The sequence below is a fragment of the Ranitomeya variabilis genome, chromosome 5, assembly GCF_051348905.1.
Source record: "Ranitomeya variabilis isolate aRanVar5 chromosome 5, aRanVar5.hap1, whole genome shotgun sequence".
NCBI lineage: Eukaryota > Metazoa > Chordata > Amphibia > Anura > Dendrobatidae > Ranitomeya > Ranitomeya variabilis.
Genome location: NC_135236.1, coordinates 373,042,418 through 373,324,130, shown reverse-complemented (window position 1 = coordinate 373,324,130; position 281,713 = coordinate 373,042,418). Strand labels below are relative to the sequence as shown.

The 281,713-nt window shown below is 47.4% G+C and overlaps 1 protein-coding gene across 3 annotated transcripts; it reads right to left on the bottom strand.

The window, feature by feature from the left end:
• Positions 1-39,775: 39,775 nt before the first annotated feature.
• On the bottom strand, positions 39,776-177,138 carry IQUB (IQ motif and ubiquitin domain containing). 3 transcript variants are annotated; one of them, XM_077261059.1, is made up of 14 exons: positions 177,030-177,138; positions 98,860-99,376; positions 98,543-98,761; positions 90,098-90,232; positions 87,313-87,480; positions 86,991-87,166; positions 84,277-84,432; positions 83,406-83,616; positions 76,461-76,636; positions 71,924-72,094; positions 69,889-70,065; positions 67,128-67,376; positions 64,298-64,483; positions 39,776-40,145 (listed from the first exon to the last, which is right to left on the bottom strand). In XM_077261059.1, the coding sequence occupies exons 2-14, from the start codon at positions 99,356-99,358 to the stop codon at positions 39,972-39,974; spliced, it is 2,697 nt and encodes an 898-aa protein (XP_077117174.1). In that variant the 5' UTR covers positions 99,359-99,376; positions 177,030-177,138; the 3' UTR covers positions 39,776-39,971. The 3 variants fall into 3 exon arrangements, with proteins under 3 accessions (XP_077117174.1, XP_077117176.1, XP_077117175.1); XM_077261061.1 differs by lacking the exon at positions 177,030-177,138 and adding an exon at positions 176,853-176,945 and having other exon boundaries at positions 39,841-40,145; XM_077261060.1 differs by lacking the exon at positions 177,030-177,138 and having other exon boundaries at positions 39,841-40,145; positions 98,860-99,435.
• Between the last annotated feature and the right edge of the window lie 104,575 nt (positions 177,139-281,713).

The following is a 281,713-nucleotide window of genomic DNA, read 5'->3' as shown; positions in this document are numbered from 1 at the left end:
GCTGAAATCTCATTCTGCTGGAGATCCTGCCCAGCAAGTAAAAATTGTTATTTCTTTACTGCGGGGTGACCCCCAAAATTGGGCATTTTCATTGGCACCAGGGGATCCTGCGTTGCTCAATGTGGATGCGTTTTTTCTGGCTTTGGGGTTGCTTTATGAGGAACCAAATTTGGAGATTCAGGCTGAGAAAGCCCTAATAGCCCTCTCTCAGGGGCAAGATGAAGCCGAAATATATTGCCAAAAATTTCGAAAATGGTCTGTGCTTACTCAGTGGAATGAGTGCGCTCTGGCGGCAATTTTCAGAGAAGGTCTCTCTGATGCTGTAAAAGACGTCATGGTGGGGTTTCCTGCGCCTACTGGTCTGAATGAGTCCATGACAATGGCAATTCAGATTGATCGGCGTTTACGGGAACGCAAACCTGTGCACCAGTTGGCGGTGTCTTCTGAAGAGGCACCACAGAGTATGCAATGTGATAGCTTTCTGTCCAGAAGCGAACGACAGATTTATAGGCGCAAAAATCATTTGTGCTTCTATTGTGGAAATTCTACTCATGTTATATCAGCATGCTCTAAACGAACAAAGAAAGTTGATAAATCCTCTGCTATTGGCACTTTGCAGTCCAAGTTTATTTTGTCTGTAACTCTAATTTGTTCGTTATCTTCTATTGTTGCGGATGCGTATGTGGATTCTGGCGCCGCTTTGAGTCTTATGGATTGGTCCTTTGCCAGGCGCTGTGGGTTTGATCTAGAGCCTCTGGAAGTTCCTATACCTTTAAAGGGTATTGATTCTACACCATTGGCTAGTAATAAACCACAATACTGGACACAAGTGACAATGCGTATGACTCCAGACCATCAAGAGGTGATTCGCTTCCTTGTACTGTATAATCTACATGATGTGTTGGTGCTGGGATTGCCATGGTTGCAAACTCATAACCCAGTCCTTGACTGGAAAACAATGTCTGTACTAAGCTGGGGATGTCAGGGAAATCATGGGGACACATCTTTGGTCTCCATTGCTTCATCTATTCCCTCTGAAATTCCTGAGTTTTTGTCTGATTATCGTGAGGTTTTTGAGGAATCTACTCTTAATTCTCTTCCTCCTCACAGAGATTGCGATTGCGCCATAGATTTGATCCCTGGCAGTAAATTTCCTAAGGGTCGTCTATTCAATCTGTCTGTACCTGAACATGCTGCCATGCGAGAGTATATTAGGGAGTCCTTGGAAAAGGGACATATTCGTCCTTCTTCGTCTCCTCTTGGAGCGGGGTTCTTTTTCGTAGCTAAAAGCGATGGTTCTTTGAGACCTTGTATTGATTATAGACTCTTGAATAAGATCACAGTCAAGTATCAGTATCCTTTGCCATTGCTGACAGATTTATTTGCTCGCATTGAGGGGGCGAAGTGGTTCTCTAAGATTGATCTTCGCGGTGCGTATAATTTGGTGCGAATTAAGCAGGGGGATGAGTGGAAAACCGCATTTAATACGCCCGAGGGCCATTTTGAGTATTTGGTGATGCCTTTTGGTCTGTCAAATGCCCCTTCGGTCTTTCAGTCTTTTATGCACAATATTTTCCGTGAATATCTGGATAAATTTATGATTGTGTATTTGGACGATATCTTGATTTTTTCGGATGACTGGGAATCTCATGTTCAACAAGTTAGGAGGGTTTTTCAGGTTTTGCGGACCAATTCTCTGTTTGTTAAAGGTTCAAAGTGTGTTTTTGGGGTTCAGAAGATTTCTTTTTTGGGGTACATTTTTTCCCCCTCTTCTATTGAGATGGATCCTGTGAAGGTTCGGGCTATTTGTGACTGGACGCAACCGACTTCTCTTAAGGGCCTTCAGAAATTTTTGGGCTTTGCTAACTTTTATCGTCGATTCATAACTGGTTTTTCTAGCGTTGTCAGGCCTTTGACTGATTTGACTAAAAAGGGTGCTGATGTTGCAGATTGGTCTCCTGCTGCTGTGGAGGCCTTTCGGGAGCTTAAGCGCCGTTTTTCTTCTGCTCCGGTGTTGTGCCAGCCTGATGTTTCTCTTCCTTTTCAGGTGGAAGTTGATGCTTCTGAGATCGGAGCGGGGGCAGTTTTGTCGCAGAAAAGTTCAGATTGTTCAGTGATGAGACCTTGTGCGTTCTTTTCTCGAAAATTTTCGCCCGCCGAGCGAAATTATGACGTCGGTAATCGGGAGCTTTTGGCGATGAAGTGGGCATTCGAGGAGTGGCGTCATTGGCTTGAGGGTGCTAAACATCAGGTGGTGGTCTTGACTGATCACAAAAATTTGATTTATCTTGAGTCGGCCAGACGTCTGAATCCTAGACAGGCGCGCTGGTCGTTGTTTTTCTCCCGGTTTAATTTTGTGGTTTCGTATCTGCCAGGTACTAAGAATGTGAAGGCGGATGCCCTTTCTAGGAGTTTTGAACCTGATTCCCCTGGTGATTCTAAACCTACGGGTATACTTAAGGATGGGGTGATATTGTCTGCTGTCTTCCCAGACCTGCGACGTGCTTTACAAGAGTTTCAGGCGGATCGGCCTGATCGTTGTCCGCCTGGTAGATTGTTTGTGCCGGATGAGTGGACCAATAGAGTCATCTCGGAGGTTCATTCTTCTGCGTTGGCAGGTCATCCGGGAATTTTTGGTACCAGAGATTTGGTGGCTAGGTCCTTCTGGTGGCCTTCCCTGTCTCGGGACGTGCGTACTTTTGTGCAGTCTTGCGATGTTTGTGCTCGGGCCAAGCCTTGTTGTTCTCGGGCTAGTGGGTTGTTGTTGCCCTTGCCTGTTCCTAAGAGGCCTTGGACACACATCTCTATGGATTTTATTTCTGATCTCCCTGTTTCTCAGAAGATGTCCGTCATTTGGGTGGTGTGTGACCGCTTTTCTAAGATGGTTCATTTGGTGCCCTTGCCCAAGCTGCCTTCCTCATCTGAGTTGGTGCCCCTGTTTTTTCAGAATGTGGTTCGGCTGCATGGTATTCCGGAGAATATCGTTTCCGACAGGGGATCCCAGTTTGTGTCCAGATTTTGGCGGGCGTTTTGTGCCAGGATGGGCATTGATTTGTCTTTTTCGTCTGCATTTCATCCCCAGACAAATGGCCAGACGGAACGTACTAATCAGACCTTGGAGACTTATTTGAGGTGTTTCGTGTCTGCTGATCAGGATGACTGGGTCTCCTTTTTGCCGTTGGCTGAGTTTGCCCTTAATAATCGGGCCAGTTCTGCCACTTTGGTCTCCCCTTTCTTTTGCAATTCAGGGTTCCATCCTCGTTTTTCATCTGGTCAGGTGGAGTCTTCGGATTGTCCTGGAGTGGATACCATGGTGGATAGGTTGCATCGTATTTGGGGGCAGGTGGTGGACAATTTGGAGTTGTCCCAGGAGAAGACTCAACGTTTTGCTAATCGCCATCGTCGTGTTGGTCCTCGTCTTCGTGTTGGGGACTTGGTGTGGTTGTCCTCCCGTTTTGTCCCTATGAGGGTCTCTTCTCCTAAGTTTAAGCCTCGGTTCATCGGTCCTTATAAGATTTTGGAAATTCTTAACCCTGTGTCTTTTCGTTTGGACCTCCCAGCATCCTTTGCTATCCATAATGTCTTCCATCGGTCATTATTGCGGAGGTATGAGGTACCACTTGTGCCTTCTGTTGAGCCTCCTGCTCCTGTGCTGGTGGAGGGTGAATTGGAGTACGTGGTGGAGAAAATCTTGGACTCCCGTGTTTCCAGACGGAGACTTCAATATCTGGTGAAATGGAAGGGCTACGGTCAAGAGGATAATTCTTGGGTTACAGCTTCTGATGTTCATGCTTCTGATTTGGTCCGTGCCTTTCATAGGGCTCATCCAGATCGCCCTGGTGGTTCTTGTGAGGGTTCGGTGCCCCCTCCTTAAGGGGGGGGTACTGTTGTGATTCGGTTCGTGGGCTCCCCCGGTGGTCTCTTGTGGTACTGGTGTCCTGCAAGCTTTGCCTTCTCAGTTCACCTGTTCCTATCAGGATGTGGGAGTATCCTATTTAACCTTGCTCCTCAGTCATTCTAATGCTGGCCATCAATGTATCCAGAGTGATTCTGTTGCATGTTCCTGCTCCCAGTTTTCTGCTCAGCTAAGTTGGACACTTTAGTCCTTAAGTCTATTTTTGTATGTTTTGTCCAGTTTGCACTTATGTGAATCTCTGCAGCTGGAAGCTCTTGTTGGGCTGAAATTACCACTCCAGTGGCATGAGTTGTCACATGAGTTAAGGTAATTTCAGGATGGTGTTTTGAAGGGTTTTGCAGCTGACCGCGAAGTCCTCTGTTGTATCTTTCTGCTATTTAGTTAGCGGGCCTCTCTGTGCTAAATCTGCTTTCATACTACGTGTGTCTTTTCATCTGCTCTCACCGTTATTATATGTGGGGGGCTGCTATCTCCTGTGGGGACATTCTCTGGAGGCAAGCCAGGACTGTGTTTTCTTCTACCAGGGGTAGTTAGTTCTCCGGCTGGCGCGCGGCATCTAGAGACAACGCAGGAATGCCCCCTGGCTACTTCTAGTGTGGTGTGTAGGTTTAGCATCGCGGTCAGCTCTAGTTTCCATCACCCGAGAGCTTGTCCGTTTAGTCTATGCTTCTGATGTTTCCTTGCCATTGGAAACCATAACAGTATCCCCTCTGAAACACAGTATGATACCTCCACAGTGAATTCTTCCATGGTATCCTCCACACACACACAGTGTGATGACCCTACTGTGCCCCACTCCCCTCAACCCTGCCCTGGCAAAATATGGTGACCCTAACACAGTATGATTCCCCAACAGCTCTCCTTACAGTATAATGGGTCTCCATACAGTATATGGGTCTCCACAACCCTCCTCTAAGTATGATGGTTCAAACATAACCATTCACACTGTATAATGGCCCCCACTAGCCCTCTAAATAGTACAATTGCTGCCACCCAGCCCTGCAAATAGTATACTGGCACACCAACCTCTACACAGCATGATGAACCCTACAAAAAATTTTTACACTGTATAATTGCTTGCATACAGTATAATGGCCCCCAGATAGCCCTCCAAAAAGTATAATAGCCCCTGCATAGCCCTTCAAACAGTATAAAGGTTCCCACATAGCCCTCCAAATAATATTATGGCCTTCCCACAAAGCCCTGCAAACAGTATAATGGCACCCTATGTAGTCCTGCAAGCAGTATAATGGCCCCCACATAATCCTGGAAACAGTCTAATCGCCCACCAACATATACCTGCAACCAGTATAATTCCCCCCACATATACCTGCAAACAGTATAATGGCCCCCATATAGTCCTACAAACAGTATAATGGGCCTCACATATTCCTCCATACAGTATAATAGGCCCCAGACAGTCCTCCATACAGTATTATGGGCCCCATACAGTCCTCCAAACAGTATTGTTGGCCCCACATAGTCCTCCATAGAGTATTATGGACTCCATATAGTCCTACATACAGTATAATGGGTCACACATAGTCTTCCATACAGTTATGGGCCCCACATAGTCCTTCTTCACAGTTTTATGGGCCCTACCCAGTCCTCCATACAGCATTGTGGGCCCCATATAGTCTTCCACACTGTATTATGGGCCCCTTCTATATTCCTCCATACAGTACTATGGGCCACATACTGTATAGTCCTCCATACAGTATTCTGGGTCCCATGTAGTCCTCCATACAATAGCATGGATCCCTTATAGTTCTCTGTACAGTATTATGGTCCCCATATAGTCTGCTATATCTTATTACAGGCCCCATATAATCATTATAGGTCCCATGTAGTCCTCCATACATTATTATGGGCCTCAGATAGTCCTCCATACAGTATTATGAACCCTATATAGTCCTCCATACGGTATTATGGCCCCATATACCATAATCCTCCATACATTATTATGGGTACCATATAACCCTCGAAACAGTATTATTGGCCCCACATAGTGCTCCATACAGTATTATGGGCTCCACATAGTCCTACATACACTATAATGGGTCCCACATAGTCCTCATACAGTATTGTGGGCCCCATATAGTCTGCCATACAGTATTATAGGCCCCTTATATAGTCCTCCATACAGTATTATGGGCCACATATAGTCCTACATACAGTATTCTGGGTCCCATCAAGTCCTCCACACAGTATTATGGGCCCTATATAGTCCTTCATACATTATTATGGGTCCCACATAGTCCTCCGCACAATAATGTTGTCCCCATATAGCCCTCCATATCTTATTATAGGCCCCATATAATCCAACATACATCATTATAGGTCCCATGTAGTCCTCTATACATTATTCTAGACCTCATATAGTCCTCCATACAGTACTATGGGCCCCATATAGTCTTTCATACAGTATTATGGCCCCATATACATTAATCATACATACATTATTATAAGCCCCATATAGTCCGCCATACAATATTATGAGCCCCACATTAAAAATATATAGATACTTTTCCCGGTTAGGTGTTCCCCGCTGCTCTTGTCTCTGCAACACGTCTTCTGGCCCTCTGCACTGCTCGGCCCAGAGGGCATGATGTAGTGACAGCGGTGTTTAACATGCGCTAGGAAGAAGCACGTCAAAAATCCCACCCATCAGCACCCCGTCATGTGATCTGAGTACACCAATGGGTTGTCATAACAACCGGGGATCTGCAGAAGACCCCCTCCGTGACTATCAATCAAAATCTCCTTTGAACAGCAGCCTGTGGCTGGCATTCATAGGAGTTTGTGATTTTTGCTACACATAGCAAGGCTGAAGCCCTGCAGCACAGGCGATCGGATGATCACAGCTTCAAGTCTCCTAAGGTTACTATAGAAGCAAGTAAAAAGTAAAAAAAAAAAAAAAAAAAACTTAAAAAAATATTTAAAAAAATTAAAAAACACAAGTTCAAATCAGCCCCCTTTTTCGCCATTGAAAATAAAACAATTAAAAAAGTACACACACTTGGTTTTACAGCGTTCAGAAATGACTGATCTATCAAAATATAAAGTAAATTAAGCAGACAGGTAAACGGCATAACGTGAAAAAAATTGAAGCGCTAGAATTAAGTCCTTTTGGCCATCGAAACATTGCAAGAAATTGCAATAACAGGCGATTAAAACATTGTACCTAACACAAAATGCTATCAATAAACTGTCAGCTCGAGGCACAAAAAATAAGCCATCACCATCATCCCAGGTCACAGAAAATGGAGACATAAGCACTTTTTTTTTTTTCTTACAAATTTGGGATTTTGTTTCACCACTTAAATAAAAAAGAACCTAGACGTGTTTGGTATCTGTGTACTCATACTGACCTGGAGAATCATAATGGCAGGTCAGTTTTAGCATTTAGTGAACATGGTAAATAAAAAACTATTATGGAATTTCTCTTTTCTTGCAATCTCACCGAACTTGGAATTTGTTTTCTCATTTTCCAGTACACTGTATGGTAAAACCAATGGTGTCGTTCAAAAGTACAACTCATCCTTCAAAAAATAAGCCCTCGTGCAGAAAAATAAAAAAAGTTATGTCTCTGAGAAGAAAGGGAGCAAAAAACTAAAGCGCAAAAACGGAAAATTGGAATGTCGTGAATGAGTTAAATGATAGCCGCTCTGTCAAGTATCTTTTCAGAATATTCTGTCCTGTGTACATGAGGAAGAACACTATTTCTGCCCTGTATGTGACTTGTTTACTGCTTTTTCCTCAATTTTCCACTCCGCAGGCTCTCTCTCTTAAAGTGCCCCTGCGGTGGTTTTTTATTTCACCTCTGGAGTGGTAGCACTAATGCACGCTTCCTGCCTCCAGTAATATACTTACCATCCGCTGTTTGCTCTTCCTGACACCGCTCCAGTTCCGTTCTGCCATTTTGTAACCACAGCTTGTCTCTCACCAAAAATCAGAAGAAACGGTCACAAGATCTCAATGTGAGTTTTCCAAACACTGGAGCGATTCTGCAGGTCACAAACAGCAGAAGACGGCCAGAGTGGCGGCAAGAATAGAAGAAGATGGCGATTGGGTGGCCCAACACTAACTAATTTTGTGTTGTACTTGCAATAATTAAATTATGTTTGCTCAGAAACCATTGCATCTAGTTCATAGATTATTGTCCGACATTATAATTTAGGACTTTGGAAGTGAACAATGTCAGGTGATCCTCAATGTAGTTCAGAATTTCTTTATAGGGTTGAGAGATTATACAAATTTGCTGATTATAGGATAGTGATATTGACCTAGTTGTAGAATCCTGAAAAACAAAGTTACAAAATAATATTAAAATACACTTCTCCCTAAATGTACATTCCGTCTACTTTGGATACATTGCAGTAGTGTGAATACACCCACAGTGAAACCTCAACAAATTCTCTTCAAATCTGTGAGGATTCATTATAGTTTTGGGGATGTTGAATATTAAAAAAAACTAATGTATTATACTGTTAATTGTTATAGAATTTCATTGTGTAATGCACATTAAAAAATGTGAAACTTCCACCATAAGAGACCCATCCTAAACAATCAATGGCCCGATACGCCAACCTACAAGGAAATGTCAAGTCTCCAAATAAAGTGTTATATTGGCCATATCACCATTTCATCCATCCTTAGTGTCAGATGGCTTTCCCAGCAAACAAAGACAGCACACAATTTATGCTTCCCTAGACTTTCATATTGCTTAGCTGGTGTCACGCTTTATGATTTAAAATCTACTATATAATTGTCTAAGGGTCACTTCCGTCTTTCTGTCTGTCCTTCTGTCTGTCTTTCTGTCTGTCACGGATATTCATTGGTCGCAGCCTCTGTCTGTCATGGAAATCCAAGTCGCTGATTGGTCGTGGCAAAACAGCTATGACCAATCAGCAACGCGCACAGCCCGGAAGAAAATGGCTGCTCCTTACTCCCCGCAGTCAGTGCCCGGCGCACGCATACTCCCCTCTGGTCAGCGCTCACACAGGGTTAATGGCAGCATTGACCGCGGTGTAACGCACTCGGTTAATGCTGCTATTAACCCTGTGTGACCAATTTTTTACTATTCATGCTGCCTATGCAGCATGAATAGTAAAAAGATCTAATGTTAAAAATAATTAAAAAAATAAAAAATAGTTACATACTCACCCTCCGTTGGCACCCGGATCGAAGCGGCCGGTTACCGATGATCCTCACGCTCCGGGCTGAAGAGTGCATTGCGGTCTCGCGAGATGATGATGTAGCGGTCTCGCGAGACCACACATCATCATCTCGCGAGACCGCAATGCACTCTTCAGCCCGGAGCGCAAGGAGCATCGGTAACCAGCCGCTTCGATCCGGGCGCCAACGGAGGGTGAGTATGTAACTATTTTTTATTTTAATTCTTTTTTTAACAGGGATATGGTGCATACTACGTGACTGGCCAATATACTACGTGTCTGTGCTGTATACTACGTGGCTCTGTGCTGTATACTATGTGGCTGGGCAATATACTATGTGGCTGGGCAATATACTACGTGGCTAGGCAATATACTATGTAGCTGGGCAATATACTACGTGGCTGGGCAATATACTACGTGGCTGGGCAATATACTACGTGGCTGGGCAATATACTATGTGGCTGGGCAATATACTACATGGCTGGGCAATATACTACGTGGCTGGGCAATAGCATATTCTAGAATACCCGATGCGTTAGAATCGGGTGACCATCTAGTATACAAATAATTGTACAATGGTACAATACAATTCAAACATATCGGTATCAGATACGTTCTACCATAAATTCTTTTCATTTCTCTCAAAATAAAGCCATAAACTGTCAACAAAATGGTGCCATGTAATAAATAATACCACTGTAAATAATAATATTGACTGCCCAAGTAATTTCAGGTTGGCACTTAGTGCCAAACATTGTCCTTTCTTCTATGTTAGCAAAGTACTGCTGAAAAGAACCTCTCCAAACAATATGAACCCATTTACTTTTTCCCTTTTTAAATAGAAAAAAAACCACATAGATTTGTGGCTTTGATGCTGGATGACACTTTGATGGAGTCAGGCAGCATTAATGTATCCATTAATGCATCTATATATACACTTACGCAACATTTATTGATTAAAATATAAGAAAAAATAGAGCGGCACACCACTGATGAAAAAATGAAAAAAAAAAACTTTGTTCAGGCATAGCAAGCCATATTAAAAACATGAAAAGCCTAAGACTAAAGATTAAAATATACTAGAGAAATTGCACCATACCAATGTACTTATATGTGTTGTGAGCACCTTGAACTCCCAGATGCTTTGTGGGAGTTTATAACGTAGAGCCATGAAAATAAAAAAAAATTACATTTTTCCCACAACAATTTTTTTTAGCCCCAATTTTTTATTTTTTCAAGGATCAATGGAGAAAATGGACCCCAAAATTTGTTGTACAATTTCTCCTAAGTACGCAGATATTCCTTAAAACTACTGTTAGGGCGCATGATAGGGCTTGGAAAAGAAGCAACACCGTTTAACTTTTTTAACACAAAAATGGCTGGAATTGAGAGCGGACATCATGTCACGTTTGGAGAGCCCCTGATGTGCCTAAATTGTGAAAAAAAACACAAGTGGCTCCATTTTGGAAACTAGACCCCTCAAAGAATGTATCTAGATGTGTGATGACGAGCAGCTTGTCTCCCAAGTTCATAACGTACAGCCATGAAAATAAAAAAAAATCTAATTTTTCCCACAAAAATGTACTTTAGCCCCACATTTTTTTATTTTCACAAGGGTAACAGGACAAAATAGTACCAAAAATTTGTTGTGCAATGTTTCCTTAGTACACAGAGGGGAAAACTACTGTTTGAGTGCACGGCAGGGCTCAGAAAGGAAGGAGTGACATTTTGGAGCATAGACGTTGAGGTAATGGTCTACGGGTGTCATGTCGCATCTGATATGCCTAAACAGCGGAACTTCCCCACAAGTGACCCCATTTTGGAAACTAAATCTCTCAAGGAATTTATCTCTATGTGTGGTGAGCACCTTGACCCCACAGGTGCTTCATGGAATTTTAAAACGTTGAACTGTAAACATGAAACAAAAATATTGTTTTAGTCCCAAATGTTTTAATTTTCATAAGGATGGCAGGGGAAAATGGACTAAAAAATTTGATGTGCAATTTCACCAGATTATACTCATACCCCATATGTGGTCTAAAAACTACTTTTTAGGCACAGTGCAAAGCTCTGAACCACCATATTGGAGTTCAGATTTTGCTAGAATGGTTTAAGGGTTCCATGTCACATTGACAGAAAACCTAAAGTGCCAGAACAGCAGAAACCTCCCATAAATGACCTAATTTTACAAACTACACCTCCCAATGAATTCATCTAGGGCAGTGAGCTAGTTGACACCACATGTGCCTCACCAAATTTTAAATCATTGGGCGGTGAAGAAAAAATAGTTACATTTTTACCACAAAAATTTAAATTTTTCTAAGGACTAGTAAAAGAAATTGTACAACAAACTGAGGTCAATTTTTTTTCTGAGGGCACTAATACCCTACATGTAATCGGGAAAAACTTTTCAGGCACAGTGCAAAGCTGAGAAGGGAAGGAGCGCCATATTATAGTACAGATTTTACTGTTATTGTTTGTGAGTGCCATGACTCACTGGGAGAGAACCTGAGGTGCCAGAAGAGCAGAACCCTCAAATAAGTGACCCCATTTTATAAACTACACCTCTAATACGGGTGAAGTGTGTCACAGAAATTTTATACCATTGGGCAGTGAAGAAAAAATAATTACATTTTTGTCACCAAAATTTTGTTTAAGCCCAATATTGTATATTTTGACAAAAGTGATTACAAATGGCAACAAAATTTGTCCCACAAGTTAAGGATGGTAACACAGGTAGATGATTCAAATGTTGTGGAGTCTCAAATGTTGTGGAGATAAATAACGTATGCACTACCGAAAGAGGTGCCAAGGTAGGTTCCCACACCGTGATACAGTGAAATAAATAAAACCTGGCACTCAACTTAAGGTGAATCTCCTTTTACTGTGGCAAAGGAGAGATTAAATGTTTTGGCCTTTGTGGCATTCCTCAGTAACCTATTTGTCAAAGAGAAGCAGAAATTCATAAGAACCGTGCTGTGGACACTGCGTCGCTGGGCTATACGCCGGACACCTGAAGGAATACAGGCTGCAGTCTTCACACCAGACAAAAATATAGCCGGATCCACAGGAGCCTATTCCTATACAAACCTGATTTTAGGCGTACCACAGCTCCACAGCACGGGTTCTTATGAATTTCTGCTTCTCTTTGACAAATAGGTTACTGAGGAAGGCCACAAAGGCCGAAACGTTTAATCTCTCCTTTGCCACAATAAAAGGAGATTCACCTTAAGTTGAGTGCCAGGTTTTATTTATTTCAAATGTTGTGGAGCCTGCCAGTCTTGAAGGCCTACTGCTACAGGCAACACATATAAAGGAGACCCAACCAGGAGCCTACACATTTCCAAAAATTAGTGGCAGACACCACCAAAGTGGCATCAATTGCAATAGAGTAGAACTAGTATAATGGGAACTGACACCTCTTCCACTACAGCCAACACAGCATATGGAGACTGTGCTGTAGCCCTCAGAAAGCTTGGAGGGAGGTAACTAGGTGGCCTACCAAATACGACCTCGGATAAGAGGCAGCAGGTGAAAACCGCGACCCACAGAGGGACAAGGAAGTGGCACCAGGTGTTACTCCGAGGCTGACCTACAGAGGGTGGCAGCTGACGCCCTACAGCAGGTAGGCTGGTACGGCCCAAAGGAGGGATGGCATTGTAGAGACACTGGAATCATGGGTGTAGATGGGACCAGCTGAGGAGTAGAAACGCACTGGCAGGTGCGGGCTGGATTACGTGTTAGACAGATGGGCACTGGCAGGTGCGATCTGGACCAGTTGATGGACAGAAGAGAACAGACAGGTACAAGCATAGACAAGCAGATAGTTGGACCTGGGCAACCTGAAAACTAGCAAGCATGCGAGGCAAACTAGCAACATTGCCCAGGCACCTCCATATTGGGGGAAGGAGCCTTAAATAGAAGGTGTTGCCTGGCTAATGGCTGGGAACACCTTAAGGCAACATGCACGGTCCCTTTAAGAGGGAGGGAGTGTGTGCAAAATAAGAATAAAGCCCGGGCCTACAACTGAACCTTGGGGGACACCGACACATAGGGGGCAACATGAGGAGGTGGTATGTGAGTGGGAGACACTGAATATCCTGTCTGTTAGGTACGAGGAGATCCAACAAACAGCCAAGTCTGTAATGGCAAGAGAACAGAAAATCTGTAGTTAGATGGAATGTTCCAATGTGTCAAAGGCAGATGCCATGTCCAGGAGAAGGAGGAGGACAAACTAGCATCGCTTTCATTTGGCGGATTGGTCGTTGGTGACTTTAGTCAGGGCAGAAAAATGTATTTTATTTTAATGTGCATGAGCTCTGCAGACAGCTTAACTTCACCACCACAAAATGACAAGATGGGATAAGGAAGGCTGTATCAAGTTTAGCAACAGATTTTGTTTTCTCTCTTTAATCTGCATGAGTTATGCAGACAGTTGAATTTCACCTCCAATAAATGACAAGGTGAGATATTATTATTTATTTATATAGCACCATTAATTCCATGGTGCTGTACATGAGACGGAGTAACATACAAAGTTGTAGATATCGTTTACAGTAAACAAATTTACAATGACAGACTGGTATAGAGGTGAGAGGACCTTGTCCTTATGGACTTACATTATATGGGATATGGCATGTTGAATCACGGTAGCAACTGCTGCCCAATTTTTTTTTCCAGGCCAACAGCTCCTATCACAGAACAATGTCACCACCACTAAATTACAGCAAACTGAAGAAATAAGCTTTAGAAACGTCTACTAGTGCATGAAATGTGTCCTGCTGTCTGTCTGTGGACCTCAGTAATAGCACAAACAAAATGCTGGAAGGTTGATTTTACAGCTACAAAGGACACTAGCTATCTAAACTATCTGACTTAGAAACAACTGCCTAGCTAACACCTATCAGCACCCAGGACCAGCGTCAGGAGCAGCCTCTCTGTGCTGTTACATTGTCAAAATGGCGCTAAAAGAAGATGTCTGCTTTTTACATGGAGGGGGACATGTGATTTCAGCAACAAATGACCAAAGCCATTGTGTCAGGACATTGTGGATGTTTCCTGTGCCCTGATTTGCTAGCCACAATGCGCACACATAAAATTAGAAGAAAAAAGTTTAAAAAACACGCCGCCCCTCTGAGCTTTGCAAACCCCCTGCCCTCATCAAACTCATGCCCCACGCTCATCACACACCACCATTATCCTAGCCAAAGTGCTCAAAATACTTTAGTGGCAACGTAAATATTTTCCCTCTCTTTTTACTGAATGTTACCGATTTTTTTCCGATTTTGTAAAATTTTGCTTGTGTTTCGGATTATGAATCCAAATGTTCCATATTTGTGCCAATTTTATGTTTGGCAATCGTTTTTCGAACAAATTCGCTTGTCATCACTAATCCTTACCTCCTGACAGTGAGAGCTAGTTTTAGGGAAAATAGCAGAATCCATAATTTATGGCAAATTTAAACATCCTTTTTTGTAATGTACTAAACCATTCCCCTTTTTTTCTGTGGGTATATTAAAAACCTCTTACTTAGTACCTGACACCAGACACTGGCAGGTATGGCTATGTATGTTCTTGCCTCCGATGCATTGCTCTTAATTTGACCAACACTGGCAGATCTGCATACAATTTGTGTCTCGCCCCAAATTAGCTTTCCCAGGAAAGGGGTTTTCATGGCAATGTCCCATCCTTATCTTGAGAGATAAATATAAAATATTCCAAGAGCCATAAAAATGTGTTTTTTTTTTTCTTTATCATAACTAGTGTTGAGCTATACCTTCTGATATCGGGAAATATCGGATTGGACCGATACCCAAAAAATATTGGATATCGCTGATTCCGATACCCGAAACCAATGCAAGTCAATGGGACACAAATATCGGAATGAAAATAAACCCTTTCTTTCCTTGTAGGTTAAAAAAGATCTGCAGTTTTGCTGTGAGAAACGCTGCAGATTGGGAGGGGGAAGAGTGTGTGGGTGGAGTTTGGGCAGTGCGTGGGCGGAGACTGTATGTGTGCGGGGAAGATGTGCGTGTCTGTGTGCGGCGATCGCGAGGGTCTGTGGGGATCGCGGGGCTGCGGCGGGCTGTCGGGGGTCTGTGCCGGGCTGTGGGGGGTCTGCGGCGGGCTGTGGGGGGGTCCTTGGGGGTGTGTGCACGTGCAGGCATCATCCGATGGGAGTACAAGTCCCATCAGGCTATGCCTGCTACAGTGACAGTGATTGACACATTAGCCAATAATGGGACAGTAGTAGTCCCATCATCCGGCTAATGTGTTGAATGTAAAAAAAAACCCACGAACATACAACATAGGACAGAACATACAACATACATACTACATACAATACATTCATACATATAACATACAGTATATATAACATAGATTACATACTCACCATCCCTTGTTACTTTGTTACCCGAAGCCAGTGTAACCTGTGAAAAATATTAAAATAACAAACAAATAATATACTCCCTGATCCGCAGAAATCCACGAGTGTCCCACGATGATCTCCCATGGAGAGCAGCAGCATCAGCTGATGCGACCGCTCTCTAGGGGCTCCAGGAATACAATGACGGGAGGAAGGTATCCTTCCGCACTGTATTTCTCCGCCACTGTAAAAAAATAGTCCCTAGTCTCACTTTTGGCATTGCTGTGTGAGAAGGTTCCCATGCAGCAAATGCCATAAAGTGAGACCAGTGAACTACAGTAACCTCTCAGTGATGCACTGCAGGAGCCATTGTCTCCTGTCAGTGTGTCACTGAAAGTCATATAGAGCAGTGACATCACCCGATGTCACTGTTCTATAGGGGAGATCGTCGTGGGACACTCGTTATTAATTGGACTGCGTCGGACAGGGAGTATACGGTTTATTATTTTACATTTTTTGCAGGCGCTGAAGTATGGTAAGTATGGTTAAATTAAGAATAATAACATACTTTTCTATGGCTGTGTCTTTATTTTGTTTTTAACTCTTTCACTACTCTAGTATTAATAATGGATAGGTGTCTTATTGACGCCTCTCCATTATTAACCCGGCTTAATGTCACTGTAATACTATTGTAGGAACTCAAGGATTCTGATAGCATGGGGCAATGAACAGACAGAGACGGGTTTCTTTAGTGCAAATAGTGTATTTGTACAACAGCAATGACACCCAAAATATACTGATAACCCACAGTGTCCTAGAATGAAACGAGTCCTTGAAACATATACAGCAAATCGGCAGAGTTCCTAAGGCAGAGTCCTCAGCAAGGTGATCAAAAGGTGAGTGTGACAGGTGACATGGTGCAGATCCAAACACTGTCGGTACAGAAAGAGTCAAATCCAGGTATGAAGTAAACACAGGGAAGTCCAGAACAAGTCCACAAGTTCATCCCAGGTGTGACATGAACACGGGTAAGTCCAGAAACTAGTTCACAAGTTGATCCCAGATGTGGCATAAACACAGGTAAGTTCAGAAACAGGTTCACATTAAAGTATTATACTGGTGTTGTTTCCAACAGCTCCCACCGAGGGGAGTAAATGAAGGATTAAGTAGCAACACTCAGTCAAGAAACAAAGTCCCGAAACATAGTTCCAAAAACACAGTTCTTACCAGGAGGAATGAACTGAGGGTTAAGTTCCAAGTCAGCAGACTAATGATAACAGAGAGAGTGTAGCTAACATATGCAGGAAATGTCCAGAGCCAGAGGTAGAGACACACTCAGAACCAGCAGCTGAGCTGAAGGAGAACAGAATCAGAATACAGCAAAGAGGCTGACACCTGACCCGGGTTTTAAACAAACGAACAGGAAGTAGGGCAGACAAAAACAGCAAACTCCATCTTAACAAAGGGCAAAATCATTCACAAGGTGACTTAGAAAACCCGGAATACTGACAGTCACCTTACAATAGCAAGGTGACATTAACCCCTTATTACCCCATATCCCACCGCTAGTCGGAAAGAGAGGGGCTAAGTGCCGGAATTGGCGCATCTTACAGATGCGCCATTTCTGGGGCGGCTGCGGGCTGGTATTTGGAGCCGGGGGGGCCAATATCCATGGCTCCTCTCTAGGCTATGAATATCAGCCCGCAGCTGTCTGCGTAGCCTTTCTGGCTATAAAATATAAGGGGACCCCACGTCATGTTTTTGGGGGTCCCCCTATTTTAATAGCCAGTAAAGGCTGCACAGACAGCTGTGGGCTGATATTCATAGCCTGGGAGGGGCTATGGGTATTACCCCCTTCCCAGGATACAAATATTGGCCCCCGGCCATCGGCTTTCCCCCTCTGGCGCAGAAAATTGTGCGGTAGCCCACACCATTTTTTTCACGTTTTTTTCTTTGTGTTCATTAATCAACATCGGCCTATCTATGGATATATCTTTCTATAGATATATCTATAGATACATAGATGTTTATATCCATATATCTATCTGGCTAATTTAACACATCAGGTTTTTGCCATCATGCACAATCCGGCGAGTTTTGAAAAAAATCGATCCGTTTTTTTTTGCTGGATCAGTTTTTTCTCATAGAGTTGTATTAGCGCCGGATTGCGCCTGATGACCACACGTTTCATCTGTTTTTTGCCGGATCCATCAAAAAAAGCTGTTTCCGCCGGACAGAAAACACATACAGAGGAACGTTTTTTCTGTCCCGCAAAAAAATTTTCATGCATGTTTCCATTCAAATCAAGCACATTTTCCGTTTATTTATTTATTTCCAAAAACTGCATCGAAACCGCGCAAAAACCGCACCAAAACTGCATCAAAACTGCACCAAAAATGCATTAAAAACGCATCAAAACTGCACCAAAAACTGCATCAAAACTGCACCAAAAACAGCATCAAAATGGCACCAAAAACTGCATCAAAAACTGCATCATAACTGCACCAAAACTGCATCAAAAACCACACCAACAACTGCATCAAAACTGCACCAAAAACTGCATCAAAAACGCATTAAAAACTGCACCAAAACCGCACCAAAAACTGTATCAAATCCTGCATCAAAAACTGCATAACTGCACCAAAACCTGCACCAAAACTGCACCAAAAACTGCATCAAAACTGCACCAAAACTGCATCATAACTGCACCAAAAACTGCATCATAACTGCACCAAAAACTACATCAAAACTGCACTAAAAAATGCATCAAACCTGCATGAAAACTGCACCAAAAGCTGCATCAAAACTGCACCAAAAACTGCTTAAAAAATGCATTAAAAACTGCACCAAAACCGCACCAAAATCTGCACCAAAACCACGCCAAAAACTGCATCAAAACTGCACCACTGCATCAAAAACTGCACCAAAAACTGCATCAAAACTGCACCAAAAACTGAACCAAAACTGCACCAAAAACGCACCAAAACTGCATCATAACTGCACCAAAAACAGCATCATAACTGCACCAAAACTGCATCAAACCTGCATCAAAACTGCACCAAAAGCTGCATCAAAACTGCACCAAAACTGCATAAAAAACGCGTTAAAAACTGCACCAAAACCGCACCAAAATCTGCACCAAAACCGCGCCAAAAACTGCATCAAAACTGCACCAAAACTGCATCAAAAACTGCACCAAAAACTGCATCAAAACTGAACCAAAACCGTACCAAAAACTGCACCAAAACTGCACCAAAAACTGCATCAAAACTGCACCAAAACTGCATCATAACTGCACCAAAAACAGCATCATAACTGCACCAAAAGCTGCATCAAAACTGCACCAAAAACTGCATAAAAAATGCATTAAAAACTGCACCAAAACCACACTAAAATCTGCACCAAAACCGCGCCAAAAACTGCATCAAAACTGCCCCAAAACTGCATCAAAAACTGCATCATAACTGCACCAAAAACTGCACCAAAACCGCACCAAAAACTGCATCAGTTTTTGATGTGCGTTTTTTCACCGGACAGAAAAACCGTTCCTCTGTATGTGTTTTCCATCCAGCGGAAACAGCTTTTTTGACAGATTCTGCAAAAACGGATGAAACATGTGGCCATCAGGCACAATCCGGCGCTAATACAACTCTATGAGAAAAAACTGATCCAGCAGAAAAAAACGGATCTTTTTTTTCAAAACTCACCGGCTTGTGCCTGATGGCAAAAACCTGATGTGGGAAATTAGCCAGATAGATATATGGATAGAAACATCTATGTATCTATAGATATATCTATACATAGATATATCCATAGATAGGCCGATGCTGAATAATGAACATAAAGAAAAAAACAGGAGAAAAAATAAGGTGTGGGCTCCCGCGCAATTTTTTGCGCCAGAGGGGGAAAGCCGATGGCCGGGGGCCAATATTTGTAGCCTGGGAAGGGGTTAATACTCATGACCCCTCCCAGGCTATGAATATCAGCCCGCAGCTGTCTGCGTAGCCTTTACTGGCTATTAAAATAAGGGGACCCCCCAAAAAAATGACGTGGGGTCCCCCTATATTTTATAGCCAGAAAGGCTATGCAGACAGCTGCGAGCTGATATTCATAGCCTAGAGAGGGGCCATGGAAATTGTCCCCCCCGGTGACAGCGGTGGAATATGGGGTAATAAGGGGTTAATGTCACCTTGCTATTGTAAGGTGACATTAAGCCGGGTTAATAATGGAAAGGTGTCAATAAGACACCTATCCATTATTAATCCTAGAGTAGTGAAAGAGTTAAAAACAAAATAAAGACACAGCCAGAAAAAAGTATTTTATTATTCTTAATTTAACCATACTTACCATACTTCAGCGCCTGCAAAAAACATAAAATAATAAACCGTATACTCCCTGTCCGACGCAGTACAATTAATAACGAGTGTCCCACGACGATCTCCCTTATAGAACAGTGACATCAGGTAATGTCACTGCTCTATAGGACCTCCAGTGACACAGACAGGAGACAATGGCTCCTGCAGTGTATCACTGAGGTTACCTTAGTTCACTGGTCTCACTTTATGGCAATTGCTGTGTGGGAACTTTCTCACACAGCAATGCCAAAAGTGAGACTAGGGACTATTTTTTACAGTGGCGGAGAAATACAGTGCGGAAGGATACCTCCCTCCCGTCACTGTATTCCTGGAGCCCCTAGAGAGCGGTCGCATACTACACACATACTGCATACATGCAACATACATACATACTACATACATACAACATACATACTACATACATACTACATGCATACTACATGCATACTACATATATACAACATACATACAACATACTACATACATACAACATACTACATACATACAACATACTACATACATACAACACACACATACAACATGCATACAACATACTACATACATACAACATACTACATACATACAACATACTACATACATACAATACACATACATACAATAAGACCGCATATGTAGTATGTTGTATGCATGTTGTATGTATGTGTGTTGCATGTATGTAGGATGCTGTATGTATGTAGTATGTTGTATGTATGTAGTATGTATGTATGTAGTATGCATGTAGTATGTATGTAGTATGTATGTTGTATGTATGTATGTATGTTGCATGTATGCAGTATGTATGTAGTATGTTGTATGTATGTTGTATGTATGTAGTATGCATGTTGTATGTATGTAGTATGTTGTATTTAGTATGTTGTATGTATGTATGTAGTATGAATGTGGTATGTAGTATGTATGTATGCAGAATGTATGTATGTATGCATGTATGATGTATGTATGATGTTGTATGTAGTATGTATGTAGTATGTTGTATGTATGTTGTATGTAGTATGTATGTTGTATGTAGGTTGTATGTATGTAGTATGTATGTAGTATGTTGCATGTATGTAGTATGTTGTATGTTGTATGTGTAGTATGTATGTAGTATGTTGTATGTGTAGTATGTATGTAGTATGTTGTATGTATGTAGTATGTTGTATGTATGTAGTATGTTGTATGTATGTATGTAGTATGTATGTTGTATGTATGTAGTATGCATGTAGTATGTATGTAGTATGTATGTTGCATGTATGCAGTATGTATGTAGTATGTTGTGTGTATGTAGTATGCATGTTGTATGTATGCAGTATGTATGTAGTATGTATATAGTATGTATGTAGTATGTTGTATGTAGTATGTTGTATGCATGTATGTAGTATGTATGTTGTATGTATGTATGCAGTATGTATGTATGCATGTATGATGTATGTAGTATGTATGTTGTATGTATGTAGTATGTATGTAGTATGTTGCATGTATGTTGTATGTATGTAGTATGTTGTATGTATGTAGTATGTATGTAGTATGTATGTTGTATGTATGTAGTATGTTGTATGTAGTATGTAGTATGCATGTTTGTGGGTTTTCTTTACATTCAACACATTAGCCGGATGATGGGACTACTACTGTTCCATCATTGGCTAATGTGTCAATCACTGTCATTGTAGCAGGCATAGCACGATGGGACTTGTAGTCCCATCGGACGATGCCTGCACACACAAAGACCCCCAAGAGGCCCGCACAGACCCCCAGCAGGCCTGCACAGACCCACAGCAGGCCCGCACAGACCCCCGGCAGGCCCGCAGACCCCCGAAGGTCACGCAGACCCCGCCCGCACACACAGACACACAGTCTCCGCCCACGCACCGCCCACACTCCATTATAGTGCATCATGACATCATTTCAGCAGCCAATCACAGCCATGCCATTAGTTAACATGGCTAACATGCCTAACAGGATGTGCCCACACTTCTTAGGATCCTCAATGGCTGAATAAAATCAAACTGGCTCATTGCATTATGGGAACTTCCGATTCCGGTATTCGATATTCTAAAAGTATCGGAACTCAGGATCGGAACTCCGATACAGCGAATATCGGTCGATACCCGATATTTCAGTATCGGAATGCTCAACACTAATCATAACTTTATGAGGTATTTTCTTTACAGGTCATGTTGTTGTCTTCATCATTATTTTTTATTATGCTTTTATAGCGCCATCATATTCCACTGCACTGTAAGACATTATCATCACAGTCCCCATTGGAAATAATCTAAATTTCCTATCAGTATGTCTTTGGAATGTGGGAGGAAACCCAAGCAAACACAGTGAGATCATACAAACTCCTTGAAGATGTTGTCTGCGGTGGGATTTGTTCCCAGAACCCCAGCACTGAAAAGCAACAGTGCTAACCACTGAGTCTCCTTGCTGCCCTTTCACCAGTGCCATTTGAGAATACATAAGACTTTTTTATCACTTGTTATTGTACTTTGGGAGGAAGGAAGCTATTTTATAATTCAGGTAAGGTTGCAGCCATTCCACTCCAAAAATTTTTTAATTCCTTTCAGATATATAAGTATTATGCATGGGAAAAGGGTACATTTATCCTATAATCTGCATTTATGTATATATTCATTATATTTACACACCATGCACATCTGCTATTATTGTTTTCTTTATATTACGCCATGTTGCCTAATAGATACATGGATACTGTATATGAACGCTGTCACTACAGCCAATGAGATCTTAGGGGGAACATTTCTGCTTGTGGAGAGCGCCAAGCTGGCTTAAGACTTATAGGCCATGCAATGCTCCTCAGGAATTGAAATATGCAAATATCCTCTCTAGAAAGGAAGAGGACTAGGATTCTAGTGCCACCTATTGAGGATAGCAATCTTAAAAGTTTATTTCAACCCTTTAAGAAGCCTTGCCACACGAGTAAGGAGTAAAAAAGCCAAACTAAACTCTCCATTTGCAGACACGTGTTTTGGGGACTTTGCACCTCATCAGTGCAAAGCAAAAAGTCTGATTTGGCTGGGGGTGAGGCCTCTGACATTGGTTTAAAATCTTATATGGATTGCTACCTGAAATAAGGGGTACTAGTCTAGTTGTAGTCCTCTTCCTCTCTGAAGAGGATATTTGCATATTTACAGTCAACTAATCCTGACACTACTATTAACAGTATATTGCTCAAGAATGGAGATGTAAGTGAATGTCTATATCAGTGTAAAATGTAACCTGTCCTCCATCCCAAACAGTCTGTCGAGCATCACTGCTCTTACTCCATGGGCAGCACTGCCAGTTGGGAAGGCTTTGTCATCACCCATCATGTTAAGCCTTTCTAAGGTCCTCCTCTATCTGAGGAGTTTTCCCTGCTGGTGGGCAATGTGGTTGCCACTTAAGTAAGTTTTCTTTACATCATGTATGTCAGGTCATCTTTACTAGTCAATTGCTAAAGACCATGGCAATAGCATACCCAGACCCAGTTTGTAACCCACTACACTGCTGATTAAACCCCAAGATGCCTTATTAGATTTGACCCCATAAATTGTTTGAGACCTCTTATGCCTCATATTACGACCTAACCCCTGGATTTGACAGGCTATTCCTTTGATCTGATCATTCTACCCACCCATTCAGAAGCTACTCTGTGGTTGCCCCCAGGGCCTTGTATATTGATGGAAAATTTAAAACCAGAGCAGCCCTGGTGCTGTATACAGTTAGCATACATAAAGATGGCTATAGGAGGTAACCATCTGGTTAAGTCATAATCAGTTAAAAATGTTACAGTGAGTAAAATGTTATTGACTAAAATCCAAATGTAACATGGAAGAATAAAGTGCAGAATGCAATAACAAACATATTTCTGCGTTATGTTATCTAGTCTGTATAGAGTGTACTGTCCATAGTTCAATATGATATCCAATAATCAGATTTATCTGATTCACAGGCCTACATAGTGAGAAAACGGAAAAAGAGAAATTATAAACAGCAAAAATATAGTGAACACTAACCTCTTCATCCCGAAGCCTGTTTTCACCTTATTGACCAGGCCATTTTTTTTCAGTTCTGACCACTGTCACTTTATAAGGTCATAACTCTGGAACGCTTCAGTGGATCCCACTGATTCTGAGATTTCTTTTTGTGATGTATTGCACTTCATGATAGTGGTAAAATTTATTTGATATGACTTACATTTGTGAGAAAAAAGTAAATTTGGGGAAAATCTGGAAAATTTTGCAACTTTCAACCTTTTAATTTTTATGCACTTAAATTAGAGAGTCACGTCACACAAAATAGTTAATAAATAACATTTTCCACATGTCTACTTTACATCAGCACAATTTTTGAAACATAACTTTTTTGTTAGGAAGTTATAAGGGTTAAATGTTGGCCAGCGATTTCTAATTTTTACAACAAAATATACAAAAACTTTTTTTTTAGGGATGACATCACATTTGAAGGGCATTTGGGGAACCTATATGACAGAAAATACCCAAAAGTGACACCATTCTAAAAACCGGACCCCTCAAGGTACTCAAAACCACATTCAAGAAGTTTATTAACTCATCAGGTGCTTCACAAGAATGAATGGTGTGTGGAAGGAAAAAATAAACATTTTACTTTTTTTCACAAAAATGTTTTTTACGACCCAATTTTTTTTATTTTCATAAGGGTAACTGGAGAAATTGCACTAAACAATTTGTTGTTCAATTTCTCCTGTGCATGCCGATGCCCCATATGCGGGGGGAAACCTCGGAAGGGAAGTAGTGCCATTTGATTTGGCTTTTTGAATGTAAAATTTGCTGGAAGAATTAGTGGACGCCATGTTGCATTTGGAGAGCCCCAAATGTGCCTAAACTGTGGAATCCCCCATTTTGGAAATTATTTAGACGTGAGAGTCCGCAGTTGTTGATACCTTTTAATGGCTGAAAAGATGGTAACAAATTTACCTCAAAATTGGTTGTGCAATATCTCCTGAGTTCACCGATACCCAAGATGTGGTCGAAAACTACTTTTGAGGCACAGTGCAAAGGGAAGGAGCGCCATACTATAGTGCATTTTGCTGCACTGGTTTGAGGGTGCCATGTCACATTGGCAGAGCCCCTGAGGTGCCAGAACAGCAGAACCCCCCATAAGTGACACCATTTTACAAACTAAACCTCTCAATGAATTCATTTAGGGGTGCAGTGATCATATTGATATTACAGGTGTGTCACAGAATTTTATACCATTGGGCAGTGAATTAAAAATAATAACATTTTTACCACCAAAATTGTGTGTTAGACCCAAATTTTACATTTTCATACTAGGGTAAATGGCACCAAAATTTGTCCCACAATTTCTGCTGAATGTAGAAATACCTCATATATGGCTGTACAATACTGCTTAGCCATAAGGAGAGACTTGGGAGGGACAGAGCGCTATTTGCCTCCTGGAGTGCAGATTTTCCTAGAATAGTTTGCGGACTCCATATACAAAGCCCCTAAGTGCTAGAAAAGCAGAATTCCCTCTCAATGACCCCATTTTGGAAATTATACCCCTTTGGGAATTTATCTACATGTGTAATGCTGATTCTGACTCCATGGGTATTTTCCAGAAACAAGCAGAAGGATGTTGCAGAGTGAAAATTGCAAACTGCCATTAGTGCCCAGTACGTTGTCTTTTTGATCTCGCTTTATTGCACTTTTTATTCAGTGGTATCATGATAAAGCATTGTTTTTTGCCTCTTTTTTTATGATTACTGTTTAATGTGCTATATCACAAATGGCACTTCTAAATAACAACTCCAACACAAAAAGGGCGGTAAAGTAAACCGTCACTTAAATTAAGCGAACCATCACCGTTAAAATTGAATATTATTTATTGAAAAAATTTAAAAAACATTTTTTTAAAAAAGGCTACATATCCATCATTACACCAAACTATATCACAAGGAGCGTAATACTGGTGTTATGGAAATATTAGGGTTGGATAAATATATCCCTGTGTGTGCTGCGGCCGCTCCCAATTAGACTGAGTATTTTGAGCGCTCATCAAGAATGGACTGTACACAACTGTGACAGAACAACATTCCATCAATACTGATACTTTATTGTACATACATAGTTTTATATTTTCACATAGAAAGGAGTGGTTAGGGGTTGTCAGGGGTGGTTAGTTAATTATCATATTGTCTAGCTCCTCTGTCATTGGTTATCTAAACATATATGGAATATTGTGATTAATGCTCATATGACTGCTGATCAAGCAACTAAACTCGAGTTCTCTGTCTAGGACAAAGTGGAGACACCTGACCAGCAGTCACCAAACATCTGACTCTCTTCTGCTTTTAGGGGTGGAAAACCCCATACGATCTGTCTGGGTTATATCAGTTCAGTTCGTGTCAGCCATTTTAAACCATTGATTATAATGTATATATTTGCTGTGAGCATATAAGTATATATTTGATTATAGAGGAGTATACATGCAAGTGAGATCTACATGATATATATATTTCTATCACAAGCCCCCCTTAGATATCACTTGCCCTAATCCTAGCCTCCTGTCCCAAAGCGCTGCAACTCTTTTGTGCTGTTGGCGAACTGACACAAGCCTAACGCCTGTGCCCCACTCCATACAGACTTTTCGCAAATGGGCGGTCAGGAGATCTGTCCCTAACGGGGGTTCGTTGCAATCAGTCTCTTAGTCAATAGCATGTGTAGTGAGCGATGTGTAGTCTTTATCAGGTAGGTCATCTTTTCGGTCAGGCCGCAACATCATTCTGGCTTGGGTGTCATCTTCTGGTAGGGGAGCTTTCTTGCCATGCGATGAGTGGATCCAAGCGAGTCTTCCCTCCAGTTTCACAGAGTTTGGTGTCATCAGCAGCACTTGAGCAGGACCATCAAATCTGGGATCGAGTGGTGTTCTCCTTACAAGCTTTTTCACCAACACCCAGTCTCCTGGCTTCTAGGAGTGCATACCGGACACTGAATCTGGATCTGGCAATGAAGAAAAAAACTCGAGAATGGATGTTAGCAAGTTTCTTGGTGATTTCAATTACATAAGCAGACAAAGTATCATATTGCATAATCAGCTGCTAAGGGAAAGGATACCCCTAACCTGGGACTAGACACAAACAAAATTTCACATGGTGACAGCTTTTCTGGGCCTCTGGGAGTGTGCCTAACACTGAGTAGTGTGATTGGGAGTGTGTAGGCCTAAGTCTGACCCTACTGCTGACTAGATCTCTCATGTGAGGTTTGCTGTGAATGCAGGTCCCTGGTCACTCTCTATCACTTCTGGGACCCCATAGCTGCATATCTCGTCTCTGAGAGTAGCTTCTTTGCAGTAGTCTTTGCTGACTGGTTCCTCACTGGGAAAGCTTCTGGCCATCCTGAGAACACGTCCGCGACCACAAGGGCATATTTGAATCCTCCACTTGGCGGCATCTGGATGTGGTCTATCTGGATCCTCTGGAAGGGGGTACAGTGGTCTGGCAAGTTGGTGTGTGGGAACTTTCTTCATTCTTCCAGGGTTGCATTTGCCACAGGTTAGACAGCTGTTTATGAACTTGGCTGTTAGGGTGGAGATTTCTGGAGCGAACCAGTAAGCACCAATCGGATCATTCATCTGTGTCTTTAATCTATGTGTGGGCCCATGTGCCCACTGGACCACCATAGGGTACATGCTTCGGGGTAAACAGGGTTTGTAGTCCATTTAGTATACCCTTCCTTCTTCATGTGTTGCTCACTTCTGCACCCAGCATTCCTTCTTGTCCTTTGGGGCTTGCTCTTGCAACTTTTTTGAGCAGATCCCAGGATGTCATCTTGTCAGGTTTCCTGTCTTCAGCCGTCCTGTAGTAGCCGTCCGGCTCTACGACCTCTTCCACTTGTCCATATTGTCTTCCCTTGACTGTTTCTTTGGCTGCCATATCCGCCATGTTGTTGCCTCGTGCCCCTACTGTGTTCAGTTTTCCATGCGCTTTGACTTTTAGCATTGTCACCACTTTTGGAAGTTGAAGTGTGTTCAGCAGGTCCTTAATGGCTCCATTGATGCTTCACGGTTGTTCCGCTTGCTGTGAGGAAGTCCCTTGCAGCCCAGATGGGTCCGAAGTCGTGTGCTATGCCATGCAAGTACCTTGAATCGGTATACATTTTCTCAGTCTTGTCTTCTGCCATCTGGTAGGCCTTCATCAGCGCTATCAGTTCTGCTTCCTGGGCTGACAGACTGGGCGGCAGACTTCTGGACCACAGGATCTCTTGATTGCTGGTCGCTGCACCTCCCGTGTGGAATCTTCCTTCATCATCTGCAAATCTGGAGCCATCCACATAGAGGATCAACTCTGGGTTGGTCAGTGGCTCTTCTGCCACCTTGGGTAGTCCTGCTGTTTCCTGTTGCATGATGCTGAAGCAATCATGGTCATCCGTCCGGAGCAAATTCAGATCCCTGCAGAAGGTATCATGCAGATTTTGATCAGACTTTTTATCTGAGGATCCGTATCTGTATCCCCCCTTGGGAGTGGGAGTAGAGTGGGCGAATTGAGGACTGTGCATTTGGAGATGGTGACATTGTTGGGCAGGAGTAGAGAGCACTGGAGGCGAAGATGCCTGGCGGTGGAGAGATGTTTTAGCTGGGTTTGGTTGAGGATTGCTGAGATGTCATGCAGAGCCAGGATTTCCAATGGTTTTTCCACTGATGTCAGTAGTCCTGTCCAGGAGGGCGTGTGCTGCAACTGCTGCCTTCATGCGGGAGGAAGAGGCTTCCCTTGCAACTGGATCCAGGCAAGCTGAAAAGTAGTCCAAAAGTCTCTGCTTTCCCCCCTGAAGCTGTGTCAGGACTCCAGTAGCAAGGCCTTCTTTTCTCATCAAGTAGAGATGGAATGGCTTCTTGTAGTCGGATGGGCCTAGTGCTGGTGCTGAGACTACTGTGCCTTTTAACTTATTGAACGAGCTGAAGACTGCATCAGTCAGGAGGAACGGGGCCAAGGAAGACCTGTAGGACCATCTTCTCCACTGTGGTCTTCCGGTCATCTGTCAGGTGTTTCACCTGGTGAGCAATACAGTGTCTCTGGAACGTAACTTGCTTCAGACACCACTGGACTTTGTTCTTTGAGATCTTGCAGTGCTGCTCCGCCAGGTAGAGTAGGAGATACAAGGAATGGGCTTTACACGTGTCAAAGTCAACTGCACAAAGGAGTAGATTGTCCATGTATTGTAGCAGGGTTACTTCTGCTTGTTCTGTGACTCAGTTGGTGAGAACTGTGGACATTGCTTTGGTGAACTGTGAAGGGCTGTTCTGGGCCCACTGTGGCATCACTGTCCATGTGTGGTGTCCCCCCTGGTGCATTAAGGCAAACAGGAACTGGTCTTCCGGATGAGGGGGAACACTGAAGAAAACCTTCGCCAGGTCGGTCACTGTGAACACTTTTGCTGTGGCAGGCACATTCGAGAGCAGAGTGTGCGGATTCGGCATAATTGCAGTTTCAAACACTGTGGCGTCATTCACAGCTCTCAGGTTATATACCATTCTGAACTTGGCTGGCGCTCCTTTTACAGTCTTTTTCTTGACGGGGAAAAGCGGGGTATTGCAAGGCGATTTGCGAGGAACAATGATTCCTATTTCCAGGTAGACCTTCAGTCGGTAAGAGGCAGCTTGACTCTAGGCCTGGCCTGGGCCTTACGAGGGTACGGGGTATCTGTCTTGAGTGACACCCGTACTGGGGCAACTTGAGGTTTTCTCACGTGCTGGGGTCCCTTAGACCATAGACTTTCTGGTACTACATCCAGTACCTCCTTGGGTAGGCCTCATTGGTTGGTTAATGTTCTTGTAGGGCCGCCAGCATGACTCTTCTTGGGTCAGGGATGAAGAAAGTGTCACTGTCCCATCTTCGTGGAACACTGTGGTTGCCTTCAGCTTCTGCAGTAGGTTCGCTCCCAGCAGGTTGAGTGGAAGTTCCTTGACACCACAAACTGGGACAGGATAGAGTGTCCTGGCTGAGTGCACACGCTCAGTGGCTTTGTAAGCTGAGAAGGTCTGACTTGACCATCAATGCCCATGCGAGACACAGAGAATTTCTGATAGGCAGGTGGGATCAGCGAGTTCCACAGGTGTCATCACACTTCTGGCTGCACCTCTTTGGATCTGACAACGCCATCCATTTTAAGGGTAATTTGAGGTACTGGTCTTGCAGATGAAGTTTTACATGTCAGGAGCGTAGTGTCTTGCAGACCTGGCTTGCTTGCCTCTGTCCTATGGACGGGGTACTTCACTGCTTTCTGCACTTCCTCCTTGACCTGTTTCTCTGGACCAACTCTTGGATTGCATGGGTCCAGTCTCTTCGGGGGCGTGAGTGCTTTGCACTGGTTCTGGAAATGGCCAAACTTGCCACAGATGTAACACTTGACACTTTTTCTGTCTTTGTAGGGTGGTTGCGCTTTCAGGTCAGTGGTCACCATGAGAGGGGCTGTCTTCTGCACCCCTGGTTGGGACTCAATCCCTTTGGCTACTGTGGACAACGGCATGATGGGTACTGTAGCGGCAGCGGGGTCCGGCCTGCTGATTGAAGCTGCGGTGGTAAGACGGGGCCTGCAGGTGCATTCGTGGCGAGGCCCGGGGTGCCATGAGACCGGCGGCTGCATCCAACCCAAGGTCTTGGGGCGTTACAGGGGCTGTGGCTGCATCTGCCATCACTTCTTCCCCCTGCTCCGACATAGCTTCTCCCCTTTGCTAACCTTATTGAGGTCGGTGTCTCCTCTCTGGAGTCTGCAGCGGTTCTTCTGGTGGTGTGTTGGTCGGCACTTTGCAGCGTCTTCACCTCTGGCTCCCCTTCTGGTGTTCTCAGCAGCACGGCACCCTTTTCCTTCTTTGTGCTCTTTTGTGGTGCTAAAATGGTGCAATTTTGGTGACAATCGGCAATAAACAGTCTCCTAGGCGCACATAAAACATTTTTTCTGGGTCAGTCCACTGCAATTGACCTGTTCCTAGGCCTAGCCACTATCAGTGGTTTCCTGATTGGCTGTCTCAGTCCATGCCCAAAGGCCTGTGTATCTGGTCATGAATGGTGAAGCCCAAGTCTTGGAATACTTGCATTACTCTGCAATGAAACTTTTTTACAGACTCTGTCTTTTCTTGGCTCATGTCATGGCTCACTCTCTGAGCTGTTCAATTAGCTGTGGCCCTGACTTCCAAGCGTGTATGTCTGATTCTGCTGGAAGTTTGAATTGTTCCTTCATGATTGGCCAGAGTGCATCACCTGCTTCTATTTTCATTCATGGCCCAGAGATCATTCCAGCTGGCTGCATATGTTTGCTGCTTCTGCTACATTCTTAGGTAAAATGGCATGGGATGCATCCCTGGGTCTGGACTATTGTCACCTGACTTGAAGTGCAGTGCACATAGTGTAATGGTGGTGCCTCTATCTGCCCCTGCATTCTTGGTGCCTGTGGGTTTCTTTTCTAGTACTAGACAGCATGTATGATGTTCCCTCTTCATCTTCATCAGAGGAATAGTTGTGATAGCTTGTACTGGGGTCGTACACTGACTGATTTTGGACTTAGAAGTTGCTTTTTTTTTTTTTTTTTTTTTTTTATGTGAGGATGTCTCCCCCCTTGCTGAAGCTATGATGGATTAGGATTATAGTTTCATGTTGGTGTGAATGTGGATGTAGGCAGCTCTGACCGGTGCTGAAGCTGTACATTATCAATACATGGTGATATCAAAGTTCATGTAAAACCTTAAGGGTTACAATATTGTTGACTGTGAAATGAGGTAACGGAGGATCTGTCAGTGAGCTCCTTCTGATATCACTCCTCCCCCCTCTGCACCCAGGGCTGAGCTAACTGCTGCCTGATGTGTCTAGGGCTGCCCACTGTAGGGGGGGCTTTCACCTTCTTTCCCCGATATCACAACTGGCAATGGCTGGACTGTGCCAGGGACACCTTGTGCTGTAAGCACCATATTGTTTGAATTGGGCGTTGGCCCAGCCGGCAACACGGAGGAAAAAAAAAAGAGGAAGAAGAAGGAGGAGGGGTTGAGGAGTGAGACAAAGGAATAGTAGGAGGGGAGAGAGAATGTGGAGAGAGAGAGAAGAAAGGTGTGGTGGGGGAGTGGATAAGGAGGGAGGAGAAGAGAGGAGTGGAGAAAGAGGGGAAGAGAGAGAAGAGAAAAAATGTGGAGGAAGAGGAAAGGAGAGAGAGAGAGAGAGAGAGAGAGAGAGAGAGCGGAGAGAAAAGACTGACCGAGGAAAAAGAGGATAGATTAGAACAACAAGAATAATAGAGAGGAGCAATTATGCCTTCTCCCTGTAGGGAGAGACGGGGCGCACCACATACTGTGCAAAAATAACTACCTATACCATGGATTCTGCTAAAAGCAGACTGCGCAGATTCTCCCGTCTCATACCCACAAAAATCACTTCCTGATTTGCTCACATAACTTTCTGTTCCACCTAAACGATCTAAGCTCTGCTGCCACTTCATACCATGTATTAGTATTCAGCAATCTAACATCAGCTAACTTCCCTTATTTTCCTTTCTACGTCATGCCACTCTGCAGCTTGAAATCTGCCATTCTAATGAATTTCACGTACTTTATACCTTCCAAAATCTACACATACTTAACACCTTCGTATTCTGTCACTATCTAGGGGCTGTTTTCTCATCAGGAAGTAAAAAGACTTTCCTGTTGCTCGGCCACTCTATTCCCCATGGCAAAAGCAAAAAATGAAAATGAAAAACACATAAAAATGAAAAAAAGAAAACAGTACTAAAAAAACTTCTAAAAATGAGTATATAAAACTCTAAGAAAAACCCAAAACGATAAGAAAAACCGTCAAAAACTTAGTTCACAACCAAAAACTCAAAACTTTGATACAAGAGGAAAAATTTTTTTTTTTCAAAAATAAAATAAATAAAAAAATAAAAAGGTAAAGAGATTGAAGATTGAGGAAAACTTAATTAAAAACTTTAAAATGCCGCAAAAAGAAAGACCCTTTAAGAGAGTAAAAAAAATTAAAAATGAAAACGGCTTTTCTCTTTTTTTTTTTTTTTTTTAGAATCTCTTTAGGTCACATCAAAAAATGATGGATACAATTTAACTTTCACTTCTTCACAAAAAAACTACACATAGCCAGCATTGCAAAAGAAAAAGAAAAAAACAGATATGACAGTGTGATTTACAATGCATATCTCCGCTTCAGCTGAAAAAAGAGGAAGTTTAAGAGAACTATTTCTGCTTCTTAAAGCGGCAATAGTACATGACACAAACAGACAGATAGACAATCCGAGAGATGCCCTTTTAAATTCTGTGACACATGCAGGTTGCGCTGGGAACAGACTACTGCCAATCGCACTGGACGCACCTGCGCCCGGGCCACCTGAGTGCTTGAGAAGCACAACAAGCGGGAAATCTACCACCCCGGTCCAGACGTCCTGAATGGATCGCCGGCACTACGGGAATCTGCAGTAGCCCTCTTAAGTTATCACTACCCGTGCCTGGAACATGGGACTACCTGCCCCGGAACTCTGCGTGTTCCTCCTATGCACGGGAATCCTGCAATAACTTATCGAGCGATTTGGCCTCCTGCGGTCCGTTTCTCAGCAACCACAAACAAAAGTCACTTTTTCCTTCCTCTCTCGGATTTTACACAAACACATACACGGTCCACAGCAGACACCTCCCAGGGTGGATTCGTGGCTACGGATTTTTTACACTACCTGGGAATTCGTGACCACACCTGACCGGCAAGAGGCATAGACAAGGACCGGGCACAGGGGACTTTCAGGTAAGATGATAACATTTTCTTACCTTACTTATGGAGCTGCGCAGTCTCCTGTCCCTGTGCCCAGGCCACGCCCACAACCTCCGTATCTCCGGTGAGAAGGATCCCGTGCGTTCATCCGTGCCTCGCTGTTGGGGGCCATTATGTTATGGAAATATTAGGGTTGGATAAATATATCCCTGTGTGTGCTGCGGCCGCTCCCAATTAGACTGAGTATTTTGAGCGCTCATCAAGAATGGACTGTACACAACTGTGACAGAACAACATTCCATCAATACTGATACTTTATTGTACATACATAGTTTTATATTTTCACATAGAAAGGAGTGGTTAGGGGTTGTCAGGGGTGGTTAGTTAATTATCATATTGTCTAGCTCCTCTGTCATTGGTTATCTAAACATATATGGAATATTGTGATTAATGCTCATATGACTGCTGATCAAGCAACTAAACTCGAGTTCTCTGTCTAGGACAAAGTGGAGACACCTGACCAGCAGTCACCAAACATCTGACTCTCTTCTGCTTTTAGGGGTGGAAAACCCCATACGATCTGTCTGGGTTATATCAGTTCAGTTCGTGTCAGCCATTTTAAACCATTGATTATAATGTATATATTTGCTGTGAGCATATAAGTATATATTTGATTATAGAGGAGTATACATGCAAGTGAGATCTACATGATATATATATTTCTATCACACTGGCACATCAATTAATGCCAATCAATTATATTGAGGTAAGGGTCCATGCATTCAGATAATCTCTTATAAGATACAGACTAAGCAAATACATGTAAAATATACTATCAATCGGTTCACCAAGTGCTAAAAAGCCCCTTCATTATTAGTTAATAAATAACCCATGTATCCACATGTATGCACATGCTGTATCTTAATATTAATAATACAAAAACCTAAGCCCCAAAACAACGGAGAAAAAGTGAACTTATTCAAGGGAAATAATATTGAAACTGCATGGGTAACAATACCTCCGCAATTGCTGAAATAATAGAGTCTTGTGTCCACCAGTGACCCGACGCGCGTTTTGCCCTTTTGCTTCTTCCGGGGGCGTGCCTGACTAGGTTAGGGGGGTCTTTTTATATTAAAGAAGGGCCAATGGGCAAGCTGAATACCTTATACGCCTCTCATCATGCCGGCCATCCAGAAGGAACTCTGCGGCGCATGCGTCCATCATACTGCCCCGGAAGTGGAATGAGTCCCTTCCTGACACGCGCAGTGTGGACCGCATGGTGAAAGGCATAGCGTTTACACAGGTGGTGCTGTCAGAAGAGCTCGGGGTAGTGACGGTATACACATGCGCACCGTCCCATGGACTAAGATTACAGGTGTGCAAATTCACATAAGCCCAGAATAAGGTGGAAAGCGCTCTATTTATTCAATAAAATGCGTGAAAGGAGTAAGAGCTACGTATATACGTATATATTCAATGATATTTATTAAGACATATACTAAAATATGTACAAGATAGAATAAAATAATGAAGATAATAATAATAATAATTATTATTCTTTACTAGCTACACTATGAACTACAATAAACACTACAATATAGAGGGTGAATAAAGTGAATAAGTGCATGAAACCAGATCATTAAATACATTAATTTTATTACAATGATATCAATAAAGTGATAAAAGTGAAATATATTATTAAAATACTATCAGTGAAGTGATAATATAATAAAGAAATAGCAGAGTGCCTCGCCTGCAGGAAATGGTGAATGAGTGAAATCAAAATGAATTAAAAATCCACATTGATATTACCCCCAAAATAGTATATACTTGAGTATATTAATAATAATAATAATAATAATAATAATAATAAAAGGCAAAAAACAAATAAAAGTGAATATTATGATTAAAATTGAAACAATTCATTGATGTAAAAAAATCCAACAATGATCTAATTAATAATCAATATAAAGTGGCATGTGCTAAAATGAATTGCTATACAAATCATCCCACTATAATATAAAGTATTGTAGTGCTATTTGAACAATAATACAATAGTATCCCTCGAACAGTATAAGATGACCTGGTGTTGAAAAATACTTCACTAGTAAAACACAAATAAAAAGTTGAAATGTTATAATATGTACATAAACATAAATAATATAAATAATATATATCATAACACACTAGATGTTCATAATAGTGACAATAATAATGATGGATATGTGGCCTTTTTTAAAAAATCGTTTTTTAAATTTTTTCAATAAATAATATTCAACTTTAATAGTGATGGTTCGCTTCATTTAAGTGACGGTTTACTTTACCGCCCCTTTTTGTGTTGGAGCTCTTTTTTTATGGTGTTCACTGAAGTGGTTAATTAGCAGGACAGTTTTATAGAGCGAGTCATTATGTACCCGGCAATACAAATATGTGTACTTTTTTGCTTATTTTTTTATTTACAAAAATAAATGTATTTGTTGGAATATTTGTGGGGTTTTTTGCTCTTTATTTGGGGATATATTTGTCTCACACATTTTTACACTTTTTAATAACTTTTTTACATTGTCCAACATCACTGTACAGCATCAGATCAGCATCTGACAGGCAAGAAAGGAGGCATGTCAGCGCCTGCTATCAACAGGCACTCACAAGCTAGCTTCACTGCAGGACCCCGTGGCCATCTTGGGGCCAGGGGACTCCATGGAGACCATCAGACCAATGTGATTGCATGTTGTTCTGATGGGAGCACACAGGGAGCCCCCTCCCTGCTCGATGCTCCTTGATGTTGCTGTCACTATTGACAGCGGGATCGGAGGGGTTAAACGCCCGCGATCGGTGCAAACACCGATCTTGGGCGTTGCTGTAGGTTGTCAGCGCTCACATAGAGCTGACATCCACACCCGATCACGATGACGCTCAGCATGAGGCCGCACGATAGCGGCACTGTATTTATACTGCTGTTTGTGGGAACGCAGCTCCCATGGAGCAGTATATATATGGCGCATGTCGTGAAGGGGTTAAAGTGTATAACACTTGAACAGATAATATAAATAAAATATAAGAGCCTATTGCAACAAAATTAAATATACAGTCATGGCCAAAAGAGTTGACATCCTTGAAGTTGTTACAGAAAATGAAGTTTTTCTCCCAGAAAATTATTGCAATTACACATATTTGGTTACACGTGTTTATTTCCTTTGTTTGTATTGGAGCAACACAAAAAAACTGAGAAAAAAAGGCAAATTGGACATAATTTCATAAAAAAACTCTCAAAATGGGACGAATAAAATTGTTGACAACTTTCCAAAATTGTGAGTAAACTACTTTGCTTGAAGCACGTGGTGCTTGTTCAAACTCATCTGTGGCAAGTAGCAGGTGTTACTTACATAGAATTAGTTATCACTGATCATAAGAATGTTCCTTACATATAATCTGCCAAAAGGCTCAATCTAAAATAGGCAATGTGGGCATTGTTTTTCTTTAGATTTGATCTAGTTATTACATGTTGGCAAGGTGCCAAAAACAAAGAGTAAGACCCACGTCACTGTAGTTCCTGTTCATCTCAACTTGAAAACTCAGAGACCGTCCCAATTCTTGCTGATGGAACTGTAGTTTCAGTGGTTGTTCTTGTTCGAGCTTATTTCCAAATTTAGCCTCTATTATTTCTCTTCTGGGAAATTATTTGTGCTCTTGAAGATCTGATCATGGGTTTTACAGGAGGCTCATAACTCTATACTTGCTGGGTAGCCAGGGTTGTATGGCACCAATCAACTTAACTTCTAGTGTATTTTTTCATGGTCCGCAATATCTAGGGATTGTAGAGCCTATGTTCTTGTGTGTTGTGTCTGTGTATATGCTAAACTGCTCCAACGCATTAATGCTGACCAACTCCTAGACCTTGTCCAAATTGTTTATAAAAACACATTGTAGGATGATGTGGTGTACTTAAAAACATGATGAAGGTACTGCCAAAAAAAATTTTTCTAAAGTTTTAGAAGGCTTTCTGTATCAAAACTTACGGTGATCTTCCTCACCATATCATCCAGAAACCAATGCCTAAATTCAATGATGTCATCAGAATCTGGAACAGTTTCACTGTTATGTCTGGGACCATCAATCTGACTTGGCTCACATTCCTCTGACAAGTTTGTAATTAATAATCAGCACCAATGTTAAATCATATCCTCACAATTTGTCTATAGCCTTCAGTATCATCCTAGTGTTGGCTCCTTTTCAGTTTCTGATATTGACACTCCATTGGTAGACAGATATGTGAACTGGTTAAAACTTCTGGTCCAACATGAGGAAAAGAATTTGAGGGAAGCTCAGACACAAAATTGTTCCTCTAATGAAAGATATTTTGCTAGCATTCATTTTCAAGTTGTTGAAAAAGTAAAGTTGTCCACTAAAGACATGAAGCTTAAGGTTCCATCATTCATGTCGAGTCCTAAGTACAGTATATAGGCTCTTTTGAAATCACTGAGCTCATTAACTGTGTGCTTTTTGCTTGCAAATCCCATCTTCTTTTGGAATACCAAATGTATTTCTTAAGTCCTTGCCTAAAGTTTAACATTCACCTATCCACCAAGGCAGTGGTCCTTCCCTTCCAGGGATGTTGAGAGGCAACTTAGAATTTGAGAACCCAAAATTTTGGTCCTGAAAAAAGGTATTGGGTTCATGCTGACGGTTTTGTCAAAAAATGTTAGGCTGGTTTCACACTTGCGTTTTTGTCTGCAGCGTTTTTTGCACAAAAAACGCATGCGTTTTTTTTTCCTATATTTAACATTGAAAACGCATGCGTTTTTTTGCACATGCGTTTGGTCGCGTTTTCAAACGCATGCGTTTTTTGTCTGCATGCGTTCATTTTCAAAAATGCTACCTGCAGTATTTTCTTGCGCGTTTTTTTGCCGCGAAAAAACGCATGCGTTTTTTCGCGGCAAAAAAATGCATTGCTGTCTATGTAAACGCATGCGTTTTTAAGCACATGCGTTTGTTTGCGCTAAAAACGCATGCGTTTTTATAGAAAAAAAACCAGAAAACACACTGAAAAGCCACCCACCACCATCAAGGTGATAAAGGGATCCAAACCCTAACCCTAACTCTACCCCTAACCTCACCCCTAACCGTTTAATGAACATTTTCTGACAGTCATATTGCCACGTATTTAAGTGCCACGTATCACGTATTTCAGTGCCACGTATGCCACGTGCCACGTATTTAAGTGCCACGTGCCACATATTTAAGTGCCACGTGCCACGTATTAAAGTGCCACGTGCCACGTGCCACGTATTTAAGTGCCACGTGGCACATATTTAAGTGCCACGTGCCACGTATTTAAGTGCCACGTGCCATGTATTTCAGTGCCACGTATGCCACGTGCCACGTATTTAAGTGCCACGTGCCACATATTTAAGTGCCACGTATCACGTATTTCAGTGCCACGTATGCCACGTGCCACGTATTTAAGTGCCACGTGCCACATATTTAAGTGCCACGTGCCACGTATTAAAGTGCCACGTGCCACGTATTAAAGTGCCACGTGGCACATATTTAAGTGCCACATGCCACGTATTTAAGTGCCACGTGCCACGTATTTGAGTGCCACGTATTTAAGTACCACGTATTTCAGTTGCACGTATTTCAGTGCCACGTATTTCAGTCACGTTTAGGGTTAGGGTTAGGGGTAGGGGTAGGGTTAGGGTTTTCTTGTTTTTTCTTGTGTTTTCTTGTGTTTTTCTATAAAAACGCATGCGTCTAAAAAACGCATGCGTTTTACCGCGTTTACATGCGTTTTTCACACATGCGTTTTTTTAAAAAAACGCATGCAGACAAAAACGCAAGTGTGAAACCAGCCTTACTTACAGTTTCCTAGCCAATATGGTCCTGAGGGACCGGGGATCCTTCATAAAAAAAGGTTGGACTGTAACATACTTATCTGCCCTCATTCCAACATGACCTACCTCTGCTTTCAGGTACTGGGAGAGGCAGCGATGACATTATCACCGGACAGCGCTCTATTCACCCAGCTCAATCTCTGCCCTTGTTCGGAAGCAAACATCATTTTCCCTCTTGATGGGAGGCATGGAAGTAAGTTGGTTTTACATATTGTATTTTAGGTCAAGCTGACTGGCCAATTGCTAAAGCAAATCAGTGGACAAATGGCAAGATGGTTTCAATGGCTAACATGTTGATGGTTGCCATAAGAAAAAATACAAATGTTTGCAATTTATAGTCAGTTTCTTTCTTTAATCAGAAAACAGCAATAGAATATCCAAATCAATTTTAGATGTAAATACATTTTTAATGAATTTCACACAGTAATTAGTCTAGCAAAATATTTCATAATGCAGTCAGTTAATGATGATAGAATACAAAGCTGTCACATTAATATGATAAATGAACTGAAATTAGCAGGGGAAACAATCTAGACTTGTAAACTGCCTGCAACAGGTTTACTTATAACAATATCATTAACTGCAGACATCTGATCTGATTTCTCTTGATGAAGAAATGGTGCTATCTCAGGAATTTGTGAAAAATAGTTCTTGGCAAGAGTATGCCTGTGCTTGATCTTTCGAATAAAAACAATGCCATAAGCCTGGACAGGAAGAGATAAAAATAAATAAGAAGTGGATATCTACAGTATATACAGTTGTATTATCCTAATTATGTGAGAAAAGCAGATAGGATCTCAACAACAATTTGATGTGCAACCTCTTTTTTTTGTATAATTATTCTCATTAGTGAAGATCTTAAAGGGGCTATGCACTTCAGATTTTTTTTTACCTAAAACTGTTGACTATATTTAATAAAAAATGTATACTATCAATACCAATCCCCTGCCACTACACTTCCATCTTGACCCAGGTCTCCTGCTTGTCTCTGTTGTTCCTCCTTAAAGGGCCACTGTCACCCCCTCCAGCCGTTATAAACTAAAAGAGCCACCTTGTGCAGCAGTAATGCTGCAGTCTAACAAGGTGGCTCTTTTAGTTTTTGATTCAGTTATTCCCTCAATAAAGCGTTTTAAAATTTGTACAAAATAACCTGTCCTTAGACCTGGAGGCGGTCCGAAGCTTCCTCTGTGAATCTCCCAACGGCCGTCACTCTTCTCTTCTGGGGATGTGGTCGCCGCCCCCTTCGCGCTGTTTCTTCTTAAATCCGGCGCCTGCGCTGTGCGTGCCTGCCTGTGACAGGCGCAGTCTTCATTGTCCGTCATAGGTCAGATGCAGGGTGCCTGACTGCGCCTGTGTGGGCAGTGCGGCCACCCGGTTGCTGAATCCCCGCCCCGCACTGTGTTATTCATTATGCACAGTGCGGGGCTGGGGTTCCTGGGCATGCGCACTGCGCTGTTCAGACGCTCCCCCGGTCCCCCGCCTTCCAGCGTTGCCGTAATATACAGGTTTCCTTGCCAGCGTTTGGAATGAAGCAGCCGTAAATTACAACGCTGGAAGGCTGGGGACCGGGGGAGCGTCTGAACAGCGCAGTGCGCATGCCCAGGAATACCAGCCCCGCACTGTGCATAATGAATAACACAGTGCGGGGCGGGGATTCAGCAACAGGGTTGCCGCACTGCCGGCACAGGCGCAGTCAGGCACCCTGGATCTGAGCAATGAAGGACAATGAAGACTGCGCCTGCCCCAGGCAGGCACGCACAGCGCAGGCGCCGGATTTAAGAAGAAACAGCGCGAAGGGGGCGGCGACCACATCCCCAGAAGAGAAGAGTGACGGCCATTGGGAGATTCACAGAGGAAGCTTTGGACCGCCTCCAGGTCTAAGGACAGGTTATTTTGTACTAATTTTAAAACGCTTTATTGAGGGAATAACTGAATCAAAAACTAAAAGAGCCACCTTGTTAGACTGCAGCATTACTGCTGCACAAGGTGGCTCTTTTAGTTTATAACGGCTGGAGGGGGTGACAGTGGCCCTTTAAGCTGGTAGGGCAAAGTGGCTGTAGCAGTGATGTAATGAACACTGCTGCAGTCATTGATTGAGGAAGAATAGAGACCTAACCAGTGCTTGAAAGGGAACATCAGGGGATTGGAAAGGCGAGTATATTTATTTAAAGCACATTGCAAAGTTTTAGAAAACTAACCTTTTTAATGTATACATGGAAAGTACATTTGAACTTACAAAATGTACATTAACATGTACAATGCTTTTTCTGCCAGCCACACTTATTCTATTGGTTGATCATTCATATATAAAATAGTCATCATAGTAATGCAGTGATATTTTATACTGCAATGCATTATGAGTTTAATATAAAATGCAAATAAAATCTGTAAGGCTGTAAACATCCATTAACTAGATGGTGCGTTTTGGCAATCATGTGAGAAAACATTGACATGTTAATTACACAAATGAAACTATGATAGGGAAATGGTTTTGAACTTCAGTAGCCAAGTGCGCAAAAAAAAGATCGAGATACAATTAGTAGGTCACACATCACCAAACATAGCAGCTACTTGTTCAATGTGCTTTAAAACCACTTCAGAGAGTCGTCATCAGGATTTTTATGCCCCATCTGACCACAGCATAAGGTAGATAGATACATAGATAGATAGATATTACATGATAGATAGATGAATATGAGAAGACAGATAGAAAACAAAAACTGGAGACAGGGGACCCGATTCATCAAAGCTTTTACAGCAGAATTCTGGCATAAAAAGCTTTGACATGTGGCAACATTTTTGTGCAGTGTGCAGTTGCACAAAAAAATTGCGACTTTTGGCATTTTTATGCCAGCTTTAACCAGCCCTGTAGTGGTGGCAAGTGTGGTTCATCTTTGTGGGGTTGATGTCACCTTTGTAGTGTCAGGTGACATCAGGCCCATGGATTACTAATGGAAAGGAGTCAATAAGACACGTATCCATTACTAATCACATAGTTATGTGGTAAATAAAGACACAGCAAGGATGAAGTCTTTTATTTGAAAGAAAACAAAACACTTTTATTTAAAAATAACAAAAACAGTTATACTCACACCTAGTTCCACTGAATCCCTCGTCTTCTGTAATAAAACAAAAATAAATAACAACAATATCCCTCACCTGTCCATTGTTGTGTCCCACGCCGTAATCTATGTCTGGGGAATAAAGAGTTTTCAACCTGGACAGTGCCAACAAGCAGCCTCAGTGACTAGCGGTGCCGTCACTGAGATTATTGCCGGTCACTGAGGCTGTGTTCCCAGCCGGGCTGAACTGCGGTTGCCTCAGTGAGATCCTTGCTAGCACCATGAGAAAGTCTCATGGTGCAGAGGCGAGTTCACCGCAGTTCAATGGGAGAATTTCACTGCTGTGAATGTGAAGTGCGGTGAACTTGCCTCTGCACCGTGAGACTATCTCACGGTGCTAGCGGGGATCTCACCGAGGTCACCATAGTTCAGCACAGCTGGGAACGCAGCCTCAGTGACCAGCAGTAACCCATATAACGTCACCGCTAGTCACTAAAGTTGCACTTGCAGCAGCTCATTCACCAGTGGTTCTCACCCTGGACGATCACATCTTGGCACCGTCCAGGTTGAAAACGGTTTATCCCCCAGACATGGATTACGGCATGGAACAGAGCGATGGACAGGTGAGGGATATTATTGTTTTTTAGTTTGGTTTATTACAGGAGACGAAGGATTCTGTGGAATTAGGCATTAGGTGAGTATAACTGTGTTTGTCATTTTAAAATAAATATGGAAAAGTGTTTTGTTTTATTTCAAATAAAATACTTTACTCTGGCTGTGTTTTTATTTACCAAGTAACTATAGTATTAGTAATGGATAGGTGTCTTATAGATGCCTCTCCATTAGTGATCCATGGGCTTGATGTCACCTGACAATACAATGGTGACATCAACCCAACAGATACACGGCTACAGGGCAAAGTGCCAGAATTGATGCATTTAATAGATGTGCCTTTTCTGGGTGGCTGTGCACTGCTATTTTTAGGCTGGGAGGGAAATATCCATGTCCCCTTACCAGCCTGAGAATAACAGCCCCCAGCTGTCTTCTTTAGTAGGGCTGTGTCACGGGAAGCCTAGGTAGGCAAGAGCTAATAACCCAGGCCCCTGCGATTTCCCTCAACTCTGGGAAACCCTAACTGACCCTCTCCCAGAGTTTACACTGATGGTGTGCATGTCTGGGCCTCCACCCTCACCCTGTCTCCTGTTTCAACCCTAGGCTGAAACCTCCACCCACCACCCAGTGAAGAGACCACTAACCAATACCCACAGTTAGCACAGACAAGGGTAACGGAAAATATACACCACGCCGCAGTCACTCAGGAATACACAATAAATGTACAGGGCAAAACAAATACAAATATAGGAAGGAGGAAAATATGACAAAGGGAAATATACACCACCAGATACGATACTCCTTTTCCTAGACCACCACTCCAGACCGAGATAACCAAGCACAAGACAGAAGCTATAATCGGTGACGCCCAATGTTCAGAAGAACAATTTAAAGGCAGTGGGCGTGACCCAGCTTCCAATCCTAGCACCAGCTAAATTAACCCCGGACCAGCTAGACAAAATCTAGCCGACGCCACTGAGCGCATAGTGGACAAAAGCGGAATTACCGCTGTCTGTCGAACGCCCTAGTATGAACAGCGTCCGACATGACAGGCTGGGTGTAAAAAATAGGGGAAACCCCACGCCGTTTATTTAAATTATTTATTTAAAAAATCTGAAAGAATCAGAGTGGGTACCCCTCTATTCTTGATAACCAGCCTTGCTGAAGCTGACAACTGAGGGGTGCAGCCCACAGCTGTGAGTTTATCAAAAATACAGGGGAACCCATGCCATTTTTTTTTTTTTTAAATATTTATTTACAGCGCATGCGCTGGCTGATGAACACTTCCATCAGCCGCTCGTGCTCTCACTGTTATTAGCGTCAGCAGGCGTCGGCTGAGACAGTATGGGAATCACGGCTGTCTGGCCGGCGGCGATGATTTTACTGCCAATCAGAAGCGGCATTGGCCACGTTGTTATGGACATGACAGTTCAACAAACACCCGGTGTTCAACAAACACCCGGTGTTCGGGTGGGGGCAAGCCCGAATAGTAACACAGTCTTCCTGGTGAAGCACGTGTTCGGTGTCCGCACCCGAACAGTAGGTGTTCAGTATGGACGCTGAACTTTACTGTTTGGGTTCGCTCATCTCTAATTAAGAGGCATAGAGTCAGACACAGCAGTATCTCTTCCAATACCTTACTTATAAGAGCCTGATCCTTGCAAGGTAGTCACAGCAAACCACCCCTAACTTCCCCAGTAGATATAGTGCTGTTTTTAAGAGTTGGATCTTACGTACCCTGTATATTTTTAGATCTAATCCAAGGAGAGGTAAATCTGTTAGTGTAGGTTCCCATCTAAATATGTTGCCTTGCACTAGGGACTTAAAATTTATGAGACAAGTCTAATTAGCTTTTTTTGGGGATGAAAATCTTCTCTGACATACAATGTATTCTCTGACATAGTTATATCATTATAGTATTATATATTTACTAGATGGTGGCCCGATTCTAACACATCGGGTATTCTAGAATATGCGTCCACGTAGTATATTGCCCAGTAACGTAGTATATTGCCCAGTCACGTAGTATCTTGCCCAGTCACGTAGTATAATGCTCCATGCAGTTATGGCCCTATAGATGCCCCATATAATGCTCCATGCAGTTATGGCCCCATAGATGACCCATATAATGCTCCATGCAGTTCATTATGGCCCCATAGATGCCCCATAAAATGCTCCATGCAGTTATGGCCCCATAGATGCCCCTTATAATGCTCCATGCAGTTATGACCCCATAGATGCCCCATATAATGCTCCATGCAGTTATGGCCCCGTAGATGTCCCATATAATGCTCCATGCAGTTATGGCCCCATAGATGTCCCATATAATGCTCCATGCAGTTCATTATGGCCCCACAGATGTCCCATATAATGCTCCATGAGGTTATGTCCCCATAGATGCTCCATATAATGCTCCATGCAGTTATGACCCCATAGATGCCCCATATAATGCTCCATGCAGTTATGACCCCATAGATGCCCCATATAATGCTCCATGCAGTTATGTCCCCATAGATGCTCCATATAATGCTCCATGCAGTTATGGCCCCATAGATGTCCCATATAATGCTCCATGCAGTTATGGCCCCATAGATGCCCCATACAATGCTCCATGCAGTTCTTTATGGCCCCATAGATGCTCCATACAGCATTGTGCCACATGTAATGCTGCTGCTGCAATAAAAAAAAAAAATGACATACTCACCTCTCGTCGCTGCTCCTCAGCATCCCGTCTCTCCGCACTGACTGTTCAGGCAGAGGGCGGCGTGCACACTAATACGTCATCGCGCCCTCTGACCTGCACAGTCACTGCAAGAGGACAGGAAGACGGAGCGGCGCCCGGCGGATGGAACGCGGACAGGTGACTATGAAATACTCACCTGCTCCCGGCGCTCCTGTCGCTGTCCCTGCCTGTCCCATGGTACCGTAGCTTCTTCGCGCCTGGGCGAGAAGGACCTGCCATGACGTCACGGTAACATGACCGTGACATCATGCCAGGTCCTTCTCGCGCAGGCGCGCAGGGCCTGTGATGACGTCGTGGTCACATGACCGTGATGTCATGGCAGGTCCTTCTCGCGCAGGGCGCAGTAATGCTGCAGTCTAACAAGGTGGCTCTTTTAGTTTTTGATTCAGTTATTCCCTCAATAAAGCGTTTTAAAATTTGTACAAAATAACCTGTCCTTAGACCTGGAGGCGGTCCGAAGCTTCCTCTGTGAATCTCCCAACGGCCGTCACTCTTCTCTTCTGGGGAGGTGGTCGCCGCCCCCTTCGCGCTGTTTCTTCTTAAATCCGGCGCCTGCGCTGTGCGTGCCTGCCTGTGACAGGCGCAGTCTTCATTGTCCGTCATAGGTCAGATGCAGGGGGCCTGACTGCGCCTGTGTGGGCAGTGCGGCCACCCTGTTGCTGAATCCCCGCCCCGCACTGTGTTATTCATTATGCACAGTGCGGGGCTGGGGTTCCTGGGCATGCGCACTGCGCTGTTCAGACGCTCCCCCGGTCCCCCGCCTTCCAGCGTTGCCGTAATATACAGGTTTCCTTGCCAGCGTTTGGAATGAAGCAGCCGTAAATTACAACGCTGGAAGGCTGGGGACCGGGGGAGCGTCTGAACAGCGCAGTGCGCATGCCCAGGAATACCAGCCCCGCACTGTGCATAATGAATAACACAGTGCGGGGCGGGGATTCAGCAACAGGGTTGCCGCACTGCCGGCACAGGCGCAGTCAGGCACCCTGGATCTGAGCAATGAAGGACAATGAAGACTGCACCTGCCCCAGGCAGGCACGCACAGCGCAGGCGCCGGATTTAAGAAGAAACAGCGCGAAGGGGGCGGCGACCACATCCCCAGAATAGAAGAGTGACGGCCATTGGGAGATTCACAGAGGAAGCTTCGGACCGCCTCCAGGTCTAAGGACAGGTTATTTTGTACAAATTTTAAAATGCTTTATTGAGGGAATAACTGAATCAAAAACTAAAAGAGCCACCTTGTTAGACTGCAGCATTACTGCTGCACAAGGTGGCTCTTTTAGTTTATAACGGCTGGAGGGGGTGACAGTGGCCCTTTAAGCTGGTAGGGCAAAGTGGCTGTAGCAGTGATGTAATGAACACTGCTGCAGTCATTGATTGAGGAAGAATAGAGACCTAACCAGTGCTTGAAAGGGAACATCAGGGGATTGGAAAGGCGAGTATATTTATTTAAAGCACATTGCAAAGTTTTAGAGAACTAACCTTTTTAATGTATACATGGAAAGTACATTTGAACTTACAAAATGTACATTAACATGTACAATGCTTTTTCTGCCAGCCACACTTATTCTATTGGTTGATCATTCATATATAAAATAGTCATCATAGTAATGCAGTGATATTTTATACTGCAATGCATTATGAGTTTAATATAAAATGCAAATAAAATCTGTAAGGCTGTAAACATCCATTAACTAGATGGTGCGTTTTGGCAATCATGTGAGAAAACATTGACATGTTAATTACACAAATGAAACTATGATAGGGAAATGGTTTTGAACTTCAGTAGCCAAGTGCGCAAAAAAAAGATCGAGATACAATTAGTAGGTCACACATCACCAAACATAGCAGCTACTTGTTCAATGTGCTTTAAAACCACTTCAGAGAGTCGTCATCAGGATTTTTATGCCCCATCTGACCACAGCATAAGGTAGATAGATACATAGATAGATAGATATTACATGATAGATAGATGAATATGAGAAGACAGATAGAAAACAAAAACTGGAGACAGGGGACCCGATTCATCAAAGCTTTTACAGCAGAATTCTGGCATAAAAAGCTTTGACATGTGGCAACATTTTTGTGCAGTGTGCAGTTGCACAAAAAAATTGCGACTTTTGGCATTTTTATGCCAGCTTTAACCAGCCCTGTAGTGGTGGCAAGTGTGGTTCATCTTTGTGGGGTTGATGTCACCTTTGTAGTGTCAGGTGACATCAGGCCCATGGATTACTAATGGAAAGGAGTCAATAAGACACGTATCCATTACTAATCACATAGTTATGTGGTAAATAAAGACACAGCAAGGATGAAGTCTTTTATTTGAAAGAAAACAAAACACTTTTATTTAAAAATAACAAAAACAGTTATACTCACACCTAGTTCCACTGAATCCCTCGTCTTCTGTAATAAAACAAAAATAAATAACAACAATATCCCTCACCTGTCCATTGTTGTGTCCCACGCCGTAATCTATGTCTGGGGAATAAAGAGTTTTCAACCTGGACAGTGCCAACAAGCAGCCTCAGTGACTAGCGGTGCCGTCACTGAGATTATTGCCGGTCACTGAGGCTGTGTTCCCAGCCGGGCTGAACTGCGGTTGCCTCAGTGAGATCCTTGCTAGCACCATGAGAAAGTCTCATGGTGCAGAGGCGAGTTCACCGCAGTTCAATGGGAGAATTTCACTGCTGTGAATGAGAAATGCGGTGAACTTGCCTCTGCACCGTGAGACTATCTCACGGTGCTAGCAGGGATCTCACCGAGGTCACCATAGTTCAGCATGGCTGGGAACGCAGCCTCAGTGACCAGCAGTAACCCATATAACGTCACCGCTAGTCACTAAAGTTGCACTTGCAGCAGCTCATTCACCAGTGGTTCTCACCCTGGACGATCACATCTTGGCACCGTCCAGGTTGAAAACGGTTTATCCCCCAGACATGGATTACGGCATGGAACAGAGCGATGGACAGGTGAGGGATATTATTGTTTTTTAGTTTGGTTTATTACAGGAGACGAAGGATTCTGTGGAATTAGGCATTAGGTGAGTATAACTGTGTTTGTCATTTTAAAATAAATATGGAAAAGTGTTTTGTTTTGTTTTATTTCAAATAAAATACTTTACTCTGGCTGTGTTTTTATTTACCAAGTAACTATAGTATTAGTAATGGATAGGTGTCTTATAGATGCCTCTCCATTAGTGATCCATGGGCTTGATGTCACCTGACAATACAATGGTGACATCAACCCAACAGATACACGGCTACAGGGCAAAGTGCCAGAATTGATGCATTTAATAGATGTGCCTTTTCTGGGTGGCTGTGCACTGCTATTTTTAGGCTGGGAGGGAAATATCCATGTCCCCTTACCAGCCTGAGAATAACAGCCCCCAGCTGTCTTCTTTAGTAGGGCTGTGTCACGGGAAGCCTAGGTAGGCAAGAGCTAATAACCCAGGCCCCTGCGATTTCCCTCAACTCTGGGAAACCCTAACTGACCCTCTCCCAGAGTTTACACTGATGGTGTGCATGTCTGGGCCTCCACCCTCACCCTGTCTCCTGTTTCAACCCTAGGCTGAAACCTCCACCCACCACCCAGTGAAGAGACCACTAACCAATACCCACAGTTAGCACAGACAAGGGTAACGGAAAATATACACCACGCCGCAGTCACTCAGGAATACACAATAAATGTACAGGGCAAAACAAATACAAATATAGGAAGGAGGAAAATATGACAAAGGGAAATATACACCACCAGATACGATACTCCTTTTCCTAGACCACCACTCCAGACCGAGATAACCAAGCACAAGACAGAAGCTATAATCGGTGACGCCCAATGTTCAGAAGAACAATTTAAAGGCAGTGGGCGTGACCCAGCTTCCAATCCTAGCACCAGCTAAATTAACCCCGGACCAGCTAGACAAAATCTAGCCGACGCCACTGAGCGCATAGTGGACAAAAGCGGAATTACCGCTGTCTGTCGAACGCCCTAGTATGAACAGCGTCCGACATGACAGGCTGGATGTAAAAAATAGGGGAAACCCCACGCCGTTTATTTAAATTATTTATTTAAAAAATCTGAAAGAATCAGAGTGGGTACCCCTCTATTCTTGATAACCAGCCTTGCTGAAGCTGACAACTGAGGGGTGCAGCCCACAGCTGTGAGTTTATCAAAAATACAGGGGAACCCATGCCATTTTTTTTTTTTTTTTAAATATTTATTTACAGCGCATGCGCTGGCTGATGAACACTTCCATCAGCCGCTCGTGCTCTCACTGTTATTAGCGTCAGCAGGCGTCGGCTGAGACAGTATGGGAATCACGGCTGTCTGGCCGGCGGCGATGATTTTACTGCCAATCAGAAGCGGCATTGGCCACGTTGTTATGGACATGACAGTTCAACAAACACCCGGTGTTCAACAAACACCCGGTGTTCGGGTGGGGGCAAGCCCGAATAGTAACACAGTCTTCCTGGTGAAGCACGTGTTCGGTGTCCGCACCCGAACAGTAGGTGTTCAGTATGGACGCTGAACTTTACTGTTTGGGTTCGCTCATCTCTAATTAAGAGGCATAGAGTCAGACACAGCAGTATCTCTTCCAATACCTTACTTATAAGAGCCTGATCCTTGCAAGGTAGTCACAGCAAACCACCCCTAACTTCCCCAGTAGATATAGTGCTGTTTTTAAGAGTTGGATCTTACGTACCCTGTATATTTTTAGATCTAATCCAAGGAGAGGTAAATCTGTTAGTGTAGGTTCCCATCTAAATATGTTGCCTTGCACTAGGGACTTAAAATTTATGAGACAAGTCTAATTAGCTTTTTTTGGGGATGAAAATCTTCTCTGACATACAATGTATTCTCTGACATAGTTATATCATTATAGTATTATATATTTACTAGATGGTGGCCTGATTCTAACACATCGGGTATTCTAGAATATGCGTCCACGTAGTATATTGCCCAGTAACGTAGTATATTGCCCAGTCACGTAGTATCTTGCCCAGTCACGTAGTATAATGCTCCATGCAGTTATGGCCCTATAGATGTCCCATATAATGCTCCATGCAGTTATGGCCACATAGATGCCCCATATAATGCTCCATGCAGTTCATTATGGCCCCATAGATGCTCCATAAAATGCTCCATGCAGTTATGGCCCCATAGATGCCCCTTATAATGCTCCATGCAGTTATGACCCCATAGATGCCCCATATAATGCTCCATGCAGTTATGGCCCCGTAGATGTCCCATATAATGCTCCATGCAGTTATGGCCCCATAGATGTCCCATATAATGCTCCATGCAGTTCATTATGGCCCCACAGATGTCCCATATAATGCTCCACGAGGTTATGTCCCCATAGATGCTCCATATAATGCTCCATGCAGTTATGACCCCATAGATGCCCCATATAATGCTCCATGCCGTTATGACCCCATAGATGCCCCATATAATGCTCCATGCAGTTATGTCCCCATAGATGCTCCATATAATGCTCCATGCAGTTATGGCCCCATAGATGTCCCACATAATGCTCCATGCAGTTATGGCCCCATAGATGCCCCATATAATGCTCCATGCAGTTATGTCCCCATAGATGCTCCATATAATGCTCCATGCAGTTATGGCCCCATAGATGTCCCACATAATGCTCCATGCAGTTATGGCCCCATAGATGCCCCATATAATGCTCCATGCAGTTCTTTATGGCCCCATAGATGCTCCATACAGCATTGTGCCACATGTAATGCTGCTGCTGCAATAAAAAAAAAAATGACATACTCACCTCTTGTCGCTGCTCCTCAGCATCCCGTCTCTCCACACTGACTGTTCAGGCAGAGGGCGGCGTGCACACTAATACGTCATCCCGCCCTCTGACCTGCACAGTCACTGCAAGAGGACAGGAAGACGGAGCGGCGCCCGGCGGATGGAACGCGGACAGGTGACTATGAAATACTCACCTGCTCCCGGCGCTCCTGACGCTGTCCCTGCCTGTCCCATGGTACTGTAGCTTCTTCGCGCCTGGGCGAGAAGGACCTGCCATGACGTCACGGTCACATGACCGTGACATCATGCCAGGTCCTTCTCGCGCAGGGCCTGTGATGACGTCGCGGTCTCATAACCGTGAGGTCATGGCAGGTCCTTCGTGCATACCATCCTTGCCACCGAAACCTGCCGGCGGAAGGTGAGTATATAATGATTTTTTATTTTTTTAATTATTTTTAAACATTAGATGTTTTTACTATTGACGCCGCATAGGCAGCATCAATAGTAAAAACTTGGTCACACAGGGTTAATAGAGGCGGTAACGGAGTGAGTTACCCGCGGCATAACGCGGTCCGTTACCGCCGGCATTAAGCCTGTGTGAGCGGTGACTGCGGGGAGTATGGAGCGGGCGCCGGGCACTGACTGCAGGGGAGTAGGGAGGGACTAACCGGACAGTGGCCGTCGCTGATTGGTCGTGGCACCCATGACAGGCAGCTGGCGAGACCAATCAGCGACTTGGATTCCATGACAGACAGAGGCCGCGACCAATGAATATCCGTGACAGAAACACAGAAGGACAGACAGACAGACAGAAAGACGGAAGTGACCCTTAGACAATTATATAGTAGATAAGTTGTTGCAATTGTGATGCTATTACTTGCCTTGTATGAGCATGGTAGCATTATATAATGAAAACATTTTTTTTGTGTAATTATACTTACATGTTGTTCTTTTATTATCATGATGTTTACTCTTTTCCTAATTTTGAGTAACTCTTATTGAAGTCATTTGTATTATGTACAGTGGGTGAAATAAGTGGTTTTTATCAGTATATTTATCAGGATATTATTTCTCACTAAGTTTTTTTTGTTTTGTTTTTCTCACTAAGTGGCAAGATTGCTTTCTAATTAATGATAGATTTCAGCTGGTGTTATGACTTTCCACAGCTTTTGCACCTCTCTTTCTTCATGTGTTCAATACTTTTTCCCTGTGTCATTTCTCATTATCACACTAACTTAATTTATGGACACTTTTGGTTTTATTTCTTTACTGGTGTGGATTGGATGGGTTGTTAACGACATCTGGTGATAATTTCATGTCAATAGCATCTTTAGAAATACTTACAAAATTGGTAACGTGTTCAATACTTATTTCACCCGCTGTATGCATGTATTATACCTGGCATAGAAGATGTTCCACATGTGCGCTGGCCTTCCAGTATAGGAAGGTGTGATTGTGTATGTGTTATTGTGACAACTTATAGAGTGAAGCAGCCGCGCTGGTGCATTTCCACATGAGACTTGATTCTATATATTATGATAATGAATACCTTATCAATGTGACCATTTTTTGGTGCATTTGCTAATTTTGTAAGGGTTATTACAGTGATTGATTATTTATGTGTATTATGGGTACTGCAGTTATGCATCATGTGTCTGTACTGTTTTTAATAAATGTAATCCTGGGAGGGAGAGAGGGAGAGAGGGAGAGAGGGGGAGAGAGAGAGAGAGAGGGAGAGAGAGAGCTATTTCCCATGCCAGAATAGAAAACAAAGCTTCTGGGCATGCCCAGTCTACAAAAAACGGATTCGGTAGCCGGAACCGTTCATTCACACATCCACATTGCAGTGAACGTTTTTTGTGTAAGCCTGAAGGGACGGATCCGGCACAAAACGGATGAAACGCATGTCCTTCAGGCACAATCCGGCGCTAATACAACTCTATGGGAAAAAAATGGATCCGGCGTGTAAAAAAAAAAAAGGATCCGTTTTTTTCAAAAATTGCCGAATTGTGCCTGAAACAAAAAACCTGATGTGTGAAAGCAGCCTTAGACATTGGCTCCTAATACAGCAAAGAAAATCCAAGCGGCTGAGCAGACCCAGAAGATGTAAGATTCTACTGGTAAAATGATTTTCTTACACATCAGTCACGTTTTACTAAATGAAAAACTTTTCCTAGTGTTATTTTAAGTCTCGGGAAGATTTTTCACTTAGTAACTAGCACTTGAGATAGCAAAGTACACGTTTCCTGTGAATGAAGTGAATAACTTACAGCTTCTCAGAGAGGCGCTAAACGTTTCTTCCTGGATTAATAATTGCAACCCACAATTGCTGAATTTGCAATGCCATCTGCTGGCAGGAATGCATAGTGTACGGGAAGCAGACATGTAACCAGCACACGTTCCTGAGCCATGTGATTTATAAAACGTTAACAGAAGCTCTGTTGATTGCATTTTATAACAGATAAATGAATCCGGCTGATGTTGTTGTATCTTCCTACAGCAACACGTGGATTTTCTGCAGTCACAATGCTGTGTCAGTAAAGCAAGATGAAGGGTTTTTTCCTACACACTTCAAAGCCTGCAATAATGGAGTATTCTAGGTTCACAAGAAAGGATGAGAAAAGAGTCAAATCAGTTCAACTCTAGGTCTGTTCCCATTCCTAAAAGGGTTGGTCTCATAAACAATATTTATCACCCATCCCCAGTACAGATGATAAAGTATGATCACTGGGGATACAACTGCTGAGCCCCACTCGAATTCCGAGAATTGGGAGTCCCAAAGCCCCGTGTGAAAGAAGCGATGGGAGACTTTGGGACTTCCTTTCTCCTGATCAATAAAGGTTGCAGAATCCTAAGGATCCAGCGAATTTTTGTAAAAACGGATCCGTTGCAAATAGTGAAAAACTGATGCAACTGATCCGTTTTTTTAGAGAGAGAACGGAAAATGTGCATGATTTCAATGGAAAAAATGCATGAAAAACCTGATTCGGAGGCCGGATTCATCATTTCACATACATCTCAGTTTCATACGTTTTTCGCCGGATCCGTCGCTGCGCGTTTTTTTGCTGGACAGAAAAACCATTCTTCTGTACGTTTTCTCCATCCGCCGGAAACAGCTTTTCTGACGGATCCGGTAAAAAACGGATGAAATGTGTGGCTATCAGGCGCAATCCGGCGCTAATACAACTCTATGAGAAAAAAACGGATCCGGCAGAAAAAAAAAACTGATCCGTTTTTTCAAAACTCGCCGGATTATGTCTGACAGCAAAAACCTGATGTGTGAAAGTAGCCAGATATATGGATAGATACATCTATGTATCTATAGATATATCTATCTATCTATAAATATATCTATAGATAGATATAGCCATAGTTATCCATCTATAGATATATAGATTTATCTATGGATATATCCATAGATACATAATAGCAAGGCCTATGTTTCTAATAAACGTTTAATTAAAAAAAATAAATAAAGGAAACAAATTGCGTGGGCTCCGCGCAATTTTCTCACCAAAGGGGGAAAGCCGACGGCCGGGGGCCAATATTTGTAGCCTGGGAAGTGATTAATACCCATGGCCCCCTCCCAGGCTATGAATATCAGCTTTTTCTGGCTATTAAAATAGGGGGACCCCCCAAAAAAATGACGTGGGGTCCCCCTATATTTTATAGCCAGAAAGGCTATGCAGACAGCTGCGGGCTGATATTCATAGCCTAGAGAGGGCCAAGGATATTGGCCCCCCCAGCTACAAATACCAGTCCGCAGCCACCCCAGAAATGGCGCATCTGTAAGATGCGCAAATTCCGGCACTTAGCCCCTCTCTTCCCCGTCCTGAGTAGCGGTGGGACATGGGGTAATAAGGGGTTAATGTCACCTTGCTAAGGTGACATTAAGCCCGATTAATAATGGAGAGGCGTCAATAAGACGCCTAACCATTATTAATCCAATAGTAGTGAAATAGTTTAAAAAAATAAAGACACAGCCAGAAAAAAGTATTTTAATATTCTTAATTTAACCATACTTACCATACTCGATCGCCTGCAAAAAATATAAAATAATAAACCGTATACTCCCTGTCCGACGCAGTCCAATAAATAACGAGTGTCCATCGACGATCTCCCCTATATAAGTGACATCGGGTGATGTCACTGCTCTATAGACCTTCAGTGACACACTGACAGGAGACAATGGCTCTTCAGTGCATTACTGAAGAGGTTTCTGTAGTTCACTCTCTCGCTTTATGGCAATGCTGCGTGAGAAATTTCTCACACAGCAGAGACTAGGGACTATTTTTTACAGTGGCAGAGGAATACATTGCGGAAGGATACTGTTGTGAAGTTGGATTTTGGGCTCCCCCGGTGGCCACTGGTGGAATTGAACTGGTGTGCATCATCCTCTCTGTTCACCTGTTTCCATTAGGATGTGGGAGTCGCTATTTAGCCTTGCTCCTCTGTCACTTCCATGCCGGTCAACATTGTAATCAGAAGCCTTTCTGTGCATGTTCCTGCTGCTAGACAACTCCCAGCTAAGTTGGACTTTTGTCCTTGTTTGTTTTTGCATTTTGTTCCAGTTCACAGCTGTAGTTTCGTTTCTGTGTCTGGAAAGCTCTTGTGATCTGAAATTGCCACTCTGATGTTATGAGTTAATACTAGAGTCTTAAAGTAATTTCAGGATGGCGTTTTGATAGGGTTTTCAGCTGACCATGAAAGTGCCCTTTCTGTCTTCCTGCTATCTAGTAAGCGGACCTCAATTTTGCTAAACCTATTTTCATACTACGTTTGTCATTTCATCTAAAATCACCGCCAATATTTGTGGGGGCCTCTGTCTGCCTTTCGGGGAAATTTCTCTAGAGGTGAGCCAGGACTTTATTTTCCTCTGCCAGGATTAGTTAGTCCTCCGGCCGGCGCTGGGCGTCTAGGGATAAAACGCAGGCTACGCTACCCGGCTACTGTTAGTTGTGCGGCAGGTTTAGTTCATGGTCAGTTTAGTTTCCATCCTTCCAAGAGCTAGTTCTTATGTTTGCTGGGCTATGTTCTCTTGCCATTGAGAACCATAACAGTTTGACCGGCCAAAAAGGGTTAAATTAATTGACAGAGAAAGGAGAGAAAAGAGAAGTCTGCTGAAGATATTATTATTTTTTTTTTTTTTCCTTCAGTTCTGAGGGTGCTTGTAATTGAATCTCTTGCAAGTCTGCCTATATTGCAGCCTTTCTCTCTCTCTCTCCTTCTAATCCTGGAATGGCTCTGTGTTCACCTGTTTAAAATGGATATTCAGAGTTTAGCTGCAGGTTTGAATAATCTCACCACGAAAGTTCAAAATTTACAAGATTTTGTTGTTCATGTTCCTATATCTGAACCTAGAATTCCTTTGCCTGAATTTTTCTCGGGGAATAGATCTTGCTTTCAAAATTTTAAAAATAATTGCAAGTTGTTTTTGTCCCTGAAATCTCGCTCTGCTGGAGATCCTGCTCAGCAGGTCAGGATTGTGATTTCCTTGCTCCGGGGCGACCCTCAGGATTGGGCTTTTGCATTGGCTCCAGGGGATCCTGCGTTGCTCAATGTGGATGCGTTTTTTCTGGCCTTGGGGTTGCTTTATGAGGAACCTCAGTTAGAACTTCAGGCGGAAAAGGCCTTGATGTCCCTATCTCAGGGGCAAGACGAAGCTGAAATATACTGCCAGAAATTCCGTAAATGGGCTGTGCTTACTCAGTGGAATGAGTGCGCCCTGGCGGCGAATTTCAGAGAGGGTCTCTCTGATGCCATTAAGGATGTTATGGTGGGGTTCCCTGTGCCTGCGGGTCTGAATGAGTCCATGACAATGGCTATCCAGATCGATAGGCGTCTGCGGGAGCGCAAACCTGTGCACCATTTGGCGGTGTCTACTGAGAAGACGCCAGAGAATATGCAATGTGATAGAATTCTGTCCAGAAGTGAACGGCAGAATTTTAGACGAAAAAATGGGTTGTGCTTCTATTGCGGTGATTCAACTCATGTTATATCAGCATGCTCTAAGCGTACTAAGAAGCTTGATAAGTCTGTTTCAATTGGCACTTTACAGTCTAAGTTTATTCTATCTGTGACCCTGATTTGTTCTTTATCATCTATTACCGCGGATGCCTATGTCGACTCTGGCGCCGCTTTGAGTCTTATGGATTGGTCCTTTGCCAAACGCTGTGGGTATGATTTGGAGCCTCTTGAAACTCCTATACCCCTGAAGGGGATTGACTCCACCCCATTGGCTAGCAATAAACCACAATACTGGACACAAGTAACTATGCGGATTAATCCGGATCACCAGGAGATTATTCGCTTTCTTGTGCTGTATAACCTACATGATGTGTTGGTGCTTGGATTGCCATGGCTGCAATCTCATAACCCAGTCCTTGACTGGAAAGCTATGTCTGTGTTAAGCTGGGGATGTAAGGGGACGCATGGGGACGTACCTGTGGTTTCCATTTCATCATCTATTCCCTCTGAGATTCCTGAATTCTTGACTGAATATCGTGACGTTTTTGAAGAACCTAAGCTTGGTTCATTACCTCCGCACCGGGAGTGCGATTGTGCCATAGATTTGATTCCGGGTAGTAAATACCCTAAGGGTCGTTTATTTAATCTGTCTGTGCCTGAACATGCTGCTATGCGAGAATATATAAAGGAGTCCTTGGAAAAGGGACATATTCGTCCTTCGTCATCTCCCTTAGGAGCCGGTTTTTTCTTTGTGGCTAAGAAAGATGGCTCTTTGAGGCCGTGTATTGATTATCGGCTTTTGAATAAAATCACGGTTAAATATCAATATCCGTTGCCACTGCTGACTGATTTGTTTGCTCGCATAAAGGGGGCCAAGTGGTTCTCTAAGATAGATCTCCGTGGGGCGTATAATTTGGTGCGAATTAAGCAGGGGGATGAGTGGAAAACCGCATTTAATACGCCCGAGGGCCACTTTGAGTATTTGGTGATGCCTTTTGGTCTTTCAAATGCCCCTTCAGTCTTTCAGTCCTTTATGCATGACATTTTCCGTGATTATTTGGATAAATTTATGATTGTGTATCTGGATGATATTTTGATTTTTTCGGATGACTGGGACTCTCATGTCCAGCAGGTCAGGAGGGTTTTTCAGGTTTTGCGGTCTAATTCCTTGTGTGTGAAGGGTTCTAAGTGCGTTTTTGGGGTTCAGAAGATTTCCTTTTTGGGATATATTTTTTCCCCCTCTTCCATCGAGATGGATCCTGTCAAGGTTCAGGCTATTTGTGATTGGACGCAACCCTCTTCTCTTAAGAGTCTTCAGAAATTTTTGGGCTTTGCTAACTTTTATCGTCGATTTATTGCTGGTTTCTCTGATGTTGTTAAACCATTGACTGATTTGACTAAGAAGGGTGCTGATGTTGCTGATTGGTCCCCTGCTGCTGTGGAGGCCTTTCGGGAGCTTAAGCGCCGCTTTTCTTCCGCCCCTGTGTTGCGTCAGCCTGATGTTGCTCTTCCTTTTCAGGTTGAGGTCGCCGCTTCTGAAATCGGAGCTGGGGCGGTTTTGTCGCAGAGAAGTTCCGATTGCTCCATGATGAGACCTTGTGCTTTTTTCTCGCGTAAATTTTCGCCCGCCGAGCGGAATTATGATGTTGGGAATCGGGAGCTTTTGGCCATGAAGTGGGCTTTTGAGGAGTGGCGTCATTGGCTTGAGGGGGCTAGACATCAGGTGGTGGTATTGACTGACCACAAAAATCTAATTTATCTTGAGTCCGCCAGACGCCTGAATCCTAGACAGGCGCGCTGGTCGTTGTTTTTCTCTCGGTTTAATTTTGTGGTGTCCTACCTGCCGGGTTCTAAGAATGTTAAGGCGGATGCCCTTTCTAGGAGTTTTGAGCCTGACTCCCCTGGTAATTCTGAACCTACAGGTATCCTTAAGGATGGAGTGATATTGTCTGCCGTTTCTCCAGACCTGCGGCGGGCCTTGCAGGAGTTTCAGGCGGATAGACCTGATCGTTGCCCACCTGGTAGACTGTTTGTTCCTGATGATTGGACCAGTAAAGTCATTTCTGAGGTTCATTCTTCTGCGTTGGCAGGTCATCCTGGAATCTTTGGTACCAGGGATTTGGTGGCAAGGTCCTTCTGGTGGCCTTCCCTGTCTCGAGATGTGCGAGGCTTCGTGCAGTCTTGTGACGTTTGTGCTCGGGCCAAGCCTTGTTGTTCTCGGGCTAGTGGATTGTTGTTGCCCTTGCCTACTCCGAAGAGGCCCTGGACGCACATCTCGATGGATTTTATTTCGGATCTTCCTGTTTCTCAGAAGATGTCTGTCATCTGGGTGGTGTGTGATCGTTTCTCTAAGATGGTCCATTTGGTTCCCCTGCCTAAGTTGCCTTCTTCTTCCGAGTTGGTTCCTCTGTTTTTTCAAAATGTGGTCCGTTTGCATGGTATTCCGGAGAATATCGTTTCTGACAGAGGTACCCAATTCGTGTCTAGATTTTGGCGAGCATTCTGTGCTAGGATGGGCATAGATTTGTCTTTCTCGTCTGCTTTCCATCCTCAGACTAATGGCCAGACCGAGCGGACGAATCAGACCTTGGAGACATATTTGAGGTGTTTTGTGTCTGCAGATCAGGATGATTGGGTTGCTTTTTTGCCTTTAGCGGAGTTTGCCCTCAATAATCGGGCCAGCTCTGCCACCTTGGTGTCTCCCTTTTTCTGTAATTCGGGGTTTCATCCTCGATTTTCTTCTGGTCAGGTGGAATCTTCGGATTGTCCTGGAGTGGATGCTGTGGTGGAGAGGTTGCATCAGATTTGGGGGCAGGTAGTGGACAATTTGAAGTTGTCCCAGGAGAAGACTCAGCTTTTTGCCAACCGCCGGCGTCGGGTTGGTCCTCGGCTTTGTGTTGGGGACTTGGTGTGGTTGTCTTCTCGTTTTGTCCCTATGAGGGTTTCTTCTCCCAAGTTTAAGCCTCGGTTCATCGGCCCGTACAAGATATTGGAGATTCTTAACCCTGTGTCCTTCCGTTTGGACCTCCCTGCATCTTTTTCTATTCATAATGTTTTTCATCGGTCATTATTGCGCAGGTATGAGGTACCGGTTGTGCCTTCCGTTGAGCCTCCTGCTCCGGTGTTGGTTGAGGGCGAGTTGGAGTACGTTGTGGAAAAAATCTTGGACTCCCGTGTTTCCAGACGGAGACTCCAGTATCTGGTCAAGTGGAAGGGATACGGTCAGGAGGATAATTCTTGGGTGACTGCCTCTGATGTTCATGCCTCCGATTTGGTCCGTGCCTTTCATAGGGCTCATCCTGATCGCCCTGGTGGTTCTGGTGAGGGTTCGGTGCCCCCTCCTTGAGGGGGGGGTACTGTTGTGAAGTTGGATTTTGGGCTCCCCCGGTGGCCACTGGTGGAATTGAACTGGTGTGCATCATCCTCTCTGTTCACCTGTTTCCATTAGGATGTGGGAGTCGCTATTTAGCCTTGCTCCTCTGTCACTTCCATGCCGGTCAACATTGTAATCAGAAGCCTTTCTGTGCATGTTCCTGCTGCTAGACAACTCCCAGCTAAGTTGGACTTTTGTCCTTGTTTGTTTTTGCATTTTGTTCCAGTTCACAGCTGTAGTTTCGTTTCTGTGTCTGGAAAGCTCTTGTGATCTGAAATTGCCACTCTGATGTTATGAGTTAATACTAGAGTCTTAAAGTAATTTCAGGATGGCGTTTTGATAGGGTTTTCAGCTGACCATGAAAGTGCCCTTTCTGTCTTCCTGCTATCTAGTAAGCGGACCTCAATTTTGCTAAACCTATTTTCATACTACGTTTGTCATTTCATCTAAAATCACCGCCAATATTTGTGGGGGCCTCTGTCTGCCTTTCGGGGAAATTTCTCTAGAGGTGAGCCAGGACTTTATTTTCCTCTGCCAGGATTAGTTAGTCCTCCGGCCGGCGCTGGGCGTCTAGGGATAAAACGCAGGCTACGCTACCCGGCTACTGTTAGTTGTGCGGCAGGTTTAGTTCATGGTCAGTTTAGTTTCCATCCTTCCAAGAGCTAGTTCTTATGTTTGCTGGGCTATGTTCTCTTGCCATTGAGAACCATAACAGGATACCTTCCGTCATTGTATTCCTGGAGCCCCTGGAGAGCGGTCGCATCAGCTGATGCTGCTGCTCTCCACGGGAGATCGTCGTGGGACACTCGTTTTAATTGGTTATCTGCGGATCAGGGAGTATAGTGTTTGTTTGTTATTTTAATATTTTTTACAGGTGACACTGGCTTCGGGGGTCAAGGTGACAAGATGATGGTGAGTATGTACTCTATGTTGTATGTACTGTATGTCTATATGTATATATTGTATGTAATGTATGAATGTACTGTATGTATGTATTGTATGTTATATGTTGTATGTTATATGTTGTATGTTATATGTTGTATGTACTATGTATGTTATATGTTGTATGTACTGTTATATGTTGTATGTACTGTTATATGTTGTATGTTGTATGTACTGTTATATGTTGTATGTGATATGTTGTATGTACTGTTATATGTTGTATGTTATATGGCACAAAAACCCCAATAGAAAAATATGAATGTCCGAAGGACAGCAAGACACAAAAAGACCCGCTCAAGAAATAGCTATAATTGTAGGAGGAAATGAGCAAACAGGTATACTAAAAATAGAAAAGTTTATTATTGTAAATCACCAAAATACACTAAACAAGTCATCACAAACAATTTTTGCAGGAAAAACAACACCAAAAGGCGCCACGGTATCTCAGTATTTGATTACTTATTGCTGAAAACAGATATATTTCTCAGATAAGGTGCAAAGTGCAATATCAGCATTATATATATACGGCATCACCATGGACCCCATAGTAAAGTGCTACCAATAGCTACATCATATCAGGGGTGGAATGCTCACCTGGGACTAAAGTACAAGGATACCGGACCGGGTGTGGATGCCCCGACGCGCGTTTCGCGGGTTAAAAGACCCGCTTTTCACCCCTGATATGATGTAGCTATTGGTAGCACTTTACTATGGGGTCTATGGTGATGCCGTATATATATATTGCTGATATTGCACTTTGCACCTTATCTGAGAAATATATCTGTTTTCAGCAATAAGTAATCAAATATTGAGATACCGTGGCGCCTTTTGGTGTTGTTTTTCCTGCAAAAATTGTTTGTGATGACTTGTTTAGTGTATTTTGGTGATTTACAATAATAAACTTTTCTATTTTTAGTATACCTGTTTGCTCATTTCCTCCTACAATTATAGTTGTATGTTATATGTTGTATGTACTGTTATATGTTTGTGTTTGCTTGTTTTTTTTACATTCAACACATTAGCCGGATGATGGGACTACTACTGTCCCATCATTGGCTAATGTGTCACTCACTGTCACTGCAGCAGGCATAGCCCGATGGGACTTGTAGTCCCATCGGACGATGCCTGCACACACACACACACACACAAAGACCCCCGCACAGCCCCGACCAGACCTCCGAGAGCCCCGCACAGACCACCGACAGCCCCGCAGACCTCCGAGAGCCCCGCACAGACCCCCGAGAGCCCCACACAGACCCCCGAAAGCCCCGTACAGACCCCCCCGCACAGACACCCGGCAGCCCGCACAGACCCCCGAGAGCCCCAAACAGACCCCCGGCAGCCCGCATAGACCCCCGAGAGCCCCGCACAGACCCCCGACAGCCCTGCACAGACCCCCGACACCCCCCTGGCAGCCCGCACAGACCCCCGGAAGCCCCGCACAGACCCCCGACAGCCCCGCACAGACCTCAGACAGCCCCGCACAGACCTCAGACAGCCCCGCACAGACCTCAGACAGCCCCGCACAGACACCGCCCGCACACACAGACATGCAGAGTCTCCGCCCACACACTTCTTTCCTCCCGATCTGCAGCATTTCACCCGCAGCTAAACCGCAGATCTTTTTTACATCTGCGGTTTTGCTGCGGATGTGCCCGACTCAATGCAAGTGAATGGGTGCAGAAATGCTGCAGATCCGCACAAAGAATTAACATGCTGCGGAAAAAACAATGCAGCGTTTCCGCGCATTTTTTTCCGCAGCATGTGCGGATTTGGTTTTCCATAGGTTTACATAGTACTGTAAACCACATGGAAAATTGCTGCAGATCCGCAGCGTCAAAAACGCTGCAGATCCGCGGTAAAAACCGCAACGTGTGAACATGGCCTAAGAATGAATGGGCATAGTGCTATTTACATTCCCTTGGCAGTTTTTACTGTACAGCACCTTGTTTCCCAGATCTGCAGGGGAACTGTAGTACAATTAATTAATCATACTTTACAATGACGAGGGGCAATACCCCAAAACACAGTGTCTGCAAATTGGGATTCTGGTTTGGCTTTTATCTTAAGTCATATTGTAAGGCTTTTTAAAGGGTTGATAATGACTTGTAGGATCGCTACTTTCAACAAGTGGCACTTTAGCAACTAAGTTAGATAGTACTTTTCCAACCCCCTCCAGTGCTGGGTTCTTATTTCCGCTCTGGTAACTGTATTTTGACAAATCACTGAAGTCAGCGAAGCTGCCGATGTAGACAGCAAGAACCTTCTACATTGTTTGAAATCTACTTTTATGAAAGTGGAAAATCCCATTAACTGTTGCAGTTAATAAAATCAATGAATATTTCATACATATAGAAAGGTAACTGTAAAATCCAGATAAACATTATTAGTTACCTGATCAGCATTAGCAAGTTTTAGATGAGCTGCAGCCTCTTCTTTAGTTAAGAGAATACAGTTCCATGGAGACCACTCGTAATATTTGTTCCATCTCACCATGGCCAGTTCATACAAATCATCACAGGCACTTAATGCAGAATTAGAGCCCCAGATATTCTCGACAAGATACTGAATGTCTTCTTGCTGCAATGAAAACACCAAGGTTTGCTGTATGGCTAGGCTAGAATATCAATGATATACTTATAAAACCAAGATTACGATTATAAGGCCCAGCAAGGGTTAAAACATGTTATGTTCCCAGGTAAGACAGCAGGTCACAGTAGATAAGTACAGTCTAGATGATGTCTAGTCTCTAACTGGATCTTTGTAAACTGTTGGCAATTTTTTATTGGGTTATATATAATTCTTAAGTGCCGCAAAGAATTTGACATCCCATCAATCCTTTGCAGTGTTGAGTTGTAGAACCAGTTCAGCCAGAAAACTGACACTGTCCAGCATTGTCTAATTCTCCCTGGAGTGTTTTGGTGTCAGTTCACAGTGTGTTTGTATTAAGAGGGTTACAATGAACTCTTAAAGGTACCGTCACATTAAGCGACGCTGCAGCGATAGCGACAGCGATGCCGATCGCTGCAGCGTCGCTGTTTGGTCGCTGGAGAGCTGTCACACAGACCGCTCTCCAGCGACCAACGATGCCGAGGTCCCCGGGTAACCAGGGTAAGCATCGGGTTGCTAAGCGCAGGGCCGCGCTTAGTAACCCGATGTTTACCCTGGTTACCAGCGTAAAAGTTAAAAAAACAAACAGTACATGCTCACCTGCGCGTCCCCCACCGTCCGCTTCCTGACACTGACTGAGCTCCGGCCCTAACAGCACAGCGGTGACGTCACCGCTGTGCTTTCACTTTCAGTTTAGGGCCGGCGCTCAGTCAGTGTCAGGAAGCAGAGGCTGGGGGACGCGCTGGTGAGTATGTGCTGTTTGTTTTTTTAACTTTTACGCTGGTAACCAGGGTAAACATCGGGTTACTAAGCGCGGCCCTGCGCTTAGTAACCCGATGTTTACCCTGGTTACCAGTGTAAAATATCGCTGGTATCCTTGCTTTTGCTGTCAAACACGGCGATACACGGCGACCTAGCGACCAAATAATGTGCAGACCTTCTAGCAGCGACCAGCAATTTCACAGCGGGATTCTGATCGCTGCTGCGTGTCAAATACAGCGATATCGCTCCCTAGGACGCTGCAACGTCACAGATCGCTGGCGACGTTGCTTAGTGTGACGGTACCTTAAAGAGAAGATACTGGAACATTCAATGTCAATGATAGAGCAAAAGCTTTGTCCCTGAGCTCATACACCCATTAATACAGCATACTCCCCTAGACTGTGGGCCGTGCTTAAGTAGAGGTACTGCCAGATGAAAAGCAAGGCTCAGTAAACTTTCTGTCTGAGTCTAAAGCTTGGTATGTAAAAATGAAAAAAACTGCTGTTATAAATGTCAAACTTATTCGTAGGAGCCCATTTACCCGGGGAAGTGTAATGAAGTATCCTTTTGACCTTCGGCAGTGGAGATGAGAACATTTCTGGAAATTTATTTTGGGCTGATTGGCTACGTTCAGCTGAAAGAGCTCCAATTATCATGAAAACAGGTTTATTATGCTCTAAGGTCTCTCCAGACCTAAAAGAATAATAAACAAAGGAAAGATAAGAGGTTAAAAAAAGAGAAATATTATACTCATTATAATCATCAGTCCTAGGCCCGTACTTGTCCTCGGTAGCCCCTTGGTCTGCTGTACTGGTCCTTGTCGGTCTTTTTCAGGTCTGAGTGATTGGTCTCACTAGGCCATGTGTGGAGCAGGGGTTGACCAAATCTCTGATATGCCTCATTACTCCCCCCATGACCAACTGAGAGCACCAAAGGAACTGAAGATCAGCACGGAGTACATGATAGCTATGGTGGCATAAGGACATGTAAGAATAGTGAAATTTTAGCAGTTTAAAACCTTCTTGGTCTTCAAAGGAGACAGCAAAATTCTAGATTTATGCAATTTGAATCCGAAAATTTTGGGGAAAATTCAACTAATTCAATTTGTTATGGATCAAATGACTAATTTCTATCGGCATGACATTTTATCAACTGTACTGGAAAGCAGAGCGGAATTAGTTTTCCAAACAGAGATTTCCATCCATTTGTTGGCAAATGCTCAGAAGTAATGTAAAGGCAGTCTAACATGCCAAAGGATGACAAAAATTCACGATATATATTTGTCACACAATATTTCTCAACAAGTAAGCATATTCCTCAATCTGTTCTCTTTACATCCATGTCAATGGATGACAGGTTGGATAAGTCAGTGACGCAATCCTTTTCAGAATAACACAGATGTAAGCAGCACCTTAGATAATTGTTTCCCAGTGTTTACACTTTAAAAATCGAAGGTGTAAAATTCCTGCTTACACTTGTCTTAATATTTGAAATCAATACCAAGTAATGGATATTAAAAGATGCAAAAATATATGTAGTACAAACAGGTGGTGATGGCAGAGAAATGATGGACTGGGAAGTGTAAACAGAGGAAAACCCTAAAAAAAGGCTTCAAGTAAAGTTGTTATTACATGTCTGACATTCATGAAGAGGGTACGGGCTGCAGTGTACAGATTAAGATGGGGGTCGCCTAACCTAAACTCAACAGCCTCATAGGCGTATATGAAATATGAGTCTATTGACTTCAGAAAAGGAAACTCGCGGCCAATCCAGACACTGCGGTCCGCACTCGGAAACCAGTTTAAGTGACTGTGAAAGACACAATCCAATCCTATTTCATTCTGACAGTTACCTGAAGTAAGAATGCAATTTTGGCATCATCTTTGTAATCTGCTTCTGACTTTTTCAGCTGTTTCAGTAATAATTTGTATTTTGTAAACTCTTCTCTCTGCCTAGCTTCGTTGTCTAATTTTGAGCATTTTCGGCACCGTCCGATTGTGCGTGCATTAGCAGACAGAGAAAAGTCAGTGGAGGGGAGATAGCTTTTACAACTGGGACAGAAGTATATATTTTTACGAAATACTGCAGAGTCCTGAGGAACCTGAAAAAATAGAAAGGTGTCGTTATTCTGTGCATAGGAGTCTACACAACACCTTTCAGTGACTGAATTTCATAGGTTAAAAAACAAAGGAGAATTCATTTAAGTGAGGTGCACAAGCATCCAGGTCCCACAAACTGAAATCCACACCAGCTGTATGTGCCAAAATATATTTCTTTTCATCCAATCAAAAAACTGTGCAAAAAGCCTAATAAGTGTATCTGTACAGCGTGTTTTTTGAAGGTGGTCAAAAACAATGGGTTTTCTAGTGGAAACCATTTCAGGAAACTCTCCTTTTGGGAGTTTGTTGAAAAGTTTAAAAGAGTTTTTAAAAAGTTTTGGAAGAGCTTTAGCAGCTATTTGATTGGACAGTGCCCAGATGGGAGTGGATTCCATCAGCAGATGCTTCAAAAACCTAAAAAAAAAAAACAAACAGTGTGCACATGCCCTATTTCTGTTCTATAATATCAACAGCATTTTATTTAGGTGCATTCGTAAATGTAGACATTTCTGAAAATTGTAAGAACATGACAATTGTGTAGAATATTTGTACATGCAACAGAACAACATACGGTATGTCTAAGGGTATGTGCCACTTAGAAAGACAAAATTACGACATTTCCCAACTTGCACATTTTTATACACTGTACAGATGATTTTATATTTAGTCATGCAATACTTTTCAAGTCTCCCATGCTAAAGAAATACTTTACATGTATTTTTCAAACTATCTGCACAGAAACATTTCCAATGAAGACTAAGGGTATGGGCACACGTTAAGTATTTCCTGCAGACACCAAAAACATGTCTGTTGGCACGAAAAACGCAGTGTAAAATCTGAACATTTTTTATGTGTTTTTTTTACTTACTGAAATAATTGACATGCTATTGATTTAAAACTGCTTCGAATTGGCAAGGAAAAAATAAGCAATGTGTGCATGAGACTTCAGGAATCCCATTCACTTTTCTGTTACTAGGAAATGCTTCAGTTTTTGTGACAAATCTGTGAGAAAAAAATGCAATAAAAATGCAGCAAATGTTGCAAGTGTGCACATACCCTTATAGAAAACCTGTCACCAGGTCAAAAGTAGGCACTTTTTGTTCCTATTTTACTTCCGATGCTCCACTGAGTTCTCTCTTTTTTTGTTTGATTTTTTACATCCACCATATTGATCCAGAGATTCTGGCCTTTTTGAGTAGTGCTCATTTTTATGGTCTTCACCAAAGGGACTTTGGTCATAGAGTAATAATGCTGATCAATCTAAAGACACACCCCAATAGAATCCTATGAGCCATGCCCTCTTTTGAACACCAAAAATATAGACCTAAATAAAAAAGTCTAAACGTCTGGAACTAGACTCAGAGGAGCAGCTGGAAATTGGCCACATTTCACCTGTTGACAGGCTTTCAAAGATGGCTGCTATCTTCCAGACACGGTGCCACACCAGTACATGGGTTGTGTATAACATTGCAGATCAGCTCTATGGATGTGAATTGAACTGCTATACCACTAACAAGCTGTGCACAAGTACGGTGCTCTTTTTGTGGGAAAGTAGTCATGTTTTTTAAATATGGAAAACACCCTTAAAATAAATTCAAAGTTCTGTTGGTTTACTGCTACGCTGAACAGTGCACTGAGAGAGCTCAGATGACAGTCCCACACTTATGTCTGATGGTGGAGTGGAGCTAAACTATTGTGCTCAAGGGCTCTCAGCAGAATTTTGGAAGTTTATTATGCATATGTATGAGAATATAACACGTCATAATTGGTGAAGTCTTGTTAAAAGCAGCATTATAATGTAAATTCACGATTATTGCCCTGTGATTATGATTCTGAACATCTATTAGAACACTGCTATTTACAACTATTCCTAGTATCAGTGTGCTTTCATCAATTAGTAAAATCTGTCACAATGCAGATATTTTTAAATGACGGCATCCATCAGATCCTGTAGAAAAAGTATGTGATTCTAATGCACGCACTACCCTCAAAATGGCAAAGTTGTGGCAGCTGAAAGAACTAGATTTGCATGGTGTTCAGAGGTGAAAAGATGAAACAAGCTGTAGACTAGGTCATATAAAAAGGATATTCTACAGCACATTGCTCACTGACAGTACAGTAGAAAGTACTGTGCCATGGGTTTAATAAGTCTGCGTCATATTGAACTCTGATTAAAATATGAAAATATGCTTGGAAATATATGCTAATATCCATTTAATAGTTAAATATATTGCCTGGCATTTGAATTCTTTTTTTGTAGGCAAGGATGGTCTTAAGATAATAACTGCACCCTTCAAGTGTCGCCTGATCTCGTCACCTCATAACTACCAAATAGAGCAGACATTACATTGTACAGTCTTCGCACACCTTCGGAGCTGCCTGCACTGGATTTGTGGGCGGTACTGAATGGTGATTATGTCTCAGTTTATTATTTTAAAACTATTGAAACCTAGAAAAACAATGTATTCAATTGTCGGACAGCCCCTTTAATATACAGAAAAAAATCAAATTTACCTTGAGCAACCTGGCAACTTCAGGGTTAAAAGTGGGAGTTTTTATATACTGAAGGAAAAGTGTAGATATTCTCTTCCGAAGTCCCTCAAGATTGCAGTTTTGCACCCCCCGCATTAAGAGATCAGCTTCTCTGTCAATCAGTTCTACAATCTCTTGGGTTAATTTGCAGTCGTGTTCCTGAAAACAAAACCACTATTAAAAAAGAAAATGATCTATGACGAAATCCTTAGCTTACTAACTACAACTAAACCTTTCACTGATCAATTATTTGGAATTCTATGAATTATATACATAATACTAGTTGAAATGGATGCCAGAACCCCAGGGATAATGACTAGAAAGGAAACAAGATCTTTTCTGCAGTTACATATATCACAAAATGGTCATTCTCATGTTGGGTCTTGAGCAACAGCCTGCTCTCTGTTCACTTAATTGTTACTGGGGGCTAAGAACTTCTCCTTAAGTGACAGTTCTGGATACGTAGCTTTGCCCAACGGCTGAACTTTTCCTGCTACTATAACATATTAAGTCTATCAGCGCTTGTTCTGAAGTCTCCACTTTTACTACTATATTTCTATACAAAGATAACTGAGCCTTTGAACAAGCACATGTGTCAGGAAACTGAAAACAGTAAGTAGGAGAACTGCTCTGGAAAATGCTAAAGCTGGTGATTTATCAGGACTGATAATAGTGGCTCTGGATCAGGAGCTGAAAGGGATAGACAGGGAGGGAAACAGTTAACTGATGTATAGAAATCAATGGTCTGGAGAGAACAGACTGATATCTCAGACGTCAACTCCTCAGTCTGAAATGTAACTACTGCAGGGCCAGACTCTACTGGTCAATATCTTGTCTAACCAATTGTACACTATTAAATCAAAATAGTCCCAAGTGAAAGAAGGTACTTCAATCAAGATATAACAACAAAACCCCCACCCCGGAAGAAGCTGGCGGCGAAACGTGCGTTGGGGTGAGGGGACGCCAAGCATATCCTTGTGGCCACCATTTGACTGGTAAAATTTCTTTACTATTTATCTTCCTCCTAGTTCTGCATCTAGCTGACAGCGTCACTTTATTATGGCTATTACAGTAATTACCTCTAGCTGACAGCATCACTTTATCATGGCTATTACAGCAATTACCATTATGTCTAGCTACCCGTGTTAATACTATAAGGAGTTATATCCTACTTTTGAATCTGTTCATTGGTATTACCACTATGTGAAGGACCTTTGGGTGCTACTTCATTCATACTAAGCACCGTACTACAGAGCTTATTCATTCTGTTACCCCATAGGGGGAGTTATTGCACTTGTATCTATCCCCCTTGTGAGTAAGTGTATCCTGGTTTACCTCACTAATCGCTTGGTGACCCTTTATGGCATTATGCTTTTTATAACGTGTTTTAAATATTATACATTGAATAAAAATTGATTTTAATTGCATCTGTTTTGGATTTCTTTCTATTCTCCGGCATGTACCTCATGTGTGTGTTTTTTTATTGTTATAAATTGTACACTGTGTAAGATAAAAGCTCTCACAGAAGTAGAATGATAGAAAAATTAGCTTATTTGCTAATTTGCTTATAGTTGCAAAATTCCTTATTTTCATGCTGTCTAGATAACTATACCAATTTCATAGCATGAGAATACCCCTTTAACCCACAAGTTTCATTTTTGTGTGTTCATTTTTTTCCTCTTCTGCTAAGAGTCATAGCTTTTTTTATTTTTCTGCCGACATAGCCATATGAAGGCTTGTTTTATGTGGCTTGAGATTTCCAAGCCTTATTTCCAAGGTTTAAAGGTTTAAATCAATCTGCCCACTACACATTGTAGTGGACAACCTCTATCTATTCCACCACACTGGTGCTTAGCTGGGCTATACAAGCCTGCATTATCATAGATTTTTACGGTGATCTCAGTTTATGGTGTTGCGTCCATTACATGGACCTTCACATATGGCCTTCTGAAATGGGTGGGAAGCTTTTGCTATTTCAATTGATATAAAATATAAACAAAACAGCTATCTATCTTACCTTGATGGTCTGCTTAAGTGTCAAAAGGGCATCAAGCCTCTCATCCTGAGTGAAGTATTTGCTGTTGATACTGTTGTAGATATCACGCAGTTCCCTGGCCCGAATAGTGTATTGGGTGTCCATTTCAGTTGTTTTTCCATCAAATGCTTTCCATCGTTTGGGTTCAGAGCACTTGACATGAAAAATTAAAATCACAATTCCAAAAGTTACAATGAAACAATGTTTCTTCCAGCTAAAACAAAAAGTAAACACTGTAAATACAAGCAATGAAGTTCAAGATTCAAGGGGGGATTAAAAACAAAGTAAAAATTAAAAAATGTTTTTACAATTCTTCAAAGAATAGAGTAAAATTCACGTTTGCTAGAATTTGAAAAAAATTGAGAAAAAATTGCAGGCACACATGAAATTACTCCAGGGAGGAACTAAAATATATTTACATAAAAATGTAGTGACTTTTTCAGTCACAAATTGACAAATCAGCCACATCATCTGGAAAACACAAATCTAGCTCACATTGGTGAACATAAAAAACAGGCTAACACAAATAAAACAGATGTAAAAAAAATAATCGCAAGTTAAAAGAAGAATTTGGTGCAAATCAAAAACAGAATAAAAATATAAATAAAAAAAGGAGCAAATGCAATAATGAGATGGGCCCGTTGTGTTTCAGGGAAAGAAAAAATGGAGCATATTTATCAATGCTGTCTAATTCTTAGTGCAAATTTAAGTTAAACAAACTTAACCTTTTCACGTGATTCGTCATACCTGTGTTTTGCAAGCCGGAAGAAGGTGTAGGCAGCGGCCTCACGGGTTTAGCCTGCCCCATACCGGAAAGTCATGGCTGTGTGCAAGTCAGGACCTACCTCTAACAATCGCGAGTGGAGCAGAGCTGAGCCCACGATTAATACCTGTTAAATGTTGCTGTGAATCTCTGACATCGGCATTTAACACACGCCAACATGTGGGAACATCATTTCATGCCCCAGCTGTGTGCCCGTGACCTGATCGTGGGTGGAGGATGGGTTGTTATGACAGCAGGGGTCTATTGAAGACCCCCATGTTTGTCATTAATTAGCTCCTTTGAAACTCTGCATGTGGCCAGGCTTCAAAGGAGACCATGATTTCTGCTGTGTATAGCACAAGCAATCAGATAATTGCAGTTTCAAGTCCCCTAAAGGGACTATTAAGAACAGTGAAAAGTTAAAAAAAGGATTTTAAAAAATATGAAAAAATAAAAAAAAGCTTCAAATCACCCTCTTTCCCCCTTATTAAAAATAAAGATACCGTATATACTCGAGTATAAGCCGAGATTTTCAGCCCAAATTTTTGGGCTGAAAGTGCCCCCTCGGCTTATACTCGAGTCACGGTCTGTGGCAGGGTCAGCGGGTGAGGGGGAGAGGGCGCTGAGGCATACTTACCTAGTCCCGGCGATCCTGTCGCTCCCCCTGCCCGTCCCACGGTCTCCGGGTGCCGCAGCCTCTTCCCCTGAGCGGTCACATGGGACCGCTCATTAGAGAAATGAATAGGCTGCTCCACCCCCCATAGGGGCGGAGCCGCCTATTCATTTCTCTAATGAAGCGGTGCCGGTGACCGCTGACAGAGAAAGAGGCTGCGGCACCGAAGACAGGCAGGGGGAAGGAGCGGGATGCCGGGAGCAGGTAAGTATGACATATTTACCTTCCCTCGTTCCACACGCCGGGCGCTGTCTCCATCTTCCCGGCGTCTCTCTCTCCGCACTGACTGTGCAGGTCAGAGGGCGCGATGACGCATATAGTGTGCGCGGCGCCCTCTGCCTGATCAGTCAGTGTGCGGAGAGACGCCGGGAAGATGGCGCCGAGGAGCTGCAGGCAAGACAGGTGAGTATGTGTTTTATTATTTTTATTGCAGCAGCAGCAACAGCTATGGGGCAATAATGTACGGTGCATAGCACTATATGGCACAGCTATGGGGCAATAATGGTGCAGAGCACTGTATGGCACAGCTATGGGGCAATAATGGTGCAGAGCACTGTATGGCACAGCTATGGGGCAACGGTGCAGAGCACTATATGGCACAGCTATGGGGCAATAATGGTGCAGAGCACTATATGGCACAGCTATGGGGCAATAATGGTGCAGAGCACTATATGGCACAGCTATGGGGCAATAATGGTGCAGAGCACTGTATGGCACAGCTATGGGGCAACGGTGCAGAGCACTATATGGCACAGCTATGGGGCAATAATGGTGCAGAGCACTATATGGCACAGCTATGGGGCAATAATGGTGCAGAGCACTATATGGCACAGCTATGGGGCAACGGTGCAGAGCACTATATGGCACAGCTATGGGGCAATAATGGTGCAGAGCACTATATGGCACAGCTATGGGACAATAATGGTGCAGAGCACTATATGGCACAGCTATGGGACAATAATGGTGCAGAGCACTATATGGCACAGCTATGGGGCAACGGTGCAGAGCACTATATGGCACAGCTATGGGGCAATAATGGTGCAGAGCACTATATGGCACAGCTATGGGGCAATAATGGTGCAGAGCACTATATGGCACAGCTATGGGGCAATAATGGACGGTGCAGAGCACTATATGGCACAGCTATGGGGCAATAATGGTGCAGAGCACTATATGGCACAGCTATGGGACAATAATGGTGCAGAGCACTATATGGCACAGCTATGGGGCAATAATGGTGCAGAGCACTATATGGCACAGCTATGGGGCAATAATGAACGGTATGGAGCATCTATTTTTATTTTTGAAATTCACCGGTAGCTGCTGCATTTTCCACCCTAGGCTTATACTCGAGTCAATAAGTTTTCCCAGTTTTTTGTGGCAAAATTAGGGGGGTCGGCTTATACTCGGGTCGGCTTATACTCGAGTATATACGGTAATAAAAAATAAAAGAAATACACATGTGGTATCGCTGTGTTCAAAAAAGTCCAATCTATCAAAATATAAAAATAATTGGTAAACACCGTAAACAAAAAAAAATCCCCAAATTATGGGTTTTTTTGGGTTGCTGCAATTCCACAAAAAATTATGCAACAAGCGATCAAAAAGTCACATCTATCCCAAAATGGTATCAATAAAAATGGCTTGCCCCGCAGAAAAATGAGTGGCACACAGCTGCATCGACCGAAAACTGAAAATGTAATGGGTGTCAGAAAATAACACAACCCCACAAATATTTTTTGCAAACTCCTATTTTATTTCACCACTAAAATAATTAAAAACTGGACATGTTTGGTATCGCTGTAATCGTACTGATGAGCAGAATATTGCTTGGTCACCACAAAATGTACACCTTAAAAACAATTACTAAAAAAATTGCCAAAATGTAGGATTTTTCACAATTTCTCTCAACTTGGAATTTTTTTCGCGTTTTACATTACACTATGTGGTAAAATGAATGGTGTCATTCAAAATTATAACTCGTCATGCAAAAAACAAGCCCTCATATGTCTATGTGGACAGAAAAATAAAAAGGTATGGATCGGGGAAGAAAGGGAGGAAAAAATGGAAATGCAAAAACGTAAATTGGCCACATTGTGAAAGGGTTAAAGAGAACTTGTCACTTGCTCAAACAATTGTGTTGTAAAAAATCTTGCAAAAATTCCTGAGCTTCCGTGATTATGCCTCTCTTTTGCACTGCATCAATCCATTACAGAGAAGTTAATATTTGTTGCTTTAGGACCACACTATGTGAAATCTCTGCTTGCAGTCAAACTGGACGTAATTTTTTTGGCACATGTACTTACACCTATCCATCCCAGACACTGCCATTCACAGCTTGGTAGTGTTTGAGACTGGTAGGTCAGCTGTCGAGCTGTGATTGGCAGTGTCTAAGAGGGAGGGGTGAAAGCGCACGCTAAAAAGAAAACTGTGAAGAGATGCCCAGTTGGTCTCCAAGGCAGTGCGCAGGCGCTGGGAAAGGTCAAAGAGCCCCGATGCCTGCGCACTGCAGTACTTTACTCTGCCCTAGTCAGGACAATGACTTACTCCTGCGCAGGAGCGCAATGCTGGGGCGAGGCTGTGTTGATGACGTAGGGATGCATCATCGAAACGAAGCAAAAAGGAGGATGGCATCGCAAGAAGAGAGGCGCAGGATCAAGACCAGCGACACCCCTCGGACCGGACCACCCCACTGGTGATTATAATAAAAAGTATTTTTCTTGTCTTACAGCTGGGGTTGGGGGCAGATATACAGCATTATAGAATGCGGATTATCAGGCCTGAAGGAGGTGGTGTTATCTCATATCGGTCAAACCTGGTGTATTAGTAAGTCTATTATTACAAGAGCCTATATCCCCCAGCTGCAGTTTGTTTAAAAAAAAAAAAACATAAACATTCTGCTATACTGACCCTTCCTGTATCCAGCGCTGAGCCTCTGCTACTGCACCAGGTGTTTGGTATTGTTTGCAATGCTGCCATCACACTGACATCTTGCCAATGCAAAGAGCAGGAAATACAATATGTGAGAAATCAACCTCACGCTTATTTCTACCCACTCATACATGAAGTGTGGAAGTACAGACCTTATTTAGAAGATTTTGTATAGCTCTCTGCTGGTTCTCTTCACCTGCATCTATTCTGTGCCTGCCAATGGAGCTGATCAATTGAGTCTCTTGTTCCAGAAGAGCACAAAGGGCCGCTTTCCTTTCAGCACCAGTATAGGTTTGATTAATTCGCTCCAACTCTTCTTTTCTCCATACTAAAAAAAAACACAGTTACAAAATTTTCTTCAGCATACAATTATTATTATTATTATTATTATTATTATTAATTGAATCTAAAATTTTAATATGTAAAAATGAAAATCACGGTTTAGAAAATGTAATATAAATATAAACTATTTTTAAATTATTTTTTAAAAGCAACAGCATAATCTTTTTCTTAAACAGAGCTCTATATTGAAAATAAACTAAATAGAAAAAATAAAGTAAATAGAAAAAAAGGGTTTTATTATGCTAAAACCCCCTTAAAGAGGACCTTTCACCAGTTTTTTAAACATGTTAACCTTTTTTTTACGTCTGACGCATTATTACATCATATGTTGGATCTGACTTTGATGTGGGCTCAGAAGCTGAGCCTGCATCTTTCCGGCAAATGATGGCTGTGTTATTCAGCCTCTAGCAGCCATAAGTGGAGCTGAGGTCCGCCCACATCTTTTAACCTCTTGTTCATCATTGCAGTCAATTTGGGACAGTAGCATTAGCAGTGTGCCCATTGGTGTTGCCACAATGCAATTGCAGGGCATCGCTGGGATGCCATGGCAGCCGGGGATCTACTGAAGACCCACATGCCTGACATGATGGTGCTCATTTCAATGTCAGACATAGTAGACCATGATATATACTAAACACTGAAATACTATAGCATTGCTGTATACACTGTGTCCAGAATTATTAGGCAAGTTGTATTTTAGAGGATTATTTTTATTATTGATCAACAACTATGTTCTCAATCAACCCAAAAGACTCATAAATATCAAAGCTTAATGTTTTTGGAAGCTGGAGTGGTTTTTTTTTTAGATTTAGCTATCTTAGGAGGATATCTGTTTGTGCAGGTAACTATTACTGTGCTGAATTATTAGGCAACTTAATAAAAACCAAATATATTCCCATCTCACTTGCTATTTTCACCAGGTAAACCAATATAACTGCACAAAATTTAGAAATAAACATTTCTGACATGCAAAAAGAAAAAAACAAAAATTAGTGACCAATATAGCCACCTTTCTTTATGATGACACAACAGCCTTCCATCCATAGATTCTGTCAGTTGCTTGATCTGTTTACGACCAACATTGCGTGCAGCAGCCACCACAGCCTCCCAGACACTGTTCCGAGAGGTGGACTGTTTTCCCTCCCTGTAGTTCTCACATTTTATGAGGGACCACAGGTTCTCTATCTAGATCAGGTGAACAAGGGGGCCATGTCATTATTTTTTCTTCTTTGAGACCTGTACTGGCCAGCCACGCTGTGGAGTAGTTGGAGGCATGTGATGGAGCATTGTCCTGCATGAAAATCATGTTTTTCTTGCACGATACCGACTTCTTCCTGTACCACTGCTTGAAGAAGTTGTCTTCCAGAAACTGGCAGTAGGTCTGGGAGTTGAGCTTCACTCCATCCTCATCCAAAAAGGTCCCACAAGTTCATCTTTGATGATACCAGCCCATACCAGTGCCCCACTTCCACCTTGCTGGCATCTGAGTCGGAGTGGAGCTCTCTGCCGTTTACTGATCCAGCCTCTGGCCCATCCATCTGGCCCATCAAGAGTCACTCTCATTTCATCAGTCCATAAAACCTTTGAAAAGTCAGTCTTAAGATATTTCTTGGCCCAGTCTTGACGTTTTATCTTATGTTTCTTGTTCAAAGGTGGTCGTTTTTCGGCCTTCCTTACCTTGGCCATGTCCCTGAGTATCGCACACCTTGTGCTTTTTGTTACTCCAGTAACGTTGCAGCTCTGAAACATGGCAAAACTGGTGGCAAATGGCATCTTGGCAGCTTCACGCTTGATTTTCCTCAATTCATGGGCAGTTATTTTGCGCCTTTTTTGCTCAACACGCTTCTTGCGACCCTGTTGGCTATTTGCCATGAAACACTTGATTGTTCGGTGATCACTCTTCAAAAGTTTGGCCATTTCAAGACTGCTGCATCCCTCTGCAAGACATCTCACACTTTTGGACTTTTTAGAGCCCGTCAAATCTCTCTTCTGGCCCATTTTGCCAAAGGAAAGGAAGTTGCCTAAAAATTAAGCACACCTTATATAGGGTTTTGATGTCATTAGACAACACCCCTCCTCATTACAGAGATGCACATCACCTGATTTACTTAATTGATAGTTGGCTCTCAAGCCTGAACAGCTTGGAGTAGGACAACATGTATAAAAAGTATCATGTGATCACACAGTGATATAGTGCAAGCAATCGGTCGATCGCAGGTACAAGTCCCTTAAGGGAACTAACAAATACAGTGAAAAGAAAAGTTTTTAAATATACAGGATAAAAACTCGAATCAACCTTATTTTCCCCCATTCAAAATGAAGACATAAAAAATACATATACTGTATGTGCTATCTACAAAAGTATAATCTATGAAAACATAAAATTAATTAACTCAATCAGTAAAACAATAATGAGAAAAAAAATCAAAACAGAATTTTGATGTTTCAGACGAAGCAACACCGCAAAAAAAATGGAATAAGAAGCGATTAGATCATTAAATGTACCACAGAATTGCATCAATAAAAATCAGCGAAGCCTGCAAAAATAAAGCCCACACACAGTTCCATCTAGTGAAAATGTTATGGGTTTTTAAAAAATGGCAACACAAGCAAAAAATGTAAAACATTTCTGATTTTTTTTCACCCCTTAAATAAATAAAAACTATGCATTTTTTAGTATCACTGCAATCATACTGATCTGAAGAATCAATCTGCCAGGTTATTTTCACTGTATAAGGAAAGCTGTAAAAACAAAACCCCAAAATTGCACTTTTTTGCAATTTTGCCATTTTTTTTCTCATCATCCAGCACATCACAAAATAAAATGAATGGTGTCTTTTAAAAGTACAACTTGTTCTGCAAAAAAACAAGTCCAACAGAGCTGAGTGTAATTACAGCCACTTTCATCTCGCAGCAGTCAGTGTGGGGGGGAATAGGGATACAACAGAGCTGAGTGTAATTACAGCCACTTTCATCTCACAGCAGTCAGTGTGGGGGGGAATAGAGATACAACAGAGCTGAGTGTAATTACAGCCACTTTCATCTCACAGCAGTCAGTGTGGGGGGAATAGGGATACAACAGAGCTGAGTGTAATTACAGCCACTTTCATCTCACAGCAGTCAGTGTGGGGGGGAATAGAGATACAACAGAGATGAGTGTAACTACAAACACTTCCAGATGTCATCTCACAGCAGTCAGTGTGGGGGGAAATAGGGATACAACAGAGATGAGTGTGACTACAAACACTTTCAGATGTCATCTCACAGCAGTCAGTGTGGGGGGGAAGAGATACAATAGAGATGAGTGTAACTACAAACACTTCCAGATGTCATCTCACAGCAGTCAGTGTGGGGGGGAATAGGGATACAACAGAGATGAGTGTGACTACAAACACTTTCAGATGTCATCTCACAGCAGTCAGTGTGGGGGGGAATAGGGATACAACAGAGCTGAGTGTGACTACAAACACTTCCAGATGTCATCTCACAGCAGTCAATGTAGCAGAATGGGGAAACAGCAGAACTTAGTATGATTACAAACACTTCCATCTTTAATCACATGGCAGTCATTATGGAGGGAGTGGGAGTACTGACTATCCTGAAAAGAAAGCTGGAAGTAGCTGTAATCACACTCAGCTCTGCTGTGTCCCACTTCCCTCACACTGACTGCTGAGATGAAAGGTTATTTATAATACACATAGTTCTGCACTATACCACACAGTAACTGCTGAGATCGCGGAGAAGAGCAAGGCTGTTTGTCATTATGTGTCTCACACAGGAGAAAGCCTGCGCTAAGCCTATCTAGGGGTGTTTCTTTTTTTTGCCCTCGTGCTTATAATTGGTTAATGTCATACAAAGGAAAAAGTACACAGCCCCAGTAAAAATGTCACCATTCTTCCTCTGTTTCAGCTTTCCGTTCTTTTTATAGCATATGTATAAGTGTACTTTTTTGTATTTATTGGGTGGTCTTAAAAGACTGCAGAATATTGAAAGTAAAAACAGCAGAATTACGATAATGGTACAAAATGTAATCTCATAGCAGTGCAATGGCATTTTTTAATATGCTTTCCACTAAATTCCAAGGCTGTGTGCACACGGTGCGTTTTTTCCGCCAGAATTGGCCCAAAAACGCCAGCAAAGTCAATGAAAATCCTGCACATAATCAGTATTTTTCCTTTCAGGATTTGCTGTGCATTTAAATTCGCAGCATGTCAATTGTTTGTACGTTTTTGCCTGTGTTTGCACAGGATAGAAACGCATGCAAAAATGCACCAAAAATGCTGTGGATTTTCCGCAGCGTTTTTGCTGCCGAGAGATGCAGAAACTTTGCAGAAATTTCTACAAGCAAATACTCAACAGGCGCACATAGCCTTAGGCTGCCGTCACACTAGCAGTATTTGGTCAGTATTTTACCTCAGTATTTGTAAGCCAAAACCAGGAGTGGAACAACCAGAGGAAAAGTATAACAGAAATATATGCACCACTTCTGCATTTATCACCCACTCCTGGTTTTGGCTTACAAATACTGATGTAAAATACTGACCAAATACTGCTAGTGTGACGGCAGCCTAATACTTTTTGCAATTCAAATAATGCTGACCGTTTCATACTTCTTCATCTGCAACCTGACACAAGATTTCTTTTAAAAAGTAAATGAAAGTTAAGTTCAGACATTCTCAAGTGGCTGGGAATACACATTCAGATTCTGAATCAGTGAACCATGGGATAGCTTGCTGCCACCTGGAGGATGACACTATTATTACATTCTAAATTAAAATTGGCTCCTCCCCAGCAGACTATTCCTCGTCTGCTAACCTCAAGTTCCCTCAGTTTTGTTTAGTGTCACTAGGAGGCAAGGTCTGTCCCAGATTTATCTTACTTGTTAGGTTAGGCATTAACCATTTTTCCTTTTGCCCTGCTCCTCCTCATCTCAGCCCCAGCTCTCACAACCAAGAGCATTGCTTGCACCCCCAGGCTGTTTAATTGCCTCTATGCTGTGATCAAAATCAATATAGGATGTCTTTGTGAGAGCCCGATCGTCGTCATGGCAACCCGAGGTTGATGCTCTGTATATGAAGTCGGCAAACTGCAAACTGACAAGTTAAGGCATACTATGTTTTTATTTATGTTAGGCGCATTAAAGGGGTTGTCTGTCCAAGTTTGTCATGAGTCTGAAGTCATTCTATGTGCCTGCAGACTACTGAATGCTCACAGCGCACACTGCACACTGTCAGGATTCTCTGGTGCGGGCAGTTAGTGTGGGAGGTCACGAAACCACAAGTATGCGATTTGCATACATGTGGTCACATGCCGACTAGACATGTGTGGCCTCAATCAATGAAAATGAATTGAGCGAGGTTGGACACGTCTAGTCGGAATGTGGCCTGAAGTATGAAAATTGCATACTTCTGCTAACATGACTGTCTACTCTTGCCCCCGGCAAGGGAGAAGCCTTAAAGTGTGCAGTGCATGCGCTGTGAGAATGCAGAAGTCTGCAGTCACCTAGACTGTGCCTGGAAAGTATTTCCCAATTACATGTACAGTATTGACTTACTTGGGAAAAGTTGCACAACTAATTGAGGTCCATTTTTTCCTATTAACATTTGTTAAAATTAAAAACTTGGGGCTCGAACAAGATTTTAGTGGTAATAATGTAATTATTCATTCTTCTCCTCCCAATGGTATAAAATTATGTGAGGCACATGTGGTGTCAACATGATCACTGCAGCCCTAGATGAATTCATCATGGGGTGTAGTTTGTAAAATGGGGTCACTTATGGGTGATTCCCTATCAAATTGTTTCATTTCTCTCATTATTACTTTTCAAAATTAAAAATGTTGGTGCCAAAGCAACATTTTAGTGGAAAAATGGTAATTTTCCATTGACTCAATTTTATACAATTCTAGGAAATGCCTGATGCTCAAAAATGCTCGCTACACCCCTAGATTAATTCATAAACAGGCTAGAGTACAACTACAAAAAAATCACTGAGAGTAAACAGAAACATAAATAGTTAACAACCTGCATTGGCTATTTCTGCAAATTCAAAGGACATGAATGAAGAAACGTGTGCAACAGCCACTTGTCATTCTCTCTGTGCCCTCATTCCACCTTGCCTGGCAGAATGAACAATTAACTTTAAAGGGGATGAAAACGGTTTTGAAAACATAGCAGCCATTGTTGATAACCAGTGCCAGCCCTGTCCACTGGTGGTATGTGGTATTGCATCTCAGCCTCTTAGACTATGTGTACACATACCCCATAGTCATCCATACAGTATTATGCTCACCTCTCCTCCTCGATCCCCTGATCTAGTGACATCATCGTGCCCTCTGCGCTGGGAAGTCTCAGCTGATGCTCCCTCTTTCATCATTACTTTTAACTGTAATGGCATCCAGGATGCCAATACAGTTGAATGTGCGATGACAGGTGGGAGTTGGGGGCCCAGCTCCTGCGCTGGCACCGGGCCCACTCAACTCACAGACCCCATAGCAGCTGCATGGCCTGCCCCATTGGCGATACACCACTGGCAAAGAGGATGGCCAAAAAGATAAAAATACTTTTTATCATTACAGACAAGACTTTTCACCTTATATGTTGTACTGAATGACTGAACATATGGGTGTAGTATATACAGAGAGCAAAAACTAATGCAGACAACACTCTCGGCAAGTATCTGGTCCTTCCATACAGCAGGCGGGGGACTAGCTACCAAAGGTAAACAGTATTATGTGATAAAGCGCTTTCCACCTACATTCAAGAGCGTGATAGAGCAACTCAAAGTCTTCCTTGTTCTTTGGGTTCATTCTGCGCTCATATTCTTTCCGGAGTCTTTCCTCCTTCTCTTTTCTTTTTCTTACTTCCTCCTTTTCCTCCCACTCCAACCTTAGCTTCCTCTCTTCTCTCAATTGCTGCACCACTTCTTTAGCATGGAAACGCCGGAAATAAGTCTGTATCGTAATTACCTGAAAAAAAATTGTATATTATACTGCTGAATTCTTATTTCAAGTAACTATAAGCATGTCTTCTTTTTAAAGGCTCAACCTCCTAAGCAGCGCATATACAATGGATGTACAGTATGTGATGTGCTTGGCACATATGCCCCATAAAGGGAACCTTTCATGTGAAAAAAAAGCTAATAACCAGCAGATATGGGGTTAATCATGTTCTGATGACATGTGGCCATTTCCTGGGAGGAAATTGACTTTACTCCTCAGCAGCGGGCTTTCAGCCTGTGCCGGGACGTGGTTACAGCCGCCGCTCACTATGTATTGAATGGTGATTGAATCTCTATGTCTGAAATCTCGAGGCTGCCAGGCTATCAGTGCGGCTGCATGGTCTCAGAAAGCTATTAACCTGAAGATTAACCAAATATCTCCCGCTTAATAGCATTTTTTCCACGTGACAGGTTCCCTCTCATAAGTGGTTGCAAATTCCCTCCATAAGTTGCAGCCAATGATGTCCCCTTAAAAGACCTGATCAAATGGACCTTTTCTGACCAGCTAGAGCAGATATACTCACATATAGTAAATATACTGCATCTGGTGTGAACATTTCCCAAATTTTCACTCCCTAGACATTCCCATGGTGTTATGGAAGACAACTGTACGCATCTAGTCACTTACTGCTTTCAGCCTGCTTGCATGGAATTCGTCAGCAGTGACGTATTTCTTCGGCTCTATTAGTCTGTCAGTAATATTTGCCACATAGCAACTGATTTTTGTCATCTGTGTGGCCATTGTGTTCCTTGATTGTTCCAGTTTGTTCTTTTCAAAAACTGTCTAGAAAAGAAAATGAGATTGTAATATGTAAAAACAGTACAATAGGGGGTGATGAATAAAATAATTTTCAGTGATAGCAGAAAAGGCGTTGGTATCATGTTATAGTAATGGTTAACTCTATCTGCAGCAAGGAAGGGTGGCCCATTGATCTGTACGGAAAACAGAACATAATGGGAAAATGTATTAATATCACTTGTTTAGTGATTGCGGAGGACTACACAGTCTTAAGCTGACCATACACATTAGATAGCTGTTGGCGGAAGTAAAGTACAGCTATTACTCCAACTGTCCCATATGTGACCGAGCATTCGTGTGTTCTCTATGAGAGAGCAACTGTTCAAGCCTTGTCGCCTTTCATAGACTGTCCAGGGACTGTCGGGAGGTCCCAATATACATTAGGTGGTCGTCCGATCCTGACAAAATAGGCAGATTTGGTCAACTGTTATTTTATATGCAAGGTGACCTTTAAGGTGTGTGACCAGAAACATTCCCATGTCCCATTCACATGACAGATTATATCAAAGGAGTTAAGACAACTACATGTCGAATTTTGGACTGCCAATCCTTTTGTTCTTGGTGATATAAGCTGTCGCCAAAGGAGTCTGGCAGCGTCTATATCGTAGAGAATAAAGGAGCTATCAACCAAGAGAGTGCTCCCGTGTATGCAGATTTTGGGAAAGATAGCTAGCGGCTGAACAATCGCCCAAGTCGTTCAGCCATCAGCTATCTGTTGTGTATGGAGATTATGACTGAACAGGACGCTGTGCTCTTTCCTGCAATAAACTGTCCACTACAGGGTGGGCCATTTATAAGGAGACACCTATAGACAATGGGAATGGTTGGTAATATCAACTTCCTGTTTGTGGCACATTAGTATATGGGAGGGGGAAAGCTTTTCAAGATGGGTGATGACCATGGCGGCCATTTTAAAGTTGGCCATTTTGGATCAAACTTTATTTTTTCCAATGAGAAGAGGGTCATGTGACACATCAAACTTACTGAGAATTTCACAAGAGAAACAATCCCGGGTCACTGCAGCAGATTTCAATGCAAGACACCCTACGCAAGAAAACTGTCACCATTCCCATGTTATTTAGGTGTATCCATATATATGATCCACCCAAAAAAGTTTGCCTTATCACTGAACATAATGTTCTGTGTAAACTGAGGGTCCTGTTCAAATTTTAGTTTTGCCCATTCTGCAAATTCAGCATATCATTCTTTTTAAAGTAGACCACTAATCTAAACATTGCCCCATGACGCTAAATGGCAAACATTCTAGAAGGCTACATTAAATTTACTGTCTGTAGCTCAGGACCCTACTTAACATGAGAACAGGGCTGGCAATGAGACGAGTGCTTAGGGAAGCTAACTCAGGGGCACATCTTTTCCCATAAGGGTATGTGCACAAAATGTCTTTTAGACACTGGTGTCAGAGGAATGTGAGAGAAGCGAAACTCACCAACGGCAATTTAAAAAAAAGGCATTTTATTTCAGTTGCAGGGACATTAATGAAATGTGTAACAGATGATTTGAGCGAGTACACCTTTCTTCCTGCTCACACCATTGAGAGTGCCACTTGTCTTGCTTTCCTCTGAAACCCCATGATTTAATACATGTTTTAAGATGAGAACTGCACGATATGAAGATTATAACCCAGATATTTTTTGTTTGACCCCCATCTAGCTTTTGAATTGGGTGTGGCAGTAGTGTCGGCATTTTTTTCTTTTTGGTCTTTAAGGACACTTGTGTATTAGCCCACTTTTTCTAGCATAACAAGCTTAAGGAAAATGCTGGCAGTATGTTTCCTGAACGCGTTTTTAGCATTTTTTGTGTTGTTTCTTTGGACAGTTTTGCTACTGATGGTTTTTTTTCATACAGTAGTGAACAGCTTCTAAGTAGTGATGAGCGAATATACTCGTTACTCGAGATTTCTCGAGCATGCTCGGGGGTCCTCCGAGTATTTTTTAGTGCTCGGAGATTTAGTTTTTCTAGCCGCAGCTGAATGATTTACAGCTACTAGCCAGCATAAGTACATGTGGGGGTTGTCCGGTTGCCAGGGAATCCCCACATGTAATCAAGCTGGCTAACAGATGTAAATCATTCAGCTGCGGCAAGAAAATCTAAATCTCCGAGCACTAAAAAATACTCGGAGAACCCCCGAGCATGCTCGAGAAACCTCGAGTAACGAGTATATTCTCTCATTACTACTTCTAAGCTGAAGCCACCTTAAGAATGATCAGGTCACTTCTTTTAACCATTCCATGTCTTCCTAAGCTTCATGTAATTTAAAGAAGCTTGGATATATGCACAGTAAGTCATTCTTTGTAACATTATTTAAATGCTTTTTCAAACTGGTTTCGGCGTGAACCCGCATGAAAAAGAAACGGTGTGTACATACCCTTAAAGTATAGGTGTCAGACCAGCAGCAGAGGTCTGTGCTATTTTATTTAGTAAAGAAGTATAGTCTGTAGGCAGGGCTGACTGTGAACAAATGAACAAATCTTTAACGTATTCTAATCTATTTTTAACATAAATCTTTAATACTCAGATCATACCTGTGTATCTCTGCAGAACACTACAATGTCTTTTTGTGGTCTCTTTTTAGGTACCGTTTGAGTCCCAGCATGATGAAACACTGCACCAGTCACTTTATGGCGATATCCACCCAAGTAAGGCTTACGGTAGTTAAGCCTTTCAATTTCTACTGCTATATCTTCATAGGATTCATCTCCTACATAGAAATATATACCACATAAACAAACAGATATCAGATACTTCCAAGAAGCATTTCCAAAAAATAAACAGAGAAATAAAAATTATATTTTGTAAAGTTATTATATTTAACATGAAAAAAAGGAAAATATAAAAGAGTCAAACCTGTCTGTACCCTAACGGTAATGACATCTGGCATGCTGTATTCATGCTGAAGTTTCACAGCTTTAATTGGATAGTTTTCAGGATCCATTGACTGCATGTCCAGCTGGATCATTCCATGGGGTCTAATGCCGAGGTCCACGAGAGTCTCACCGTCTTCTACAATTCGCCCTAAAGTGACATCAAACTCCTGAACACTAAGCCTCATGTGCTGTGGAATTATGGACAGCGTGATATTTACATTTATGTGCTAGATATAAAATACTAGTAGAAAGCCCGGCTCAGGCCGGTGATATGGAAACGTGTTACCCATCCGGCTTGGTACCACTCACACTGAAGCACTGTGCAGGGATGTACAGGGTGAATTATGCAATAGCGGCCGGCAGCAGTTTAGTGATGCAAGAGCAGCTGAGCCTAATGTGCCGGTCAGTGTGGTGAGAACCGCTGTCCACTACACTGCTGAGTTATGGTAAAGTGGAGTGGGTTAGGGTGAGACGGCTTCATCCTCCTGCTCCCACGGCTGTACAGTCCGGTACAGCGCTTCCCTGTGGGCACTGACTGTAAGTGTAGCAAGAAGTGCTCTCCGCCACACTGTAGAGTGGGTGGCACAACATCGTTCTCCGTCAACCCCCATCCTCCAGCTTTTCAGTGCAGACCACAGCATCCTCTACAGTATAAATGATTAGGTGTCAAGTCCCTCTCAACTGACCAACACAAATAAATGCCTTAGCGTATCATGTGCTCATCCAATCATATGACTGCTGTATTTCGGTTACAAAACGACACAGGAGATGATATATTAGATTATGCAATGTAGAAGATGGCGTGTACACAGCTGTAGGATGAGGTGTCAGTGGAAGGGAGTGGCAAACTCCTGGATCATCTAGTAGAGACCTTTTCACGAAAGTTTTCATGCAAATTTTAATTAATTATTGTTCAACACAAGTGTAAGTGGCGGACAAAGTGGAGGCATATACAGCTCTGGCAAAAATTAAGAGACCACCTCATCTAAACCCTGTCATGGGCAGTCCAATCTCCAGACCTGAACTCCATTGAAAACCTCTGGAATGTAATCAAGAGGATGATGGATAGTCACAAGCCATCAAACAAAAAACTGCTTACATTTTTGCGCCAGAAGCAGTGTGAAAGACTGGTGGAAAGTATGCCAAGACGCATGAACGCTGTGATTAAAAATCATGGTTATTCCACAAAATATTGATTTCTGAACTCTTCCTGAGTTAAAACATTAGTATTGTTGTTTTAAAAGATTATAAACTTGTTTTCTTTGCATTATTTGAGGTCTGAAAGCACTGGGTTTTTTTCAATTTTGACCATTTTTCTTTGTCAGAAAAAAATACAAAATTTATTGCTTGGAAAATCGGAGACATGTTGTCAGAATTTTATAGACTAAAAGAACAATTTACATTTTACTCAAAAATATACATATAAAGAGAAAAATCAGAAAAGCTGAACATTTTGCAGTGGTCTCTTAATTTTTGCCAGAGCTGTACAATAAAACTCTAACACGTCTCTAACATAGCAGGCGGTGCAGGAGCGCCCTGACAGCCATCTCTATTAAGAAATCTGCCATAAACCAGACGCCCCTTTCTTTTTTTCCTACCTCCTCCTAACAAAAATACAGCAACTGACTGGCAAATATAATCTCTAATCCAAGTGATGTTTTTCCCTCCATAAGTATTGATGAGGGATGAGGGGACCTGTGGAAGTTCGCGTTCTGGTACCCGACCCAAACTTTATTCCACTAACTGTCCGGTACGAACGCCGAACTTTTAAGTTTGGGTTCACTCATCTCTAGTGCTGACTCTACTGTTAGGCTGGTTTCACACTTGCGTTTTGATCTGCAGCGTTTTTTAAAAAAACGCATTTGGTGCAAAAACGCATGTAAACGCGTTTAAACGCTGCGTTTTTTAGACGCATGCATTTTTGCATGCAGAAAAAAAAATGCGGCGTTTTTCCGCGTTTACATGCGTTTTTTCCTGCGTTTGCGTTTTTGAAACGCATGCTGAGAAGTGTGTGACAGCTGCCAATCATCAAAATCAACTAGAAAACCCACTATAAACAGAAATAGCTAGGGTTAGGGTCCCTAGTAACCCTAGGGATCCTAACCCTAACCCTAGGGATCCTAACCCTAACCCTAACCCTAGGGATCCTAACCCTAACCCTAGGGATCCTAACCCTAACCCTAAGGGTTAGGATCCTAACCCTAACCCTAAGGGTTAGGATCCCTAGGGTTAGGGTTAGGGTTAGGATCCCTAGGGTTACTAGGGATCCTAACCTTAGGGTTAGGGTTGGGATCCCTAGTAACCCTAGGGTTAGGGTTTTCTTGTTTTTTCTTGTGTTTAGGGTTAGGGTTTTCTTGTTTTTTCTTGTGTTTAGGGTTAGGGTTTTCTTGTTTTTTCTTGTGTTTTCTTGTGTTTTTCTATAAAAACGCATGCGTTTTTAACGCAAGCAAACGCATGTGCTTAAAAACGCATGCGTTTACATACACAGCAATGCATTTTTTTGCCGCGAATAAACGCATGCGTTTTTTTGCGGCAAAAAAACGCTGCTAGAAATTACTACAGGTTGCATTTCTGCAACTAAACGCACGCGTCAAAAAACGCATGCGTTGCCGAAAACGCGTCAAAACGCATGCGTTTTTAATGTTAAGTATAGAAAAAAAAACGCATGCGTTTTTTAGCGCTAAAACGCTGCAGATCAAAACGCAAGTGTGAAACCAGCCTTAGCTGGAAAGTATCCCGCAAACTGCCATATGTGGATCTCTGACCTTCAAACATTATCCTTATGACGGCTTCTGGAATTTTCATCTGAGATGCAAAGTAATTCTTGAGGTGCTCAATAGATTTTCCAATAGAAAATGCAACTGTGATTACTTGGCCATCTGGTGTTAGCATCACCTTTACTGAAATGAAGAAAATAGTGATTTTAGTTCATCACGCACTCGTAGCTCCTTCTCAGTGTATTAGTGCTATAGTTAGTTTATCGAATCTGCTTATAATTCAGCCAGTATTATTGGGTATGAATTGTGGAAAGGCACAGACTGCGTAGTGCAAATCTCAACCTCTTCCAGTCTATTCATGCTGAGATAATAAAGTATTTGCCTCACATTACCAATTCCTGTTTGAATATGTTACCCAGCGTCTGCCTAAAAACTTGCCGAATAAAATGACATGCCACCTCACTCCAATATTGTCACTGGGAATCGGCAGTGCTCTGACCAGAGTTTTGTCCCTATCACAAACATGAAGGGTTATTCTCAGAATTGCATTTTTTTTTTGCAAAGCACAGTATACTTATTGCTAATACACAGACTAAACCCAGCATAAGTTTTTTTCTTGTGGCTTTGTGTTTTTTACCTCACTCTGGCACTCACTGCATCCAGCCTTAAATAGCAGAATAGGGGGTCCTACTGTAGTTTATTGGCTAAAACTATATTTCCCAACAGCACTTGCTTATCCTCAGTGCTGCAGCACCTTCCTCCCTCTTCTATGTGCTCCCGACAAGCCCAACCTCTCTTCGGGTACTTTCACAGCAGAAGGTGAATTCTACACATAGATTAGCTTGATGACATCTAAGGGGCTCCAGATGTATGCACCAGCGGAGTCATAGATTGTAATAGTGACGGCAGAGCAAACGTGTGCTCTGACGTACACCATTTTTGTGAGTATACACCTACAGGAGGAGGAGACTCAGATATACTGTAGAAGACTGTGTCTGGGTGTGCGCATCCTGTAGACATACACTCCCCAAAATGGTGCACGTCAGCACACAAATTCACTTCACCTTATGCTCCTGAACTCCTGTTTACATCACTGGTCTCTCAGAAGCAGGCAACAAACACCGCTTAACTAATCTTGGCCCCTGTACACAAAGCCCATCCTTCAATATATAGCTCTCCTTACAGCCCCTGTATACAGCTTATCCTACAGTATATCTCTCATTTCTGCCCCTTCTAGATTTACAACTCATCCTGAAGTATATCTTTCATTTCTCTCTTATCTATATACAGCCAATAAAGGAATAGTTCTGTCCTTTTGTCCCCTATATACAGTGGCATATAAAAGTTTGGGCACCCATGGCCAAAATTACTGTTATTGTCAACACTAAAGCAAGTTAAAGACTAAATGATTTCTAAAAGGACTAAAGTTAAAGATGACACATTTCCTTTGTATTTAAGGGGGGGGGGAAATATATTCTTATCTATTACATTTTAAAAATTACAAAAATGTAAAATGGACCGATGCAAAAGTTTTGGCACCTTTGGAGATTTGACCAAGGTTTCAGACCTTAATTAGCTTGTTACGATTATGACTTTTCATTATCATTGTTAGGAAAGGCCAAGTGATGCAAATTTCCCAGCTTTATAAAAACTCACAGCCATGGGTTCTTTTAAGCAGCTGCCTAGCACTCTGAAAATGAAAATGGTGGAGGCCCACAAGACATAAGAAGATAGCAAAGTGTTTTTAAGTTGCCCTTTCCTCAATTTAAAATGTATTTAAGAAAATGGACTTAACAGGAACAGTTGAGGTCAAGATAAGGTCTGGAAGACCAAGCAAAATGTCAGTTAGAGCTGTTTGTAGGATTACTAAAGAGACAAATCAGAATCCCCACAAAAGACCTTCAGAAAGATTTAGCAGACTCTGGAGTTGTGGTACATTGTTCTACTGTTCAGAGACACCTGCACAAATATGGCCTTCATGGAAGAGTCATCAGAAGAAAACCTTTCCTGCCTCCTCAACAAAAAATTCAGAGTCAGAAGTATGCAAAAGAACATCTAAACAAGCCTGATGGAAACAAATCCTGTGGACTGATAAGGTTAAAATAGAACTCTTTGGCCACAATGATCAAAGGTATCTGTGGAGAGAAAAGAGCACAGAATTTCAGGAAAAGAATATATCAACACTGTGTTGAGCATTCCGATACTGCAAGTATCGGGTATCGGCCGATACTTGCTGTATCGGAATTCCGATACCGAGATCCGATATTTTTGTGATATCGGGTATCGGTATCGAAACAACATTAATGTAAAAATGTGTAAAAGAGAGCATTAAAATAAAAAATATTGCTATACTCACCTCTCCGACGCAGCCTGCACCTTACCGAGGGAAGCGGCAGCGTTCTTTGTTTAAAATTCGCGCTTTTCTTTCCTTTACGTGAGTCCCGGCTTGTGATTGGTTGCGTGCCGCCCATGTGACCGGGACGCAACCAATCACAGCAAGCCGTGACGTAATTTCAGGTCCTTCAGGATTTTAAAATTACGTTCCGGCGTTGTGATTGGTTGCGTCGCAGTCACATGGGCGACGCAACCAATCACAGCAAGCCGTGACGTAATTTCAGGTCCTTAAGGATTTTAAAATTACGTCCCGGCTTTGTGATTGGTTGCGTCGCAGTCACATGGGAGACGCAACCAATCACAAGCCGTGACGTCACGGGAGGCTGGACACGCGCGCATTTTAAAAAGCGCGCGTGTCCAGCCTCCCGTGACGTCACGGCTTGTGATTGGTTAATGGCGGCCATGTTGCCGGGACGCGGACCAATCACAGCAAGCCGTGACGTAATTTCGTCACGGCTTGCTGTGATTGGTCCGCGTCCCGGCAACATGGCGCCGTGACCAATCATAAGCCGGGACGTCACTGGAGGCTGGACACGCGCGCTTTTTAAAAAGCGCGCGTGTCCAGCCTCCCGTGACGTCACGGCTTGTGATTGGTTAATGGCGGCCATGTTGCCGGGACGCGGACCAATCACAGCAAGCCGTGACGTAATTTTGTCACGGCTTGCTGTGATTGGTCCGCGTCCCGGCAACATGGCCGCCCTGACCAATCACAAGCCGGGACTTCACGTAACCAAGTAAAAGCGCGAATTTTAAACAAACAACGCTGCCGGTTCCCTCGCTGAGGTCCAGGCTGCGTCGGACAGGTGAGTATAGCGATATTTTTTATTTTAATTCTTTCTTTTACACATTTATATGGATCCCAGGGCCTGAAGGAGAGTTTCCTCTCCTTCAGACCCTGGGAACCATCAGGAATACCGTCCGATACTTGAGTCCCATTGACTTGTATTGGTATCGGGTATCGGTATCGGATTGGATCCGATACTTTGCCGGTATCGGCCGATACTTTCCGATACCGATACTTTCAAGTATCGGACGGTATCGCTCAACACTAATCAACAGCCATTAAGCATGGGGATGTATCAATCATGCATTTTACGGGTAGAGGGAAGAATGGATGCAATGAAATTTCAACAAATTCCACAGGTATCTATCAGAACTGGAAGAATTTTCTATGGAAGAATGGATGAAAATCCCTCACGCAAGAAGTGAAAGACTCTTGGCTTGCTACACAAAGCATTTACAAGATGTGATACTTTAAAAAAGGGATAGTACTAGGTTCTAACCATGCAGGGTGCACAAACTTTTGAATCTGCCCATTTTCCTCTTTTTTGTGCCTAAAAGACAAAGGAAATGTGTCACCTTTAACACCTTTCCGACATTGGGTGTAATAATACGCCCATGTAGGACTCCCTCCCTTTGATGTGGGCTCCAGCGCTAAGCCCACATCTTTTCCTGCACATGTCAGCTGTTTTGAACAGACTATAACAGCAGCGGGTGGAATCGCGATCCACCCGCGGATGTTAGCACGTTAAATGCCGCTGTCAATCTCTGACAGTGGCATTTAACTTGCACTTCTGTGATATACGCCGAGTCACCGATGGCTCTCCAGCAGACCTCTATGGTTGTCATCGACGCATTGCTATGAGCGCCGCCCGATGATCGGAGCTCATAGCGAGTGAGAATTTCTGCTACATACAGGCGATCTGATCATCGCCTGTATGTAGCAGAGCCGATCGGACAACAGCAGCTTCTAGTCTCCCATGGAGACTATTGAAGGATGTAAAAAGTAAAAAAAAAATGTTTTTCAGAATATTTAAAAAGTAAAAAATATATAAAACTTCAAATCAGCCCCCTTTTGCCCCATTCAAAATAAAACTATTAAAAAAAAAATCAAACATACACATATTTGGTATCACCGAGTTCAGAATCACCCGAACTATCAATATAAAAAAAGAATTAACCTGATTGCAAAACGGTGTAACGAGAAAAAAGTTAAAACGCCAGAATTACGTTTTTTTTAGTCGCAGCTAAAATGCAATAAAATGCAATAACTGGCGATCAAAAGATCTACACCAAAATGGTATCAAGAAAAATGTCAGCCCTCATTCAGCCCCAAATCACAAAAAATGGAGACGGTACAGATCTTGGAAAATGGCGCCATTTTTTTTTTTTTTTTAACCAAAGTTTGGATTTTTTTTCACCACTTAAATAAAAAACAAAAATAACAGTAATTTTCACCAGTGGCGCCCAAACTTTTACATGCCACTGTATACAGCACATGCTGCATGTAGGTCTCTCCTTTCTGTCCACTCTATTTACAGAACTTTCGATAGTATATCTCTCTCTTCTTTAGGCCAGGGTCACATTTGCGAATTCAATGTAAGAAATTTGCACGAGTCTCTCACATCAATACTCGGCCCTGCCGCCGTCACTCGGGACCGGAGCGTGCGGCTGCATAGAAATACATGCAGCCTCACACTCCGGTCGTGAGATTTTCTCGCATTGAACTTGCAAGTGTAACCCAGGCCTTACCCTGTATATACAGCCATCCTGCAGTATATCTCTCCTCTCTTTCCCGTCTATATACAACTTGTCCTGGAACTTATATCTCCTCTCAGCCCATTCTGCAGTTCTCCTTTTAGCGGCAGTACACAAGCACCGCTGCTTCCTGGCATGAGCTCTGCAGTGTAATGAAGGAGGCTACACCCGTTTACGCGACATCATCCTTCATAGAAGCTCTGTTCAAGGCGCAGCACAGCTATGCACACGGCTCGCATTGTGGCCGGGAGTATAAGTTCCTGTGCATGTACAGTACAGACCAAAAGTTTGGACACACCTTCTCATTTAAATATCTTTCTGTATTTTCATGACTGTGAAAATTGTAAATTCACACAGAAGGCATCAAAACTATGAATTAACACGTGGAATTATATACTTAACAAAAGTGTGAAACAACTGAAAATATGTCTTATATTCTAGGTTCTTCAAAGTAGCCACCTTTTGCTTTGATGACTGCTTTGCACTTGCTGTTGAATGCTCTTGGCATTCTCTTGATGAGCTTTAAGAGGTAGTCACCAGGAATGGTTTTCCAACAATCTTCAAGGAGTTCCCAGAGATGCTTAGCACTTGTTGGCCCTTTTGCCTTCACTCTGCGGTCCAGCTCACCCCAAACCATCTCGATTGGGTTCAGGTCTGGTGACCACCCTATCACTCTCCTTCTTGGTCAAATAGCCCTTACACAGCCTGGAGGTGTGTTTGGGGTCATTGTCCTGTTGAAAAATAAATGATGGTCCAACTAAACGCAAACCGGATGGAATAGCATGGCGCTACAAGATGCTGTGGTAGCCATGCTGGTTCAGTATGTCTTCAATTTTGAATAAATTCCCAACAGTGTCACCAGCAAAGCACCCCCACACCATCACACCTCCTCCTCCATGCTTCACGGTGGGAACCAGGCATGTAGGGTTCATCCATTCACCTTTTCTGCGTCGCACAAAGACACGGTGGTTGGATCCAAAAATCTCAAATTAGGACTCATCAGACCAAAGCACAGATTTCCACTGGTCTAATGTCCATTCCTTGTGTTCTGTAGCCCAAACAAGTCTCTTCTGCTTGTTAGGCTACTTTCACACTAGTGTCGTGCACTGCACGTTGCAATGCGACGTTGCGGCGCACCGACGCAAACTGTGAAAGCACCGCACAATGGAGGCAGCGGATGCAGTTTTACAATGCATCCGCTGCCCCATTATGATGTGCGGGGAGGTGGGGCCGGAGTACTGGCCGCGCATGTGCGGTCAGAAAAGACGGTCACGACGCACAAAAAAACGTTACATGTAACGTTTTTTGTGGCGACGGTCCGACGCAACACGACGCGACCGTCGCGACGTGTGGCAATGCGTTGCACTGCGTCGCTAATGCAAGTCTATGGAGAAAAAACGCATCCTGAAAGCAATTTTGCAGGATGCGTTTTTTCGACAAAACGACGCATAGCGACGTGCAGTTCACGACGCTAGTGTGAAAGAGGCCTTACCTGTCCTTAGCAGTGGTTTCGTGCGAGGGTCGCGTCGTGTTGCGTCGGACCGTCGCCACAAAAAAACGTTACATGTAACTTTTTTTGTGCGTCGTGACCGTCTTTTCCGACCGCGCATGCGCGGCCGGAACTCTGGCCCCGCCTCCCCGCACATCACAATGGGGGCAGCGGATGCATTGTAAAACTGCATCCGCTGCCTCCATTGTGCGGCGCTTTCACAGTTTGCGTCGGTGCGCCGCAACGTCGCATTGCAACGTGCAGTGCACGACGCTAGTGTGAAAGTAGCCTAACAAGCAGAAGAGACTTGTTTGGGCTACAGAACACAAGGAATGGACATTAGACCAGTGGAAATCTGTGCTTTGGTCTGATGAGTCCTAATTTGAGATTTTTGGATCCAACCACCGTGTCTTTGTGCGACGCAGAAAAGGTGAATGGATGAACCCTACATGCCTGGTTCCCACCGTGAAGCATGGAGGAGGAGGTGTGATGGTGTGGGGGTGCTTTGCTGGTGACACTGTTGGGAATTTATTCAAAATTGAAGACATACTGAACCAGCATGGCTACCACAGCATCTTGCAGCGGCATGCTATTCCATCCGGTTTGCGTTTAGTTGGACCATCATTTATTTTTCAACAGGACAATGACCCCAAACACACCTCTAGGCTGTGTAAGGGCTATTTGAACAAGAAGAAGAGTGATAGGGTGGTCACCAGACCTGAACCCAATCGAGATGGTTTGGGGTGAGCTGGACCGCAGAGTGAAGGCAAAAGGGCCAACAAGTGCTAAGCATCTCTGGGAACTCCTTGAAGATTGTTGGAAAACCATTTCCGGTGATTACCTCTTGAAGCTCATCAAGAGAATGCCAAGAGTGTGCAAAGCAGTCATCAAAGCAAAAGGTGGCTACTTTGAAGAACCTAGAATATAAGACATATTTTCAGTTGTTTCACACTTTTTTGTTAAGTATATAATTCCACATGTGTTAATTCATAGTTTTGATTCCTTCAGTGTGAATTTACAATTTTCATAGTCATGAAAATACAGAAAAATCTTTAAATGACAAGGTGTGTCCAAACTTTTGGTCTGTACTGTATATAAGCACAAATCTTTGAATTAACCTCCCGATGTGCTTATTAAGTATAGTTAAGGGGCGAAACGCATTGAGGCGATCTAATGTAGTATTTGGAGACTGTATAATCACGATCCTTTAGCTATGTTTGTCATGAGAAATATTAATTAGCCCTTCAATGATTGGAAGGGGTAGTGTACATTTGGGGAATGCCTGTTTAATGAATGGATGAGAAAGCATTTTTCCATATATTATAAGTGATTCATCCTCCAATATAACAGGAGCTGTTATATGAGCAGTCAATGAACTGAGTAAACTATCAGATAGAATAGGTACAAGGTATTCATTGGAGAGTTTAAACTGGGGTTACAAACTTTCACCAGAGTGCTTTAAATAGAGAGGATATATTTTGGAGGGAATTTATGATTTATGTAGTATAAGATACTTCTCACATGTAAAGCGCCATGGAATAAATGGCGCTATAATAATAATAATAATAATAATACTTTGTTACTAATAAACATTCCAATCTAAATTTTAGGGCAGAGTGCAATAGACAAACTCTATATAAAATCCTTTATAAAATTTTGGATTGTCACATATAGGTGGGCGGTGAGTTTCTAGGGGCATTCCACCCCCTGATAAAATCATAAGCAGGCTGTTTCATTATTAAAAGGACACACAGTTGTTGATTTTATCTTTGCTAGTATCCACGATATGATCGTCATACTTAGCTATTGGGACATAGTGTATAGACTGCCAAGAATCACGGTGGATAAGTAAACATTTTAAGAAATAAATAAAGGTCACATTTTAATAATACTGTAGTCCAACACAGTTAGTGAATTTTTTTTTTTTGTGGATTTTATATTGTGAGTTTGAAGTTCCGCTATCTGTCAATTTTGTGATGAAAAGGTCGGCAGCTGCTGTTAAAAAAGACAACATCCTCTTCTATGTTTATTAGTTGTGACACTATTGACAAGATGTCTAGAAGATACAATACCTGTAGCTGTGGCACTGGAGTCATCCAGGTCAATTTTCTTTTCCAGCTTGTTTTCTGAAAACCTCAGAAGATCAATATCTTGGTCCTCTGGGTAATGTCTGTCCACCTCTGTAAGGACAGAAGACTGTGCGTTGCTTTCCTGCATTTGCTGTATGTCTTGGAGGAGCTCAATGCCGACCTCTGTTTGGTGAGAACTGTCACCATCGTGCTGAACTGTTCCTGATAATTTTTGATCAAAAACAAATCAGATGATGTTACTTCATATTTTGCACTATGTAGTTCTTTTTAGGATAGCTATTCTGAATATGGCCACTTACCTCCTAGGTCAATGTTATTTTTCTCAATATCTTCATCTTTCAACATGTTTGCTATTTCTTCACTCTCCATGTGTGATTCCTGACATGGAATTTGGACTTCCCCATTCTCACAATCAAGGTTCTGGTCTTGGTGCTGATGTACAAGGTGCTGGCCTTGATCCTGATGTGTAAGGTTCTGGTCTTGTTCTTGATATATAAGGTTCTGGTCTTGGTCCTGATGTACAAGGTTCTGGTCTTGCTCCTGAACTATAAGGTTCTGGTCTTGGATCTGATGTACAAGGTTCTGGTCTTGCTGTTGAAGTATAAGATTATGGTCTTGGTCCCTATGTACAAGATTCTGGTCTTGGTCTTGATGTACAAGGTTCTGGTCTTGGTCCTGATGTGAAAGGTTCTGGTCTTCTTCCTGATGTACTTGCTTTATTTCGCTGTTTTCTGATGTAACCTCTACATCTGTCTGCTGGGCTACATCAGAACTCCCAGATACCGTTGTAGCTTCCATTTTACACTATTTGCCACCCTGAACACATAGAGCACAAACATTAGGCTGTTCCTATGCACATTAATTAACAATAAAAAAATAAATACCTTAACAACTGCTCTCACCATGTCCTGCCCACTGAAAAAAAATTAAAAAAGAGTAGCAGAGCCAAAACCATATGTGTGATGCGGTCTGAGTAAAGCTATGTTCACAAATAGTGTTTTTGCTGCATTTCTTGTTTCTACAGCCCAAACCTGCTCTCTTGGCAGTAAAAACACTGCTATGAAAACGCCCGTTTTTCAACGTTTTGCAGCATTTTTTCGTGCTTTTTTGCATGCATGTTACATATGTGCTTTGTCTACAGTACACCCTGAAAAACGCCTCCGTGATTTTAGCAGCAGTTTTTAACTTTCTCAGAAAAAAAAGATTTCTGAAATGTCATCGCTTTTGCTCGTACTGTAAAAAGCAGCAAAAAATGCAGCAAAAAAGGTGCAAAAATGCCACGTGTCAACATAGCCTAAGGTGAATGTTTACATTTAAACCTGACAAAACTTGGTAGCCAGGGCGCTTGAATATCAGTCCTGACACCCAAGTTTTGCAGAATACACTATAAACAATCAGTGGCCAAATGTTTCCACATAACTCTGAGTGGATTATGAAACTGCAGATTTGAGATAAGGCTGATCAGGTTACACTACATAAAACGTTACTTTTACTGATTTCATTAAAATCTTTGTAGATAAAATATATACAAAAAGGCCAAAGATAAAAAATCCTCAGAGTAGTAATTTGTGGGTAAACAGTAGCAAAAAGGCATTTAACTTTGTGTGTATAGGGCACAATGGGGCCTATTTTTTTTTTTGCCTTCCCCTGGATCAACATGTTAGGGCATGTTAGGCTATGGGTTGAATTAGATGGACTTAAAGTCTTCCTTCAACCTTAATAACTATTAGGGCTAGCCCATTTGCGCTGGTAGGATGCCAAACTCCACGGCTAGGTACGAGAGTAGAGGCTAAGGGTATGTGCACATGTATTCTTGGCCACTGCGGAATTTTCCGCAGCGGATTTGATAAATCTGCAAGGCAAAAACGATGCGTTTTTGCTGCAGATTTATTGCGGATTTACCGCAGATTTACCGCGGTTTTCACTGCGGTTTTCCAACTGCGGTTTTCCAAAGGGGCAGCTGTAAAACCGCTGCAGATTCCGCACAAAGAACTGACATGCTGCGGAATGTAACCCGCTGCGTTTCCACGTGTTTTTTTTCCGCAGCATGTGCACAGCCTTTTTGGTTTCCCATAGGTTTACATTGAACTGTAAACTCATGGGAAACTGCTGCGGACCTGCAGCTGCAGAAACGCTGCGGATCCGCAGCAAAATCCGCATCGTGTGCACATACCCTTAGGCTTCTTTCACACTTCCGTCAGTACGGTGCCGTCACAAAGCGTTGGCGCACGTACCGATGGACAGTGGTGATTTTTTGCACAATGTGGGCAGCGGATGCAGTGTTTCAATGCGTCCGCTGCCCATTGTGAAGTGCCAGGGAAGAGGGGGTGGAGTTCCGGCCGCGCCTGTACAGTTAAAAATGCAGGACCCGACGTACGAAAAAACGTTCCCTTGAACGGCCCGCCAAATACCGACGCATCCAGTGCACAAAGTATAGAACGTGTGTCCATATGTCGCGATGCGTCGGTAATACAAGTCTATGGAGAAAAAACGCATCCTGCGGGCAACTTTGCAGGATGCATTTTTTCTCCAAAACGACACATTGCAACGGAGGCCAAACGACTTTCCAAATGTGAAAGTAGCATTACAGGATCTACATTCTTCCTTTATAGCCTGGGCCCTTTTGCTGATATGGCTCTAATTGTATTTTACTAGTGCATTTTTGCTACTATTTACCCCAACATTACTACTTTGAGGATTTTTTTATCCTTGGCCTTTCTGTATAATTTATCTACTAAGATTTTAATGGAAACAATAAAAGTAATGTTTTATGTAGTGTAATTTCTGTGAATGAAATTGTGAGCAATATCGGGTACCTGATGAGGCGGGGATGTGACTATCACGGTGAGTACGGTGGCTCAGTGGTTAGCACTGCAGCCTTGCAGCGCTGGAGTCCTGGGTTCAAACCCCACCAAGGACAAAATCCGCAAGGAGTTTGTATATTCTCCCCGTGTTTGTGTGGGTTTCCTCCGGGTACTCCGGTTTCCTCCCACATTCCAAAGACATACTGATAGGGAATTTAGATTGTGAGCCCCAACGGGGACAGCGATGATAATGTGCACTGCGGAATATGTTAGCGCTATATAAAAAAAATAAAGATTATTATTGTAATCTGCACATAGAACACTGTTATATCATTTGACATAAGAGGTAGGTACTACTGTCCTGATTTATGGTAAGGGGGCTTTTAGCTGCCCCCTGCTTGCCCATATACCATTTAATTGCCCCTGCTGGTACATTAAGCTGCCCCTGCTGGCACATTTACCTTCCCCTATAGCTGACCCTGCTGGCACATTTACCTACCTCTATAGCTGCCCCTGCTGGCATATTTACCTGCCACTACAGCTGCCCTGCTGGCACATTTACCTGCCACTATAGCTGCCACTGCTGGCACATTTACCTTCCCCTACAGCTGCCCCTGCTGGCATATTTACCTGTCCCTTCAGCTGCCCCTGCTGGCACAATTACCTGCCACTATAGCTGCCCCTGTTGGCACATTTAACTTCCCCTGTAGCTGCCCCTGCTGACACATTTACCTTCCCCTATAGCTGCCCCTGCTGGCACATTTACCTGTCCCTATAGCTGCCCCTGCTGGCACATTTACCTGCTACTATAGCTGCCCCTGTTGGCACATTTACCATCCCCTGTAGCTGCCCCTACTGGCACATTTACCAGTCCCTATAGCTGCCCCTGCTGCAACATTTACCAGCCCCTATAGCTGTCCGTGCTGGCACATTTACCTTCCCCTATAGCTGCCCCTGCTGGCACATTTACCTTCCCCTACAGCTGCCTCTGCTGGCACATTTACCTGCCCCTATAGCTGCCCCTGCTGGCACATTTACTTTCCCCTGTAGCTGACCCTGCTGGCACATTTACCTGCCCCTATAGCTGTCCCCAGCTGGCACATTTACCTTCCTGTACAGCTGCCCCTGCTGGCACATTTACCTGCCCCTACAGCTGCCCCTGCACCTTCCCCTACAGCTGCCCCTGCTGGCACATTTACCTGCCCCTATAGCTGCCCCTGCTGGCACATTTACCTTCCCCTACAGCTGCCTCTGCTGGCACATTTACCTGCCCCTATAGCTGCCCCTGTTGGCACATTTACTTTCCCCTGTAGCTGCCCCTGCTGGCACATTTACCTGCCCCTATAGCTGCCCCTGCTGGCACATTTACTTTCCCCTGTAGCTGCCCCTGCTGGCACATTTACCTGCCCCTATAGCGACCCCCTGCTGGCACATTTAACTGCCCCTACAGCTGCCCCTGCTGGCACATTTACCTGCCTCTATAGCGGCCCCCTGCTGGCACATTTACCTGCCCCTACAGCTGCCCCTGCTGGCACATTTACCTGCCCCTATAGCTGCCCCTGCTGGCACATTTACTTTCCCCTGTAGCTGCCCCTGCTGGCACATTTACCTGCCCCTATAGCTGCCCCTGCCGGCAAATTTACCTTCCCCTACAGCTGCCCCGCTGGCACATTTACCTGCCCCTATAGCTGCCCCCTGCTGGCACATTTACCTTCCTGTACAGCTGCCCCGCTGGCACATTTACCTGCCCCTACAGCTGCCCCTGCACCTTCCCCTACAGCTGCCCCTGCTGGCACATTTACCTTCCCCTACAGCTGCCCCTGCTGGCACATTTACCTGTCCCTATAGCTGCCCCTGCTGGCACATTTACTTTCCCCTGTAGCTGCCCCTGCTGGCACATTTACCTGCCCCTATAGCTGCCCCCTGCTGGCACATTTACCTACCCCTACAGCTGCCCCTGCTGGCACACTTACCTGCCCCTATAGCTGCCCCTGCTGGCACATTTACTTTCCCCTGTAGCTGCCCCTGCTGGCACATTTACATTCCCCTGCAGCTGCCCCTGCTGGCACATTTACCTGTCCCTACAGCTGCCACTGCTGGCACATTTACCTTCCCCTATAGCTGCCCCTGCTGGCACATTTACCTGCCCCTATAGCTGCCCCTGCTGGCACATTTACCTACCCCTACAGCTGCCCCTGCTGGCACACTTACCTGCCCCTATAGCTGCCCCTGCTGGCACATTTACATTCCCCTGTAGCTGCCCCTGCTGGCACATTTACCTGCCCCTATAGCTGCCCCTGCTGGCACATTTACCTGCCCCTACAGCTGCCACTGCTGGCACATTTACCTTCCCCTATAGCTGCCCCTGCTGGCACATTTACCTGCCCCTACAGCTGCCACTGCTGGCACATTTACCTTCCCCTATAGCTGACCCTGCTGGCACATTTACCTTCGCCTATAGCTGCCCCTGCTGGCACATGCTGCCCCTGCTGGCACATTTACCTGCCCCTGCTGGCACATTTACCTGCCCCTATAGCTGCCCCTGCTGGCACATTTACCTGCCCCTACAGCTGCCACTGCTGGCACATTTACCTGCCCCTAAAGCTGACCCTGCTGGCACATTTACCTGCCACTATTGCTGCCCCTGTTGACACATTTACCTTCCCCTACAGCTGCCCCTGCTAGCACATTTACCTTCCCCTACAGCTGCCCCTGCTGGCACATTTACCTTCCCCTACAGCTGCCCCTGCTGGCATATTTACCTGCCCCTATAGCTGCCCCTGCTGGCACATTTACCTGCCACTATAGCTGCCCCTGCTGGCACATTTACCTGCTACTATAGCTGCCCCTGTTGGCACATTTACCTTCCCCTGTAGCTGCCCCTACTGGCACATTTACCAGTCCCTATAGCTGCCCCTGCTGGAACATTTACCAGCCCCTATAGCTGTCCGTGCTGGCACATTTACCTTCCCCTATAGCTGCCCCTGCTGGCACATTTACCTTCCCCTGTAGCTGCCCCTGCTGGCACATATACCTTCACCTATAGCTTCCCCTGCTGGCACATTTACCTGCTACTATAGCTGCCCCTGTTGGCACATTTACCTTCCCCTGTAGCTGCCCCTACTGGGACATTTACCAGTCCCTATAACTGCCCCTGCTGGAACATTTACCAGCCCCTATAGCTGTCCGTGCTGGCACATTTACCTTCCCCTATAGCTGCCCCTGCTGGCACATTTACCTGCCCCTATAGCTGCCCCTGCTGGCACATTTACCTGCCACTATAGCTGCTCCTGTTGGCACATTTACCTTCCCCTGTAGCTGCCCCTGCTGGCACATTTACCTGCCCCTTTACCTGCCCCTGCTGGCACAGTTACCTGCCCCTGCTGGCACATTTACCTTCCCCTACAGCTGCCCCTGCTGGCACATTTACCTTCCCCTATAGCTGCCACTGCTGGCACATTTACCTGCCCCTATAGCTGCCCCTGCTGGCATATTTACCTGCCACTATAGCTGCCCCTGTTGGCACATTTACCTGTCCCTATAGCTGCCCCTGCTGGCACATTTACCTTCCCCTATAGCTGCCACTGCTGGCACATTTATCTGCCCCTATAGCTGCCCCTGCTGCCACATTTACCTGCCACCATACCTGCCCCTGTTGGCACATTTACCTTCCCCTGTAACTGCCCCTGCTGGCACATTTACCTGCCCCTATAGCTGTCCCTGCAGGCACATTTATCTTCCCCTACAGCTGCCCCTGCTGGCACATTTACCTGTCCTTATAGCTGCCCCTGCTGACACATTTACCTGCTACTATAGCTGCCCTTGTTGGCACATTTACCTTCCCCTGTAGCTGCCCCTACTGGCACATTTACCAGTCCCTATAGCTGCCCCTGCTGGAACATTTACCATCCCCTATAGCTGTCCGTGCTGGTACATTTACCTTCCCGTATAGCTGCCCCTGCTGGCACATTTACCTGCCCCTATAGCTGTCCCTGCTGGCACATTTACCTGCCACTATAGCTGCTCCTGTTGGCACATTTACCTGCCCCTACAGCTGCCCCTGCACCTTCCCCTACAGCTGCCCCTGCTGGCACATTTACCTTCCCCTACAGCTGCCTCTGCTGGCACATTTACCTGCCCCTATAGCTGCACCTGCTAGCACATTTACTTTCCCCTATAGCTGTCCCTACCTGGCACATTTACCTTCCTGTACAGCTGCCCCTGCTGGCACATTTACCTGCCCCTACAGCTGCCCCTGCACCTTCCCCTACAGCTGCCCCTGCTGGCACATTTACCTGCCCCTATAGCTGCCCCTGCTGGCACATTTACTTTCCCCTACAGCTGCCTCTGCTGGCACATTTACCTGCCCCTATAGCTGCCGCTGCTGGCACATTTACCTGCCACCATACCTGCCCCTGTTGGCACATTTACCTTCCCCTGTAACTGCCCCTGCTGGCACATTTACCTGCCCCTATAGCTGTTCCTGCTGGCACATTTATCTTCCCCTACAGCTGCCCCTGCTGGCACATTTACCTGTCCTTATAGCTGCCCCTGCTGGCACATTTACCTGCTACTATAGCTGCCCCTGTTGGCACATTTACCTTCCCCTGTAGCTGCCCCTACTGGCACATTTACCAGTCCCTTTAGCTGCCCCTGCTGGAACATTTACCATCCCCTATAGCTGTCCGTGCTGGTACATTTACCTTCCCGTATAGCTGCCCCTGCTGGCACATTTACCTGCCCCTATAGCTGCCCCTGCTGGCACATTTACCTGCCCCTACAGCTGCCCCTGCATCTTCCCCTACAGCTGCCCCTGCTGGCACATTTACCTTCCCCTACAGCTGCCCCTGCTGGCACATTTACTTTCCCCTGTAGCTGCCCCTGCTGGCACATTTACCTGCCCCTATAGCTGTCCCCAGCTGGCACATTTACCTTCCTGTACAGCTGCCCCTGCTGGCACATTTACCTGCCCCTACAGCTGCCCCTGCACCTTCCCCTACAGCTGCCCCTGCTGGCACATTTACTTTCCCCTGTAGCTGCCCCTGCTGGCACATTTACCTGCCCCTATAGCGACCCCCTGCTGGCACATTTACCTGCCCCTACAGCTGCCCCTGCTGGCACATTTACCTGCCTCTATAGCGGCCCCCTGCTGGCACATTTACCTGCCCCTACAGCTGCCCCTGCTGGCACATTTACCTGCCCCTACAGCTGCCCCTGCTGGCACATTTACCATCCCCTATAGCTGTCCGTGCTGGTACCTTTATCTTCCCGTATAGCTGCCCCTGCTGGCACATTTACCTGCCACTATAGCTGCCCCTGCTGGCACATTTACCTGCCCTTACAGCTGCCCCTGCATCTTCCCCTACAGCTGCCCCTGCTGGCACATTTACCTTCCCCTACAGCTGCCTCTGCTGGCACATTTACCTGCCCCTATAGCTGCCCCTGCTGGCACATTTACTTTCCCCTGTAGCTGCCTCTGCTGGCACATTTACCTGCCCCTATAGCTGCCGCTGCTGGCACATTTACCTGCCACCATACCTGCCCCTGTTGGCACATTTACCTTCCCCTGTAACTGCTCCTACTTGCACATTTACCAGTCCCTATAACTGCCCCTGCTGGAACATTTACCATTCCCTATAGCTGTCCGTGCTGGTACATTTACCCTCCCGTATAGCTGCCCCTGCTGGCACATTTACCTGCCCCTATAGCTGTCCCTGCTGGCACATTTACCTGCCACTATAGCTGCTCCTGTTGGCACATTTACCTGCCCCTGCACCTTCCCCTACAGCTGCCCCTGCTGGCACATTTACCTTCCCCTACAGCTGCCTCTGCTGGCACATTTATCTTCCCCTACAGCTGCCCCTGCTGGCACATTTACCTTCCCCTACAGCTGCCTCTGCTGGGACATTTACCTGCCCCTATAGCTGCCCCTGCTGGCACATTTACTTTCCCCTGTAGCTGCCCCTGCTGGCACATTTACCTGCCCCTATAGCTGTCCCCACCTGGCACATTTACCTTCCTGTACAGCTGCCCCTGCTGGCACATTTACCTGTCCCTACAGCTGCCCCTGCACCTTCCCCTACAGCTGCCCCTGCTGGCACATTTACCTGCCCCTATAGCTGCCCCTGCTGGCACATTTACCTTCCCCTACAGCTGCCTCTGCTGGCACATTTACCTGCCCCTATAGCTGCCGCTGCTGGCACATTTACCTGCCACCATACCTGCCCCTGTTGGCACATTTACCTTCCCCTGTAACTGCCCCTGCTGGCACATTTACCTGCCCCTATAGTTGTTCCTGCTGGCACATTTATCTTCCCCTACAGCTGCCCCTGCTGGCACATTTACCTGTCCTTATAGCTGCCCCTGCTGGCACATTTACCTGCTACTATAGCTGCCCCTGTTGGCACATTTACCTTCCCCTGTAGCTGCCCCTACTGGCACATTTACCAGTCCCTTTAGCTGCCCCTGCTGGAACATTTACCATCCCCTATAGCTGTCCGTGCTGGTACATTTATCTTCCCGTATAGCTGCCCCTGCTGGCACATTTACCTGCCCCTATAGCTGCCCCTGCTGGCACATTAACCTGCCCCTACAGCTGTCCCTGCACCTTCCCCTACAGCTGCCCCTGCTGGCACATTTACCTTCCCCTACAGCTGCCTCTGCTGGCACATTTACCTGCCCCTATAGCTGCCCCTGCTGGCACATTTACTTTCCCCTGTAGCTGCCCCTTCTGGCACATTTACCTGCCCCTATAGCTGTCCCCAGATGGCACATTTACCTTCCTGTACAGCTGCCCCTGCTGGAACATTTACCTGCCCCTATAGCTGCCCCTGCTGGCACATTTACCTTCCCCTACAGCTGCCTCTGCTGGCACATTTACCTGCCCCTATAGCTGCCCCTGTTGGCACATTTACTTTCCCCTGTAGCTGCTCCTGCTGGCACATTTACCTGCCCCTATAGCTGCCCCTGCTGGCACATTTACTTTCCCCTGTAGCTGCCCCTGCTGGCACATTTACCTGCCCCTATAGCGACCCCCTGCTGGCACATTTACCTGCCCCTACAGCTGCCCCTGCTGGCACATTTACCTGCCTCTATAGCAGCCCCCTGCTGGCACATTTACCTGCCCCTACAGCTGCCCCTGCTGGCACATTTACCTGCCCCTATAGCTGCCCCTGCTGGCACATTTACTTTCCCCTGTAGCTGCCCCTGCTGGCACATTTACCTGCCCCTATAGCTGCCCCTGCCAGCAAATTTACCTTCCCCTACAGCTGCCCCGCTGGCACATTTACCTGCCCCTATAGCTGCCCCCTGCTGGCACATTTACCTTCCTGTACAGCTGCCCCGCTGGCACATTTACCTGCCCCTACAGCTGCCCCTGCACCTTCCCCTACAGCTGCCCCTGCTGACACATTTACCTTCCCTTACAGCTGCCCCTGCTGGCACATTTACCTGCCCCTATAGCTGCCCCTGCTGGCACATTTACTTTCCCCTGTAGCTGCCCCTGCTGGCACATTTACCTGCCCCTATAGCTGCCCCCTGCTGGCACATTTACCTACCCCTACAGCTGCCCCTGCTGGCACACTTACCTGCCCCTATAGCTGCCCCTGCTGGCACATTTACTTTCCCCTGTAGCTGCCCCTGCTGGCACATTTACATTCCCCTGTAGCTGACCCCTGCTGGCACATTTACCTGCCCCTACAGCTGCCACTGCTGGCACATTTACCTTCCCCTATAGCTGCCCCTGCTGGCACATTTACCTGCTCCGACAGATGCCCCTGCTGGCACATTTACCTTCCCCTATAGCTGACCCTGCTGGCACATTTACATTCCCCTACAGCTGCCCCTGCTAGCACATTTACCTTCCCCTACAGCTGCCCCTGCTGGCACATTTACCTTTGCCTATAGCTGCCCCTGCTGGCACATGCTGCCCCTGCTGGCACATTTACCTGCCCCTGCTGGCACATTTACCTGCCCCTATAGCTGCCCCTGCTGGCACATTTACCTGCCCCTACAGCTGCCACTGCTGGCACATTTACCTTCCCCTATAGCTGCCCCTGCTGGCACATTTACCTGCCCCTAAAGCTGACCCTGCTGGCACATTTACCTGCCACTATTGCTGCCCCTGTTGACACATTTACCTTCCCCTACAGCTGCCCCTGCTAGCACATTTACCTTCCCCTACAGCTGCCCCTGCTGGCACATTTACCTTCCCCTACAGCTGCCCCTGCTGGCATATTTACCTGTCCCTATAGCTGCTCCTGCCGGCACATTTACCTGCCACTATAGCTGCCCCTGTTGGCACATTTACCTTCCCCTGTAGCTGCCCCTGCTTACACATTTACCTTCCCCTATAGCTGCCCCTGCTGGCACATTTACCTGTCCCTATAGCTGCCCCTGCTGGCACATTTACCTGCTACTATAGCTGCCCCTGTTGGCACATTTACCTTCCCCTATAGCTGCCCCTACTGGCACATTTACCAGTCCCTATAGCTGCCCCTGCTGGAACATTTACCAGCCCCTATAGCTGTCCGTGCTGGCACATTTACCTACCCCTATAGCTGCCCCTGCTGGCACATTTACCTTCCCCTGTAGCTGCCCCTGCTGGTACATTTACCTTCACCTATAGCTTCCCCTGCTGGCACATTTACCTGCTACTATAGCTGCCCCTGTTGGCACATTTACCTTCCCCTGTAGCTGCCCCTACTGGCACATTTACCAGTCCCTATAACTGCCCCTGCTGGAACATTTACCTGCCACCATACCTGCCCCTGTTGGCACATTTACCTTCCCCTGTAAATGCCCCTGCTGGCACATTTACCTGCCCCTATAGCTATTCATGCTGGCACATTTATCGTCCCCTACAGCTGCCCCTGCTGGCACATTTACCTGTCCTTATAGCTGCCCCTGCTGGCACATTTATCTGCTACTATAGCTGCCCCTGTTGGCACATTTACCTTCCCCTGTAGCTGCCCCTACTGGCACATTTACCAGTCCCTATAGCTGCCCCTGCTGGAACATTTACCATCCCCTATAGCTGTCCGTGCTGGTACATTTACCTTCCCGTATAGCTGCCCCTGCTGGCACATTTAACTGCCCCTATAGCTGCCCCTGCTGGCACATTTACCTGCCCCTACAGCTGCCCCTGCACCTTCCCCTACAGCTGCCCCTGCTGGCACATTTACCTTCCCCTACAGCTGCCTCTGCTGGCACATTTACTTGCCCCTATAGCTGCCCCTGCTGGCACATATACTTTCCCCTGTAGCTGCCCCTGCTGGCACATTTACCTGCCCCTATAGCTGTCCCCAGCTGGCACATTTATCTTCCTGTACAGCTGCCCCTGCTGGCACATTTACCTGCCCCTACAGCTGCCCCTGCACCTTCCCCTACAGCTGCCCCTGCTGGCACATTTACCTGCCCCTATAGCTGCCCTTGCTGGCACATTTACCTTCCCCTACAGCTGCCTCAGCTGGCACATTTACCTGCCCCTATAGCTGCCCCTGTTGGCACATTTACTTTCCCCTGTAGCTGCCCCTGCTGGCACATTTACTTTCCCCTGTAGCTGCCCCTGCTGGCACATTTACCTGCCCCTATAGCGACCCCCTGCTGGGACATTTACCTGCCCCTACAGCTGCCCCTGCTGGCACATTTACCTGCCTCTATAGCGGCCCCCTGCTGGCACATTTACCTGCCCCTACAGCTGCCCCTGCTGGCACATTTACCTGCCCCTATAGATGCCCCTGCTGGCACATTTACTTTCCCCTGTAGCTGCCCCTGCTGGCACATTTACCTGCCCCTATAGCTGCCCCTGCCGGCAAATTTACCTTCTCCTACAGCTGCCCCGCTGGCACATTTACCTGCCCCTATAGCTGCCCCCTGCTGGCACATTTACCTTCCTGTACAGCTGCCCCGCTGGCACATTTACCTGCCCCTACAGCTGCCCCTGCACCTGCCCCTATAGATGCCCCCTGCTGGCACATTTACCTACCCCTACAGCTGCCCCTGCTGGCACACTTACCTGCCCCTATAGCTGCCCCTGCTGGCACATTTACTTTCCCCTGTAGCTGCCCCTGCTGGCACATTTACAGTCCTGTCATGAATCCCCAATGGCTAGGGATAGCACAGGATGAGCAAAGTATAATAAATATCGGACGAGCTCTAGGGTGATGGAACCTGGGCTGACCGCTGCCCTACGCCTGACAAACGCAACTAGAGATAGCCAGGGAGCGTGCCTACGTTGGTTCTAGACGCCACGCACCAGCCTAAGAGCTAACTAGTACTGCAGAGAAAACAAAGACCTCACTTGCCTCCAGAGGAATTAACCCCAAAGATATAGTTGCCCCCCACATGTATTGACGGTGAAATGAGAGGAAGGCACACACATAGAGATGATGTATATAGCTTTAGCAAATAGAGGCCCGCTGAAAACTAGAAAGCAGAATGACACAAAAGGGGACTGAGCGGTCAGCAAAAAACCCTAATCAAAAAAACCATCCTGAGATTACAAGAACCCATGTGCCAACTCATGGCACATGGGGAGAACCTCAGTCCACTAGAGCAACCAGCTAACAAAGAGACATTCTAAGCAAGCTGGACAAAAAACCAAACAACTGAAAATCAGCACTTAGCTTATCCTGAAAGATCTGGGAGCAGGTAGGCAGGAACCAAACAGAGCACATCTGAACACATTGATAGCCGGCAAGGGAAATGACAGAAAGGCCAGGTAAAATAGGAAACACCCAGCCTCTGATGGACAGATGGAAACCAAAGGCCGCAACCCACCAAAGTCACCCAGTACCAGCAGTAACCACCAGAGGGAGCCCGCAAACAGAATCCACAACACAGTCCCCTGTAGCTGCCCCTGCTGGCACATTTACCTGCCCCTACAGCTGCCACTGCTGGCACATTTACCTTCCCCTATAGCTGCCCCTGCTGGCACATTTACCTGCCCCTACAGCTGCCCCTGCTGGCACATTTACCTTCCCCTATAGCTGACCCTGCTGGCACATTTACATTCCCCTACAGCTGCCCCTGCTAGCACATTTACCTTCCCCTACAGCTGCCCCTGCTGGCACATTTACCTTCGCCTATAGCTGCCCCTGCTGGCACATGCTGCCCCTGCTGGCACATTTACCAGCCCCTGCTGGCACATTTACCTGCCCCTATAGCTGCCCCTGCTGGCACATTTACCTGCCCCTACAGCTGCCACTGCTGGCACATTTACCTTCCCCTATAGCTGCCCCTGCTGGCACATTTACCAGTCCCTATAGCTGCCCCTGCTGGAACATTTACCATCCCCTATAGCTGTCCGTGCTGGTACATTTACCTTCCCTTATAGCTGCCCCTGCTGGCACATTTACCTGCCCCTATAGCTGTCCCTGCTGGCACATTTACCTGCCACTATAGCTGCTCCTGTTGGCACATTTACCTGCCCCTACAGCTGCCGCTGCACCTTCCCCTACAGCTGCCCCTGCTGGCACATTTACCTTCCCCTACAGCTGCCTCTGCTGGCACATTTACCTGCCCCGGCTGGCACATTTACTTTCCCCTGTAGCTGCCCCTGCTGGCACATTTACCTGCCCCTATAGCTGTCCCCACCTAGCACATTTACCTTCCTGTACAGCTGCCCCTGCTGGCACATTTACCTGCCCCTGCACCTTCCCCTACAGCTGCCCCTGCTGGCACATTTACCTGCCCCTATAGCTGCCCCTGCTGGCACATTTACCTGCCACCATACCTGCCCCTGTTGGCACATTTACCTTCCCCTGTAACTGCCCCTGCTGGCACATTTACCTGCCCCTATAGCTGTTCATGCTGGCACATTTATCGTCCCCTACAGCTGCCCCTGCTGGCACATTTACCTGTCCTTATAGCTGCCCCTGCTGGCACATTTACCTGCTACTATAGCTTCCCCTGTTGGCACATTTACCTTCCCCTGTAGCTGCCCCTACTGGCACATTTACCAGTCCCTATAGCTGCCCCTGCTGGAACATTTACCATCCCCTATAGCTGTCCGTGCTGGTACATTTACCTTCCCGTATAGCTGCCCCTGCTGGCACATTTAACTGCCCCTATAGCTGCCCCTGCTGGCACATTTACCTGCCCCTACAGCTGCCCCTGCACCTTCCCCTACAGCTGCCCCTGCTGGCACATTTACCTTCCCCTACAGCTGCCTCTGCTGGCACATTTCCTTGCCCCTATAGCTGCCCCTGCTGGCACATTTACTTTCCCCTGTAGCTGCCCCTGCTGGCACATTTACCTGCCCCTATAGCTGTCCCCAGCTGGCACATTTACCTTCCTGTACAGCTGCCCCTGCTGGCACATTTACCTGCCCCTACAGCTGCCCCTGCACCTTCCCCTACAGCTGCCCCTGCTGGCACATTTACCTGCCCCTATAGCTGCCCTTGCTGGCACATTTACCTTCCCCTACAGCTGCCTCTGCTGGCACATTTACCTGCCCCTATAGCTGCCCCTGTTGGCACATTTACTTTCCCCTGTAGCTGCCCCTGCTGGCACATTTACCTGCCCCTATAGCTGCCCCTGCTGGCACATTTACTTTCCCCTGTAGCTGCCCCTGCTGGCACATTTACCTGCCCCTATAGCGACCCCCTGCTGGGACATTTACCTGCCCCTACAGCTGCCCCTGCTGGCACATTTACCTGCCTCTATAGCGGCCCCCTGCTGGCACATTTACCTGCCCCTACAGCTGCCCCTGCTGGCACATTTACCTGCCCCTATAGATGCCCCTGCTGGCACATTTACTTTCCCCTGTAGCTGCCCCTGCTGGCACATTTACCTGCCCCTATAGCTGCCCTTGCCGGCAAATTTACCTTCCCCTACAGCTGCCCCGCTGGCACATTTACCTGCCCCTATAGCTGCCCCCTGCTGGCACATTTACCTTCCTGTACAGCTGCCCCGCTGGCACATTTACCTGCCCCTACAGCTGCCCCTGCTGGCACATTTACCTGCCTCTATAGCGGCCCCCTGCTGGCACATTTACCTGCCCCTACAGCTGCCCCTGCTGGCACATTTACCTGCCCCTATAGATGCCCCTGCTGGCACATTTACTTTCCCCTGTAGCTGCCCCTGCTGGCACATTTACCTGCCCCTATAGCTGCCCTTGCCGGCAAATTTACCTTCCCCTACAGCTGCCCCGCTGGCACATTTACCTGCCCCTATAGCTGCCCCCTGCTGGCACATTTACCTACCCCTACAGCTGCCCCTGCTGGCACACTTACCTGCCCCTATAGCTGGCACATTTACCTTCCTGTACAGCTGCCCCGCTGGCACATTTACCTGCCCCTACAGCTGCCCCTGCACCTTCCCCTACAGCTGCCCCTGCTGGCACATTTACCTTCCCCTGTAGCTGCCCCTGCTGGCACATTTACCTGCCCCTATAGCTGCCCCTGCTGGCACATTTACTTTCCCCTGTAGCTGCCCCTGCTGGCACATTTACATTCCCCTGTAGCTGCCCCTGCTGGCACATTTACCTGCCCCTACAGCTGCCCCTGCTGGCACATTTACCTACCCCTACAGCTGCCCCTGCTGGCACACTTACCTGCCCCTATAGCTGGCATATTTACCTTCCTGTACAGCTGCCCCGCTGGCACATTTACCTGCCCCTAGAGCTACCCCTGCACCTTCCCCTACAGCTGCCCCTGCTGGCACATTTACCTTCCCCTACAGCTGCCCCTGCTGGCACATTTACCTGCCCCTATAGCTGCCCCTGCTGGCACATTTACTTTCCCCTGTAGCTGCCCCTGCTGGCACATTTACCTGCCCCTATAGCTGCCCCTGCTGGCACATTTACTTTCCCCTGTAGGTGCCCCTGCTGGCACACTTACCTGCCCCTATAGCTGCCCCTGCTGGCACATTTACTTTCCCCTGTAGCTGCCCCTGCTGGCACATTTACATTCCCCTGTAGCTGCCCCTGCTGGCACATTTACCTGCCCCTACAGCTGCCCCTGCTGGCACATTTACCTTCCCCTATAGCTGCCCCTGCTGGCACATTTACCTGCCCCTACAGCTGCCCCTGCTGGCACATTTACCTTCCCCTATAGCTGACCCTGCTGGCACATTTACATTCCCCTACAGCTGCCCCTGCTAGCACATTTACCTTCCCCTACAGCTGCCCCTGCTGGCACATTTACCTTCGCCTATAGCTGCCCCTGCTGGCACATGCTGCCCCTGCTGGCACATTTTTCCTGCCCCTGCTGGCACATTTACCTGCCTCTATAGCTGCCCCTGCTGGCACATTTACCTGAACCTACAGCTGCCACTGCTGGCACATTTACCTTCCCCTATAGCTGCCCCTGCTGGCACATTTACCTGCCCCTAAAGCTGACCCTGCTGGCACATTTACCTGCCACTATTGCTGCCCCTGTTGACACATTTACCTTCCCCTACAGCTGCCCCTGCTAGCACATTTACCTTCCCCTACAGCTGCCCCTGCTGGCACATTTACCTTCCCCTACAGCTGCCCCTGCTTGCATATTTACCTGTCCCTATAGCTGCCCCTGCTGGCACATTTACCTGCCACTATAGCTGCCCCTGTTGGCACATTTACCTTCCCCTGTAGCTGCCCCTGCTGACACATTTACCTTCCCCTATAGCTGCCCCTGCTGGCACATTTACCTGTCCCTATAGCTGCCCCTGCTGGCACATTTACCTGCTACTATAGCTGCCCCTGTTGGCACATTTACCTTCCCCTACAGCTGCCCCTGCTGGCATATTTACCTGTCCCTATAGCTGCCCCTGCTGGCACATTTACCTTCCCCTGTAGCTGCCCCTGCTGACACATTTACCTTCCCCTGTAGCTGCCCCTACTGGCACATTTACCAGTCCCTATAGCTGCCCCTGCTGGAACATTTACCAGCCCCTATAGCTGTCTGTGCTGGCACATTTACCTTCCCCTATAGCTGCCCCTGCTGGCACATTTACCTTCCCCTGTAGCTGCCCCTGCTGGCACATTTACCTTCACCTATAGCTTCCCCTGCTGGCACATTTACCTGCCCCTATAGCTGCCCCTGCTGGCACATTTACCTGCCCCTACAGCTGGCACATTTACCTTCCCCTATAGCTGCCCCTGCTGGCACATTTACCTGCCCCTAAAGCTGACCCTGCTGGCACATTTACCTGCCACTATTGCTGCCCCTGTTGACACATTTACCTTCCCCTACAGCTGCCCCTGCTAGCACATTTACCTTCCCCTACAGCTGCCCCTGCTGGCACATTTACCTTCCCCTACAGCTGCCCCTGCTGGCATATTTACCTGTCCCTATAGCTGCCCCTGCTGGCACATTTACCTGCCACTATAGCTGCCCCTGTTGGCACATTTACCTTCCCCTGTAGCTGCCCCTGCTGACACATTTACCTTCCCCTATAGCTGCCCCTGCTGGCACATTTACCTGTCCCTATAGCTGCCCCTGCTGGCACATTTACCTGCTACTATAGCTGCCCCTGTTGGCACATTTACCTTCCCCTACAGCTGCCCCTGCTGGCATATTTACCTGTCCCTATAGCTGCCCCTGCTGGCACATTTACCTTCCCCTGTAGCTGCCCCTGCTGACACATTTACCTTCCCCTGTAGCTGCCCCTACTGGCACATTTACCAGTCCCTATAGCTGCCCCTGCTGGAACATTTACCAGCCCCTATAGCTGTCTGTGCTGGCACATTTACCTTCCCCTATAGCTGCCCCTGCTGGCACATTTACCTTCCCCTGTAGCTGCCCCTGCTGGCACATTTACCTTCACCTATAGCTTCCCCTGCTGGCACATTTACCTGCTACTATAGCTGCCCCTCCTGGAACATTTACCAGCCCCTATAGCTGTCTGTGCTGGCACATTTACCTTCCCCTATAGCTGCCCCTGCTGACACATTTACCTTCCCCTGCAGCTGCCCCTACTGGCACATTTACCAGTCCCTAAAACTGCCCCTGCTGGAACATTTACCAGCCCCCATAGATGTCCGTGCTGGCACATTTACCTTCCCCTATAGATGCCCCTGCTGGCACATTTACCTGCCCCTACAGCTGCCCCTGCTGGCACATTTACCTTCCCCTATAGCTGACCCTGCTGGCACATTTACATTCCCCTACAGCTGCCCCTGCTAGCACATTTACCTTCCCCTACAGCTGCCCCTGCTGGCACATTTACCTGCCCCTAAAGCTGACCCTGCTGGCACATTTACCTGCCACTATTGCTGCCCCTGTTGACACATTTACCTTCCCCTACAGCTGCCCCTGCTAGCACATTTACCTTCCCCTACAGCTGCCCCTGCTGGCACATTTACCTTCCCCTACAGCTGCCCCTGCTAGCACATTTACCTGCCCCTAAAGCTGACCCTGCTGGCACATTTACCTGCCACTATTGCTGCCCCTGTTGACACATTTACCTTCCCCTACAGCTGCCCCTGCTAGCACATTTACCTTCCCCTACAGCTGCCCCTGCTGGCACATTTACCTTCCCCTACAGCTGCCCCTGCTGGCATATTTACCTGTCCCTATAGCTGCCCCTGCTGGCACATTTACCTGCCACTATAGCTGCCCCTGTTGGCACATTTACCTTCCCCTGTAGCTGCCCCTGCTGACACATTTACCTTCCCCTATAGCTGCCCCTGCTGGCATATTTACCTGTCCCTATAGCTGCCCCTGCTGGCACATTTACCTGCTACTATAGCTGCCCCTGTTGGCACATTTACCTTCCCCTACAGCTGCCCCTGCTGGCATATTTACCTGTCCCTATAGCTGCCCCTGCTGGCACATTTACCTTCCCCTGTAGCTGCCCCTGCTGACACATTTACCTTCCCCTGTAGCTGCCCCTACTGGCACATTTACCAGTCCCTATAGCTGCCCCTGCTGGAACATTTACCAGCCCCTATAGCTGTCTGTGCTGGCACATTTACCTTCCCCTATAGCTGCCCCTGCTGGCACATTTACCTTCCCCTGTAGCTGCCCCTGCTGGCACATTTACCTTCACCTATAGCTTCCCCTGCTGGCACATTTACCTGCTACTATAGCTGCCCCTGCTGGAACATTTACCAGCCCCTATAGCTGTCTGTGCTGGCACATTTACCTTCCCCTATAGCTGCCCCTGCTGACACATTTACCTTCCCCTGTAGCTGCCCCTACTGGCACATTTACCAGTCCCTATAACTGCCCCTGCTGGAACATTTACCAGCCCCCATAGATGTCCGTGCTGGCACATTTACCTTCCCCTATAGATGCCCCTGCTGGCACATTTACCTGCCCCTACAGCTGCCCCTGCTGGCACACTTACCTTCCCCTATAGCTGACCCTGCTGGCACATTTACATTCCCCTACAGCTGCCCCTGCTAGCACATTTACCTTCCCCTACAGCTGCCCCTGCTGGCACATTTACCTTCGCCTATAGCTGCCCCTGCTGGCACATGCTGCCCCTGCTGGCACATTTTTCCTGCCCCTGCTGGCACATTTACCTGCCCCTATAGCTGCCCCTGCTGGCACATTTACCTGCCCCTACAGCTGCCACTGCTGGCACATTTACCTTCCCCTATAGCTGCCCCTGCTGGCACATTTACCTGCCCCTAAAGCTGACCCTGCTGGCACATTTACCTGCCACTATTGCTGCCCCTGTTGACACATTTACCTTCCCCTACAGCTGCCCCTGCTAGCACATTTACCTTCCCCTACAGCTGCCCCTGCTGGCACATTTACCTTCCCCTACAGCTGCCCCTGCTGGCATATTTACCTGTCCCTATAGCTGCCCCTGCTGGCACATTTACCTGCCACTATAGCTGCCCCTGTTGGCACATTTACCTTCCCCTGTAGCTGCCCCTGCTGACACATTTACCTTCCCCTATAGCTGCCCCTGCTGGCACATTTACCTGTCCCTATAGCTGCCCCTGCTGGCACATTTACCTGCTACTATAGCTGCCCCTGTTGGCACATTTACCTTCCCCTACAGCTGCCCCTGCTGGCATATTTACCTGTCCCTATAGCTGCCCCTGCTGGCACATTTACCTTCCCCTGTAGCTGCCCCTGCTGACACATTTACCTTCCCCTGTAGCTGCCCCTACTGGCACATTTACCAGTCCCTATAGCTGCCCCTGCTGGAACATTTACCAGCCCCTATAGCTGTCTGTGCTGGCACATTTACCTTCCCCTATAGCTGCCCCTGCTGGCACATTTACCTTCCCCTGTAGCTGCCCCTGCTGGCACATTTACCTTCACCTATAGCTTCCCCTGCTGGCACATTTACCTGCCCCTATAGCTGCCCCTGCTGGCACATTTACCTGCCCCTACAGCTGCCACTGCTGGCACATTTACCTTCCCCTATAGCTGCCCCTGCTGGCACATTTACCTGCCCCTAAAGCTGACCCTGCTGGCACATTTACCTGCCACTATTGCTGCCCCTGTTGACACATTTACCTTCCCCTACAGCTGCCCCTGCTAGCACATTTACCTTCCCCTACAGCTGCCCCTGCTGGCACATTTACCTTCCCCTACAGCTGCCCCTGCTGGCATATTTACCTGTCCCTATAGCTGCCCCTGCTGGCACATTTACCTGCCACTATAGCTGCCCCTGTTGGCACATTTACCTTCCCCTGTAGCTGCCCCTGCTGACACATTTACCTTCCCCTATAGCTGCCCCTGATGGCACATTTACCTGTCCCTATAGCTGCCCCTGCTGGCACATTTACCTGCTACTATAGCTGCCCCTGTTGGCACATTTACCTTCCCCTACAGCTGCCCCTGCTGGCATATTTACCTGTCCCTATAGCTGCCCCTGCTGGCACATTTACCTTCCCCTGTAGCTGCCCCTGCTGACACATTTACCTTCCCCTGTAGCTGCCCCTACTGGCACATTTACCAGTCCCTATAGCTGCCCCTGCTGGAACATTTACCAGCCCCTATAGCTGTCTGTGCTGGCACATTTACCTTCCCCTATAGCTGCCCCTGCTGGCACATTTACCTTCCCCTGTAGCTGCCCCTGCTGGCACATTTACCTTCACCTATAGCTTCCCCTGCTGGCACATTTACCTGCTACTATAGCTGCCCCTGCTGGAACATTTACCAGCCCCTATAGCTGTCTGTGCTGGCACATTTACCTTCCCCTATAGCTGCCCCTGCTGACACATTTACCTTCCCCTGTAGCTGCCCCTACTGGCACATTTACCAGTCCCTATCTCCTGCCCCTGCTGGAACATTTACCAGCCCCCATAGCTGTCCGTGCTGGCACATTTACCTTCCCCTATAGATGCCCCTGCTGGCACATTTACCTGCCCCTATAGCTGCCCCTGCTGGCACATTTACCTGCCACTATAGCTGCTCCTGTTAGCAAAATTACCTTCCCCTGTAGCTGCCCCTGCTGGCATATTACCTGCCCCTTTACCTGCCCCTATAGCTGCCCCTGCTGGCACATTTACCTTCCCCTATAGCTGCCCCTGCTGGCACATTTACCTGCCCCTGCTGACACATTTACCTTCCCCTGCAGCTGCCCCTACTGGCACATTTACCAGTCCCTATAACTGCCCCTGCTGGAACATTTACCAGCCCCCATAGATGTCCGTGCTGGCACATTTACCTTCCCCTATAGATGCCCCTGCTGGCACATTTACCTGCCCCTACAGCTGCCCCTGCTGGCACATTTACCTTCCCCTATAGCTGACCCTGCTGGCACATTTACATTCCCCTACAGCTGCCCCTGCTAGCACATTTACCTTCCCCTACAGCTGCCCCTGCTGGCACATTTACCTGCCCCTAAAGCTGACCCTGCTGGCACATTTACCTGCCACTATTGCTGCCCCTGTTGACACATTTACCTTCCCCTACAGCTGCCCCTGCTAGCACATTTACCTTCCCCTACAGCTGCCCCTGCTGGCACATTTACCTTCCCCTACAGCTGCCCCTGCTAGCACATTTACCTGCCCCTAAAGCTGACCCTGCTGGCACATTTACCTGCCACTATTGCTGCCCCTGTTGACACATTTACCTTCCCCTACAGCTGCCCCTGCTAGCACATTTACCTTCCCCTACAGCTGCCCCTGCTGGCACATTTACCTTCCCCTACAGCTGCCCCTGCTGGCATATTTACCTGTCCCTATAGCTGCCCCTGCTGGCACATTTACCTGCCACTATAGCTGCCCCTGTTGGCACATTTACCTTCCCCTGTAGCTGCCCCTGCTGACACATTTACCTTCCCCTATAGCTGCCCCTGCTGGCATATTTACCTGTCCCTATAGCTGCCCCTGCTGGCACATTTACCTGCTACTATAGCTGCCCCTGTTGGCACATTTACCTTCCCCTACAGCTGCCCCTGCTGGCATATTTACCTGTCCCTATAGCTGCCCCTGCTGGCACATTTACCTTCCCCTGTAGCTGCCCCTGCTGACACATTTACCTTCCCCTGTAGCTGCCCCTACTGGCACATTTACCAGTCCCTATAGCTGCCCCTGCTGGAACATTTACCAGCCCCTATAGCTGTCTGTGCTGGCACATTTACCTTCCCCTATAGCTGCCCCTGCTGGCACATTTACCTTCCCCTGTAGCTGCCCCTGCTGGCACATTTACCTTCACCTATAGCTTCCCCTGCTGGCACATTTACCTGCTACTATAGCTGCCCCTGCTGGAACATTTACCAGCCCCTATAGCTGTCTGTGCTGGCACATTTACCTTCCCCTATAGCTGCCCCTGCTGACACATTTACCTTCCCCTGTAGCTGCCCCTACTGGCACATTTACCAGTCCCTATAACTGCCCCTGCTGGAACATTTACCAGCCCCCATAGATGTCCGTGCTGGCACATTTACCTTCCCCTATAGATGCCCCTGCTGGCACATTTACCTGCCCCTACAGCTGCCCCTGCTGGCACACTTACCTTCCCCTATAGCTGACCCTGCTGGCACATTTACATTCCCCTACAGCTGCCCCTGCTAGCACATTTACCTTCCCCTACAGCTGCCCCTGCTGGCACATTTACCTTCGCCTATAGCTGCCCCTGCTGGCACATGCTGCCCCTGCTGGCACATTTTTCCTGCCCCTGCTGGCACATTTACCTGCCCCTATAGCTGCCCCTGCTGGCACATTTACCTGCCCCTACAGCTGCCACTGCTGGCACATTTACCTTCCCCTATAGCTGCCCCTGCTGGCACATTTACCTGCCCCTAAAGCTGACCCTGCTGGCACATTTACCTGCCACTATTGCTGCCCCTGTTGACACATTTACCTTCCCCTACAGCTGCCCCTGCTAGCACATTTACCTTCCCCTACAGCTGCCCCTGCTGGCACATTTACCTTCCCCTACAGCTGCCCCTGCTGGCATATTTACCTGTCCCTATAGCTGCCCCTGCTGGCACATTTACCTGCCACTATAGCTGCCCCTGTTGGCACATTTACCTTCCCCTGTAGCTGCCCCTGCTGACACATTTACCTTCCCCTATAGCTGCCCCTGCTGGCACATTTACCTGTCCCTATAGCTGCCCCTGCTGGCACATTTACCTGCTACTATAGCTGCCCCTGTTGGCACATTTACCTTCCCCTACAGCTGCCCCTGCTGGCATATTTACCTGTCCCTATAGCTGCCCCTGCTGGCACATTTACCTTCCCCTGTAGCTGCCCCTGCTGACACATTTACCTTCCCCTGTAGCTGCCCCTACTGGCACATTTACCAGTCCCTATAGCTGCCCCTGCTGGAACATTTACCAGCCCCTATAGCTGTCTGTGCTGGCACATTTACCTTCCCCTATAGCTGCCCCTGCTGGCACATTTACCTTCCCCTGTAGCTGCCCCTGCTGGCACATTTACCTTCACCTATAGCTTCCCCTGCTGGCACATTTACCTGCCCCTATAGCTGCCCCTGCTGGCACATTTACCTGCCCCTACAGCTGCCACTGCTGGCACATTTACCTTCCCCTATAGCTGCCCCTGCTGGCACATTTACCTGCCCCTAAAGCTGACCCTGCTGGCACATTTACCTGCCACTATTGCTGCCCCTGTTGACACATTTACCTTCCCCTACAGCTGCCCCTGCTAGCACATTTACCTTCCCCTACAGCTGCCCCTGCTGGCACATTTACCTTCCCCTACAGCTGCCCCTGCTGGCATATTTACCTGTCCCTATAGCTGCCCCTGCTGGCACATTTACCTGCCACTATAGCTGCCCCTGTTGGCACATTTACCTTCCCCTGTAGCTGCCCCTGCTGACACATTTACCTTCCCCTATAGCTGCCCCTGATGGCACATTTACCTGTCCCTATAGCTGCCCCTGCTGGCACATTTACCTGCTACTATAGCTGCCCCTGTTGGCACATTTACCTTCCCCTACAGCTGCCCCTGCTGGCATATTTACCTGTCCCTATAGCTGCCCCTGCTGGCACATTTACCTTCCCCTGTAGCTGCCCCTGCTGACACATTTACCTTCCCCTGTAGCTGCCCCTACTGGCACATTTACCAGTCCCTATAGCTGCCCCTGCTGGAACATTTACCAGCCCCTATAGCTGTCTGTGCTGGCACATTTACCTTCCCCTATAGCTGCCCCTGCTGGCACATTTACCTTCCCCTGTAGCTGCCCCTGCTGGCACATTTACCTTCACCTATAGCTTCCCCTGCTGGCACATTTACCTGCTACTATAGCTGCCCCTGCTGGAACATTTACCAGCCCCTATAGCTGTCTGTGCTGGCACATTTACCTTCCCCTATAGCTGCCCCTGCTGACACATTTACCTTCCCCTGTAGCTGCCCCTACTGGCACATTTACCAGTCCCTATCTCCTGCCCCTGCTGGAACATTTACCAGCCCCCATAGCTGTCCGTGCTGGCACATTTACCTTCCCCTATAGATGCCCCTGCTGGCACATTTACCTGCCCCTATAGCTGCCCCTGCTGGCACATTTACCTGCCACTATAGCTGCTCCTGTTAGCAAAATTACCTTCCCCTGTAGCTGCCCCTGCTGGCATATTACCTGCCCCTTTACCTGCCCCTATAGCTGCCCCTGCTGGCACATTTACCTTCCCCTATAGCTGCCCCTGCTGGCACATTTACCTGCCCCTGCTGACACATTTACCTTCCCCTGCAGCTGCCCCTACTGGCACATTTACCAGTCCCTATAACTGCCCCTGCTGGAACATTTACCAGCCCCCATAGATGTCCGTGCTGGCACATTTACCTTCCCCTATAGATGCCCCTGCTGGCACATTTACCTGCCCCTACAGCTGCCCCTGCTGGCACATTTACCTTCCCCTATAGCTGACCCTGCTGGCACATTTACATTCCCCTACAGCTGCCCCTGCTAGCACATTTACCTTCCCCTACAGCTGCCCCTGCTGGCACATTTACCTGCCCCTAAAGCTGACCCTGCTGGCACATTTACCTGCCACTATTGCTGCCCCTGTTGACACATTTACCTTCCCCTACAGCTGCCCCTGCTAGCACATTTACCTTCCCCTACAGCTGCCCCTGCTGGCACATTTACCTTCCCCTACAGCTGCCCCTGCTAGCACATTTACCTGCCCCTAAAGCTGACCCTGCTGGCACATTTACCTGCCACTATTGCTGCCCCTGTTGACACATTTACCTTCCCCTACAGCTGCCCCTGCTAGCACATTTACCTTCCCCTACAGCTGCCCCTGCTGGCACATTTACCTTCCCCTACAGCTGCCCCTGCTGGCATATTTACCTGTCCCTATAGCTGCCCCTGCTGGCACATTTACCTGCCACTATAGCTGCCCCTGTTGGCACATTTACCTTCCCCTGTAGCTGCCCCTGCTGACACATTTACCTTCCCCTATAGCTGCCCCTGCTGGCATATTTACCTGTCCCTATAGCTGCCCCTGCTGGCACATTTACCTGCTACTATAGCTGCCCCTGTTGGCACATTTACCTTCCCCTACAGCTGCCCCTGCTGGCATATTTACCTGTCCCTATAGCTGCCCCTGCTGGCACATTTACCTTCCCCTGTAGCTGCCCCTGCTGACACATTTACCTTCCCCTGTAGCTGCCCCTACTGGCACATTTACCAGTCCCTATAGCTGCCCCTGCTGGAACATTTACCAGCCCCTATAGCTGTCTGTGCTGGCACATTTACCTTCCCCTATAGCTGCCCCTGCTGGCACATTTACCTTCCCCTGTAGCTGCCCCTGCTGGCACATTTACCTTCACCTATAGCTTCCCCTGCTGGCACATTTACCTGCTACTATAGCTGCCCCTGCTGGAACATTTACCAGCCCCTATAGCTGTCTGTGCTGGCACATTTACCTTCCCCTATAGCTGCCCCTGCTGACACATTTACCTTCCCCTGTAGCTGCCCCTACTGGCACATTTACCAGTCCCTATAACTGCCCCTGCTGGAACATTTACCAGCCCCCATAGATGTCCGTGCTGGCACATTTACCTTCCCCTATAGATGCCCCTGCTGGCACATTTACCTGCCCCTACAGCTGCCCCTGCTGGCACACTTACCTTCCCCTATAGCTGACCCTGCTGGCACATTTACATTCCCCTACAGCTGCCCCTGCTAGCACATTTACCTTCCCCTACAGCTGCCCCTGCTGGCACATTTACCTTCGCCTATAGCTGCCCCTGCTGGCACATGCTGCCCCTGCTGGCACATTTTTCCTGCCCCTGCTGGCACATTTACCTGCCCCTATAGCTGCCCCTGCTGGCACATTTACCTGCCCCTACAGCTGCCACTGCTGGCACATTTACCTTCCCCTATAGCTGCCCCTGCTGGCACATTTACCTGCCCCTAAAGCTGACCCTGCTGGCACATTTACCTGCCACTATTGCTGCCCCTGTTGACACATTTACCTTCCCCTACAGCTGCCCCTGCTAGCACATTTACCTTCCCCTACAGCTGCCCCTGCTGGCACATTTACCTTCCCCTACAGCTGCCCCTGCTGGCATATTTACCTGTCCCTATAGCTGCCCCTGCTGGCACATTTACCTGCCACTATAGCTGCCCCTGTTGGCACATTTACCTTCCCCTGTAGCTGCCCCTGCTGACACATTTACCTTCCCCTATAGCTGCCCCTGCTGGCACATTTACCTGTCCCTATAGCTGCCCCTGCTGGCACATTTACCTGCTACTATAGCTGCCCCTGTTGGCACATTTACCTTCCCCTACAGCTGCCCCTGCTGGCATATTTACCTGTCCCTATAGCTGCCCCTGCTGGCACATTTACCTTCCCCTGTAGCTGCCCCTGCTGACACATTTACCTTCCCCTGTAGCTGCCCCTACTGGCACATTTACCAGTCCCTATAGCTGCCCCTGCTGGAACATTTACCAGCCCCTATAGCTGTCTGTGCTGGCACATTTACCTTCCCCTATAGCTGCCCCTGCTGGCACATTTACCTTCCCCTGTAGCTGCCCCTGCTGGCACATTTACCTTCACCTATAGCTTCCCCTGCTGGCACATTTACCTGCCCCTATAGCTGCCCCTGCTGGCACATTTACCTGCCCCTACAGCTGCCACTGCTGGCACATTTACCTTCCCCTATAGCTGCCCCTGCTGGCACATTTACCTGCCCCTAAAGCTGACCCTGCTGGCACATTTACCTGCCACTATTGCTGCCCCTGTTGACACATTTACCTTCCCCTACAGCTGCCCCTGCTAGCACATTTACCTTCCCCTACAGCTGCCCCTGCTGGCACATTTACCTTCCCCTACAGCTGCCCCTGCTGGCATATTTACCTGTCCCTATAGCTGCCCCTGCTGGCACATTTACCTGCCACTATAGCTGCCCCTGTTGGCACATTTACCTTCCCCTGTAGCTGCCCCTGCTGACACATTTACCTTCCCCTATAGCTGCCCCTGATGGCACATTTACCTGTCCCTATAGCTGCCCCTGCTGGCACATTTACCTGCTACTATAGCTGCCCCTGTTGGCACATTTACCTTCCCCTACAGCTGCCCCTGCTGGCATATTTACCTGTCCCTATAGCTGCCCCTGCTGGCACATTTACCTTCCCCTGTAGCTGCCCCTGCTGACACATTTACCTTCCCCTGTAGCTGCCCCTACTGGCACATTTACCAGTCCCTATAGCTGCCCCTGCTGGAACATTTACCAGCCCCTATAGCTGTCTGTGCTGGCACATTTACCTTCCCCTATAGCTGCCCCTGCTGGCACATTTACCTTCCCCTGTAGCTGCCCCTGCTGGCACATTTACCTTCACCTATAGCTTCCCCTGCTGGCACATTTACCTGCTACTATAGCTGCCCCTGCTGGAACATTTACCAGCCCCTATAGCTGTCTGTGCTGGCACATTTACCTTCCCCTATAGCTGCCCCTGCTGACACATTTACCTTCCCCTGTAGCTGCCCCTACTGGCACATTTACCAGTCCCTATCTCCTGCCCCTGCTGGAACATTTACCAGCCCCCATAGCTGTCCGTGCTGGCACATTTACCTTCCCCTATAGATGCCCCTGCTGGCACATTTACCTGCCCCTATAGCTGCCCCTGCTGGCACATTTACCTGCCACTATAGCTGCTCCTGTTAGCAAAATTACCTTCCCCTGTAGCTGCCCCTGCTGGCATATTACCTGCCCCTTTACCTGCCCCTATAGCTGCCCCTGCTGGCACATTTACCTTCCCCTATAGCTGCCCCTGCTGGCACATTTACCTGCCCCTGCTGACACATTTACCTTCCCCTGCAGCTGCCCCTACTGGCACATTTACCAGTCCCTATAACTGCCCCTGCTGGAACATTTACCAGCCCCCATAGATGTCCGTGCTGGCACATTTACCTTCCCCTATAGATGCCCCTGCTGGCACATTTACCTGCCCCTACAGCTGCCCCTGCTGGCACATTTACCTTCCCCTATAGCTGACCCTGCTGGCACATTTACATTCCCCTACAGCTGCCCCTGCTAGCACATTTACCTTCCCCTACAGCTGCCCCTGCTGGCACATTTACCTGCCCCTAAAGCTGACCCTGCTGGCACATTTACCTGCCACTATTGCTGCCCCTGTTGACACATTTACCTTCCCCTACAGCTGCCCCTGCTAGCACATTTACCTTCCCCTACAGCTGCCCCTGCTGGCACATTTACCTTCCCCTACAGCTGCCCCTGCTAGCACATTTACCTGCCCCTAAAGCTGACCCTGCTGGCACATTTACCTGCCACTATTGCTGCCCCTGTTGACACATTTACCTTCCCCTACAGCTGCCCCTGCTAGCACATTTACCTTCCCCTACAGCTGCCCCTGCTGGCACATTTACCTTCCCCTACAGCTGCCCCTGCTGGCATATTTACCTGTCCCTATAGCTGCCCCTGCTGGCACATTTACCTGCCACTATAGCTGCCCCTGTTGGCACATTTACCTTCCCCTGTAGCTGCCCCTGCTGACACATTTACCTTCCCCTATAGCTGCCCCTGCTGGCATATTTACCTGTCCCTATAGCTGCCCCTGCTGGCACATTTACCTGCTACTATAGCTGCCCCTGTTGGCACATTTACCTTCCCCTACAGCTGCCCCTGCTGGCATATTTACCTGTCCCTATAGCTGCCCCTGCTGGCACATTTACCTTCCCCTGTAGCTGCCCCTGCTGACACATTTACCTTCCCCTGTAGCTGCCCCTACTGGCACATTTACCAGTCCCTATAGCTGCCCCTGCTGGAACATTTACCAGCCCCTATAGCTGTCTGTGCTGGCACATTTACCTTCCCCTATAGCTGCCCCTGCTGGCACATTTACCTTCCCCTGTAGCTGCCCCTGCTGGCACATTTACCTTCACCTATAGCTTCCCCTGCTGGCACATTTACCTGCTACTATAGCTGCCCCTGCTGGAACATTTACCAGCCCCTATAGCTGTCTGTGCTGGCACATTTACCTTCCCCTATAGCTGCCCCTGCTGACACATTTACCTTCCCCTGTAGCTGCCCCTACTGGCACATTTACCAGTCCCTATAACTGCCCCTGCTGGAACATTTACCAGCCCCCATAGATGTCCGTGCTGGCACATTTACCTTCCCCTATAGATGCCCCTGCTGGCACATTTACCTGCCCCTACAGCTGCCCCTGCTGGCACACTTACCTTCCCCTATAGCTGACCCTGCTGGCACATTTACATTCCCCTACAGCTGCCCCTGCTAGCACATTTACCTTCCCCTACAGCTGCCCCTGCTGGCACATTTACCTTCGCCTATAGCTGCCCCTGCTGGCACATGCTGCCCCTGCTGGCACATTTTTCCTGCCCCTGCTGGCACATTTACCTGCCCCTATAGCTGCCCCTGCTGGCACATTTACCTGCCCCTACAGCTGCCACTGCTGGCACATTTACCTTCCCCTATAGCTGCCCCTGCTGGCACATTTACCTGCCCCTAAAGCTGACCCTGCTGGCACATTTACCTGCCACTATTGCTGCCCCTGTTGACACATTTACCTTCCCCTACAGCTGCCCCTGCTAGCACATTTACCTTCCCCTACAGCTGCCCCTGCTGGCACATTTACCTTCCCCTACAGCTGCCCCTGCTGGCATATTTACCTGTCCCTATAGCTGCCCCTGCTGGCACATTTACCTGCCACTATAGCTGCCCCTGTTGGCACATTTACCTTCCCCTGTAGCTGCCCCTGCTGACACATTTACCTTCCCCTATAGCTGCCCTGCTGGCACATTTACCTGTCCCTATAGCTGCCCCTGCTGGCACATTTACCTGCTACTATAGCTGCCCCTGTTGGCACATTTACCTTCCCCTACAGCTGCCCCTGCTGGCATATTTACCTGTCCCTATAGCTGCCCCTGCTGGCACATTTACCTTCCCCTGTAGCTGCCCCTGCTGACACATTTACCTTCCCCTGTAGCTGCCCCTACTGGCACATTTACCAGTCCCTATAGCTGCCCCTGCTGGAACATTTACCAGCCCCTATAGCTGTCTGTGCTGGCACATTTACCTTCCCCTATAGCTGCCCCTGCTGGCACATTTACCTTCCCCTGTAGCTGCCCCTGCTGGCACATTTACCTTCACCTATAGCTTCCCCTGCTGGCACATTTACCTGCCCCTATAGCTGCCCCTGCTGGCACATTTACCTGCCCCTACAGCTGCCACTGCTGGCACATTTACCTTCCCCTATAGCTGCCCCTGCTGGCACATTTACCTGCCCCTAAAGCTGACCCTGCTGGCACATTTACCTGCCACTATTGCTGCCCCTGTTGACACATTTACCTTCCCCTACAGCTGCCCCTGCTAGCACATTTACCTTCCCCTACAGCTGCCCCTGCTGGCACATTTACCTTCCCCTACAGCTGCCCCTGCTGGCATATTTACCTGTCCCTATAGCTGCCCCTGCTGGCACATTTACCTGCCACTATAGCTGCCCCTGTTGGCACATTTACCTTCCCCTGTAGCTGCCCCTGCTGACACATTTACCTTCCCCTATAGCTGCCCCTGATGGCACATTTACCTGTCCCTATAGCTGCCCCTGCTGGCACATTTACCTGCTACTATAGCTGCCCCTGTTGGCACATTTACCTTCCCCTACAGCTGCCCCTGCTGGCATATTTACCTGTCCCTATAGCTGCCCCTGCTGGCACATTTACCTTCCCCTGTAGCTGCCCCTGCTGACACATTTACCTTCCCCTGTAGCTGCCCCTACTGGCACATTTACCAGTCCCTATAGCTGCCCCTGCTGGAACATTTACCAGCCCCTATAGCTGTCTGTGCTGGCACATTTACCTTCCCCTATAGCTGCCCCTGCTGGCACATTTACCTTCCCCTGTAGCTGCCCCTGCTGGCACATTTACCTTCACCTATAGCTTCCCCTGCTGGCACATTTACCTGCTACTATAGCTGCCCCTGCTGGAACATTTACCAGCCCCTATAGCTGTCTGTGCTGGCACATTTACCTTCCCCTATAGCTGCCCCTGCTGACACATTTACCTTCCCCTGTAGCTGCCCCTACTGGCACATTTACCAGTCCCTATCTCCTGCCCCTGCTGGAACATTTACCAGCCCCCATAGCTGTCCGTGCTGGCACATTTACCTTCCCCTATAGATGCCCCTGCTGGCACATTTACCTGCCCCTATAGCTGCCCCTGCTGGCACATTTACCTGCCACTATAGCTGCTCCTGTTAGCAAAATTACCTTCCCCTGTAGCTGCCCCTGCTGGCATATTACCTGCCCCTATAGCTGCCCCTGCTGGCACATTTACCTTCCCCTATAGCTGCCCCTGCTGGCACATTTACCTGCCCCTGCTGACACATTTACCTTCCCCTGCAGCTGCCCCTACTGGCACATTTACCAGTCCCTATAACTGCCCCTGCTGGAACATTTACCAGCCCCCATAGATGTCCGTGCTGGCACATTTACCTTCCCCTATAGATGCCCCTGCTGGCACATTTACCTGCCCCTACAGCTGCCCCTGCTGGCACATTTACCTTCCCCTATAGCTGACCCTGCTGGCACATTTACATTCCCCTACAGCTGCCCCTGCTAGCACATTTACCTTCCCCTACAGCTGCCCCTGCTGGCACATTTACCTGCCCCTAAAGCTGACCCTGCTGGCACATTTACCTGCCACTATTGCTGCCCCTGTTGACACATTTACCTTCCCCTACAGCTGCCCCTGCTAGCACATTTACCTTCCCCTACAGCTGCCCCTGCTGGCACATTTACCTTCCCCTACAGCTGCCCCTGCTAGCACATTTACCTGCCCCTAAAGCTGACCCTGCTGGCACATTTACCTGCCACTATTGCTGCCCCTGTTGACACATTTACCTTCCCCTACAGCTGCCCCTGCTAGCACATTTACCTTCCCCTACAGCTGCCCCTGCTGGCACATTTACCTTCCCCTACAGCTGCCCCTGCTGGCATATTTACCTGTCCCTATAGCTGCCCCTGCTGGCACATTTACCTGCCACTATAGCTGCCCCTGTTGGCACATTTACCTTCCCCTGTAGCTGCCCCTGCTGACACATTTACCTTCCCCTATAGCTGCCCCTGCTGGCACATTTACCTGTCCCTATAGCTGCCCCTGCTGGCACATTTACCTGCTACTATAGCTGCCCCTGTTGGCACATTTACCTTCCCCTACAGCTGCCCCTGCTGGCATATTTACCTGTCCCTATAGCTGCCCCTGCTGGCACATTTACCTTCCCCTGTAGCTGCCCCTGCTGACACATTTACCTTCCCCTGTAGCTGCCCCTACTGGCACATTTACCAGTCCCTATAGCTGCCCCTGCTGGAACATTTACCAGCCCCTATAGCTGTCTGTGCTGGCACATTTACCTTCCCCTATAGCTGCCCCTGCTGGCACATTTACCTTCCCCTGTAGCTGCCCCTGCTGGCACATTTACCTTCACCTATAGCTTCCCCTGCTGGCACATTTACCTGCTACTATAGCTGCCCCTGCTGGAACATTTACCAGCCCCTATAGCTGTCTGTGCTGGCACATTTACCTTCCCCTATAGCTGCCCCTGCTGACACATTTACCTTCCCCTGTAGCTGCCCCTACTGGCACATTTACCAGTCCCTATAACTGCCCCTGCTGGAACATTTACCAGCCCCCATAGATGTCCGTGCTGGCACATTTACCTTCCCCTATAGATGCCCCTGCTGGCACATTTACCTGCCCCTACAGCTGCCCCTGCTGGCACACTTACCTTCCCCTATAGCTGACCCTGCTGGCACATTTACATTCCCCTACAGCTGCCCCTGCTAGCACATTTACCTTCCCCTACAGCTGCCCCTGCTGGCACATTTACCTTCGCCTATAGCTGCCCCTGCTGGCACATGCTGCCCCTGCTGGCACATTTTTCCTGCCCCTGCTGGCACATTTACCTGCCCCTATAGCTGCCCCTGCTGGCACATTTACCTGCCCCTACAGCTGCCACTGCTGGCACATTTACCTTCCCCTATAGCTGCCCCTGCTGGCACATTTACCTGCCCCTAAAGCTGACCCTGCTGGCACATTTACCTGCCACTATTGCTGCCCCTGTTGACACATTTACCTTCCCCTACAGCTGCCCCTGCTAGCACATTTACCTTCCCCTACAGCTGCCCCTGCTGGCACATTTACCTTCCCCTACAGCTGCCCCTGCTGGCATATTTACCTGTCCCTATAGCTGCCCCTGCTGGCACATTTACCTGCCACTATAGCTGCCCCTGTTGGCACATTTACCTTCCCCTGTAGCTGCCCCTGCTGACACATTTACCTTCCCCTATAGCTGCCCCTGCTGGCACATTTACCTGTCCCTATAGCTGCCCCTGCTGGCACATTTACCTGCTACTATAGCTGCCCCTGTTGGCACATTTACCTTCCCCTACAGCTGCCCCTGCTGGCATATTTACCTGTCCCTATAGCTGCCCCTGCTGGCACATTTACCTTCCCCTGTAGCTGCCCCTGCTGACACATTTACCTTCCCCTGTAGCTGCCCCTACTGGCACATTTACCAGTCCCTATAGCTGCCCCTGCTGGAACATTTACCAGCCCCTATAGCTGTCTGTGCTGGCACATTTACCTTCCCCTATAGCTGCCCCTGCTGGCACATTTACCTTCCCCTGTAGCTGCCCCTGCTGGCACATTTACCTTCACCTATAGCTTCCCCTGCTGGCACATTTACCTGCTACTATAGCTGCCCCTGCTGGAACATTTACCAGCCCCTATAGCTGTCTGTGCTGGCACATTTACCTTCCCCTATAGCTGCCCCTGCTGACACATTTACCTTCCCCTGTAGCTGCCCCTACTGGCACATTTACCAGTCCCTATAACTGCCCCTGCTGGAACATTTACCAGCCCCCATAGATGTCCGTGCTGGCACATTTACCTTCCCCTATAGATGCCCCTGCTGGCACATTTACCTGCCCCTACAGCTGCCCCTGCTGGCACACTTACCTTCCCCTATAGCTGACCCTGCTGGCACATTTACATTCCCCTACAGCTGCCCCTGCTAGCACATTTACCTTCCCCTACAGCTGCCCCTGCTGGCACATTTACCTTCGCCTATAGCTGCCCCTGCTGGCACATGCTGCCCCTGCTGGCACATTTTTCCTGCCCCTGCTGGCACATTTACCTGCCCCTATAGCTGCCCCTGCTGGCACATTTACCTGCCCCTACAGCTGCCACTGCTGGCACATTTACCTTCCCCTATAGCTGCCCCTGCTGGCACATTTACCTGCCCCTAAAGCTGACCCTGCTGGCACATTTACCTGCCACTATTGCTGCCCCTGTTGACACATTTACCTTCCCCTACAGCTGCCCCTGCTAGCACATTTACCTTCCCCTACAGCTGCCCCTGCTGGCACATTTACCTTCCCCTACAGCTGCCCCTGCTGGCATATTTACCTGTCCCTATAGCTGCCCCTGCTGGCACATTTACCTGCCACTATAGCTGCCCCTGTTGGCACATTTACCTTCCCCTGTAGCTGCCCCTGCTGACACATTTACCTTCCCCTATAGCTGCCCCTGCTGGCACATTTACCTGTCCCTATAGCTGCCCCTGCTGGCACATTTACCTGCTACTATAGCTGCCCCTGTTGGCACATTTACCTTCCCCTACAGCTGCCCCTGCTGGCATATTTACCTGTCCCTATAGCTGCCCCTGCTGGCACATTTACCTTCCCCTGTAGCTGCCCCTGCTGACACATTTACCTTCCCCTGTAGCTGCCCCTACTGGCACATTTACCAGTCCCTATAGCTGCCCCTGCTGGAACATTTACCAGCCCCTATAGCTGTCTGTGCTGGCACATTTACCTTCCCCTATAGCTGCCCCTGCTGGCACATTTACCTTCCCCTGTAGCTGCCCCTGCTGGCACATTTACCTTCACCTATAGCTTCCCCTGCTGGCACATTTACCTGCCCCTATAGCTGCCCCTGCTGGCACATTTACCTGCCCCTACAGCTGCCACTGCTGGCACATTTACCTTCCCCTATAGCTGCCCCTGCTGGCACATTTACCTGCCCCTAAAGCTGACCCTGCTGGCACATTTACCTGCCACTATTGCTGCCCCTGTTGACACATTTAACTTCCCCTACAGCTGCCCCTGCTAGCACATTTACCTTCCCCTACAGCTGCCCCTGCTGGCACATTTACCTTCCCCTACAGCTGCCCCTGCTGGCATATTTACCTGTCCCTATAGCTGCCCCTGCTGGCACATTTACCTGCCACTATAGCTGCCCCTGTTGGCACATTTACCTTCCCCTGTAGCTGCCCCTGCTGACACATTTACCTTCCCCTATAGCTGCCCCTGATGGCACATTTACCTGTCCCTATAGCTGCCCCTGCTGGCACATTTACCTGCTACTATAGCTGCCCCTGTTGGCACATTTACCTTCCCCTACAGCTGCCCCTGCTGGCATATTTACCTGTCCCTATAGCTGCCCCTGCTGGCACATTTACCTTCCCCTGTAGCTGCCCCTGCTGACACATTTACCTTCCCCTGTAGCTGCCCCTACTGGCACATTTACCAGTCCCTATAGCTGCCCCTGCTGGAACATTTACCAGCCCCTATAGCTGTCTGTGCTGGCACATTTACCTTCCCCTATAGCTGCCCCTGCTGGCACATTTACCTTCCCCTGTAGCTGCCCCTGCTGGCACATTTACCTTCACCTATAGCTTCCCCTGCTGGCACATTTACCTGCTACTATAGCTGCCCCTGCTGGAACATTTACCAGCCCCTATAGCTGTCTGTGCTGGCACATTTACCTTCCCCTATAGCTGCCCCTGCTGACACATTTACCTTCCCCTGTAGCTGCCCCTACTGGCACATTTACCAGTCCCTATCTCCTGCCCCTGCTGGAACATTTACCAGCCCCCATAGCTGTCCGTGCTGGCACATTTACCTTCCCCTATAGATGCCCCTGCTGGCACATTTACCTGCCCCTATAGCTGCCCCTGCTGGCACATTTACCTGCCACTATAGCTGCTCCTGTTAGCAAAATTACCTTCCCCTGTAGCTGCCCCTGCTGGCATATTACCTGCCCCTTTACCTGCCCCTATAGCTGCCCCTGCTGGCACATTTACCTTCCCCTATAGCTGCCCCTGCTGGCACATTTACCTGCCCCTGCTGACACATTTACCTTCCCCTGCAGCTGCCTCTACTGGCACATTTACCAGTCCCTATAACTGCCCCTGCTGGAACATTTACCAGCCCCCATAGATGTCCGTGCTGGCACATTTACCTTCCCCTATAGATGCCCCTGCTGGCACATTTACCTGCCCCTACAGCTGCCCCTGCTGGCACATTTACCTTCCCCTATAGCTGACCCTGCTGGCACATTTACATTCCCCTACAGCTGCCCCTGCTAGCACATTTACCTTCCCCTACAGCTGCCCCTGCTGGCACATTTACCTGCCCCTAAAGCTGACCCTGCTGGCACATTTACCTGCCACTATTGCTGCCCCTGTTGACACATTTACCTTCCCCTACAGCTGCCCCTGCTAGCACATTTACCTTCCCCTACAGCTGCCCCTGCTAGCACATTTACCTTCCCCTACAGCTGCCCCTGCTGGCATATTTACCTGTCCCTATAGCTGCCCCTGCTGGCACATTTACCTGCCACTATAGCTGCCCCTGTTGGCACATTTACCTTCCCCTGTAGCTGCCCCTGCTGACACATTTACCTTCCCCTATAGCTGCCCCTGCTGGCACATTTACCTGTCCCTATAGCTGCCCCTGCTGGCACATTTACCTGCTACTATAGCTGCCCCTGTTGGCACATTTACCTTCCCCTACAGCTGCCCCTGCTGGCATATTTACCTGTCCCTATAGCTGCCCCTGCTGGCACATTTACCTTCCCCTGTAGCTGCCCCTGCTGACACATTTACCTTCCCCTGTAGCTGCCCCTACTGGCACATTTACCAGTCCCTATAGCTGCCCCTGCTGGAACATTTACCAGCCCCTATAGCTGTCTGTGCTGGCACATTTACCTTCCCCTATAGCTGCCCCTGCTGGCACATTTACCTTCCCCTGTAGCTGCCCCTGCTGGCACATTTACCTTCACCTATAGCTTCCCCTGCTGGCACATTTACCTGCTACTATAGCTGCCCCTGCTGGAACATTTACCAGCCCCTATAGCTGTCTGTGCTGGCACATTTACCTTCCCCTATAGCTGCCCCTGCTGACACATTTACCTTCCCCTGTAGCTGCCCCTACTGGCACATTTACCAGTCCCTATAACTGCCCCTGCTGGAACATTTACCAGCCCCCATAGATGTCCGTGCTGGCACATTTACCTTCCCCTATAGATGCCCCTGCTGGCACATTTACCTGCCCCTACAGCTGCCCCTGCTGGCACATTTACCTTCCCCTATAGCTGACCCTGCTGGCACATTTACATTCCCCTACAGCTGCCCCTGCTAGCACATTTACCTTCCCCTACAGCTGCCCCTGCTGGCACATTTACCTTCGCCTATAGCTGCCCCTGCTGGCACATGCTGCCCCTGCTGGCACATTTTTCCTGCCCCTGCTGGCACATTTACCTGCCCCTATAGCTGCCCCTGCTGGCACATTTACCTGCCCCTACAGCTGCCACTGCTGGCACATTTACCTTCCCCTATAGCTGCCCCTGCTGGCACATTTACCTTCCCCTAAAGCTGACCCTGCTGGCACATTTACCTGCCACTATTGCTGCCCCTGTTGACACATTTACCTTCCCCTACAGCTGCCCCTGCTAGCACATTTACCTTCCCCTACAGCTGCCCCTGCTGGCACATTTACCTTCCCCTACAGCTGCCCCTGCTGGCATATTTACCTGTCCCTATAGCTGCCCCTGCTGGCACATTTACCTGCCACTATAGCTGCCCCTGTTGGCACATTTACCTTCCCCTGTAGCTGCCCCTGCTGACACATTTACCTTCCCCTATAGCTGCCCCTGCTGGCACATTTACCTGTCCCTATAGCTGCCCCTGCTGGCACATTTACCTGCTACTATAGCTGCCCCTGTTGGCACATTTACCTTCCCCTACAGCTGCCCCTGCTGGCATATTTACCTGTCCCTATAGCTGCCCCTGCTGGCACATTTACCTTCCCCTGTAGCTGCCCCTGCTGACACATTTACCTTCCCCTGTAGCTGCCCCTACTGGCACATTTACCAGTCCCTATAGCTGCCCCTGCTGGAACATTTACCAGCCCCTATAGCTGTCTGTGCTGGCACATTTACCTTCCCCTATAGCTGCCCTTGCTGGCACATTTACCTTCCCCTGTAGCTGCCCCTGCTGGCACATTTACCTTCACCTATAGCTTCCCCTGCTGGCACATTTACCTGCCCCTATAGCTGCCCCTGCTGGCACATTTACCTGCCCCTACAGCTGCCACTGCTGGCACATTTACCTTCCCCTATAGCTGCCCCTGCTGGCACATTTACCTGCCCCTAAAGCTGACCCTGCTGGCACATTTACCTGCCACTATTGCTGCCCCTGTTGACACATTTACCTTCCCCTACAGCTGCCCCTGCTAGCACATTTACCTTCCCCTACAGCTGCCCCTGCTGGCACATTTACCTTCCCCTACAGCTGCCCCTGCTGGCATATTTACCTGTCCCTATAGCTGCCCCTGCTGGCACATTTACCTGCCACTATAGCTGCCCCTGTTGGCACATTTACCTTCCCCTGTAGCTGCCCCTGCTGACACATTTACCTTCCCCTATAGCTGCCCCTGATGGCACATTTACCTGTCCCTATAGCTGCCCCTGCTGGCACATTTACCTGCTACTATAGCTGCCCCTGTTGGCACATTTACCTTCCCCTACAGCTGCCCCTGCTGGCATATTTACCTGTCCCTATAGCTGCCCCTGCTGGCACATTTACCTTCCCCTGTAGCTGCCCCTGCTGACACATTTACCTTCCCCTGTAGCTGCCCCTACTGGCACATTTACCAGTCCCTATAGCTGCCCCTGCTGGAACATTTACCAGCCCCTATAGCTGTCTGTGCTGGCACATTTACCTTCCCCTATAGCTGCCCCTGCTGGCACATTTACCTTCCCCTGTAGCTGCCCCTGCTGGCACATTTACCTTCACCTATAGCTTCCCCTGCTGGCACATTTACCTGCTACTATAGCTGCCCCTGCTGGAACATTTACCAGCCCCTATAGCTGTCTGTGCTGGCACATTTACCTTCCCCTATAGCTGCCCCTGCTGACACATTTACCTTCCCCTGTAGCTGCCCCTACTGGCACATTTACCAGTCCCTATCTCCTGCCCCTGCTGGAACATTTACCAGCCCCCATAGCTGTCCGTGCTGGCACATTTACCTTCCCCTATAGATGCCCCTGCTGGCACATTTACCTGCCCCTATAGCTGCCCCTGCTGGCACATTTACCTGCCCCTAAAGCTGACCCTGCTGGCACATTTACCAGTCCCTATAACTGCCCCTGCTGGAACATTTACCTGCCACCATACCTGCCCCTGTTGGCACATTTACCTTCCCCTGTAACTGCCCCTGCTGGCACATTTACCTGCCCCTATAGCTATTCATGCTGGCACATTTATCGTCCCCTACAGCTGCCCCTGCTGGCACATTTACCTGTCCTTATAGCTGCCCCTGCTGGCACATTTATCTGCTACTATAGCTGCCCCTGTTGGCACATTTACCTTCCCCTGTAGCTGCCCCTACTGGCACATTTACCAGTCCCTATAGCTGCCCCTGCTGGAACATTTACCATCCCCTATAGCTGTCCGTGCTGGTACATTTACCTTCCCGTATAGCTGCCCCTGCTGGCACATTTAACTGCCCCTATAGCTGCCCCTGCTGGCACATTTACCTGCCCCTACAGCTGCCCCTGCACCTTCCCCTACAGCTGCCCCTGCTGGCACATTTACCTTCCCCTACAGCTGCCTCTGCTGGCACATTTACTTGCCCCTATAGCTGCCCCTGCTGGCACATATACTTTCCCCTGTAGCTGCCCCTGCTGGCACATTTACCTGCCCCTATAGCTGTCCCCAGCTGGCACATTTATCTTCCTGTACAGCTGCCCCTGCTGGCACATTTACCTGCCCCTACAGCTGCCCCTGCACCTTCCCCTACAGCTGCCCCTGCTGGCACATTTACCTGCCCCTATAGCTGCCCTTGCTGGCACATTTACCTTCCCCTACAGCTGCCTCAGCTGGCACATTTACCTGCCCCTATAGCTGCCCCTGTTGGCACATTTACTTTCCCCTGTAGCTGCCCCTGCTGGCACATTTACTTTCCCCTGTAGCTGCCCCTGCTGGCACATTTACCTGCCCCTATAGCGACCCCCTGCTGGGACATTTACCTGCCCCTACAGCTGCCCCTGCTGGCACATTTACCTGCCTCTATAGCGGCCCCCTGCTGGCACATTTACCTGCCCCTACAGCTGCCCCTGCTGGCACATTTACCTGCCCCTATAGATGCCCCTGCTGGCACATTTACTTTCCCCTGTAGCTGCCCCTGCTGGCACATTTACCTGCCCCTATAGCTGCCCCTGCCGGCAAATTTACCTTCTCCTACAGCTGCCCCGCTGGCACATTTACCTGCCCCTATAGCTGCCCCCTGCTGGCACATTTACCTTCCTGTACAGCTGCCCCGCTGGCACATTTACCTGCCCCTACAGCTGCCCCTGCACCTGCCCCTATAGATGCCCCCTGCTGGCACATTTACCTACCCCTACAGCTGCCCCTGCTGGCACACTTACCTGCCCCTATAGCTGCCCCTGCTGGCACATTTACTTTCCCCTGTAGCTGCCCCTGCTGGCACATTTACAGTCCTGTCATGAATCCCCAATGGCTAGGGATAGCACAGGATGAGCAAAGTATAATAAATATCGGACGAGCTCTAGGGTGATGGAACCTGGGCTGACCGCTGCCCTACGCCTGACAAACGCAACTAGAGATAGCCAGGGAGCGTGCCTACGTTGGTTCTAGACGCCACGCACCAGCCTAAGAGCTAACTAGTACTGCAGAGAAAACAAAGACCTCACTTGCCTCCAGAGGAATTAACCCCAAAGATATAGTTGCCCCCCACATGTATTGACGGTGAAATGAGAGGAAGGCACACACATAGAGATGATGTATATAGCTTTAGCAAATAGAGGCCCGCTGAAAACTAGAAAGCAGAATGACACAAAAGGGGACTGAGCGGTCAGCAAAAAACCCTAATCAAAAAAACCATCCTGAGATTACAAGAACCCATGTGCCAACTCATGGCACATGGGGAGAACCTCAGTCCACTAGAGCAACCAGCTAACAAAGAGACATTCTAAGCAAGCTGGACAAAAAACCAAACAACTGAAAATCAGCACTTAGCTTATCCTGAAAGATCTGGGAGCAGGTAGGCAGGAACCAAACAGAGCACATCTGAACACATTGATAGCCGGCAAGGGAAATGACAGAAAGGCCAGGTAAAATAGGAAACACCCAGCCTCTGATGGACAGATGGAAACCAAAGGCCGCAACCCACCAAAGTCACCCAGTACCAGCAGTAACCACCAGAGGGAGCCCGCAAACAGAATCCACAACACAGTCCCCTGTAGCTGCCCCTGCTGGCACATTTACCTGCCCCTACAGCTGCCACTGCTGGCACATTTACCTTCCCCTATAGCTGCCCCTGCTGGCACATTTACCTGCCCCTACAGCTGCCCCTGCTGGCACATTTACCTTCCCCTATAGCTGACCCTGCTGGCACATTTACATTCCCCTACAGCTGCCCCTGCTAGCACATTTACCTTCCCCTACAGCTGCCCCTGCTGGCACATTTACCTTCGCCTATAGCTGCCCCTGCTGGCACATGCTGCCCCTGCTGGCACATTTACCTGCCCCTGCTGGCACATTTACCTGCCCCTATAGCTGCCCCTGCTGGCACATTTACCTGCCCCTACAGCTGCCACTGCTGGCACATTTACCTTCCCCTATAGCTGCCCCTGCTGGCACATTTACCAGTCCCTATAGCTGCCCCTGCTGGAACATTTACCATCCCCTATAGCTGTCCGTGCTGGTACATTTACCTTCCCTTATAGCTGCCCCTGCTGGCACATTTACCTGCCCCTATAGCTGTCCCTGCTGGCACATTTACCTGCCACTATAGCTGCTCCTGTTGGCACATTTACCTGCCCCTACAGCTGCCGCTGCACCTTCCCCTACAGCTGCCCCTGCTGGCACATTTACCTTCCCCTACAGCTGCCTCTGCTGGCACATTTACCTGCCCCGGCTGGCACATTTACTTTCCCCTGTAGCTGCCCCTGCTGGCACATTTACCTGCCCCTATAGCTGTCCCCACCTAGCACATTTACCTTCCTGTACAGCTGCCCCTGCTGGCACATTTACCTGCCCCTGCACCTTCCCCTACAGCTGCCCCTGCTGGCACATTTACCTGCCCCTATAGCTGCCCCTGCTGGCACATTTACCTGCCACCATACCTGCCCCTGTTGGCACATTTACCTTCCCCTGTAACTGCCCCTGCTGGCACATTTACCTGCCCCTATAGCTGTTCATGCTGGCACATTTATCGTCCCCTACAACTGCCCCTGCTGGCACATTTACCTGTCCTTATAGCTGCCCCTGCTGGCACATTTACCTGCTACTATAGCTTCCCCTGTTGGCACATTTACCTTCCCCTGTAGCTGCCCCTACTGGCACATTTACCAGTCCCTATAGCTGCCCCTGCTGGAACATTTACCATCCCCTATAGCTGTCCGTGCTGGTACATTTACCTTCCCGTATAGCTGCCCCTGCTGGCACATTTAACTGCCCCTATAGCTGCCCCTGCTGGCACATTTACCTGCCCCTACAGCTGCCCCTGCACCTTCCCCTACAGCTGCCCCTGCTGGCACATTTACCTTCCCCTACAGCTGCCTCTGCTGGCACATTTCCTTGCCCCTATAGCTGCCCCTGCTGGCACATTTACTTTCCCCTGTAGCTGCCCCTGCTGGCACATTTACCTGCCCCTATAGCTGTCCCCAGCTGGCACATTTACCTTCCTGTACAGCTGCCCCTGCTGGCACATTTACCTGCCCCTACAGCTGCCCCTGCACCTTCCCCTACAGCTGCCCCTGCTGGCACATTTACCTGCCCCTATAGCTGCCCTTGCTGGCACATTTACCTTCCCCTACAGCTGCCTCTGCTGGCACATTTACCTGCCCCTATAGCTGCCCCTGTTGGCACATTTACTTTCCCCTGTAGCTGCCCCTGCTGGCACATTTACCTGCCCCTATAGCTGCCCCTGCTGGCACATTTACTTTCCCCTGTAGCTGCCCCTGCTGGCACATTTACCTGCCCCTATAGCGACCCCCTGCTGGGACATTTACCTGCCCCTACAGCTGCCCCTGCTGGCACATTTACCTGCCTCTATAGCGGCCCCCTGCTGGCACATTTACCTGCCCCTACAGCTGCCCCTGCTGGCACATTTACCTGCCCCTATAGATGCCCCTGCTGGCACATTTACTTTCCCCTGTAGCTGCCCCTGCTGGCACATTTACCTGCCCCTATAGCTGCCCTTGCCGGCAAATTTACCTTCCCCTACAGCTGCCCCGCTGGCACATTTACCTGCCCCTATAGCTGCCCCCTGCTGGCACATTTACCTTCCTGTACAGCTGCCCCGCTGGCACATTTACCTGCCCCTACAGCTGCCCCTGCTGGCACATTTACCTGCCTCTATAGCGGCCCCCTGCTGGCACATTTACCTGCCCCTACAGCTGCCCCTGCTGGCACATTTACCTGCCCCTATAGATGCCCCTGCTGGCACATTTACTTTCCCCTGTAGCTGCCCCTGCTGGCACATTTACCTGCCCCTATAGCTGCCCTTGCCGGCAAATTTACCTTCCCCTACAGCTGCCCCGCTGGCACATTTACCTGCCCCTATAGCTGCCCCCTGCTGGCACATTTACCTACCCCTACAGCTGCCCCTGCTGGCACACTTACCTGCCCCTATAGCTGGCACATTTACCTTCCTGTACAGCTGCCCCGCTGGCACATTTACCTGCCCCTACAGCTGCCCCTGCACCTTCCCCTACAGCTGCCCCTGCTGGCACATTTACCTTCCCCTGTAGCTGCCCCTGCTGGCACATTTACCTGCCCCTATAGCTGCCCCTGCTGGCACATTTACTTTCCCCTGTAGCTGCCCCTGCTGGCACATTTACATTCCCCTGTAGCTGCCCCTGCTGGCACATTTACCTGCCCCTACAGCTGCCCCTGCTGGCACATTTACCTACCCCTACAGCTGCCCCTGCTGGCACACTTACCTGCCCCTATAGCTGGCATATTTACCTTCCTGTACAGCTGCCCCGCTGGCACATTTACCTGCCCCTAGAGCTACCCCTGCACCTTCCCCTACAGCTGCCCCTGCTGGCACATTTACCTTCCCCTACAGCTGCCCCTGCTGGCACATTTACCTGCCCCTATAGCTGCCCCTGCTGGCACATTTACTTTCCCCTGTAGCTGCCCCTGCTGGCACATTTACCTGCCCCTATAGCTGCCCCTGCTGGCACATTTACTTTCCCCTGTAGGTGCCCCTGCTGGCACACTTACCTGCCCCTATAGCTGCCCCTGCTGGCACATTTACTTTCCCCTGTAGCTGCCCCTGCTGGCACATTTACATTCCCCTGTAGCTGCCCCTGCTGGCACATTTACCTGCCCCTACAGCTGCCCCTGCTGGCACATTTACCTTCCCCTATAGCTGCCCCTGCTGGCACATTTACCTGCCCCTACAGCTGCCCCTGCTGGCACATTTACCTTCCCCTATAGCTGACCCTGCTGGCACATTTACATTCCCCTACAGCTGCCCCTGCTAGCACATTTACCTTCCCCTACAGCTGCCCCTGCTGGCACATTTACCTTCGCCTATAGCTGCCCCTGCTGGCACATGCTGCCCCTGCTGGCACATTTTTCCTGCCCCTGCTGGCACATTTACCTGCCTCTATAGCTGCCCCTGCTGGCACATTTACCTGAACCTACAGCTGCCACTGCTGGCACATTTACCTTCCCCTATAGCTGCCCCTGCTGGCACATTTACCTGCCCCTAAAGCTGACCCTGCTGGCACATTTACCTGCCACTATTGCTGCCCCTGTTGACACATTTACCTTCCCCTACAGCTGCCCCTGCTAGCACATTTACCTTCCCCTACAGCTGCCCCTGCTGGCACATTTACCTTCCCCTACAGCTGCCCCTGCTTGCATATTTACCTGTCCCTATAGCTGCCCCTGCTGGCACATTTACCTGCCACTATAGCTGCCCCTGTTGGCACATTTACCTTCCCCTGTAGCTGCCCCTGCTGACACATTTACCTTCCCCTATAGCTGCCCCTGCTGGCACATTTACCTGTCCCTATAGCTGCCCCTGCTGGCACATTTACCTGCTACTATAGCTGCCCCTGTTGGCACATTTACCTTCCCCTACAGCTGCCCCTGCTGGCATATTTACCTGTCCCTATAGCTGCCCCTGCTGGCACATTTACCTTCCCCTGTAGCTGCCCCTGCTGACACATTTACCTTCCCCTGTAGCTGCCCCTACTGGCACATTTACCAGTCCCTATAGCTGCCCCTGCTGGAACATTTACCAGCCCCTATAGCTGTCTGTGCTGGCACATTTACCTTCCCCTATAGCTGCCCCTGCTGGCACATTTACCTTCCCCTGTAGCTGCCCCTGCTGGCACATTTACCTTCACCTATAGCTTCCCCTGCTGGCACATTTACCTGCCCCTATAGCTGCCCCTGCTGGCACATTTACCTGCCCCTACAGCTGGCACATTTACCTTCCCCTATAGCTGCCCCTGCTGGCACATTTACCTGCCCCTAAAGCTGACCCTGCTGGCACATTTACCTGCCACTATTGCTGCCCCTGTTGACACATTTACCTTCCCCTACAGCTGCCCCTGCTAGCACATTTACCTTCCCCTACAGCTGCCCCTGCTGGCACATTTACCTTCCCCTACAGCTGCCCCTGCTGGCATATTTACCTGTCCCTATAGCTGCCCCTGCTGGCACATTTACCTGCCACTATAGCTGCCCCTGTTGGCACATTTACCTTCCCCTGTAGCTGCCCCTGCTGACACATTTACCTTCCCCTATAGCTGCCCCTGCTGGCACATTTACCTGTCCCTATAGCTGCCCCTGCTGGCACATTTACCTGCTACTATAGCTGCCCCTGTTGGCACATTTACCTTCCCCTACAGCTGCCCCTGCTGGCATATTTACCTGTCCCTATAGCTGCCCCTGCTGGCACATTTACCTTCCCCTGTAGCTGCCCCTGCTGACACATTTACCTTCCCCTGTAGCTGCCCCTACTGGCACATTTACCAGTCCCTATAGCTGCCCCTGCTGGAACATTTACCAGCCCCTATAGCTGTCTGTGCTGGCACATTTACCTTCCCCTATAGCTGCCCCTGCTGGCACATTTACCTTCCCCTGTAGCTGCCCCTGCTGGCACATTTACCTTCACCTATAGCTTCCCCTGCTGGCACATTTACCTGCTACTATAGCTGCCCCTCCTGGAACATTTACCAGCCCCTATAGCTGTCTGTGCTGGCACATTTACCTTCCCCTATAGCTGCCCCTGCTGACACATTTACCTTCCCCTGCAGCTGCCCCTACTGGCACATTTACCAGTCCCTAAAACTGCCCCTGCTGGAACATTTACCATCCCCCATAGATGTCCGTGCTGGCACATTTACCTTCCCCTATAGATGCCCCTGCTGGCACATTTACCTGCCCCTACAGCTGCCCCTGCTGGCACATTTACCTTCCCCTATAGCTGACCCTGCTGGCACATTTACATTCCCCTACAGCTGCCCCTGCTAGCACATTTACCTTCCCCTACAGCTGCCCCTGCTGGCACATTTACCTGCCCCTAAAGCTGACCCTGCTGGCACATTTACCTGCCACTATTGCTGCCCCTGTTGACACATTTACCTTCCCCTACAGCTGCCCCTGCTAGCACATTTACCTTCCCCTACAGCTGCCCCTGCTGGCACATTTACCTTCCCCTACAGCTGCCCCTGCTAGCACATTTACCTGCCCCTAAAGCTGACCCTGCTGGCACATTTACCTGCCACTATTGCTGCCCCTGTTGACACATTTACCTTCCCCTACAGCTGCCCCTGCTAGCACATTTACCTTCCCCTACAGCTGCCCCTGCTGGCACATTTACCTTCCCCTACAGCTGCCCCTGCTGGCATATTTACCTGTCCCTATAGCTGCCCCTGCTGGCACATTTACCTGCCACTATAGCTGCCCCTGTTGGCACATTTACCTTCCCCTGTAGCTGCCCCTGCTGACACATTTACCTTCCCCTATAGCTGCCCCTGCTGGCATATTTACCTGTCCCTATAGCTGCCCCTGCTGGCACATTTACCTGCTACTATAGCTGCCCCTGTTGGCACATTTACCTTCCCCTACAGCTGCCCCTGCTGGCATATTTACCTGTCCCTATAGCTGCCCCTGCTGGCACATTTACCTTCCCCTGTAGCTGCCCCTGCTGACACATTTACCTTCCCCTGTAGCTGCCCCTACTGGCACATTTACCAGTCCCTATAGCTGCCCCTGCTGGAACATTTACCAGCCCCTATAGCTGTCTGTGCTGGCACATTTACCTTCCCCTATAGCTGCCCCTGCTGGCACATTTACCTTCCCCTGTAGCTGCCCCTGCTGGCACATTTACCTTCACCTATAGCTTCCCCTGCTGGCACATTTACCTGCTACTATAGCTGCCCCTGCTGGAACATTTACCAGCCCCTATAGCTGTCTGTGCTGGCACATTTACCTTCCCCTATAGCTGCCCCTGCTGACACATTTACCTTCCCCTGTAGCTGCCCCTACTGGCACATTTACCAGTCCCTATAACTGCCCCTGCTGGAACATTTACCAGCCCCCATAGATGTCCGTGCTGGCACATTTACCTTCCCCTATAGATGCCCCTGCTGGCACATTTACCTGCCCCTACAGCTGCCCCTGCTGGCACACTTACCTTCCCCTATAGCTGACCCTGCTGGCACATTTACATTCCCCTACAGCTGCCCCTGCTAGCACATTTACCTTCCCCTACAGCTGCCCCTGCTGGCACATTTACCTTCGCCTATAGCTGCCCCTGCTGGCACATGCTGCCCCTGCTGGCACATTTTTCCTGCCCCTGCTGGCACATTTACCTGCCCCTATAGCTGCCCCTGCTGGCACATTTACCTGCCCCTACAGCTGCCACTGCTGGCACATTTACCTTCCCCTATAGCTGCCCCTGCTGGCACATTTACCTGCCCCTAAAGCTGACCCTGCTGGCACATTTACCTGCCACTATTGCTGCCCCTGTTGACACATTTACCTTCCCCTACAGCTGCCCCTGCTAGCACATTTACCTTCCCCTACAGCTGCCCCTGCTGGCACATTTACCTTCCCCTACAGCTGCCCCTGCTGGCATATTTACCTGTCCCTATAGCTGCCCCTGCTGGCACATTTACCTGCCACTATAGCTGCCCCTGTTGGCACATTTACCTTCCCCTGTAGCTGCCCCTGCTGACACATTTACCTTCCCCTATAGCTGCCCCTGCTGGCACATTTACCTGTCCCTATAGCTGCCCCTGCTGGCACATTTACCTGCTACTATAGCTGCCCCTGTTGGCACATTTACCTTCCCCTACAGCTGCCCCTGCTGGCATATTTACCTGTCCCTATAGCTGCCCCTGCTGGCACATTTACCTTCCCCTGTAGCTGCCCCTGCTGACACATTTACCTTCCCCTGTAGCTGCCCCTACTGGCACATTTACCAGTCCCTATAGCTGCCCCTGCTGGAACATTTACCAGCCCCTATAGCTGTCTGTGCTGGCACATTTACCTTCCCCTATAGCTGCCCCTGCTGGCACATTTACCTTCCCCTGTAGCTGCCCCTGCTGGCACATTTACCTTCACCTATAGCTTCCCCTGCTGGCACATTTACCTGCCCCTATAGCTGCCCCTGCTGGCACATTTACCTGCCCCTACAGCTGCCACTGCTGGCACATTTACCTTCCCCTATAGCTGCCCCTGCTGGCACATTTACCTGCCCCTAAAGCTGACCCTGCTGGCACATTTACCTGCCACTATTGCTGCCCCTGTTGACACATTTACCTTCCCCTACAGCTGCCCCTGCTAGCACATTTACCTTCCCCTACAGCTGCCCCTGCTGGCACATTTACCTTCCCCTACAGCTGCCCCTGCTGGCATATTTACCTGTCCCTATAGCTGCCCCTGCTGGCACATTTACCTGCCACTATAGCTGCCCCTGTTGGCACATTTACCTTCCCCTGTAGCTGCCCCTGCTGACACATTTACCTTCCCCTATAGCTGCCCCTGATGGCACATTTACCTGTCCCTATAGCTGCCCCTGCTGGCACATTTACCTGCTACTATAGCTGCCCCTGTTGGCACATTTACCTTCCCCTACAGCTGCCCCTGCTGGCATATTTACCTGTCCCTATAGCTGCCCCTGCTGGCACATTTACCTTCCCCTGTAGCTGCCCCTGCTGACACATTTACCTTCCCCTGTAGCTGCCCCTACTGGCACATTTACCAGTCCCTATAGCTGCCCCTGCTGGAACATTTACCAGCCCCTATAGCTGTCTGTGCTGGCACATTTACCTTCCCCTATAGCTGCCCCTGCTGGCACATTTACCTTCCCCTGTAGCTGCCCCTGCTGGCACATTTACCTTCACCTATAGCTTCCCCTGCTGGCACATTTACCTGCTACTATAGCTGCCCCTGCTGGAACATTTACCAGCCCCTATAGCTGTCTGTGCTGGCACATTTACCTTCCCCTATAGCTGCCCCTGCTGACACATTTACCTTCCCCTGTAGCTGCCCCTACTGGCACATTTACCAGTCCCTATCTCCTGCCCCTGCTGGAACATTTACCAGCCCCCATAGCTGTCCGTGCTGGCACATTTACCTTCCCCTATAGATGCCCCTGCTGGCACATTTACCTGCCCCTATAGCTGCCCCTGCTGGCACATTTACCTGCCACTATAGCTGCTCCTGTTAGCAAAATTACCTTCCCCTGTAGCTGCCCCTGCTGGCATATTACCTGCCCCTTTACCTGCCCCTATAGCTGCCCCTGCTGGCACATTTACCTTCCCCTATAGCTGCCCCTGCTGGCACATTTACCTGCCCCTGCTGACACATTTACCTTCCCCTGCAGCTGCCCCTACTGGCACATTTACCAGTCCCTATAACTGCCCCTGCTGGAACATTTACCAGCCCCCATAGATGTCCGTGCTGGCACATTTACCTTCCCCTATAGATGCCCCTGCTGGCACATTTACCTGCCCCTACAGCTGCCCCTGCTGGCACATTTACCTTCCCCTATAGCTGACCCTGCTGGCACATTTACATTCCCCTACAGCTGCCCCTGCTAGCACATTTACCTTCCCCTACAGCTGCCCCTGCTGGCACATTTACCTGCCCCTAAAGCTGACCCTGCTGGCACATTTACCTGCCACTATTGCTGCCCCTGTTGACACATTTACCTTCCCCTACAGCTGCCCCTGCTAGCACATTTACCTTCCCCTACAGCTGCCCCTGCTGGCACATTTACCTTCCCCTACAGCTGCCCCTGCTAGCACATTTACCTGCCCCTAAAGCTGACCCTGCTGGCACATTTACCTGCCACTATTGCTGCCCCTGTTGACACATTTACCTTCCCCTACAGCTGCCCCTGCTAGCACATTTACCTTCCCCTACAGCTGCCCCTGCTGGCACATTTACCTTCCCCTACAGCTGCCCCTGCTGGCATATTTACCTGTCCCTATAGCTGCCCCTGCTGGCACATTTACCTGCCACTATAGCTGCCCCTGTTGGCACATTTACCTTCCCCTGTAGCTGCCCCTGCTGACACATTTACCTTCCCCTATAGCTGCCCCTGCTGGCACATTTACCTGTCCCTATAGCTGCCCCTGCTGGCACATTTACCTGCTACTATAGCTGCCCCTGTTGGCACATTTACCTTCCCCTACAGCTGCCCCTGCTGGCATATTTACCTGTCCCTATAGCTGCCCCTGCTGGCACATTTACCTTCCCCTGTAGCTGCCCCTGCTGACACATTTACCTTCCCCTGTAGCTGCCCCTACTGGCACATTTACCAGTCCCTATAGCTGCCCCTGCTGGAACATTTACCAGCCCCTATAGCTGTCTGTGCTGGCACATTTACCTTCCCCTATAGCTGCCCCTGCTGGCACATTTACCTTCCCCTGTAGCTGCCCCTGCTGGCACATTTACCTTCACCTATAGCTTCCCCTGCTGGCACATTTACCTGCTACTATAGCTGCCCCTGCTGGAACATTTACCAGCCCCTATAGCTGTCTGTGCTGGCACATTTACCTTCCCCTATAGCTGCCCCTGCTGACACATTTACCTTCCCCTGTAGCTGCCCCTACTGGCACATTTACCAGTCCCTATAACTGCCCCTGCTGGAACATTTACCAGCCCCCATAGATGTCCGTGCTGGCACATTTACCTTCCCCTATAGATGCCCCTGCTGGCACATTTACCTGCCCCTACAGCTGCCCCTGCTGGCACACTTACCTTCCCCTATAGCTGACCCTGCTGGCACATTTACATTCCCCTACAGCTGCCCCTGCTAGCACATTTACCTTCCCCTACAGCTGCCCCTGCTGGCACATTTACCTTCGCCTATAGCTGCCCCTGCTGGCACATGCTGCCCCTGCTGGCACATTTTTCCTGCCCCTGCTGGCACATTTACCTGCCCCTATAGCTGCCCCTGCTGGCACATTTACCTGCCCCTACAGCTGCCACTGCTGGCACATTTACCTTCCCCTATAGCTGCCCCTGCTGGCACATTTACCTGCCCCTAAAGCTGACCCTGCTGGCACATTTACCTGCCACTATTGCTGCCCCTGTTGACACATTTACCTTCCCCTACAGCTGCCCCTGCTAGCACATTTACCTTCCCCTACAGCTGCCCCTGCTGGCACATTTACCTTCCCCTACAGCTGCCCCTGCTGGCATATTTACCTGTCCCTATAGCTGCCCCTGCTGGCACATTTACCTGCCACTATAGCTGCCCCTGTTGGCACATTTACCTTCCCCTGTAGCTGCCCCTGCTGACACATTTACCTTCCCCTATAGCTGCCCCTGCTGGCACATTTACCTGTCCCTATAGCTGCCCCTGCTGGCACATTTACCTGCTACTATAGCTGCCCCTGTTGGCACATTTACCTTCCCCTACAGCTGCCCCTGCTGGCATATTTACCTGTCCCTATAGCTGCCCCTGCTGGCACATTTACCTTCCCCTGTAGCTGCCCCTGCTGACACATTTACCTTCCCCTGTAGCTGCCCCTACTGGCACATTTACCAGTCCCTATAGCTGCCCCTGCTGGAACATTTACCAGCCCCTATAGCTGTCTGTGCTGGCACATTTACCTTCCCCTATAGCTGCCCCTGCTGGCACATTTACCTTCCCCTGTAGCTGCCCCTGCTGGCACATTTACCTTCACCTATAGCTTCCCCTGCTGGCACATTTACCTGCTACTATAGCTGCCCCTGCTGGAACATTTACCAGCCCCTATAGCTGTCTGTGCTGGCACATTTACCTTCCCCTATAGCTGCCCCTGCTGACACATTTACCTTCCCCTGTAGCTGCCCCTACTGGCACATTTACCAGTCCCTATAACTGCCCCTGCTGGAACATTTACCAGCCCCCATAGATGTCCGTGCTGGCACATTTACCTTCCCCTATAGATGCCCCTGCTGGCACATTTACCTGCCCCTACAGCTGCCCCTGCTGGCACACTTACCTTCCCCTATAGCTGACCCTGCTGGCACATTTACATTCCCCTACAGCTGCCCCTGCTAGCACATTTACCTTCCCCTACAGCTGCCCCTGCTGGCACATTTACCTTCGCCTATAGCTGCCCCTGCTGGCACATGCTGCCCCTGCTGGCACATTTTTCCTGCCCCTGCTGGCACATTTACCTGCCCCTATAGCTGCCCCTGCTGGCACATTTACCTGCCCCTACAGCTGCCACTGCTGGCACATTTACCTTCCCCTATAGCTGCCCCTGCTGGCACATTTACCTGCCCCTAAAGCTGACCCTGCTGGCACATTTACCTGCCACTATTGCTGCCCCTGTTGACACATTTACCTTCCCCTACAGCTGCCCCTGCTAGCACATTTACCTTCCCCTACAGCTGCCCCTGCTGGCACATTTACCTTCCCCTACAGCTGCCCCTGCTGGCATATTTACCTGTCCCTATAGCTGCCCCTGCTGGCACATTTACCTGCCACTATAGCTGCCCCTGTTGGCACATTTACCTTCCCCTGTAGCTGCCCCTGCTGACACATTTACCTTCCCCTATAGCTGCCCCTGCTGGCACATTTACCTGTCCCTATAGCTGCCCCTGCTGGCACATTTACCTGCTACTATAGCTGCCCCTGTTGGCACATTTACCTTCCCCTACAGCTGCCCCTGCTGGCATATTTACCTGTCCCTATAGCTGCCCCTGCTGGCACATTTACCTTCCCCTGTAGCTGCCCCTGCTGACACATTTACCTTCCCCTGTAGCTGCCCCTACTGGCACATTTACCAGTCCCTATAGCTGCCCCTGCTGGAACATTTACCAGCCCCTATAGCTGTCTGTGCTGGCACATTTACCTTCCCCTATAGCTGCCCCTGCTGGCACATTTACCTTCCCCTGTAGCTGCCCCTGCTGGCACATTTACCTTCACCTATAGCTTCCCCTGCTGGCACATTTACCTGCCCCTATAGCTGCCCCTGCTGGCACATTTACCTGCCCCTACAGCTGCCACTGCTGGCACATTTACCTTCCCCTATAGCTGCCCCTGCTGGCACATTTACCTGCCCCTAAAGCTGACCCTGCTGGCACATTTACCTGCCACTATTGCTGCCCCTGTTGACACATTTAACTTCCCCTACAGCTGCCCCTGCTAGCACATTTACCTTCCCCTACAGCTGCCCCTGCTGGCACATTTACCTTCCCCTACAGCTGCCCCTGCTGGCATATTTACCTGTCCCTATAGCTGCCCCTGCTGGCACATTTACCTGCCACTATAGCTGCCCCTGTTGGCACATTTACCTTCCCCTGTAGCTGCCCCTGCTGACACATTTACCTTCCCCTATAGCTGCCCCTGATGGCACATTTACCTGTCCCTATAGCTGCCCCTGCTGGCACATTTACCTGCTACTATAGCTGCCCCTGTTGGCACATTTACCTTCCCCTACAGCTGCCCCTGCTGGCATATTTACCTGTCCCTATAGCTGCCCCTGCTGGCACATTTACCTTCCCCTGTAGCTGCCCCTGCTGACACATTTACCTTCCCCTGTAGCTGCCCCTACTGGCACATTTACCAGTCCCTATAGCTGCCCCTGCTGGAACATTTACCAGCCCCTATAGCTGTCTGTGCTGGCACATTTACCTTCCCCTATAGCTGCCCCTGCTGGCACATTTACCTTCCCCTGTAGCTGCCCCTGCTGGCACATTTACCTTCACCTATAGCTTCCCCTGCTGGCACATTTACCTGCTACTATAGCTGCCCCTGCTGGAACATTTACCAGCCCCTATAGCTGTCTGTGCTGGCACATTTACCTTCCCCTATAGCTGCCCCTGCTGACACATTTACCTTCCCCTGTAGCTGCCCCTACTGGCACATTTACCAGTCCCTATCTCCTGCCCCTGCTGGAACATTTACCAGCCCCCATAGCTGTCCGTGCTGGCACATTTACCTTCCCCTATAGATGCCCCTGCTGGCACATTTACCTGCCCCTATAGCTGCCCCTGCTGGCACATTTACCTGCCACTATAGCTGCTCCTGTTAGCAAAATTACCTTCCCCTGTAGCTGCCCCTGCTGGCATATTACCTGCCCCTTTACCTGCCCCTATAGCTGCCCCTGCTGGCACATTTACCTTCCCCTATAGCTGCCCCTGCTGGCACATTTACCTGCCCCTGCTGACACATTTACCTTCCCCTGCAGCTGCCTCTACTGGCACATTTACCAGTCCCTATAACTGCCCCTGCTGGAACATTTACCAGCCCCCATAGATGTCCGTGCTGGCACATTTACCTTCCCCTATAGATGCCCCTGCTGGCACATTTACCTGCCCCTACAGCTGCCCCTGCTTGCACATTTACCTTCCCCTATAGCTGACCCTGCTGGCACATTTACATTCCCCTACAGCTGCCCCTGCTAGCACATTTACCTTCCCCTACAGCTGCCCCTGCTGGCACATTTACCTGCCCCTAAAGCTGACCCTGCTGGCACATTTACCTGCCACTATTGCTGCCCCTGTTGACACATTTACCTTCCCCTACAGCTGCCCCTGCTAGCACATTTACCTTCCCCTACAGCTGCCCCTGCTAGCACATTTACCTTCCCCTACAGCTGCCCCTGCTGGCATATTTACCTGTCCCTATAGCTGCCCCTGCTGGCACATTTACCTGCCACTATAGCTGCCCCTGTTGGCACATTTACCTTCCCCTGTAGCTGCCCCTGCTGACACATTTACCTTCCCCTATAGCTGCCCCTGCTGGCACATTTACCTGTCCCTATAGCTGCCCCTGCTGGCACATTTACCTGCTACTATAGCTGCCCCTGTTGGCACATTTACCTTCCCCTACAGCTGCCCCTGCTGGCATATTTACCTGTCCCTATAGCTGCCCCTGCTGGCACATTTACCTTCCCCTGTAGCTGCCCCTGCTGACACATTTACCTTCCCCTGTAGCTGCCCCTACTGGCACATTTACCAGTCCCTATAGCTGCCCCTGCTGGAACATTTACCAGCCCCTATAGCTGTCTGTGCTGGCACATTTACCTTCCCCTATAGCTGCCCCTGCTGGCACATTTACCTTCCCCTGTAGCTGCCCCTGCTGGCACATTTACCTTCACCTATAGCTTCCCCTGCTGGCACATTTACCTGCTACTATAGCTGCCCCTGCTGGAACATTTACCAGCCCCTATAGCTGTCTGTGCTGGCACATTTACCTTCCCCTATAGCTGCCCCTGCTGACACATTTACCTTCCCCTGTAGCTGCCCCTACTGGCACATTTACCAGTCCCTATAACTGCCCCTGCTGGAACATTTACCAGCCCCCATAGATGTCCGTGCTGGCACATTTACCTTCCCCTATAGATGCCCCTGCTGGCACATTTACCTGCCCCTACAGCTGCCCCTGCTGGCACATTTACCTTCCCCTATAGCTGACCCTGCTGGCACATTTACATTCCCCTACAGCTGCCCCTGCTAGCACATTTACCTTCCCCTACAGCTGCCCCTGCTGGCACATTTACCTTCGCCTATAGCTGCCCCTGCTGGCACATGCTGCCCCTGCTGGCACATTTTTCCTGCCCCTGCTGGCACATTTACCTGCCCCTATAGCTGCCCCTGCTGGCACATTTACCTGCCCCTACAGCTGCCACTGCTGGCACATTTACCTTCCCCTATAGCTGCCCCTGCTGGCACATTTACCTTCCCCTAAAGCTGACCCTGCTGGCACATTTACCTGCCACTATTGCTGCCCCTGTTGACACATTTACCTTCCCCTACAGCTGCCCCTGCTAGCACATTTACCTTCCCCTACAGCTGCCCCTGCTGGCACATTTACCTTCCCCTACAGCTGCCCCTGCTGGCATATTTACCTGTCCCTATAGCTGCCCCTGCTGGCACATTTACCTGCCACTATAGCTGCCCCTGTTGGCACATTTACCTTCCCCTGTAGCTGCCCCTGCTGACACATTTACCTTCCCCTATAGCTGCCCCTGCTGGCACATTTACCTGTCCCTATAGCTGCCCCTGCTGGCACATTTACCTGCTACTATAGCTGCCCCTGTTGGCACATTTACCTTCCCCTACAGCTGCCCCTGCTGGCATATTTACCTGTCCCTATAGCTGCCCCTGCTGGCACATTTACCTTCCCCTGTAGCTGCCCCTGCTGACACATTTACCTTCCCCTGTAGCTGCCCCTACTGGCACATTTACCAGTCCCTATAGCTGCCCCTGCTGGAACATTTACCAGCCCCTATAGCTGTCTGTGCTGGCACATTTACCTTCCCCTATAGCTGCCCTTGCTGGCACATTTACCTTCCCCTGTAGCTGCCCCTGCTGGCACATTTACCTTCACCTATAGCTTCCCCTGCTGGCACATTTACCTGCCCCTATAGCTGCCCCTGCTGGCACATTTACCTGCCCCTACAGCTGCCACTGCTGGCACATTTACCTTCCCCTATAGCTGCCCCTGCTGGCACATTTACCTGCCCCTAAAGCTGACCCTGCTGGCACATTTACCTGCCACTATTGCTGCCCCTGTTGACACATTTACCTTCCCCTACAGCTGCCCCTGCTAGCACATTTACCTTCCCCTACAGCTGCCCCTGCTGGCACATTTACCTTCCCCTACAGCTGCCCCTGCTGGCATATTTACCTGTCCCTATAGCTGCCCCTGCTGGCACATTTACCTGCCACTATAGCTGCCCCTGTTGGCACATTTACCTTCCCCTGTAGCTGCCCCTGCTGACACATTTACCTTCCCCTATAGCTGCCCCTGATGGCACATTTACCTGTCCCTATAGCTGCCCCTGCTGGCACATTTACCTGCTACTATAGCTGCCCCTGTTGGCACATTTACCTTCCCCTACAGCTGCCCCTGCTGGCATATTTACCTGTCCCTATAGCTGCCCCTGCTGGCACATTTACCTTCCCCTGTAGCTGCCCCTGCTGACACATTTACCTTCCCCTGTAGCTGCCCCTACTGGCACATTTACCAGTCCCTATAGCTGCCCCTGCTGGAACATTTACCAGCCCCTATAGCTGTCTGTGCTGGCACATTTACCTTCCCCTATAGCTGCCCCTGCTGGCACATTTACCTTCCCCTGTAGCTGCCCCTGCTGGCACATTTACCTTCACCTATAGCTTCCCCTGCTGGCACATTTACCTGCTACTATAGCTGCCCCTGCTGGAACATTTACCAGCCCCTATAGCTGTCTGTGCTGGCACATTTACCTTCCCCTATAGCTGCCCCTGCTGACACATTTACCTTCCCCTGTAGCTGCCCCTACTGGCACATTTACCAGTCCCTATCTCCTGCCCCTGCTGGAACATTTACCAGCCCCCATAGCTGTCCGTGCTGGCACATTTACCTTCCCCTATAGATGCCCCTGCTGGCACATTTACCTGCCCCTATAGCTGCCCCTGCTGGCACATTTACCTGCCACTATAGCTGCTCCTGTTAGCAAAATTACCTTCCCCTGTAGCTGCCCCTGCTGGCATATTACCTGCCCCTTTACCTGCCCCTATAGCTGCCCCTGCTGGCACATTTACCTTCCCCTATAGCTGCCCCTGCTGGCACATTTACCTGCCCCTGCTGGCACATTTACCTGCCCCTAAAGCGACCCCCTGCTGGCACATTTACCTGCCCCTACAGCTGCCCCTGCTGGCACATTTACCTGCCTCTATAGCGGCCCCCTGCTGGCACATTTACCTGCCCCTACAGCTGCCCCTGCACCTTCCCCTACAGCTGCCCCTGCTGGCACATTTACCTTCCCCTACAGCTGCCTCTGCTGGCACATTTACTTGCCCCTAGAGCTGCCCCTGCTGGCACATTTACTTTCCCCTGTAGCTGCCCCTGCTGGCACATTTACCTGCCCCTATAGCTGTCCCCAGCTGGCACATTTACCTTCCTGTACAGCTGCCCCTGCTGGCACATTTACCTGCCCCTACAGCTGCCCCTGCACCTTCCCCTACAGCTGCCCCTGCTGGCACATTTACCAGCCCCTATAGCTGCCCCTGCTGGCACATTTACCTTCCCCTACAGCTGCCTCTGCTGGCACATTTACCTGCCCCTATAGCTGCCCCTGTTGGCACATTTACTTTCCACTGTAGCTGCCCCTGCTGGCACATTTACCTGCTCCTATAGCTGCCCCTGCTGGCACATTTACTTTCCCCTGTAGCTGCCCCTGCTGGCACATTTACCTGCCCCTATAGCGACCCCCTGCTGGCACATTTACCTGCCCATACAGCTGCCCCTGCTGGCACATTTACCTGCCTCTATAGCGGCCCCCTGCTGGCACATTTACCTGCCCCTACAGCTGCCCCTGCTGGCACATTTACCTGCCCCTATAGCTGCCCCTGCTGGCACATTTACTTTCCCCTGTAGCTGCCCCTGCTGGCACATTTACCTGCCCCTATAGCTGCCCCTGCCGGCAAATTTACCTTCCCCTACAGCTGCCCCGCTGGCACATTTACCTGCCTCTATAGCTGCCCCCTGATGGCACATTTACCTTCCTGTACAGCTTCCCCGCTGGCTCATTTACCTGCCCCTGCACCTTCCCCTACAGCTGCCCCTGCTGGCACATTTACCTTCCCCTACAGCCGCCCCTGCTGGCACATTTACCTGCCCCTATAGCTGCCCCTGCTGGCACATTTACTTTCCCCTGTAGCTGCCCCTGCTGGCACATTTACCTGCCCCTATAGCTGCCCCTGCTGGCACATTTACCTACCCCTACAGCTGCCCCTGCTGGCACACTTACCTGCCCCTATAGCTGCCCCTGCTGGCACATTTACTTTCCCCTGTAGCTGCCCCTGCTGGCACATTTACATTCCCCTGTAGCTGCCCCTGCTGGCACATTTACCTGCCCCTACAGCTGCCCCTGCTGGCACATTTACCTACCCCTATAGCTGACCCTGCTGGCACATTTACATTCCCCTACAGCTGCCCCTGCTAGCACATTTACCTTCCCCTACAGCTGCCCCTGCTGGCACATTTACCTTTGCCTATAGCTGCCCCTGCTGGCACATGCTGCCCCTGCTGGCACATTTACCTGCCCCTATAGCTGCCCCTGCTGGCACATTTACCTGCCCCTACAGCTGCCACTGCTGGCACATTTACCTTCCCCTATAGCTGCCCCTGCTGGCACATTTACCTGCCCCTAAAGCTGACCCTGCTGGCACATTTACCTGCCACTATTGCTGCCCCTGTTGACACATTTACCTTCCCCTACAGCTGCCCCTGCTAGCACATTTACCTTCCCCTACAGCTGCCCCTGCTGGCACATTTACCTTCCCCTACAGCTGCCCCTGCTGGCATATTTACCTGTCCCTATAGCTGCCCCTGCTGGCACATTTACCTGCCACTATAGCTGCCCCTGTTGGCACATTTACCTTCCCCTGTAGCTGCCCCTGCTGACACATTTACCTTCCCCTATAGCTGCCCCTGCTGGCACATTTACCTGTCCCTATAACTGCCCCTGCTGGCACATTTACCTGCTACTATAGCTGCCCCTGTTGGCACATTTACCTTCCCCTGTAGCTGCCCCTACTGGCACATTTACCAGTCCCTATAGCTGCCCCTGCTGGAACATTTACCAGCCCCTATAGCTGTCCGTGCTGGCACATTTACCTTCCCCTATAGCTGCCCCTGCTGGCACATTTACCTTCCCCTGTAGCTGCCCCTGCTGGCACATTTACCTTCACCTATAGCTTCCCCTGCTGGCACATTTACCTGCTACTTATAGCTGCCCCTGTTGGCATATTTACCTTCCCCTGTAGCTGCCCCTACTGGCACATTTACCAGTCCCTATAACTGCCCCTGCTGGAACATTTACCAGCCCCTATAGCTGTCTGTGCTGGCACATTTACCTTCCCCTATAGCTGCCCCTGCTGGCACATTTACCTGCCCCTATAGCTGCCCCTGCTGGCACATTTACCTGCCACTATAGCTGCTCCTGTTAGCAAAATTACCTTCCCCTGTAGCTGCCCCTGCTGGCACATTTACCTGCCCCTTTACCTGCCCCTATAGCTGCCCCTGCTGGCACATTTACCTTCCCCTATAGCTGCCCCTGCTGGCACATTTACCTGCCCCTGCTGGCACATTTACCTTCCCCTACAGCTGCCCCTGCTGGCACATTTACCTTCCCCTATAGTTGCCACTGCTGGCACATTTACCTGCCCCTATAGCTGCCCCTGCTGGTATATTTACCTGCCACTATAGCTGCCCCTGTTGGCACATTTACCTGTCCCTATAGCTGCCCCTGCTGGCACATTTACCTGCCCCTATAGCTGTCCCTGCTGGCACATTTATCTTTCCCTACAGCTGCCCCTGCTGGCACATTTACCTGTCCTTATAGCTGCCCCTGCTGGCACATTTACCTGCTACTAAAGCTGCCCTTGTTGGCACATTTACCTTCCCCTGTAACTGCCCCTACTGGCACATTTACCAGTCCCTATAGCTGCCCCTGCTGGAACATTTACCATCCCCTATAGCTGTCCGTGCTGGTACATTTACCTTCCCGTATAGCTGCCCCTGCTGGCACATTTACCTGCCCCTATAGCTGTCCCTGCTGGCACATTTACCTGCCACTATAGCTGCTCCTGTTGGCACATTTACCTGCCCCTACAGCTGCCCCTGCACCTTCCCCTACAGCTGCCCCTGCTGGCACATTTACCTTCCCCTACAGCTGCCTCTGCTGGCACATTTACCTGCCCCTATAGCTGCCCCTGCTGGCACATTTACTTTCCCCTGTAGCTGCCCCTGCTGGCACATTTACCTGCCCCTATAGCTGTCCCCACCTGGCACATTTACCTTCCTGTACAGCTGCCCCTGCTGGCACATTTACCTGCCCCTACAGCTGCCCCTGCACCTTCCCCTACAGCTGCCCCTGCTGGCACATTTACCTGCCCCTATAGCTGCCCCTGCTGGCACATTTACCTTCCCCTACAGCTGCCTCTGCTGGCACATTTACCTGCCCCTATAGCTGCCCCTGCTGGCACATTTACCTGCCACCATACCTGCACCTGTTGGCACATTTACCTTCCCCTGTAACTGCCCCTGCAGGCACATTTACCTGCCCCTATAGCTGTTCATGCTGGCACATTTATCGTCCCCTACAGCTGCCCCTGCTGGCACATTTACCTGTCCTTATAGCTGCCCCTGCTGGCACATTTACCTGCTACTATAGCTGCCCCTGTTGGCACATTTACCTTCCCCTGTAGCTGCCCCTACTGGCACATTTACCAGTCCCCATAGCTGCCCCTGCTGGAACATTTACCATCCCCTATAGCTGTCCGTGCTGGTACATTTACCTTCCCGTATAGCTGCCCCTGTCGGCACATTTAACTGCCCCTATAGCTGCCCCTGCTGGCACATTTACCTGCCCCTACAGCTGCCCCTGCACCTTCCCCTACAGCTGCCCCTGCTGGCACATTTACCTTCCCCTACAGCTGCCTCTGCTGGCACATTTACTTGCCCCTATAGCTGCCCCTGCTGGCACATTTACTTTCCCCTGTAGCTGCCCCTGCTGGCACATTTACCTGCCCCTATAGCTGTCCCCAGCTGGTACATTTACCTTCCTGTACAGCTGCCCCTGCTGGCACATTTACCTGCCCCTACAGCTGCCCCTGCACCTTCCCCTACAGCTGCCCCTGCTGGCACATTTACCTGCCCCTATAGCTGCCCCTGCTGGCACATTTACCTTCCCCTACAGCTGCCTCTGCTGGCACATTTACCTGCCCCTATAGCTGCCCCTGTTGGCACATTTACTTTCCCCTGTAGCTGCCCCTGCTGGCACATTTACCTGCCCCTATAGCTGCCCCTGCTGGCACATTTACTTTCCCCTGTAGCTGCCCCTGCTGGCACATTTACCTGCCCCTATAGCGACCCCCTGCTGGCACATTTACCTGCCCCTACAGCTGCCCCTGCTGGCACATTTACCTGCCCCTATAGCTGCCCCTGCTGGCACATTTACTTTCCCCTGTAGCTGCCCCTGCTGGCACATTTACCTGCCCCTATAGCTGCCCCTGCTGGCACATGCTGCCCCTGCTGGCATATTTACCTGCCCCTGCTGGCACATTTACCTGCCCCTATAGCTGCCCCTGCTGGCACATTTACCTGCCCCTATAGCTGCCCCTGCTGGCACATGCTGCCCCTGCTGGCATATTTACCTGCCCCTGCTGGCACATTTACCTGCCCCTATAGCTGCCCCTGCTGGCACATTTACCTGCCCCTACAGCTGCCCCTGCACCTTCCCCTACAGCTGCCCCTGCTGGCACATTTACCTTCCCCTACAGCTGCCTCTGCTGGCACATTTACTTGCCCCTATAGCTGCCCCTGCTGGCACATTTACTTTCCCCTGTAGCTGCCCCTGCTGGCACATTTACCTGCCCCTATAGCTGTCCCCAGCTGGCACATTTACCTTCCTGTACAGCTGCCCCTGCTGGCACATTTACCTGCCCCTACAGCTGCCCCTGCACCTTCCCCTACAGCTGCCCCTGCTGGCACATTTACCTGCCCCTATAGCTGCCCCTGCTGGCACATTTACCTTCCCCTACAGCTGCCTCTGCTGGCACATTTACCTGCCCCTATAGCTGCCCCTGTTGGCACATTTACTTTCCCCTGTAGCTGCCCCTGCTGGCACATTTACCTGCCCCTATAGCTGCCCCTGCTGGCACATTTACTTTCCCCCGTAGCTGCCCCTGCTGGCACATTTACCTGCCCCTATAGCGACCCCCTGCTGGCACATTTACCTGCCCCTACAGCTGCCCCTGCTGGCACATTTACCTGCCCCTATAGCTGCCCCTGCTGGCACATTTACCTTCCCCTGTAGCTGCCCCTGCTGGCACATTTACCTGCCCCTATAGCTGCCCCTGCTGGCACATGCTGCCCCTGCTGGCATATTTACCTGCCCCTGCTGGCACATTTACCTGCCCCTATAGCTGCCCCTGCTGGCACATTTACTTTCCCCTGAAGCTGCCCCTGCTGGCACATTTACCTGCCCCTATAGCGACCCCCTGCTGGCACATTTACCTGCCCCTACAGCTGCCCCACTGGCACATTTACCTGCCCCTATAGCTGTCCCCAGCTGGCACATTTACCTTCCTGTACAGCTGCCCCTGCTGGCACATTTACCTGCCCCTACAGCTGCCCCTGCACCTTCCCCTACAGCTGCCCCTGCTGGCACATTTACCTGCCCCTATAGCTGCCCCTGCTGGCACATTTACCTTCCCCTACAGCTGCCTCTGCTGGCACATTTACCTGCCCCTATAGCTGCCCCTGTTGGCACATTTACTTTCCCCTGTAGCTGCCCCTGCTGGCACATTTACCTGCCCCTATAGCTGCCCCTGCTGGCACATTTACTTTCCCCTGTAGCTGCCCCTGCTGGCACATTTACCTGCCCCTATAGCGACCCCCTGCTGGCACATTTACCTGCCCCTACAGCTGCCCCTGCTGGCACATTTACCTGCCCCTATAGCTGCCCCTGCTGGCACATTTACTTTCCCCTGTAGTTGCCCCTGCTGGCACATTTACCTGCCCCTATAGCTGCCCCTGCTGGCACATGCTGCCCCTGCTGGCATATTTACCTGCCCCTGCTGGCACATTTACCTGCCCCTATAGCTGCCCCTGCTGGCACATTTACCTGCCCCTATAGCTGCCCCTGCTGGCACATGCTGCCCCTGCTGGCATATTTACCTGCCCCTGCTGGCACATTTACCTGCCCCTATAGCTGCCCCTGCTGGCACATTTACCTGCCCCTACAGCTGCCCCTGCACCTTCCCCTACAGCTGCCCCTGCTGGCACATTTACCTTCCCCTACAGCTGCCTCTGCTGGCACATTTACTTGCCCCTATAGCTGCCCCTGCTGGCACATTTACTTTCCCCTGTAGCTGCCCCTGCTGGCACATTTACCTGCCCCTATAGCTGTCCCCAGCTGGCACATTTACCTTCCTGTACAGCTGCCCCTGCTGGCACATTTACCTGCCCCTACAGCTGCCCCTGCACCTTCCCCTACAGCTGCCCCTGCTGGCACATTTACCTGCCCCTATAGCTGCCCCTGCTGGCACATTTACCTTCCCCTACAGCTGCCTCTGCTGGCACATTTACCTGCCCCTATAGCTGCCCCTGTTGGCACATTTACTTTCCCCTGTAGCTGCCCCTGCTGGCACATTTACCTGCCCCTATAGCTGCCCCTGCTGGCACATTTACTTTCCCCCGTAGCTGCCCCTGCTGGCACATTTACCTGCCCCTATAGCGACCCCCTGCTGGCACATTTACCTGCCCCTACAGCTGCCCCTGCTGGCACATTTACCTGCCCCTATAGCTGCCCCTGCTGGCACATTTACTTTCCCCTGTAACTGCCCCTGCTGGCACATTTACCTGCCCCTATAGCTGCCCCTGCTGGCACATGCTGCCCCTGCTGGCATATTTACCTGCCCCTGCTGGCACATTTACCTGCCCCTATAGCTGCCCCTGCTGGCACATTTACTTTCCCCTGAAGCTGCCCCTGCTGGCACATTTACCTGCCCCTATAGCGACCCCCTGCTGGCACATTTACCTGCCCCTACAGCTGCCCCGCTGGCACATTTACCTGCCCCTATAGCTGTCCCCAGCTGGCACATTTACCTTCCTGTACAGCTGCCCCTGCTGGCACATTTACCTGCCCCTACAGCTGCCCCTGCACCTTCCCCTACAGCTGCCCCTGCTGGCACATTTACCTGCCCCTATAGCTGCCCCTGCTGGCACATTTACCTTCCCCTACAGCTGCCTCTGCTGGCACATTTACCTGCCCCTATAGCTGCCCCTGTTGGCACATTTACTTTCCCCTGTAGCTGCCCCTGCTGGCACATTTACCTGCCCCTATAGCTGCCCCTGCTGGCACATTTACTTTCCCCTGTAGCTGCCCCTGCTGGCACATTTACCTGCCCCTATAGCGACCCCCTGCTGGCACATTTACCTGCCCCTACAGCTGCCCCTGCTGGCACATTTACCTGCCCCTATAGCTGCCCCTGCTGGCACATTTACTTTCCCCTGTAGCTGCCCCTGCTGGCACATTTACCTGCCCCTATAGCTGCCCCTGCTGGCACATGCTGCCCCTGCTGGCATATTTACCTGCCCCTGCTGGCACATTTACCTGCCCCTATAGCTGCCCCTGCTGGCACATTTACCTGCCCCTATAGCTGCCCCTGCTGGCACATGCTGCCCCTGCTGGCATATTTACCTGCCCCTGCTGGCATATTTACCTGCCCCTATAGCTGCCCCTGCTGGCACATTTACCTGCCCCTACAGCTGCCCCTGCACCTTCCCCTACAGCTGCCCCTGCTGGCACATTTACCTTCCCCTACAGCTGCCTCTGCTGGCACATTTACTTGCCCCTATAGCTGCCCCTGCTGGCACATTTACTTTCCCCTGTAGCTGCCCCTGCTGGCACATTTACCTGCCCCTATAGCTGTCCCCAGCTGGCACATTTACCTTCCTGTACAGCTGCCCCTGCTGGCACATTTACCTGCCCCTACAGCTGCCCCTGCACCTTCCCCTACAGCTGCCCGTGCTGGCACATTTACCTGCCCCTATAGCTGCCCCTGCTGGCACATTTACCTTCCCCTACAGCTGCCTCTGCTGGCACATTTACCTGCCCCTATAGCTGCCCCTGTTGGCACATTTACTTTCCCCTGTAGCTGCCCCTGCTGGCACATTTACCTGCCCCTATAGCTGCCCCTGCTGGCACATTTACTTTCCCCCGTAGCTGCCCCTGCTGGCACATTTACCTGCCCCTATAGCGACCCCCTGCTGGCACATTTACCTGCCCCTACAGCTGCCCCTGCTGGCACATTTACCTGCCCCTATAGCTGCCCCTGCTGGCACATTTACTTTCCCCTGTAGCTGCCCCTGCTGGCACATTTACCTGCCCCTATAGCTGCCCCTGCTGGCACATGCTGCCCCTGCTGGCATATTTACCTGCCCCTGCTGGCACATTTACCTGCCCCTATAGCTGCCCCTGCTGGCACATTTACTTTCCCCTGTAGCTGCCCCAGCTGGCACATTTACCTGCCCCTATAGCGACCCCCTGCTGGCACATTTACCTGCCCCTACAGCTGCCCCGCTGGCACATTTACCTGCCCCTATAGCTGTCCCCAGCTGGCACATTTACCTTCCTGTACAGCTGCCCCTGCTGGCACATTTACCTGCCCCTACAGCTGCCCCTGCACCTTCCCCTACAGCTGCCCCTGATGGCACATTTACCTGCCCCTATAGCTGCCCCTGCTGGCACATTTACCTTCCCCTACAGCTGCCCCTGCTGGCACATTTACCTGCCCCTATAGCTGCCCCTGTTGGCACATTTACTTTCCCCTGTAGCTGCCCCTGCTGGCACATTTACCTGCCCCTATAGCTGCCCCTGCTGGCACATTTACTTTCCCCCGTAGCTGCCCCTGCTGGCACATTTACCTGCCCCTATAGCGACCCCCTGCTGGCACATTTACCTGCCCCTACAGCTGCCCCTGCTGGCACATTTACCTGCCCCTATAGCTGCCCCTGCTGGCACATTTACTTTCCCCTGTAGCTGCCCCTGCTGGCACATTTACCTGCCCCTATAGCTGCCCCTGCTGGCACATGCTGCCCCTGCTGGCATATTTACCTGCCCCTGCTGGCACATTTACCTGCCCCTATAGCTGCCCCTGCTGGCACATTTACTTTCCCCTATAGCGACCCCCTGCTGGCACATTTACCTGCCCCTACAGCTGCCCCGCTGGCACATTTACCTGCCCCTACAGCTGCCCCTGCTGGCATATTTACCTGCCCCTATAGCTGCCCCTGCTGGCACATTTACCTTCCCCTATAGCTGCCCCTGCTGGCACATTTACCTGCCCCTATAGCTGCCCCTGCTGGCACATTTACCTTCCCCTACAGCTGCCTCTGCTGGCACATTTACCTTCCCCTATAGCTGCCCCTGTTGGCACATTTACTTTCCCCTGTAGCTGCCCCTGCTGGCACATTTACCTGCCCCTATAGCTGCCCCTGCTGGCACATTTACTTTCCCCCGTAGCTGCCCCTGCTGGCACATTTACCTGCCCCTATAGCGACCCCCTGCTGGCACATTTACCTGCCCCTACAGCTGCCCCTGCTGGCACATTTACCTGCCCCTATAGCTGCCCCTGCTGGCACATTTACTTTCCCCTGTAGCTGCCCCTGCTGGCACATTTACCTGCCCCTATAGCTGCCCCTGCTGGCACATGCTGCCCCTGCTGGCATATTTACCTGCCCCTGCTGGCACATTTACCTGCCCCTATAGCTGCCCCTGCTGGCACATTTACTTTCCCCTATAGCGACCCCCTGCTGGCACATTTACCTGCCCCTACAGCTGCCCCGCTGGCACATTTACCTGCCCCTACAGCTGCCCCTGCTGGCATATTTACCTGCCCCTATAGCTGCCCCTGCTGGCACATTTACCTTCCCCTATAGCTGCCCCTGCTGGCACATTTACCTGCCCCTATAGCTGCCCCTGCTGGCACATTTACCTTCCCCTACAGCTGCCTCTGCTGGCACATTTACCTTCCCCTATAGCTGCCCCTGTTGGCACATTTACTTTCCCCTGTAGCTGCCCCTGCTGGCACATTTACCTGCCCCTATAGCTGCCCCTGCTGGCACATTTACTTTCCCCTGTAGCTGCCCCTGCTGGCACATTTACCTGCCCCTATAGCGACCCCCTGCTGGCACATTTACCTGCCCCTACAGCTGCCCCTGCTGGCACATTTACCTGCCCCTATAGCTGCCCCTGCTGGCACATTTACTTTCCCCTGTAGCTGCCCCTGCTGGCACATTTACCTGCCCCTATAGCTGCCCCTGCTGGCACATGCTGAGCCTGCTGGCATATTTACCTGCCCCTGCTGGCACATTTACCTGCCCCTATAGCTGCCCCTGCTGGCACATTTACCTGCCCCTATAGCTGCCCCTGCTGGCACATGCTGCCCCTGCTGGCATATTTACCTGCCCCTGCTGGCACATTTACCTGCCCCTATAGCTGCCCCTGCTGGCACATTTACCTGCCCCTACAGCTGCCCCTGCACCTTCCCCTACAGCTGCCCCTGCTGGCACATTTACCTTCCCCTACAGCTGCCTCTGCTGGCACATTTACCTGCCCCTATAGCTGCCCCTGCTGGCACATTTACTTTCCCCTGTAGCTGCCCCTGCTGGCACATTTACCTGCCCCTATAGCTGTCCCCAGCTGGCACATTTACCTTCCTGTACAGCTGCCCCTGCTGGCACATTTACCTGCCCCTACAGCTGCCCCTGCACCTTCCCCTACAGCTGCCCCTGCTGGCACATTTACCTGCCCCTATAGCTGCCCCTGCTGGCACATTTACCTTCCCCTACAGCTGCCTCTGCTGGCACATTTACCTGCCCCTATAGCTGCCCCTGTTGGCACATTTACTTTCCCCTGTAGCTGCCCCTGCTGGCACATTTACCTGCCCCTATAGCTGCCCCTGCTGGCACATTTACTTTCCCCCGTAGCTGCCCCTGCTGGCACATTTACCTGCCCCTATAGCGACCCCCTGCTGGCACATTTACCTGCCCCTACAGCTGCCCCTGCTGGCACATTTACCTGCCCCTATAGCTGCCCCTGCTGGCACATTTACTTTCCCCTGTAGCTGCCCCTGCTGGCACATTTACCTGCCCCTATAGCTGTCCCCAGCTGGCACATTTACCTTCCTGTACAGCTGCCCCTGCTGGCACATTTACCTGCCCCTACAGCTGCCCCTGCACCTTCCCCTACAGCTGCCCCTGCTGGCACATGCTGCCCCTGCTGGCATATTTACCTGCCCCTGCTGGCACATTTACCTGCCCCTATAGCTGCCCTGCTGGCACATGCTGCCCCTGCTGGCATATTTACCTGCCCCTGCTGGCACATTTACCTGCCCCTATAGCTGCCCCTGCTGGCACATTTACTTTCCCCTGTAGCTGCCCCTGCTGGCACATTTACCTGCCCCTATAGCGACCCCCTGCTGGCACATTTACCTGCCCCTACAGCTGCCCCGCTGGCACATTTACCTGCCCCTATAGCTGTCCCCAGCTGGCACATTTACCTTCCTGTACAGCTGCCCCTGCTGGCACATTTACCTGCCCCTACAGCTGCCCCTGCACCTTCCCCTACAGCTGCCCCTGCTGGCACATTTACCTGCCCCTATAGCTGCCCCTGCTGGCACATTTACCTTCCCCTACAGCTGCCTCTGCTGGCACATTTACCTGCCCCTATAGCTGCCCCTGTTGGCACATTTACTTTCCCCTGTAGCTGCCCCTGCTGGCACATTTACCTGCCCCTATAGCTGCCCCTGCTGGCACATTTACTTTCCCCCGTAGCTGCCCCTGCTGGCACATTTACCTGCCCCTATAGCGACCCCCTGCTGGCACATTTACCTGCCCCTACAGCTGCCCCTGCTGGCACATTTACCTGCCCCTATAGCTGCCCCTGCTGGCACATTTACTTTCCCCTGTAGCTGCCCCTGCTGGCACATTTACCTGCCCCTATAGCTGCCCCTGCTGGCACATGCTGCCCCTGCTGGCATATTTACCTGCCCCTGCTGGCACATTTACCTGCCCCTACAGCTGCCCCTGCTGGCACATTTACCTTCCCCTATAGCTGCCCCTGCTGGCACATTTACCTTCCCCTATAGCTGCCCCTGCTGGCACATTTACCTGCCCCTGCTGGCACATTTACCTGCCCCTACAGCTGCCCCTGCTGGCACATTTACCTTCCCCTATAGCTGCCCCTGCTGGCACATTTACCTTCCCTTATAGCTGCCCCTGCTGGCACATTTACCTTCCCCTATAGCTGCCCCTGCTGGCACATTTACCTTCCCTTATAGCTGCCCCTGCTGGCACATTTACCTTCCCCTACAGCTGCCTCTGCTGGCACATTTACCTGCCCCTATAGCTGCCCCTGTTGGCACATTTACTTTCCCCTGTAGCTGCCCCTGCTGGCACATTTACCTGCCCCTATAGCTGCCCCTGCTGGCACATTTACTTTCCCCTGTAGCTGCCCCTGCTGGCACATTTACCTGCCCCTATAGCGACCCCCTGCTGGCACATTTACCTGCCCCTACAGCTGCCCCTGCTGGCACATTTACCTGCCCCTATAGCTGCCCCTGCTGGCACATTTACTTTCCCCTGTAGCTGCCCCTGCTGGCACATTTACCTGCCCCTATAGCTGCCCCTGCTGGCACATGCTGCCCCTGCTGGCATATTTACCTGCCCCTGCTGGCACATTTACCTGCCCCTATAGCTGCCCCTGCTGGCACATTTACCTGCCCCTATAGCTGCCCCTGCTGGCACATGCTGCCCCTGCTGGCATATTTACCTGCCCCTGCTGGCATATTTACCTGCCCCTATAGCTGCCCCTGCTGGCACATTTACCTGCCCCTACAGCTGCCCCTGCACCTTCCCCTACAGCTGCCCCTGCTGGCACATTTACCTTCCCCTACAGCTGCCTCTGCTGGCACATTTACTTGCCCCTATAGCTGCCCCTGCTGGCACATTTACTTTCCCCTGTAGCTGCCCCTGCTGGCACATTTACCTGCCCCTATAGCTGTCCCCAGCTGGCACATTTACCTTCCTGTACAGCTGCCCCTGCTGGCACATTTACCTGCCCCTACAGCTGCCCCTGCACCTTCCCCTACAGCTGCCCGTGCTGGCACATTTACCTGCCCCTATAGCTGCCCCTGCTGGCACATTTACCTTCCCCTACAGCTGCCTCTGCTGGCACATTTACCTGCCCCTATAGCTGCCCCTGTTGGCACATTTACTTTCCCCTGTAGCTGCCCCTGCTGGCACATTTACCTGCCCCTATAGCTGCCCCTGCTGGCACATTTACTTTCCCCCGTAGCTGCCCCTGCTGGCACATTTACCTGCCCCTATAGCGACCCCCTGCTGGCACATTTACCTGCCCCTACAGCTGCCCCTGCTGGCACATTTACCTGCCCCTATAGCTGCCCCTGCTGGCACATTTACTTTCCCCTGTAGCTGCCCCTGCTGGCACATTTACCTGCCCCTATAGCTGCCCCTGCTGGCACATGCTGCCCCTGCTGGCATATTTACCTGCCCCTGCTGGCACATTTACCTGCCCCTATAGCTGCCCCTGCTGGCACATTTACTTTCCCCTGTAGCTGCCCCAGCTGGCACATTTACCTGCCCCTATAGCGACCCCCTGCTGGCACATTTACCTGCCCCTACAGCTGCCCCGCTGGCACATTTACCTGCCCCTATAGCTGTCCCCAGCTGGCACATTTACCTTCCTGTACAGCTGCCCCTGCTGGCACATTTACCTGCCCCTACAGCTGCCCCTGCACCTTCCCCTACAGCTGCCCCTGATGGCACATTTACCTGCCCCTATAGCTGCCCCTGCTGGCACATTTACCTTCCCCTACAGCTGCCCCTGCTGGCACATTTACCTGCCCCTATAGCTGCCCCTGTTGGCACATTTACTTTCCCCTGTAGCTGCCCCTGCTGGCACATTTACCTGCCCCTATAGCTGCCCCTGCTGGCACATTTACTTTCCCCCGTAGCTGCCCCTGCTGGCACATTTACCTGCCCCTATAGCGACCCCCTGCTGGCACATTTACCTGCCCCTACAGCTGCCCCTGCTGGCACATTTACCTGCCCCTATAGCTGCCCCTGCTGGCACATTTACTTTCCCCTGTAGCTGCCCCTGCTGGCACATTTACCTGCCCCTATAGCTGCCCCTGCTGGCACATGCTGCCCCTGCTGGCATATTTACCTGCCCCTGCTGGCACATTTACCTGCCCCTATAGCTGCCCCTGCTGGCACATTTACTTTCCCCTATAGCGACCCCCTGCTGGCACATTTACCTGCCCCTACAGCTGCCCCGCTGGCACATTTACCTGCCCCTACAGCTGCCCCTGCTGGCATATTTACCTGCCCCTATAGCTGCCCCTGCTGGCACATTTACCTTCCCCTATAGCTGCCCCTGCTGGCACATTTACCTGCCCCTATAGCTGCCCCTGCTGGCACATTTACCTTCCCCTACAGCTGCCTCTGCTGGCACATTTACCTTCCCCTATAGCTGCCCCTGTTGGCACATTTACTTTCCCCTGTAGCTGCCCCTGCTGGCACATTTACCTGCCCCTATAGCTGCCCCTGCTGGCACATTTACTTTCCCCCGTAGCTGCCCCTGCTGGCACATTTACCTGCCCCTATAGCGACCCCCTGCTGGCACATTTACCTGCCCCTACAGCTGCCCCTGCTGGCACATTTACCTGCCCCTATAGCTGCCCCTGCTGGCACATTTACTTTCCCCTGTAGCTGCCCCTGCTGGCACATTTACCTGCCCCTATAGCTGCCCCTGCTGGCACATGCTGCCCCTGCTGGCATATTTACCTGCCCCTGCTGGCACATTTACCTGCCCCTATAGCTGCCCCTGCTGGCACATTTACTTTCCCCTATAGCGACCCCCTGCTGGCACATTTACCTGCCCCTACAGCTGCCCCGCTGGCACATTTACCTGCCCCTACAGCTGCCCCTGCTGGCATATTTACCTGCCCCTATAGCTGCCCCTGCTGGCACATTTACCTTCCCCTATAGCTGCCCCTGCTGGCACATTTACCTGCCCCTATAGCTGCCCCTGCTGGCACATTTACCTTCCCCTACAGCTGCCTCTGCTGGCACATTTACCTTCCCCTATAGCTGCCCCTGTTGGCACATTTACTTTCCCCTGTAGCTGCCCCTGCTGGCACATTTACCTGCCCCTATAGCTGCCCCTGCTGGCACATTTACTTTCCCCTGTAGCTGCCCCTGCTGGCACATTTACCTGCCCCTATAGCGACCCCCTGCTGGCACATTTACCTGCCCCTACAGCTGCCCCTGCTGGCACATTTACCTGCCCCTATAGCTGCCCCTGCTGGCACATTTACTTTCCCCTGTAGCTGCCCCTGCTGGCACATTTACCTGCCCCTATAGCTGCCCCTGCTGGCACATGCTGAGCCTGCTGGCATATTTACCTGCCCCTGCTGGCACATTTACCTGCCCCTATAGCTGCCCCTGCTGGCACATTTACCTGCCCCTATAGCTGCCCCTGCTGGCACATGCTGCCCCTGCTGGCATATTTACCTGCCCCTGCTGGCACATTTACCTGCCCCTATAGCTGCCCCTGCTGGCACATTTACCTGCCCCTACAGCTGCCCCTGCACCTTCCCCTACAGCTGCCCCTGCTGGCACATTTACCTTCCCCTACAGCTGCCTCTGCTGGCACATTTACCTGCCCCTATAGCTGCCCCTGCTGGCACATTTACTTTCCCCTGTAGCTGCCCCTGCTGGCACATTTACCTGCCCCTATAGCTGTCCCCAGCTGGCACATTTACCTTCCTGTACAGCTGCCCCTGCTGGCACATTTACCTGCCCCTACAGCTGCCCCTGCACCTTCCCCTACAGCTGCCCCTGCTGGCACATTTACCTGCCCCTATAGCTGCCCCTGCTGGCACATTTACCTTCCCCTACAGCTGCCTCTGCTGGCACATTTACCTGCCCCTATAGCTGCCCCTGTTGGCACATTTACTTTCCCCTGTAGCTGCCCCTGCTGGCACATTTACCTGCCCCTATAGCTGCCCCTGCTGGCACATTTACTTTCCCCCGTAGCTGCCCCTGCTGGCACATTTACCTGCCCCTATAGCGACCCCCTGCTGGCACATTTACCTGCCCCTACAGCTGCCCCTGCTGGCACATTTACCTGCCCCTATAGCTGCCCCTGCTGGCACATTTACTTTCCCCTGTAGCTGCCCCTGCTGGCACATTTACCTGCCCCTATAGCTGTCCCCAGCTGGCACATTTACCTTCCTGTACAGCTGCCCCTGCTGGCACATTTACCTGCCCCTACAGCTGCCCCTGCACCTTCCCCTACAGCTGCCCCTGCTGGCACATGCTGCCCCTGCTGGCATATTTACCTGCCCCTGCTGGCACATTTACCTGCCCCTATAGCTGCCCTGCTGGCACATGCTGCCCCTGCTGGCATATTTACCTGCCCCTGCTGGCACATTTACCTGCCCCTATAGCTGCCCCTGCTGGCACATTTACTTTCCCCTGTAGCTGCCCCTGCTGGCACATTTACCTGCCCCTATAGCGACCCCCTGCTGGCACATTTACCTGCCCCTACAGCTGCCCCGCTGGCACATTTACCTGCCCCTATAGCTGTCCCCAGCTGGCACATTTACCTTCCTGTACAGCTGCCCCTGCTGGCACATTTACCTGCCCCTACAGCTGCCCCTGCACCTTCCCCTACAGCTGCCCCTGCTGGCACATTTACCTGCCCCTATAGCTGCCCCTGCTGGCACATTTACCTTCCCCTACAGCTGCCTCTGCTGGCACATTTACCTGCCCCTATAGCTGCCCCTGTTGGCACATTTACTTTCCCCTGTAGCTGCCCCTGCTGGCACATTTACCTGCCCCTATAGCTGCCCCTGCTGGCACATTTACTTTCCCCCGTAGCTGCCCCTGCTGGCACATTTACCTGCCCCTATAGCGACCCCCTGCTGGCACATTTACCTGCCCCTACAGCTGCCCCTGCTGGCACATTTACCTGCCCCTATAGCTGCCCCTGCTGGCACATTTACTTTCCCCTGTAGCTGCCCCTGCTGGCACATTTACCTGCCCCTATAGCTGCCCCTGCTGGCACATGCTGCCCCTGCTGGCATATTTACCTGCCCCTGCTGGCACATTTACCTGCCCCTACAGCTGCCCCTGCTGGCACATTTACCTTCCCCTATAGCTGCCCCTGCTGGCACATTTACCTTCCCCTATAGCTGCCCCTGCTGGCACATTTACCTGCCCCTGCTGGCACATTTACCTGCCCCTACAGCTGCCCCTGCTGGCACATTTACCTTCCCCTATAGCTGCCCCTGCTGGCACATTTACCTTCCCTTATAGCTGCCCCTGCTGGCACATTTACCTTCCCCTATAGCTGCCCCTGCTGGCACATTTACCTGCCCCTGCTGGCACATCCTCTCCCGCTGTTATCACAGCACTAGCTGTAAAGGTACCGTCACATTAAGCGACGCTGCAGCGATAACGACAACGATGCCGATCGCTGCAGCGTCGCTGTTTGATCGCTGGAGAGCTGTCACACAGACCGCTCTCCAGCGATCAACGATGCCGAGGTCCCCTGGTAACCAGGGTAAACATCGGGTAACTAAGCGCAGGGCCGCGCTTAGTAACCCGATGTTTACCCTGGTTACCAGCGTAAAATGTAAAAAAAACAAACAGCACATACTTACATTCACGTCCCCCTGCGTCCACTTCCTGACTGACTGAGCGCCGTACAGTGAGAGCAGAGCGGTGACGTCACCGCTGTGCTGCTTTCACTTTCACTTTGCGGCGCTGAGTCAGAGGAGGAAGCAGACTGCAGGGGACGCAATGTGAGTATGTGCTGTTTGTTTTTTTTACATTTTACGCTGGTAACCAGGGTAAACATCGGGTTACTAAGCGCGGCCCCGCGCTTAGTTACCCGATGTTTACCCTGGTTACCAGTGTAAAATATCGCTGGTATCGTTGCATTTGGTGTCAAACACAACGATACACAGCGATCAAACGACCAAATAAAGTTCTGGACTTTATTCAGCGACCAGCGACATCACAGCAGGATCCTGATCGCTGCTGCGTGTCAAACTAAACGATATCGCTAGCGAGGACGCTGCAACGTCACGGATTGCTAGCGATATCGTTATAAAGTCGTTTAGTGTGACGGTACCTTAAGCCTCCATACATCATACAGTTACACACTGCCGTTACTTGTTACACTTGTTAGGGCATTCTGGGAGTTGTAGTTTCACAACTGTTGGAGCAGCCATGACTGGGTATAAACCAGTGACCACTGACCTGCAAACTAGTACAGTACAAACCATGGAGCAACACTGCAACAGCTTATATAGCAGCATCTAATATGGTCCCATAGAACTGAACAGGCGCAAACTATATCCAATGGTCAGTGAAGAGCCCCCACTGTGGAGTACAGCTGTGCTGCATTACTACCCTCCGCCAAAGACCACCACTCACCGGCACGGAATGCAGGACCACTTGTTGTCACCGATGTCTCCAGGGTAACGGACAGCGGGCGGGACACGCGTTTCTGTGGCAACAGGAGGGCGGGGCGACACCACCTAGGGAAGCGCAAAAGGCGGGAACTTCTGTGGTGCGCACTGCGCAGACAGTGACACTAGCGAGCGGACACTGAGCAGACAGCTGAGCCTTCTGCCTTCACCTGCGCACTAAGCCGAGACTGTACCGTAACCTATCTTACCATATAAAGCAATCCTGGCTCCAAGGTGTGCCAGTGTGTGTGGTAAACCTGAGAATGGAGGCCATAATGCAGAACCTACAACTTGTGCTCAGCAGGAAATAACCAGTCATGCTCTAAAGCGCGCAAAATCAAAAATATATCAGCTAAATATAGTCTTATAATGCGTAATAAGACAACTGACTGGATAAAAATAATTGTTAAAATGAACTGACCATAAACAAAGGAGGCTGGTGTGAGACACCACGCAAGAAAGAGAATGCAACATGTAGCCACAAGCTAGCCGAGGACCGCCAATAATAGCGAACGTACGCAGAAAAGTGTTTATATGTGCCCAAAGAGAGAGTGTGATGTACTGCATAACAATAAAACTATTTCAATGTTATCACTATGGACGGCATCTATACATATAGTTGGCCATACCAGCCAATAGTAGTAGCCAATAGTACCTCATCAGCTCCCACCTCAGACCCCAATGCACATTCCAACCTTAGGTTAAAAGATGTGACCACTGACCGATCAATGCTTCATGTGACTTTCACCCTGAAAACACTCTATACAATACAAGTCAATGGGAAAGATCAAAGACCACAGGGTGTCTTTTGGGGCATTTTATCAGCGTTTTTGCTTGAAACACAGCTAGCGGTTTCTTTATTGTTAACCCCTTTACAACATTGGGCGTAATAATACGCCGATGTCGGACACCCTCCTTTTGATGAAGCTTCCGCGCTGAGCCCATATCTTTTCCGGCACATGTCAGCTGTTTTGAACAGCTGACATGTGTCTCTAATAGCCGCAAGTGGAATCGCAATCCACCCGTGGATGTTAACTAGTTAAAGGTCGCTGTTAAAGTTCTGACAGCGGCATTTAACACTTGCTTCCAGCAAGCACGCAGGATTTCTCACCCATTGGCACCCATGTCACATGACCGCGGGTCGCCAAAGGGTTGGCATGACAACCAGAGGTCTCCAGCAGACCTCTATGGCTGTCACTGTTGGATTGCTATGAGCGCCGCCCGGTGGTCAGCACTCAGCAAGTGAGTAATTCTGCTACTGTCACGGGGGAACTGGGTAGACTAAGGTTGGTTACCCGGGCCCCTGCGATATCCCTCTGGCTAGGGAAACCCTGTCTGTCCCTTTCCCAGAAGTTACACTAAAGGTGTGCATGTCTGGGCCGCCAGGCCTGACCCTAACTCCTGATTCAGCCCTAAGCTGAAACCACCTCCCGCCACCCAGTGAAGAGACCACACACCAATCCCCACAGAAAGCACAGACAGGGAAAACTGAAAAACGCACCACGCCACAGACACACAAGAATACACTATAATGTGCACAGGGCAAAACAAATACAAATAGGAAGGAGGAATATGACAAAGGATTATACACCACCAGATACGATAATCCTACAACAAGACCACCACTCCAGACCGGAATCACCAGGCATAAAGCACAAGCTATAATCGGCGACGCCCAAAGTCCAGCACGACTATTTAAAGGCAGTGGGCGAGACCCAGCCTCCAACCTGATTACCAGCTAGATTAACCCCGAGCAAGCTGGATAAAATCTAGCCGACGCCACTGAGCGTGTAGTGGACGTAAGTGGAATTACTGCTGTCTGTCGGACGCCCTAGTGTGAACAGCGTCCGACATGGCAGTACCCCGCCTTCTACGAGGGACCCCTAGGCCCTCACGACTTATAGGACCCGGCTTGTCCGGATGGCGGCGGTGAAACATACTGACCAGCAGGTCCGCATGTATGTCCGAGGCTGGTACCCAGGACCTCTCTTCCGGCCCATAACCACGCCAGTGTACCAGGTACTGTAATGTGCGGCGCACTACATGAGAGTCAACCACTTTGGAGACTTCAAACTCCAAATTGCCATCCACCAAGACTGGAGGTGGCATAGGCGCCGTGTCCACAGAACCCACCACCTTTTTTAATAAAGATCTGTGGAACACGTTGTATATTTTATATACCGTAGGGAGCGCCAAACGGTAGGCTACCGGGTTAATGATGGTGGCAACCCTAAATGGACCAATAAACCTTGGACCCAATTTCAAGGATGGAATCTTGAGTTTTATGTTTTTTGTGGACAACCACACCCAGTCACCCACACTCAGGTCCGGACCTGTCACACGTTTACTGTCAGCCACTCGTTTGTACCTTGCACCTACGCTTAGCAAGCGCTGTTTCACTCTCCTCCAAACGGATGACAGTTGTGCTCCTAACTGGTCCTCCTCCGGGACGCCAGTAGAGCCCCCCTGACGCAGAGTACAAAACTGAGGATGGAGCCCGTAAACACAAAAGAACGGGGACTCCCCAGACGATTCCTGACGGTGATTATTTATAGCAAACTCAGCCAAAGGAAGGAACGTCGACCACTCCTCCTGATTGTCAGAAACAAAACAGCGTATGTACTGCTCCAAATTCTGGTTCATACGCTCGGTCTGACCATTTGATTGAGGATGAAACGCAGAAGAATGCAACAACTTGATCCCCAGCCGTGAGCAAAAAGCTTTCCAAAATTTTGCCACAAACTGAGTACCCCTATCAGACACAATGTCAGACGGGACCCCGTGAAGTCTGAACACCTCCTGCACAAAAACCTGAGCCAGAGTCTTAGCGTTAGGCAACGAAGGCAAAGACACAAAGTGCGACATCTTTGAGAACCGATCAGCAACCACCAGAATGACCGTGTTCCCAGCAGAGGAGGGCAAATCTGTGATAAAATCCATGGAAATCTCCGTCCATGGCCTACTGGGTACCCCGAGAGGATGTAGTGTGCCAGCAGGACGAGAGCGGGACGTCTTAGCCCTAGCGCACGTGGTACATGCTGATACGTATGAGACCACGTCCTGTCAGATTTTGGGCCACCAAAACCAACGTGACACCAACTCCAAGGTACCCCTAACCCCTGGATGGCCAGCCAGGACGGCATCATGATGCTAACCCAACACCTTTAGGCGAAGATGGAGCGGTACAAACGATTTGTTAATGGGAAGCTCTGGTGGTACCTCCACCTGAGCCTCTGCAATCTCAGCCTCCACCTCGGTCGTGAGAGCCGAGACCACTACACCCTTTTGGAGGATGGGTACCAGATCTTCCCGAGGTTCTCCCCCCGGAAAACACCTGGACAAAGCATCCGCCTTAGTGTTCTTACACCCAGGTCGGTACGTAACAAAAAAGTTGAACCGCGTGAAAAAGAATGCCCAGCGAGCCTGCCTGGGGGACAGACGCTTGGCTGACTCCAAATACAGCAGATTTTTATGGTCGGTGATAACTGTAACCTGATGGACCGACCCCTCCAAAAAGTGTCGCCATTCCTCAAAAGCCAACTTGATAGCCAACAACTCCCTGTTGCCGATATCATAATTACATTTGGCAGACGACAGCTTCTTGGAAAAGTAGGCGCAAGGACGCAACTCGCCCAAGGATGAGCCTTGTGACAGCACCACCCCCACTCCAACCTCAGACGCATCGACTTCCACGGTAAATGGTTTTGATACGTCCGGTTGCACCAGAATGGGGGCCGAAGCAAAACTGTTCTTCAGAAATTCAAATGCACGCACAGCAGCCTGAGGCCAGGCTGAGAAATTGGTACCCTTTTTTCGTCATGTCAGTAAGCGTTTTAGCAATGGTAGAAAAATCTTTGATAAACTTTCTATAATAGTTGGAAAACCCAAGGAACCGCTGGAGTGCTTTTAGGTTATCAGGCCGTTCCCAATGCAGCACCGCTTGCACCTTAGCGGCATCCATTTTAAACCCTGAAGCAGACACAGTATAACCCAAGAAAGGCAACTCCTGAACCTAAAATACACATTTCTCAAGTTTTGCATAGAGCTTATTTTCCCTGAGAAGCTGTAACACCTGCCTCACATGCTCTAAATGAGTATCACGGTCGCATGAATAAATGAGAATGTCATCTAGGTACACAACAACAAATTTCCCCAGAACATGCGAGAATACATCATTTATGAAATGTTGAAAAACTGCAGGCGCGTTTGTCAACCCAAATGGCATCACCAAATTTTCAAACTGACCCTCAGGAGTATTAAAAGCCGTCTTCCACTCATCACCTTGACGGACTCTTATGAGGTTGTAAGCCCCCCTGAGGTCAAGCTTGGAAAACCACTTAGCACCAGCCACCTGGTTGAACAAATCAGGTATCAGTGGCATAGGGTATGGATCACGAACCGTAATCTGGTTTAACTCCCTGAAATCCAGACACGGGCGTAGTCCGCCATCTTTCTTTTTAATGAAGAACCCCGCTGCCACCGGCGAGTATGAAGGCCTGATGTGCCCTTTGCTCAGACTCTCAGCAATGTAATCTTTTAAAGCTTGCCTCTCAGGACCAGAGATGTTGAACATCCTTGCTTTCGGCAATTTAGCCCCTGGTTTAAACCCAATAGTACAGTCATAGGGGCAATGTGGTGGCAATTCTGAGCAACCCTTCTCTGAGAACACATCCGCGAAATCCAGCAGTGACTAAGGAATGCTTGGAGTCACAGCAGACACACATGTGGCCAGGCAATTCTCCTGGCAAAATCCGCTCCACTGAATTATGTCCTGAGTTTTCCAGTCAATCATCGGGTTGTGCATAGATAACCATGGAAAACCCAGAACCATTTGTGCAGGAAGATTACTGAGCACCCTACATGTAACCTGCTCAGAATGTAGGACCCCAATGTGGAGTTTAACCTCAGCCACAAACTCAGTAATCTCCCCTGTGGGAGAGGGGTAGCACTGATGAGGCAATTTTTCGACCGTGAACCCGGCCGTGCGCGAAAACTCCTCATCAATGAGATTAGTGGCCGAACCACTATCCACAAAAACAGTGATTGGCAGCTCTCTGCCAGCGACCATAACTCTGGCAGGGAGCATACATTGAGAGACCACCATGGAGGATATGCATAAGCTCAGATTGGCCTCCTCCACACCCTCTGAGCTTAGTAGATTTCCGCCGTTGTGCTTTTTTTTTAGAAAACAGAGGACAAGCATTTACGTAATGCCCCTTTTTACCACAGCAAAGACAGAGTCCCTGCTTCCTGAGCGAGGGGGCTTGATGACGTGACACCCCTGCGATTTGCATAGGCTCCGTGGGCTCACCTGCAGCAACCTCACGTGCACCTACAACCTCCCCCATAGGCGGCGTCTCTAGCGCCCCCTGACGCAAACGGCGATCAATGCGGACAACAAGACTCATGGCAGACTCTAGAGAAGCAGGAGTCTCATACATCAGAAGGGCTTGTTTAACCCTTCTCGAAACCCCACATACAACTGACTCCGCAGTGCCGGGTCATTCCATTGTGTGTACACTGCCCAGCGGCTAAATTCAGAACAGTAATCCTCCGCCATTCGCTCCCCCTGGCAGAGAGCGCGTATTTTAGATTCTGCTAGAGCCAATCTGTCAGGATCATCATATATGAGTCCAAGAGCGGAAAAAAAACTCTCTACTGAGTTAAATGCAGCTGAATCAGAAGGTAATGAAAACGCCCATGCTTGGGGGTCTCCGTTCAGTAATGACAAAACCAAGCCCACACGCTGAGCCTCATTACCTGAGGAAAGTGGGCGCATACGAAAATACAATTTGCAAGCTTCACGGAAAACAACAAATTTACTGCGTTCCCCAGCAAACCTCTCAGGTAAAGGGATTTTTGGCTCTGCAACTCTACCTGCAGTTTCCACTTGCACATTAGATACCACAAGACCCTGTTGCTGAACTGCCCCCTTCAATTCAGTGACCTGTAAGAACAGCGCCCTCAACTGGCGGTTTATGGAAGTCATGGGATCCGTGACATACCAAAAAAAATATATATATTTTTTTTTATTTTTTTGGGGCCGATTATAATGTCACGGGGGAACTGGGTAGACTAAGGTTGGTTACCCGGGCCCCTGCGATATCCCTCTGGCTAGGGAAACCCTGTCTGTCCCTTTCTCAGAAGTTACACTAAAGGTGTGCATGTCTGGGCCGCCAGGCCTGACCCTAACTCCTGTTTCAGCCCTAAGCTGAAACCACCTCCCGCCACCCAGTGAAGAGACCACACACCAATCCCCACAGAAAGCACAGACAGGGAAAACTGAAAAACGCACCACGCCACAGACACACAGGAATACACTATAATGTGTACAGGGCAAAACAAATACAAATAGGAAGGAGGAATATGACAAAGGATTATACACCACCAGATACGATAATCCTACAACAAGACCACCACTTCAGACCGGAATCACCAGGCATAAAGCACAAGCTATAATCGGCGACGCCCAAAGTCCAGCACGACTATTTAAAGGACCACTGTCACCCCCTCCAGCCGTTATAAACTGAAAGAGCCACCTTGTGCAGCAGTAATGCTGCATTCTAACAAGGTGGCTCTTTTAGTTTTAGGTTCAAGTATACCCAAAATAAAGCGTTTTGATCCTTAGCCAAAATACCGGTCTTTAGCCAGGGAGGCGGGTCCTCACTCCCCAGCTTGAACCGCTACTCTGCCGTCACTCCAATCTTCATAGGCTTTCGGCGCCGCCCCTTCAGCGCTGTTTACGTTTCAAAACCGGCGCCTGCGCTGTGTACTACTGTGCTGCGCAGGCGCAGTAAGCTCTGGCCGTCTGACGTCCCAGCCAGGCTTGCATACTGCGCCTGTGCGGCGGGCAGTGCGGCCACCCACCTTTGGAATCCCAGCCCCGCACTGTTTTATGCATTATGCATAGTGCGGGGCTAGGATTCCAAAGGTGGGTGGCCGCACTGCCCGCACAGGCAGTCTGCAAGCCTGGCTGGGACGTCAGACGGCCAGAGCTTACTGCGCCTGCGCAGCACAGTAGTACACAGCGCAGGCGCCGGTTTTGAAACGTAAACAGCGCTGAAGGGGAATCCAGTGCTGGGGAAACCATGTGGCTCCGCTGGTTAAGTGAAGGAATATTCATTTGCTGCTCCCCGCCCACTGCTCGCCACTGACAGGTGGGTGCAGAAGCGGCTAATTAATATTCCTTCACTTTAAGCATCGGGACCACATGGTTTCCCCAGCGCCAGATTCCTGCAGCGGCAACATTTTCTTGCCTCCTGGGAGCGCAATCCCACTCCGCTGCTCCCCCTCCCCCCATATTACATTCGGACCAAATTTGGAGGAAAAAAGTGCGTCTTATCGTCTGAAAAATATGGTACTTTTTTTGGTCGCCACAACATTGCATTAAAGTGCAATAAAGGAGATCAAGAGATCGTATCTGCACTAAAATGATATAATGAAAAACGTCAGCTCGGCAAGCAAAAAATAAGCCCTCATTCAACCCGAGATCACGAAATTGGAGACGCTTTAGGTATCGGAAGACGGCACAATTTTTTTTTCTTTTTAAACAAATTTTAGAACTTTTTTCACCACTTAGATAAAAAAGAACCTAGACATGTTTGGTGTCTATGAACGCGTAATGACCTGGAGAATCATAATGGCAGGTCAGTCTTAGCAATCAACGAACGAGGTAAACAAAAAAAACAAAACAGGTGACAATCCTGTAGCTGTCAGCTATACATTATAGTTGACAACATACGGCATCAGCCACAATCAGTGTTGGCACCGACTATGGTCGTTTAACCCCTTAAATGCTACTGTAAATAGTGACTATGACATCTAAATGGTTAACAGTGTGGGGGGGCTTCCTCTTTAACCCCATTGGCACCCTGAAATCTCGATTGTGTGGTCCTGATGTTTGCCATGGCAGTTCACTGCCAAATAACGGCCGAGTTTGCCGGCTATAGTTGCCTTTTCAAATGTTATAAAAATTAGGTGGGGAAAAAATAAACTTTTTCATTCCTGTCAAGCAACTTTGCATAAATTCCCGAAAAGCACCTGAAGGGTTAATAAAGTACCCAAAAGCAAATTTGAATACTTTGAGGGGGTGCGGTTTTTAAAATGGTATCAATTTTGGGGGTTTCCAATATATAGGACCCCCAAAGTCACTTCAAAACTGAACAGTTCCCTAAAAATATACAGTACAGACCAAAAGTTTGGACACACCTTCTCATTTAAAGATTTTTCTGTATTTTCATGACTATGAAAATTGTAAATTCACACTGAAGGCATCAAAACTATGAATTAACACATGTGGGCATCAAAACTATGAATTAACACATGTGGAATTATATACTTAAAAAAGTGTGAAACAACTGAAAATATGTCTTATATTCTAGGTTCTTCAAAGTAGCCAGCCTGTTTTCACCTTCCTGACCAGGCCAATTTTTACAATTCTGACCAGTGTCACTTTATGAGGTCATAACTCTGGAATGCTTCAATGGATCCCACTGATTCTGACGCCAGTCTCACACGTCCAGATATTTCCGGTACGTGAAGAAACGGTCCCGGAGCTATCCGTGTCCGTGTGTGCACGTAGACCATCCGTGTGCTGTCCGTGTTTCTCATCTGTGTGCATATGTATCACACAAAAAGGTTTTGAGGTCCATATGAGGGGTTAAGGCATTAAAGGCTTGGAACTTGCAAAGGTGTGATCCATTAGTGATGATGTCTTAAAACAGTTCATAACATTTTTTAGACAATGACATATCTTCTTAGGGGTGTGTATTAGGACTCCTTGGGTGTCACAAATATGTCTACTGACAATGAGGCGTTGTTGTGGTTGGCATGGATCGTGTCACGTCGCTTTGGGGTTCACCACCATACAGTATGCTTGATGAGAAACCACAGCTGCAAAAGAGGCTATGGGTTCACCCTCTACTCTTGCTATGTGGGCATATAGTCATTTTACAAAATTGTATAATGAACTTCGCAGATACCCGGTGAAGTGTGTTGCTTTTTGTCGTCTTTCCATTCCGGGCTTTGACAACCTACTTCATGTTTTGCGGCCTTACCTTCTCAGACAAGACACCTGCATGTGACTCAGCATTTCTCCGGAGGAGCATTTGCTAGTCACCTTGAGGTAATATTTTTGTGCAAAACATGATATTGTGACCAATATCGTGCAAACCATCATAGTGAGTAATGTTCCAGTTCAATAGGTTAGACAATGACCATAATCGTAACTGCCAAACATGTCTTGGTTAACCAAAAAGCCAAACATACAGTTTGGATATGTATTCTTACTAACAATAAAATGGTAGGTGCCACAACCAAACTCTTAACATGTACATTTTGTGAAATGTACATTCTAAGTGACACCTGTGTGGTGCATTAATGGGTGTGGATTATATTGGACCAAAAATATTTTTTATGTTTATCTGTGCTGTATTACCTTCACTATGTTACATTTTTTTATATATCAACATAATCAACAATTGATGGCGAATGTTTGACATCCAAACTATGGTTTTGTTAACAGATTTCTGGCTACTGGCCACTCCTATTCTTCAATTCATTTTGAATTCCTCCTTGGCACGTCAACCATATCTGGGATTGTGCGCTCAACCTGTGATCTGATTTGGGACAAGCTAAAGAGCCACCTCATGCCTCAGCCAAACACACAAGACTGTGGATTGCCCAGGGTTTCATGGAAGCCACTGAGTTCCCAAACTGCATTGGTGCCCTGGATGGTAAACACATTTGTGTCAAGATGCCGCCAAACTCTGGTTCTTGTTATTTTAATTACAAAAAATATTTTTCCGTTGTGCTCCTGGCTGTAACTGACAGCAACTACTGTTTTGTTCTTGCTGACATTGGGGCATATGGGAGTGCCTCTGATGCTCACATCTTTAGACCTTCCTGATTAGCTCGCTGACTTGCTGCCACAAATTTAAATCTGCCACAACCATATGTGCTTCCTGGTGCATCAGGCCCACCTGCACCATTTATCATGGTTGCTGATGAGGGTTTTGCGCTCTCAAGGCATGTTCTTCGACCATTTCCACGTCAAGGTTTGGACAACCGGAGAAGAATTTTTAACACTCGACTGATGAAAGCCCGTCGATTGGTTGAGTGTGCTTTTGGAATCACGACTTCAAGATGGCGTATTTTTGAAACTCAAATCCAAATGCATCCAGAACATGTCCAGGCAGTCATAAAGGCTACCGTTATTTTGCATAATTTCTGCCGACAGCAAGAACCATCCTTGGATGATGTTGATGATGGGAGAGTGGGTAATGTGGCATTACCAGAGGAAAGACACCATGCTCCCCGAGTAGCTCACTCTGCCCTTATAGTGAGGAATATTTTTGCAGATTTTTTCTAACACCAGAGGGTAGTGTGCCATGGCAAATGGAGGAGCCCAACTAATGCTACACTTAAATATGTATTCTGTCCAAAAGTGTATTTTTGATTTTTAACATTGTTTGTTTCCTTTTCTAAAAAATTGGTTAGGGAGTCGCAAGGCAATGAGAACCCTTGACATGGGTTGCGAGCTTACATTTGATGTGGGTAACTGATGCATGGCCGACTCAAAGCCTCATTGCTACCCATAACAAATAACTAATACCTCTTTATAATGTGTTTACTGTGGGTGTGATAAATACGCCATGTCTTATAGTATGTATTTGTTGTGATAATTGTTGACTAACAACAAATACCTAAGGCTAGGTTCACATTGCGTTAGTGGGTGATCGCTAACAGACAGCGTTGCACGGCGAAAATGTCGCAATTAACGCCGTGCAACGGGTCCGTTAGCGCACCCATTGACAGCAATGTAAATTTCGCCTGCAGCGCATCACTAGCGCGTGCCTTTTTCGGCTCGCGCTAGTGATGTGCCGTTCTCCTGTGACGCGCCTCGGACGCTGCTTGCAGCGTCCGTGGCGCGCCCGAGGTCCGTTCCCCGCTCTCGCAGATCGGGGATCTGCGAGAGCGGGGACGTTAACGCGACCCCTGAATGCGGCCCCTAAATAAACATTGCGTTAGCGCAATCCGCTAGCGCTAGAGCTAAACGGATTGCCCTAACGCAATGTGAACCTAGCCTAAGACCCTCACTCATTGACTGTGTTCTGGAAGGATAGTGGATCACCTTGCAATCATGTTGTTCATACATACTGAACTTGAAGTGTACAATTTCACTGTTCTTTGACCACGGTCAATATTTCAATGCAGTTGAGGCTGTGAGGGGGCGCAGCTTCAGTGATCTCACTGCTAGTCAATGAAGCTGCGTGCACCACCACCATCTCCTCCTTTACCATTATTTTTCATCCATGACACATTAATCTTACCACCATCCTGGTTGTAAATTGTGTATGGGCCAGATATGGATGACTTCGTCGGACATAACGGTGTCCAGGTATGGTATATTGCTTTTTTTTTTTTTTTTTATTTTCTTTCGGTCATATAAATTAATTATTGTACAAATTACATTGACTTTGACAAATAAACAAGACATATTAACACTTTAACAATGTGTTTTGTTTTTCGAACAACACATGTATTCATCTGAGTGTTTGGCAAAAAAGAAACCAAATTTTAAACAACATACTGAAGATAACCTACTTAGTTAGGTTAGTCATAAATCCACAAAGTCACCATGACTGGAGAAAGATCATCCGTGTTATTTTCTGCGCTCACACATTCAGGGCTGGAGGACTGTGTGGGCATTTGTTCTGTAGGCATTGTGGTCTGGCATGTGGTTGTTTGAGGAGGTTGATTTTGCAAAACTGATGCTGTTCCAGATGTAGATGGGGATAAGGTGGTGTTTTGTAAGACTTATCCAAAAATGTTTGGGAAACACTTTGTGGCTGAGGTAAAGTTGGTTGTGAGTCAACAATCTAGCTCAGATATGATTGTGAACTACTATAGGTATCACCTCTTGGCAAACAGTTGTGCGGACCACAGGTGTCTGGTGCCTTGATGGCAGATTGTAGGGCTGTGGCCTAGTAAAATCAACAACCCTACCATCACCCACAGACATGCTGGAGGACAATGTTTCCAAATGTTGGCTGCAGGTGGTGCCTGGATCAGACATTTGCCAATATTGCTGACTAGTGGCACTGGCATGAGGCACTGAGGCTGGATTAGGCATTTGCCCATATTTCTGACTAGTGGCACGGGCATGAGGCACTGAGGCTGGATCAGACATTTGCCCATATTGCTGACTAGTGGCACGGGCATGAGGCACTGAGGCTGGATCAGTCATTTGCCCATAATGCTGACTGGTGGCATGGGCATGAGACACTGAGGCTGGATCAGACATTTTCACATAATCATGGGTGTAGCTATGGGCAGGAGGAAACCAAACAGGAGCATACATTTGTGGATGAGGATGTCTGGAAGCAGGAGGTGGAAGCATGGACAAGGGTGCAGGATTTGCTGTGATTGTTGTGTTTCTGCCCCAGGGTTAGCCCCTGAAGATAGTGTACTTACAATTTGTGGATGTGTTAGGTTGGTAGCAGATGGCATCTGTATTTGATGCTGGGCAGCTCACCATTGTTCAATGGGCCATAGCACCGGGTTTGGGTCCTGCTCTCCTTGGCTTGCAGCAATGAGGGTCAAGATTGCAGCCCGTACCCGTCCCTGGAACTTTGCCGAGGCAAGGAAAGAGGGAGCGACAAAAGCAATCTACCGAATTTTCAGGTGTCATGGAATTTAGTATGGATAAAACTCGAGCATCAATGAGCTCGGGCAGCATACGTGGCTGTTCATGTCGCCTGGTTCGCCTATCCCGGAGAGTGTGTGTAAGATACTGAGGTAGATTGGATGTTGATGCTGCCTGTGGTGCTGGGGCTGCTGTTTGTGATGTTGTTCGGGCTGTTGTTTGGGTGCTTCCAGGACCAGCATCAGTGGAGGTTTCAGCAGCATGAGACACCTGTTCATCAGGCTGTGTTGCTAAAGTGGGGTCTGCTGGGGCTTCGGTCTCCAATACTGATGTACATGGCACTGAACCTGCTGTTGATGGCGATTCATCAGAGTCATCAAAGTTGTCATCAGTCCTAGGATAAAATAACATTAACAGTTTATGTCACAATGTTAAAATAATCAAAAATAACATTATAAAACCGATTTTTTTTTAGAACAAATTAGGTTAGGTTTTTAATATGTTGCTTTTTTGTAATTGAAAATATAAACATGATTATTATTTAAAACACAAATGTACTTCTGAAAGATAACTAGTGATCACAGATTTGCATTAATGTTTTTAAATGTTGAATATTAGGAAATCTGTAAAAATACAGTGTAGTTAGTTTAATATGTTTGTAAAATCATACACTGTGAGTGACGCGGATTTAGCTCCAGGATTGGGCGAAGAAAGGCTAAGTTTCTGTAGAACACATATTGACGCTTTTTGGAAGCACCTGCCATGGAGGGGATTAAATTCCCGCCTAAACTGGTCCCTCGCTGAGCGCCATCGCCGTTTAACCAAATCAACTGTTGGGAAAGTTAAAAAAAAACAAGTCACATTCCCGCAAATAACAAAATATTCATTAAACAACATCACAATGTGTTCAGCTATGTTAGATTTAAAAAGTGGTATGATTTTGATCACCATGCCTTGTCCCAAAAAAGATTTTAAAGGGAACCTGTCACCCCCAAAATCGAGGGTGAGCTAAGCCCACCAGCATCAGGGGCTTATCTACAGCATTCTGGAATGCTGTAGATAAGCCCCAGATGTATCCTAAAAGATGAAAAAAAAGAGGTTAGATTATACTCACCTGGGCGGTCCGATCCGATGGGTGTAGCAGTCCTGTCCAGGGCCTCCCATCTTCATAGGATGACGTCTTCTTCTGGTCTATAAATAAGTAAACTGACTGAACAATATATATAATAATTTATGCTAGTGCATAGCCAAAAGAGACACATACAAAATAGATTATGGCCGCACTCATCTGTGCTAAAGTAAGGAAATGTGAAATATAAGGAATATGAATAGCATAATGGCTTATGAACTTTATGAAAAAACACATGAGATATTTAGCACAAGATTTGGCCAAACGTTGTGAGCCCATTCACCAAACGTCAAGGTAATCTCAGATCGAATGGGTAACTACACTGACTGCCTGGTGTGAACACTTACCTATGGTATCTGAGCTGACTGCCCAATGTGAACACTTACTTGTGGCTAATGACATGATAAAGCCTACTTATATAGGAGGCGAGGCTCAGAACCAACTGTGTTGAGATGTAATTAAAATACCAGCATGGTGAAGGGCGGGACGTTCAAGTCAGAAAATAGTATATAATATAAATAAGTAAACTGACTGAACAATATATATAATAATTTATGCTAGTGCATAGCCAAAAGAGACACATACAAAATAGATTATGGCCGCACTCATCTGTGCTAAAGTAAGGAAATGTGAAATATAAGGAATATGAATAGCATAATGGCTTATGAACTTTATGAAAAAACACATGAGATATTTAGCACAAGATTTGGCCAAACGTTGTGAGCCCATTCACCAAACGTCAAGGTAATCTCAGATCGAATGGGTAACTACACTGACTGCCTGGTGTGAACACTTACCTATGGTATCTGAGCTGACTGCCCAATGTGAACACGTACTTGTGGCTAATGACATGATAAAGCCTACTTATATAGGAGGCTCAGAACCAACTGTGTTGAGATGTAATTAAAATACCAGCATGGTGAAGGGCGGGACGTTCAAGTCAGAAAATAGTATATAATATATCTTCTTCTGGTCTTCACGCTGCGGCTCCGGCGTACTTTGCCTACCATGCTGAGGGCAAAGTACTGCAGTGCGCAGGTGTCGGGAAAGGTCAGAGAGGCCGGGCGCCTGCGCACTAGAGTACTTTGCTCTGCCCTCAACAGGGCATACAAAGTACGCCTGCACCAGAGCCGCAGTGTGAAAACCAGAGCGGAGTCGTGTGTGTAAGAGGTGTACGGAGCCATGTGTATGAGGTGTACGGAGCGCAGCCGCGTGTGTACGAGGTCTACGGATCGAAGCAGCGTGTGAACGGTGTATGGAGCGGAGCCGTGTGTGTAAGAGGTGTACGGAGCCGAGCCGTGTGTGTAAGAGGTGTACGGATCGGAACAGCGGGTGAAAAGTGTATGGAGTGGAGCCGTGTGTGTAAGAGGTGTACGGATCGGAACAGTGTGTGAAAAGTGTATGGAGCGGAGTCGTGTGTGTACGAGGTGTACGGTGCGGTGCCGTGTGTGTACAAGGTGTACAGAGCAGAGCCGCGTGTGCAAGGTGTATGGAGCGGATTTGTGTGTGTATGAGGTGTATGGAGCGGAGGCTCGTGTGTACGAGGTGTATGGAGCGGACTCTAGCTGTGTCGGATCGGAGCAGATATTGCTCCTCGCTCTGACACTGACCGGCACAGGAGACACGGAGAGGTCTTTATCAGTGGTGTAACACAGCTGCAGTGACGTGAGCAGTCAGCGGCGCAGCTGGATGACATCATTCAGCGCCGCGAGAGTGGAAGCTGCCTGCTGCTGTGAGGGAGCGTGGTGAAAGGTGTGTGTGTAGTGATGGAGAAGGCATTGATGGAGGTGGGGTAACCATGTGTGGCCATTATACTGTACCCAGCATCATTTGGGGCCATTATACTGTACCCAACATCGTGAGGGGCCATTATACTGTACAAAGCATCATGTGAGCCCATTATACTGTATGGACCATCACGTGGGGCCAGTATACTGTACGCAGCATCATGTGGGGCCATTATACAGTATGGAGCATAATGTGGCCATTATACAGTATGGAGCATCATGTGTGGCCATTATACAGTATGGAGCATCATGTGAAGCCATTATACAGTACGTAGCATCATGTGTGGCCATTATAAACTATGGAGCATCATGTGTGGCCATTATACAGTATGGAGCATCATGTGTGGCCATTATACAGTATGGAGCATCATGTGTGGCCATTATACAGTATGCAGCATCATTTGGGCCCATTATACTGTATGGAGCATCACGTGGGGCCAGTACACTGTACGCAGCATCATTTGGGGCCATTATACAGTATGGAGCACTATGTGTGGCCATTATACAGTATGGAGCATCGTGTGTGGCCATTATACAGTATGGAGCATCATGTGTGGTCATACAGTATTGAGCATCATGTGTGGCCATTATACAGTATGGAGCATCATGTGTGGCCATTATACAGTATGGAGCATCATGTGGGGCCATTATACAGTATGGAGCATCATGTGGGGCCATTATACAGTATGGAGCGTCATGTGGGGCCATTTGTTATGACCCCAATGGCGAGGGTCTCAGAGGAACGTGGAAGTCTGCAGAATACAAAAATCCAGCTCATAGGGCAGTGGTAACTGGGTTGACCATATATCTACTCCTAACGCCAACACTAGAAGTAGCCGGGGATCATTCCTACGTTGATTCTAGATGACACGCGCCAGCCGGAGAATCTAGCTACCCCTAGTAGAGGAAAACAAAGACCTTTCTTGCCTCCAGAGAAGGGGACCCCAAAGCTGGATAGAAGCCCCCCACAAATAATGACGGTGAGGTAAGAGGAAATGACAAACACAGAAATGAATCAGGTTTAGCACAGAGAGGCCCGCTTACTGATAGCAGAATAAAGAAAGGTAACTTATATGGTCAACAAAAACCCTATCAAAATCCACACTGGAAATTCAAGAACCCCCGAACCGTCTAACGGTCCGGGGGGAGAACACCAGCCCCCCTAGAGCTTCCAGCAAAGGTCAGGATATAGATTTGGAACAAGCTGGACAAAAATACAAAACCAAAACAAATAGCAAAAAGCAAAAGGCAGACTTAGCTGATATAACTGGAACCAGGATCAGTAGACAAGAGCACAGAAGACTAGCTCTGATAACTACGTTGCCAGGCATAGAACTGAAGGTCCAGGGAGCTTATATAGCAACACCCCTAACTAACGACCCAGGTGCGGATAAAAGGAATGACAGAAAAACCAGAGTCAAAAAACTAGTAACCACTAGAGGGAGCAAAAAGCAAATTCACAACAGTACCCCCCCCTTAGTGAGGGGTCACCGAACCCTCACCACGACCACCAGGGCGATCAGGATGAGCGGCATGAAAGGCACGAACTAAATCGGCCGCATGAACATCAGAGGCGACCACCCAGGAATTATCCTCCTGACCATAGCCCTTCCACTTGACCAGGTACTGAAGCCTCCGCCTGGAGAGGCGAGAATCCAAGATCTTCTCCACCACGTACTCCAACTCGCCCTCAACCAACACCGGAGCAGGAGGCTCAGCAGAAGGAACTACAGGCACAATGTACCGCCGCAACAAGGACCTATGAAATACATTGTGAATAGCAAACGACACAGGAAGATCCAGACGAAAAGATACAGGATTAAGGATTTCCAATATCTTGTAAGGCCCAATAAAACGAGGTTTAAATTTGGGAGAGGAGACCTTCATAGGAACAAAGCGGGAAGAAAGCCATACCAAATCCCCAACGCGTAGTCGGGGACCCACACCGCGGCGGCGGTTGGCAAAGCGCTGAGCTTTCTCCTGTGACAACTTCAAGTTGTCCACCACATGATTCCAGATCTGCTGCAACCTATCCACCACAGAATCCACCCCAGGACAGTCAGAAGGCTCCACATGACCCGAAGAAAAGCGAGGATGGAAACCAGAGTTGCAGAAAAAAGGCGAAACCAAGGTGGCGGAACTAGCCCGATTATTAAGGGCAAACTCAGCCAACGGCAAGAATGTCACCCAATCGTCCTGATCAGCAGAGACAAAACACCTCAAATAAGCCTCCAAAGTCTGATTGGTTCGCTCCGTCTGTCCATTAGTCTGAGGATGGAAAGCAGACGAAAACGACAAATCAATGCCCATCCTACTACAAAAGGATCGCCAGAACCTGGAAACGAACTGGGATCCTCTGTCTGACACAATATTCTCAGGGATGCCGTGCAAACGAACCACGTTCTGGAAAAACACAGGAACCAGATCGGAAGAGGAAGGCAGCTTAGGCAAAGGAACCAAATGGACCATCTTGGAGAAGCGATCACATATCACCCAGATAACGGACATGCCCTGAGATAGCGGAAGATCAGAAATGAAATCCATGGAGATATGTGTCCAAGGTCTCTTCGGGACAGGCAAGGGCAAGAGCAAACCGCTGGCACGAGAACAGCAAGGCTTAGCTCGAGCACAAGTCCCACAGGACTGCACAAATGACCGCACATCTCTTGACAAGGAAGGCCACCAAAAGGACCTGGCCACCAGATCTCTGGTGCCAAAAATTCCCGGGTGACCTGCCAACACCGAGGAATGAACCTCGGAAATGACTCTGCTGGTCCACTTATCCGGGACAAACAGTCTGTCAGGTGGACAAGACTCAGGCCTATCAGCCTGAAATCTCTGCAACACACGTCGCAGATCCGGAGAAATAGCTGACAAGATAACTCCATCTTTAAGAATACCAACAGGATCAGCGACTCCAGGAGCATCAGGCACAAAGCTCCTAGAAAGAGCATCGGCCTTCACATTCTTTGAACCTGGTAAATACGAGACAACAAAATCAAAGCGGGAGAAAAACAATGACCAGCGGGCCTGTCTCGGATTAAGGCGTTTAGCAGACTCGAGATACATCAGATTTTTGTGATCAGTCAAGACCACCACACGATGCTTAGCACCCTCGAGCCAATGACGCCACTCCTCAAATGCCCATTTCATGGCCAACAACTCCCGATTGCCCACATCATAATTTCGCTCGGCAGGCGAAAACTTCCTAGAGAAAAAGGCACAAGGTTTCATAACAGAGCAACCAGGGCCTCTCTGCGACAAAACGGCCCCTGCCCCAATCTCCGAAGCATCCACCTCAACCTGAAAGGGAAGTGAGACGTCAGGCTGGCACAAAACAGGCGCCGAAGTAAACCGGCGTTTCAACTCCTGGAAAGCCTCCACGGCAGCAGGAGCCCAGTTAGCTACATCGGAGCCCTTCTTGGTCATATCCGTCAAAGGTTTCACAATGCTAGAAAAATTAGCGATAAAACGACGGTAGAAGTTAGCGAAGCCCAAGAACTTCTGAAGACTCTTAACTGACGAGGGCTGAGTCCAATCAAGAATAGCTCGGACCTTGACTGGGTCCATCTCCACAGCAGAAGGAGAAAAAATGAACCCCAAAAAGGGAACCTTCTGTACACCAAAGAGACACTTTGAGCCCTTGACAAACAAAGAATTTTCACGCAAAATTTTAAAGACCAACCTGACCTGCTCCACATGCGAATCCCAATTATCAGAAAAAAACAAAATATCATCCAGATAAACAATCAAAAATTTATCCAGATACTTCCGGAAAATGTCATGCATAAAGGACTGAAAAACTGAAGGCGCATTGGAGAGCCCAAAAGGCATCACCAAGTACTCAAAATGACCTTCGGGCGTATTGAATGCGGTTTTCCATTCATCACCTTGCTTAATGCGCACAAGGTTGTACGCACCACGAAGGTCTATCTTGGTGAACCACTTGGCACCCTTAATCCGGGCAAACAAGTCAGACAACAGCGGTAAAGGATACTGAAATTTGACAGTGATCTTATTTAAAAGCCGATAATCAATACAAGGTCTCAAAGATCCGTCCTTTTTTGCCACAAAAAAGAATCCCGCACCAAGAGGGGAAGAAGACGGACGAATATGTCCTTTCTCCAGAGACTCCTTGATATATGAACGCATAGCGGTATGTTCAGGTACCGACAGATTAAACAGTCTTCCCTTAGGAAACTTACTGCCTGGGATCAAATCTATAGCACAGTCACAGTCCCTATGAGGAGGCAGTGCACTGGACTCAGACTCACTGAAGACATCCTGATAATCAGACAAATACTCCGGAACTTCCGAAGGCGTAGAAGAAGCAATAGACACAGGCAGGGAATCCCCATGAATACCACGACAGCCCCAACTTGAGACTGACATAGCCTTCCAGTCCAGGACTGGATTATGGGTCTGTAACCATGGCAGCCCTAAAACAACCAAATCATGCATTTTATGTAAAACCAGGAAACGTATCACCTCGCGGTGTTCAGGAGTCATGCACATGGTAACCTGTGTCCAATACTGCGGTTTATTTGCTGCCAATGGTGTAGCATCAATACCCCTAAGAGGAATAGGATTTTCTAATGGTTCAAGAGTAAAACCACAGCGCTTAGCAAATGAGAGATCCATGAGACTCAGGGCAGCACCTGAATCTACAAACGCCATGACAGGATAAGATGACAGTGAGCAAATCAAAGTTACAGACAGAATAAATTTAGGTTGCAAATTACCAACGGTGACAGGACTAACAACCTTAGCTATACGTTTAGAGCATGCTGAGATAACATGTGTAGAATCACCACAGTAGTAGCACAAGCCATTCCGGCGTCTATGAATTTTCCGCTCATTTCTAGTCAGGATTCTATCACATTGCATTAAATCAGGTGTCTGTTCAGACAACACCATGAGGGAGTTTGCGGTTTTTCTATCACATTGCACCGAATTAGGTGTCTGTTCAGACAACACCATGAGGGAATTTGCGGTTTTGCGCTCCCGCAACCGCCGGTCAATTTGAATAGCCAGTGCCATAGTATCATTCAGACCTGTGGGAATGGGAAAACCCACCATAACATTCTTAATGGCTTCAGAAAGGCCATTTCTAAAATTAGCGGCCAGTGCACACTCGTTCCAATGTGTCAGCACGGACCATTTCCGAAATTTTTGGCAATACACTTCAGCCTCGTCCTGCCCCTGAGACATAGCCAGCAAGGCCTTTTCTGCCTGAATCTCAAGATTGGGTTCCTCATAAAGTAAACCGAGCGCCAGAAAAAACGCATCAAGATCAGCCAATGCCGGATCTCCTGGCGCCAGCGAAAAAGCCCAATCCTGAGGGTCGCCCCGTAAGAACGAAATAACAATTTTTACTTGCTGAGCAGAATCTCCAGATGAACAGGGTCTCAGGGACAAAAACAATTTACAATTATTCACGAAATTCCTAAACTTAAACCTGTCTCCGGAAAACAGTTCAGGAATCGGTATTTTAGGTTCTGACCTAGGATTTCTGATAACATCTTGTCTTGTATGCCCTGCACACGAGTAGCCAGCTGGTCCACACTTGTAATCAAGGTCTGGACATTCATGTCTGCAGCAAGCATAGCCACTCTGAGGTAAAGGGGAAGAAGAAAAAAAAAAAAAAAAAAAACTCAGAATCTTCTTTCTTATAATCCCTCTTCTGCAATGCATTAAACATTTAATACTGGCCTGGCAAACTGTTATGACCCCAATGGCGAGGGTCTCAGAGGAACGTGGAAGTCTGCAGAATACAAAAATCCAGCTCATAGGGCAGTGGTAACTGGGTTGACCATATATCTACTCCTAACGCCAACACTAGAAGTAGCCGGGGATCATTCCTACGTTGATTCTAGATGACACGCGCCAGCCGGAGAATCTAGCTACCCCTAGTAGAGGAAAACAAAGACCTTTCTTGCCTCCAGAGAAGGGGACCCCAAAGCTGGATAGAAGCCCCCCACAAATAATGACGGTGAGGTAAGAGGAAATGACAAACACAGAAATGAATCAGGTTTAGCACAGAAAGGCCCGCTTACTGATAGCAGAATAAAGAAAGGTAACTTATATGGTCAACAAAAACCCTATCAAAATCCACACTGGAAATTCAAGAACCCCCAAACCGTCTAACGGTCCGGGGGGAGAACACCAGCCCCCCTAGAGCTTCCAGCAAAGGTCAGGATATAGATTTGGAACAAGCTGGACAAAAATACAAAACCAAAACAAATAGCAAAAAGCAAAAGGCAGACTTAGCTGATATAACTGGAACCAGGATCAGTAGACAAGAGCACAGAAGACTAGCTCTGATAACTACGTTGCCAGGCATAGAACTGAAGGTCCAGGGAGCTTATATAGCAACACCCCTAACTAACGACCCAGGTGCGGATAAAAGGAATGACAGAAAAACCAGAGTCAAAAAACTAGTAACCACTAGAGGGAGCAAAAAGCAAATTCACAACAGCCATTATAGAGTATGGAGCATCATGTGTGGCCATTATACAGTATAGAGCACTGTGTGGCCATATTTTGTTTTGTTTATAATTATTGTTTATGAAACATTGTGATCAGCAGTGCTAAATGGGTGTGGTTGGGGCGTGACTAGTTGTGAAATGGGTGTGGTCAGAGGCGTGGCCTACAATTCGCAATTCTAACTTTGTCCCTCTTTCCCTTCCTCAAAAGTTGGGAGGTGTGATATTGTAAAGTGTATATGATATGGTCCATGTAAATACAAAGCTTAATAACACATAAGCCTAATGCTTAGGATGGTAAGACATGTACCATAACATATATAAAGCACAATGTGAAGTAGTTTAATATGTTTATATTATTGCCATGTAAAATTAAACAAGGAACATCTATGGGTAACTTACCAAACTTTGCCTGCTTTGCTGGGGAATATGTGGACCAACCAGGTCTAGGGTACAGCTGCTCAGCTACAGCAAACCAACCACGTTCAATCGCCATACTGTCATGGTATCCTTCGGATCGTGTGTCCAAAAGTTCCGGATGTTGCTCCACCAAACTTATTAGCCGCTCTATGTCCACACGGGGGGCCATAATATTATCCAAAGTCACTAGAGTATAAAGATGCCAGCACTCTGATAACTTGCCAACTTCACCTCAGAGCCTAAAATGCTGTCTAGACTTATGGTAAACTTTGGCCTAAGCAATGTCTAGACACCTGTCTGGTATTGATACAGATGCTTAGAATGTTATCCCTATACATTTAAAAACGCACAAGGATCGCACACGGATTGCACACGGACAGCATCGGTGTGCGGTACGTGTTTACCCGCACCCATTGACTTTAATGGGTCCGTGTGATCCGTGCGCTCCCACGAACACTGACATGTCTCCGTGTTTTGCACACGGACACACAGTCAGTGAATACTCGCTGACATCTGCAGAGACACATTAATTTTAATGTGTCTACGTGTGGCAGTGTCTCTACGGTACGTGAGGAAACTGTCACCACACGTACCGGAGCCACTGACGTGTGAAACCGGCCTGCGACTGTTTTCTCAAGACATATTGTACTTTATGATCGTGGTAAAATTTATTTGATATGACTTGTACTTATTTGTGAAAATAATGGAAATTTGGTGAAAATTTGGTAAATTTTTATGCCCTTAAATCAGAGAGTCATATTTCAAAAAATAGTTAGTAAATAAAATTTCCCAGATGTCTACTTTATATCAGCACAATTTTTGAAACATCATTTTTTTGTGTTAGGAAGTTATAACGTTTAAAATTTGACTAGCGATTTCTCATTTTTACAACAAAATTTGCAAAACATTTTTTTTTAGGAACCATCTCACATATGAAGTGACTTTGAGGGGCCTACATGACAGAAAATACCCAAAAGTGACACCACTCCAAAAACTGCACCCCTCAAGGTACTCAAAACCACATTCAAAAAGTTTATTCAGGTGCTTCACAGGAATTTTTGTAATGTGGAAAGAAAAAATAAACATTTCCTTTTCTTTCACAAAAATTTTTTCGTTTAGACCTATTTTTTTTTTTACTTTCACAAGAGTAAAAGGAGAAAATGGACCATACAACTTGTTGTGCAATTTCTCCTGAGCATGCCGATACCCCATATGTGGGGGAAATCTACTGTTTGGGCACACGCAGGGCTCGGAAGGGAAGGAGCGCCATTTCACTTTTTGAATATAAATTTCCTGGCATAATTAGCGGACGCCATGTCATGTTTGGAGAGCCCCTGATGTGCCTAAAGAGTGGAAACCCCCAACAAGTGACACCATTTTGGAAACTAGACCCCTTAGGGAACTTATCTAGATGTGTATTGAGCACCTTGAACTCACAGGTGCTTCACTGAAGTTTATAACGTTAAGCAAGAAATAAAAATAAAAAAAAAATTTTTTCTCAGATACCGTAAATCTTTTTTAGATCCAAATTTAGCATTTTCATAAGGGTAACAGGAGAAATTGCTCCATAGTAATCATTGTGCAATTTCTCCTTAGTGCGCAGATACCCAATATGTAGAGGAAAATAACTGTTTGGGTGCACAGCAGGGCTTGGAAGGGAAGGAGCACCATTTGACTTTTTGAATGTAAAATTTGCTGGAATAATTAGTTGTTGCCATGTCGCGTTTGGAGATCTCCTGATGTGCCTAAACAGTGGAAACCGCCCACAAGTGACAATTTTGGAAACTAGACCCCTTAGTAGAGTTGAGCGACTTTTACTTTTTTCGGATCGAGTCTGGTGAAATCGGCCAATTATTGCGAAAAGTCGAGGGCCGACTGAAACACGAAACCCAATGCAAGTCAATGGGGAATTAAACTCGGCAGTGAGTGGAGGACAGGAAAACACCTACAGTGCCCATTTTAATGCCAAAAACATCAATTCTTATTACTTAAGCTTGTCAATCTTAATTTACTTTATAATAATAGTTAGGCATTGAAAACTGGGGGTCATTTGGCTAAAGCTGTGGGGGGGTAGGGCTGGCTCAAGATTTTCGTGGGCCCAGGAAACGCAGAATACGTCACGGCAGTTGAGCAGGGAGAGGTAAGTATTTCAACTTTGCAAGTGCAGTGATCCTGAGCAACCAGTGGGTTCCCACTCGTTGGCATTGGCACTGGCACAGGGCCCCTCAGTACAGCGGTGTGTTGGACGGCGGGTGGCGCCTCTCACCGGCAGAGACACTTTTGCATACTATGAGGGGCCCTGTGCCAGTAACGTCGCCAACGAGTATGCCCCCCCACTGTTATGATTTGGTGGCCTAGGAGCAGCATGAGACGTACTCTAGAGAAGGTGGTACCTGTACTGACCGCAGACCCTGAACTTAACACCGCAACTAGAAGTAGCCGTGGAATGTACCTAACACTCCCTAGACATCTCGACACAGCCGAAGGACTAAATACCCCTAGAGATAGAAAAGGGAAAACTATCTTGCCTCAAAGAAAATCCCCAAAGGATAGACAGCCCCCCACAAATATTGACTGTGAGAGGAGAGGGAAATAACATACGCAGACTGAAATCAGGATTTAGCAAAGGTGGCCACTTTAGCTTAATAGAAAGGATAGGACAGAGTACTATGCGGTCAGTATTAAAACACTAGAAAATATCCACCACAGAAAATACAAAATCTCCACATCTAACTAAAGATATGGAGGGTATATCTGCATCTCCAGAGATACCAGCTTGGCTAAACAAATCCTTATACAGACCAAGCTGGACAAGACAAAAACATGGAAAAGAACTGAACAATAAGGCCCACAGCATGTGGACTGCAAAAATCAAGGCCAGAACTTATCTTTGTTGAAATGAACAGCAAAGCAGGAGAGACCAGGCAGGGATGTGAATCCTCCAGGAACAATGGACAACTGGCACTGACTAAAGGGTCAAGCAAGACTAAATAGCCCAGTCAGAATGGCAAAAAGTGGACACACCTGATGAATGCTGCGATCCAGAGACAGCAGCGCTACCACTTATAACCACCGGAGGGAGCCCAAGAGCAGAATTCACAACAGTACCCCCCCCCTTGAGGAGGGGTCACCGAACCCTCACCAGAGCCCCCAGGCCGATCCGGACGAGCCAAATGAAAGGCACGAACCAAATCCTCAGCATGAACATCGGAGGCAACAACCCAAGAATTATCCTCCTGGCCATAACCCTTCCATTTGACAAGATACTGAAGCTTCCGCCTCGAAAAACGAGAATCCAAAATCTTCTCAACCACATACTCCAACTCCCCATCAATCAACACCGGGGCAGGAGGATCAACAGAGAGAACAAGGGGCACCACATATTTCCACAACAAAGATCTATGAAAAACATTATGGATGGAAAAAGAGGCTGGAAGGGCCAAACGAAAAGACACTGGATTGATAATCTCAGAAATCCTATAAGGGCCAATAAACCGAGGCTTGAACTTAGGGGAAGAAACCTTCATTGGAACATGACGGGAAGACAACTGTTGTGAATTAGACTTTTTGGCTCCCTCTTGTGGTCACTAGTGATATGACACTTTGATATTCCTTCCCTTGCTTGGTACCCACCTGGCCTCGTTAGTCCAGGGGTGTAGCTATTTAAACTTCCTGGATTTTCAGTCTGGTGCCTGGCATCGTTGTAATCAGATCCTTCTGTTTGCTCCTATCTGCTGGTCCTGGTTCTTTGCAATATTAAGCTAAGTCTGCTTTCTTGTTTTTGGTTATTTTCTGTGCTCTTATTTTTGTCCAGCTTGTACTAAATGTGATTCCTTATATTGCTGGAAGCTCTAGGGGGCGGATGTTCTCCCCCCGTGCCGTTAGACGGTTCGGGGGTTCTTGAATATTCCGCGTGGAGTTTTTGTGAGGGTTTTTGCTGACCATATAAGTCATCTTCCTATATTCTGCTATTAGTTAGCGGGCCTCTCTTTGCTAAAACCTAGTTCATTTCTTGCGTTTGTCTTTTCTTCTTACCTCACCGTTATTATTTGTTGGGGGCTTCTATCCAACTTTTGGGGGTATTTCCTCTGGAGGCAAGAAAGGTCTATCTTTTCCCTTCTAGGGTTAGTTAGTTCTCCGGCTGGCGCGAGACGTCTAGAATCAACGTAGGTACGTTCCCCGGCTGCTGTTATTTGTGTGCTAGGTTCAGGTATATGGTCAGCCCAGTTACCACTGCCCTATGAGCTGGGTTTTATGTTTGCAGACTTCGCTATTGTCTCTGAGACCCCCTGCCATTGGGGTCATAACAGACAACCAGACCAAATCCCCAACCCGAAGCCGGGAACCAACACACTGACGACGGTTAGCAAAACGCTGAGCCCCCTCCTGAGACAACACCAAATTGTCAACAACATGAGCCCAAATTTGCTGCAACCTGTCAACCACAGAGTCCACCCCAGGACAATCAGAAGGCTCAACCTGCCCTGAAGAAAAACGAGGATGAAAACCAGAGTTACAAAAGAAGGGTGAAACCAAGGTAGCAGAACTAGCCCGATTATTAAGGGCAAACTCGGCCAATGGCAAGAAAGCCACCCAATCATCCTGATCAGCAGACACAAAGCATCTCAAATAAGTTTCCAAAGTCTGATTATTTCGCTCGGTTTGGCCATTTGTCTGAGGATGAAATGCGGAAGAAAAAGACAAATCAATGCCCAGCCTAGCACAAAAGGCCCGCCAAAACCTAGAAACAAACTAGGAACCTCTATCGGACACAATATTCTCCGGAATGCCATGCAAACGAACCACATGCTGAAAAAACAACGGAACCAAATCAGAAGAGGAAGGCAATTTAGGCAAAGGTACCAAATGAACCATCTTAGAAAACCGGTCACAAACCACCCAGATAACCGACATCCTCTGGGAAACCGGAAGATCCGAAATAAAATCCATAGAAATATGCGTCCAAGGCCTATCAGGGACCGACAAAGGCAAAAGCAACCCACTAGCGCGGGAACAGCAAGGCTTGGCCCGCGCACAAGTCTCACAGGACTGCGCAAAAGAACGCACATCCCGTGACAAAGAAGGCCACCAAAAGGACCTACCAACCAAATCTCTGGTACCAAAAATCCCAGGATGACCAGCCAACACAGAACAATGAACCTCAGAAATCACTTTACTAGTCCATCTGTCAGGAACAAACAGTTTCCCCACTGGACAGCGGTCAGTGTTGTGAACTCTATTTTTAGGCTCCCTCTAGTGGTCACAAGCGGTACTGTGTAGTGTTGTCTTTCTGCAGGTTGGCTGCATCAGCTGGTTCGTTATCCTTGGTTGGTTTCTTATTTAGCTCACCTGGATACTCAGTTCCTTGCCTGCTATCAATGTATTCAGTGCTCTTCAGATTCCTTGTGACTACCTTGCTCCCAGTCTCTCCAAGACAAGCTAAGTTTTTGTTTGTTCATTTTTTGATTATCAGCGTTCATCGTGTTTCTTGTCCAGCTTGCTAAAATGTGATCTCCTCGCTTGCTGGTTGCTCTAGGGGACTGAGTTTCTCCCCCCACACCGTTAGTTGGTGCGGGGGTTCTTGAAATCTCAGTGTGGATATTTTGTAAGGGTTTTTTACTGACCGCACAGACCCCTTTACTATTTTCTGCTATCTAGTATTAGTGGGCCTCATTTGCTGAATCTGTTTTCACCCCTGTGTATGTGCCTTCCTCTTACCTCACCGTTATTATTTGTTGGGGGCTTCTATATCTTTGGGGATTATTTATCTGGAGGCAAGAGAGGTCTTTCTTTCTCTCTAGGGGTAGTTAGTTCCTCAGGCTGGCTCGAGACGTCTAGGATTTTTAGGCACGTTCACCGGCTGCCTCTAGTGTGTTTGGATAGGTTCAGTTTTGCGGTCAGTCCAGTTTACCACCTCCCTAGAGCTTGTCCTATGCTTGATACTTAGCTGGAGTAATTTGTGATCCTCAACCACTAAGGATCATAACAGTATAGCAGGCCCGAAAAGTGTTTATTGCATCGCAGAAGTGGGATAAAAAGAAGACCTGAGTACATTTTTTTTTTTCCTCCCGCTTTTCCTTTTAGTGTGTTTGGATAGGTTCAGTTTTGCGGTCAGTCCAGTTTACCACCTCCCTAGAGCTTGTCCTATGCTTGATACTTAGCTGGAGTAATTTGTGATCCTCAACCACTAAGGATCATAACAGTATAGCAGGCCCGAAAAGTGTTTATTGCATCGCAGAAGTGGGATAAAAAGAAGACCTGAGTACATTTTTTTTTTTCCTCCCGCTTTTCCTTTGCTGCAGTCTGTTTAGCTTCTTTCATCCCCTTGAACTCTGGGTGGTTTTGAGCTCAGCTGCAGACATGAATATTCAGACTGACTTCTAGTGTGGATCATCTTACTGCACGGGTGCAAAGTATTCAGGATTTTGTTATTCATAGCCCTATGTCAGAACCAAAGATACCCATTCCCGAGTTGTTTTCTGGAGATAGATCTAGGTTTGAGAATTTTAAGAATAATTGTAAGTTATTTCTATCTCTGAGACCTCGTTCCTCTGGTGATTCCGCTCAGCAAGTTAAAATTGTTATCTCCTTGTTGCGTGGCGACCCTCAAGATTGGGCTTTCTCTCTGGCGCCAGGAGATCCTGCATTGCTTAATGTAGATGCATTTTTTCTGGCTCTTGGACTGCTTTATGAGGAGCCTAATCTTGAGAATCAGGCAGAAAAAGCGTTGCTGGCTATCTCTCAAGGTCAGGATGAAGCAGAGGTGTATTGTCAAAAATTTCGGAAATGGTCGGTGCTTACTCAATGGAATGAGTGTGCCCTGGCTGCAAATTTCAGAGAAGGTCTTTCTGAAGCCATTAAGAATGTTATGGTGGGGTTTCCCACCCCTACAAGTCTGAGTGATTCTATGGCTTTAGCCATTCAGGTTGATCGGCGTTTGCGGGAGCGCAAATCTGCTCATCCTTTGGCGGTATTTTCTGAACAGAGACCTGAGTCTATGCAATGTGACCGAACTCTCACCAGAATTGAGCGACAAAGTCATAGACGTCTAAATGGGTTGTGCTTTTACTGTGGTGATTCTACTCATGTTATCTCAGCATGCTCTAAACGTTTAAAAAGAATTGCTAAACCTGTCACCATTGGTACGATACAGCCTAAATTTATTTTGTCTGTTACTTTGATTTGTTCTTTGTCGTCCTACCCGGTTATGGCTTTTGTGGATTCGGGTGCTGCCCTGAATCTGATGGATTTGTCGTTTCCCAGGCGCTGTGGTTTTGTCCTGGAGCCTTTGGAATTTCCTATTCCTCTGAGGGGAATTGATGCTACGCCATTCGCTGAGAATAAGCCTCAGTATTGGACGCAAATGACCATGTGCATGACTCCCGTACATCAGGAGGTGATTCGCTTTCTTGTTCTGCATAATTTGCATGATGTTGTCGTTTTGGGTCTGCCATGACTGCAGGCTCATAATCCAGTTTTAGATTGGAAAGCTATGTCTGTGTCAAGTTGGGGTTGTCAGGGAATTCATGGCGATACTCCGTTGGTGTCTATTGCTTCTTCCACTCCTTCTGAGGTCCCTGAGTTTTTGTCTGACTACCAGGATGTATTTGATGAGCCCAGGTCCAGTGCCCTGCCCCCTCATAGGGATTGTGACTGTGCTATAAATTTAATTCCTGGTAGTAAATTCCCTAAGGGACGACTTTTTAATTTGTCTATACCAGAGCATGCCGCGATGCGGAGTTATATAAAGGAGTCTTTGGAGAAGGGACATATTCGCCCATCCTCTTCCCCTCTTGCTGCAGGATTTTTTTTTGTGGCCAAGAAGGACGGTTCTTTGAGACCTTGTATAGATTATCGTCTTCTGAATAAAATCACAGTCAAATTTCAGTGTCCTTTGCCACTATTGTCTGATTTGTTTGCTCGGATTAAGGGTGCTAGTTGGTTCACCAAGATAGATCTCCGTGGTGCGTATAACCTTGTGCGCATTAAGCAGGGAGATGAATGGAAAACAGCATTTAATACGCCCGAAGGCCATTTTGAGTACTTAGTGATGCCTTTTGGACTCTCTAATGCTCCTTCTGTGTTTCAGTCCTTCATGCATGACATCTTCTGAGAATATCTGGATAAATTTATGATTGTTTATCTGGATGACATTTTGGTCTTTTCTGATGATTGGGAGTCCCATGTGAAGCAGGTCAGGATGGTGTTTCAGGTCCTGCGTGCTAATGCTTTATTTGTGAAGGGCTCAAAATGCCTCTTTGGAGTACAGAAGGTTTCCTTTTTGGGTTTTATTTTTTCTCCTTCTACTGTGGAGATAGACCCAGTCAAGGTCCAGGCTATTCATGACTGGACTCAGCCTACGTCTGTTAAGAGTCTTCAGAAGTTCTTGGGTTTTGCTAATTTTTACCGTCGTTTCATTGCTAATTTTTCTAGCGTGGTTAAACCTTTGACGGATTTGACCAAGAAAGGTTCTGATGTGACTAATTGGTCTCCTGCAGCCGTGGAGGCCTTTCGGGAGCTGAAGCACCGGTTTTCTTCAGCTCCAGTCTTATGTTAGCCAGATGTCTCTCTCCCCTTCCAGGTCGAGGTTGATGCTTCTGAGATTGGAGCAGGGGCTGTTTTGTCGCAGAGAAGCTCTGATGGCTCTGTGATGAAGCCATGTGCTTTCTTTTCAAGAAAGTTTTCGCCTTCCGAGCGGAATTATGATGTTGGTAATCGGGAGTTGTTGGCTATGAAGTGGGCATTTGAGGAGTGGCGACATTGGCTCGAAGGAGCTAAACATCGTGTGGTGGTCTTGAATGATCACAAAAACCTGATTTACCTCGAATCTGCCAAGCGCCTGAATCCTAGACAGGCTCGTTGGTCGTTGTTTTTCTCCCGTTTCAACTTCGTGGTCTCATACCTGCCTGGTTCGAAGAACGTGAAGGCTGATGCACTTTCTAGGAGTTTTGTGCCTGACTCTCCGGGAGTTTCTGAGCCGGCTGGTATTCTCAGAGAGGGAGTGATTTTGTCTGCCATTTCCCCAGATTTGCGACGAGTGCTGCAGAAATTTCAGGCGGATAGACCTGACCGTTGTCCACCAGAGAGACTGTTTGTCCCTGATAGATGGACCAGCAGAGTTATTTCCGAGGTTCATTCTTCGGTGTTGGCGGGTCATCCTGGGATTTTTGGTACCAGAGATTTGGTGGCTAGGTCCTTCTGGTGGCCTTCCTTGTCGCGGGATGTGCGTTCCTTTGTGCAGTCTTGTGGGATTTGTGCTCGGGCTAAGCCTTGCTGTTCTCGTGCCAGCGGGTTGCTTTTGCCTTTGCCTGTCCCGAAAAGGCCCTGGACGCACATTTCCATGGATTTTATTTCGGATCTTCCAGTATCTCAGAAAATGTCTGTCATCTGGGTGGTGTGTGATCGTTTTTCCAAGATGGTCCATTTGGTGCCCTTGCCTAAGTTGCCTTCCTCCTCCGATTTGGTTCCTCTATTTTTTCAGAATGTGGTTCGCTTGCACGGCATTTCTGAAAATATTGTGTCTGATAGAGGATCCCAGTTTGTGTCCAGGTTTTGGCGGACTTTTGGTGCTAAGATGGGCATTGATTTGTCTTTTTCTTCGGCCTTCCATCCTCAGACTAATGGCCAAACCGAGCGAACTAATCAGACGTTGGAAACTTATTTGAGATGTTTTGTTTCTGCTGATCAGGATGATTGGGTGACTTTTTTGCCATTGGCCGAGTTTGCCCTTAATAATCGGGCTAGTTCTGCTACTTTGGTTTCGCCTTTTTTCTGCAATTCTGGTTTCCATCCTCATTTTTCCTTGGGTCAGGTTGAGTCTTCTGACTGTCCTGGGGTGGATTCTGTGGTGGATAGGTTGCAGCAGATTTGGAACCATGTGGTGGACAATTTGAGGTTGTCACAGGAGAAGGCACAGCGCTTTGCCAACCGCCGCCGCGGTGTGGGTCCCCGACTTCATGTTGGGGATTTGGTGTGGCTGTCTTCTCGGTATGTTCCTATGAAGGTCTCCTCTCCTAAATTCAAGCCTCGCTTCATCGGTCCTTATAAGATCTTGGAAATCCTTAACCCGGTGTCTTTTCGATTGGATCTCCCAGCATCGTTTGCCATTCATAATGTGTTCCATAGGTCTTTGTTGCGGAGGTATGTGGTACCTGTGGTTCCTTCTGTTGAGCCTCCTGCTCCGGTGCTGGTCGAGGGCGAATTGGAGTACGTGGTGGAGAAGATTTTGGATTCTCGTATCTCTAGACGGAGGCTTCAGTATTTGGTTAAGTGGAAGGGCTATGGTCAGGAGGATAATTCCTGGGTTGTCGCCTCTGATGTTCATGCGGCCGATTTGGTTCATGCCTTCCACGCGGCTCATCCTGATCGCCCTGGGGGTCTTGATGAGGGTTCGGTGACCCCTCCTCAAGGGGGGGGTACTGTTGTGAACTCTATTTTTAGGCTCCCTCTAGTGGTCACAAGCGGTACTGTGTAGTTTTGTCTTTCTGCAGGTTGGCTGCATCAGCTGGTTCGTTATCCTTGGTTGGTTTCTTATTTAGCTCACCTGGATACTCAGTTCCTTGCCTGCTATCAATGTATTCAGTGCTCTTCAGATTCCTTGTGACTACCTTGCTCCCAGTCTCTCCAAGACAAGCTAAGTTTTTGTTTGTTCATTTTTTGATTATCAGCGTTCATCGTGTTTCTTGTCCAGCTTGCTAAAATGTGATCTCCTCGCTTGCTGGTTGCTCTAGGGGACTGAGTTTCTCCCCCCACACCGTTAGTTGGTGCGGGGGTTCTTGAAATCTCAGTGTGGATATTTTGTAAGGGTTTTTTACTGACCGCACAGACCCCTTTACTATTTTCTGCTATCTAGTATTAGTGGGCCTCATTTGCTGAATCTGTTTTCACCCCTGTGTATGTGCCTTCCTCTTACCTCACCGTTATTATTTGTTGGGGGCTTCTATATCTTTGAGGATTATTTCTCTGGAGGCAAGAGAGGTCTTTCTTTCTCTCTAGGGGTAGTTCCTCAGGCTGGCTCGAGACGTCTAGGATTTTTAGGCACGTTCACCGGCTGCCTCTAGTGTGTTTGGATAGGTTCAGTTTTGCGGTCAGTCCAGTTTACCACCTCCCTAGAGCTTGTCCTATGCTTGATACTTAGCTGGAGTAATTTGTGATCCTCAACCACTAAGGATCATAACAGGTCAGGTTTATCAGCCTGAAATTCCTGAAGAACCCATCGTAAATCAGGGGAGATGGCAGAAAGAATCACCCCTTCCTTCAGAATGCCGACCGGCTCAAGGACCCCAGGAGAATCAGGCAAAAAGCTCCTAGAGAGGGCATCAGCCTTAACATTCTTAGAACCCTGAAGATACGAGACCACAAAATCAAAACGGGAGAAAAACAGGGACCATCGGGCCTGTCTAGGATTCAGCCATTTGGCAGACTCGGGGTAAATCAGATTCTTATGATCGGTCAAGACCACAGCACGGTGCTTGGCCCCCTCAAGCCAATGTCGCCACTCCTCAAATGCCCACTTCATAGCCAACAACTCACGATTGCCGACATCATAATTGCGTTCCGCAGGCGAAACTTTTGAGAAAAGAAGGCACACAGTTTCATCAAGGAACCATCAGAATTCCTCTGAGACAAAACGGCCCCTGCCCCAATCTCAGAAGCGTCAACCTCAACCTGAAACGGAAGAGAAACATTCGGCTGACGCAACACAGGGGCAGAAGTAAATCGGTGTTTAAGCTCCTGAAAGGCAGAAACAGCCGCAGAGGACCAATTCGTAACATCAGCGCCTTTCTTCGTCAAATCGGTCAGGGGTTTAACCACACTGGAGAAGTTGCAATGAAATGGCGATAAAAATTAGCAAAGCCCAAAAATTTCTGAAGGCTCTTCACGGATGTGGGCTGGATCCAATCATGAATGGCCTGAACCTTAACCGGATCCATTTCTATAGATGAGGGAGAAAAAATGAAGCCCAAAAAAGAAACCTTCTGTACTCCAAAGAGGCACTTAGACCCCTTCACAAACAAGGCATTATCACGAAGGATCTGAAATACCATCCTGACTTGTTTCACATGAGACTCCCAATCATCGGAAAAAATCAAAATATCATCCAAATATACAATCATGAATTTATCAAGATAATTCCGAAAGATATCATGCATGAAGGACTGAAACACAGATGGAGCATTAGAGAGTCCGAATGGCATCACAAGGTATTCAAAATGGCCTTCGGGAGTATTAAACGCAGTTTTCCATTCGTCACCCTGCTTAATACGAACAAGATTATATGCCCCTCGAAGGTCAATCTTAGTAAACCAACTAGCCCCCTTAATCCTAGCAAACAGATCAGAAAGCAAAGGCAAAGGGTATTGGAATTTGACCGTGATCTTATTCAAGAGGCGATAATCAATACAGGGTCTCAAGGAGCCATCCTTCTTGGCAACAAAAAGAAAACCTGCTCCCAATGGTGAAGAAGATGGCCGAATATGCCCCTTCTCCAAAGACTCCTTAACATAGCTCCGCATGGCGGTATGTTCTGGCACAGACAGGTTGAAAAGTCGGCTCTTAGGGAACTTACAGCCTGGAATCAAGTCAATAGCACAATCACAGTCCCTATGCGGTGGAAGGGAACTGGACTTGGGCTCATTGAATACATCCTGGAAATCTGACAAAAACTCAGGAATTTCAGAAGAGGGGGAGGAGGCAATCGACATCAAAGGAAATCACCATGAACCCCCTGACAACCCCAACTAGTCACAGACATAGATTTCCAATCTAATACCGGATTATGCACCTGTAACCATGGGAAACCCAGCACAATAGCATCATGCAAATTATGCAACACCAGAAAACGACAATCTTCCTGATGGGCTGGCGCCATGCACATGGTCAGCTGTGTCCAAAACTGAGGTTTATTTTTAGCCAACGGTGTAGCATCAATGCCCCTCAAAGCAATAGGACTCTGCAAAGGCTGCAAGGGGAAACCACAACGTCTGGCAAATTCTAAGTCCATTAAGTTTAAAGCGGCGCCAGAATCTACAAATGCCATGACAGAAAATGACGATAATGAGCAGATCAGGGTCACAGATAACAGAAATTTAGGTTGTACAGTACTGATGGTAAAGGAACTAGCGATTCTCTTGGTACGCTTAGGGCAATCAGAAATAACATGAGCAGAATCGCCGCAGTAAAACCACAACCTATTCTGACGTCTGAATCCTTGTCGTTCAGCTCTAGACACAATCCTATCACACTGCATAGGCTCAGGACTCCGCTCGGAAGACAATGCCATAGTTTGCACAACTCTGCGCTCGCGCAAGCGCCGATCAATCTGAATGGCCAGAGACATAGATGACAATGAGCAAATCAAGGACACAGATAACAGAAATTTAGGTTGTATAGTACTGATGGTAAATGAACTAGCGATCCTCTTTGTACGCTTAGGGCAGACTGAAATGACATGAGAATCATAGGCACAAGGCATCTGCTCTGAGGACAACGCCACAGCCCGCACAGTTCTGCGCTCGCGCAAGCGCCGATCAATCTGAATGGCCAGAGACATAGAATCACTCAGACCAGCAGGCGTGGGGAACCCCACCACAACATCTTTAATGGATTCAGAAAGACCCTTTCTGAAAATTGCCGCCAAAGCATCCTCATTCCATTTAGTCAGCACAGACCATTTTCTAAATTTCTGGCAATATGATTCTGCCGCTTCTTGACCCTGACACAGGGCCAACAAGGTCTTCTCAGCATGATCCACTGAATTAGGTTCATCATACAATAACCCAAGCGCCTGGAAAAAGGTGTCTCCATTAAGCAAAGACGGATTCCCAGGTTCCAGGGCAAATGCCCAATCCTGGGGGTCACCACGCAGCAGAGATATAACAATTTTAACCTGCTGGATGGGATCACCAGAGGAGCAGGGTTTCAGAGCAAAAAACAGTTTACAGTTATTTTTGAAGCTCAAAAATTTGGACCTGTCCCCAAAAAACATATCAGGAGTTGGAATTCTAGGCTCTAAAACCGGAGTCTGAACGATATAATCAGAAATACCCTGTACTCTAGCAGCAAGTTGATCCACACGAGAAGCCAATCCCTGAACATCCATGCCAGCGCCAAACTCCTGAGCCACCCAGAGGTAAAGAGGGAAAAAAAAACACAACAGACTACAGAAAAAAAAATGGCTCAGCACTTTCCTTCCTTCTTCTGAGATGCGGTTAACTCAATGTGGGCCAGTTGTACTCTTATGACCTGGTGGCCTAGGAGCAGCATGAGACGTACTCTAGAGAAGGTGGTACCTGTACTGACCGCAGACCCTGAACTTAACACCGCAACTAGAAGTAGCCGTGGAATGTACCTAACACTCCCTAGACATCTCGACACAGCCGGAGGACTAAATACCCCTAGAGATAGAAAAGGGAAAACTATCTTGCCTCAGAGAAAATCCCCAAAGGATAGACAGCCCCCCACAAATATTGACTGTGAGAGGAGAGTGTTATGACCCCAATGGCAGGGGTCTCAGAGACAATAGCAAAGTCTGCAAACATAAAACCCAGCTCATAGGGCAGTGGTAACTGGGCTGACCATATACCTGAACCTAGCACACAAATAACAGCAGCTGGGGAACGTACCTACGTTGATTCTAGACGTCTCGCGCCAGCCGGAGAACTAACTAACCCTAACAGGGAAAAGAAAGACCTTTCTAGCCTCCAGAGGAAATACCCCAAAAAGTTGGATAGAAGCCCCCAACAAATAATAACGGTGAGGTAAGAAGAAAAGACAAACACAAGAAATGAACTAGGTTATAGCAAAGAGAGGCCCGCTAACTAATAGCAGAATATAGGAAGATGACTTATATGGTCAGCAAAAACCCTCACAAAAACTCCACGCGGAATATTCAAGAACCCCCGAACCGTCTAACGGCACGGGGGGAGAACATCCGCCCCCTAGAGCTTCCAGCAATATAAGGAATCACATTTAGTACAAGCTGGACAAAAATAAGAGCACAGAAAATAACCAAAAACAAGAAAGCAGACTTAGCTTAATTTTGCAAAGAACCAGGACCAGCAGATAGGAGCAAACAGAAGGATCTGATTACAACGATGCCAGGCACCAGACTGAAAATCCAGGAAATTCAAATAGCTACACCCCTGGACTAACGAGGCCAGGTGGGTACCAAGCAAGGGAAGGAAAATCAAAGTGTCAAGAGGGAGCCAAAAAGTCTAATTCACAACAGTACCCCCCCATTAAGGAGGGGTCACCGAACCCTCACCAAGACCACCAGGGCGATCAGGATGAGCAGCGTGAAAGGCACGAACCAAATCGGCCGCATGCACATCAGAGGCGACCACCCAGGAATTATCCTCCTGACCATAGCCCTTCCACTTGACCAGATACTGAAGCCTCCGCCTGGAGAGACGAGAATCCAAGATCTTTTCCACCACGTACTCCAACTCGCCCCCAACCAACACTGGAGCAGGAGGCTCAACAGAAGGAACCACAGGCACAACGTACCGCCGCAACAAAGACCTATGGAACACGTTGTGAATGGCAAATGACACAGGAAGTTCCAAGCGAAAGGACACTGGATTAAGAATTTCCAAAATCTTATAAGGACCGATGAAGCGAGGCTTAAATTTAGGAGAGGAGACCTTCATAGGAACAAAGCGAGAAGACAGCCACACCAAATCCCCAATGCGGGGACCCACACCGCGGCGGCGGTTGGCAAAACGCTGAGCCTTCTCCTGTGACAACTTCAAGTTGTCCACCACATGATCCCAAATCCGCTGCAACCTATCCACCACAGAATCCACCCCAGGACAGTCAGACAGTCAGACGGCTCCACATGTCCCGAGGAAAAACGAGGATGGAAACCAGAGTTGCAGAAAAATGGCGAAACCAAGGTAGCGGAACTAGCCCGATTATTAAGGGCAAACTCAGCCAACGGCAAGAAGCTTACCCAATCATCCTGATCTGCAGAAACAAAACATCTCAAATAAGCCTCTAGAGTCTGATTTGTTCGCTCAGTTTGGCCATTAGTCTGAGGATGAAAGGCAGATGAAAATGACAAATCAATGCCCATCTTAGCACAAAAGGATCGCCAGAACCTGGAAACAAACTGGGATCCTCTGTCAGACACGATATTCTCAGGAATGCCGTGCAAACGAACCACATTCTGAAAGAATAACGGAACCAGATCAGAAGAGGAAGACAGCTTAGGCAAGGGCACCAAATGGACCATCTTGGAAAAGCGATCACATACCACCCAGATGACAGACATGCCCCGAGACACTGGAAGATCCGAAATGAAATCCATGGAAATGTGTGTCCAAGGCCTCTTCGGGACAGGCAAGGGCAAAAGCAACCCGCTGGCACGAGAACAGCAAGGCTTAGCCCGAGCACAAGTCCCACAGGACTGCACAAATGACCGCACATCCCGTGACAAGGAAGGCCACCAAAAGGACCTAGCCACCAAATCTCTGGTGCCAAAAATACCCGGATACCCTGACAACACCGAGGAGTGAACCTTGGAAATGACTCTACTGGTCCATTTATCAGGAACAAACAGTCTGTCAGGTGGACAAGAATCAGGTCTATCAGCCTGAAATCTCTGCAACACACGTCGCAAATCCGGAGAAATGGCCGACAAAATTACACCCTCTTTAAGAATACCAACTGGCTCTGAGGCTCCAGGAGAGTCAGGCACAAAGCTCCTAGAAAGAGCATCAGCCTTAACATTCTTTGAACCAGGCAGGTACGAGACCACGAAGTCAAAACGGGAGAAAAATAATGACCAACGGGCCTGTCTAGGATTCAGGCGTTTAGCAGACTCGAGATACATCAGATTTTTGTGATCAGTCAAAACCACCACACGATGCTTAGCACCCTCGAGCCAATGACGCCACTCCTCAAATGCCCACTTCATGGCCAACAACTCCCGATTGCCCACATCATAATTCCGCTCAGCAGGCGAAAATTTCCTAGAAAAAAAAGCACATGGTCTCATTACTGAGCAACCAGGGCTTCTCTGCGACAAAACGGCCCCTGCACCGATCTCAGAAGCATCCACTTCAACCTGAAAGGGAAGCGAGACATCAGGCTGACACAAAACAGGCGCCGAAGCAAACCGACGGTTCAGCTCCTGAAAAGCCTCCACGGCTGCAGGAGCCCAGTTAGCAACATCAGAACCTTTCTTGGTCATATCCGTCAAAGGTTTAACAACGCTAGAAAAATTAGCGATAAAACGACGGTAGAAGTTAGCAAAAACCAAGAACTTCTGAAGACTCTTAACCGACGTGGGCTGAGTCCAATCATGAATAGCTCGGACCTTAACTGGGTCCATCTCCACAGCAGAAGGGGAGAAGATAAAACCCAAAAAGGGAACCTTCTGCACACCAAAGAGACACTTTGAGCCCTTAATAAACAAAGCATTCTCACGCAAAACCTGAAACACCATCCTGACCTGCCTCACATGGGAGTCCCAATCATCAGAAAAAACCAGAATATCATCCAGATAAACAATCATAAATTTATCCAGATACTTCCGGAAGATGTCATGCATAAAGGACTGAAACACTGAAGGAGCATTAGAGAGCCCAAAAGGCATCACCAAGTACTCAAAATGACCTTCGGGCGTATTAAATGCAGTTTTCCATTCATCTCCCTGCTTAATGCGCACAAGGTTGTACGCACCACGAAGGTCTATCTTGGTGAACCACTTGGCACCCTTAATCCGGGCAAACAAGTCCGACAACAGATGCAAAGGATACTGAAATTTAACAGTGATTTTATTCAGAAGTCGATAGTCTATACAAGGTCTCAAAGATCCGTCCTTCTTGGCCACAAAGAAAAATCCCGCACCAAGAGGGGAAGAGGATGGACGAATATGTCCCTTCTCCAGAGACTCCTTAATATACGAACGCATTGCGGTATGCTCAGGTACAGACAAATTAAATAATCTTCCCTTAGGAAACTTACTACCTGGAATCAAATCTATAGCGCAGTCACAGTCCCTATGAGGAGGAAGAGCACTGGACCTGGACTCGCTGAATACATCCTGATAATCAGACAAATACTCAGGAACATCCGAAGGAGTAGAGGAAGCAATAGACACCGGCGGGGAATCGCAATGAATTCCCTGACAGCCCCAACTTGACACAGACATAGCCTTCCAATCCAAAACTGGATTGTGAATCTGTAACCATGGCAGACCCAAAACGACCAAATCATGCATTTTATGCAAAACAAGAAAACGAATCACCTCTCGATGTCCAGGAGACATGCACATGGTCACCTGTGTCCAAAACTGCGGCTTATTTTCCGCCAATGGCGTAGCATCAATACCTCTCAGAGGAATAGGATTAACCAAAGGCTCCAGAACAAAACCACAGCGCTTAGCAAACGACAGATCCATAAGACTCAGGGCAGCACCTGAATCCACAAACGCCATAACAGGATAGGAAGACAATGAGCAAATTAAAGTCACAGACAAAATAAATTTAGGTTGCAAATTACCAATGGCGACCGGACTAACCACCTTTGTTAAGCGTTTAGAGCATGCTGATATAACATGTGTAGAATCACCACAGTAGAAACACAACCCATTCTGACTTCTATGATTTTTCCGTTCAATTCTAGTGTGAACTCTATCACATTGCATTAACTCAGGTGTCTGTTCAGACAACACCACCAGAGGATTAGCGACTTTGCGCTCCCGTAAACGCCGGTCAATTTGAATAGCCAACGCCATGGAATCATTCAGACTTGTAGGAACGGAGAAACCCACCATCACATTCTTAATGGATTCAGAAAGGCCATTTCTGAAATTTGCGGCCAGAGCACACTCATTCCACTGAGTAAGCACGGACCATTTCCGAAATTTTTGGCAATAAACTTCAGCTTCATCCTGGCCCTGAGAGATAGCCAGCAAAGCTTTTTCTGCCTGAATTTCAAGATTGGGCTCCTCGTATAGCAACCCAAGCGCCAGAAAAAACGCATCAACATCTGCCAAAGCCGGATCGCCTGACGCTAACGAGAAGGCCCAATCCTGAGGGTCGCCCCGTAAGAAAGAGATAACAATTTTTACTTGCTGAGCTGAGTCTCCAGACGAACGAGGTCTCAGAGATAGAAACAATTTACAATTATTCCTGAAATTTCTAAATTTAAATCGGTCTCCAGAGAACAATTCCGGAATAGGTATTTTAGGTTCTGACAAAGGACTGCTAGTAACAAAATCTTGAATACTCTGCACACGAGCAGCAAGCTGATCCACACTAGTAATCAAGGTCTGGACATTCATGTCTGCAGCAAGGCTCCAGCCACTCTGAGATAAAGGGGAGGAAAGAAAGAAAAAAAAAAACTCAGAATTTCCTTTCTTATAATCCCACTTCTGCAATGCATTAAATATTCACTTATGGCCTAGCATACTGTTATGACCCCAATGGCAGGGGGTCTCAGAGACAATAGCAAAGTCTGCAAACATAAAACCCAGCTCATAGGGCAGTGGTAACTGGGCTGACCATATACCTGAACCTAGCACACATATAACAGCAGCCGGGGAACGTACCTACGTTGATTCTAGACGTCTCGCGCCAGCCGGAGAACTAACTAACCCTAACAGGGAAAAGAAAGACCTTTCTAGCCTCCAGAGGAAATACCCCAAAAAGTTGGATAGAAGCCCCCAACAAATAATAACGGTGAGGTAAGAAGAAAAGACAAACACAAGAAATGAACTAGGTTATAGCAAAGAGAGGCCCGCTAACTAATAGCAGAATATAGGAAGATGACTTATATGGTCAGCAAAAACCCTCACAAAAACTCCACGCGGAATATTCAAGAACCCCCGAACCGTCTAACGGCACGGGGGGAGAACATCCGCCCCCTAGAGCTTCCAGCAATATAAGGAATCACATTTAGTACAAGCTGGACAAAAATAAGAGCACAGAAAATAACCAAAAACAAGAAAGCAGACAGCTTAATTTTGCAAAGAACCAGGACCAGCAGATAGGAGCAAACAGAAGGATCTGATTACAACGATGCCAGGCACCAGACTGAAAATCCAGGAAGATCAAATAGCTACACCCCTGGACTAACGAGGCCAGGTGGGTACCAAGCAAGGGAAGGAAAATCAAAGTGTCATATCACTAGTGACCACAAGAGGGAGCCAAAAAGTCTAATTCACAACAGGAGAGGGAAATAACATACGCAGACTGAAATCAGGATTTAGCAAAGGTGGCCAATCTAGCTAAATAGAAAGGATAGGACAGAGTACTATACGGTCAGTATTAAAACACTAGAAAATATCCACCACAGAAAATACAAAATCTCCACATCTAACTAAAGATATGGAGGGTATATCTGCATCTCCAGAGATACCAGCTTGGCTAAACAAATCCTTATACAGACCAAGCTGGACAAGACAAAAACATGGAAAAGAACTGAACAATAAGGCCCACAGCATGTGGACTGCAAAAATCAAGGCCAGAACTTATCTTTGTTGAAATGAACAGCAAAGCAGGAGAGACCAGGCAGGGATGTGAATCATCCAGGAACAATGGACAACTGGCACTGACTAAAGGGTCAAGCAAGACTAAATAGCCCAGTCAGAATTGCAAAAAGTGGACACACCTGATGAATGCTGCGATCCAGAGACAGCAGCGCTACCACTTATAACCACCGGAGGGAGCCCAAGAGCAGAATTCACAACACCCACCTGATGAAGGAACCTGCACTTTCATCTGCACCTTCCTCTTTGTCCCCGTGTAAGGTGGTATAGTATGCGGGAAGGGGAACCTGACTTTCAGCAGGGTCAGATTCTGGCTGTGTAGAGTGAAAGGGGAATGTAGTGGTCTGGGTCAATGTACCAGCAGACTCATCTAGCAGTGGCTGGGCAATGGGCAGGATGAGGAGAAAACAGATATAGGCCCAAATAATAAAGTGGGCTAAATGCAGTTAAAATGTGGTAACAGGACTAAACAGGCTGCATTGCTTTGTTCAGTGGAGGACAACTGTAATGAGCGGCAGACACGGTTAGTAGGCCCAAATAATAAAGTGGGCTAAATGCAGATCAAATGTGGTAACTGGACTAAACAGGCGGCATTGCTTTGTTCAGTGGAGGACAACTGTAATGAGTGGCTGACACAGTTAGTAGGCCCAAATAATAAAGTGGGCTAAATGCAGTTCAAATGTGGTAACAGGACTAAACAGGCGGCATTGCTTTGTTCAGTGGAGGACAACTGTAATAAGCGGCAGACACAGTTAGTAGGCCCAAATAATAAAGTGGGCTAAATGCAGTTCAAAATTGGTAACAGGACTAAACAGGCGGCAATGCTTTGTTCGGTGGAGGACAAGTGTAATGAGTGGCAGACACAGTTAGTAGGCCCAAATAATAAAGTGGGCTAAATGCAGTTCGAATGTGGTAACTGGACTAAACAGGCGGCATTGCTTTGTTCAGTGGAGGACAACTGTAATGAGTGGCAGACACAGTTAGTAGGCCCAAATAATAAAGTGGGCTAAATGTCTGCCAAAAAATTGTTCATAAATAAGCAGGTGGCATAGCTAGGTACAGGGGTGGGCACCTCTGCTGAGTAGCAGACAGTGGTAGTAGGCGCAAAGTATTAACTGGTCTAAATGGAGGCCAGGGCCCCTGTATATTTTAACTATCATCTATCATTTCAACAAATTTGTATTGGCAGTGCCATTGAAGGATTTAACAGCCCAGATTACACAGTGGTGGAGCAGGGAGAGGTAAGTATTGCAAGTGGTAGAGCACTGTTCAAGCTGGGGGGAACACTCTCGTGGGCGGCGGTACTGGCACAGGGCCCCTCATATTACGATGGTGTGTCTGACGTTAGTTGTGCACCACCACCGTCAGAGACACTTCATTGTACTATGAGGGACCCTGGGCCAGTGCCATTGCCCAAGAGTGGGCACACCCACCTGTCCAGGAAAATGGCACTCGCACGGGTGCTTGCGCCAGGTGGTGACCACGGCCCTGTGGGGGGAGTCAGCCCATTTAGGGAGGTATAAAAATGGCCTATGGTGGACAATCAGCAGCTACAAATGGAGGAATTGAAGCAGTCAGTAAGAGGAGGCCAAAAGCAAGACATTTTTCAGGCAAGCTACGTGTCAGCAGGGGAAGGTGGGGCCAAATAATTTGAAATCCATGATTGGTTCATTTTAATGAAGGTTAGATCATCCACATTTTGGGTAGCCAGACGTGTCCTTTTTTCGGTCAGTATTGAACCAGCAGCACTGAAGGCTCTTTCTGATAGCACACTAGCAGCAAGGCAAGCGAGCTCCTGTAATGCATATTCTGCAAATTCAGGCCAGGTGTCTATTTTAGATGCCCAGTACTCAAAGGGGAATGACCTGTGAGGGAGAACATCGATAAGGGAGGAAAAGTAGTTCGTAACCATACTGGAGAAATGCTGTCTCCTGTCACTTTGAATCGATGCAGCAGTACCTGTCATGTCAGCGGTCATTGCGAAATCACTCCACAACCTGGTCATAAAACCCCTCTGTCCAACGCCACTTCGGATTTGTGCACCTCTAACACCTCTGCCATGTTGCCCCCTACGGCTCGTGTGAGAACCATCACCACCGCTGTGTGCTGGGAATGCCTGAACCAAATGATCTACAAGAGTTGCTTGTTTGGTAGCCAATATTTGGTCAAGGTTCTCATGTGGCATGATATTTTGTAATTTTCCTTTATATCGTGGATCCAGGAGGCAGGCCAACCAGTAATCGTCATCGGTCATCATTTTGATAATGCGGGGGTCCCTTTTTAGGATACGCAAGGCATACTCAGCCATGTGGGCCAATGTTCCAGGTGTCAATTCACTGCTTGTGCTGGGTTGAGGAGCACTTTCTTGCAAATCAACGTCACTTGTGTCCCGCAAAAACCCTGTACCTGACCTTGCAACGCTACCAGTTTCTATTGCCCCCTGAGAAGCATCCTCCTCCCATAAATATTCATCCCCATCATCCTCCTCCTCCTCTTCGTCCGCCACCTCGTCCAGGACAGTTTCCTGAGCAGACAATGGCTGACAGTGATATAGAAGGGTTAATAGTTTGCCTTTAAGTGCCTTTTGCCTTTAGTTGCTAGAATTACTAGAACCTGTTGACGCACTAGTCTGCTAGTCTCATCTTCAAGGAAACTATACTTCTTATCATGTATGCTCCAAATAGTCAGCCACTACATGCTCTGGGTACGTGAGAATTAAAGGTAATGGGGGAGGGCTACATGAATTACATTGAGAGTTACATTTGTTGTAAATGGTATAAAATATTGCCTCTTGCTGCATTACATCAGATAAAAGTGACTTGCTCACAGAAATATGTGTGCGGTGTCCTTTGTCTCCAAGCGCGCTTGTAAAATGACGGGCGTAACCTCTTGATTTGGCCTCACTGGTGATCTGGCATGTCTAACGTTGGGTCAGAACGAAAACAGCTACAACAGTTTGGCGCCCGAACAGGGACCTTGGTAACCAGCCTATTCGGAATCCGTATGTGGGAGCTTCCTGGGAGATTGAACATGCAAAACACCAGCTGCAGCAAGTAGAGAAATTTTATTCTTACACTCTGTTTTGCACTTGCAATCTCTTTTGGATCTCTCCATACCTCTGGGTAAAAGGCTGCGGACACGGTTTAAAAGAATTTACATCACCAGTGAGTTTTGTGTTTTGTCTGTTTACGTCCGTATGAGAGTTGAATAATAGAGTAATAAGATAATAATTGTCATCTGTAATATTTGTCAATATAGTAATTGGTTGTGTTTTTGTGTAAGTCTGAAGTACAGAGCTGGGATAGACTCTGTGCAGTGTTATTTTGGTCATTTTGGATTGGCAGTACATCATATGGCGCTGTATTTTGTATAGGGCCGTGGTTTTTGTTGTTTGGCCCTAAAGTGCTTTCAGAGTTTCAGTAGACACTGCTGCAGTTTTTTTATATAGAGTTGTGTTAATTCCAAAGTGCAAAATAGGCAGGTTGTGTGAACCTTGTATGTATGTCTATGAGAACCTCTGAATGAGATGAGAGGTGAGTAAATGAGAATAAGGGATAAAAAAAAACAATCCCTGAATGAGCACATATGAATGAATGATCACATAAGTATCATTACTTATCTAACTGTTGTTGAGGGTCCAGGATGAATGAGTTATGGATATTTTTAATGTACATTTAATTTATATCTGAGATTCAGTGAAACCTGTGTTATATATGGTTTGACATTGAATAGGTTTCTATATGTGTTTTGGCCAGACGCGGTCAGAATCAGCTTATTCAAGTTATGCAGTGATCTGCCTGTATAGAGAAACTGTTTTTAATTCCGAGAGGATGAATGTTTTGTAGAGATTAAGTCTGAGAACTGCTGCATTCTGTTTCTGTGTGGAAAAACACTAAGCTCTTATCTGTGCTGAATACCTGATGGGGGGAAGCAAACCGCTGCATGAATTGCTTGTGATTTCTCCTCTCTGTCCTTATCTTCGCTGTGTGCCAGAAGAAGGGGGGCATGGAGCTGTGCTCAAGAATACTGTGCTCTGAATATTCTGTCCTTGGTGTAGTACGCGCTGGGAGATTTGTGTTTAAAACAATAGTATGTATTGAAGTAGAAAGAAATATTGTAAGTTGAATGTTGAAAGTAAAAGAACTGTGCCTATTTTAGAGGAAATTTGTGTGATTGAAGGATTGGTAAAAAGATTCACCTGCTTCAAGTTGAGTGATTGATATAGCAAATTGAGGATCAACAGAGGAGGTAGCCAACTGCATGGCTGATGTAGTAGGTGAGAGGCCTAACACAACAGGGCCTTCCTGCAACAGTCAGCTTGTTTTTTTTACGGCTCAGAGGTGGTTTAACCTTCCCGTTCCATGGAGCTGAGCTAGCCAGCTGATCTACCAGGTGATAGGTGGTGTAACCTTCCCTGTTATGATCCTGGTGGTAAGGACCACAAAACTGACCTGATAGGTAAACCAGAAAATAAGACAAGCTCTGGGAATGTGGAAACTATACTGACCGCAACTCTGAACCTATCGACACACACTAAAGGCAGCCGTGGAGCGTACCTGAAAACCTAGACGCCTCTTCACAGCCTGAGAAACTAGCAACCCCTAGAGAGAAATAAAGCCTCACTTGCCTCAGAGAAATTACCCCAAAGTTTTAGACAGCCCCCCACAAATAATAACGGTGAGTAAAGGGGAAAACACAAACGTAGGAGTGAAAACAGGTTTCAGCAAATGAGGCCCGCTAACTCTAAATAGACAGAAGATAGCAAGGAATCTGTGCGGTCAGTATAAAATACTATCAAAATTATCCACGCAGAGAATACAAAAAACCCCCACACCGACTCACGATGTGAGGGGCGCAACTCCGCACCCCAGAGCTTCCAGCGAGCGAGGAAATCACATATAAGCAAGCTGGACTGAACTCATAATATACTGAGAAACATTTTCAAGGAAATAATGAGCAAACATGAACTAGCAAAACTTAGCTTCTCCAGAAGGAGACAGGTCACAAGGGACGTCCAAGAGAGATCTGAACCAGTACTGAATACAACGACAGCAGGCAACAAGTAAAGGTCCAGGTGGAGTTAAATAGGAGCCAGACTAGTAGAAAACGAGGCAGCTGAACCCAGCTAGACACCAGCCGTATAGCTCAAAGCCACCAGAGGGAGCCCAAGAACAGAACTCACACAGTACCACTCATGACCACAGGAGGGAGCCCGGAAACAGAGTTTACAACAGTATCCCCCCCCCTTGAGGAGGGGTCACCGAACCCTCACCAGAGCCCCCAGGCCGATCAGGACGAGCCAAATGAAAGGCACGAACCAAATCGGCCGCATGGACATCAGAGGCAACAACCCAGGAATTATGCTCCTGACCATAGCCCTTCCATTTAACTAAGTACTGAAGCTTCCGTCTCGAAATACGAGAATCCAAGATCTTTTCCACCACATACTCCAATTCTCCCTCCACCAACACCGGAGCAGGAGGATCAACAGAAGGAACCACAGGCATAACATACCTCCGCAACAATGACCTATGAAACACATTATGAATGGCAACCGATGCTGGGAGGTCCAAACGAAAAGACACAGGGTTGAGGATTTCTAAAATCTTATAAGGACCGATGAAACGATTCTTGAACTTAGGAGAGGAAACCTTCATAGGAACATAACGAGAAGACAACCACACCAAATCCCCCACACGAAGTTGGGGACCCACACAGCGACGGCGGTTAGCAAAGCGCTGAGCCTTCTCTTGTGACAACGTCAAATTGTCCACTACGTGGTTCCAAATCTGCTGCAACCTATCCACCACAGAATCTACCCCAGGACAGTCAGAGGGCTCAACCTCACCTGAGGAAAAACGAGGATGAAAACCAGAATTACAAAAAAAAGGCGAAACCAAAGTAGCAGAGCTAGCCCGATTATTGAGGGCGAACTCAGCCAATGGCAAAAAAGTCACCCAATCATCCTGATCAGCAGAAACAAAACATCTCAGATAAGTTTCCAAGGTCTGATTAGTTTGTTCGGTTTGGCCATTCGTCTGAGGATGGAAGGCCGACGAAAAAGACAAATCAATGCCCATCTTAGCACAAAAGGACCGCCAAAATCTGGACACAAACTGGGATCCTCTGTCAGGCACAATGTTCTCTGGAATACCATGCAAACGAACCACATTCTGAAAAAACAGCGGAACCAAATCGGAGGAGGAAGGCAGCTTAGGCAAGGGCACCAAATGGACCATTTTAGAAAAACGATCACAAACCACCCAGATGACAGACATCCTCTGAGAGACTGGAAGATCCGAAATAAAATCCATGGAAATATGCGTCCAGGGCCTCTTAGGGACAGGCAAAGGCAAAAGCAATCCACTGGCACGAGAACAGCAAGGCTTGGCCCGGGCACAAATCCCACAGGACTGCACAAAGGAACGCACATCCCGCGACAAGGAAGGCCACCAAAAGGACCTAGCCACCAAATCCCTGGTACCAAAAATCCCAGGGTGACCCGCCAACACCGAAGAATGAACCTCGGAAATAACTCTACTGGTCCATCTATCCGGGACAAACAGTCTCTCCGGTGGACAACGGTCAGGTCTATTGGTCTGAAATTCCTGCAGCACCCGCCGCAAATCAGGGGAGATGGCAGACAAAATCACCCCCTCTCTGAGGATACCAGCCGGTTCAGAAACTCCTGGAGAGTCAGGCACAAAACTCCTGGAAAGGGCATCCGCCTTCACATTCTTTGAGCCCGGAAGATATGAAACCACGAAATCGAAACGGGAGAAAAACAGCAACCATCGAGCCTGTCTAGGATTTAACCGTTTGGCAGACTCGAGGTAAGTCAAATTCTTGTGATCCGTCAAGACCACCACACGATGTTTGGCTCCCTCAAGCCAATGTCGCCACTCCTCGAATGCCCACTTCATTGCCAACAACTCCCGATTACCAACATCATAATTCCGCTCGGCAGGCGAAAACTTTCTAGAAAAGAAAGCACATGGCCTCATCAAAGAGCCATCAGAGCTTTTCTGAGACAAGACAGCCCCTGCACCAATCTCAGAAGCATCAACCTCGACCTGGAAGGGAAGAGAGACATCCGGCTGACACAAGACAGGAGCTGAAGAAAACCGTTGTTTCAGCTCCTGAAAGGCCTCCACGGCCGCAGGAGACCAATTCGTCACATCAGAACCCTTTTTGGTCAAATCCGTCAAAGGCTTAACCACTCTAGAAAAATTAGTGATAAAGCGACGGTAAAAATTAGCAAAGCCCAAGAACTTCTGAAGACTCTTCAATGATGTAGGTTGAGTCCAATCATAAATAGCCTGGACCTTGACTGGATCCATCTCGATAGTAGAAGGAGAAAAAATAAAGCCCAAAAAGGAAACCTTCTGGACTCCGAAGAGACATTTAGAGCCCTTCACAAACAAGGCATTGGCACGCAGGACCTGAAAAACCATCCTGACCTGCTTCACATGAGATTCCCAATCATCAGAAAAGACCAAAATATCATCCAGGTACACAATCATAAATCTATCCAGATACTTTCGGAAGATGTCATGCATGAAGGACTGGAACACGGAAGGGGCGTTAGAAAGCCCAAAAGGCATCACCAAGTACTCGAAATGACCTTTAGGCATATAAAATGCTGTTTTCCATTCATCGCCCTGTTTTATACGCACAAGATTATAAGCTCCACGAAGATCTATCTTGGTGAACCAACTAGCCCCCCTAATCCGAGCAAACAGATCGGACAGCAGTGGCAAAGGATACTGAAATTTGACCGTGATTTTATTTAGAAGGCGATAATCTATACAGGGTCTCAGAGAACCGTCCTTCTTGGCCACAAAAAAGAACCCCGCACCCAAAGGTGACGAGGACGGGCGAATATGCCCTTTCTCCAAAGACTCCTTTATATAACTCCGCATAGCGGCATGTTCTGGTACAGATAAATTAAAAAGTCGTCCCTTAGGGAACTTACTACCAGGAATCAAATTTATAGCACAATCACCATCCCTATGAGGAGGTAGGGCACTGGATTTGGGCTCATCAAATACATCCTGGTAGTCCGACAAAAACTCAGGGACTTCAGAAGGAGTAGAAGAAGCAATTGACACCAAAGGAGCATCGCCATGAATTCCCTTGCAACCCCAACTTGACACAGACATTGCTTTCCAATCCAGGACTGGATTATGAGCCAGCAGCCATGGCAGACCCAACACGACAACGTCATGCAAATTATGTAACACAAGAAAGCGAATCTCCTCCTGATGTACAGGAGTCATGCACATAGTCACTTGAGTCCAGTACTGAGGCTTATTCTTGGCCAATGGTGTAGCATCAATTCCCTTTAGTGGAATAGGAAATTGCAAAGGCTCCAAGATAAAACCACAGCGCCTGGCAAATGACAAATCCATCAAATTCAGGGCAGCACCTGAATCCACAAAAGCCATAACTGAGTAGGATGACAGGGAGCAAATCAAAGTAACAGACAAAATGAATTTAGGCTGTACGGTACCAATGGTGACAGACTTAGCGAACCTATTTGTGCACTTAAAACAATCTGAGATAACATGAGCAGAATCACCACAGTAAAAGCACAACCCATTCTGATGTCTGTGATTTTGCCTTTCAATTCTGGTCAGAATCCTGTCACATTGCATAGACTCAGGCTTCTGCTCAGAAAATACCGTGAGATGGTACACAGGTTTGCGCTCCCGCAAACGCCGATCAATCTGAATGGCCAAAGACATTGACTCATTCAGACCCGCAGGCGTGGGGAACCCCACCATAACATCCTTAATGGCTTCAGAAAGACCCCTTCTGAAAATCGCTGCCAGGGCACACTCATTCCACTGAGTGAGCACAGACCATTTCCTAAACTTCTGACAGTAAACCTCTGCTTCATCTTGACCCTGAGAGATAAGTACACCTGGGTAGACCTAGAGAGTTAGTGAGCACAAAAGCAGGTGACGTACTAGGACACAAATTAAGACTTTTACAGATGTAACAAAAGGAGAGAGTGTAGAGATGTACTTTGGATGGTTACAGCTGAAATGGGCAGACATGGGGTACAGTCCAGTAAACCCACTTGATGTTAAAATATTGGTAAAGACATTCATTGACGGTATGACCAAAGGCTTACGAGACGCAGTACAGACAGCCAGACCTGAATGGAGAAATGTAGATTCAAAAGACCTCCTGAAGGTTGCTAAAGGAGTTGAACAAACTAGGACAATAAGATGATGTGTCATGTATGCTGGAACACAAGGAAAAGAGGAGAGACATAGTAAGGGACCTAAGAACTTAGAAACAGTGAAGTGCTGGAATTGTGGAGAAAATGGACACTCAGACCAATCTTCCACCTCCTTCACCTTCAGACTAGGAAACTGACAACACAGTCACAAATGTGTGCCCTGTTCTTGTCCCCTCCGGACCTGGTCCTGCCTTGATGACCACCATACCAATGCTGGGAGGGAAAGAGACAGAATTCTTGATTAACACTGGGGCAGCCGGAACTGTGTACACAAAGACTTGATAATGCCAGACATGATTACTGACGAGACTGTGGAATGCGTGAGGTTAGAGGTTCAAGCGACTGAAGCCCCTATGCCTAAACAAATAAGACTAGAATCACGAGACAGCCAAGAAGTGCTTACAAACTTATTGTTAGTGACAATACCCCTGTGAATTGCTGGGAGCAGAGTTGAGTGCTGTCTAGGCCACCATACAGTACTCTCCTGAGGGTATTACAGTCACAAGTCCCGTTTCATTTAAACATTTCGGGCAGAGGGACGCCAGGGTCTTCCACGTGCACTTTATACCACAGGTAAATCATGTCCTATTATAGTTACACTTAATTCCATTAATTTGCCAGTTTAGTAGTTTCCTTACACAAGATGGTATATTTACCGTGTATTTCTAGGTTGTCTTCATATGATATATAGTTTATTAGCCATTCATTATATTGGCTCAAACCATAGTCACTGTTTATTTTTCTTTTCCACTTCTTATACCTTATCGCAAGCAACTGGCATTGATATTTGGTATTTTTCAAATCCCTTCTCTCTGTTGCACTCCTGCACTCTGTTACTCCCCCGTGCCGTGAAGATGTTTTCCTGTGTGATCTAATAAAGAACACTTGAACTGCAAGCCTGGTGAGTGCTGTAGCGTTCATTCTATTGCTATTTATTAACCAAAGACTTTATATCAACGCAAGCACCTCCTTCTCATGTCGGACGTCCAGTTGTTTTCTTGGCACTCCACGATATTTTACATCTCTGATATTTGAGGCTGTGCGGCTTTTTTTCGCTCTTTTATTAAACATATAATTAAGTGAACAATATACAAATAAACACATCAATATATCACATCTCTCCAAACAAATGTGTGAATGCCTATCTGTGTAGAGAGATTCCTAATACGATTGCCATAAAAGTTCTTATGGGCACATTGTGGACATCAAACGTAAATAAACAAAAAGCACGCTGTCATATCTAAACCAATCATTATACCAGGCAATTTTTTAGTCACCAATTCACCTGCCAATGAGATGTTATATTACATAGAGTGGTCACATGTTCGGACTGCCCCAATCTCGAGTCTATACATACCAACAAATCACCATGTTAACACCAACCAAATCTGATACAAGGACTGTCATTGGTTACCGCGCTGCAGCGATACACCGACTCAGTTCCACAACACCTGATCGAAACCCCGTTCTTACGTCATTTGTAGCGTCAGACCGGCACACCTCCAGCATGCATCACCAACTCTGGCATGCAAGTGCGCATGACAACCAGCTCCATGAAAGCAGTGTCTTATTGACCCGCCCACAGGAGCCAACCGCCACGCCCACACGCAAACACGGTGTCGGCTCTCGCACTGAGGGAGGAAGAACACCGCATAATAAGGGCATACAATCTACACAGTCCTTGACACCAGGAATCACAAATTAACTCTCCCAGGAAGTAAGGCTAACGCGACATCGCACCCATACATCACAATGGCATTAACTCACATAATGACAGCTCAGGACCTATGTCGTGGCATAAACCGTACAACACCGTGTTTGTGTGTGGGCGTGGCGTTTGGCTCCTGTGGGTGGGTCGATGAGACACTGCTTTCATGGAGCTGGTTGTCATGCGCACTTGCATGCTGGAGTTGGTGATGCACGCTGGAGGTGTGCCGGTCTGACGCTACACATGACGTAAAAACGGGGTTTCGATCAGGTGTTGTGGAACTGAGTCGGTGTATCGCTCCAGCGCGGTAACCAATGACAGTCCTTGTGTCAGATTTGGTTGGTGTTAACATGGTGATTTGTTGGTATGTATAGACTCGAGATTGGGGCAGTCCGAACATGTGCCCACTCTATGTAATATAACATCTCATTGGCAGGTGAATCGGTGACTAAAAAGTTGCCTGGTATAATGATTGGTTTAGATATGACAGCGTGCTTTTTGTTTATTTACGTTTGATGTCCACCATGTGCCCATAAGAACTTTTATGGCAATCGTATTAGGAATCTCTTTACACGGATAGGCATTCACACATTTGTTTGGAAAGATATGATATATTGATGTGTATATTTGTATATTGTTCACTTAATTATATGTTTGTATGTAAATTATATGGGCGGCCTCCTGTGACGAGATTGGTGGGAGTTACAACCATTCCCTATTTAAAGCCGCCATTTTAACTATTTTGTATGCTTGAAAAAGACCTTTGATGGTTGAACCGTCGCATTTGGCACAATGAAAGAAGCGTTTTTTCACCTGGATTGGATGCTGTCCTTTATTTCTTTTGGGTATGTACACTTCCACTTTGGTCCGTAGATTTAGGACGGGCATTCTATTGCCGGTTGTGCTGTCAGCTACACTCTGAATTTTGATGTGAGCTCACACTGACTTTTTCTTTTGACAATTTGTTCCCCACGACATTAATGCCATATTCATACAAGTTCAACCAAAACACCTGTCTATGGCTAGACAGATCAGACTTGAATGTGCTCAAATACTAATTCCTGAATACGTCACCCTCAAAAGATATAATGTTCTGAATCCAGCCACTCATCTGCCTGTGGATTCAGAAAAGGGGGAATTGGTGACAGCATTGGCAGCTAAGAAAAAAAAAAAAAAAAGAATACTCTGGTACGTTGACATGACGCACGAACATGACTGCATAGGAACTGATGAGTCAGGAGACAGTGGGTTTTACATATGTTCATGGAGAAAAAAAACCTGTTCCTAATGCATATTTTGAGGTTTTTATTTTTGTAGATGGCTCCAGATGCCACCAGGATGGGCAATTCTACATTGGATATTTATTTTTATATAGCACTAACATATTCTGCAGCACTTTACAGGTTGCACACATTATCATTGCTGTCCCTGTTGGGGCTCACAATCTAGGTTCCCTATCAGTATGTCTTTGGAATGTGGGAGGAAACCAGAGAACTTGGAGGAAACACACACACACACACACACACACACACACACACACACACACACACACACACACACACACACACACACACACACACACACACACGGAGAGAACATACAAACTCTTTGCAGATGTTGTCCTTGGTGGGGTTTGAACCCAGGACTCCAGTGCTGCAAGGCTGCTGTGCTAACCACTGCACCACCGAGCTGCCCATATGCAGTATATGCATGCATTAGTATATGCATTAGTATATTAGGATATGCAGTAGTATCCTCACATGAGGTAATCCGAGCTGAACCACTCGCTCCTCACATGTCAGTGCAGGAGGCAGAGTTGAAGGCACTCACTGAGGCGTGTAGAGCTGCTGCAGGTAAAGTTGCTAATATTTACACAGATTCGAATTGTGCATGGGGAATATCCCATGATTTTGCCCCTATTTGGAGAAGAAGAACGTTTCTTACATCAGCCGGTAAGTCCATTAAAAATGCAGAGCTGGTGAAACAATTAGTGGAGGCATTGATGTTACCAGTCCAGGTTGGCATCGTCAAGGTAAAAGCACACACGAACGGTGACTCTGTGGAGGTAGAGGGCGACAAAAGGGCGGACGAGGCTGCTAAAGTAGCAGCAAGGCGGCCTAGGGAGCAGTGGATGGTGGCGGAGAGTCAGCGTATTCCAGCCACACTGAGCCTAGATGTCCTGAAATCCCTCCAGCTGCCCAAACAGAGAAGGAACACAGTGGAAGAATGGGAGCTGAGCTGAACTCAGAAGGAGTATGGGAGAATAAGGATAAATTGTATATACCAAGGTCCCTGTTCCTAATTATGGCGCAAGCAACACATGGCCCCACTCACACCTCAAAATGTCACATGTGACCATGGTAGATGCCTTCTGGATCGCTCCTGGTTTCAGTTACGCAGCCGCAAAGCTCGTACAGTCATGCCTCATCTGTGCACAGCACAACCCAGGTAAAACAGTAAAAATCCTTAAGAAAGCGACACCCAGGCCTCTCTACCCGTTTCAGAGACTGCAGACTGGCTACATACAGCTACCCAAGGTAGGAGTGTGTGAAAAATGTCCTAGTATGTGTAGATCTCTTCTCTGGTTGGCTGGAAGCCTATCTGGTAAAATGTGCAACTGCTAAAGCGACTGCAGACAAACTGATAAAAGAACTGATCTGCAGATATGGTGTCCCAGAAACCATAGAGAGCGATAGGGGTACACATTCCAAGGGAGAAATAATGAGGGAAGTCATGCAGGCCCTGGGAGTACAGCAAGCATATCATGCACCATATACACTACAAAGTAGTGGGAAAGTGGAAAGACTAAACGGGACACAAACTGAAAAAATCAAAGGCCATGGCAGACACAGGAAAGAACTGGGTAGAGTGCTTGTCTCTTGCACTCTTTTCAGTCAGACACACTCCAAATAGAAAGACAGGCTTGTCTCCTTTTGAAGTCCTGTTTGGCAGTTTGCCAAAGACTGGTCTGTACTTCCCACAGGTGCTACAAATGCAACACGGTGCTATGACAGCCCATGTCTAGGCCTTGCAGGAAAGACTTAATGTGGTGCATAAACATGTGTTTTCATCCATTCCAGATCCTAATGCCAGTGTAGACGTACATCTGCTGAATCCAGGTGATTGGGTGGTCATACACAGACACGTGAGAAGGAGCCTAGACCCACGGTTTGACGGCCCGTTTTAAAGTCCAGCTGACCGCATTTACCTCAGGGAAAGTTGAGGGAAAGCCCACCTTTATCCATGCCAGTCACTGCAAAAAGATGTTTTCACTAGCAGAAAGACTGTTGTTCTAATCACCTTGCTGGCAGTGGTAGGATTTTTGCACCTTACAGAGACACTGGATAAACTTTTAAATGTTGACAAGGACAACAACTTATTCAACATCTTGCTTTTTATAAAAACTGTTGGATCTGTACACACAGCCCAGTATCTGCAAGAACTATGCTGTACTTAGCCTTACCCCTGGAGCCAAGGAAGGTATTAACACCATACTGCATACACAATGAGACTTGGACTCAGATTTTCTAGGTTCCTTAAGGCTCTTAATGAGACTAATACAATATAGAGACTCCTTTTTAAATCCAGCCAATTGGCTTAGTGGCCTAGCGGGATGGATTATTTTTTGGCATTATACAGACTTGCATGTAAATTTTGTTGTTTTGCTTATTGTTTTATGTAGCCATAAAAGCGCTAATATATGTATTACCTAAGCTATTGAATAATGTATTTGTAGGAAGAAAAAATCTAAGGCTGAACCTTTTGTAGTGTATCATAGACCTCAGATAACCACTGCTGACTGAGGAAGTGAGTGTCCACATTGAGGGTGGATGGGCGAAGCAGGTAGAAAGCCCCCTTGTGGGTACTAGACCCATGAGACAGTAGCTCATTTGTGGACATCAGCTGACCCCGTGGCAGAGGTTATACCATTTACAAAAGGGGGAAATTGATATAGAAGGGTTAATAGATTGCCTTTAAGTGCCTTTTGCTTTTAATTGCTAGAATTACTAGAATCTGTTAACACAGTAGTCTGCTAGTCTCCTCTTCAAGGAAACTATACTTCTTATCATGTATGTTCTCAATAGTGAGCCACAAAATGCTCTTGGTATGTGAGAATTAAAGGTCAGTATGACCCCGGGGTATTGGGGGAGGGCTACATGAATTACATTGAGATTTACATTTGTTGTAAATGGTATAAAATATTGCATCTTGCTGCATTACATCAGATTAAAGTGACTTGCTCACAGAAATATGTGTGCGGTGTCCTTTGTCTCCAAGCGCGCTTGTAAAATGACGGGCGTAACCTCTTGATTTGGTCTCACTGGTGATCTGGCTTGTCAGACGTTGGGTCAGAATGAAAACAGCTACAACATCAAGGCTTCCCTTCTCCTCGGCTGCAGACGCCTGCTCCTTAATGTGCGTCAAACTTTGCATCAGCAGACGCATTAGTGGGATGCTCATGCTTATGATGGCGTCGTCTGCACTTACCAGCCGTGTTCATTCCTCAAAACACTGAAGGACTTGACAGAGGTCTTGTAGCTTCGACCACTGCACACCAGACAACTCCATGTCTGCCATCCAAGTGCCTGCCCGTGTATGTGTATCCTCCCACAAATAAATGACAGCACGCCTCTGTTCGCACAGCCTCTGAACCATGTGCAGTGTGGAGTTCCACCTTGTTGCATCGTCGATTATTAGGCAGTGCTGGGGAAGATTCAGCGATCGCTGATGGTTCAGCATACGGCTGGAGTTTACGGGCGACCGGCGGCTGTGCGAGCAAAGTCTTTGCACCTTCAGGAGCAGGGCTGGTAACCCCGGATAATTTTTCAGGAAGCACTGCACCACCAGGGTCAAGGTGTGAGCGAGGCAAGGTATGTGTTTCAGTTCTGAAAGGGCTAAGGCAGCCATAAAATTCCTTCCGTTATCACTCACTACCTTGCCTGCCTCAAGATATACACTGCCCAGCCATGACTGAGTTTCTTGCTGCAAGTACTCGGCCAGTACTTCCGCGGTGTGTCTGTTGTCGCCCAAACACTCCATTTGTAACACAGCCTGCTGACGCTTACCACTAGCTGTTCGATAATGGGACACCTCATGTGCAACACTCGCAGCTGCGGATGGAGTGGTTGTGCGACTGCACTCTGGACGAGCTTTCGCTTCTGGAGGAGAAGGAGGAGGGGTGGCGAACTCCTACAGCCAACTGTTTCCTAAACCGTGGGCTAGGCAGAACTGTCCCACTATGGCTGTCCCCTGTGGACCCTGCATCCACCACATTAACCCAGTGCGCCGTGATGGACACGTAATGTCCCTGGCCATGCCTACTGGTCCATGCATCTGTTGTGAGGTGCACCATTCCACTGACTGATTGCCTCAGTGCATGGACAATGCGGTCTTTGACATGCTGGTGGAGGGCTGAGATGGCTTTTCTCGCAAAGAAGTGCCGACTGGGTAGGTCATAGCGTGGTACTGCGTAGGCCATCAGGTCTTTGAAAGCTTCGCTTTCAACCAACTGGTAGGGAATCATCTCTAACGAGATTAGTATAGCAATGTGGGCGTTCAAACCCTGTGTACGCGGATGAGAGGATGAGTACTTTCTTTTCCTAACGAGAGTCTCTTGTAGGGTGAGCTGGACTGGAGAGCTGCATATGGTGGAACTAGCGGTGGTGGTGGACATGGCGTATTGAGAGAGGGTTGGTGATGGTATTCTTGATGTTGGCCTACATACAGGTCCTTCTCAAAAAATTAGCATATAGTGTTAAATTTCATTATTTGCCATAATGTAATGATTACAATTAAACTTTCATATATTATAGATTCATTATCCACCAACTGAAATTTGTCAGGTCTTTTATTGTTTTAATACTGATGATTTTGGCATACAACTCCTGATAACCCAAAAAACCTGTCTCAATAAATTAGCATATCAAGAAAAGGTTCTCTAAACGACCTATTACCCTAATCTTCTGAATCAACTAATTAACTCTAAACACATGCAAAAGATACCTGAGGCTTTTAAAAACTCCCTGCCTGGTTCATTACTCAAAACCCCCATCATGGGTAAGACTAGCGACCTGACAGATGTCAAGAAGGCCATCATTGACACCCTCAAGCAAGAGGGTAAGACCCAGAAAGAAATTTCTCAACAAATAGGCTGTTCCCAGAGTGCTGTATCAAGGCACCTCAATGGTAAGTCTGTTGGAAGGAAACAATGTGGCAGAAAACGCTGTACAACGAGAAGAGGTGACCGGACCCTGAGGAAGATTGTGGAGAAGGACCGATTCCAGACCTTGGGGAACCTGAGGAAGCAGTGGACTGAGTCTGGTGTGGAAACATCCAGAGCCACCGTGCACAGGCGTGTGCAGGGAATGGGCTACAGGTGCCGCATTCCCCAGGTAAAGCCACTTTTGAACCATAAACAGCGGCAGAAGCGCCTGACCTGGGCTACAGAGAAGCAGCACTGGACTGTTGCTAAGTGGTCCCAAGTACTTTTTTCTGATGAAAGCAAATTTTGCATGTCATTCGGAAATCAAGGTGCCAGAGTCTGGAGGAAGACTGGGGAGAAGGAAATGCCAAAATGCCTGAAGTCCAGTGTCAAGTACCCACAGTCAGTGATGGTGTGGGGTGCCATGTCAGCTGCTGGTGTTGGTCCACTGTGCTTCATCAAGGGCAGGGTCAATGCAGCTAGCTATCAGGAGATTTTGGAGCACTTCATGCTTCCATCGGCTGAAATGCTTTATGGAGATGAAGATTTCATTTTTCAGCACGACCTGGCACCTGCTCACAGTGCCAAAACCACTGGTAAATGGTTTACTGACCATGGTATTACTGTGCTCAATTGGCCTGCCAACTCTCCTGACCTGAACCCCATAGAGAATCTGTGGGATATTGTGAAGAGAAAGTTGAGAGACGCAAGACCCAACACTCTGGATGAGCTTAAGGCCGCTATTGAAGCATCCTGGGCCTCCATAACATCTCAGCAGTGTCACAGGCTGATTGCCTCCATGCCACGCCGCATTGAAGCAGTCATTTCAGCCAAAGGATTCCCGACCAAGTATTGAGTGCATAACTGAACATTATTATTTGATTTTTTTTTGTTTGTTATTAAAAAACACTTTTATTTGATTGGACGGGTGAAATATGCTAATTTATTGAGACAGGTTTTTTGGGTTATCAGGAGTTGTATGCCAAAATCATCAGTATTAAAACAATAAAAGACCTGACAAATTTCAGTTGGTGGATAATGAATCTATAATATATGAAAGTTTAATTGTAATCATTACATTATGGTAAATAATGAAATTTAACACTATATGCTAATTTTTTGAGAAGGACCTGTACAGTGTTTCCTACCAAAAACCTTGTGATTCCCTGACTGCTTTGGCTATGCGACGATACCTCCACATTTGCTGCTGGTGGTGTCCTAACCGGTGGGCTTACAGTGAGGGAAGCAATGTAGCATTGCTGACTACCTTCATTCTGAGCAGGTGCACCAACGGTATGGGACGTTTGGTAGTTAGTCCAGGCTTGCAAGTGCATGCTGGTTAAATGTCTAAGCATGCACGTTGTATTTAAATTTTGAAGATTCTTCCCTCTGCTAAAGGTCTTTGAGCATTTCTTACAGATATCTTTTGACTGATCATTCGGATCTTGGTTAAAAAATTGCCACACTGCACTCTTCCTACTATGGAATACCTTTTCAGGCATTGCACGCTGTGCTACTTTCACCGGATGGCCACGCTGTCCTAAAACTGTTTTTGTTTTTGACAAACGTTTTTGGCCTGATACTGGCCTGCCAGATGACAGATGTTGCAATGTAGATGGCTGCTGCAGATTATGCTCCTCCGCTTCTGAGCTACTGGCAGTGGCACCCTCTTCCCCCAATGGCTGCCAATCTGGGTCAACAACTGGGTCATCTATCACCTCCTCTTCAATGTCATGTGCACCTTCCTCTGTGTCACCGTGTAAGGTGCTATAGCGTTTGGGACGGGGCACCATAGTCTCATCAGGGTCAGATTCAGGCTCAGTACACTGAGGGCAATGTAGTGATCTGAGCCAATGGAACAGCATAATAATCTAGCTGTGGCTGTGCATCAGTGCACTCCATGTCCGATTCATCTTGTAATGGGCAGTTAACAATTTCCCTTTCTAACCCAGGCACGGTATGTGTAAAGAGCTCCATGGAGTAACCTGTAGTGTTGCCTGACGCATCCTTTACTTTTGGTTCACAAGGAAACGTCTTGTTCCTGACTGGGAGCATCCACTGACGACTCGCTGCTTTTATATTTGGAACTTTCTGAAGAGGAGGTGAAAGAGCTAGAGGCTGAGTCAGCAATGAAAGCCAAAACTTTTTCCTGCTGCTCCGGCTTTAAAAGCTGTTTTCCTACTCCCAGATAAGGGAGCCTTCGAGGCCTTGTGTAGCCAGACAATAACGATGGCTCAACACCTCCAGCCTTAGGTGCTATTGTGCTTTTCCCACTACCACCAGATGCACCACCACCACCACTACCATCAGTACCAGCTGGCAACGACCGGCCACGGGCTCTTCCACCAGACTTCCTCATTATTTGGAAAATCTTACCAAAATAACAACCGTTATATGGTACTGTAAAACAAGGTAGAAGGTGTATATGAACTTGTTGAGAATTTAAATCTCCCTTTTTTGGGGGGGAGACTGAACCAAAACTCAGGCCCAGTGTATAAAACAACACAATGTAAGTGGCAGAAAGTGGCTGGCTGATATACGACAAACTAACAGGACTGTAGTACATCCACTTTGTGAGAATTTGAATCTCCCCTTTTTTGGGGGGAAACTGAACCAAAACTCAGGCCCAGTGTATAAATCAACACAATGTGAGTGGCAGAAAGTGGCTGGCTAATATGCGACAAACTAACAGGACTGTAGTACATCCACTTTGTGAGAATTTGAATCTCCCTTTTTTTGGGGGAGACTGAACCAAAACTCAGGCCCAGTGTATAAAACAACACAATGTAAGTGGCAGAAAGTGGCTGGCTGATATACGACAAACTAACAGGACTGTAGTACATCCACTTTGTAAGACTTTGAATCTCCCTTTTTTTTGGGGGGGGACAACCAAAACTCAGGCCCAGTGTATAAAACAACACAATGTAAGTAGCAGAAAGTGGCTGGCTGATATACGACAAACTAACAGGACTGTAGTACATCCACTTTGTGAGAATTTGAATCTCCCTTTTATTTTTTGGAGACTGAACCAAAACTCAGGCCCAGTGTATAAAACAACACAATGTAAGTGGCAGAAAGTGGCTCGAAGATATATGAAAAAATACAAGGACTGTAGTATAATTTCAATCTCCCTACAATGATCTCAGGACAAGTATGGCAGCAATAAAAAGGACTGCTGCACACAAAAGTGCACTGTGGACAAATAAACAAGATAACTGTGCAGAAAGGAGCAACAGGATTTTTGCTTTTAAAAAAGCAGTTGGTTTGCACAGCAGCGTGCAAACAGCAATGCAGCTATCAGGGAGCCTTATAAGGCAGCCTAATAAGCTACAGAGCTGATGCACAAAAATATAGCCTCCACTGTCCCTGCAAAAAAGGTGGTGTTGGACAGTAGAAATCACTACAGCACAAGCAGTTTGGTGGTTAATCTTCCCTCCCTAACTATATCCCTTCTTCGGATGAAGCTGCAGCAACCTCTCCCTATGCTAAGATTGGCAGAAGTAAGATGGCGGTCGGCGTGCACGCCCCTTTATAGCCCCTGTGACGCCGCAGAAAGCAAGCCAATCACTGTCATGCCCTTCTCTAAGATGGTGGGGACCGAGACCTATGTCATCACGCTGCCCACACTCTGCGTCCTCCTTCATTGGCTGAAAAATGGCGGTGAAAGCGTCATATGAAACGCGACTTTGGCGTGCAGATCGGCGACCTCATGGCCGATCCCACACTAGGATCGGGTCGGGTTTCATGAAACCCGACTGTGCCGAAAGTCGGCGATATTTGAATTTGTCCGATCCGTTTCGCTCAACCCTACCCCTTAGGGAACTTATCCAGATGTATATTGAGCACCTTGAATCCACAGGTGCTTCACATAAGTTTATAATGTTAAGCTGTGAAAATGTAAAAAAAAAAAATCACATTTTCCCACAAAAATCTTTTTTAGCTACAAATTTATTATTTACACAAGGGCAAAAGGAGAAAATGGACCCCAAAGTTTGTTGTGCAATTTCTCCGGAGTTTACCGATACCCCATATGTGGTTGAAAACTACTTTTGGGGGGCGTGGCCTGAGCTCTGCTAATGTAAAGACGCAAGAGCTCTGAGCTTCCACTGAGGTACCTCTCTAAAGCAACTACAGAGCGTGCAGGAGGATTATTCCCTCAAGTCTTTGATCCAGATTTGTTCCCAACTCATTGCTGAATAAATCGACACCAAGATTGTGCAATTTGGTGGAGGATTTCAGAAGACACAGCCTTTTGGAGAAGACAGTTGGGGACCTGCATGACAAGGAGGAAGTGTGCCGACACACAGAGCGCGCCATTGATATGATAAAGCCCTGGACTCTGCATATTTAACAAACCCTGAGGGTTTTACTATCTAACCCGCCGGTTAATCCGATAACAAGACCGGACTGCCTGGGTGAGTCACACCGAGAACATTCGCGGGAGTCGGCGGGCCCAAACAAACACCGGAGACTGCATCAGACCCTGTTCCGCAAGCGCGGAGTGTTCAGTGATCCATGCCGCCAGCCACTACAGGAGCGGGGACCTATTTCGGACCCGACACCCAAGCTCTCCCATCGGGAATCCTGGATTACAGGCCAGTGCACTGGCTTTGAACGGGCCTGCTCCTAAATGGTGACATCAGGCTGCTGCTTCTGTCCACAGAGGGATCTTGAGTGACGCCGATGTCCCTCATCACTGAAAAAGACGGGGACACAGGTTTGAGCACCTTCTTTTATTAACCCTCACGATCTCATCCCTGATTAACCAGGTATCTACCTGGTACACTTGGGAACAAGATATTCAGTAGCTAATACAGGGAAGGCTACTAGACTGAGCCAGTCAATAAGGAGTGCATATTGTGCACAACTGACTTACAGTAGAAGGAGAAATCACCCCTGAAACTGGCTGAAAGGAGGAGGAGGCTTGAGCAACATCCATACTGTCAGCGAGGGAGAAGTTGCTGAGCCCGGTGAGGATCTGGAAGAAGATTGCCACCTTTACACATATTTGAATCACAGAATATACCTTTGACTTTTTCTCTCCCAGGGCACCAGCTCTGCCAAACTAACTCTCTACCCACTTGAGTTTATTACCCACTAGCTGAAGAGCCCGGCGTTGCCTGGGCATCTATATATATAACTAGACTGTGGCCCGATTCTAATGCATCGGGTATTCTAGAATATGCATGTCCCCGTAGTATATGGACAATGATGATTCCAGAATTCGCGGCAGACTGTGCCCCTCTCTGATTGGTCGAGGCAACCTTTATGACATCATCGTCGCCATGGCAACCATTATGACATCTACGTCGATACTGTGCCCGTCGCTGATTGGTCGAGGTGAATTCGCGGCAGACTGCCCGTCGCTGATTGGTCGAGGCAACCTTTATGACATCATCGTCGCCATGCTGTGCCCGTCGCTGATTGGTCGAGGCCTGGTGGCCTCGACCAATCAGAGACGCGGGTTTTCCAGGACAGACAGACAGACAGACGAAAAAACCCTTAGACAATTATATATATAGATATTTTGGACTCTTCTTGTTGGGCATTTTTGCAATATTATATCTCCATATTAGGGGCTTAATATCATATGCTTTTTAAAAAACGTGAGCCATTACTTGATTCAGCTGATATTATCATTTATTTATTAATTATTTGAATAAAGAAATTCTTTTTATCTATTTTATTAGTCTTTATTAGCACATTTCCTTTTGTGATCTTAATTCACCTAAGGTGTCTGCTAATCGATGACCGGATTGTGCAAAGCAAGCCAAGGAAGTCCCAGTAGCACAGGTGAGGGCAAGCCCTCAAGCACGTAACAGTTTAACACTTCAATGTGTATGGCCCCCACCTGCAGCCATAAATCATGGACCACCTGTGAAAAGTACCCTTGTTTTAGAGGGGCGGAGTCTATAGCAATAATTGGTATAGGTCTGGACAATGTATGTGGGTCTAGGCCTTTGTCCCGGATGAACCTTGTGTCGACTAAATTAAACCCTGACCCTCTGTCTAGGAAGGCTGAACCATCCACCTTATTTCCACCCACGTGTAATGTAGCCAGTAAAAAAAAAGAGTCTTACCCACCGAGTTAACAAGTATACCTGGGTTGCAAACCTCCCCGCAACCCGGGCTCACTAGTTTTTCAGCGGTTGCTTAAACTGAAGTCGAGAAGGACATGTGCTCACAAAATGACCCTTTTCGCCACAACAGAAACACACACCTCCCCTACGCTGGACAACCGTCAATTTGCCAAGTTGAGACGCCACACCCACCTGCATGGGTTCCACAGTTAGCTTAGTACGGACCACTCTCAACCATGGACTTCCCACCCCCAGAGGTGACTCCCTATGTCTCTGGTGAAGACGGTGATCAACCCGGATCGCCAAAGACATGGCTGCCTCAAATGAGTCAGGAGTCTCATAGAGAGGAAAAGCAATTCTTACTCTCTCTGAGATGCCCTCACAGAACTGACTACAGAGGGCCGGGTCATTCCACCTAGTGTCCGTGGCCCACCTACGAAATTCAGAGCAATATTTCTCTGCCAGGGGGTCTCCTTACTGCATTTGGCGCAGAGAGGACTCAGCCAGGGTGACGCGATCAGGGTCATCATACACCAGCCCCAGAGCCTGAAAAAATCCATCTACCATCAGTAGTGACTGTGAAGCGATGGCCGGGGGACCTATTATGGACCTGGTGGTTAGGAGCACCTGGAATGACCTGATGGTTAAACTAGACGACAGGACAATCTCTGGGAAGTGGGATCTCTGCTAACCGCAAACCCTAATCCTATAACCTTCCGTTGAGCCTCCTGCTCCGGTGTTGGTTGAGGGCGAGTTGGAGTACGTTGTGGAAAAAATCTTGGACTCCCGTGTTTCCAGACGGAAACTCCAGTATCTGGTCAAATGGAAGGGATACGGTCAGGAGGATAATTCTTGGGTGACTGCCTCTGATGTTCATGCCTCCGATCTGGTCCGTGCCTTTCATAGGGCTCATCCTGATCGCCCTGGTGGTTCTGGTGAGGGTTCGGTGCCCCCTCCTTGAGGGGGGGGTACTGTTGTGAAATTGGATTTTGGGCTCCCCCGGTGGCCACTGGTGGAATTGAACTGGTGTTCATCATCCCCTCTGTTCACCTGTTTCCATCAGGATGTGGGAGTCGCTATTTAACCTTGCTCCTCTGTCACTTCCATGCCGGTCAACATTGTAATCAGAAGCCTTTCTGTGCATGTTCCTGCTACTAGACAACTCCCAGCTAAGTTGGACTTTTGTCCTCGTTTGTTTTTGCATTTTGTTCCAGTTCACAGCTGTAGTTTCGTTTCTGTGTCTGGAAAGCTCTTGTGATCTGAAATTGCCACTCTGATGTTATGAGTTAATACTAGAGTCTTAAAGTAATTTCAGGATGGTATTTTGATAGGGTTTTCAGCTGACCATGAAAGTGCCCTTTCTGTCTTCCTGCTATCTAGTAAGCGGACCTCAATTTTGCTAAACCTATTTTCATACTATGTTTGTCATTTCATCTTAAATCACCGCCAATATATGTGGGGGCCTCTGTCAGCCTATCGGGGAAATTTCTCTAGAGGTGAGCCAGGACTATATTTTCCTCTGCCAGGATTAGTTAGTCCTCCGGCCGGCGCTGGGCGTCTAGGGATAAAAACGTAGGCTACGCTACCCGGCTACTGTTAGTTGTGCGGCAGGTTTAGTTCATGGTCAGTTTAGTTTCCATCCTTCCAAGAGCTAGTACTCATGTTTGCTGGGCTATGTTCTCTTGCCATTGAGAACCATAACAGTTTGACCGGCCGCAAAGGGTTAAATTAATTGACAGAGAAAGGAGAGAAAAGAGAAGTCTGCTGAAGATTTTTTTTTTTTTTTTTTTTTCCCTTCCCTTCAGTTCTGAGTGTGCTTGTAATTGAATCTCTTGCAAGTCTGCCTATATTGCAGCCTTTCTCTCTCTCTCTCTCCTTCTAATCCTGGAATGGCTCTGTGTTCACCTGTTTAAAATGGATATTCAGAGTTTAGCGGCAGGTTTGAATAATCTCACCACGAAAGTTCAAAAATTACAAGATTTTGTTGTTCATGTTCCTATATCTGAACCTAGAATTCCTTTGCCTGAATTTTTCTCGGGGAATAGATCTTGCTTTCAAAATTTCAAAAATAATTGCAAGTTGTTTTTGTCCCTGAAATCTCGCTCTGCTGGAGATCCTGCTCAGCAGGTCAGGATTGTGATTTCCTTGCTCCGGGGCGACCCTCAGGATTGGGCTTTTGCATTGGCTCCAGGGGATCCTGCGTTGCTCAATGTGGATGCGTTTTTTCTGGCCTTGGGGTTGCTTTATGAGGAACCTCAGTTAGAGCTTCAGGCGGAAAAGGCCTTGATGTCCCTATCTCAGGGGCAAGACGAAGCTGAAATATACTGCCAGAAATTCCGTAAATGGGCTGTGCTTACTCAGTGGAATGAGTGCGCCCTGGCGGCGAATTTCAGAGAGGGTCTCTCTGATGCCATTAAGGATGTTATGGTGGGGTTCCCTGTGCCTGCGGGTCTGGATGAGTCCATGACAATGGCTATCCAGATCGATAGGCGTCTGCGGGAGCGCAAACCTGTGCACCATTTGGCGGTGTCTACTGAGAAGACGCCAGAGAATATGCAATGTGATAGAATTCTGTCCAGAAGTGAACGGCAGAATTTAAGACGAAAAAATGGGTTGTGCTTCTATTGCGGTGATTCAACTCATGTTATATCAGCATGCTCTAAGCGTACTAAGAAGCTTGATAAGTCTGTTTCAATTGGCACTTTACAGTCTAAGGTTATTCTATCTGTGACCCTGATTTGTTCTTTATCATCTATTACCGCGGATGCCTATGTCGACTCTGGCGCCGCTTTGAGTCTTATGGATTGGTCCTTTGCCAAACGCTGTGGGTATGATTTGGAGCCTCTTGAAACTCCTATACCCCTGAAGGGGATTGACTCCACCCCATTGGCTAGTAATAAACCACAATACTGGACACAAGTAACTATGCGGATTAATCCGGATCATCAGGAGATTATTCGCTTTCTTGTGCTGTATAACCTACATGATGTGTTGGTGCTTGGATTGCCATGGCTGCAATCTCATAACCCAGTCCTTGACTGGAAAGCTATGTCTGTGTTAAGCTGGGGATGTAAGGGGACGCATGGGGACGTACCTGTGGTTTCCATTTCATCATCTATTCCCTCTGAGATTCCTGAATTCTTGACTGAATATCGTGACGTTTTTGAAGAACCTAAGCTTGGTTCATTACCTCCGCACCGGGAGTGCGATTGTGCCATAGATTTGATTCCGGGTAGTAAATACCCTAAGGGTCGTTTATTTAATCTGTCTGTGCCTGAACATGCTGCTATGCGAGAATATATAAAGGAGTCCCTGGAAAAGGGACATATTCGTCCTTCGTCATCTCCCTTAGGAGCCGGTTTTTTCTTTGTGGCTAAGAAAGATGGCTCTTTGAGACCGTGTATTGATTATCGGCTTTTGAATAAAATCACGGTTAAATATCAATATCCGTTGCCACTGCTGACTGATTTGTTTGCTCGCATAAAGGGGGCCAAGTGGTTCTCTAAGATAGATCTCCGTGGGGCGTATAATTTGGTGCGAATTAAGCAGGGGGATGAGTGGAAGACCGCATTTAATACGCCCGAGGGCCACTTTGAGTATTTGGTGATGCCTTTTGGTCTTTCAAATGCCCCTTCAGTCTTTCAGTCCTTTATGCATGACATTTTCCGTGATTATTTGGATAAATTTATGATTGTGTATCTGGATGATATTTTGATTTTTTCGGATGACTGGGACTCTCATGTCCAGCAGGTCAGGAGGGTTTTTCAGGTTTTGCGGTCTAATTCCTTGTGTGTGAAGGGTTCTAAGTGCGTTTTTGGGGTTCAAAAGATTTCCTTTTTGGGATATATTTTTTCCTCCTCCTCCATCGAGATGGATCCTGTCAAGGTTCAAGCTATTTGTGATTGGACGCAACCCTCTTCTCTTAAGAGTCTTCAGAAATTTTTGGGCTTTGCTAACTTTTATCGTCGATTTATTGCTGGTTTTTCTGATGTTGTTAAACCATTGACTGATTTGACTAAGAAGGGTGCTGATGTTGCTGATTGGTCCCCTGCTGCTGTGGAGGCCTTTCGGGAGCTTAAGCGCCGCTTTTCTTCCGCCCCTGTGTTGCGTCAGCCTGATGTTGCTCTTCCTTTTCAGGTTGAGGTCGACGCTTCTGAAATCGGAGCTGGGGCAGTTTTGTCGCAGAGAAGTTCCGATTGTTCCGTGATGAGACCTTGTGCCTTTTTCTCGCGTAAATTTTCGCCCGCCGAGCGGAATTATGATGTTGGGAATCGGGAGCTTTTGGCCATGAAGTGGGCTTTTGAGGAGTGGCGTCATTGGCTTGAGGGGGCTAGACATCAGGTGGTGGTATTGACTGACCACAAAAATCTAATTTATCTTGAGTCCGCCAGACGCCTGAATCCTAGACAGGCGCGCTGGTCGTTGTTTTTCTCTCGGTTTAATTTTGTGGTGTCCTACCTGCCGGGTTCTAAGAATGTTAAGGCGGATGCCCTTTCTAGGAGTTTTGAGCCTGACTCCCCTGGTAACTCTGAACCTACAGGTATCCTTAAGGATGGAGTGATATTGTCTGCCGTTTCTCCAGACCTGCGGCGGGCCTTGCAGGAGTTTCAGGCGGATAGACCTGATCGTTGCCCACCTGGTAGACTGTTTGTTCCTGATGATTGGACCAGTAAAGTCATTTCTGAGGTTCATTCTTCTGCGTTGACAGGTCATCCTGGAATCTTTGGTACCAGGGATTTGGTGGCAAGGTCCTTCTGGTGGCCTTCCCTGTCTCGAGATGTGCGAGGCTTTGTGCAGTCTTGTGACGTTTGTGCTCGGGCCAAGCCTTGTTGTTCTCGGGCTAGTGGATTGTTGTTGCCCTTGCCTATCCCGAAGAGGCCCTGGACGCACATCTCGATGGATTTTATTTCGGATCTTCCTGTTTCTCAGAAGATGTCTGTCATCTGGGTGGTGTGTGACCGTTTCTCTAAGATGGTCCATTTGGTTCCCCTGCCTAAGTTGCCTTCTTCTTCCGAGTTGGTTCCTCTGTTTTTTCAAAATGTGGTCCGTTTGCATGGTATTCCGGAGAATATCGTTTCTGACAGAGGAACCCAATTCGTGTCTAGATTTTGGCGAGCATTCTGTGCTAGGATGGGCATAGATTTGTCTTTCTCGTCTGCTTTCCATCCTCAGACAAAAGGCCAGACCGAGCGGACGAATCAGACCTTGGAGACATATTTGAGGTGTTTTGTGTCTGCAGATCAGGATGATTGGGTTGCTTTTTTGCCTTTAGCGGAGTTTGCCCTCAATAATCGGGCCAGCTCTGCCACCTTGGTGTCTCCTTTTTTCTGTAATTCGGGGTTTCATCCTCGATTTTCTTCTGGTCAGGTGGAATCTTCGGATTGTCCTGGAGTGGATGCTGTGGTGGAGAGGTTGCATCAGATTTGGGGGCAGGTAGTGGACAATTTGAAGTTGTCCCAGGAGAAGACTCAGCTTTTTGCCAACCGCCGGCGTCGGGTTGGTCCTCGGCTTTGTGTTGGGGACTTGGTGTGGTTGTCTTCTCGTTTTGTCCCTATGAGGGTTTCTTCTCCTAAGTTTAAGCCTCGGTTCATCGGCCCGTACAAGATATTGGAGATTCTTAACCCTGTGTCCTTCCGTTTGGACCTCCCTGCATCTTTTTCTATTCATAATGTTTTTCATCGGTCATTGTTGCGCAGGTATGAGGTACCGGTTGTGCCTTCCGTTGAGCCTCCTGCTCCGGTGTTGGTTGAGGGCGAGTTGGAGTACGTTGTGGAAAAAATCTTGGACTCCCGTGTTTCCAGACGGAAACTCCAGTATCTGGTCAAATGGAAGGGATACGGTCAGGAGGATAATTCTTGGGTGACTGCCTCTGATGTTCATGCCTCCGATCTGGTCCGTGCCTTTCATAGGGCTCATCCTGATCGCCCTGGTGGTTCTGGTGAGGGTTCGGTGCCCCCTCCTTGAGGGGGGGGTACTGTTGTGAAATTGGATTTTGGGCTCCCCCGGTGGCCACTGGTGGAATTGAACTGGTGTTCATCATCCCCTCTGTTCACCTGTTTCCATCAGGATGTGGGAGTCGCTATTTAACCTTGCTCCTCTGTCACTTCCATGCCGGTCAACATTGTAATCAGAAGCCTTTCTGTGCATGTTCCTGCTACTAGACAACTCCCAGCTAAGTTGGACTTTTGTCCTCGTTTGTTTTTGCATTTTGTTCCAGTTCACAGCTGTAGTTTCGTTTCTGTGTCTGGAAAGCTCTTGTGATCTGAAATTGCCACTCTGATGTTATGAGTTAATACTAGAGTCTTAAAGTAATTTCAGGATGGTATTTTGATAGGGTTTTCAGCTGACCATGAAAGTGCCCTTTCTGTCTTCCTGCTATCTAGTAAGCGGACCTCAATTTTGCTAAACCTATTTTCATACTATGTTTGTCATTTCATCTTAAATCACCGCCAATATATGTGGGGGCCTCTGTCAGCCTATCGGGGAAATTTCTCTAGAGGTGAGCCAGGACTATATTTTCCTCTGCCAGGATTAGTTAGTCCTCCGGCCGGCGCTGGGCGTCTAGGGATAAAAACGTAGGCTACGCTACCCGGCTACTGTTAGTTGTGCGGCAGGTTTAGTTCATGGTCAGTTTAGTTTCCATCCTTCCAAGAGCTAGTACTCATGTTTGCTGGGCTATGTTCTCTTGCCATTGAGAACCATAACAAACTCCCCCTCGACCAACACCGGAGCAGGAGGGTCAACGGAGGGAACCATAGGCGCCACATATCTCCGCAACAAGGACCTATGGAACACATTATGGATGGCAAAAGAAGCTGGAAGGGCCAAACGAAACGACACAGGATTGAGAATTTCAGAAATCTTATAAGGACCAATGAAACGAGGCTTAAACTTAGGAGAAGAAACCTTCATAGGGACATGACGAGACGACAACCAAACCAAATCCCCAACACGAAGTCGGGGACCAACACAGCGACGGCGGTTGGCGAAACGATGAGCCTTCTCCTGGGACAATGTCAAATTGTCCACTACATGAGTCCAAATTTGCTGCAACCTGTCCACCACAGAATCTACACCAGGACAGTCCGAAGGCTCAACCTGCCCTGAAGAAAAACGAGGATGAAAACCAGAATTACAAAAAAAAGGCGAAACCAAAGTAGCCGAACTGGCCCGATTATTAAGGGCGAACTCAGCCAATGGCAAGAACGTCACCCAATCATCCTGATCAGCAGAAACAAAGCATCTCAGATAGGTCTCCAAAGTCTGATTAGTTCGTTCGGTTTGGCCATTTGTCTGAGGATGGAAAGCCGAAGAAAAAGACAAATCAATGCCCATCTTAGCACAAAAGGACCGCCAAAACCTTGAAACAAACTGGGAACCTCTGTCCGACACGATGTTCTCCGGAATGCCATGCAAACGAACCACATGCTGGAAAAATAAAGGAACCAAATCAGAGGAGGAAGGTAATTTAGGCAAGGGTACCAAATGGACCATCTTAGAGAAGCGATCACAAACCACCCAGATGACCGACATCCTTTGAGAGACATTGAGATCTGAAATAAAATCCATGGAAACATGCGTCCAAGGCCTTTTCGGGACTGGCAAGGGCAAAAGTAACCCACTGGCACGAGAACAGCAGGGCTTGGCCCGAGCACAAGTCCCACAGGACTGCACAAAAGAACGCACATCCCGTGACAAGGAAGGCCACCAAAAGGACCTAGCCACCAAATCTCTGGTACCAAAAATCCCAGGATGGCCAGCCAACACCGAACAATGAACCTCAGAGATAACTGTACTAGTCCATCTATCAGGGACAAACAGTTTATCCGCTGGACAACGGTCAGGTCTATCAGCCTGAAACTCCTGCAGCGCCCGCCGCAAATCAGGTGAGATGGCAGACAGAATTACCCCCTCTTTGAGAATACCAGCCGGCTCCGGAACTCCCGGAGAATCAGGCACAAAACTCCTTGAAAGGGCATCGACCTTCACATTCTTAGAACCCGGAAGGTATGAAACCACAAAATTGAAACGGGAGAAAAACAGCGACCATCGAGCCTGTCTAGAATTCAACCGCTTGGCAGACTCGAGATAAGTCAGATTCTTGTGATCCGTTAAGACCACCACGCGATGCTTGGCTCCCTCAAGCCAATGTCGCCACTCTTCGATCGCCCACTTCATAGCCAACAACTCCCGATTGCCAACATCATAATTACGCTCAGCAGGCGAAAACTTTCTAGAAAAGAAAGCACATGGCTTCATCACAGAGCCATAAGAACTTCTTTGAGACAAAACAGCCCCTGCTCCAATCTCAGAAGCATCAACCTCGACCTGAAAAGGGAGCGAAACATCTGGCTGACACAACACAGGGGCCGAAGAAAAACGACGTTTCAACTCCCGAAAAGCCTCAACGGCCGCAGAGGACCAATTCACCACAGCAGCACCTTTCTTGGTCAAATCAGTCAACGGTTTAACAACACTAGAAAAATTAGCGATGAAGCGACGGTAAAAATTAGCAAAGCCCAGGAATTTCTGAAGGCTCTTCACAGATGTAGGCTGAGTCCAATCATAAATGGCCTGAACTTTAACAGGATCCATCTCGATAGTAGAAGTGGAAAAAATGAAGCCCAAAAAGGAAACCTTCTGAACTCCGAAGAGACATTTAGACCCCTTCACAAACAAAGAATTAGCACGAAGGACCTGGAGCACCATTCTGACCTGCTTCACATGAGACTCTCAATCATCCGAAAAGACCAAAATATCATCCAAATATACAATCATGAATCTATCCAAATACTTTCGGAAGATGTCATGCATAAAGGACTGAAACACAGATGGAGCATTAGAAAGCCCGAATGGCATCACCAGGTACTCAAAATGGCCCTCGGGCGTATTAAATGCTGTTTTCCATTCATCGCCCTGTTTAATACGCACAAGATTATACGCCCCTCGAAGATCTATCTTGGTGAACCAACTAGCCCCCTTAATCCGAGCAAACAAATCAGACAGTAGAGGCAAAGGGTACTGAAATTTGACCGTGATTTTATTGAGAAGGCGGTAATCTATACAAGGTCTCAGAGAACCATCCTTCTTGGCCACAAAAAAGAACCCTGCTCCCAACGGTGACGACGACGGGCGAATATGCCCTTTCTCCAAGGACTCCTTTATATAACTCCGCATAGCGGCGTGTTCCGGCACAGATAAATTGAAAAGTCGTCCCTTAGGAAATTTACTACCAGGAATTAAATTAATAGCACCATCACAATCCCTATGAGGAGGTAGGGCACTGGATTTGGGCTCATCAAATACATCTTAGTAATCCGACAAAAACTCAGGGACTTCAGAAGGAGTAGAAGGAGAAATTGACAACAACGGAATGTCACCATGTACCCCTTGACAACCCCAACTGGACACAGACATTGATTTCCAATCCAATACTGGATTATGGACCTGTAGCCATGGCAAACCCAACACGACCACATCATGCAAATTATGCAACACCAAAAAGCGAATATCTTCCTGATGTGCAGGAGCCATGCACATGGTCAACTGAGTCCAGTACTGAGGTTTATTCTTGGCCAAAGGCATAGCATCAATTCCCCTTAATGGAATAGGATACTGCAAGGGCTCCAAGAAAAAACCACAGCGCCTGGCAAACTCCAAGTCCATCAAATTCAGGGCAGCGCCTGAGTCCACAAATGCCATAACAGAGTAGGACGACAAAGAGCAAATCAGAGTAACGGACAAAAGAAATTTAGGCTGTACAGTACCAATGGTGACAGACCTAGCGAACCGCTTAGTGCGCTTAGGACAATCAGAGATAGCATGAGTGGAGTCACCACAGTAAAAAACAGCCCATTCTGACGTCTGTGTTCCTGCCGTTCAGCTCTGGTCAAAGTCCTATCACATTGCATAGGCTAAGGCCTCTGCTCAGAGGATACCGCCAAATGATGCACAACCTTGCGCTCACGCAAGCGCCGATCGATCTGAATGGCCAAGGACATTGATTCATTCAGACCAGCAGGCGTGGGGAACCCCACCATAACATCCTTAAGGGCTTCAGAAAGACCTTTTCTGAAAATTGCTGCAAGGGCACACTCATTCCATTGAGTAAGCACAGACCACTTTCTAAACTTCTGGCAATATACCTCCGCTTCATCCTGACCCTGACACAAAGCCAGCAAGATTTTCTCTGGCTGATCCACAGAGTTAGGTTCGTCATAAAGCAATCCAAGCGCCAGAAAAAACGCATCTACATTAAGCAATGCAGGATCTCCTGGCGCAAGGGAGAATGCCCAGTCTTGAGGGTCGCCACGTAACAAAGAAATAATGATTTTTACTTGCTGAATGGGGTCACCAGAGGAGCGGGGTTTCAAAGCAAGAAACAGTCTACAATTATTTTTGAAATTCAGAAATTTAGATCTATCCCCAGAAAACAAATCAGGAATTGGAATTCTAGGCTCTAACATCGGATTCTGAACTACATAATCTTGAATGCTTTGTACCCTTGCAGTGAGTTGATCAACACAAGAGGACAGACCTTGAATGTTCATAACTACACCTGAGTCCTGAACCACCCAGAGGTTAAGGGGAAAAGAAAGACAAAACACACTGCAGAGAAAAAAAAATGGTCTCAGAACTTCTCTTATCCCTCTATTGAGATGCATTAACACTTTGTTGGCCAGCTGTACTGTTATGGACCTGGTGGTTAGGAGCACCTGGAATGACCTGATGGTTAAACTAGACGACAGGACAAGCTCTGGGAAGTGGGATCTCTGCTGACCGCAAACCCTAATCCTATAACACACACACTAGAAATAGCCGTGGAGCGTACCTAACTCTCCCTAGACACCTCTTCACAGCCTAAGAGCTAACTACCCCTAAAGATAGGAAATAAAGCCTTACCTTGCCTCAGAGAAATTCCCCAAAGGAAAAGGCAGCCCCCCACAAATATTGACTGTGAGTTAAGAGGAAAGTCACAAACACAGGAATGAAACAGGTTTCAGCAAAGGAGGCCAGACTTACTAAATAGACTGAGGATAGGAAAGGGATCTATGCGGTCAGCACAAAAAACTACAAAAAGCCACGCAGAGTGTGCAAAAAGACCCCCGCACCGACTCACGGTGCGGAGGTGCCACTCTGCACCTCAGAGCTTCCAGCTCGCAAGGCAATATCATGTTAGCAAACTGGACTAGAACTTAGCAAGCACTAAGAAATATATTCAGTACACAATAAACAACAAATGAACTAGCAGGGACTTAGCTTCTGCTGGAGTAGACAGGTCATCAGAAAGATCCGAGAGAGATCTGAACCAGTACTGATACATTGACAGCTGGCATGAAGTAACGATCTGAGTGGAGTTAAATAGAGAAGCCAGCCTAGCCGCAAACGAGGGCAGCTGAGGAAGCAACCTCAGAACCAGCAGTTCCACTCACAGCCACCAGAGGGAGTCCACGGACAGAACTCGCCGAAGTACCATTCATGACCACAGGAGGGAGTTCGAGAACGGAATTCACAACAGGGACCACCACGGTGCAGGAAGACTACTGTACACAAGATGAGGTGCAAACAACAAAGGGTAGATTTATTGGGAGGCAAGGAATGAAGGGAATAAGGAAGATGCAAACAGGGGTTAACAATAGCAAAAGACAATATAAATAAGTAATCTTGTCCGTAAAATAGCACGGTTCTCCAACAATTTACAGACTCAGAATTTGTCTCACAAGCAACTTTAAACAATAAAACCAATAACGATGCTACTCTATGTATAACCTCCCTGGCCTTTACTACGCAGGCCAAACGGCTACCGTGTACTGACTACTGAAGCCTGCACTAGGCCCTAACTGGTGCACCATACAGGAACAGACTCACGGTGATGTTGGGGACTCAGGTCCAGTCCCAGGGAGCCCCCAGAAGTCCAAAACGGTGGTGCGCACGGATTCTTGTCAGTTCTGCGAAGCGTGGTCTTCTCCTTGCTTCTGAGTACTAGAGATGCTCCTGGAAACTGTAAGTCCCCTTCTCAGTATCTTCGTGGCTTCACAAACTAGCACAGAACAGCCACCTTTGCTGTAACCGGGAAAGTCTATTTCACAAACGCAGTTTGTCTCAAGCTGTGTAATCTTTCTTGCAGCCAACACAGCACACAGTTCTCTCTGTTCTTTCTAGCAGCTTCTTCTTCTCACACACGCTGCTTCAGCTCCACTCCTACACACAGCACTGACCAGTTCATAACAATGATAAGAGCAGGGGGGGAAAGCAGAACATACCATCACACCAGACAAGGGGGTGCCGCCTCTTAAAGTGACAGCGTGTTTCTTACTGTCCATAACAGCACCACCCTCTTACATGCCTCCCTTCTTAATGATGGTCGTCCTCGTCCATCACAGCATCAGGGTAAAAGTGTAATGGAGGAGGCAACAAAGGTGTAAAAACAGACAGAGCACACTGTTCTACATATCGGACTGGTGGAACCCCTGCATTAGACCTCTGGGATCTCCGAAGCTCTTGGCTGTCAGGCAAGGCTTGACTATCTTCCAGAGGAACACTTGTTGCAGGGGACATCGTGATTTCTTGTCTGGTCTCATCCTCGCATGGCGGTGCTGGTACATCCATTGGATTACCGTCTCTGGGTGACTGAGGACCCCCTACTGTGTCAGGGATGGTCCACCACTTATCATCGATTTGACCATCAGGCATGACAGATGTAGGACGTGGAGTGGCACCTTCATGCGACAATGGCATAGAACAACCTCAGACCAGAAAGGCCGCAGCATATTTCTGTGAAGTGCCCCATCTTCAATCTGTACCTTGTAGACAGGGCCGTTAGCATACACTCGCTCGATAACCTTGTACGGCTGTACTTCCCATCTCTCACTTAGTTTTCCCCTAGGGCGTCTCTCTCTGACCAATACTCGGTCTCCAGGTTGGAGTGGTAACTCTTGAGTCGGTTTGCGGGCCGTATGTTCTTTTTCTTGCAGTTGCTGACCCGCCAACCGCCGTATCTTTTGCAATCGTTGCCGATGCTCTTTCACCCATGAGGTGACAGTTCGCTACATCAGCTCCTCTGGCTGTTCCAAATTCAGCTCAATGATCTCTCGTCCAGCTCTTCCAAACAACAGTAGATAGGGGGTATAACCCGTGGTGGAGTGGACCCGATGGTTGTAGGTCCAGACCAATTCTGGCAGATAGTCTGGCCAACACGCCTTCTTATCTGTTATGATCCGGTGACCTTGGAGCCGCATGAGACTTTCTCTGGAGAAGGTGGAACCTGTACTGACCGCAAACCCTAAACTGACACCGCAACTAGAAGTAGCCGTGGGGTGTACCTAACACATCCTAGACACCTCGACACAGCCGGAGGACTAAATACCCCTATAGATGGAAATGGGAATTCTATCTTGCCTCAGAGCAGAACCCCAAAGGATAGGCAGCCCCCCACAAATATTGACTGTGAGTATTAGAGGAAAGACACACGCAGGCAGAAAACAGGATTTAGCAAAAGAGGCACTCTTTTAGGCACTCTAGCTAAATAGAAAAGGATAGGACAGAATACTAAGCGGTCAGTATTAAAACCCTAAAAATATCCACAGCAGATAATACAAAAATTCCTCCATCTAACTAAAGACATGGAATGTATATCTGCATCTCCTGAGAATCCAACATGACTGAAAAAATCCAAACACAGTCTAAGCTGGACAAGAAAAAACAATGAATAGTACTGAATTGTAAAGCACACAGCATGTGTGCTGCAGAAACAAAACCCAGACACTTATCTTAGCTGATTTGGCAGCAGGGCAGGAGGAACCAGACAGAGATGTAAAACCTCCAAGAACAATGGACAACTGGCAAGGGCTAATGGATCCTGCAAACCTAAATACCCAGAGAGAGCTGCAATCAGCAGGGACACCTGCTCAGGATTGCAACCCAGGGACAACTGTATTACCACCAACAACCACCGGAGGGAACCCAAGAGCAGAATTCACAACAGTACCCCCCCTTGAGGAGGGGTCACCGAACCCTCACCAGAGCCCCCAGGCCGATCAGGATGAGCCAGATGAAAGGCACGGACCAGATCAGCAGCATGGACATCAGAGGCAAAAACCCAAGAATTATCCTCCTGGCCATAACCCTTCCATTTGACAAGGTACTGAAGCTTCCGCCTCGAAAATCGAGAATCCAAAATCTTCTCAACCACAAACTCCAACTCCCCATCAACCAACACAGGGGCCGGAGGATCAACAGAGGGAACCACGGGCACCACATATTTCCGCAATAAAGATCTATGAAAGACATTATGGATAGCAAAAGAGGCCGGAAGGGCCAATCGAAAAGACACCGGATTAATAATCTCAGAAATCCTATAAGGACCAATAAACCGAGGCTTAAACTTAGGGGAAGAAACCTTCATAGGAACATGACGGGAAGACAACCAGACCAGATCCCCAACCCGAAGCCGGGAACCAACACACCGACGATGGTTAGCAAAACGTTGAGCCTCTTCCTGAGACAACACCAAATTGTCCACCACATGAGCCCAAATCTGCTGCAACCTGTCAACCACAGAATCCACACCAGGACAGTCAGACGGCTCAACCTGCCCCGAAGAAAAACGAGGATGAAAACCAAAATTACAGAAGAAGGGCGAAACCAAGGTAGCCGAACTAGCCCGATTATTAAGGGCAAACTCAGCCAATGGCAAAAAAGCCACCCAATCATCCTGATCAGCAGACACAAAGCATCTCAAATAAGTTTCCAAAGTCTGATTAGTTTGCTCGGTCTGGCCATTTGTCTGAGGATGAAATGCGGAAGAAAAAGACAAATCAATGCCCAGCCTAGCACAAAAGGCCCGCCAAAACCTAGAAACAAACTGGGAACCTCTGTCGGACACAACATTTTCCGGAATGCCATGCAAACGAACCACATGCTGAAAAAACAACGGGACAAAATCAGAAGAGGAAGGCAATTTAGACAAAGGCACCAAATGAACCATCTTAGAGACCCGGTCACAAACAACCCAGATAACCGACATCCTCTGGGAAACCGGAAGATCAGAAATAAAATCCATAGAAATATGCATCCAGGGCCTCTCAGGGACCGACAAAGGCAAAAGCAACCCACTAGCACGGGAGCAACAAGGCTTAGCCCGCGTGCAAGTCCCACAGGACTGCACAAAAGAACGCACATCACGTGACAAAGAAGGCCACCAAAAGGACCTACCAACCAAATCTCTGGTACCAAAAATACCAGGATGGCCAGCCAACACAGAACAATGAATCTCAGAAATCACTCTACTAGTCCATCTATCAGGAACAAACAGTTTCCCCACTGGACAGCGGTCAGGTTTGTCAGCCTGAAATTCCTGAAGAACCCGTCGTAAATCAGGGGAAATGGCAGAAAGGACCACCCCTTCTTTCAGAATGCCGACCGGTTCAAGGACCTCAGGAGAATCAGGCAAAAAACTCCTAGAGTGGGCATCAGCCTTAATATTCTTAGAACCCGGAAGATACGAGACCACAAAATCAAAACGGGAAAAAAACAAGGACCATCGAGCCTGTCTAGGATTCAGCCGTCTGGCAGACTCAAGGTAAATCAGATTTTTATGATCGGTCAAGACCACAATACGGTGCTTAGCTCCCTCAAGCCAATGTCGCCACTCCTCAAATGCCCACTTCATAGCCAACAACTCCCAATTGCCGACATCATAATTGCGTTCAGCAGGCGAAAACTTACGGGAAAAGAAGGCACACGGTTTCATCAAGGATCCAACAGGATCCCTCTGAGACAAAATGGCCCCTGCCCCAATCTCAGAAGCGTCAACCTCAACCTGAAACGGAAGAGAAACATCCGGTTGACGCAACACCGGGGCAGAAGTAAAATCGGCGTTTAAGCTCCTGAAAGGCAGAGACAGCCACAGAGGACCAATTCGTCACATCAGCGCCTTTCTTCGTCAAATCGGTCAAGGGTTTAACCACACTGGAGAAGTTAGCAATGAAACGGCGATAAAAATTAGCAAAGCCCCAAAATTTCTGAAGGCTCTTCACGGATGTGGGTTGAATCCAATCATGAATGGCCTGAACCTTAACCGGATCCATCGCTATAGATGAGGGAGAAAAAATGAAGCCCAAAAAAGAAACCTTCTGCACTCCAAAGAGACACTTAGACCCCTTCACAAACAAGGCATTATCACGAAGAATCTGAAATACCATCCTGACCTGTTCCACATGAGACTCCCAATCATCGGAAAAAATTAAAATGTCATCCAAATATACAATCATGAATTTATCAAGATAAGTCCGGAAGATATCGTGCATGAAGGACTGAAAAACAGATGGAGCATTAGAGAGCCCGATTGGCATCACAAGGTATTCAAAATGGCCTTCGGGCGTATTAAACGCAGTTTTCCATTTATCACCCTGCTTTATGCGAACAAGATTATATGCCCCCCGAAGGTCAATCTTCGTAAACCAACTAGCCCCCTTAATCCTAGCAAACAAATCGGAAAGCAGAGGTAAAGGGTATTGAAACTTGACCGTGATCTTATTCAAGAGGCGATAATCAATACAGGGTCTCAAGGAGCCATCCTTCTTAGCAACAAAAAAAATCCCGCTCCCAACGGTGAAGAAGATGGCCGAATATGCCCTTTCTCCAAAGACTCCTTAACATAACTCCACATGGCGGTATGTCCAGGCACAGACAGGTTGAAAAGTCGGCCCTTAGGAAACTTACAGCCTGGAATCAAGTCAATCGCACAATCACAGTCCCTATGCGGTGGAAGGGAACTGGACTTGGGCTCATCGAATACATCCTGAAAATCAGACAAAAACTCTGGAATTTCAGAAGAGGAAGAAGAGGAGATTGACATCAAAGGAACGTCATTATGAACCCCCTGACAACCCCAGCTAGTCACAGACATAGACTTCCAATCCAACACAGGATTATGTACCTGCAACCACGGAAAACCCAGTATGATAGCATCATGCAAATTATGCAACACCAGAAAACGACAATCTTCCTGATGGGCTGGCGCCATGCACATGGTCACCTGTGTCCAAAACCGGGGCTTATTTTTATCCAAAGGTGTAGCATCAATGCCCCTTAAAGGAATAGGGTTCTGCCAAGACTGCAAGGGGAAACCACAACACTGTCGTGAATCCCCAATGGCTAGGGATAGCACAGGATGAGCAAAGTATAATAAATATCGGACGAGCTCTAGGGTGATGGAACCTGGGCTGACCGCTGCCCTACGCCTGACAAACGCAACTAGAGATAGTCAGGGAGCGTGCCTACGTTGGTTCTAGACGCCACGCACCAGCCTAAGAGCTAACTAGTACTGCAGAGAAAACAAAGACCTCACTTGCCTCCAGAGGAATTAACCCCAAAGATATAGTTGCCCCCCACATGTATTGACGGTGAAATGAGAGGAAGGCACACACATAGAGATGATATATATAGCTTTAGCAAATAGAGGCCCGCTGAAAACTAGAAAGCAGAATGACACAAAAGGGGACTGAGCGGTCAGCAAAAAACCCTAATCAAAAAAACCATCCTGAGATTACAAGAACCCATGTGCCAACTCATGGCACATGGGGAGAACCTCAGTCCACTAGAGCAACCAGCTAACAAAGAGACATTCTAAGCAAGCTGGACAAAAAAAACCAAACAACTGAAAATCAGCACTTAGCTTATCCTGAAAGATCTGGGAGCAGGTAGGCAGGAACCAAACAGAGCACATCTGAACACATTGATAGCCGGCAAGGGAAATGACAGAGAGGCCAGGTAAAATAGGAAACACCCAGCCACTGATGGACAGATGGAAACCAAAGGCCGCAACCCACCAAAGTCACCCAGTACCAGCAGTAACCACCAGAGGGAGCCCGCAAACAGAATCCACAACAGTACCCCCCCCTTGAGGAGGGGTCACCGAACCCTCACGAGAACCCCCAGGGCGATCAGGGTGAGCTCTATGGAAGGCGCGGACCAAATCAGTCGCATGAACATCGGAGGCGACCACCCAGGAATTGTCCTCCTGACCATAACCCTTCCACTTAACCAAATACTGGAGTCTGCGTCTGGAAACACGAGAATCCAAGATCTTTTCAACAACATACTCCAATTCTCCCTCCACCAGCACCGGAGCAGGAGGCTCGACCGAAGGAACAACAGGCACCTCATACCTCCGCAACAACGACCGATGGAACACATTATGAATAGCGAACGATGCTGGGAGATCCAAACGGAAAGATACAGGGTTAAGAATCTCCGAGATCCTATAAGGACCGATGAACCGAGGCTTGAACTTAGGAGAAGAGACCTTCATAGGGACAAAACGAGAAGACAACCACACCAAGTCCCCAACAAGAAGTCGGGGACCCACGCGGCGACGGCGATTAGCAAACTGCTGAGTCTTCTCCTGAGATAACTTCAAATTGTCCACCACCTGATTCCAAATGTGATGTAGCCTGTCCACCACCACGTCCACTCCAGGACAATCCGAAGACTCCACCTGACCAGAGGAAAAACGAGGATGAAACCCCGAATTACAAAAAAAAGGAGAGACCAACGTGGCCGAACTAGCCCGATTATTAAGAGCAAATTCGGCCAGTGGCAAAAAAGCAACCCAGTCATCCTGATCAGCAGAAACAAAACACCTCAAATAAGTTTCCAAGGTCTGATTAGTTCGCTCCGTCTGGCCATTCGTCTGAGGATGGAATGCAGACGAGACAGACAAATCAATGCCCATCTTGGCACAAAACGTCCGCCAAAATCTAGACACAAACTGGGATCCCCTGTCAGAAACGATATTCTCCGGAATCCCATGCAAACGAACCACGTTCTGAAAAAACAAAGGAACCAACTCAGAGGAGGAGGGCAACTTAGGCAAGGGCACCAAATGAACCATCTTAGAAAAGCGGTCACACACAACCCAGATAACGGACATTTTCTGTGAAACCGGGAGATCAGAAATAAAATCCATGGAAATGTGCGTCCAAGGCCTCTTCGGGATGGGCAAGGATAACAACAACCCACTAGCCCGTGAACAGCAAGGCTTAGCTCGAGCACACACTTCACAAGACTGCACAAAGGTACGCACATCCCTAGACAAGGAAGGCCACCAAAAAGACCTGGCCACCAAGTCTCTTGTACCAAATATTCCAGGATGACCAGCCAACACAGAAGAATGGACCTCGGAGATGACTCTACTGGTCCAATCATCCGGAACAAACAGTCTTTCTGGTGGACATCGATCCGGTTTATCCACCTGAAACTCCTGCAATGCGCGTCGCAAGTCTGGGGATACGGCGGACAATATTACCCCATCCCTAAGGATACCAGCAGGCCCAGTGTCTCCAGGAGAGTCAGGCACAAAACTCCTGGAAAGAGCATCTGCCTTCACATTCTTTGAACCTGGCAGGTATGAAACCACGAAATTGAAACGAGAAAAAAATAACGACCAACGAGCCTGTCTAGGATTCAAACGCCTGGCAGACTCAAGGTAAGTGAGATTCTTGTGATCAGTCAAGACCACCACGCGATGTTTAGCACCCTCAAGCCAATGACGCCACTCCTCAAATGCCCACTTCATGGCCAAAAGCTCCCGATTACCCACATCATAATTGCGCTCGGCGGGCGAGAATTTTCTAGAGAAGAAAGCACATGGCTTCATCACCGAGCCATTAGAACTTCTCTGTGACAAAACCGCCCCCGCTCCAATCTCGGAAGCATCAACCTCCACCTGGAAAGGAAGTGAAACATCTGGTTGACACAACACAGGAGCAGAAGAAAACCGGCGCTTAAGTTCCCGAAAGGCCTCCACGGCCGCAGGAGACCAATCAGCAACATCAGCACCCTTTTTAGTCAAATCAGTCTAAGGTTTAACAATACTGGAAAAATTAGCAATGAACCGACGATAAAAATTAGCAAACCCCAAGAACTTCTGAAGGCTCTTAACAGATGTAGGTTGTGTCCAGTCACAAATAGCCTGAACCTTAACGGGATCCATCTCAATAGTAGAAGGAGAAAAAATGTACCCCAAAAAAGAAATCTTCTGGACTCCGAAGAGACACTTTGAGCCCTTCACAAACAGAGAATTGGCCCGCAAAACTTGAAACACCTTCCTGACCTGTAGAACATGAGACTCCCAGTCATCAGAAAACACCAAAATATCATCCAAATACACAATCATAAACTTATCCAGATATTCACGGAAAATATTGTGCATAAAGGACTGAAAGACTGACGGAGCATTGGAGAGTCCAAAAGGCATTACCAAATACTCAAAATGGCCCTCAGGCGTATTAAATGCGGTTTTCCACTCATCACCCTGTTTTATCCGCACCAGATTATACGCACCACGAAGATCTATTTTAGTGAACCACCTAGCCCCCTTAATGCGAGCAAACAAATCAGTAAATAATGGCAATGGATACTGGTATTTGACTGTAATCTTATTCAGAAGGCGATAATCTATACAAGGCCTCAGGGAACCATCTTTTTTTTCCACGAAAAAAAAACCTGCTCCCAGAGGGGACGAAGATGGACGAATATGTCCCTTTTCCAAGGACTCCTTAATATAATTCCGCATAGCAGTATGCTCTGGCAGTGACAGATTAAATAAACGACCCTTAGGGAACTTACTGCCAGGAATCAATTCTATAGCACAGTCACACTCTCTATGGGGAGGGAGCGAATTGAGCTTAGGCTCCTCAAAAACATCCCTATAATCCGACAAAAACGCAGGGATCTCCGAAGGAGTAGATGAAGCTATAGAAATCGGAGGTGCATCATCATGAACCCCGTGACATCCCCAGCTTAGCACAGACATTGTTTTCCAGTCCAGGACAGGATTATGAGTTTGTAACCATGGCAGACCAAGCACTAGTACATCATGTAAATTATACAGTACAAGGAAGCGAATCACCTCCTGATGAACGGGAGTCATGCGCATGGTCACTTGTGTCCAATACTGCGGTTTATTCATAGCCAATGGTGTAGAATCAATTCCTTTCAGAGGAATAGGAACTTCCAGAGGCTCCAGACTAAAACCGCAGCGTTTAGCAAATGACCAATCCATAAGACTCAGGGCAGCGCCCGAATCCACATAGGCATCAACGGAAATGGAAGACAGTGAAAAAATCAGAGTCACAGACAAAATGAACTTAGGCTGCAGAGTACCAATGGCAAAAGATTTATCAAGTTTTTTTGTGCGTTTAGAGCATGCTGATATAGCATGAGCTGAATCACCACAATAAAAACACAATCCATTTTTCCGCCTATAATTTTGCCGTTCACTTCTGGACTGAATTCTATCACATTGCATAGTCTCAGGTGCCTGTTCAGAAGACACCGCCAACTGGTGCACGGGTTTGCGCTCCCGCAAACGCCGATCAATCTGAATGGCCATAGCCATAGACTCATTCAGACCTGTAGGCGTAGGGAACCCCACCATAATATCCTTAATGGCCTCAGAAAGACCATTTCTGAAGTTTGCAGCCAGGGCGCACTCATTCCACTGAGTAAGCACCGACCATTTCCGAAATTTCTGACAATATATTTCCGCTTCATCATGCCCCTGAGAGAGGGCTAATAAAGCCTTTTCAGCCTGAATCTCTAGGTTAGGTTCCTCATAGAGCAATCCCAATGCCAGAAAAAACGCATCCACACTGAGCAATGCAGGATCCCCTGGTGCCAATGCAAATGCCCAATTCTGAGGGTCGCCCCGTAGGAACGATATAACAATCTTGACCTGTTGAGCAGGGTCTCCAGAGGAGCGAGATTTCAAAGAGAGAAACAATTTACAATTGTTCCTGAAATTCAGGAAGGTAGATCTATCTCCAGAAAAAAACTCTGGAATAGGAATTCTAGGTTCAGACATGGGAGTGTGAACAACGAAATCCTGTATGTTTTGAACCTTTGCCGCGAGATTACTCAGGCTGGAAGCCAAACTCTGGACATCCATGATAAACAGCTAAGATCAGAGCCATTCAAGGGTTAAGAGGAGGTAAGAAGCAGCTAGACAGCAATTAAAGGCTAGGCAGCAAAACTCTGAAGGAAAAAAAAAAAAAATTTTCCTTGAACACTTCTTATTCTCCTGCTTCAGCCCAAACAATTAACACTTTGTGGGCCGGCTATACTGTCGTGAATCCCCAATGGCTAGGGATAGCACAGGATGAGCAAAGTATAATAAATATCGGACGAGCTCTAGGGTGATGGAACCTGGGCTGACCGCTGCCCTACGCCTGACAAACGCAACTAGAGATAGCCAGGGAGCGTGCCTACGTTGGTTCTAGACGCCACGCACCAGCCTAAGAGCTAACTAGTACTGCAGAGAAAACAAAGACCTCACTTGCCTCCAGAGGAATTAACCCCAAAGATATAGTTGCCCCCCACATGTATTGACGGTGAAATGAGAGGAAGGCACACACATAGAGATGATATATATAGCTTTAGCAAATAGAGGCCCGCTGAAAACTAGAAAGCAGAATGACACAAAAGGGGACTGAGCGGTCAGCAAAAAACCCTAATCAAAAAAACCATCCTGAGATTACAAGAACCCATGTGCCAACTCATGGCACATGGGGAGAACCTCAGTCCACTAGAGCAACCAGCTAACAAAGAGACATTCTAAGCAAGCTGGACAAAAAAAACCAAACAACTGAAAATCAGCACTTAGCTTATCCTGAAAGATCTGGGAGCAGGTAGGCAGGAACCAAACAGAGCACATCTGAACACATTGATAGCCGGCAAGGGAAATGACAGAGAGGCCAGGTAAAATAGGAAACACCCAGCCACTGATGGACAGATGGAAACCAAAGGCCGCAACCCACCAAAGTCACCCAGTACCAGCAGTAACCACCAGAGGGAGCCCGCAAACAGAATCCACAACACAACACCTGGCAAACTCAAAGTCCATTAAGTTCAAGGCGGCGCCTGAATCCACAAACGCCATGACAGAAAATGATGACAATGAGCAAATCAAGGACACAGATAACAGAAATTTAGGTTGTATAGTACTGATGGTAAATGAACTAGCGATCCTCTTTGTACGCTTAGGGCAGACTGAAATGACATGAGAATCATAGGCACAAGGCATCTGCTCTGAGGACAACACCACAGCCCGCACAGTTCTGCGCTCCCGCAAGCGCCGATCAATCTGAATGGCCAGAGACATAGAATCACTCAGACCGAAAGGCGTGGGAAACCCCACCATAACATCTTTAACGGATTCAGAAAGACCCTTTCTGAAAATTGCCGCCAAAGCATCATCATTCCATTTAGTCAACACAGACCATTTTCTAAATTTCTGACAATACAATTCTGCCGCTTCTGGACCCTGAGGCAGGGCCAACAAGGTCTTCTCCGCTTGATCCACAGAATTTTGTTCATCATATAATAATCCTAATGCCTGAAAAAAGGCCTCTACATTAAGCAAGGCCGGATTCCCAGATTCCAGGGAAAATGCCCAATCCTGAGGATCGCCACGCAGCAGGGAGATGACAATTTTAACCTGCTGAATGGAATCACCAGAGGATCGAGGTTTCAGAGCAAAAAACAGTTTACAGTTGTTTTTAAAACTCAAAAATTTGGACCTGTCCCCAAAAAACAAATCAGGAGTAGGAATCTTAGGCTCTAAAACTGGAGTCTGAACACTATAATCAGAAATCCCCTGTACCCTAGCAGCAAGCTGGTCTACACGAGAAGCTAATCCCTGAACATCCATGCTAGCACAAGACTCCTCAGCCACCCAGAGAAAAAGAGGGAAGAACAGACTGCAGAAAAAAAATGGCTCAACACCTTTCTTCCCTTCTTCTGAGATGCATTTAACTCATTAGAGGCCAGTTGTACTGTTATGATCCGGTGACCTTGGAGCCGCATGAGACTTTCTCTGGAGAAGGTGGAACCTGTACTGACCGCAAACCCTAAACTGACACCCCAACTAGAAGTAGCCGTGGGGTGTACCTAACACATCCTAGACACCTCAACACAGCCGGAGGACTAAATACCCCTATAGATGGAAATGGGAATTCTATCTTGCCTCAGAGCAGAACCCCAAAGAATAGGCAGCCCCCCACAAATATTGACTGTGAGTATTAGAGGAAAGACACACGCAGGCAGAAAACAGGATTTAGCAAAAGAGGCACCTCTAGCTAAATAGAAAAGGATAGGACAGAATACTAAGCGGTCAGTATTAAAACCCTAAAAATATCCACAGCAGATAATACAAAAATTCCTCCATCTAACTAAAGACATTGAATGTATATCTGCATCTCCTGAGAATCCAACTTGACTGAAAAAATCCAAACACAGTCTAAGCTGGACAAGAAAAAACAATGAATAGTACTGAATTGTAAAGCACACAGCATGTGTGCTGCAGAAACAAAACCCAGACACTTATCTTAGCTGATTTGGCAGCAGGGCAGGAGGAACCAGACAGAGATGTAAAACCTCCAAGAACAATGGACAACTGGCAAGGGCTAATGGATCCTGCAAACCTAAATACCCAGAGAGAGCTGCAATCAGCAGGGACACCTGCTCAGGATTGCAACCCAAGGACAACTGTATTACCACCAACAACCACCGGAGGGAACCCAAGAGCAGAATTCACAACACTTATCCTCCTCCAACCTTCTCAGCATCTGAAGCAAGGTTCTGTTGAAGCGTTCACAAGCTCCATTGCCTTGAGGGTGGTAAGGGGTGGTCTGGGACCGCTCGATGCCATACATGCGATACAATTCTTCCATCACCTTGCCTTGGAAACATGCGCCTTGGTCGGAGTGGATGCGCTTTGGGCACCCATACACCCGGATGAAGTCTTGACAGATGGCTCGCGCCGCCGATTCCGCAGTCTGGTCTCTAGTCGGAGTGACTACTGCGAACTTAGAGAAATGATCGGTCATCACCAAACAGTATTGCAGCCCCCGGGCCGAGTGTCCCACGAGGAGATAGTCGATCATCAAGACTTCCAGCGGTTCCTTAGTTTGTATGGTCTGGATGGGTGCCCTCTGTTCAGTACTCTTAATGAGGTCACATACTCGACATTGCCGGCAAACCTCTTCCACCACAAGCTCCAACCGGGGACAATACACATACCGCTGCAACCATTGGTAGGTCTTTGTGGGGCCGAAGTGCGCTCCGAATTTGTGGGCTTCTTTAGCTATTTCTTGAGCCATTCTTCCTGGGATGACCACTTGCCACCTTACTTCCATATCTTTTTGCTGTTTCCTCTTACTATATAGTACTGACTCTCGCACTTCTAGTCTATCCCACTGGTGCAACACAATCCTCATTTCAGAGTCCAGATTATCTCTCTCTTGTTTGCCAGGCTTCCGCTTTTGCGTTACCCACCATTTCATCTGTCTCAGCCCTTCATCTTCATCCTGAACGTGTCCCCATTCCTCATTGGTTCTCCCCAGGGACCGGGGCAATGCGCAGGCCTCCCTTCTTGACTGGGCCACAACCATTGGGGGCTTAAACTTATTAAAGTCTGGGGTTTCCTCCTCTTCGAGTTGCTCATCAAGATCCCCCACTGGAGTCTCCACAGGCACTCTTGACAGCCCATCCGAATTTGCGTTTTCGGTAGCAGAGCGATAACGGATGGTAAAGTCGAACTTGGCTAGGCGAGCCATCCACCGTTGTTCTAAGGCCCCCAATTTAGCATTCTCAAGGTGGGCCAGGGGATTATTGTCTGTTCGAACTTGAATTTTGGTACCTGTCAGGAAGCCTGCAAACTTTTCTGTCATGGCCCACACCAGGGCCAGGAGCTCTAACCGGAAGGAGCTGTAATTGTGAGGGTTTCTTTCGCTGTCTCGCAGGGACCTGCTAGCATACCCGATGACTCTCTCATGTCCATCCTGTATCTGAGAAAGTACTGCACCGAGTCCATGAAGACTACCATCGGTGTACAACAGGAACGGTTGATCGAAGTCTGCGTAGGCCAAAATCGGGGCCGAAGTAAGGGCATTCTTTATAGCCTGGAAGGCCTTGTGTTGTCCCTGTGCCCAGGGGATGCGCTGGGTCTTCGGCACTCCCGCGGTCCCCCTCAGCAACTCATTGAGAGGACCTGCCACCTTCGTGAAGTCTTTAACAAACCGGCGGTAGTACCCAGCAAGTCCCAGGAAGGCCTGGAGTTCTCTCACTGTTTGAGGGACTGGCCACTTCTGGATAGCAGCCACTTTTTCTGGCGAGGGTAGAACTCCATCTTGTGACACTATGTGGCCTAGGTACTCGATCTCTCTCTTGAAGAGGTGGCATTTTTTTTGCTTCACCTTCAGGTTATGAGCCCGCAGTCTTCCGAGTACCTGTCCAAGCCGGGCAAGGTGGTCTTCGAATGAGGCTGAAAACACAATGATGTCATCCAGATAGATCAGGGTAGCCTCAAAATTTAAATCTCCCAAACACTTTTCCATCAGCCGTTGAAAGGTGCCTGGAGCATTGGAGAGCCCGAAGGGCATCCGGTTAAACTCGAACAGCCCCATAGGGAGGATGAAGGCGGTTTTCTCTCTGTCTTTCTCTGCCACGGCTACTTGCCAGTATCCGCATGCTAGGTCCAGGGTGGAGAAGTACTTGGCTTTCCCCAACGCTGTCAAGGATTCCTCGATGCGGGGCAATGGATACGAGTCTCGAACAGTGCAAGCATTGAGTTTCCTGTAATCTACACAGAACCGGATGGTCCCATCCTTTTTCTTCACGAGCACCACCAGGGCAGCCCAAGGGCTCTGACTACTCTGCACCACTCCTGAATCCAGCATCTGCCTTAGTAATGTCTTCACCTCTTGATACATCTTGGGCAGGATCTGCCGGTATCGTTCTTGAATTGGACGAGCTTCCCCAGTCGGTATCTCATGCGTGATGGCTTCAGTACAGCCGAAATCTTCGGCGTGACGGGCGAATGCGGCCTGATTTTCCCACAGCATAGCTTCTATTGCTTGTGCACGCTCAGGGCCCATAGCCTTCACATCCACTTCCATTTGATCAAGGATGACCCGTCCACTCCACTCCGGGGATGGTGTCTCTTCATCTCCCACAGCAACTGCTAGGGTCCACCCCACGCCTTCTTTCGGTGATAAAGACATCTCCTTCTGACTCACCACTTCACCCTTATGTAGGTACACCAGGGCCAGATCTGTCCCTCGTGGCAAGGTGACCTCCCTGGGGCTCACATTCAAAGCTCTTATGGGGACATGTCCTCGCTGGACCACAGCTATCGTACGAGCTATCATGACTTCTTGGTCCACTCCTCCACCTGACACAGGCTGAACAACCACTTCCAACCCATCAAGGTTGCGGTGAGTCCCCACTGGAAGGGATACTATAGTTTCTCGCTCAGGAGGTAGGATTACAGGTTCTTTACCAGGAGCCCTGATGACCCCTACCGTCTGATAAGATGGCACACTCTTCTGCGTCCCACAGACGCGGATCAGTCGTTGAAGGGTTTCCTGAGTAGGCTTATGTGGAGTAGCCTTCTTCCAATATCCAGGTCCCCGTTTGGTAAACATAATCTGATCGAGTTCACGTAGGATATTCATTCCCAGTACTACAGGCACATCTTCCTTGATAGGCTCAGGGACTAGCAGGATCCCTTTTCTCCCAACTTCTTGCCCACAGATTCGAATATTCATCCACACGACCCCTGTGACCGGAATCGGTTGTTGGTTGGCAGAAACAACTGAATCAATGTCTCTTTTTCTGGCTTGGCCAGGTCCTGGAAATGCTGCTTGAAGTACGCTTCTGGCATCGTTGTCACTTGTGACCCGGTATCTACCAGGCAATCCACCAGAACTCCTTCAAATTCAGCACGTAGGATGGGGCTCCCAGCAATCAAGTGTTCGTTATGATATGGAGCGGCCTCTCTTCTCGCCTCCCCCGCAGAGTGCCGCACTACAGCGGGGGTTGGTAGTTTAACGGCGGCTTCCGCTGGCCTTGAGTATAGTTCCGACAGTCTCTGGCAAGGTGCCCCCGTCCTCCACACTCCCAGCATTGAATGCCTCCTCCTCGCCGGGGGATACTTCGAGCCTGTCCTCGAGCCTCTGATGCCTGACAGGAGGGGGCTTGTTCCCACGGATCCCTTGTCGATCGGGCTGAAGAATGTTTGCATGAGTATGGTGGGTCAGTCTCTTGTAGATCCCCCACTCTTCGCTCCATCTGGGTCAGTTTCTCTTGCACGTTAACCAGGGACCGCTGCAAGTCTTGCACTACCTGGACCAGCACCTCTTGTTGGTTTGGGTCCCCTCTGGAATTGGCACCCTGGACACGCATCACCCCAGATGCATAGCTTTCTTCTTTACTTCGGGCCACTGTTTCCACCAGGACTTGACGAAACGTAAGGGCTGGATCTGCCCAGACCCGTTCTGACAGTGCTCGCCTCAAGGATGTGCTGTGTAGTCCCAGAATTAATTGCTCCCGGAGTATCCAGTCTATAGAGCCCATGCCGCCAAATCCATCTGCCTCCTTTCTCTGCACCTCTGCGAACACTTCTTGCAGTGCTGTTGCATACTGAGAAATTCCTTCTTCTTCCCGCCGCAGCCTAGAGAAGAATTTGGCGCGAAGATGTCCCGCGCTAGCAGTCTCGCCGTAGATCTCTTCCAGGAACTTCACTTGCTCCTTCAGGGTACTGCGGGTGAGTTCTGGTTGTAGGCAGACGTTTCTGCGGGCTTCTGCCTCTAGGGCAGTTAAAGCGATGTCCGCTTCAAGGTCTGGGCTGATGTTATAAATCTTCAGGGTGCTCTGCAGCCGGGACACCCAGTCGGACAGTGGCATATTCTTGCCGTCAAATTTTGGTAGCATACTAAATATGGTGCCCATAGGGAGTGTCCTTGCAGGGGTTCCACCAATGCCCGCAGCATCTTCATTAATGTTAGCATTCCCGCCATTGCTGTCTGCTGCCTCCATCTTGGTGACAGTACCCTGCTCGCAGCGCCACTTGAAGCGATGGCCAGGGGACCACCACGGTGCAGGAAGACTACTGTACACAAGATGAGGTGCAAACAACAAAGGGTAGATTTATTGGGAGGCAAGGAATGAAGGGAATGAGGAAGATGCAAATAGGGGTTAACAATAGCAAAAGACAATATAAATAAGTAATCTTGTCCGTGAAATAGCACGTTTCTCCAACAATTTACAGACTCAGAATTTGTCTCACAAGCAACTTTAAACAATAAAACCAATAATGATGCTACTCTATGTATAACCTCCCTGGCCTTTACTACGCAGGCCACACGGCTACCGTGTACTGACTATTGAAGCCTGCACTAGGCCCTAACTGGTGCACCATACAGGAACAGACTCATGGTGATGTTGGGGACTCAGGTCCAGTCCCAGGGAGCCCCCAGAAGTCCAAAACGGTGGTGCACACGGATTCCTGTCAGTTCTGCGAAGCGTGGTCTTCTCCTTGCTTCTGGCCAAGCGAAAAGCCAAAAACATCACTGCTCTAGAGGAGATCTGCATGGAGGAATGGGCCAACATGCCAACAACAGTGTGTGGAAACCTTGTAAAGACTTACAGAAAACGTTTGACCTCTGTCATTGCCAACAAAGGATATATTACAAAGTATTGAGATGAAATTTTGTTTCTGACCAAATACTTATTTTCCACCATAAAATGCAAATAAAATGATAAAAAAACAGACAATGTGATTTTCTGGATTTTTTTTTCTCAGTTTGTCTCCCATAGTTGAGGTCTACCTATGATGTAAATTACAGACGCCTCTCATCTTTTTAAGTGGTGGAACTTGCACTATTGCTGACTGACTAAATACTTTTTTGCCCCACTGTATATATATAATTGTCTAAGGGTTTTTCTGTCTGTCCTGGAAATCCCGCATCTCTGATTGGTCGAGGCCACCTGGGCCTCGACCAATCAGCGACGGGCACAGTATCGACGTAGAAATCCCGCGTCTCTGATTGGTCGAGGCTGCCAGGCCTCGACCAATCAGCGATGGGCACAGTATCGACTTAGATGTCATAATGGTTGCAATGGCGACGATGATCTCATAAAGGTTGCCTTGACCAATCAGCGACGGGCACAGTCTGCCGCGAATTCTGGAATCATCATTGTCCATATACTACGGGGACATGCATATTCTAGAATACCCGATGCGTTAGAATCGGGCCACAATCTAGTACTGTATATAAGGGGCTATGTGTGGTCTCATACTATATACAAAGGGCTATATGAGGGCTCATATTGACTATAGAGAGGCTATGTAGGGGCTCATACTCTATATAGAGAGACTATGTGGATTCTTACAATATATGTAGAGGGGCTATGTGAGGACTCATACTGTATGTAGGAAGCTAGGTGTGAGCTCTTACAGTATATAGAGGTATAGAGGGGAGCTGTATAGGGGCTCATATGGTATGTAGGGGGTGTCAGCATACTTAATTCTGCTCAATATTAAGTTGTACAATTATTATTAATATAAAATAATAATTGTAATCAATATGTTACGATCTCTCATGTAGCCCCTTGAGAAAATTAATAGCCCAACCATGTTATATAGCAGCATTGGCTATAGTGTCCTCTTCTATTTACTGGCCATCTATCCTACTGTAGCATGTCCACCTCTACATCCAACCATCCATATAATCTAATCTTCTGTAATACTGGGATACATAGGTTATTATTGTTGATTTATCACTGTTCAAATCAGTAGAAGCTACTCCGGAATTACATTGTATGGTAATAATGACATTGTGGTATTTTATAAAAGTTTTAAGATGTGAAGATGAATAATTAGAGTCCATTTCATTTATATGGCAATGAATTTGTTGCATGGCCTGCTCTGGTCTCTTTAAATAACAACTGCTGCTCCTGCTGATGATGTCACGGAATGTTGTGGGTTCTGGCTCCGCCCCCTGCATTATGACATCACACACATTGTGTAAGGAGCCGCAGAGCCAACATTCCATGTGACAGTTGCAGACGGTGGAGAGAGAGGTAAGTCGGCTCTATGTCGTCTCTTGTTGTGTCCTTCATTCTCTTCTATCATCTATTTCTCATTTATTTTTTCTTCATTAAGGAGTCTTTATTCTATATAATATAAGCAGGCTCAAAATAAATAGTGAACCCCTCGTATTAGGAGATTCCCAAATTTTACAGCATTTCTTCCAATACTACAGAGATATATAGGATGTGACGGGATTTATCTTCAAGTACAGAAATGACAATGATTTATCGATTATCCATCACATTTTATTGGTTTCTGACTTTCTTGCTCATCAGGTCCATAGATTAGTTATAATTGAGAGACTCCTCTCAGCCATAACTGGAACATGACGACTTTTCGATTTTTAGGCCATAAATTGTTATAGAATCATGCAAATCTGGGAGACTAAAATTATATCCTGTAAAGGGAACACATGTAACATGAAGAAAATTGTGTAATTGTCGGATGTTATTGAGACATATAGTAATATACAGTCCAGATCAAAAATATAAATCCAACCAATATTGGGAAATCCTTGTACAACCCCGATGTATATACAAATTAGCTCGATATGTAGTAAAGCTATTCAAATATTCCCACATTGGTAGGATTCCTATTGTTTGATCTCTAGTATATTATTGGGCAATGTACTTCAATGGAAGTGAGGTTGTTGGATCCGCACCCATTAGCTGCTACTTGTGATGTCACGGAATGTGGTGGTTGTTGGCTCCACCCACATTAGCTGCTACATGTGATGTCACGGAATGTGGTGGTTGTTGGCTCCGCCCACATGGGATTGTTGATTCCACCCCCATTAGATGCATCATATGATGTCGCGGAAAGTTATGGTTGTTGGCTCCGCCCACATTCGCTCTTATTTGTCATTTCATGGAATGTTTTGGGTGTTAGTTTTGTCCCCATAGGCTACTACTTCTTATGTCACCAAATGTTTTGGTTGTTGGTTTCACCCCCATTAGCTTCTACTTGTGATGTCACTGAATGAGGATGGTAGCCCTTCAGAAGAGAATGGCTCTTGACTGCCTGTTAGCAATTGAAGGGGCACTTGTGCTGTTATAGGTGAGGAATGCTGCTCCTACATTGAAGTTGCACATGATTCAATAGAGAAACATGGATAAAGTAAAGGAGCTCCAGCAAAAAGCTAGAGATATATCCAAGGAGGGATGGAATCCCTTTTTCTGGATGGGGTCTATCAGAGTTGGGTTAAACGATTTACTCTCAACTTTTCAAAAGCCCATAGTGGTAGGACTGATTGTATTCAGCTTGATGGCCTGGAAATTATTAATGTGATGTGATTCTCATTGCAGGAAATTAATTATACATTGGAGCCACTGGAAGACACAGACAGAAGAGGGACACTGTGCATGAACAATATATGGACCCTTTGCAGCCCAATAACTCATCATAATGCACAATTTCATCTGCTTTGGAGGTGGAAATGGATCCCCTTACCTCTTGGCCTGTGTGCAGTTGTACAAGTTGCACCCATAACATGTCTGCCCCTGTCCGCCCCTGAATGGAACCATAGGAAAGATGACGCTACAGCTACAGAGGTGACCGTCTGATAGCCTAGCTCCTAGCTCGACTACCCACCTCTCTTGAAGACCCTTTCAGCTTTTTGAGACTTGGGTGGAGGACTTCATTCCTGAAAATAGGGTCCCACAGCTGCACCCCAACAATTTGAGCAGCACTCTTAGATGAGTAAATAGCCTGAGAGCAGAAGGGGGGTGCATAGCCCCTCACTGTGTCACTGAGGATGATAGCATTCTCCAGGGATTACTCCGGAGTGTTTCTTGTGATGGTATGCAGGTCTGGACAGCTGTCATTATCCTATTAGATAGATAAGAATTAATATATGTGTTTATGCTTTATAGGGAATCTTTTATCACCCTAGACATACATGACCTATTAATATGGGCATACAGGAAATAGAAATGTTAGGCTAGTCCTACCTGTATGCCTCATATTAATGGTTTTGTTGTGGAGAAATGTTTTATTCTGTCTTTATGCTAATGATCAGCCCAATAACTCATCATAATGCACAATTTCATCTGCTTTGAAGGTGGAAATGGGTCCCCTTACCTCTTGGCCAATGTGCAGTTGCATCAGTTGCACCAATAACATGTCTGCCCCTGTCCATCCCTGAATGGAACCATAGGAAAGATGACACTACAGCTACAGAGGTGACCGTCTGATAGCCTAGCTCAACTATCCACCTCTCCTGAAGACCCTTTCAGCTTTTTGAGACTTGGATGGAGGACATCATCTCTGAATATAGGGTCCCACAGCTGCACCCCAACAGTTTGAGTAGCACTCTTTCCCGGGATTTTTCAGAGTGTTTCTTGTGGTGGGATGCAGGTCTGGACAGCTGTCGTCATCCTATTAGATAGATAGACATATGTTAATATATGTGTGTTTATGCTTTATAGGGAATCTTTTACCCCTGTAGATGTATATGACCTATTAATATGGGCATACATGTAATAGAAATGTTAAACTAGTCCTACCTATATATAATAGGTACTAGTCCTACCTGTATGCCTCATATTAATGGTCTTGTTGTAGAGAAATGTTATATTCTGTCTTTAACAATATACCTAATTTGTACGTGTCCGTGTGTCTGTGCACAAGGAGTCATCCACAGCTGAACAGTAACTTAGGTATCTATAGTTACTACCACTAGCAGATAACTGCGTGGGCGTAACCATGGATACCTAAGGAGAGGAGCTCTCCCTTGAGGCGAGTTAAGGAATAAGCCTTTTTTGAACATTAGCCTGTGAGGCAACACTGTGAGGCAACACTGTGAGGCAACATTGTTAGGCAACACTGTGAGGATACATTGTGAGGCAACACTCAGGCAACACTGAGGCAACAGTGTGAAGCAACATTGCAAAGATGGATCAAATTGAGCACGCTGCTGCACGTAGAGAAGCGAATCGCATACTGATGCGTAACCTGCATCTTAATGAAACAGAAGACGAACAAAATTGTTGAAGAATTGCTGATGCAGCCCGATAGAGGGCGGCCAGAGCAAGAGAAACGAATGAACTAACTGAATCATGTAGAGCATCTAATGCTGCACGACAATGAGCATTCTCGCAATGCACAAAGTGATACACATATTTCACAAAAAAGAGAACAAGATAGAATATGTGTCCAAAATGCAAGAGCCACTCAATGACGGCAAGTTATTTTCTGCTAGAGGACTTCTCAATCAAATTGATGAGACACGGATTGTAGAGCACTATGCTGGTGAACTAATATTTCGATGTAAGTTCTGCCAATCTAAAAATTTCAAAGACGAAATGGTGCAGGACAAAACATTCCCTTGCTGCTAGAGAGGGCGCATCCAATTATGTCCCATTCGTATGGATGATCAATTAGTCTAGTTGATGAAAGGAGAGCATTAGCACTCCAATAACTTTATGGCTAATATAAGGCAATACAATAGCTCGCTTGCTTTGGCATCAATAGGAGCACAAGTAGCGCCACCTCCTGGGCATGGCCCATACTGTTTTCAAATTCATGGACAAATTTACCACAGAACTGCCCCATTGCATCCCGCTGTGGGTAGTACTCCCAAGTTTGCCCAGATTTATATCTTGGACAGTGAAGAAGCAATAAGTACAAGAAGTCAAGCAAATAAAAAGTGCCTCCCAGCGCTACTATCATCTCTTGGAGAGAAAATGAAAGCAATTAACTCACTTGCAAGTGCCTTCACAATTATGAGGGAATTTGAAATAGAGGGAGAGTGGATTGCTGAATTAGAAAATCACAATCCACTCGAAATAACAATGCCAATTATAAATGACTACAATGATGACCAGAGGAGCTACAATGAGCCAAGGTGCAATGAAGTAGCTATAATTTATCAAAATGCAATAGGTGAACCCCCATTTAATAGGGACATCTGAGTTCACCTCAAAAGTGAAAACCAAACTGTTCAAATCAGCTTTCTTCACAGAAAGTGTGATGCAATGACATATCCACTTCTATTCCCATATGGGGACAATGGATGGACAATACATTTGACAACTCCAATTGCCCCAAGTGTGCAACATCAAGGAATTGGTCACATTCATCTACCATCCATACCAGTGGATCAAGATCGACAAGAAAAAATTACCCTGTTGCAGTACTATTCATACAGGTTTGCCATTCGTGACGAGTTCAATCCCCTTTTAATTGCTGGGAAGGTGACACAACAATTTATCGTTGACAGTTACGTCAAAATTGAATCCGACAGGATCGAATATATAAAACAAAATCAAAAGGCATTATGCTTCAACAGTTATGCTGGCATTATGGATCACATCCATAATGCTGCATTACAACAAGGGCTAAAAGCTGGGACACCAGTAATTTTACCGTCCACTTTCATTGGAAGCCCAAGAGCTATGCAACAAAATTACCAAGACGTCATGACAATTGTTCTAAAATTCGGAAAGCCAGATCTTTTTGTTACGATGACCCGTAACCCAAAGTGGAAAGAAATTACTGAAATCATAGAACCATGACAAAGGCCAGAGTTCAGACCAGATTTGGTTACACGGGTATTTAAAATCAAACTCCAAGCAGTGCTTAACGAGATTTTGAAAAAACACATTTTTGGCCGTGTAGTTGCCTATGTGCATGTAATAGAATTTCAAAAGCGTGAACTACCACACGCTCACATGCTCTTAATCCTCGGAGAGGAAGATAAACCGAGGGACAAAGAAATAACTGACAAATTGGTCTCTGATGAAATCCCAAATGAGACAGCAAATCCAAAACTGCATGAGGCAGTGATGAAGCACATGATTCATGGCCCATGTGGCGAAGATCAATCTGGTGCTATATGCATGACAGATGGTCAAAGCGCAAAAAAATTCCCAAAGGAATTTAATACAGAGACAAACCCCAATGTAGATGGTTACCCACAGTACCGTACTGGGAAAACAAGACGAGGAACGCGAGAAATCGACAATAGATGGGTAGTTCCATACAATCCCTATTTATTACTCAAGTACAACTGCCATATCAATGTTGAGATATGTGCTTCAATAAAAAGTGTTAAATATATTTTCAAATATGTATACAAAAGGACATGACTGTACCAATATCAAGTTTGATACATTAAAACTGGAATATAAGCGATATATAAGCACCCCTGAGGGTATGTGGAGAATCAGAAAAAATAAAATGCATGATGCTTCACATACCATTAAAAGGCTTGCTGTTCACCTTGAAAACATGCAGCAAGTGTTTTTCGAAGATGGTAATGTGGATATGGTTATTTCGGACTCAATAACCTCTACTCTGCAGGCTTATTTTGAGCTAAACAGAGTTGACACTTCTGCCCGTCAGTATTTGTACAGTGAAATCCCTAAACACTATGTCTTGGATAGAAAAGCTGTACCAGAAGGATTGAAAAAACGACGTGCTCAATTTGGGAAAACAATTGCCCGAATGTATACAGTCTATTTAACAGATGGTGAGCTGTATTACCAAAGACACCCTTTACTTCACGTAAGAGGAGCAAAGTCTTATGCTGACTTAAGGACTGTCAATGGAGTCGTACATGACACGTATAAAAATGCGTGCATTGATCTTCATGTTTTGGAAGATGATTTCCAATGGGAAGATGGTATAACAGATGCAATCGGTTTCCAAATGCCCTACCAACTTCGCAAATTATTTGCTATACTTTGTGTACATAGTGAACTAGCTAAACCATTGGCATTATGGCAAAAATATAAAACCGAATTTATGGAGGATTACACCAGGCGGTATACTCCAGAAATCGCTGAGCAACTGGCTCTTCGTGATATTAATGAAGTGCTCTTAAGCAATAAAAAGGCCTGTGCTGACTACGGATTGCCAACTCCAGTAAATGTTCCAGATGAAATACTGGACCAACTGAATTATGCTGTAATAAAGCAGAAGGCTGAGCTATTGAAAGCTATGCGTAATGAAGCTCAGAAATCAGCTTTCGCTGCAATTATGCAAGCAGTCAATGCTGCATCACAGCCAGACGACACTAGCTCACACTGTTTTTTTCTGGATGGCCCAGGAGGCAGTGGGAAGACATATTTGTGCAACTGCTTGCACAAGACACTACAAGCAGAAAAGAAGTCTATTTGCTCAGTAGCCTCCACTGGATTGGCGGCTACATTACTACAAAAGGGTAGCACCTACCATTCCAAGTTTGGCCTTGGAATTACAACAAATGAGACCACAGTGTCAAAAATTAAGCCAACCTCACTTCAAGCAAAGGAGCTTAGGGAGTCATCTGTCGTTATTTGGGACGAAGTAACAATGACTCCTTGTTTTAATATGAATGCTGTGGATAATTTGTTCCAAGAAATATGTGGAAAAAAAGACCATTTGGTGGAAACGTTTTCATAAACGGCGGTGACTTTCTTCAAACCCTACCAATAGTGGAAGGTGGAAAAAGAGCCCAAATTGTACAGGTACAGTCCACCATTAAATACTCAAAATCCTGGAATCAGTTTTCATGGTTCCAGCTACAACAGAATATGAGAACGTCTCAGGAAGAAGTTGAGTACAACTCATGGTTACTGAAACTTGGCAATGGAGTGTTGTCAAATGTATATGGTCTACCAGAAGACACAATTGAAATCCCAAATTCTTTTATTGAAGAGGGTGATTTAATTACAGCTATTTTTGGCAACTCAATTGAGATTACCGATGCAACGGTAGAAGCAATTGCCAATAAAGCAATTCTTATGCCATTGAATGATGACGTTCAGGCCTTGAACGACAAAATTCTTAGTCAAGTTCAAGGTGAACACTCAACATATCGCTCCGACGACACAATTGCGGAAGAGAAGAGTGTGATTCTCACAGATTACCCTGTAGAGTTTCTTAACTCTTTGAATCCCACTGGGATGCCTCCTCATGAACTAAAGCTGAAACCAGGAGCTGTAATTATGCTCCTGCGTAATCTTAACAGAAAGCGTGGCCTTTGTAATGGCACAAGGCTTTATGTGAAAAGCTTAAAAGCAAACGTTATTCATGCCGTTGCTTTAAATGGAAAAGCAAAGGGTCAGACAGTTCTTATTTCAAGAATTGACCTGATTTCCAAAGTTAAAAACTTGCCAATCCAGATGCGACGGGCATCAGTTTCCTGTCATGTTGGCTTTTACAGTGACCATCAATAAATCTCAAGGACAGTCCTTGGATATTGTAGGAATTTATTTGCCTCCCTCAGTGTTTTCACACAGGCAGTTATATGTGGCTTTGTGCAAAAAGAAAAAAAAAAGGCATGAACTGCACATCCCAAAATCATACGTTGATCTAAAGCCGCTAGGCAAAAATTTATATACTGAACATGAGGTTTTCAGTTTAACATTCTGATCAGACTGTATGAAGCCCACTGCCACTTCACGGCAAACCTCGTAGTGGGTCCTAACGCCCTAACGGAGCGGAGCCGTGCTGCGACCACCGCCGCAGCGGCCATTCACCAGCAGGGCGGACGGCCTGTTGCCCCACAGCACCCATGCTGCGAG

What these genes read in the sequence shown, in the direction of transcription:
- IQUB (XM_077261059.1), bottom strand. Translation starts at nt 99,358, where the DNA reads ATGGAAGCTACAACGGTATCTGGGAGTTCTGATGTAGCCCAGCAGACA. An exon ending in GCTCTATCACGCTCTTGAAT is followed by an intron (nt 76,637 to 83,405) that starts GTAGGTGGAAAG and finishes GTTTTTTTTTAG; the next exon opens with TATGGAGAAAAGAAGAGTTG. An exon ending in CACTTAAGCAGACCATCAAG is followed by an intron (nt 70,066 to 71,923) that starts GTAAGATAGATA and finishes TTTTGTTTTCAG; the next exon opens with GAACACGACTGCAAATTAAC.